Source organism: Rhineura floridana, chromosome 1 (genome assembly GCF_030035675.1).
Source record: "Rhineura floridana isolate rRhiFlo1 chromosome 1, rRhiFlo1.hap2, whole genome shotgun sequence".
Lineage (NCBI taxonomy): Eukaryota > Metazoa > Chordata > Lepidosauria > Squamata > Rhineuridae > Rhineura > Rhineura floridana.
The window spans coordinates 86,554,627-86,842,984 of NC_084480.1; the positions used below are offsets into that span (position 1 = coordinate 86,554,627).

Below are 288,358 nucleotides of genomic sequence, written 5' to 3' on the forward strand. Positions count from 1 at the left end.
CTTTAAAAAGCAGAGAAATTGGGCAGGTATAGTGAATGCACCAGGGGAGCAGGGGCCCTGACCTCCTCTCTGAGATATTGGACTGCCCTACAAATTTGTCAAACTGCAAACACAATTTGTGTTGGTCTTTCACAGTCCAATCCTGTGTAGCTTGGAAGAATTTGGTAATATGTGCAAGAGGGAGGAGTTAGAAGGGAGGAGAAGGGAGAGTGGGTTTGATCATATTGCATTTGCAATAAATCATTAGGATTTATTTCTGTGAAATCATGTTTAGGATAGGTGAAACTGACCTGAGGGAGGGGCAGGGAGGGGAGGAGGAGGGGGAGGGGGAGGGGAGGAGATTGGGTGGGTGGGCACTGGGCAGAGGGGAAGTCCCTTTCCTTTCCAAAAGGAAAACATTATGAATAGTATCATTGCTTTTCAGTGTTTTCCCCAGAGCTTGGAAAAGTTACTTTTTTTCAACTACAACTCCCATCAGCCCCAGCCAGCATAGCCACTGGATTGGGCTTATGGGAGTTGTAGTTCAAAAAAGTAACTTTTCCAAGCTCTGGTTTTCCCCACCTTTTTATTCTACAGCAGGCACACATAGCCTCCTACCCAAATTTAAATCAAAGCTGTCCCTAGGCATATCCACACCAGACCTTTATTTCACTTTAGACAGTCATGGCTTCCCCCAAAGAATCCTGGGAAGTGTAGTTAGTGAAGGGTGCTGAGAGTTGCTAGGAGATGCCCTGTTCCCCTCACAGAGCTTCAGTCAGAGCTGCTGACTGTTAAACCACTCTGGCCACTGGAGCTCTGTCAGAGGAATACAAGTCGCCTCTCAGCACCCTTCACAAACTTCCTAGGATTCTTTGGGGCAAGCCATTACTGTCTCAAGTGAAATAAAGGTCTGGTGTGGGTGTGGTCCCGGTCCCATGATTAGCCAAGCCAAGCAGCTGTGAGTCTGGCTTTTAGAACACTGACAGTTGGTTCTTACTGAGCATGCCCAACATTATCATTGAGTTCTATGTAAAATTTCTTAAATTAATTAAAAATCAGCCAGGCGTTTTTTTAACTTTTAAAGATGAAGGTCAGAATATGGGGCAAGGTCAGTAACAGGAGTACATATACTCAGTGAATATGGCTGATTTTTAATGAATTTCAACAAATTATAAGACCACTGACAGAAAACAGTCCAAAAAGGTCTGGGTTTTCCCCCCTCTCTTTTTACATGTTGAACTCTCGGTTCTCTCTGACTGTTTTGTTTATCACCATGAAAATTTAGTGGGTTGTTAAGCAAGCATTTCTGAGTTCAGGACTATATGTTTTGTAAGGTTTTGTTTTGAAATGAGCTTATGGGAAGCATCAGTATGACATGAGGGGTATTTTCAACTTAACATTGCTGAATGCAAAAAGTCCACACTGGCTATAGTATACAGCCATTCTCGTGGCTGTATAATTTCTGAAGTCCTACTATAAAGAAAAGAGCCATCTCAGAAAGCAGTTAAGTAAGTCATCCCATTTCTCTTTTCCTTTGGCAGCATTGTGTGGTACAAGCAGGCCCAGTGCTAGCACCTAGTATTCTTGGGCAACTGTCAAGGCTCCAGCCTCCCAGCAGGCTGTCCCTTGGGTCTCCAGGTCTCCTGGGTTTGGGTGAATCTACAGCAATAGCTGATGGCTTTGAGCCACCCACCATGTTAATGGAATGACACTATGTAGAGACATTGTGGGTAGTTAAAACAGTGGGCAGCTCATAACCACCCACTGCAGATTTTTGTGCTGCTCCTTCCTGCTGATGTTGGGGTGGGAAGAGAATATGTTGCTTCCCTCCTCTCAGTTCTGAAACCATTCCTGGTACGAGTGCTAGCACATGGCCAGGATGGGCATTGGCCTGAGGGCCCAGGATCTCACATAGGGCTCCAGGGGACCCTCCTGGGATAAGTACAGGTGACCAGTGGAGGAGGGAAGCAGTGGGCAGTGGCACAGGCAAGCCCTGGCCAGCTCCACAGCAACAGAGTCTGTCCTGCTCAGCTATACTGCTGCTGTGCGAAGACAAGATGCAGGCCAGTTGCTAAGGACCTGCCTTGCCCTGTCCTAAGGAGAGGCGGAGCTTACTGGCCTGTAGCTACAGAAACGAGGCAGTGCTGGGGGGTGGAAGTGGCTGAAAAATCATGTCTATTCTAATGTCTGCTCAGACGTTAGCCCTTTTGAATTCAGAAGGGCTTCCTCCCAGGTAAATATAGTTAGAATTGCAGCCTAAGAGTGGGATGTGGAACTTGGAAGGAAGGTAAGAAGGCTTTCCTAGTTTTCTTAAGCTGCAATCCAATAATGTCTACTCAGAAGTAAGCTCCATTGGGTTCAATGGGACTTACTCTCAGGTAAGTGTACATTGGATTGCAGCCTTAATTACATAATTATTGCCTCATTCCCTTTGCCCCACTGATCTGATACTGGCTGGCTGTGTGTGTGTGCATGTGTGCACGCATGAAGACCTTCCCTCTCTTTTTACAGGCAAGCTTCCATTATTCAGGTCTGTGATGCAGCTTTTGTATATTTGTATATGAATTCCCTCTCTCTTCCACCCCTACCACCCCAGCTGTAGCTGAGAAGCTATAATTTATATTCTGCTTTTTCTATAAGAAGCTCATAAGAACATTGGTGGTGGTGGTTTAAAAAACTACTATTTTGCGATCAAACATAAAATCAAATGTTTAATAAATAATATTTCCACTTAAAAGCTATTTTGCGATATTACACAAACAATTCATTGAAAACTTGGAGTTTAAAGGAGGAGGTTTTAAACTGAGCTTCCTTGGGCTGATAGGAGGAAAGGGCGGGGGGAGAGGAGCAAGCTCTAGTACTTTAATGTGGCATTGATCTTGCAGCCGATCCAGCAGCAGGCAAAGCCTTTTTTTCCCTGCCCAACAGCTGATGGGGATGGAAGGGGAAGCCAAACAGACCAAAGAGCCAAAAATTGGGAAACCAGAGGAAGGGGAGATCAGCTTCTCTCTCTCTCTCTCTCTCTGTGTGTGTGTGTGTGTGTGTGTGTGTGAGAGAGAGAGAGAGAGAGAGAGAGAGTTAGCACACACACTGTAAGTTGTGTTGTTTTCCTCCAGATCCTGAAACAGACTAATCTGGTCCTCCCTTTGTGAACTTGAAACTGAATGACAGACGATCTCTTCCTTTCTTCCATGGTGGGTGGAAGAGGATCTAATACAGTTTAGGAGGAGGAGGCATGAAGAGGAGATTTGCTGGGTGCACTGGGCAGAAGGAAAGCCCTGTCAAAATGGTAAAAGCAGGAGATAGTAGGAAACAATCAAACATGGAAAGGGATTCGCCTCCCAGTTTGACATATTCAATGGAATTAGGAGTAACCAGCGGCTCCCATCCTTAATATGCACTATGTTATATGTAACAACCCAGATATTTATTTTGCTTGCACTTGGGGGGGGGTGTCCATTCATTTCACCCTTTTGCACATCCACAAACCTGCGCATGCGTGGGAATGAAAAGATATAAGTTTCTGTGCTCTTCCGAAAAAGCATGCGAAAAGCAAATGACTGTTATGGACCAGTCACTGAAAAGAGATGGACTTAAGGAAAGTGGCCAATGCTAAAACAATTTAGACAAAAAAGCCCACACGTACACATGCTTGAAAATCAGGTTTTCACAATATAAATCCAACCACAAACATGATATGTATGGATCTCGAGGCCACCAGCCGAATGTGGACAAGGTGGATTTTGCAGTTAAGTATGGATGGGCACCTAGTCAACCAGCAGACGTTTACTTTAGATTCATTGCACATGGTGAGACTTATGAGAAAACATGTACAGGATGAGGAGGCAATCAAAATCCAGCCTCTGCAGAAAACATTTACCAGCCATTAACCATTTCCCAGACAGACTGAAATGGTCATGTTCAGTCAGAAGATGAAAATGTACTGTACTCAGCAGCAAAATTAAAATCTCTATCTCTAGCATTAAGACACTTGGGCAACACACACAGCTTGCTAGAAATCAGATTAAATTGTTTGCTAGGATCAAGAGGTTCGATAAGATGCTTGTTTAGCAATATTGGTGCCCCAAAATGCTTAATCAGTAACTTAGTGTGTTAAGGGGGAAGCTCAACAATCTATAAGTGGAACTGATTATGGTAAATGTTGAACTGGAGCAAGTGTATGGTAATTGAAAAGACACACTTATATAAAAAGCTCTGTGCATAGGCTGCATACACAACATACATTTAAGGCACACAACTTCCCCAAAGAATCCTGAGAAGGTAGTTTATTAAGGATGCTGGAAACTGTAGCTCTGTGAGGGGTAAATTACAGTTCCCAGGATTTTTTGGGGGGAAGCCATGTGCTTTAAATGTGTGATGTGTATGCAGCCTTAGCCCACCACTGAATTTTGTATCCTGAAGACTGGAAGCAAGGCCATGCTATGAAAACACTTCCCAAGTACCAAACTGGCTGTCCTATCTTGGACCTTGCTGGCTTTGGTAATGATGCGGACACATGTTGGACATAGGTTTGTGTCAGCCAGGTCAGATTCCCAATAGCTTGATCTTGACTCCAGGATACATTGGGAGAGTAGACAAGGGAACAATTTTATTTATTTATTTATTAAAATATTTGTATACCGCTATTTTATTAAAAACGTCAAAGAGGTTAACAGCAACCATAGAATAAAAAACATTAAAAATACCATAAAAACACAGGTCAACTGTTGCGAAAAGCATCTTAATTAAAATGCATCTTTTTAATTGCCTGCATAAGCCTGGTGGAACAGAAGGGGTTTCAGCAGGGGCTTAAAAGTTAAAACAGAAGGCACCTGCTGAATTTCTGTTGGCAGAGCATTCCTGAGAACTGGGCTGATGACAATGACAGTTCAATTTTGTTTCAATGTTAAATGAGCCTCGTCAACTCGGGGAACAACCAGAGCCACTCCTGCAGATGATCTCAGTGATTGAACTGGGATATAAGGGTTCATATGGTCTCTAAGATACCCTGGACCTAAGTTGTTCAGGGATTTGTGAATTAATAAAAGGACCTTGAACCTGGCTCACTAGTGGATGGGCAAACAGTGCAGATGTCTTAAAAGTGGTGTCACATATTGTTGGTCATGTGCTTCCATCAGCAATCTGGCCACCACATTTTGCACCAGCTGGAGTTTCTGAACCAGGGCCAAGCACAGCCCCACATAGAGCGCATTATAGTAATTCAACCTCGAGGTTACCGATGCACAGGTTATAGAGGTCAGGCTATCCTTGCCCAGGAAGAGCCACAGCTGACAAACCAAAGCTAGTAAAAGGCACTCCTAGCCACAGAGGATACTTGGGCCTCTAGTGACTAAGATGAATCCAGGAGTATCCCTAGGCTACGGACTTGGTCTTTCAGAGGGAGCATGACCCCATCCAGATAGGTAACCTGCCTATCTCCTGGACATACCCAAAGAGCCTCTGTCTTCCCAGGATTCAAGCACAGATTATTGGCCCTCATCCAGTCCACTATAGCATTCAGACACTGATCCAGAGCGTTCACAGCCTCTCCTGATTCAGAAGTTACAGAGAAATAGAGCCGAATGTTATCAGCATGTTGTTGACACCTTGTTCCAAACCTCCTGACCACTCCAAATGGTTTCATATAGATGTTGAATAGCAGATCCCATAAGCACATGTGCCAGGGGGCCAAGGAACACTCACCCACTGTTACTCTCTGGATGTGACCCTGAAGGTAAGAGCAGAACAATGCTAATACAGTGCCTCCAATACTGAGTCAGTCCAGGAGGATACCATGGTCAATGGTATCAAATGCCACTGAGACATCAAGCAGAAGTAACAAGGTTGCATGCCCCCATCTCTCTCAAGATAAAGGTCATCCATCAGGGTGACCAAGGCTGCCTCTGTTCTGAAACCAGGTCTGAATCCAGGTTGTGATGGATCTAAATAATCAGTCTCATCCAGAAATACCTGCAAATGCTCTACAACCATCTTCTTCTCCACCTTTGCCAAGAAAGGGGTGTTGGCAACTGGCCTATAGTTGTTACACTCTATTGCAGCCTTTCCCAACCAGTGTGCCTCCAGATGTTGTTGGACCACAACTCCCATCAGCCTCAGCCAGCATTGCCAATGGTCAGGAAAGATGAGAGTTGTGGTCCAACAACATCTGGAGGCACACTGGTTGGGAAAGGCTGCTGTATTGGGTTGAGTGTGGACTTAAGAAGTGGATGCACCACTGCCTCTTTAAGGGCAGTGGGCATCACACCATCATGCAAAGATGCATTTACTATACCCATGACCCATTAAATCACTCGACTCCAGCTAACTTTAATAAGCCAAGATGGACAAGAATCTAATGAACAGGAGGTCAGGCGCATCATTGCAAGCATCTTGTCCACATCATCAGGCTGCATTAACTGGAATTGATTCCACAACACTGGGTTTGGCATTGCATTGGACACCTTAGCTGCCATTGCCACAATAGTAGCGTCTAAATCACTGTGGAGCTGAGTGACTTTGTCCACGAAATGTTTAGCTAGCTGGTTACAGATGGACACCGTGTGCTCCAGAGGTTCATCCTCATGGTCAGGAGTAATTAGCCTCTGGACTACATGAATAACTCAGCCGGACGGTTCCTTGAGGACACAGTGGAAGTAGCAAAGGACGATCTCTTTGTTGCCCCTCCCACCATGTGGTAGGCCTGATTGTGAGCCTGAACATAGGCTTGGTTTGCTCTGGAATGAGATCTATGCCACCTACACTCTAATCCTTGCCCAGTCTGCTTCATCGATCACAGCTCCTCAGTATACCAAGAACCAAAGCAGGCCCTATAGCACTGGAGAGGGCTCTCAAGAGGGATCATGTCAATGGCCCTACGAGTGTCATCATTCCATAGTGAGACAAGGGCTCAACAGATTCACCTGCTCTATCCACTGGAAAATCCCTCAGAGTGTTCAAGAATCTGATTTCATCAGAGTCCAGGAGCTGTCCATCCTAACTAGTCCTCCATCCCTGCAGGGGAGAATCACTGTTGCAAGACCAAATCTCACCAGGATGTGGTCTGACCATGACAATGGGATGATAGCCATCCCACTAATTTCCAGCCCACCACCATCCCCACATCGAGTGAAGACTAGATCAAGTTTATCTAAAGGAGCGCCTTCAACGCCACCAATTATGCCGCTCGACACGATCAGCCACACAGGGCCTTCTCTCAATCCCGCCGACAAAAACAGCTAGATTGGTGGGTACTAGAGAGAGGGCTTTCTCAGTGGCGGCCCCCACCTTTTGGAACTCCCTCCCACAAGATCTACGGCACGCCTCTTCCCTAAATGTATTCCGTAAAGCCTTAAAGACCTGGCTCTTTCAACAGGCCTTCGGCATTTCCGGGGAGGGTTAACTGCTATGATTGAAATGCCTCGTACCCGGTATTATTATTGTTCTCACTGCTGTATTGTTGTATATCATATTATTGTATTTTTGTATTGTGTTTTAATTGCCTACTTGTACGTCGCCTAGAGTGGCCATTGGCCAGATAGGCGACACATACATTAAATATATTATTATTATATATTATTATTATTATGCCATGTCCTATGTGTTGGACCGATGACCATTTGACTAAGGCCCATAGTCGCCATGTAGGTCATGAACTGGACCTGAGGTGGCCTCAGTATGGATGTTGAAGTCACCCCAAACCACGGTTCTGGGTTCCTCCAACACCACACCCGAGACAACATCAGCCAGCTCAGCCAGGGAGGCTTTCAGCAGCAGGGTGGGTGGTACACCAACAGCATCCCTAATTGGGCTCCTGCTGGGAGGAAGGGCAGGATATAACTAACTAACTAACTAATAACTAAATATGTCTCTTTGGCCCAACAGCAGATGCAGGCCTTCTAGTCCTGTTCCAAGACAGAGGGGTTTTCCTGTGATATGGAGTGAACTCCTATGGACTACAGCAGCACCTCCCAGTCTGGACTGAGTACCCAGGTGGACAGATATGAGTCAGATCTGGGCTGCCCAGCTCCCCCTCTCAGGTCTCAGTGATACATGCCAGGTCAGCCTGTTCATCCATGATCAAATCATGGATCAGCATGGTTTCATTATGGACTGTTCGGGCCAGTGGTAGAGCATCCATTGGTGTCAAGCACCTGTCATCACTCTTCCGATGTCTGCTTCTGCCATGCCTACCCCTCCCCTTGATCACTGAGATAGATTGCACAACAACCCCCTCCTCCAGTATTCTTGGTCCAAGACACATAGTATATGTAGAAACACTCTGCTAGAATTAAAAAAATTAATATACCAGGCTGTGCAGACATCAGTACACAACAATTAGACCACAATACAGTCTGCCCTAGACATACTCACCCTCCAGCAAAGGGAACAAAATAAATAAGCAGGCATCCCATCCCATCTCTCACCTGGGTCATACACAATCATTTCCCTACCCCTGTGTCCCACCCATGGGGTTTGAACTCCCTAGGATGCACCCGTCTCTCACACTGGGCACCCCAAAAAGCATGCACCCATCTCTCACACTTGGCAGCCCAAAAAGCGTAAGACCAACATGTATCTTGCAATCCAGCCTCTCACACACCCCAGTTGCATGTTACATACAATAAAAAACAATCAAAATGACCAATCTGCTTAAGGAATTCTAACTTCTATGTAAGAACTTAGCCTTCTAGGAAGGCTTAACCAGGGATCCCATCATATCCTTAAAGGCGGCAGCAAAGAGTGGAGGGATGGCTGAAAAAAGAAAGTGTTCTCCTAAAGGTCCACTAACTTGGAATCTTGACCTGCATGAAATTTCCCTTACAGGTGGAACTGAGGTATATGAATCACACACCAACTGACATGAGACTGACAGTGCATCTCATGTTGCATTTTGTATGCAGCATTGGTTGGATAAACTACTTTAGAGGAAGAGGATCCAAGGCTTGACTTCAACTAAAACTCACCAGAGCTGAATCAAAAGTTTGTATTGAAAGTCAATACAGTCTTGGGGCAAGTAGAGTACAATTAACAGTGCCCCTGGATGTGGTTAGAGTGCATTTTTGTCATTGCCAGAACATGTCCCCTCACATCAGGGAACTAGGGGAAAAGTTTCCAAGTAAGACAACATGGATTGTAGCAGGTTTAAGATTTGATACTTGTCAATAATTTAACTACTGAGCAGATCTGGAACTGCATATCAAGTGAGTCTTGTCGAAATTCCCGAAATTTATTGAAGACATTGGACAATATATATTAGGGATGCACATTGGCTCTGTGTGTGGGCCAAATATAAGAGGTTAATCACAATGATCCGGAGTTCCTTCCTTCCTTCTGAAGTGGGAAAAATAACAAAGGGGCAGAAGCATATAAGCTGCTTCAGCCATTTTGCCCTGGTGTGGTTGCAAAAGCCACAACCCATATCTATTTCTGTTTCCAAATCTTTTTCTGTTACTTTGAACTGTTTAGGTGCTTTTGGATTAGCCATTTTATAAATACTTTTATTAGAATGATTATATACTATGTACAGGATACAACAGTGGCTCAGTGAAGGAAATGATCCCTTCCATAGTGCTGTCATTTGTCAGAATGGTAGACTGGTTGCACGCCATTCTTATGTAACTGAGAATCTCAGAGGCCACTAGAATGTGTTTTTTTCCCCTCATGATGGGAGTACCATGTGGGGTCTGTAACATTTTAAATCTGCTCACAGTGTTAACTGACTATCCACACCAGTGTCAGCAAGAAATGTTATACATGGCATAAGATATTACAGCTTCTGTGTGGAGCCTCTCACACTGCAGCTTGAGTATCAACCTTTTGGCTGATCCTTTCTTAAAGACTCAGGCAGGCAGCTAATTCCTGAAGTCTCTGGATGATATTATTTACACAGATTAATGTTGTCTAAAAAACCCAAACAGTCTATACAGTCACAATAATCACAACCTACCCTTATAGGACTTGTTATGCTTCACAGTGCATATGGAGTGGTGGCTTGTGACTGAATGTTCCCTGATGTAAAAAACAAAGACATACACACATAGAAAGCTAGCACATTAGGAAAAAAGTTGGGCTAGAACTTTTCTTTCTCCATGATCAGGTTATCTCAATAGCTTTATTGACCCTATGGAGTATGCTCTTCACCTTGGTCATCAACATTGTTGCATCTTCTCCCGCTATGCTGGGACAAATTCACAAATTATATAGGTGGATGATGTAGGAGGGTAAGTGAGCACTGAACAGAAGGCATTCAGCCTGTGCCAAAGCCAACAGATTGTAGCATACTTGGGAAAAAATAGACTATGCACTGGCTGTTGTGAAAAATGTTGTTTTCTGCTGCCACAGAGTCTGCAAAGTGTCATCTCATGCAGCTGTTCCAGGTAGTGAACAGTCTGTTGTGTTCTGGTTGTCTCTGTCTGGAGAGTGAGTCATCCTCTGAATTTGCCACCTACTCTACAAACAAAAAGTGCTTGTTTTCTACATGATGCATTGGAAGATATTGATAGAATACAGAAGCATGGTATGAGGTTTGAGATAAACTCACTGATGTGTTAATTGTAGTAATATCGTCAGGGCAGGACTTTGGGACAGATGTATTACAGCCCATTCAGCAGAATGAGCAGGAGGGCCCCCAAATGCAGCAGGGCTGCGTTATCACATTTTGAAGAAAGTGAAGGAATATACTTTACCATCAAAAGGGGGAAGCATGACACTATTAAATCCAGTCTAAAAATACCTAAGTGCCATTGGTTAATTGTACTTGGGGGTTAAACCTATGCCCATTTTGCCAGCTGGTAACTAGCAAACAACTTGATTCTCGGTGGGTAGGCTATGCCCTCAAAGGCAGGAATGGTGTAAGATGTTGAAGAGAACCAATTCTCAGCTCCTGGGTGTTTTTGAACTGCTGGAATCTGGTTTTCAAGTCATGTTTCACACTTACACTGTGTAAGTCACACTGAAATAGAGAAAGTGCACTGGATTCTTTACAGACTGATACTATTGATCTTCTACTTAATTCTGGACCTAATTCTTCCAAGAAATCCCAGAGGATGGAGAAGGCTGATAGGCCATTTCCTGTATACAAGGTTCTATCCTGATATCCTCCTTTTATCACGTATGAAACCACCAACTAACCAATTATACAATCCTTCTTCCTTCCTTGAAATGGGCCTGGCAACCAAGAGATCTTCTGTATCTTTAAAAGTTGTGCAGGGGGAAGGGAGAATTTCACCTTGTGGTTTTTCCCATTACAATATTGCAAGAAAACCTGCACTTGGCTGAATTTTCTCTTCTCTTAAAGATACAGAATCATTCTCAGGCCCTGAGCCTGGCAACCCTGTTGGCATGTATATGTCTACTCAGAAGTAAGCCACAGCAAGTATATTTATTCATTTTCTTACATTTATATCTGCCTTTTTTTTTTAATCAAGGAACACAAGGCAGCATATATGTGGTTCCCAAGGTCTCCCATCCAGACACTGACCAGATCCGGACCTGCTTAACTTCAGCAACGTGGTGGCGGCCTCGTTGGATACAACAGTGAGTTGAACGAGACTACTCCCAACCTAAGTATACAGGACTGAAGCCTGGATGGCCTTCGCTGTCAGGGCACGCTTCTCCTTCTGGTTGATTTTAAAAGGGAAAAGTAATACTATCCTGGCTATTTCTCATTTCTCCTAGGAATGAGGGACCAGACGAAGAATATTGCTCTTTTCCAATCCCCCACCCCCCGTTTTACATTCCTAGTTTCCATCTGAGGTATCTCCCTTCCCCGGTTTGAAAACTAAGGAAGACAAAATCATGTCCCCCGCCACGCGTTTTGCGGGTAAGGAAGGCGCGGATGAAAAATGAGCAAAGAAGAGGAAATTGGGCGGTAACAGAAAAAGAGTGAGAAGAAACGAACAGGGTGCGGGCGAAGAGATGTAAGACAGTTACTGGAGAAAAAGGGAAGGCCAATGGGGGGGGGGGAGAGTTTCCTTCCGGAGAGGCTATTCAGACGGAGTCTGCTCCTCAGCGCTCCTGCAGCAAGCCCCGTGGGAGCGGCGGCTGCTGCTGTTGTCGACACCTCCAGAGTGAGGCGCTCGGAAGCCGCTGCCGGCGGCCCTGAGCGAACGGGCTGAGCCGCGAGCGGAGCCTGCCTCATATGCTACCGCGCTGGCGGCTGACTGTTTCTTCTGCCACCCTTGTGTGGAGGAGGCAGAGCAGTGGGAGGGACCAGTACCGAGGCGTCGACAAGGTACTGCCAGTAAAGCTCGAAGTGCGCACAGGCGCCGCTGCCGGGAGAGAAGTTTTCACTCAGACCAACAACGCGGAGCTGCCGCTGCCTCTGTTGCGGCGCGCGGCCACGCCTCGCGGACTTGCAAAGGCGGTCTCGGGGTCTGGAAGTGTGACGGCAAAGAGGCGGAGGAAGAGAAGGAGGCGGCGGCGGGACCCACAACTCGGTGGGCGTCTCCGCGCGGGAGGGACCCCGCGCTCTCGCCGCCGCCGCAGCAGCCCATGCCCACCACCATGGCAGCGCGGTCCCGGCGCCCCTGGCTCAGCGTGGTGTTGGGACTGGTGCTGGGCTTCACCGTCGCCTCCTGGCTCATTGCCCCCAAAGTGGCCGAGCTGAGTGAGAGAAAAAGGCGAGGCGGCGTCGGCTCCGCCGGTGTGGTCGGCGGCAGCAACAGCCTCTGTGCTTTCTACGGCCGTGCGGGTGAGCTGCCCGCCGAGAAGAGGCAGCTGCGACTTGAGGAGGCGGCAGCAGTCGCTGGGGGGCTTGGGGGCGCCAGCATTAGAAGCAGCCTGTGGGAGAAACAGAGGGAGCAGCAGGAGCCGCCACCCGCTGCGGACGAGCCCGGGCCGAGTCTCTCGACTGCAGCTGCTGGAGAAGGAGACCTACAGCAGCATGAGGAGGAGGAGGAGGAGGAAGAAACCGCCGGCCGCCACGGCAGCAGCCACAACGGCAGCGGGGACTATGCGGGCGCCCCGGGCTGCGCCAAGACCCGCCACTTCCTCTACGTGGGAGTGATGACCGCCCAGAAGTATCTGGGCAGCCGAGCGCTGGCGGCGCAGCGGACCTGGGCTCGCTCTATCTCCGGCCGGGTGGAGTTTTTCTCCAGTCAGGGCTCGGTCCCTCCGCCCGCTTTGAGGGGAGAGCAGCCGCTGCCGGTCGTCGTCTTGCCCGGAGTAGACGACTCGTATCCGCCACAGAAAAAATCCTTCATGATGCTCAAGTATATGCACGACCACTACCTGGACACTTACGAGTGGTTCATGCGGGCGGACGACGATGTCTATATCAAAGGTGATCGGGGATGGATGGCGGGACTTAGTGCTAGGATCTATTTTCAGTGCTTGGGCTTACCTATGAACTATGGAAAGAATGGAGAAACAAGACGGACTGAGCATGTGCAGAGTGCATGGGCGTCACTGTCGAGAAAGTCTAGGTAGCCCCCTACACCTGGAAATAGAAGACTGTAAAGCATGCCCAGTAGAGCAGTCCTTCCAGGCATGCTTGAAATCCAGTGCCTCTCATTTTAGGAGCTTTTTTTGAGGAGCATCTTACAGGAGCTCAGGGGTGCCCACTCCTCAAAGCTTATTAAAGCCATGCACACTTGCCTATGCAGCCCGCCTCCCCTAAAAAAAAACAACCATCCAGGGCTCTGCTTAGTCCTGTCAGAGTTCATGTTCTGTTTTTCTCTGGCTGAGGGCAAATCTCATGAACAAATCTCAAGTCACTTGAAGTGTGAGATGAAAAGCCCAATATTCCCTCTGGTTTTGATTGATAGAAATGTAGGCCATATACATGCACATATATATACATCTACTTCTATTTATTTGGATTTTTAGCTACCTTATCTCAAAGGCTCAACAGATTATGAAGGGCAGTGATGTTCACAATAGTTTTTCTGTAATAGTCACAGAAATTGTAATAGGCTACAACCAAAGTGTGTGATAGAGACTGGTAATAACCAAAAAAGTATATAGTAAACTTTAGTATAGGTGCTTGTATTAGACAGCTATAAAAGTAACACTGGTAGAAGGTGGATGAATTGGATTTCTTCCCCCCCCCAGCAATTTATCTTACACATGCAGTTTGACACTGTTTAACATGCATTAAAACCTTTATGATTTACAGTTTGTTGAAGATATTATAGGATTCCTTTGTGGTGATCACCACCATTCCTTTGTGATGTGTTCCAGCAGAACAGCTGTGTTACTGTCAACTGCAGTAAAACACAGAATCCAGTGGCACTATAAAGACAAACCAGTCTATTGTCTCAGAAAGTTTTGTAAGAAGGAGATTCCAAAGCTGAAGTGTGAAGTGGATGGAGAAAGTTATGGGATACATACACATGGGTTGCTGTGGCAGGCTGAAGGAAAAACCAGTTAAGGCAAAATGCTGTAAATGCAAGCAATAATCTAAAGCTATTTGGGATGTGCTTCAGGAAAGAGGATGTGCTTCAGAAGTGATGTGCTTGTTAGCATAATCAAATTCCTCCATCAATAAGTCGCAGGGAACATTGATAATTTCTTCTTAGTAGGACAAATGAGCTTGAAGTGTGCTTCAGTTCCTGATGTGGTTAAAAAGTTCTAAACACCTGAACAAAGAGTATAGGTTCCTAAGACAGCAGAATGTCAATGTGATCTTCCAGATATTATGCGATTCACATTCTCTGTGTGGTAGTGATTACCCTGGTCTTTGGAGCTGCCTTTAAATTGCAGGGCAGAAGGCATTGACTGGTCCCAAAGCTTTTCAAGAAATGTCAGTATTATGAGACCAAGGCTTTTTCACTCCATCATTTAAGATAAACGAGGAATGTAGCCTTCCTACAGCACAATCACAATTCAGTGATCCTATACATATTTATCTGGGAGTAAAGTCCATAGAACTCAGTAGAACTTAACTTCTGAATAGGCATGTATAGGATTGCACTGTCCTTCTCAGCTAAGTGTGTCTAGCATTTCAGCATTGGTATATGGACCTAACACCTATATTGGAGAAATAGGAAATTTAGAAAGGCAGCTCCTCACAGTTCCCTGCATTCAGTCTTTCTTGAAATTTGCTAAAGCTTGCACGTAGAAGTGAAGAAGCTGATTTTTAAAAGATGGATGTGCTGGTATTGAGTGGGGAAATCACAAGGATTTTTGAACACAGGAAGCTTCTAATATACAGAGTCATACCATTGGTCCATCTAGCTCAGCAATTGTCTACAGTGACTGGCAGCTCCAGATTGTCAGGCAGGAGTCTTTCCCAGCCCTACCTGGGGATTCTAGGAATTGAACTTGGGACTCTTTCCATTCAAATCATGTTCTTGCCACTGAGCTGACTGCTAGTTCCTAATTTATTTTAGCTGTATATTTTAACATTACAAAAAAGTAAATTTTAAAATATTTATTTTGTTCTATGATGACTGGCAACATCCAGCTCTTCACAGTAAGTTTAATTTTGAGCAATGCTTAATGAATCTTGGGGACAAACCAGGCACTATTTTAATAGCGTGGTTAGGAGCTGTGTCTAGATTTTTTTAATGAAATACAAGAATGGAAGGGAGCATTTTCAGTGGGGCCACAGCATTCAGGGAGGTAGGGTTTAACTCCCTTTCCCACCACAATCTTGATAACCCCCACCCAGCAACATTTTTAAAACAACTATTGGTGCCAATAGCTGCATACAAGCAATATTAATCAGTGTTGCTGCTGTGTGTGTTATGTGCCTTCAAGTCGATTATGACTTATGGCCCCCCTATGAATCAGCGACCTCCAATAGGGTTTGTTATAAACCACCCTGTTCAGATCTTGTAAGTTCAGGTCTGTGGCTTCCTTTATGGAATCAATCCTTCTCTTGTTTGGTCTTCCTCTTTTTCTGGGGAGTGGTTAAATCTCCCCTCCCTCCATGCTGTGGTTGAGATGAAAATGCTCTCTTCCCCCATTATTGAATTTTTTAAAAAAACAACTAGGTGTGACTGCTAACTATTCTGTGAAAGTAATGTCTGGTCTGGCTCTGGCTCTTTGAAACTGATTCAAAGCAGTGGCTCGGTACTTAGTATAGAGCAAATCACTGTTGAACTTCACACATATCTGAGATTAGGTTCTTGAGCAAATGGCTTGACTTTTCTGGCCCTTCTGAGTTCTGCTCCTCTCACATTTGAATTCCAGTTCAGTCTTGGGAATCAATCCAATACAGAATTTTGTTTGTAATTAATACTGTACTATGATAGCAGAATTGTTTTTTTGGATCAAGAAAAGCCATAAGCAAATGTAACAAAAAGATGCTGAAAGCTATTAGATGTTGTTAAAACAATTGACCTCTCCAGTAAAAGTAAATAATCCTGCCACATAACAGTTTTGATGTTTAAAATAAAATACAAGGGAGATGTTAATTTAGGATTGGTGGGAATTCAATTCTTATTAACAGTACATTTGAATTTCTTGCGTCACTCAGCTTTGCAACCTAAGGGTGGCAGTCCATCCACATCTTACCTTTTGTAAGTGTACAGGTAGCATTACATGTTGGCTATCCACTTCTGTCAATGTTAACTTACGAAATGAAATGTAAAGCTTTAGATTGTTTAATGATTTTAAATGTATTTCTCAATTTGTGAAAAAAGAGAAAAGTAAAAATTGAGAAATATATTTAAGGTCATGTTATAGTTTTGTAGTTGTTCACAATCCCTTCCCCCCACTTCAATATAGAAAGGCTACTTGCCACACTTTGTATGCATTTGCAGGTTATCTGTGAAAACATTGTCCCGATTTATCAAGAGAATCTGGATGCATACACTGCCTTCTGTGCACATAGCTGATGTACTTTTGGATGCATATCTCCATGTTCATTTTGATGCTCACATGAACCCTTTTGGAGTGGCTGCATGTGTCTTTAGTTGCACATGGGAGTGCACTTCCTGTGACTACAGCTGGATTGAGACCACTGGCAATACATATTTTTGATTGTACATTTACTCATATAATTGTTCCCTCTTTTTAAAATTTAACTTGCACTTTTCTTAAATACATTACATTGATTTTAGTGGATTTTTCTTTAAGGAAAGTGATAGCCCCCTAGTTTAATTTATGGTAAAGAAGATACATGAGACATAACTTGGATTGATGTTATATTTATTAAAATATAACAAAATTTTTGGAGAACCTGCAAACCAAATTAAGCCAATTAACCGAATTAAATCTGTACAGGTCGGTAAGGCCAAGAACTACATCTGTATAAAACAACAATACTTCCCCTGAGCATGTACTTCAGCCAAAGGCTGTGGCCCCCAGCCAAAGATGGGGAGTGAACTCCTCCCATATTGCTAATAGAGCCACAAGTGTTGCCCCAAGCTGCACAAGTGGGCCCCATCCTGGCGTTCACCCAAATGCATACATACCAGGGCACCCTCCAGTTCCACCTTGTGGTTCCCTTGTCCCCAGTATGCCTCAGTATAAACCTATTTTCCCACCAACTTCCTTTCCTGCCTGTACTCCATGCCAACAAGGCAAGCCATCCATGCCACTCCAAAGACCAATTGAATTAACCCCACAGTGTGAAGTAGGCAAAATGGAAGGAACACAAAGACTGTGATTTCCCCCCCCCCCCATTCCTACTCAGCCCATAATGGTGACTGGTAAAACACATAAAGGGGGGAAGGGTGGGCGCAGCAAAAAACCCAAGAGGATGAGTTCGGGAGCAGGGCTTGCTTTTAATCCCAACCTCCATACAGCCCCCATCAGCCAGCTGGCCCCACATGACTCATCCCTTCCCCCCTTCCCAAAGAAGGCACTCTCATGAGTCTCCTTTGTTGAATGAGGGTGGGGTGAAGGCAAACATGCCCTGGCCATTGTCAGGAACAACACTGTCATAAACAACAGTCTTGCACAAACCTAAATGTGTTTGTAATTTTAACTTTTTGAAAGGGTGTACGCTCCACCTTTGCTTGCCCAGGCTTTTCCTCTGCCTTTTTCATGTTCTTGCTGTGTCAGTGTTGTAGTCACTTAACTTTCTTTATTGATTTTGGATCTAATCGGAAAAATGGGGCATTAAAGTCCTAAGGTTGCTTAAGTATGTCTTTCTTTTACCCCAGCGTTACAGGCGCCTTTTTAAAGCCTGGAGAGGCAGAGGTTATGTGTGGTGGTAAAATAAAATAGAGGAAGGGAAATGGGCGCAGTGGCATCAGTAGCCCAATGGGTAGTTGGTGGATGTATGGGCACTGGCAGTTTAACATCTTTCCACTTAGGTAAATGAGTCTTGGGATTAGCACTTGCTATTTATCCAACAATGCTAGGCAACCGGCAAATTGCTTGCCATCTTTAGCATAGGATTTGTATTTGTGGAATGACAAATTATTACAAAACACTGGTTTGTATCCACATAACTGTGAGTGGAGTTCTGCTTGCATAGTGGGGCTTTCCATCTGGCTTCTCTTACTGCTTGTGTCTGCTGAAAAATAGTAATTCATGAAGTTTGAGGGGGAGGTCTGAAATGGTATGTGATGCAGTGTAAGCGGCTGCAGCTGGAGGTGATGGTGGTAGAACCTGGTGGAATTTCTCCTTATGTAAGCAAAAGTGTCTTCATTTGGTTCTAGGGACTAACCCACTGTCCTAAATCAACATTTACTTAGTATTATTGAAAATTGTGGCTCCAGTAATAGCTGACTAGCCTTATCTTCCATTTGCCTTTGTATACGTCTATGTATGTTGGAGCAGAAGACAGTTACTGTGTTTAGAAGAAGTAATTACAGAATTATAACTTAAAACATGGTTGTGATGGTTAAAAAATAATATGTCTTGAAATAGATTGCATGGCATAAACAATAGTCCCTCTCTTTTTTTTCCCTTATAGGTGAAAAATTGGAGGATTTCCTTCGGTCACTGAACAGCAGTAAACCTCTCTATTTGGGACAGACAGGACTGGGGAATATTGAAGAACTGGGGAAATTGGGTCTTGAGCCAGGAGAGAATTTCTGCATGGGAGGGCCTGGGATGATCTTCAGTCGTGAAGTTCTCAGGAGGATGGTGCCACATATAGGTGAATGCCTTCGAGAAATGTACACTACTCATGAGGATGTGGAAGTGGGCAGATGTGTTCGGCGGTTTGGTGGAACTCAGTGTGTCTGGTCATATGAGGTAAGGGATAACGGATTAATGATTATGGCTTTCATAATTAAATTTATTTTTAAAAAACACTTTAGTCACATGATCCTTCCCCTGTGAGCTACTGCTGAAGTTTGTATGACTTGCTGGCATGTGTTATTTGCACCCGTCTAACCAAACCTAATTAGGCCTTTGTGATGGTAAGCTCAAAGCCAATTTATGCTGAACTCAGCACGTGCCAGAAGCAGACATACAATTGCAGAATTCATTTCCAGGACTGAAACTTTATTAAGGCCACCAAAAAAACACAGCCTATGCTAAACGGGGTTGTATGATCTCATGCAAGTAAAAAATTGAGTATTATCTACAAATAACACTATTGCCACCTTTGCTTATAATACACATAGTTAAAGAATAGAGCTTACTATTTCTCTGTACAATAAAATGCTTTTATTATAAACATCCTGCTGTATGCTTTGGCTTACATAAATAGTTAAACTGCATATTAATTTAGGCATATTTATTCAAGTTATAACTGATAGTCAAAAGACATTTAATTAGAATTCACACCATTGCTGTCCTACTTAACATGAAATATTATGGCTCCACATTCTATTAAAGAAATAGAGCCAAGATTTTGTGTCCCTCCTTAGCTAATGGAAGATGGTCTCTTAAAAATATTTAAGTGTAATGCAGCTCATCACTATCCACTTACTCCAGTATATATGGATTGAAGCTGAGTTACAGTTCAGAACATTAGTGCTTAGGATGTACCGTACTATATTTAATGTGTTTTAAAGTTTGTTTTTATGATGCTTTAAAGTTTTTGGTGCTTTTGTTTGCTGCCCCGGGCTCCTGCTGGGAGGAACGCCAAAATAGTTCCATACATGTCCAAGAAAACACCAAGGTTTGCAGAAGTATAAAACCCCAAAGGAGGAGGGGCTCAACAGTCTAAGGAGGACTGAAGATGTTCAGTGGCCATGGAATGCTGACTAATTGTTAGAGGTGGGAAATTGGGGAGTGAAGGGAACGGGATGGAATAGCCTGGAAAACGTTATGGATGCTTGTCTGAAATTTATACAGGAGCACTTCACACTGCAATGTATTACACTTATCATGACGTTCTATTACACCATGATATATGACAGTATAGTATAGGTATGTAATGTAGGTATAATAACATGGTGTTGGAATTGGGTACTGCACAGATCTCCAATCAACAAATTGTAAGCATTATAGCATTTTGGCAAGTAAGTGATTTATTAATAAATAATAATTTATTTAAAATAGTTTTGTGCAACTTGCCATGCAAGCGTATCCAGTCAGTGTATAACAACAACAACAAAATTAAAATTGCAGAACAACCAGATGTCAGACTTTAAACCATAATAGCAGGCATCATAAGCCCAGCAAAGCCAGGGAAAACAAGGAAGTCTTAAGCGTGCCTCAGAACTATTGATGCATGCTTTAAAATTCATTGTTTTCAATGAAGTTACCATTATTGTTTGGTTAGGATGACAGTGCCAGTTTGCTTACACTCAAGTGTTATGTTCTTTACCCACTCATGCAATCTGACCTCAACTTTGCACTTTATATGAAGGCATACATACTACTGAACACTAGTTTAGCCAAGGGGGTCACAGGCTTAATGAAGCTATAGTAATACATCTGACTCTGATTTTAATGTTGCCATTTAATAATAATAATAATAATAATAATAATATTTAATTTGTTTGTCGCCTATCTGGCAAATAGCCACTCTAGGCGACGTACATTAAAATGAGATAAAGTACAACAATAACAGTGCAGTCATATTAATAACAATAAATAAAAATACTGGACAGTCATCAATACATATAAAAACAATTATATTACCAGCATACGATAGATGACAAGATCAAGGAGATTTACCCTTCCCAAAGACCTCAAAGGCCTGTTGGAATAGCCACGTCTTCAGGGCCTTGCGGAATACCTCTAGGGAAGGGGCATGTCGAAGGTCACATGGGAGGGAGTTCCAGAGAGTGGGGGCCACCACAGAAAAGGTTCTCTCCCTAGTACCCACCAACCTAACTATTTTGGTTGGCGGGATTGAGAGAAGGCCTTGTGTGGCTGATCTAGTTGGGCGGCATAGTTGATGGCGGTGGAGGCGCTCTTTCAGATAAGCTGGGCCGAAACCGTACAGGGTTTTAAAGGTTAAAACCAACACCTTGAATCGGGCCCGGAAAACAACCGGTAGCCAGTGTAGATCAAATAATACTGGCGTAATGTGGTCCCGGCGGCGGCTGTTGGTAAGTAAGCGCGCCGCTGCATTCTGTACAAGTTGTAGTTTCCGGGTCGTTTTCAAGGGTAACCCCACGTAGAGCGCATTACAGTAGTCCAGACGAGAGGTGACCAGGGCATGTACCACGAGTGGAAGCTGTTGAACAGGGAGGTAGGGTTGCAGCCTACGTATAAGGTGTAATTGATACCAAGCTGCCCGGCTCACAGCCGAAATTTGAGCCTCCATGGACAGCTTGGAATCAAGAACAACCCCGAGGCTGCGGACCTGGTCCTGTAGGGGCAACCTCACCCCATCAAACACCAGGTCAACATCTCCTAACCCTCCCTTGTCTCCCACAAGTAGTACCTCGGTCTTATCAGGGTTCAACTTCAACCTGTTCCTGCCCATCCATCCACTCACGGATTCCAGGCACTTGGACATGGTCTCCACAGCCCTCTCCGGTGAAGACTTGAATGAGAGATAGAGCTGAGTGTCATCCGCATATTGGTGACACTGCAGCCCAAATCTCCTGATGATCTCTCCCAGCGGCTTTACATAGATGTTAAATAGCATGGGAGAGAGGATAGCTGCCCCATTCTTCATAATACTTATGTCCTGCACTGACCATGTTCAATTGGAAACTAGTTGTAATAGCTTCTGTAAGTCCTTGTGTAAAACTGACCTGGGAACTGGGGGGCAGGGTCATGAACCAGCCAATCAGTGCTTTATACAGCTGGATTTCACTGATAGTCTCTAAAATTTTACTGGAGAAAGATGGGTCTGAATTAAATGTGGCTACAGTGATTTCTAACCATTGTTCTATTAATGTTATTCCTGTCTCTACCCTGAATTGTAAATCCTTGTGTTTAGTCCATACTCTTAAAGACCTGTATTTTTTTTTTAACAGAAAGCACTGGAGACAGCACTTTGACTACAAATCACTTTCTGTGGAGCTGATTGTCGGGGCTTAGGCTGTGCAGGGCTCTTTTTAAGCCCCAATGAGCAGCTGATTGTTGGTGTTTGCAGAGAGCCTTGCACTGAGCTTTGAAGTTTTGGCAATCAGCCTATAGTTGGGGCCTCAAAGTGCTCTGCAAAGGATTTTGTAAGCATTGATGATCAGTTGCTCAGTGGTGCCTACAAACCCTTTTTTGGCCCTGCTGCAACTTACCTGCCCTAAACTTGATATCATCAGGTGTAGGACAGATGGATGTGGCTTGGCCAAAATGGCCTGCCATACCAAATGAGGAGAACTGATGGACCTAATTAGATGCGCAGGCCAGAAGTACTTCACCCCCGGATTAAATGCTGAACTGAATTATTATGTAGTTAATTTAATTAGTGCAAAATCATCATGTCTTTACTATTGTAATAAACTTGTGTTAATGGACTAAAAGTATGTAATAGGCTATTTGTAAGATTGATTGCAGTACAATACAAATACAGTACATTGGAGAACTAAAGAATGATTCCCATGAACATCTTTAGGTGATGAGGTATGGCTGAGTGAATACCATTTGAGGACACCCCTTTTGTGTACATGACAAAATAGTTGCATAACTGCTTTACCTCAAGCTCGTTTCCTTTCTTCCCACATGTAGCCACACTCTGTGGTGATACCAATCAACCCAGTTTCCAGTTTATTATGGTGAGGTGAGCCAATTTCCAGTTTACTGTGGTGACAGTTGGTATGTCTCTTTCATATACCCAAAGCAGAAAAACAAGTTGTGCTTTCTGTATCCACAGCTCATCATCTGAAAACAGTTGTGAAAATCAATCCCAAGCCTGAAATCCTTTGCATGCTTATTTGATACATGTTTTGTCAAAATTAAATGGAAACATCTGAGTAAATGTGGTCAGGATTAAGATGTTAATCCCCTAGTTTTTCAACAAGGTGACATGCCTAGATTTTGCAAAGTGTCTGTGGATGACATAAAGAGTTTTATATTTTTTATTATGCATATGATCTATGTTGTTGTGCTGGTAGTTTAATATTAAAATGTGCTTGCCCTTGTGTCACTATCTCATTAAGTAGGGAAAAAATCAATTTAAATAGGCCAGTGAAAGAGGTTGTGTGCCATGAAAGGCAAAACACAGGAGAGAAATTGGATTTACACATTATACAGCAAGCTTCAGGCAAAGGTGCCCTGTTCTTTTGAAAAAAATATATTTTATATGTAAATCCTATGCAGTTGCTCTAAATATCTACATTCTATCAATGTTTTAAACACAGTATAATATATTAAATATAATAGATAAATATAAAACACCTTTATAATGATTTCTGTGAAACTCCATAATTGAGGCTGTGCCCTTTGGGAAGAAAATATTAATTATAGGAGTTTATCGAGGCACTAATCAAGGATCTGTTGTGAACTTTAAAGTAAATGATGTGTTATTGCTTGATCCAAAACATTTACTTGTGTGTTAATATTTCAGCCTGCAGTTCCAGAAACAACTCATTGAATACAGTAGGGTTAACTTGTGAATAAACACACATCTTAAAATATGAAGGGGTTTGGCTACTTGGGATGTATATGGAAAGCTCTGAGCACTGTGGAACTCTGTTTATGATTGAGCATTTTGTATTGGATACTCATTATGCATCACAGACAGGAAGAAACAGAGATTTGTATGTTGGGTCAACTGTAAGGGTGAGCCAAATATTCATTGTCAAATGTTTCTTGCTTGAAAATGTGACTGGTGGGGGAGCAGGAATGTTCCCTACAAATGTCTTTCTCTTTTGTGATAGTTCACTGTTTCTTTTCATTGTTTCTTCACAATTTCTTTAGTGACATTTCCCCCCTCGAAATGAGATTCTTAGTTTCCTAGGTATAAATCGTGATGTTACCTTGTTAGTCAGATTTGGCCTGGTAATAATGTCAGCGAGAGTAAACCAAGCCAGTTCAGAGTGAAGGCAGCTTTGTTAGCACCTCTTGTCCTGTACTTAGTTTGTAGTCTTGGGCAAATCACTTGCCTTTATCTAGTCTAGTATTCTGATTGCAACTGTTTCTGAGTAGCTTATGAGCAGGGCATCAGCGCTGCAGGGTCCCCATGTTTGTCTCCGTGGTGTGTGTGTGAGTATGTGTGAAAGATAGAGATGAGGAATGTGCAATTACATGAGCTCTGTCTGCATAAAGGTGAAAGAAAAAAAATTAGAAGGCTTTGTGTGTATTTGCATTTCCCAGGCTTTGCTGTAATATTCTCAAATTGTAAAATGGGTAAATGTTTTCTAGAAAGTCTTAATATATGCTTACTTTCTGGCCCAGATAATGCTTAAGATGTGTGACTTGAACTTTAGTTTGTGACTTGGCTTTCTTGAAGTATTTGCCTAGATAATAAATTCTAACTAAGCTGCTTTGGGATGTGTTTGAGAGTGGAAAAGCAGTGTGTTTATGTGTGTTTGTGCAGGAAGAGGGTGCTACATACTGTACTTCTGCTTTTCCATTCTAAATTGCCCTCACCCATGCAGGATTTCAGGTATGTGTGTGTCTCTGGGTGTGTGCACATGTACACGCTGGTTGGGCTGGCTGTGGAAGCTATTTGCAGGGGGAAAATATAACCTCCTTAATCCTGCTGCTTTCCGCTCTCAACGTCTCCTTCCTGAAGTGGATCTTCTAGTATTAAAAGGGCCCTTATGCATAGTCGGTACTTTACATCTGTAAGACATTTAATAGTGGGAAAGCTGGCTTGAAGGGAACTCAGTGGCTCAGTTATAACATCTCAATGTACTCCATCGAGAATTATGGTCTGTGTTTTGGTGAAGTGTCTGAATTGACAGACCATGGTTTGTGATTGGTCTGTAAACCAGAATCCGAAAACATGGTTGGTACACGTGTGATGTCTGAATTGACAAATCATAGCTACAGCATTGATCTGTCTTGATTAACTGTTACTGTGGCATGGAATTTATTTATGAACCTGACTGCTAATTTTCATTTTCATTTTCTCTGCAAAGAGAAACATCTTGTTTAGGGAAAGGTTATTCTCTGTAAATATTGGGTTAACGAAATTGGCTCATTTTGACATTGACAAGTTGCTATTACTTCTAATTTCCTGGATCTTTTCTAAGTCACGCAGCATGACTACACAAATACTTTACAGTGCTAGTGCCACTGGACTTTGTATCCTTGAAGTAAAAATACATAACTATGGGCTGCCCCTACATCTTGTTAAATCATAGTTTAGCATTATGTAAACAACCTGCAGTGAGCCTCAGGCTCACCAGCTCCCTCAGGTGTGAAGAGGAATTATGCAGCTTTCACTTCCATCTTGGATTGATTGTAGCTAGATATGACATTTGAATTTGTACAGACTGATTAGTCTTAACTATGGCTTACTGAAACAAGACACCTTCGGACTGTATTCTATGAAGCTAGTTTGTTTCAACATACTATAGTTAACACTGACCGGGTCAGACTTTAAACTGCAATTTATCTAGAATGGAATCAGAAGCTTCCAATCACCTTACAGCCACACTGGCAAGGGAGTGTGAACCCAAGGCTTGCTGCTGCTCATTCACATAAAGCTAAACCTTGGTTAAGTTCTGTGTCTCATTGTAGCTGTAGTGAAAAAAATAATTGCATGTATAGAAATGTTGTCCTATAGCTTATAAAACTTTCTGTGATCCCCCCCCGCTATTTATTTTTTCTCTAATAGTTTGGTTTTGCATATGTTAAATAATGATTTGCTTATAAATATATTGGCTTTTCTGGTTGGCGTATGGGGTATGATAAATTAGCTACATAATATATTAGCTGAATATCTTGCACTATTAGGCAAGCTGATGCTTGCTAGCTAAATGTATGGCTATTGAACTAATAAAGTTGTTAATGATCAAGAACTCATTTTTATGCCTGTTAGCTACTTACAGAGCAATAGGCTAACAAACACGGAGCCAAACATTGCTCTGGTGTCTATACATCTCTTGTTCATGTAAACACTATCTTAAGATAACAATTTGGTATACTTGTGTTCAGAAAAGAGTATGTAAAAAGGTGGAGAAGTCTGAGGGATGAAGGGTGGATGGTTTTTGGGTCCAGAAAATTGGCAGTTATCCTGCTTTGAAGTGGGTTGCACTCCCCCAGAAAGAACAGGTATGCATTTTAGGGGTACTGTTTGATCCAGCATTGTCAGTTAAGGCCCATATGGGCAAAATGGCCCAGAGTGCTTTTCCCCCAGTTTCAGCTAGTTTACCAGCTGTGACTGTTCCTGTAAAAAAATAGCCTAATGATTATCCATGCTTTGGTAACCTGCTACTGTATTACTATAATGCATAATATGTGTGGCTGCCCTTAAAGGCTGTCTGGAAGCTTAAGTTAGCTTAACTTAGCTCGGAGGGTGGCAACAAGGGAGAGGGCCTTCTCATTGGTGGCCCCCAAATTATGGAATGACCTTAATGACGAGGTGCGCCTGGCGCCAACACTGTTATCTTTTTTGGCGCCAGGTCAAGACTTTCCTATTCTCCTAGGCATTTTAGCATGTGTTTTAAATTGTTTTTATGTTTTAAATTTTAAAATTGCGTTTTAAATTGTTTTTAAAATATGTGTTTTAAATTGCATATTTGTTTTAATGTTTTTGATTGCTGTAAACCGCCCCAAGAGCTTCGGCTATGGGGTGGTATACAAGTGTAATAAATAAATAAATAAACTTGGTAGCTAGAATTTTGATGAGCATAGACAGATTTGTTCATTTTATGCTCATTTTGAAAGATTTCCATCAGTTACCTATTTGCTTCCAAGCACAATCTAAGGCAGTGTTTCTCAACCGGTGTGCCTCCAGATGTTGTTGGACCACAGTTCCCATCTTTCCTGACCACTGGCAATGCTGGTTGAGGCTGATGGGAGTTGTGGTCCAACAACATCTGGAGGCACGCTGGTTGAGAAACACTGATCTAAGGTGCTGGTGCTCACCTTTTGAATCCTTAAATGTCTTGGGATCCAAATACTTGTAGGAAAGCCTCTTCCCATTGTAGCCTTCTTTAGTGGATGTTTCCACAAAAGAGAGGGTCTTTTCTACAGTGGCAGCCTGAATTTGTAATACCCTTCCTAAGGAGGCATGCCTGCTGCTATCACTTGTTGGCAAATAGGAATGTCTTCACCTGGCTTTTTGTTTGCAGAGACATTTTAGCTGATTTTTGGAACTATGCTCTATTCTGTTTAGTTTTTTGTGCATGTACTTTGTCTTGTATTTTGTTGTTGGTTTCAAATTGTAATTATGTGTGTGTGAATTAATTTTATTCACACTTTTGCACACCACTCTGGAATCTCTTGATTAAAGGCATTTAATAAATATTTAAATAAATGCAGTTAAAATGGTGTTGGTGGTTAGCTGAATTAATCCCCATCCCAAAGGGCTGGTCTTATAGCATGTATTTCCTACCTTTTTCTTATATCCACCTTTTTTTTTAGAGCAGGATAGGGAACCTTTGGCACTCCAGGTATTGGCAGACTGTAGCTTTCATCATCCCTGACCATTGGCCATACTAGCTGGGGCTGATTGAGTCCAACAACATCTGGAAGGCCTCAGGATTCCCCTTCCTGCTCTAGACCATTGCTATGTCCTTTTACTGAACATAATGTTGCCAGGGGAGATGGAATGATATTTCTACTGCTCTCAAACATTTTAGGTTTTTATTAAATGCTATAGGACAATTCATGCCAAATTATGATTTGGTGATTGAGAGTGCCTCTTTATACTCCTGCAATTTAAAATCACATTGAGGTGGGTGTGCACACTGTGGTTGGGTGCAAAGCATTAACCATAGTTTACCTATTCAGATGTCATGGCAAAATATGATTCATGAAAATAAGGAAAAGAAGGAGGAAGCTTTCATGACAAAGGGAAAGAGGGAAAGATGTTCAAATCTTTCCTCAAATAAGAGTAGTGAGAAGGTGAGTAATCTTTAAATCACTCGTTGGGTTTTGGGAAGAAAATCCTAGTCAAGAATATGTAGTGATTAATTAAACTGTCAATAGTGTTTTCCTTTTATATGCCAAGGAGCTTTAAATTCACTTCTGTTGGGCAGGAACAGTGGCAGCTGCCTGTGCTTATAACGTAAAATTGGTAACTTGAGAGAATGTTTCAGGTCTACTTCTCCATCAAGAGATGTTATAGCAAGGTAATCCTTTTTTTAAAAATGGCCTCCATCTATAGATTGGACGTGCACTTCATATTATATGCTAATTTCATTTTTTATTTATTGTGTTGTTTTATTAGTAGCTCCAAGCTCCCACTGGGATGAATGGTGTGGTATAAGTTGAAGAAATAAATAAATGTTTTGATCGTGATTTGTGCAATCTGTTCACATTCTCTTCTCTGCAGGAGGTTAGTGATGGAATGATTTTGTTTTCAACATAATCTCTAAATGTATTTAACTTTTTAACTATAGAGTGCCCTTTGTAGCGAAGAGTGACTTCACTTCCCTCAGCCCCAGCTAGCATGGCCAGTGGTGAGGAGTTGTTGTTTGAAACATCTGGAGGTCAGCACATTGGCCACCCCTGGTTAAGAGTCTCAAGATGTTAAGTCTTAGTTCACACATCTTAAGAACTATGTTTCTGGATCAATGTGAGTCTAGACTTCTGTTTCAAACAACAACTGTTAAGACAGAGGAAAGGGGAGAGTGGCTGAATATGCACCACACATTTAAAGCACATTATTTCCTCCCTAAGAACCTGGGAACTGTAAAGTTTACCCCTCACAGAACTACAATTCTCAGCATCTTTAATAAGCTATGGTTCTTGTGCGTGGGGGATACTTTGATTTAAATACATGGTATATACGCAGCCAGTGTGTCCTGGGTCAGCGTCATGTGCAAGTTATTAATTATTGTACTTATTTATACACTGCCATCATCCTAAGGAGCTTGGACTGATGTACATGGAGTTTCTAGGGAAGTCTTCCTTCTGGGAACTACCAAGCCTAGATTTGCTCAGATTTATGCAGGAATGCAATACATGTTTTCATAACAAAACACATTTGGTTGGTGCTCACAATTAATCTTTCCTAGACCAAGAGATCCTAATATAAGATCACCTTTCCATTTCTTAAGTGCAGTGCCATTTAAATTATATTTACCTGGAAGTAAGGCCTATGGAGACTTAAGTAATTGTACTTATAATTGCAATCTCGGCCTCACTCTCTACCTCTGACTTGGGTTAAAATGAGGTAGTATATTTTTTTTAAAAAGCTCTAAAATGGATTTTTTTAGCTCCTGAACAAGAAAAAATAGTCCAAATCTCTGATGTGTACACTTTCAGTGGAAGCTTTGGGTTTGATTCATTGATTCATTTGTCCACATAGGATTGCACAATATTTTAGAAGTAAGTGATGGGGCTTAAATGAAACATGTTAGTTATTTCAGAAGCCACATTTACAGTGCAATTCTACCCCTCTTCCCATAGTGATGGTGTGGAAGATGGTAGGATGGTGCAGTGTCCTTTCTGCCAATGGAAAGGAACATCACTAGTGTGGGATGGCTCTGCCATTGTGGAGGCCCTAGTTTTATCCTGGCAGGCAAGAATGATCTACTACTGGTCATTCTTCCACAGGTGGTAGGCAGTAGCCCTAAAATGGGGCATTTTGGGAGGTGGGGTGCCAGTAGCTTTGGATCCAAAGTTCCACAGATTTCCCCAATCCTTTTACCCCTCAGTTGCACCAGCCTGGAGTTGGCACAGTGAAAAAGTAGTAAAACCCCCCACTTTCTGTCCTGACCAGTGTGAACAGCAGGGATTCAGATGTGGTGATCTACTGCTCTGCTTCATTCACCCCACTGGTTCTAGATGCTGGTTAGGATTGCTTTCGTCTTGGATCTGGACAGCAAAAATGTGGTCTTAGCATGTTAGAGTGTTGGCTATAGATGGGATATTTTAAAACAAATAAGCACAGCTCAACTATGGAAATGAATGCAGGTTAAAATGCTAGCTGGGGACTGCTACTGCCAAGTACTGGCCAAGTTTAGATGATCTTTCCCAGCTTCAGCTAGTTCCCAGAAAGAACCTGTCCCCTTTTTGATATTAGACTATTAGGGCCTCTTTTCTTTGACACTTGAGGCTTAAATAACCATGATGGTGGCTCCCTATCTTATAAATGGTGAAATCCTTTCAGACACATACATGAGCAATATTGCGATAATAATTATACTAGAATAGATCCATGCTGTTTGATTTCAAGCAAGCTGAAGTAGTTTGGACCTGTTGCTAGTTACAGATTACGAGTCCTGGAGCATAGCTAGATGTTTTTGTGTAATCAGAGTAACTACCAGTGTAAACTTTCCTAGCACAAAGTAACTTTATTAGATTCTTTTAAGTAATGCATCTGAACTGGCTTTATTACCCTGTTTTCTTAAGTGCCATTTGTTGGAATATGTGGTTCAACTCCAACTTGTGGGTTGAGGCTGCATGGGGTTAAGAGGCGTAGCTAGAGAGGGGACCTCCTGATTGCTAGGCTGATACCTATCCTTTGATCTCCTACTGTCTCTCCCTTCCTGCTAGCTAGACTGATATGCATAGGATATTTACCACATCTCCTTCCCTCTTTCCTTCTTCTTTTTTCTATTGAGAGGGAGAGCAGACATATTCTCTTTGCCTCTCCCTCTCCTCCAAGCATGAAGGCAAACACTAGGCTTAGTGTTTGCATCTCCAACTTAGCTAGTTAGCTAGATTTAGAACTCTTTCCTATCAAGTATGTATTTCCAGAATAAAGTAGTTATTTCTTATTTTAAAGCTTAAAGTCTCTGTCTGACTAATTTGCAGGGAAGGTGTAATCTTTAGCAAAGATTCAAACACACATAAAGGCTCACTCAGTCTCTCCATTCCCAATTTTGCCACTCTGCGACACTACTAAGGCAGAGTTCCCCCATTGGGATGTATCTGTTTTTATCTGATTCACAACTGTTTTCTACCACCCATTAACAGAATTATCTGGGCTGTGTACCCAGAACGTTTAAAACCATAAAATATAAGATGCTGCATGCACATAAAATCAGAAACAAACAAATGCTTCAGAAAAAAACATCAGAATAACACCAAGGTAAAACCAGCAACAGAGAAAATGGTTGTGCCAAAAATCTATAAAACACTATACCATATTTTTAATACTGGAAAGCCTGGGAAAATAAACAGGTCTTCACTTGGCACTGAGAAGACCATAACCTAGGCACCAGGCAAGCTTCTCTGTGGAAGACATTCCAAAACTAGAGTGCCACCACTGAAAAGGCCCTTTTCTTAGCAGCCATGTGACTCCATTTGTTGGGTGTACCTGGAGAAGGACCTTTGAAAATTATTTTGAGGTCTGCGTTAGGTATTTATGGGTAGATGGATACTGTGATGCCAAAAGGTTTTTTGTCATTCCCAAAGACCACACAAAATTTGTTCATTTAATTTTTTTCATAAAATAATACTTTAATTAACTACTCTTGGGGGTTTCCTGGTGTGATTCTGTGATTCTGAAGGTTTTTGTGACCCCACCAAGACCTCAAAAATATTTCTTTTTTTTTTTAAAAAAAATACCCTTGGCCAAACCCACCTTTGCAGCCTTCTTCCTGCAAAAAGTTAGCCACCCCTGCTTTAAAAGTTAATACCAGTACTTGGACTTATGCACAGAAATAGAGTGGATACCAGTGCTGATGGCAAAGCACTGGTAGAAAGTGATCATTTCCAGCAGTTCCAATAAGCAATGGAGGATAAGTTTATCAGTGCTACTAGCCATGATGGCTACGCTGTGTCTACACAGTCAGAGGCAGCATGCTCTTGAATACCAGTTGCTGGAAACCAGAGGAGGGGAGAGTGCTGTTGTATGCAAGCCTTGTTTGTGGGCTTCCCATAGGCATCTGGTTGGCCACTGTGAGAAGAGGATTCTTAGCTAGATGGGCCATTGGCCTGATCCAGTAGGCCCTTATGTTCTTATCACAAAGTTTGGAGAACTGTGAATTTTAAAGGATAGCTGTGTTTCATTTCCCATATTGTTCAGAAAGTACAAATTAGTTGGTACAGAATAAAATCCTAACTGAATTTATCCTCCAGCCCAGTTAGTACTACCCTGACTCAAGGAAGAATGTACAACCCAGCCAGACATTCCCTCTCTGTTAAATATAATAATCTAAGATAAGTGTCAGGCAGACAGGTGATTGGCTCATCCTGTCCAAGCACATTGTTCACATCCTAAACCCAGTAAAACAGGACCAGATAGTGTTATGAATACCTCAACTAATGGAACTGCATTAGTACAGTGTTTCCCAAACCTTTTTCACCACGGACCACCTGAAAATTACTGAGGGTCTTGGCAGGCCAGTTAATGATTTTTCTGCTGTAGCAATTGTAATGTGCTGTGCTAGACACTGTATGAAAATACAATATAAGAAATAAAAGAAGCAATAAAATACAATTAAAATCAATATGAATATTTAATGTGGACCCACCACGGACCACCTGAATTAATCTTGAGGACTGCTGGTGGTCTGTGGACCACAGTTTGGGAACCCCTGGCTTAGTATAAGCCAGACAGTAAGCACTGACGCAAGCTTGCAAGGGGAGCAGGGAACGAGTGAAGGAGATGTGGTCAGCCTTTGCTGAGCCTCAACACTCATTCCTGATTTCCATGATTTCTGAAGCTGGGAAAGATTGTCTGAACTTGGCCAGTGCTTAGTAGTATCAGTCCACAGTCAGAATTTTAACCAGCATTCATTTCCATAATTGGGTTGTGTGGGGCGGTAAGAGAAGAAGAAAGGGGTATGAACTCTTTTTTAATCTCGAATTCATTTAATAGCTCTGTTTATATTTTATTGTCCCAGATACTAATAATTTATTATTTATTTATTTATTTTTAAAACTTATATACCGCCCAACTAGCAATAGCTCTCTGGGCGGTGAACATAGATACAATAAAATACAATATAATACAAAACATCAGTCTAAAATCAAATTTCACAGTCTATAAACAGCAAAGGCTAAAATCAAATTACAAACATTACAATCATTAACAAAAAATTAAAATGCCTCGGAGTGGTGCCGAAAGGATGAAAGGATAATAAGAGTTTTGATATCAGTGTAGGAGAAAATGAGGATGTTGCGTTGTCTTCCTGGGCTCCTATATCTTATCTGCCTTCCTTTATGGAAATTCTGACTTTCATCACTTTCCTCCCTGCCTCCGAAAAAAATGATGGCTGGCAATTTCACAGTGGAAAAGGATCTGTATGAAAGAGATGAAAAATGTTCTGTACCTTGCATGCTAATTTCAGCTTGTTGGGAAAGGTCACTTTGTTTGCCAAACAACTTTGTGGTGGTGTACCAGAAATGTATATTGGATGGTGTTACCACTTGCTCAACTAGGAAAACTTAATCTTAAGTTTACCTTGCCACGTGTGATAGTTAGATCTTCATTTACAGAAAGCTCACATTACTGTGAAAGTGTGATTGAGGGTGACGGGTGTGAGTCCCAGACAGAGGCAAGAGTGGTGGGTGGAAACACTGGACTGAAGCAATTCCAGGTATTTGGAGCAGGACCAAAGATGATGGGATTGAAAATGGAAACAAAGGGAAAAGAAGACGAAGTACCTTAAAGTTGCAGTGGCATGGAGATGAGGCAACAGAAACTTACTGACTTCATGCTAAATCATCAGTCTTAACCAGAGGTAGCCAACCTGGCACCCCCAGATGTTTTTGGACTCCCATCATCCCTGACCATTGTAGTTCTGGCTACTCCTCATCTTAACTAATTATTTCTTGAAACAAGCCAAACCATAATGAAGCTGGCTTATTTCAATGAACCATAGTTAATATTAACTGCATCTTATGCTTCAGGTGACACACTGAACTGTGGCCAATCTAAAATCGGAGGAATGCTTGTAATCTCACAGCCATGTTGGACCCATTGTTGCTTTTTCTCATAACTTTAAACCATCCAAATGTAGCCACTATCAAGTTTATAAGTTTGCTCTATAACAGGTTGTTAATGTCCCCTCCAGATGTTTTGGCCTACAACTCCTATCAACCCTGACGTTTGGCCATGCTGGCTGATTTATTTATTATTTCAATTTATATACCGCCCTTAGCAGAATAGCTCTCAGGGCGGTGAACAAACAAGATAAAATACAATATATCATAGTAAAAAATCACAAAAACATGTACAAACAAACAACAGAAAGCACAACAAAAACGAAATACAACACAAATTAAGAAGGATACATGTTAAGTAGAAAGATTAAGAAAATTAAAAGATTAATCATGGGAGCTGTAGTCTCGTCAGAGAGCATTGCTATTGACTATTCCTGCTGTAGAGCATGTGAGCCTCTATCATCTTGTCTCTTGTCTGGGTTGGAAAAATATGGGTGAAGAGATAAGGCAGTAAAACATTTTACTAAAATCGCTGCAAGATAAGAAAAGTAAAAACAGCAATGCTGTGGTTAGGTTGAGAGTGACCTTTTAGTCTAGCTTGTTGTTGCTGAAGTGTAATTCTTGTTCAGGCTATAGTACTCAAAATTTTACATTAGCCTCATGCGAAATGTTGAAATAGCAGGGTGTTCGCTATATTATTTATTTATTTATTGCACTTGTATACCGCTCCATAGCCAAAGCTCTCTGGGCAGTTTACAGCAACCAGAAACATTAAAACAAATATACAATTTAAAACACATATTTTAAAAACAATTTAAAACACAATTTAAAAATTTAAAACAATTTAAAACACATGCTAAAATGCCTGGGAGAAGAGGAAAGTCTTGACCTGGCGCTGAAAAGATAACAGTGTTGGCGCCAGGTGCACCTCGTCAGACAGATCATTCCATAATTTGGGGGCCACCCCTGAGAAGGCCCTCTCCCTTGTTGCCAGACTCCCAGCTTCCCTCAGAGTAGGCACCCGGAGGAGGGCCTTTGATCTTGAACGTAGTCTACTGGTGGGTTTGTATCAGGAGAGGTGTTCCATCAGGTATTGTGGTCCCAAGCCGTGTAAGGCTTTATAGGTCAAAACCAGCACCTTGAATCAAGCTCGGAAACATACAGGCAGCCAATGCAAGCGGGCCAGAATGGGTTTTATATGTTTGGACTGTCTGGTCCCTGTTACCAATCTTGCCACTGCATTTTGCACAAGCTGCAGTTTCTGAACCATCTTCAAAGGCAGCCCCATGTAGAGTGCATTGCAGTAATCTAATTTGGAGGTTACCAGAGCATGGACAATTGAAGCCAGGTTATCCCTGTCCAGATAGGGATGTAGTTGGGCCACCAACCGAAGTTGGTAGAAGGCACCCCGTGCCACCGAGGCTACTTGAGCCTCAAGTGACAGAAATGGTTCTAGGAGAACCCCAAAGCTACGAACCTGCTCCTTCAGGGGGAGTGCAACCCCATCCAGGACAGGTTGGACATCCACCATCTGGTCAGAAGAACCACCCACTAGCAGCATCTCAGTCTTGTCTGGATTGAGACTCATGGTTAATATCTTTGTTAGGTGTTAGAATGGTGCCTTATTGTTTTAATTATTATTTATCATTTTAAGGAATATAGTATTCTACTGTATCACTTATCATAACCTGCTTTCATTATTGAAAGTATTGACATTGCATTATTTTAGAAAAGTAAGATGTAAATATGAAATAAATCCCCTCACCATCTTAATTTAGTTTAACCTTTTCTCTGTAAACTGTCTGCTCAGAATGGAAAAGTGTCTGGTGGGAAAGGGTTGAGCACCTTGAGGAAACAGATTGGGAAAACAATTTTGAGTGGAAGTATTGCTGGCAGGAAAAGATTTAAACATTTTATCAGCAACCTTGAAGGTAATCAGGTAATCTACTCCAGGGGCTTCTTTTCATTTAAAAAGCATACATGCTAAGGATAAAGTTATAAACACATACTGCGTGTAATATCTAATTTGGCCATGATTCTATGTAAAACTAATATTTAAAAATTAGGGATGCCTCACTCTTTACTCAGCAATATGGTGGGTACATTGGTGCTTGACTGCTATAGCAAGCATACAGAGTGCGAGACATAATCCTAAACAGTTGGAGATATACAGCAGATACTCCTAGGGAAGCCATTATTTATTTATTTATTATTTGATTTATATCCTGCCTTTCTTCCCAGCAGGAGCCCAGGGTGGCAATTTGCTGTGGCTTCTCTCCTGGCACATGGCTTTCTCCTGGAACATGTTCACTCTATGACTGGAGATGCATGCCTCCCTTTACAGGAGCAAACACCAAGAAGATAATGGTGATATGTGCAAAGCTTGAAACAGCTCTCAGTGTTTTAAGTAGTTGTGTACTAGGGCATGCAGCATCAGCTCACTTTCATTGAAAAACATCTCCTTGGTGTGTACTGTATATTAATACACTCACTTGCACAAAGGTGCTAAAATGTTCACCTTTGCCAGTTATAATTTGAGAGGCATCAGAATCAAGAAATATTATGACAACATACTCTTTATAAACCAAGGGTAGGTCAGTGCCCCTGTTTCAAAGCAGCACATAATATGATCTTGTGTCTTCATTTTTATTTGTTTATTTACAGGTTTCAACAAATGCTAGTCTCTTGATTTGTGTACTTTGCCAAAAACAACACATTTACTATGCGTTTATGGGGAGTGAAGAAAATCAGATTTTTTAAAAAATGAAATACTTATAGTTATACATAGAACTGTTGACAGTAGTACATGGTGCTTTCTAGTATGAATATTAAATGAAATACTGGCAGAAATAGCTGGTAGGTGTAGTCAGAAAAATTCAGATGCAAAACATGTTATACATATTACTGTAACATGCAAAGCCTTTTTCTCTTGATTCTTAAAGGAACATTGCTTTTGTTTATTGCTTCTTTGAGTTAGTGAAGAGGACTACTAACAACTCAAGACAGTGTTACATTCCTAGACAATGTATGTGTGTGTGAGAGAGATTTACACCAGACATTGCAAAATGTGTACAAAGTACAAACATAAATACAACTAAACATATAAAATTGCCAAATTAAATTAAAAATTAAAGATAATGCAAAACTGATTGAGGGCCTTATTTTAATGGCAGCCACTTGAAATTTGGCAAGCTTTCCTGTCATCAGTTTATCTTTGTCCACAGGGAGAAAATTCACATAATAATCAGCTGAACACCCTGGATGGGATGATAATAATGGGGCGATTAACTTTTAACACAAATCTCTGTGAAAAGAGCAAAACAGCAGTATATGAGACAGTGTTTCAGTATTCCTCTCTCCATGTGAATATACATGATTTTTGTAATGGAGTTCTTTTAGAATGATCCACAAGTATTGCTGAAAGCAACACATTCAGTTGCATGCTTAAGAAAGCTCTTCTCTATTTTTGTTCATTTGACAGAGCTCTTCTATATTTTAGAATAGTTAGATCCTGGAAATAAAATGCCATCATACGTGAATGATATGCCAGATGTGCAATTTGTAGGATCAACTTTGCATAGCCTGCCTGCTTTCAAAGTCTTATTATTTATTTATTATTTTATTTATACCCGCCCTTCCTTCCAGCAGGAGCCCAGGATGAGATCAATAAACAGACCCAGTTGTGCTCTATGGACAGAATCTGGGAGAATGTTTTCTAAGTTTCTATTAATAAGCTAGGATGTAAAGCGTGATGCTATTATGTCATGTGGTTTAGTGTGGTTTAAAACAGACTGTTACAATAGGACTTGTGAGGTTTCCAGGGGAACCCTGGATTGTAACCAGTGTCCTAAAATGATGGCTGCAATAATGCATAGTTTTGAGAACATACATGCTTGCTGCTTGCTCCTTTGGGGTGCTGTCTCTCAAGACAGCTGAAGTTCCTGGTAAGTGCTGCAAGGACTGGGACCCCCTGCCTGACCCTGTCTCCAGAAAGAGGCTGCAGTTAATCTTGCAGCCTCTTGCATCAGCTGCTGGCTGGGTCAGGAGGCATAAAAGCCCAGCTGTCCTTGGGCAGTGGGTCTGCTGTTGGCGGGGTTGCCACCGAAGGGGGTTGCCCCTTGGGGATCCCCTTAGGGAGTCCCAAGAGTGAGGGCAGTACCCCCCTTCTATTACCTTCCTTTTTTGTTTGTTTTAATTTTCTGTTAAACCAATCTAGAGGAGTTTGGTGGTGGGGAGGGCGTGTGGTGCATGTGTAGTTCCTGCACAGGGTGAGAGCCTGTGCAGTGAACTGAATGGTAGGAGAAAGTCGCCAGATGCATTCAGAGTGAGAGTCTGTAACTGGCAGAAGGCTGGCCCTCCCTGGGTGTGAGACAGGACAGGTAGTAGATGGGCCCTGTGTGAAAAAGTTTGAATGGGTGTGACTGTTCCCAATTCTCGCAGAGGCCTTCTGGGGTAATTGGCTCCGGCAGGCTTTGTTGGTGGGCTTGTGTTGGGTCCATATCAGCAGTTTAGGAGGAGTCTTAGTACGGAGGAACATGGGTGATGCCACCCCAATTTCAGTGATCATGGGCAGAGGGAAATATAGCCATGGGGATGTGGTGAATTACCTTAGAAGACGAGGGCAAGGCTATCTGCGCCTTGTTCCTTGCTGCCGCTCCTCTCATGGATGGGTTCCGCGTTGCTCATCTGCTGTGCCCACTGGCCTGTGTGTGTTGTTGTATAATGCCAGATTGGTACACAATAAGACCACTGTCATCCATGATTTGATTGTGTTTTTTTTTTGTAATAATTTTTATTATTCAAATTTTTATAAAACAAACACAACAAAATCAAACAACAAAAACAATACAACAAAAATAAAAAGAAAAAAAAACTTGACTTCCGATTTGTTACAGATCAGCTATAGGTACATAATATATATCAAACTTGACCCCTAAAACATACAAAGTTCACTTTTTTCCATAGTCTATCTTGATTAATCGTCAAATCCCATTATCATTTCATTTTTTTCTTTCAACAAAAAGTCCAAAAGAGGCTTCCATTCCTTAAGAAATGTATCTATCGTTTTTTCTCTGAGAAGGCATGTCAATTTGTCCATCTCGACTAAGTCCATTAATTTCAATAGCCATTCTTCCATTGTTGGTACTGATTCCATTTTCCACTTTTGTGCATATAATAATCTTGCTGCTGTAATCATATATAATATTATTCTTCCATATTTCTTTTCTTTTTGTTTACCCATAAAGCCCAATAAAAAATTCTGGCTTTGACTGAATATTTATCTTCAAAACTTTTTGCATCATCCTACCTATCTGTGCCCAGAATAATTTTGCCTGTTTACACGACCACCACATATGGTAAAAAGATCCTTCTTGTTGTTTACATTTCCAACATACATTAGAAACATTACTATACATTTTTGACAACTTTTCTGGTGTCATATACCAACGATACATCATTTTATAAAAATTTTCTTTAAGTTTATAACATAATGTAAATTTCAAACCTTTTTTCCACATATTTTCCCATTGATCCATTTGTATATTATAACCAAAATTTTTTGCCCACTTGACCATACACTCTTTTACTTGTTCTTCTTCCATATCCATTTTCAATAAAAATGTATACATTTTTGCAATTATACATTCATCATTTGTACACAAATCTACTTCAAAATCAGATTTATTTATTTCAAACCCATACATTTTTTATCCATTTTGTATCTTTCTAACAATTGTAAATAGGCAAACCATTGTGAACTATATCCTTTATTAATTGTTCTCTCTCTTTCATTATATATTCTCCATGCACATTTTCTAATAATTCTTGGTAAGTTAACCATTTCTCTTTTCCAGCCATTTCTCTTCTATAAAATGCTTCTTGACTTGAAACACATAGTGGTATTTTCGAAAAAAACCTTGTTTTGTATTTATTCCATATTTTCAACAAAGGACGTCTTATAAAATGATTGTTAAAATCCACATTAACTTTTACTTTATCATACCATAGATATCCATGCCATCCCCACTTCAGGTTATGACCCTCCAAATCCAATAATCTTTTGTTCCTCAATACAATCCATTCTTTTATCCAAACTAGGCAACAAGCAGCAAAGTAGAGTCTCAAATTTGGTAATCCCAATCCTCCTCTTTCTTTGGCATCTTGTAGTAATTTAAATTTAATTCTTGGTTTTTTCCCCTGCCAAACAAATTTAGAAATATCTTTTTGCCATTGTTTAAAAGGTAAATCAGAGGATATGACAGGTATTGTTTGAAATAGAAACATCATTCTCGGCAATACATTCATTTTTATTACAGATATTCTACCCATTAATGACAACTGTAATTTGTCCCATTTTAACAGATCTTTCTTAATCTCTGACCATAATTTTTCATAATTGTTATGAAACAACTTTGAATTTTTATTTGTCATAATAATACCTAAATATTTCACCTTTTCTTCTATTTTAAAATCTATCTTCTCCATCAACTCTTTTTGATTCCTTAAAGATAAGTTTTTCACCAACATCTTTGTTTTTTGGTTATTAATCTTAAATCCTGCTAATGATCCAAATTCTTCTAATTTATCCATCAATATTTTGATTCCTTCCAAGGGATTTTCTAGTACAATTATCAAGTCGTCAGCAAATGCTCTCAGTTTATATTCCTCTTTTTTTATCTTTATTCCCGAAATCCTTTTGTCTTGTCTTGTGCCCTTTTGTATTTCACATGAGTCCGTTAAATCCCCATTGATAATTATCTGTGCCTTCTGTGATGTATAAATCGATGTGATCCATTTTATAAAATTTTCTCCAAAGTCCATTTGCTCTAAAACCTTAAACATAAATTTCCAATTCAAGTTATCGAATGCTTTCTCAGCATCCAGAAAAATCAAGGCTGCTTGTATGTCATTTCGTTGTTCAAGATATTCCAACACATTCAAAACATTCCTGACGTTATCACGTAATTGTCTTTTAGGTAAAAATCCCACTTGATCTTCCTGAATAAATTGTTGCAGTATTATTTTCATTCTTTCGGCCAAAATCGTTGTAAAAATTTTATAATCATTATTCAATAAAGATATTGGTCGATAATTTTTTGTTTTAGTTAGATCCTGCTCTTCTTTAGGTATTAATGTTATATTGGCATTTTTCCAACTATCCAGTATCTTCCCTTCTTGCAAAATAGAGTTCATTGTGTACTGTAAAGGTAATAGCAGTTCCTCCTCCAGGCATTTGTAATACATTGCTGATAGTCCATCCAGTCCTGGCGCCTTTCCTAATTTAATTTTACTTATAGCCTCAGATATTTCTCTTGACGTAATAGGACCATTAATAACTTGTTTCTGAAAATCTGTAATTTTAGGCAAATTCTGTTTAGATATATATTCTTCTATTTTTTCAGAGGGAATTTCCTGACACTTGTACAAAGTTGAATAATATTGATGAAAAACCCTTTGGATTTTTACATTGTCTGTCAACATCTCATCTCCTTCTTGTATCTTTAAAATAAGATTTTTTTGTCGTTCTTTTCTTAATTTATATGCTAACAATTTCCCTGGTTTATTTGCAAATTCAAAAGTCCTTTGTTTAGCAAAGTTTAATTTCCTTTCAATTTCTCTAACTGTCAACATTGACACTTGTTTCTGTAACATTTTAATTTGATTTACAGTAGAAGCTTTAGTTAGATTCTTTTTCAATTCTTCCTCTTTTTGTTTTATTTCTTCCAAGATTAATTGCATTTTCTGTTGTTTCTTCTTTTTTTAATTCAGAATTACATTTAATAAAATATCCCCTCATAAATGCTTTACTTGTATCCCAAACAATATTTTCACTTAGACTTTCTGAGAAAAATAGACTTTCTGAGAAAAATATTAAAGAGACACAGGGCAAATTGTCGAAGATTTGTTTTGAATTGATGGAAAATTTGGAATTGGTGGATGCTTGGAGACATATAAATAATAATGCAAAGGAATTTACCTACTTTTCAGAAAGGCATAAAACATTTTCGAGGATTGATATGATTTGGATGTCTAAAAGTTTAGTGAAAGATATTTCCAAGATGGATGTATTACCAAAAACTTTTTCGGATCACAATCCAGTGATATTGACTTTAAAAAAAAAAAAATCTTGGATTTAGATGGAGATTAAATGAATCTTTATTACAGAATGATAAAATAGTGCAGGAATGTAAGAAGAAATTAAAAGAGTTTTTTGAACACAATTTACATAAAGGGATAAGTGAAAATATTGTTTGGGATCCATGATTTGATTGTGGATGAAGGTGCCGATTTGGTGTGCATGACTGAAACCTGGGTGGGTGAGCTGGGAGGAGTTGATCTGACCCAGCTTTGCCCACCTGGATACTCAGTGGAACACCAGCACAGGCTACAGGGATGGGGGGGCGGGGGAGGAGTTGCTGTGGTCTACAGAACTTCCATCTCTGTCACCAGGAAACCACTCTGTCTTGGAGCTGGCTGTGAGGGCCTGCACCTGGTGTTGGGCCGAGGAGACAGTAAACTAGGGTTGCTGCTGGTGTACCATCCACCCTGCTGCCCAGCAGCTTCTCTGACTGAGCTGGCGGAGGCTGTCTCGGCTGTGGTGTTGGAGGAGCCCAGAACAATAGTGCTGGGTGACTTCAATGTCTATGCTGAGGCTGCCTCTGGTGTTCCGGCTTGGGACTTCATGGCCTCCATGATGACCATGAGGTTGTCTCAAGTTGTCACTGGCCCGACGCATAGGGCAGGACACACCCTTGACTTGGTTTTTGCTCCAGATGGAGGAAGGGGTGGTCTGGAGATAGGGGTGGTGGTGGATGTCACCCCATTGTCATGGTCAGATCATTTCCTGGTAAAGTTCAGACTTATGGCTCCGATCCTTCCCTGCAGGGGTGGTGGACAGATTAAGATGGTCCGTCCCCGGAACCTAATGGAATCCACTGGATTCCTGAATGCCCTGGGAGAGTTCCCAGTAGATAGAGCAGGCGACTCTGTTGAAGCCCTTGTCACACCGTGGAACAGTGAGGCATGTCGGGCTCGACACGGTTGCCCCCGCGCGCCCTCTCCAGCATTGTGAAGCCCGGTCTGCACCTTGGTACACCAGTGAGCTAAGGGCAATGAAACAGTCTGGATGATGGCTAGAGCACAAGTGGCGAAAGACGTGCTGTGAGGCTGATTGGGCACGAGTAAAACATCATGACTGTGCCTATTGTGTGGTGGTGAGGGCGGCGAAGAAGGCCCACTTCTCTGCCTCGATCGCATCCTCAAGTAGCCGTCCGGTGGAGCTTTTCTTTTATTGTCATGAGTCTGTTGACATCAACTCCAGGAAATGGAGTTTTAGACCCTTCAGAGGCCCACTGTGAATTGTTTGCTAGGCACTTTAAGGATAAAGTTGCTCGCCTCTGTAGCGGTCTTGATGTCCCCTCCACATGTACTGTAGTCCCCAATGAGGTGTCCAGTACAAAGTCTGCTGCAACTTCTTGGGAATGGTTTCAGTTGATGTGGCTTGATGACATGGACAAGGTGCTTGCGATGATGCGGCCAGCAACGTGTCCTCTTGACCCTTGCCCTTCTTGGCTTATTAAAGCTTGCTGAGGGGGGTTGACTGAGTGGATCCAGAGTGTGGTCAACGCATCATTGTGGGAGGAAGTGGTTTCGGGTGCCTTGAAGGAGGCAGTGATCCGACCACTCCTGAAAAAGCCCACCCTGGACCCATTGGTTTATGACAACTACTGACTGGTTGCAAATACCCCCTTTTTAGTGAAGGTGATTGAGAGGGTTGTGGTGCAGCAATTGCAAGTACTCTTAGATGAAACAGATTATCTTGACCCATCCCAGTCTGGGTTCAGGCCTGGTTATGGGACTGAATCGGCCTTGGTTGCCCTGATGGATGACCTTTATTGGGAGAAGGACAGGGGGAGTGCGCCCCTGTTATTCTTACTTGAACTCTCAGTGGCTTTTGATACCATTGACCATGGTATGCTTCTGGGTCGACTTGGTGAGCTGGGTATTGGAGGAACTGTTTTAGAGTGGTTCCTGTTCTATCTCCAAGGTCGCTCTCAGAGAATAGCATTGGGTGACTGTCTTTTGGCCCCCTGGCAGTTGTGCTGTGGGGTGCTGCAGGGTACCATCTTGTTCCCCATGTTGTTTAACATCTATATGAAGCCCTTGAGAGCAGTCATCAGGAGCTTTGGGACGAGGTGTCAGCAGTATGCTGACGATACCCAGCTCTATTTCTCCATAACATCTGAATTGGGAGAGGCCTTGCAAGCCGTGGACCGGAGCTTTTACTCGGTGGTGGGCTGGATGAGGGCCAATAAACTGAGTCTGAATTCTAGCAAGACGGAGGCACTGTGGGTTGTTGGTTCCCAAGTTCGGATAATTGGTTAGTTGCCTGCTTTGGATGGGGTTGTACTCCCTCTGAAAGAGCAGGTCCGTAGTCTGGGGTGCTCCTGGATCCATCTTTGTCGCTAGAGACCCAGGTGACCTCTGTGGCTAGGAGTGCCTTTTACCAGCTTTGGCTGATGAGACAGCTGCGGCCGTTTCTGGACCGGGATAGCCTGACCACTGTTGTCCACGCACTGGTAATCTCCAGGCTGGATTACTGTAATGCACTCGTATGTGGGGCTGCCCTTGAGGTTGGTCTGGAAGCTGCAGCTAGTGCAAAATGCAGCGGCGAGATTGCTCACTGGGGCAGGATATTGCCAACATGTCACCTCGCTGCTGAAAGAACTTTACTGGCTGCCCATTTGCTACCTGGTCAAGTTCAAGGTTCTAGTTTTGGTGTACAAAGCCCTATATAGTATGGGACCAGGATACCTGAAAGACCGTCTTACCCCTGATATACCCAGCCGATCACTGCACTCTGTAGGTGAGGGCCTCCTGCAGATACCATCTTATCAGGAGGTTCATTCTGTACAATATAGGAAACTGACCTTTAGTGTGGCAGCACCTACCCTGTGGAATTCCCTCCCCTTAAATATTAGGCAGGCGCCATCTCTGCTATCTTTTTGGCGCCTTTTGAAGACTTTCCTCTTCCAACAAGCCTTTGTTGAGACCTATCCCAGTCTGCGTCTGTGTTAGAATTGCTTTTTAATATGTCTTTTAATATCTTTATCCCTTTTGAAAAGACGTTTTTAAAGTTTTTAACGTTGTTTTATTTTAATATATTTTAAGGTCTTTTTATGATGTTTTAAAGTGTTTTTAGTGTTTCTGTTTGCCGCCTTGGGCTCCTGCTGGATGGAAGGGCGGGGTAGAAATAAAATAATAAATAAAATAAAATAAATAAATAAATATAAAACCCATTAAAATAATAGAACTTGTATATAGGATTGCAGCCCTTTTCTCTTTTTGAACTTGGCAGTGTTTGTTGTCATGAAAAGGACTGTGTACAAATAAAGCCAGATTACCTTGCCAGCAATCCTTTTCTCAATAGCAACAATACCATTTTAGCCTCAGAAAGTCGTTTCCTGCTTATATAATAATTTATTATAGCAATTTGTTGTATTTTTTAACGTTTATATTAATTCTGTAGATATCATCAAGAACCATTGATCTGTATAAAGAAGCTGGATTATTAATAAGCATTTCCAAAAAATTGATTATTTGATTAAAAATCTACACATGGTTTTAATCCCATATTTGCATCACATTTTTGAACTTTTTTGAAATTCATTATGAGTTTAGGTGTTGGGACTTTTATACAATGTGGTGGTGCTCTTGTCAATTTGTCATCTATTTTCCATGATGTATATAAAAGTCAAAATGTTTTTACAACTGTTTCCTTTTTCAGTAGCCATTATTATAAAAGTCTGATCAGCTGCATTGGAGAGGAGGAATGCTTCTAGCTGTTTTGGGAGTAGAGTGTCTTATTTTTGTTTTTTTAGAGACTCCTGATTGTGGAAGGATAAAGTAAGGTCTTCTCTGGTAAGTCTCAACTCTCCCCCTTCCCTCCCCTGCTTTATTTTTGTAGCAACAGTTCTAAGCTATAAAGCCATGGGTTACAGACTTTCCTTTTTCTCTTTTGGTCCTATTATGATTACTTACATTCTCCAAGGAGCTCAGGACAGTATATATATGCCCCCTCACCCATTTTTATCCTCATAACAACCCTGTGAGGAAGATTAGTCTGAGAAATTGTGACTGGCCCAAGGTCACCCAGTGATCTTCATTGTTGAATGAGGATTTGCACCAGGGATTCCTGATCCTCATCGAAGTCTCTGGGAGCAGAGGGTGGATCGCTGTTCCAATTCCTACTCTGCCATGAAGAGGCAGTCATGCTTTTTCTCTACCTAACTACCTTATACTGCTGTTGTGAGTATAAAATGTGTACTGCCTTGAGCTCTTTGAAGAAAAGGTAAAATATACATGTAGTCAATAAATAGTATTACATTTTATTTAAACATAATCAGAGATACAGATAAGTCTATTTTAAGATCATGAGTAATTAGCTTAATGTTGAAGTGTATAGACTAAATATTCAGGCACAAATATGAAACATTAAAATTTCAAACATGCTCTTCAAGCAATAAGAAGATGCTATGTTTCAGGATATCTTTTTAGAATCCAAGTTGGACATAGGATTTTGTTGTTGGATAAAAGTTCAGTGATTTTGTAACAATTACTATCCTTGATCACATTTTTAAAACATACTCACATTTCAGATACCATTTTCCAAGGTACAGTTTATTAAGTGAGCCTAGGAGATGGGGGAGGTGAAGGAAGATAGAGCCATAGAATGGGTTTAAAGAGGCCACAATTTATTTTGCTAGAGCTTCATGTACATTGGCAGTGCAAAGGCAGGGACTTAGAAACCTGCATGTTGTCAGAAATCCTAGCGTGCCTGCTGGGAGAAATGGCAGAAGTGAGTGATTAAAGGAAATGGGTAACATGGACCATCTGTATCATCCAGTGACCAGGACCTGGGGTGCAGGTATCATACCAGTGAGCTGGACCAGAGTCCTTCCATCAAGGTGTCTTTAAAGGGACTGCTTGTGGTGGCTGCCTGAGGGAACAGACCATGCATGCTGTATTACTGAGGTTACTGCTGGACAATCAAGTGCCCAGCTGGTTGTGACAATGCAGAATGATTGAAGACAGTAGTGATAATGATGATAGGTATGATAGCACAGTCCAGTTGAAAGGTACAATGAGGAAAGATCTTTTAATATCTGTTTGCTGTGAGAAAGGCAACAGCCTCTTCTTAGCTTGCCAGATAGGGACTCAGGTAAAATTATTTTCTAGCTTTGTCAGCTAGTGACCAACAGAAGTCCGTAGCAAGATGAGAAGTGGATAAAGAGAACTTGCTTTCAACACTAGCACCTGGGCCATCCAATAAAGCTGAATGGTGGAAGATTCTGACAGGAAGTAGTACTGTACTTTATACTCTGCATAGCTAAACTATGGAAGCTGAGGGAGGGAAAGCCAGCCCAGCCCTGAGCTCAGCTTCACTTTAGATGGGACTAAGATATGGACTGGGAATAGGCCAGAATGGAGTCTTCCTTCTAGTTTCTGTCAGCTAGCCCCCAAATTCAGCCAGCTGAAGGGGAGAGGCTAATATGATTTGTCAAAGGCCATGTGATTTGGAAATTGGGTGGCCGTAGCCACACTTTTACTTGCTCTGCTCTTTCACAAACTGCTCCGGTGAAAAGTGGGGAGCCCAGCTTATTGTCAATGTATTCAGTCAGAGAAGTGGTCTAAAGCTGAATATCTCATGATAGAAAGTGAAGAAATATCCAAAAAGCAGATTTTAGTGTTGAAAGTGTATGTATTTTATTTTGTATTGGAAAAGGCATATTGATAATGCAATCAATTAGATGAAAACGTGAGTATCATTGGATTTTGTTTTCTAGCTCAGTAAAAAGTAAAAAACTACTTTTGAATCTAGTAAACATTTCCACAGACATGGATTTTTGTAGTGAATAAATGCCTTTATGTGGCAATAGGTATGTTTATCAATAGTTGTAAGCCCTCTGATGGATATTAAAGCCTTATTCATGAGTACTGGTGAACTTCTCTCTCTCGGTTGGCAAGACAGATACTTTTGACATAAACTACTTTGTTGCCACAGTAACTTATTCAGGAAGAAAATAGAAACACTCTAAACTAGTTTTAGGCACTTGGCAATGGTGAATGACTTTGTGCCATGCTGCTGTAATTTACTCCTCTGACCTTAATATGTATCTAATAATCCTAAATATCACACCAAAACAAATATAAATACAAAATGAGAAAGCTGAATCATAGTTTGTGGGGTTTTTTTAAGTTTAGTTCTTTGAGCAATTAGCTCAAAATAGGTTAAGTAGGTTTAACAGTCAGCCACTCTGATTGAAGATCTGTGAGGGGAACAGAGCATCTCCTAGCAACTCTCAGCACCCTTCACTAACTACACTTCCCAGGATTCTTTGAGAGAAGCCATGACTGTCCAAAGTGAAATAAAGGCCTGGTGTGGATGTGGCCAGGGAAAGCTTTGGTTTAAATTTGGGTGGGAGGTTACATGTGCCTGCTATAGAATAAAAAGGTGGGGGAAAGCCTGAAAAAGAATGATTCTGTTCACGTTCTCCTTTTGGAAAGGAAAGGGGCTTCCCTTCTGCCCAGTGCTCACCCACCCAATCTCCCCTCCCTGCCCCGTCCCTAGGTCAGTGTTGGACTATGACTTGGGAGACCAGGGTTCGAATCCCGACACAGCCATGAAGCTGACTGGGTGACCTTGGCCAGTCACTACCTCTCAGCCTCAGAGGAAGGCAATGGTGAAATCACCTCTGAATACCGTTTACCATGAAAACCCTATTCAAAGGGTCGCCATAGGAGGGGGTTGACTTGAAGGCAGTCCATTTCCATTTTCAAACATGATTGCATAGAAATAAATCCCATTGAACTCAAAAAGTATGCAAATGATCAAACCCTCCCTCCCTTCTCCTCCCTCCTATCCCCTCCCTCTTGCCCCTTCCCTCTCCCTTCCTTTGCCCCTCCCTCTCCATCCCCATCCCCTTCCAATCCCCTCCTTCCCCTTCCCCCTCCTCTTCCTCCTCCTCATGGTCAGTTTTACCTATCTTAAGCATGATTGCACGGAAGTAAATACCATTGAACTCTATAAGCATGCAAATAGTCAAACCTGCCTTCCCCTCCCTGTTCCTTTGCCCTGCTCCAATATGCTCCTTCCCCTTCCCACTCCTCCCCCCCCGCCATGGTCAGTTTTTCCTATCCTAACCAAGATTGTATAGGAGTAAATCTCATTGAACTCAATAAGCATGCAAATGATCAGACCTGTTTTTCACCTCCTTCCCCTCTCCTCTCTCTTCATCCTCCCCACCCCTCTTCCTTCTTCCTCCTCCCCTGCCCACTCCAGCCCTCCCTCCCTTCTCCCCCCGGTCAGTCTTACCTATCCTAAGCATGATTGCATGGAGAAAATCGCACTGAATTCAATAAACATGCAAATGGTCAAACCTGTCCTCCATCCCTCCCCCTCCTGCCTGCTCCCCTCCCAGTCCTCCCCTCTGCGTTTCCTCCCTTCCCTGCTCTTTCTCCTCCCCTCCCCATCCTCTGTGGTCAGTTTCACCTATACTAAGCATGATTGCAGGGGAGTAAATCCCATTGAACTCAATAAGTATGCACATGATCCATCCATTCTCAGCAAATTTGCACAGGATCCCATTCCTTACCTCCCGGATTAAAAAGCAGGGAAATTCACTTATAGGCAAAAAACCTTGCGGTTTAAGAACGTACCTATAGCCTACAGCTATTTCTATCAAACTTTAAAAAGCAGGGAAATTGGGCAGCTATAGTGAATGCACCAGGGGAGCAGGAGACCTGAACTCCTCGCTGAGATATTGTACTGCCCTACAAATTGGTCAAAATGCAAACATAATTTGGGTTGGTCTTTCACAGTCCAATCCACTTGCTGTGTAGCTTGGAAGAATTTGGTAAGACGTGCCTCTGAGCATATGGTGAGTGGTGGCAACACCTGCAATCAGTCCAAATAATAGAAAAAAGACATGTGCTGTGCTGATCTTGTTTTAGCAGGGAGGAAGCAACATTATTAAGACAGTTGATATAGTTCAGATGGTCACTTTGAATATGTCTGATTTCCTTTGCAATTTTTGTGAAGTCTCCTATAGGAAATCATTTTCTTTTTTTCTATTTCTGTGAATATGTGAAATACAGCAACACTTTGCAAAATTTACACTAAAAAAAACTCCAAACATAATTGTGGAATAATGGCACTGACTTCTGCAGAATAGTCTCCAGTGGACCTCAGGAGTGTCTCAATTTGCACAAGATAAAAGAGTGGGAGGTGAAATATATTCTAGCAAAATGCTAGGTGTGCTCTGTTTTTAATTGACCATGCCCACCTTGCCTTAAATGAAGTGGTTTAAACATAGGAGGCTGAAAATATGCATCCTCTTTTTTCCAACAGCTAGAGTCATTGCTGAAGTAGCAACATATTGGAATCAGTCTGATTTTTCATCAAACTGCAGGTCCAGATTCCACTGTTAATGCACCCAAAATAGAAATAGAACATAACCTCCAATTTGAAACACAAAAAATGCTGTCTTCACCATCATATGACACTGACCAATAAAAAGGCTTTGAAGTTAATAAAAATAGAGCTGACACAGATTTGTAGGTTGAATTGAGGGTAATAAACTTTTCCGGTTTAGATTCTCTGTAGAAACATTAGTAACACAGGAAAGAAGCAAAATAAGAACACCAACAAACATACAAAAATATAATTCTCTATCTTTGGAGATGGCAGGTATTGCCACCACTCACCATATGCTCAGAGGCACGTGTTACCAAATTCTTCCAAGCTACACAGCAAGTGGATTGGACTGTGAAAGACCAACCCAAATGGTGTTTGCATTTTGAGAAATTCGTAGGGCAGTACAATATCTCAGAGAGGTCAGGTCTCCTGCTTCCCTGGTGCATTCACAGCTGCCCAGTTTCCCTGCTTTTTAAAGTTTGATAGAAATAGCTGTAGGCTATAGGTACGTTCTTAAACCGCAAGGTTTTTTGCGTATTAGTGAATATACATTCTCTGACTTGGATGCTAAATCAAGTAGATTGATTTATGACAAGGTAATATGATAGGTTTATTCAAGCAATGGTCATAGACATTTTATCCTGATTAATGCTGCATATTAGGCAACATTTATTGCCGTTAAATTAGTATTCTTCTCAATAGGCTGTGTATAATCTCTTCAGCATTAAGTGGGGCACAAATCATAAAAGCTCTGCCAATTACTGGCTTGTTTAAAGTCTTGCCTTGGGAGAAATGAACAGCTGTCAGTATGACAGTGGTACATAAAATATGGAAGGCAAGAAATGCATGTTTTAAGGCAGATTCATATGAGCAGCATATGTAGTACTTTTTATGTTCCAAATGTTTCAAAAATGACAACCAATCATCAGACACGAGAGAAAATTGAAGCTAAGGGAAGAACTGCTCAAATTAAGTGGTTTGTTGGTTGTAGAACTGGGATTAGAAGTTGCTTTTAGATTTTGTTCAAGAACATACTGCTTTCTGCAGAGTGCCTATGACCGTGGTGAATTAATAAACTGGGAGATATTTCACTGAGCTTTTGCCAGTATTAAATTGGAAGACCATTTGATTGTGAGAAACTAACCTATAATACTTCTTTGTATTTCATAGTTGGTTAGTTACAGTGATTGTCTGGGGGTAGAAATGGCAGGAAACAGATGTGACCTTTTCTTACAGTGTCTCTTCCTCTGTATGTTGTGTATTTGTGTATGCTTGATTAATTTGTATGTATAGTCTACCTTTCTGCCAGGACACTGAAGGTGGTTTACAATTTCAAAAGTTACAAAGGATAAAAATGCTGCATTGTCTAAGGCTGCTGCTGATCCTTTCAAGTGCTAATGGCTTGAGCTCCATGGTCTGGGCTTCTTTCCTTCCCAGGGATTGCTGGCTACATCCTTAGCTTCTTTTCTGTACCTGCTGGGGTGGCTGAGCTCTAGATTCCCTCACAATTCAGCTTCTGCCAAACCGATGTATGTTTCACACTTGCAAGGCATTTGTCATTCCTCACAGAACTCTACCTAAAGCCTTATACAAAAGACAGAGAACTACTCCTCACACAGACCAGGGCACCAGCAGTCTGTACAAAGCTGCCAGACCCCAACTCCTCCTCTTCCTGTATTTCTGACCCATACCAGTGTATTAATTTAGACCATGTCTATTTCATAGAACTCAGAGTTTCTCTTTGTGCTATGTTTTCATGTAATCGAAGCAGGCCCAGTTCAGATTTGTTGTTGTTATGTGCCTTCTAGTCGATTATGACTTACGGCGACCCTATGAATCAGTGACCTCCAAGAGCATCTGTCATGAACCACCCTGTTAAGATCTTGTAAGTTCAGGTCTGTGGTTTCTTTTATGGAATCAGTCCATCTTTTGTTTGGCCTTCCTCTTTTTCTACTCCCTTCCGTTTTCCCCAGCCTTATTGTCTTTTCTAGTGAATCATGTCTTCTCATGATGTGTCCAAAGTATAAGCCCAGTTTCATCATTTTAGCTTCTAGTGACAGTTCTCGTTTAATTTGTTCTAACACCCAATAATTTGTCTTTTTTGCAGTCCATGGTATGCACAAAGCTCTCCTCCAACACCACATTTCAAATGAGTTTATTTTTCTCTTATCTGCTTTTTTCACTGTCCAGCTTTCACATCCATACATAGAGATTGGGAATACCATGGTGTGAATGATCCTGACTTTAGTGTTCAGTGATACATCTTTGCATTTGAGGACCTTTTCTAGTTCTCACATAAGTGCCCTCCCCAGTCCTAGCCTTCTTCTAATTTCTTGACTATTGTCTCCAGTTTGGTTAATGACTATGCCAAGGTATTGATAATCCTTGACATGTTCAATGTCCTCATTGTCAACTTTAAAGTTACATAAATCTTCTGTTGTCATTACTTTAGTCTTTTTGATGTTCAGCTGTAGTCCTGCTTTGTGCTTTCCTCTAACTTTCATCAGCATTTGTTTCAAATCATTACTGGTTTCTGCTAGTAATATGGTATCTGCATATCTTTAATTATTGTTATTGCTCCCTCCAATTTTCACACCTCTTCCATCTTGGTCCAGTCCTGCTTTCCGTATGATATGTTCTGCATATAGATTAAATAAATTGGATGATAAAATACACCCCTGTCTCACACCCTTTCCGATGGGGAACCAATCGTTTTCCGTATTCTGTCTTTACAGTAGCCTCTTATTCAGAGTATAGGTTGCTCATCAGAACAATCAGATGCTGTGGCACCCCCATTTCTTTTAAAGCATTCCATAGTTTTTCATGATCTACACAGTCAAAGGATTTGCTGTAATTGATAAAGCACAAGGTGATTTTCTTCTGAAATTCCTTGGTCCGTTCCATTATCCAGCGTATGTTTGCGATATGATCTCTGGTACCTCTTCCCTTTCTAAATCCAGCTTGGACGTCTGGCATTTTTCACTCCATATATAGTAAGAGCCGTTGTTGTAGGATCTTGAACATTACTTCACTTGCATGAGATATTAAGGCAATAGTTTGATTACTGCATTCCCTGGGATCCTCTTTCTTTGGAATTAGGATATATGTTGAACGCTTCCAGTCTGTGGGCCATTGTTTAGTTTTCCATAGTTCTTGACAAATTTTAGTCAAAATTTGGACTGATTCAGTCTCAGTAGCTTGTAGCAACTCTATTGGTATGCCATCTGTTGTGATTTGTTTCTTCCAAGTATTTTAGGAGAAGGTTTTACCTCGCATTCTAAAATTTCTGGTTCTTCATCATACGGTTCCTCCATGAATGAATCTGTCATCCTGGCATCTCTTCTATAGAGTTCTTCAGTGTATTGCTTCCATCTTCCTTTTATTTAATCTCAGTCAGTCAGTGTTTTCCCCTGTTGATTATTCAACATCTCTACTCTTGGTTTAAATTTCCCTTTCATTTCTCTAATCTTTTGGAATAGGGCTCTTGTTTTTCCCTTTTTGTTGTCCTCTTCTATTTCTATACAGTAAATATTGTAATAGTTCTTTGTCCCTACGTACTAGTCGCTGTATTGTTGCATTTAGGGTTATGACCGTGTTTCTATCTCCTTTTGCTTTTGCTTTCCTTCTTGCTTTAACCATTTTTCTTCAGTCATCCATTGAGGTCTTTCTCTTTCAGGTCTTTCTCTCTTTTTAACTAGAGGTATTGTCTTTTTGCATTCTTCCCTGATAACGACTTCACTGCATAGTTCTTCTGGTTCTCTGTCAACTAAGTTTAAAGCCTCAAATCTGTTCCTTATTTGATCTTTATATTTATTTATTTATTTAAAAAAATTATATCCCGCTCTATTTTCAAAGAACTCAAAGCGGCAAACAAAGCAATCAGATACAAGAGTTAAAATTAACATACTAAAAACAGTATTAAACTAAACATAATCAGCATAAAAACCTATCAAAGTTAAAAAACATTTTATACATCACTTAAATTAAACGCTTGACGAAATAAAAATGTCTTGACCTGGCGTCAAAAAACTAAAAGAGAGGAAGACAGCCGCACCTCAACTGGTAAGGAATTCCAGAGTATGGGAGCAATCACAGAAAAAGCCCTTGTTCTGGTTCCCATCAGCTGAACTTTAAAGGTTGAAGGAATTACAAGAAGAGGATCACTAGAGGACCTCAAAGGCCGAGAAGGTTTGTAGAAGGAAATACGATCAGATAAATAGAGAGGGCCCAAGCCGTGTAAGGCTTTGAAGGTTAAAACTAGTATCTTAAATTGGGCCCGGAAGCAGATCGGCAACCAGTGTAATTGTTGTAATAAAGGGGTTGTGTGGGCCCGTAGGCCCGCTCCTGTTAACATTCTAGCAGCCGCTCTTTGAAGCAATTTAAGCTTCCGAGCTATTTTCAGAGGCAGCCCTACGTAGAGCGCGTTGCAGTAGTCTAGCCGGGATGTAACTAAGGCATGTGTTACCTTCGACAAGTCGGATATCTCCAGAAACGGGTGTAGTTGGCGAACCAGTCTTAACTGGGCGAAAGCGCTTCTGGAAACTGCCGATATCTGGGCCTCCAGGTTCAACGCAGAATCCAGAAGTACACCCAAACTGCGTACCTAGGTCTTCAGGGGGAGTGCAACCCCACCTAACCTTGGTAAATTCCCTATCTCCAGATCAGTCCCACGACTAATGAGGAGCACTTCTGTTTTGTCTGGATTTAATTTCAGCTTATTCAACTTCATCCATTCCATTACCGAAATCAGGCACTGGTTTAATATGCTTCTGGGATGTTATTTAAATTGTATTTTGGCATTATGATTGCTTTGTTGTTCTTTAGTTTTACTCTGATTTTCGATGCAACCAGTTCATTGTTTTCGCAGAAAGTATGGAACTTCTCCATCTTCCGCTACCAATTATATAATCAATTTGATTCCTATATTGACCATTTGGTGATGTCCGTGTGTACAGTCGTCTTTTCGGTGGTTCAAAAAATGTGATCGCAAGAAACAAATCATTGGCTTCACAGAATTCAATAAGTCTTTCTCCTGCTTCATTTCTGTCTCCTAAGCCCCATTTCCCCACAATTCCTAGTTCTTCTTTGTTCCCTGCTTTTGCATTCCAGTCCCCCATGATTATCAGGGTGTCCTTCGGAGCAGGAGACATGCTGGAAGCCAGAGGTTCTTTGGGCTAGATTGAGCTTCACAGAGGCAAGTAGCCCTTCCTTAGGATGCAATCCAACTGCTGTTTATGCCAGACTGAGGGGAGTTGGATATAGCCTAATATGGGACCAGCACTAGTCCTTTGTAGAAGTTTACCTCCATGTAATAGAGGAAGTGGTGCTAGTACTGCCCTAACGTTATGAACCCTGCTGTGGCATAGACTTTCCCTTTACAAATGTCATGCTTAATGTAATACATAAATATTTGGTGTGGGGGTTTGCAAGAGTAGAGTATGGAGATGACGCTGTGTAGGGTCATTCAGAGGAAGCTTTATCAAGGAAATAGGAAATGGGTCTTGAGGAGACAGATTAAAGCTTGGAGAATAGGTGAAGGTGTAGCATATTCGAACAGGAGAAAAGGAATAGAGAGAAAAAAGGAAGGGTGCTCCTAGATTACCTTGAATGGAGCAGAGGTGTGAAATAGGAGTTGCAAAGAGATGGGGCAATGTAATAAAGAGGTAGGGAGACTTTTAGTTGTGTTAAGGACTAGTACCTTGAACTTGACATAAAGTGAAAAAGAAAAGCAGTGCAGGGAGCCAGACAGAGAAAATGGTTGACAACATGCTGCTTTCCAGGTGTTGCTGGACTACAACTCTCTATCAGGTGCAGCCAGGGTTTTTGAAAGCTCTAGTCCAGCAACATCTGGACACTATGTTGGGTACCCTTGCAGTATCATAATGGCAGGAAAGAAAGTTGCATTTAGTAGACACAGGATGGAAGGCAATCATGGTGGAAGTTGTATTAGAGTAGAGATTATCAGAGGTTTTAGCTGTCACATATGGAAGAAAGGTTGTATATTGGAGATGACGAAATGGAAGACTACACAGGGTTTAGGAGTTGCATGGATGTGTGAAGAGATGGGTAGATAGTGTGTATTCAAAGATAAGTTACTTCCAAAAGAATGGAAGTAGTATGGGAAGGAGAAGGATTGGATGTAATGGTATGAAGCTCTAACATCTTTAAGATGCTGGCAATGCATGCAGGAGGAGATATGTTATTTGTTTATCATTTTTGTACCACTTAACATAATAAAAATCTCTAACCAGTTTATCTAAAAGCAATACAAAATGGTAGAAGGTAGGCTAGGGACAGAATATTTCATATTAAGTAGCAATTTCTCTTTATAAAGCAAGAGAACAGTTTAGGTCACCCAGTGAAAGTTGACAAAAGGAGAGATGCAGTGAATCTGAGAGCTAAGCCTGAGGGGCCACAGCAGACAGGGAAAACATTAGATGAAGGTATCGCCAAAAGAGAAAGGATGTGTGCTTAGGAAGAAAGAGAGAAAGGACCAGGAGATAGCAGTGAGAAATTAATTTTTAAAGACAAAATTAAAAATAAGTTTCAATAGAATGAGGCAAGAGTTAAACTCTGAAAACAAGTTTTTTTATTTATTTGTACAAATTTATATACTGTTTGATATTCTCTTTATGATTAAAATGATGAACAGAAATCTGAATACCAAACATCAAGATAAAATTTCACAGAGCAATAAAACAATGAATACCAATTGTTTATAGAATGGAAATATGTATGTTCAATTTATTGGAGAATTTTAAGGTTTTGTTAGGCATATATGAACAAAGAAAGAACTGGGAAACATATTTAAAAAGTCAGCAGCTGGAGGATTATATTGTGAATTCAGTATTTTGTAATACGAATCTCCACACTTCAATTGATAAACCAATCACTGATCGCCTGAGATATAAACTTTCTCTGTGGGATTCTTGGCTTTTCTGAAAAAGCTATTGTATGAGACAGAATGCTGGATACATTTTCCTACTAGGTAAATCTCTTATGGCATCTCACTCAAATCTGTTCACCAAAGCAAACGTGACACTATGCAGTAAAGAATAATTTTTAAATCTAGATGATCAAGTTTTTAAAAGTATATTTCTAGTATCTCATCATATGGGTTATAAAGTACTTTTGAAGGGGACAGCATATGCCACTCACTGTCATTTACAATTTTAATGAATGCTTTGAAAATCTGCCTCTTTCCCTACATTGCATTCATACAGAATATCATTTTTTCAAACAAACAAAACCTCTGAAGGCATTCACAGAAACTTGACTGTGTTTTGGATAGATCTGGAAACTGAGAAGATTGCAATGCCTACTAAAAAGGGAACTTCCAAATCTTGAAGGCCTAAATGTTACCTTTTTAGGTTCCAGATCCACCCCAAATCACACAGGATTCTTTAGATTTCCTCAGATTTTTTCAGAAATAATTTTTGACCTCTGTATCTGCACTAAAAATGCACTGTTCAAATTGCTGACACATTTTATGGTGTGATCAGTTCTGTGAACACTGGCTTATTTTTAAAACATGGACCTTATCACAGGTCAGATTTATGTGTCAACGTTACGTGTGTAGTAAGGATATAGATAAATACTTCAGATGGAAGTATCAGATAACTGATAAAATTTAATATCTGAATTGCTCTGAGTGGAATAAGGAATTTAAAGACACCCCATTTGTTCATTATTTTTCTCTTGTGTACAGATGCAAGATACAGAGAATACTTGGTGTTGGGTTAAACGGGTGCAATTAAAATCTGATAAATTGCTTAATAGGTTGCTAATTTTCTTACTTTACAGCATCATAGCATCAGCAATTGCACTTTTCTGTGATCATTGTGTAATTGCGGAAAAATAATACAAACAAGAGTGATTACAGATATGATTTCTTTTAACTTTTGTATTTCTTCTCAATTTAGAAACTGGGATTTGGGGAAAATCAAACATACCCTTTCAAGCAGAAGTAAGCTATCATTAATATCCTATTTGTAAGGGTGAAAAATTTGCTCTTCCAATAAAAGAGGCTAGAGGTCTACAGATTGATCCTGTGATGTTTCATTTGGGAGTAAGTTGACCTAGTTGATAATATCTGTCAAAGGGATATATTACTGTAAGATAAAAAACTGCAGAAGTTATTCTGTCTTTAGAATGCTGGTTAATGTCAGTTTTTGCCTGTTCTGTCAAATGTGCTACATTTTTCAAGTAGAGACTAGTTAATCAGTGTCATGTTTTACTTATATTACAAAAACTAAATGCAGTGATGAAATTTTATTAAATGTTTTGGTCTAAAAGCAATCTGGTCAACTGCAGTGAAAGAAAGGGCATTAAACTATATCCATCCACATAACTTGTGCAAGATGTATTTGCTTGTGCAAATGTGCTGCTTTATACTGCTGGTGGCCATGGAAATCTAGGCCAGGTGTCAACAAAATATATAATTCTTATTGCATAAGTAACAGTATGATCAAATTAAATGTTAATATTTAATATAAGTACTCATTAAATATGAATTAAAGTCTTTATATAAATGCTTACTTTAAAAAACCCTAGTAAATATTTTTAAATAGGATCTTATTTCCAGGGATCTCCTGGAAGGGAGGGTGGTGGTGGTAATATTATTATCATTATCATCAGTATTATCATCATCATAACAGGAACAAAAATTAGCAAGAATAATCATCAGAGCACTCCAGCCTCGTGCCACTACATGGTATCTGCTGGGGTCCTTGTATCCTTGCTCATTGTACATGCCAACCTTTAAAAACAAAATACTTCTTACTGCCTCTTCTCAGGGGCATTGTGGAGGAAAGACAATGGACAGCCTTGCAAGCTAGTAAGAGTTGTTTTTTAAAAGAGGTCTGAGACATCATTACTGGGTGCTGATGAGGTGCTGGAAGATAATCCCCCAGCCCCCACTGAGTTCACAAAGGCCAGGTCTGCCATCTTCCCTTATCCTCCATGCAGATGATATGAAGATAATGTAATTGTGTGATGTATGTGTGTATATTAATAGTAGAACTCCATTTCTTGCTCTGTTTGCAAGGGGGCTCTTGGTAGTGCAGATGTTGGTTTCTGATGATGGTGTTGGTTTATGAAATTGTGTGTGTTCCACTTTGAACAGTTTTAAGAAACTGATGTTGAGCATTTATATTTTCCCCTGCTGTTCAGTGTGTGGTGCATGTGTGAAAATGGTGAAGCATTTATCACACTCACCTTAGAGTTTTTTGTTTCTTTTTAAAAAGGCTGGGGGCGGGGGAAGGAAAGATTTGGTAAAAACAAGAAACTGTAAAATGTACTGGATGAATTTACACTGCTGTATCAATTAGTTACAAGTCAGCATGATTACTGATTTATTAATTCCAGCATCAACAGCCTGCTAGTCTTGTGTAATAAGCAGCTGTCCTTTAGAACTAATGCAGGGAATAAGCTTGTTAATGTAACATACAAGCTGCTAAGGTAAGCAGACTTTGCTTTGATATACTGTACTTCTGAATTAGTAAGTGCATCCTATTAAAATGTGAGGCCTACTTTTTACTGAGATGCTAAATCTGCGTCTGGACTGAAATACAGACTGCAGATGGGAGTTCCATACAATTTACTTCTGCTTGCAAAAATAAACAAAAACCCTCTGCAGAAAGATTGGTATTGCAACAGAAGGCTAGTCTGGAATTCTTCTCTCTAGCATCTAGTTTTCTATATAGGGATACAGAGAAGCATTCAGTCATTTGAACACCAGTCTTTAGCTTAAAATAATATAGCCCAGATGCAGCTTTAAAACCTCTATGTGAATTAAGCTTGACTTAAATTCTTAATACCTTTTAGGTATAACTGAAACTTGATGGGATGATTCCTATGACTGGAATACAAGGGAGATGGAGTTGTACTAATATATAATCTCCCAGCAGAGAAATACAGGAGGATGAGTTTAGGAGCCCTATTGAGAGTATCTGGATTAAAATAAATGGGCAAGGAATAAAAGGAACATGGTGGCTGGAGTCTTTACTACCGACCATCCATTCAAGGAGAAGACGAGGATAAAACTTTTGAGAAGCAAATTGCCAGTGTTTTCAGGAGACATGATATGGTAGTAATGGGGTAACCTCAATTAACCTGATATCTGTTGGGAGACAAATTCTGTCAAACAAGGCCCATCCAAGAAATTCCTGACTTGTGTTGATGAAAACTTTCTCCTATAGAAAGTGGAGGAAGGAACTAGAGGATCAGTTATCCTTGACTTGATTCTGACCAATAGAGATGACTTAGTGGATGAAGTGGCAGTTACAGGAACTGTGGGGGTAAGTGACCATGTTATATTTGAGTTCTTGGTCTTAAACAAAGCAAAAGCTTAGTGTAGCCATGTGCATACCCTGGATTTCAGGAAAGCCAACTTTAATTAACTTAGAACAATGATAAGTAGGGTCCCATGGCAAGCAACCCTAATGAGAAAAGGAGTCTGAGATGGGTGGAAGTTTCTATAAATTCTAAAGGCACAATTACAAACAATTCCAACAAGGAAAAAAGGTGGAAGACAGCAGAAGAAGCCAATGTGGCTTCACAAAAAGCTTACAGGTGACCTGAAAACAAAAAAAAGGACACATACAGGAAGTAGAAGGAAGGCCAGACCACAGAGGAAGAGCACAGAGAGGTAGCACAGAATTGCAGGCATGGCATCAGGAAGGTTAAAGCTGAGAATGAACTGAGGTTAGTGAGGGATGCTAACAACAACAAAAAACCTTTCTTCAGGTACATAATAGAAAAAGACAGAGAAAGGAAATAGTGGTTCAGCTATTCAATGAGGATAGCAGAATTATAACAGATGACAAAGAAAAGGCAGAAGCGCTCAATTCCTACTTTGGGTCTCCTGCCGAAAAAGGGTTTCTATTACCCTCCTGGCAAACTTGAAGTACAAGTTGAAGGGGCAGGATTGCAGCTTCAGATTGATAAAGTCAAGGAATACCTAATCACTTTGAATGGGTTCAGATGTCCAGGGCCTGATGAACTGCATCCTAGAATAAAGTGAAACTGGCTAAAGAACACTCGGAACCACTGTTTGTTATCTTTGCAAAATTATGGCAGGTGACTAGAGGAGAGCTAATGTTGTCCCTATCTTCAAAAAGGGCAAAAAGGAGGAACCTGGGAACTACAGACCAGTCAGCTTGACATCAATCACTGGGGAAATCCGGGAGCAAGTTATAAAGCAGTGAATCTGTAAGCACCTTGAAAACAGTACAGTGATTACTAGAAGCCAACATGGATTTATCAAGAACAAATCTTGCTAGACTAATCTTACCTCATTTTTTGATCAGGTAATCTCCCTTGTAGACTGTGGGAATGCTGTGGATATAATATATCTTGACTTCAGCAAAGCTTTTGACAAAGTGCCCTGGGATATCCTGATTAGCAAGCTAGCTAAATGTGGGCTGGATAGAACAACTATCAGGTGGATCCACAGTTGGCTCCAGAATCTTACTCGAAGAGTGCTTATCAATGGTTCCTTCTCAAACTGGGGGAGAGATAACGAGTGGGGTACCACAGGGCTCTGTCCTATGCCCAGTGCTCTTCAGCATTTTTATTAATGACTTGGATGAGGAGATACAGGGAATGTTTATCAGATTTGCAGATGACACAAAATTTTGAGGGATAGCTAATGCCCTGGAAGACAGAAAAAAATTCAAAGTGATCGTGATAGGCTGGAGAATTGGGCTGGAAACAATAGAATGAAATTTAACAGGGATAAGTGCAAAGTTCTACACCTAGGCAAAAAACCAAGTGCACAGTTATAAGATGGGGGATACTTGGGTCAGCAACACTATATGCGGGAAGGATATTGGAATTGTTGTTGATCACAAGCTGAATATGACCTGACAGTGCAACGTGACTGCAAAAAAGGCAAATATTATTTTAGGGCACATTAACAGAAATATAATTTCCAAATTGTGTGAAGTACCATTTCTCATGTGTTCGGCATTGGTTAGGCCTCCTGTTGAGTACTGCATCCAGTTCTGGACACCACACTTTGAGAAGGATAAAGGCAAACTGGAATGGGTTCAGAGGAGGGCAACAAGGATGATCAGGGGACTGGAAACAACACCCTGTGGGGAGAGACTGAAAGAACTGGGCATGTTTAGCCTTGAAAAGAGAATACTGAAGGAAGATATGATAGCACTCTTTAATGCAAATTTCTCCTAATAAACAGTTTTGACTAATGTACATATTGTATACTATTTTCACTAATATTAATTTTATGTGCACTTTCCTCTAATATATGCATTTTTGTCAATGTTGGTTGGAAAACTGCATTGCAAAATTCAGATAAGTGTGAATTTTGAGGGATGGCTTTGTTCAGTTCCCATATTGCTTCAGAAAGTGCGAATTTGATAGATTCAGCTATAAATGTGAATGGAATTGAAGGTCTCCCTGTTCCCTAGCCCTGGCCTATTGGCCGGTGTTTTATTTGGTATTGTTATTTTAATGTACTTATTTTTGTATACTACCTTGTGATTTCAAATGGAAGGTGGCATATAAATATTTTAAGTAAATATATCCTTTTCAGACAGCGTTTTAATACAGATACTTTTTAAAACAACATTTTCAATGCAGATACCTTTGACTCAGAAACATTAAGATGGAGACAATGAGTATGTTTAGATGGAAGCTAGGCATTCCATTAAAGAGCAATTACAACATATTTTACATAATTTGGATGCAAAGGCAAAGATCTGTTCTGTGTCTTAGATTAGTGTTTCCACAAGAACAGCTCCCTGTTCTCTATGAAAAACCACTTTTGAAACTGAGAAAAGTCTTAAGGAGCTTGAGACAGAAGATGGGTTCTACTGCTTTTTTAAAGAAAATGAGAAAATTTCTGTAAGGTGGGAACCTCTGGGCTTGCCTGAGGTGGCACCTTTGATCCTTTCCAAATATAGTAGAATGCTTCTCCTAATAAGTAATGAGAGAGAGAGAGAGAGAGAAAGAGAGAGAGAGAGAGAGAGAGAGAGAATGTCCAGTGATAACTACATAATGAATTGAATGTTGATGCCGGCTCCTGGAAAAAAGCCAAATACACTGTTAAGAGTAGCCAAAGAGTAGCCAAATACACTGTTAACAACACTTGGGTGTTGTTGTGTGAAAGAAAAAGAGTTTTTGTTACTGCACAACTGTTCAGTATCCCAGATTAGACTTCTTTATTTGTTTTCTTGTCATGTTTACCTACCGCTTCATTCTACTGCAGTATATGTACACTGCACTTCAATAATAAAGCTAACAGAGAAGAATAATGTTGACTACAAAGAACTTAAATGTGGCCTGGTGGATTTTGCTTTATAATGGAGGGTCCAGCAAATCTGCTAAATGTTCATCTAGAAATTTCATTTATAAATAATATTAATTGCACAAGGCACAGACTAGATTAGGCACTAGACTACTTTTTCCTTTTTAATAAGAACTGAGTGTACTTATAGTGTAAAGTTACTCTGAAATAGGAATTTTTATATATTTCACATTCTTCTTCAGCAGTGTCTATATAGATTGTGGTTAATATATATTTTTAGAATTAATGGGTGCTTTTGATGTATGGTGCTCTGTTCAGTTTTTGTCAAAATTCACTAATGGAAAAAACACACCCTTGCGGTTAAAAACGTACCTATAACCAACAGAAAGTAGAGAACTGAATTTAACATTGGAAAAATGAGAAACTGAGAGAACTGAAACAGACAGATTTTTCCATCCCTGCTGGACTGCATCCTTGCAGTTGCAACTCTTAACTATAATCACTAATAGGCAAAAAACCTTGGGGTTTAAGAATGTACCTATAACCAACAGATATTTCTATCAAACTTTAAAAAGCAGGGAAATTGGGCAGCTATAGTGAATGCACCAGAGGAGCAGGAGACCTGAACTCCTCTCTGAGACATTGTACTGCCCTAAAGATTTGTCAAAATGCAAACACCATTTGGGTTGGTCTTTCACAGTCCAATCCACTTCCTGTGTAGCTTGGAAGAATTTGGTAACATGTGCCTCTGAGCATATGGTGAGTGGTGACAACACCTGCAATCAGGACTGCATCTCCAAAGATAGAGAATCACATTTTTTGTATGTTTGTTGGGGGAGGCTAAGGGGGAGGAAGGGGATGGAGGACTGGAGTGGGTAGGGGAGGAGGAAGAAGGAAGGGGGAGGGGAAGGAGGGGAGATGGGGGACAGGAGGGGAAAGGAAGGGAAAAGGCAGATCTGATCATTTGCATGTGTATTGAGTTCACTGGAATTTACTCTCGTGCAATCATGCTTAGGATAGGTGAAACTGACCATGGAGGAGGAGGAGAAGGGGGAGGGGAGAGGAGAGGAGAGGGGGAGGGGCAGAAGGACTGGATGGTAGGTTTTATATTTTGCATGCTTATTAAGTTCAGTGGGATTTACTCCTGTGCAGTCATGCTTAGGATAGGTGGAATTGACCTGGGGGAGGGGCAGGAAGGGGAGAGGAGTGGGAAGAGGTAAGGAAGGGAAGGGAAGGTGGAGGGGAGGGATGGGATGAGATTGGGTGGACACAGGGCAGAAGGAAATTTCCTTTCCTTTTCAAAAGGAAAATGTTGTTAGCAGTATTATAATTTTGGGGGGGGGTTCCCACACCTTTTTAATCTATAGCAGACACATATGTAGTTTCCCACCCAAATTTAAACCAAAGCTATCCCTGGCCACATCCATACCAGACATTTATTCAACTTTGTAGAGGCATGACTTCCCCCAAAGAATCCTAGAAAGTGTAGCTTGTGAAGGCTGCTGAGAGTTATTAGGAGATGCCCTATTCCCCTCACAAAGCTACAGTTCCCAGAATTCTCTGGGAAGAGGGGCTGACTGTTAAACCACTTTGGCCACTGGAGCTATACCAGGGGAATAGGAGTCTCCTAACAACTCTCAGCACCTTTCACAAACTATACTTACCAGGATTCTTTGGGGGAAGCCATGACTGTTTAAAGTGGAATCAATGTCTGGCATGGGTGTGGCCCTCTGATTAGCGAAGCCAAACAGCTGTTAATCTGCCTTTAGAACACTGACAGTTGGTTCTTACTGAGCATGTGTGCGCTATCATAGACTCCAATGGTAAATTTCTTATGTTAATTAAAAATCAGCCACCTACTCATTTTTTAAACTGCAGAAGATGAAGGTCAGAGTATGGGACAAGGTCAGTAATAGGTACTCTGTGAACATGGCTGATTTTTAATTAATTTCAACAAATTGAGTCCACAGACAGAAAAAAGTCTAATGGGGATCTGTATTATTTTACTTTTGTTTTACACTTTGAACTCTAGATTCTCCCTGTTTTGTGTATTGCTATGCAAACTTATAGGATTGTTAAGCAAGTGTTTCTGAGTTCAGGACTATACGTTTTGTAAGATGTTGTTTTGTAATGAGCTTATGGGAAGCAGCAGAATGGCACGGGGTATTTTCAGTCCAACATGGCGGAATGTGAAAAATCCATGCTGACTCTTATGGCTGTATAGTAAGAGTGGAATGTTCATTGTCATGTTGAAAATGTATTAAATATGACAAAAATATATTGTGGACCAGAAATCTCTCTTCTGTGTTATAACATACCTACCCAAAACTCATGCAGAAGATAAGAAAATACCTTATGTTAAGAGGTTTGTTTGTTTGTTCACTGCTGATCTAACTTGTCTCTTCCTGCTTCTGACATCGATGGATAGTGAGAGTTCGCAGGCAGTTTCCCAGAATAATTCTTGTTATCCCACTTGTTCCCCAAACTTTTTTGTCTCAGCAAGTTAAGGTCCTATATGTAGTATAGATTACATTTTTAGACAGCCACACAGAACTTTAAAATTTGACCTCTTTACTTCTGAGGAGAAGGTCAGAAGGAACTCCAAACCCAAGAGAATAGCCAGGACAACTTGAGAATTATAGTAGTAAAACAAATGATGCCACATGTTTATCAAACAAAGAAAGTTTTTCCTTTAGTTCCTTTCTTCGTTTGGCAGCTGATTCTGAACTGCTCAAAATCCTCAATACTGGCTGATATTGGTGCATTTTGTGCAAGCTGCAACATTAGTAAAAGTCCTGAATAGATGGGGCATTAATTGAGTGACTGCATTAATATGTACATTTTTGTTATGAAAATAGCATCCATGACTAGCTTCAGGAGTCTGTGTGTGGGAGGGGGTTTAACTCCCCCTCCTCTGACAAGTCTGTTCTGAACTCACTATTTGAATTTGAAGGGAAGCTCATTGAGACTCATTCTCTCCACTCCTATTGTCCTGAGGCTGGTCAGGCACCCCTACAGTTACTATTTACATCACAAAGTGAAAATTAATTACTTTAATGCAATTAATGCATTTGATTTGATCTTGAGTTTAATGCCTTGCTGACATGGATGCATCATCTCTATTCATTCATTGGTGATCACTCGTGGGTGAGTAAGATTGTCTTCTAGGGTAAGGTCTTTAACAGTGGGTCTGTAAGTGACTGTGGAGGCCAATTCTGGATCCACATAGCCTCCCACAGTGAGGACATAGGTTTCCAGATGGAAGATGGTCACAATGAGGATTTGTTTGACATGCCTTCTGCTTAGATGTTTGTCCCTTTCACCCTGTACTCATGCTTCTTCAAAGTCCATAGCACCTTTGATAATGGCCGACCTCCAAATGGGGTGGTCATGGGCCAAAGCTTCCCAGTTCTCGATGCTAATGTTACATTTTTTTAGATTAGCTTTAAGAACATCTTTAAACCTCTTTTGCTGTCCACCGATGTTCCGTTTTCCATCCTTCAGTTGGGAGTAAAGTAGCTGCTTTGGAAGATGGTGATCAGGCATTCGAACAACATGGCCGGTCCAGTGAAGTTGATGTTGGAGGAGGGTGTTGGACATTGTCTCTATAAGCTTCAGTTGATTATGCATAATGCATATTTCCTTGTTAATAATGCAGTGCTAGAATTGTAATCTCCGACACTGATATGCCCTGTCAGATACTGAAAGATTTTTGAAGAGTATTGCAACTGATTTAAGAGTTCTCACAAAGATGCAATTTAATTTCAAGGCTTGGGGGCCTGGGGTTAACCCAAGTTTTCATATTGCTTCAAATAGCTTAAACCTAAAGAGTAACATTCTGGATTTGTATCAAAATGGAAGCGGACTGGCTTTTGGCAAGTATTGCTTTCATTTAGTCAAGAGTTTGACATCTGTTCACTGCCAAGACAGCCCTAGTTAAATTCCAGTTTTCCTTCTGGAGTAAAAAGCAAACAACTCCTGCTCCGCAAGGTACTTACCGTCGCGGTGTGAGATTTGCGGCCCAGGAGTGAAGCCCTAGCCGCCATGGTAAGGAAGGGCAGGCGCTCCAGGGATGGCATGATGTCATCAAGGCTCGCCGCGGATGACGGGCGGCCGAGCATATTTAAGCCCGCGCCGGCCCCTCAGCCACCTCTTCTTTCTTTGGCACCCGCCCTACCCTCCCTCTGCTGCAGTGTGATTAATTTGGTCGCTTCGGGGCCGACTAGGAATTTTTGGCTTGCCTGCGCACTTTAGCCGGCAGGTTTCTTTTGCCTACTCCATACTGTAGTTAGGGGTGAGGGTGCTCAAGGTTAGTACGGGTGCATTACAGTTATTAGGTTGATTTGGCTGTTTGATCTTAATACCTTAAAAGGTCGCTTTATGGCAGGGAAGCGCGGGAAAGGTTAAAGATGAAGGGCAGCTAGGTGACACCTTTAGGCACCTTTGGAGGTGATTGGCGGTCCCGGAGGCCTGCAGCTCTGGGTTTCACGGCCTGAGGGCAGGATACGAGTCGCCTTTGGGGCCAACGTGTCTCATCCACTTGGAGTTTCAGGGCACCGAGGGCAGGCGATGACGCAGGTTGGCCTTCCTACACACCCTAGGGGTGTGGTCAGGGCAAGTGATTGGCAGATTGGCAGCCCCTTGCCTGGCAGGGGTTGAATCGCCCCAATAGCTGCAAGCAGGCTTTGCCTGACTCACCAGAGAATCCCGTACTTGTGTTCCCCTCTGCAGGTTCATTATACAATGTGAATTTGGTTAATAAAGTGGCCCGTTATTTAACCCAAATATATATTGTGTCTGTGTCTTATTTCACCCTTGGGCCGCAAATGAAGCCACAGAAACCTATGCTTGTGCATGCGAGTGCATGTCTTGGAGCTGCAGTAATCTTCAGATTATTCCTCCGGTATCCCCAGACAGTGTTTGCATGAAACTATGAAGAGAGGGAGATGAGTAAGAGTCCTTCATGAGCTAGCTACTTGATTTAGAATGAAGGTGCTGCCTGACCTATTAATTTACTAATCTATATTTCTTAATTTAAAGTTGTAACATACAGTGGGGATTTTATTTTTATATTGTATATAAACAAAATGGAAGTTGGTATTTCACATACCTAATGTTTTCACTCAGCAGAGCAGTTATGAACTAAAATTCATGGGGCATAAGTTTGAACGTAACTTATTTATTTTTCTCTATTTCATGAATTGCATTTCTGTTCAGTTACACTCTTAACTACTTGTGTTTCAAAATCTCTTTTCTAGCCATGTTTTGGTATACAAGCGTGTGTTTGTGTGCGATTTCATTTGTAAATATAGCACTGAAAAACATTAAAGCTATGTGGAACAGGCTGCATGTTTGCTTTTTAAAAAGAATGCTATGTTTTTTTGTGCCTGCTTAAAATATTAGACAGTAAATCAACTGTTAAACCCATAGTTTGACCCTCAAGCAGCCTGATCAATCCCCAAAATATTATTTTCTAAATCTCTCTAAGATTTTGAAATTTAACAGAATTATGTGGTGGTGCTTTCTATTTTCCATTTGGGGCTTGTTCTGGCTATGTCAGACCAAGCAATGACTGTTAAGAGTTGAGGTATATAAAACGTTCCTATAAAATGTGGAGGGGAGGGGTTGAAATATAAAATAGGAAGAGCAGTGGGATAGTCTTCTAACCTATTCTCCCCTCCCCTCCTAAACCTGCTTTGCTTCAGTTTTTCTGCCAATGGTGCTCTAAGAAGGCTGAGTACACACCATATATTTAAAGCACATGTTTTTACCCCAAAGAATCCTGGCAGCTATAGTTTACCTCTCTCATAAACTACAGTTCCCCTTTACAAACTGTGGTACCCAGGATTCTTTTTCAGGGGAAACGTGCTTTGAATGAATGGTGTGTATGCAACTTGAGACTGGAATTCATCACCGATGGAAGAAAAATGGCTGGGGAGAAAGTGTGGAGGGCTTCCCGTCCTGTCCACTCATGCTGCAGTTTAGATTGCCCCACCAAGTTCACTTGTGCTATACTGTGATGTCCATCTTACACATCATTAGCATAGCTATAATAAACACAAAGGATTTAGCATTTAATTTTCAAGAAATACCAAGAGCTGCATTTTTACACAATATTTCTACAGTAAGGAAGAAACTTTCCATCTTTCTATAAAAAATGGCTTTGCACAGCATTGTAAGAAGAACGCTTCTCAACCTGCAATTTGGTGTTTCTGTATCACATCGTTAGTAGTGTTAAGAATTTTTCTTGAGATTTCTATACAGTCTGATAAATATTTCTGATAGAATTTAAATCTATCTTGGAGAAAATAGTGACAGCTTCAAAATATTTTAGGATGTGTAAAATATTTAGGAAGATCCTCCGTGGCGCAGAGTGGTAAGTGGCGGTAACTCAGCCGAAGCTCTGCTGACAGCTGGAGTTCGATTCCAACGGAAGGAGGAAGTCGAATCTCCAGTAAAAGGGGTTGAGGTCCAGTCAGCCTTCCATCCATCCGTGGTCGGTAAAATGAGTGCCCGGCATATGCTGGGGGGGGGGTAAAGAAAGGCCGGGGAAGGAACTGGCAATCCCACCCCATATATACGATCTGCCTAGTAAACGTCGCAAGACGTCACCCTAAGAGTCGGAAATGACTCGCACTATAAGTGTGGGGACACCTTTACCTTTTAAAAATATTTAGGGTTTTTTTTGGTAGTTCTTGTTTTTGGTTAAGCTTTCTACAAGATGTATTATTGAAGAATGGTCAGTCAGCAAGCTGAAGCAACTAGTTGGAGCATAGGATAACTTGCTTGGGAAACAGGAGAACCTACCTGAGGTTTTGTCTGGACAGCAACATAGAATAAGCCACAGGCTTCATATAATACAGAACTATACAGGGCTGTGGAGTCGGAGTCATGGAGTTGGAGTCATAAGCAATTTTGAGTTGGAGTCAGAGTCAGTAGAAATGTACCGACTCTGGCTTCAAAATAAAATTAATATTTTAGTATTAATATTTTAACATAAATCAATATACATTTGCCATTTATAAAGGAGTCGGATAGTAGAGAAATAGAGGAGTCGGAGTTGAAGGTTTGACGTACTGACTCCACAGCCCTGGTACTATATGCTTCTTAAAATAATACTAACATATGTAATGTTTTCTTTTCCTGTTGTAATTAGACATTAGGTACTAGTTTAAAAACCAGATACCTGTTTGCTGGGAGGCTTGATGATGGCCACTGGCTGGGCAGAATGGGGTTCTTGGAGCTTTTTAATGGCTATGTGCCTGCAATATTAACATATAAAGATGCACTGGAGGACAGGAGTAGCCAATGTGGTGTCTTCCAAATGTGTTAGACTGCAACTCATCATCACTGATAATTGACTGGGACTGATGGGATTGGTGGTCCAACAAAATCTGGAGGGCACCATGATGGCTACTTTTGCTGTAGATGGTTGAGGTGGCACATTTAGATCAGCCCTAAGGAAGGTACCGCTTTCATGATCTCTTGAATTTTGTGCCCTGACAAGCTGTTATCCACCATGTCAGGGCATTGGAAGAGGGAGAAAAGAGACAAACCTTCATTTCCTCTTCCACGCACCCGATGTCCTTGGACTATATCACATCAAATATATTAATGGGGATGTTTTGTTTGAAGGTAATCCTATGTCTGTTCGTCCTCATGTATGCACAGTAAGCACCAGGGCTAGCTTAAAACATTTTGCATCCTGAGAAGGCACAACAAATTACCCTCCACAACTTGTGAAAAATTTCTGGTGCTTCCACCAAACTATATGTGTAGTTACATAACTAGAAGCTTTTATTTTACTCTATTTTACTTTATTTTACTCTGGCAAAAGAAATGCAAGAAGACAATAAGGGATGCTAAAAAAGAATTTGAGGAGCACATTGCTAAGAACATAAAAACCAACAACAAAAAATTCTATAAATACATTCAAAGCGGGAGACCATCTAGGGAGACAATTGGACCCTTGGATGATAAGGGAGTCAAAGGTGTACTAAAGAACGATAAGGAGATTGCAGAGAAGCTAAATAAATTCTTTGCATCTGTCTTCACAGTGGAAGATATAGGGCAGATCCCTGAACCTGAACTAACATTTGCAGGAAGGGATTCTGAGGAACTAAGACAAATAGTGGTAACGAGAGAGGAAGTTCTAGGCTTAATGGACAATATAAAAACTGACAAATCACCGGGCCCGGATGGCATCCACCCGAGAGTTCTCAAAGAACTCAAATGTGAAATTGCTGATCTGCTAACTAAAATATGTAACTTGTCCCTTGGGTCCTCCTCCGTGCCTGAGGACTGGAAAGTGGCAAATGTAACGCCAATCTTCAAAAAGGGATCCAGAGGGGATCCCGGAAATTACAGGCCAGTTAGCTTAACTTCTGTCCCTGGAAAACTGGTAGAAAGTATTATTAAAGCTAGATTAACTAAGCACATAGAAGAACAAGCCTTGCTGAAGCAGAGCCAGCATGGCTTCTGCAAGGGAAAGTCCTGTCTCAGTAACCTATTAGAATTCTTTGAGAGTGTCAACAAGCATATAGATAGAGGTGATCCAGTGGACATAGTGTACTTAGACTTTCAAAAAGCGTTTGACAAGGTACCTCACCAAAGGCTTCTGAGGAAGCTTAGCAGTCATGGAATAAGAGGAGAGGTCCTCTTGTGGATAAGGAATTGGTTAAGAAGCAGAAAGCAGAGAGTAGGAATAAACGGACAGTTCTCCCAATGGAGGGCTGTAGAAAGTGGAGTCGCTCAAGGATCGGTATTGGGACCTGTACTTTTCAACTTGTTCATTAATGACCTAGAATTAGGAGTGAGCAGTGAAGTGGCCAAGTTTGCTGACGACACTAAATTGTTCAGGGTTGTTAAAACAAAAAGGGATTGCGAAGAGCTCCAAAAAGACCTCTCCAAACTGAGTGAATGGGCAGAAAAATGGCAAATGCAATTCAATATAAACAAGTGTAAAATTATGCATATTGGAGCAAACAATCTTAATTTCACATATACGCTCATGGGGTCTGAACTGGCGGTGACCGACCAGGAGAGAGACCTCGGGGTTGTAGTGGACAGCACGATGAAAATGTCGACCCAGTGTGCGGCAGCTGTGAAAAAGGCAAATTCCATGCTAGCAATAATTAGGAAAGGTATTGAAAATAAAACAGCCGATATCATAATGCCGTTGTATAAATCTATGGTGCGGCGGCATTTGGAATACTGTGTACAGTTCTGGTCGCCTCATCTCAAAAAGCATATTATAGAGTTGGAAAAGGTTCAGAAGAGGGCAACCAGAATGATCAAGGGGATGGAGTGACTCCCTTACGAGGAAAGGTTGCAGCATTTGGGGCTTTTTAGTTTAGAGAAAAGGCGGGTCAGAGGAGACATGATAGAAGTGTATAAAATTATGCATGGCCTTGAGAAAGTGGATAGAGAAAAGTTCTTCTCCCTCTCTCATAATACTAGAACTCGTGGACATTCAAAGAAGCGGAATGTTGGAAGATTCAGGACAGACAAAAGGAAGTACTTCTTTACTCAGCGCATAGTTAAACTATGGAATTTTCTCCCACAAGATGCAGTAATGGCCACCAGCTTGGATGGCTTTAAAAGAAGATTAGACAAATTCATGGAGGACAGGGCTATCAATGGCTACTAGCCATGATGGCTGTGCTCTGCCACCCTAGTCAGAGGCAGCATGCTTCTGAAAACCAGTTGCCGGAAGCCTCAGGAGGGGAGAGTGTTCTTGCACTCGGGTCCTGCTTGCGGGCTTCCCCCAGGCACCTGGTTGGCCACTGTGAGAACAGGATGCTGGACTAGATGGGCCACTGGCCTGATCCAGCAGGCTCTTCTTATGTTCTTATGTTCTTATTTCTGTCTCTTGTCCTTGATATATTATTTTTCCATGACTTAATGTCATGATAGTTTCAAAAAGTGTAACTACTTTGGCTTCAGTAAACTCTGTATGTTCCATTTTCTCAGACCAGACTAGCAGTACTCTAAGGATAAAATTGAGAGCATGGGCGTGAAGTTCCATGTATGCTAACTGTGAGCTTCTTGTAGGAAGGGCGGAATAAAAATAAATTAAAATTCAAAATATACAACTAATTAATAAAAGTAAATATTCCATTGTAATTCTGCAGTTCCTTGATTTCTTGGTATTCTGCCTTTTAACATTTATTGCTGCCGTCCCTGTGCAGTTTCCTCAAGGAGAAGTGCTCCCAAGATAAAGAAAGCTGTAATCTCAAAATGAGCTTGGCACTCATTCTTTTAAAATATTATTTATTATTTATTTATTGGATTTATATCCTGCCCTTCCTCTAAGAAGTAGCCCCGGGTGGCAAACAAAACTTCATAAAAACAGACTTTAAAATATATTACAGCAAAACATCCTTAAAAACATATTAAAACAAAGCATCTTGAAAAACATCTTTTTAAAAAAGCTTTAAAAAATCTTAAAAAGCAATTCCAATGAAGACGCAAACTGGGATAAGATCTCTACTTAAATGACTTGTTGAAAGAGGAAGGTCTTCAGCAGGTGCCAAAAAGATAAGAGAGATGGTGCCTGTCTAATATTTAAGGGGAGGGAATTCCAAAAGGTAGGTGCCACTACACTCAAGGTCAGCTTCCTATATTGTGCGGAATGGACCTCCTGATAAGATGATATCTGCAGGAAGGCTTCACCTGCAGAGTGCAGTGATCGACTGGGTGTATAAGGCATAAGATGGTCTTTCGGGTATCCTGGTCCCAAGCTGCATAGGGCTTTGTGCACCGAGACTAGAACCTTGAACTTAGTCCAGTAGCTAATAGGTAGCCAGTGCAATTCTTTCAGTAGTGGGGTGACATGTTGGCAATACGCTGCTCCAGTGAGCAGTTGCATCACTGCAGTTTGCACCAGCTGCAGCTTCCGGACCAACTTCAAGGGCAGCCCCACATAGAGCGCATTACAGTAATCCAACCTGGAGGTTACCAGTGCATGGACAACAGTGGTCAGGCTATCCCGGTCCAGAAACGACCACAGCTGTCTTACCAGCCGAAGCTTGTAGAAGGCACTCCTAGCCACTGAAGTCACCTGGGCTTCTAATGACATAAATGGATCCTGGAGCACCCCTGTGACTATGGACCTGCTCTTTCAGAGGGAGTACAACCCCATCCAAAGCAGGCAGCTGACCAATTATCCAAACTTGAGAACCACCAACCCACAGTGCCTCCGTCTTACTAGGATTCAGACTCAGTTTATTGGCCCTCATCCAGCACACCAATGAGTCAAGGCAGTGGTCCAGGGCTTGCACAAAATCTCCTGGTTCAGATGTTACAAAGAAATAGAGCTGGGTATCATCAGCGTATGGCTGACACCTCGCCCCAAATCTCATGATGACTGCTCCCAAGGGCTTCATATAGATGTTAAACAGCATGGGAGACAAGATGGTACCCTGTGGCACCCCAAAGCACAACTGCCAGGGGTCAAAAGACAATCACACAATGCTATTCTCTGAAAACGACCCTGGAGGTAGGATTAGAACCACTGTAAGACAGTGCCTCTGATACCCATCTCACCAAGTCGGCCCAGAAGGATACCATGGTCAATGGTATCAAAAGCCAACGAGAAATCAAGTAAGAATAACAGGAGTAACAACAATAAAAATATACAGTTAAGGTTCAAACTAAGGAGTCTGTTGAAACAGTAATGTGTGAATGTATAATCATGTGCATGGAAAGAATATTTGAATTATTTCTAACTTTTTCAAAAAAACAAATGATAGGAGTAAGTAGACAAAATGATTTTGAATGATTTCCTGATCTCTTTGGGAATGTTTCCTGTTTTCTCAGTTGGTGATTCTTTTAAAGCCTTGGTTGGACCCTGGGATAAGAAGATGGCCCAGGCAGCTGACACAATTACTCCTGAACAACCTTTCCCTACTCACATACTAGATAGGCTTCCTCGTTTTCCAAAGTGCGATGAATTTGGGCTGATAACTAGAGCTCTGTTGGAGGAAAATTTAGGCCAAATCTGACTGAATAAAGGTTAGAGCCCATATTATTGCCGTGATGATGACGGCAGCAAAGAAACAGCTCTGGTTGCTAGGGCTATGGGGTGCCTAGAAGATTTTCTATGTGCACTGAATGGGGATCGGGCCATTCACACCACTTGCAATCTATTGGCAAGAACTGCTGCCTATGTAAATACTTACATTAAAACATATCTTATCCAAAAACTGACCCTCCCCTTTCTCTATCTGAGTGTTTTTCTCTCTTTTCTCCTTCCTTAGCCAATCCAGCCATTCCATGTGCTTACAAGTCCCTTGTCTCCAGTCTATACCATCCAGCAACTGTAGCTCAGCACAATCTGTGCAAAATGGTTTCTGGCAGGGGTCTCCAGTGCACCTAGCCACACTGTTAGCACAGTAAATACACTTCTTTAGGTTTCAAAAAAGGATGGGGAGATCTATGGCCTGACACAAAAGACCCAGGGCTTGGGCCCTCTGAGCCACTTCCTAACAACACCCCTATTTGCCAGTCTAAAAATTGTTGTGCTGAAACCATTATTGGGGGTGGGGACCTATTGTCTTGATCTCACCATATTGCATAATTTCTGTTCAGATTCTAGTTCGCCATTTCTGGTCAATGTGTTTGAGTGCATAATTGCATTTCAGCTCTTGAGTGAAGCAGGTTAGCTGCACCCATTTCCATCTGGCTACAGGTCTGGTTTTGGAACTGCTTCAGTCACCTTAATCTGCACTGGAATCTAGGCAGGGGAAGTACTTCATTGTTGATTTTGCTGGATGCTTGATACCATTGACCATGCTATCATTCTTTATTACCTAGCAAGTATTTATTTTATTTTATTTAAAATATTTCTATCCCGCCCTTATACCCTATAATAGGGCACTTAGGGCGGCTTACAAAAATAAAATCAAACACGTACATAATAAAATTGTAAACAATACAATCACAAAAACATTAAAATAAATTAAAATACATAAAATACAATTAAAATACATAAAATACAATCTATCTATGTATATATCTATATATATACATACACACATATATACATATATATATAGGGAGTGGTACTAAAGGGGACTACAAGGGTAAAATTTAATGTAGAGGGCATAAAGTCATAAAATCGGTGTCAGGCTCTACCTTCAGTCCCTCCCAAAGGCTGTCCGGAACAAGATCATTTTCAGAAGTCTCCGGAAAACCATCAGGGAGGGAGCAGAGTGGACTTCTTGGGGTAGGGTATTCCAAAGCTTGGGGGCCACAGCTGAAAAAGCTCTCTCTAGCATGCCTGTCAGTCTAACATCTTTCACTCCAGGCACGCAGAGGAGGCCAGAGGCAGATGATCTTAAATCCTAGGCAGGTACATATGGGTGTAAGCAGTCTCTCAGGTACATTGGTCCAAGGCCGTTTAGGGCTTTAAAGGTCAGAACCAGCACTTTGAATTGGGCCTGGAAGCAAATTGGGAGCCAGTGGAGTCAATAAAGCACAGGGGTGATATGCTCCCTGTGCCGTGCTCCAGTTAACATTCTGGCTGCTGCATTTTGAACCAACTGTAATATCCGAACTATTTTCAAAGGCAGCCTTACATAGAGTGCATTACAGTAATCAAACCTCGATGTCACCAATGCATGTGTCACTGTGGCCAAGTCAGCTGCCTCCAGGGACGGATGCAGGTGGTAGACCAGTTTGAGTTGTCCAAAAGCACTCCTGGCTACCGCAGCCACCTGATATTCAAGCAGCAGGGCAGGATTCAGGAGGACTCCCAAACTGCGAACCTGCTCCTTCAAGGAGAGTGCAACCCCGTCCCTGGTGCAGTTTTTCCCTTGACCAGCAGTACTTCCGTCTTGTCTGGATTAAGTTTCAGTTTGTTAGTCCACATCCAGTCCTTCACAGTCTCCAGGCACCGGTTTAGGATGAGCACTCCCTCCCTGCAATCAGGTGGTAGGGAGAGATAGAGCTGAGTGTCATCAGCATATTGATGACATTGTACTCCTAATCTCCTGATGACATTTCCCAGTGGTTTCATATAAATGTTAAAGAGCATGGGAGACAGAATGGAACCTTGTGGTACCCTGTATGCCAACGGCCAGGAAGTTGAGCAGTAGTCTCCCAGCACCACTTTCTGGGTCCTGTCCATCAGGTAGGACCGGTGCCATCATAAAACAATGCCTCCCAATCCCATCCCAGCTAGACGGCCCAGAAGGATACCATGGTCGATTGTATCGAAGGCCGCCAACAGGTCCAACAGCACCAACAGGGATGCACTCCCCCTGTCTGATGCACAGCGTAGGTCATCAAGCAGGGTGACCAAGGCAGTCTCTGTCTCATGACCTGAAGCCTGATTGAAAAGGGTCTAGATAATCCTATTCATCCAGGAAAATTATGAGTTTAGGAGTAACTGTTTTCCATTTTTCCCCCCAGGAGCGGTCTTAAAGATAAAATGAAGTTGCTGAGGATCTGAATGGAGGTAATAATGGCTGGAGGAAACAGGGATTCAACGTGCTTTGGATAGGGTAGTACTCCCTTTGAAGAATTCCCACTCCGCGCTCCCGGCAAAGCCTAGGACAGCAGGGCGTGTTTGCAGCCCGGGATTGCAGCCCATTGATGAGGCCAGCTGACGTGGCCAGGGCCGGCACTTGCATACCGTGTGTGGGCACAGGGGAGGTGGGGCAATTGAGCTGATTTAAGCTGGCGTTGCCCATGAGCCTCCCTCTTTGCCTTGGGACACTCATCCCTCCTCCCCTTGCTATGGTGTGTTCAGCTGGTCGCTTTGGGACCGAGTAGGAATTTTTGCCCTACTCACCCATGTTAGCAGGCAGGTTTTTTGCCTACTCCACACTGGTAGCAGGATGGAATGGGGTTAAAGGGTGTCCTTGTTTAATAGGTTGTTTCGTCTAATTTGGTGTATCTAAAGTCTAACTGGATGGTTGTATTCTGTTGTAGTTGGTCACTTTGGCAGGAAGGTGCGGGAAGGGAAGCCGGTAAGGACAGTTAGGTAGCACCCTTAGGCAACTTTAGGGATGATTGGCAGATCTGGAGGCCTGCCCTTCAGAGCTGTACAGCTTGGGGGTAGGATATGGACTGCCTTTGGGGCCAACTTACCTCATCCACCCGGAGTTGTACGGCCCCGGGGATGGTGATGTGGGAAGGCCCCCCTACTCACCCTTGGGGTGGGGGTAGGTGGTAAGCAGAATGGCTTGCCCTTTCTCTGGCAAGGGTGGTTGCCCAATAGCTGTAATTAGATAATTCAATTAAAATCTAGCTCCCACACCTATGTTTTACCTCTGCAGGTTATTTTAAGGGTTAAGTTTAAAATTTAATAAAGTGGCCCTTAGTTCAACCCAGCCTTCGTGTCTATGTGTTTATTTCAACCCTCGGCCACAATGTAGTTTGCTGTTTGGGTGTCCTTTGCAGCTGGATGCTCAGGTGATAGCTGTAGCCAGAAGCACCTTTGCCTAGCTTAGGCATGTGTGACATCTCTTTAAGTCCATCTCTTTTAAGGTCAGACCTGGTCATCACTAGACATTTTTTACATCCACAATATTGCTTTATTGCAATGTGTGTAAGGCTTCCACAGAACAGCCTTCAGAAACTTAGTCTGGAATGTGACAGTGTCCTGCCCAGAGCGAGACTCATGAGACAGAGACGAGGATGGAATCAATTCCTGTTTTGTTAAAGTAACATCGAAGGCAATACGTTTCATAGGCACACTATGCTGGTTCACTGCAATCCCTAACTAAGCTACCTAAGTAAACTCTACAGCGTGTGAAGGAAGTTGAGTCAGCAGCCTGGTCAGGGGGGGAGCAGGCTTAAGTAGGAAAGGTCTTTGCCCGTAATCTCTGACCCTTCAAAGAACCTCCCTTTGACCGAAGCACTTCTCCTGGCATCTGGCGCGGGGCGAAAGGGGGCGTGTCTCCGCTGGCTCATACGGCAATACAGGTTGGGAAGCGCTTGACATGCCAAAGGGAGAGCTCGGGGGTGGGGGTGGAGTTGGCGCACATGCCAAGACATCCCCCAATGGCTCTATGGGGGCATCTGGAAGCTGAGCGCTGTCTTCTTTGGTGGGAGAACTGTCCGTGGGAAATGGCACAGTGTAAAACACCCCCCCTCCCGCCTCGTCTTCAAAAGTCTCACCCTCTGATCTTCCCCTTGCCCTAGCAGCTGGCACTGGCGCTCATCCAGTTCCCCTCCTTGATCCTCCTAAGAGAACTGGGGCTTGACAGACAGTTAGCAATGTAGACAAGATGCTTGCGATGATGTGGCCAGCAACATGTCCTCTCCACCCTTGCCTTTCTGGACTTATTAAAGCTTGCCGAGGGGGTTTGACTGAGTGGATCCAGGGTGTGGTCAACACATCGTTGCAGGAGGAAGTGGTTGCAGCCACCTTGAAAGAGGCAGTGATCAGACCACTCCTGAAAAAGTCCTCCCTGGACCCATTGGTTTGTCACAACTACCAACCCATTGCAAATACCCCCTTTTTAGGGAAGGTGATTGAGAGGGCTGTGGCGCAGAAACTGCAAGTACTCTTGGATGAAACAGATTATCTTGACCCATTCCAGTCTGGGTTCAGGCCTGGTTATGGGATTGAATCGGCCTTGGTCGCCCTGATGGATGACCTTTATTGGGAGAAGGACAGGGGGAGTGCGTCCCTGTTATTCTTACTTGATCTCTCAGCGGCTTTTGATACCAAAAGGCTCTTCTGGGCTGACTTGGTGAGCTGGGTATTGGAGGCACTGTTTTAGAGTGGTTCCGATCCTATCTCCAAGGTCGCTCTCAGAGAATAGCTTTGGGTGACTGTCTTTGTGCTGTGGGGTACCACAGGGTACCATTTTGTCCCCCATGCTGTTTAACATCTATATGAAGCCCTTGGGAGCGGTCATCAGGAGATTTGGGCAGGTGTCAGCGATATGCTGACAACACCCAGCTCTATTTCTTTGTAACATCTGAATCGGGAGAGGCCATGCAAGCTCTTGTCTGCTGCCTGGACTCGGTGGTGTGCTTTATGAGGACCAATGAATGGAGTCTGAATCCTAGCAAGAGAGAGGCTCTGTGGGTTGGTGGTTCCCGAGTTTGGATAATTGGTCAGTTGCCTGCTTTGGATGGCGTCGTACTCCCTCTGAAAGAGGAGACTTGTACTCTGGGGGTGCTCTTGAATCCATCTTTGTCACTAGAGGCCCAGGTGACCACTGTGGCTAGGGGTGCCTTTTACCAGTTTTGGCTGGTAAGATAGCCACGGCACTTTCTGGACCGGGATAGCCTGACCAGTGTGGTCCACACACTGGTAACCTCCAGGCTGGATTACTGTAATGCGCTCTATGTGGGGCTGCCCTTTAGGTTAGTCTGGAAGTTTCAGCTGGTGTAAAATGCAGTGGCAAGACTGCTCACTGGGGCAGGGTATCGCCAACATGTCACCCCACTGCTGAAAGAATTGCATTGGCTGCCCATTTGCTACCGGGCCAAGTTCAAGGTTCTAGTTTTGGTGTACAAAGCTCTATACAGCTTGAGACCAGGATACCTGAAAGACCGTCTTACCCTTTTTATACCCAGTCCATCACTGCACTCTGCAGGTGAGGGCCTCTTGCAGATGCCATCTTATCAGGAGGTCTGTTCTGCACAACATAGGAAATGGACCTTTAGTGTGGTGGCACCTACCCTGTGAAATTCCCTCCCCTTAAATATTAGGCAGGCACCATCTCTGTTATCTTTTTGGCACCTTTTGAAGACTTTCCTCTTTCAACAAGCCTTTTAAGTTGAGACCTTTCCCAGTCTGTGTTGGAATTGCTTTTTAATACGTTTTTTTTAAAAACCTTTTTTAAAACAATATGTTTTTAATCCTTTTTTAAAAGATGCGTTTAAAGCTTTAAATTTTTTTTTTCTTGAAGTTGTTTTGTTTTAATGTATTTAAGGCCTGTTTTTATGGTTTTAAAGTGTTTTTAGTGCTTCTGTTTGCCGCCCTGGACTCCTGCTGGGAGGAAGGGTGGGGAATGAATGAATGAGTGAATGAATGAATAGGATGCATTCACTCATGGAATCATATTACATCTGTACTGCAACAGCGGCTGTGGTTTCCACCTTATGCCCAAGCAAAATTTAAGCCTGCCTTTAATTTCCTATTTTTGCTTATCTGTTGAACTAATCTCTATTTTGTAATTGGTTTTAATTGTTGTAAGCCACCCTGAACGGTGTGTAAGCATGTGAAAGGTGGAATATAAATAAATCTTACTTTGGGCAAGACCCAGAAGCATGGGAGTGGAAGCATAATTCATTTATGCGTCTTCTTTCATGACTTCCTTACAATGTATGGAAGTACTATGGCTTCCTTCTCCGCTGTCATTTGGGTGTTTTTTTTTAATGTGGGATTCCATTAAATAATTGGGACCAAAATGGCCAGTTCTATCTTTGCAATTTCATCCCTGACAGAAGTACATTATTACTTTCCACATACTATCTGCATTATTTATAAGATGGTATTGCTAAATGAGATTTTCTAAAACATTTATATATAGTCTAGGGTTATAAAATACAGCAAAACATGTGCTTTTGGGACTAAATTGCTTTCAAGTAAGTTGCATAAAATGGAAGGCGTGTAAATGAGGGATGATTTCTGTGATTGTAACTGAAAAAGTAATATACTTAAGCAGTATGTAATTATCCAAATTGGAAGTTGCCCAAGACATCAGGGTTAACTTCTCACCCTGGAGAATAAAGAACATTTTATTATATCCAACTACATAGCAAGATTTAGCAAGCTGAAAATATACAAACTCTTGCAATGTTGAAAATAAATGCAGCAAGATAAACTGTTCATAACCCTAAATGATACTGACAGTACAGTTTAGCAGACTTTATTACTATGCAGTGTTTTCTACTTCCTGAACACATTAGCAATTTAACAGCATGTATATAATTTCAGTAACTGATTTGTTGTTACTAATCTGTGCTACACAAGAGAATTAGGTTGAAGAAGTCAAATAATTTACATTATTGCTAGACGTATATCTTTACCCTTTTACTGTCATTGTTAATGCAAAGCTATTTTCATTTTTCAAAGGCAAAATACTCTTCAATGTACAGCAGATGCAGTATAAAATTCATACAGTCTTATAAAGCTCTTATATGGTACATAATTAGGTACAAAATCCTATATAGTACACTATCATACAGTCATATAAAACTCCTATATGGTACACAGTTAGGTAAAGAGAAGCAATAGCAGATGAAGTGCACGCAAGATAATGATAGTTAGATCTATACGAAGCCATGGTATTGTCGGCTTGTTTCTCTAGTCCAGGGTACCTAACATTACCCCCCCCCGAAGTTTTGAACTCAAACACCTATCATTCCTGACCATTGGCCATGCTGGCTGGGGCTGATGGAATTGAAGAAACAACATCTGGAGGGCTACAAGTTAGCCTTTCCTGCTCTCAACCATAGTTAATACTAACCACTGTTTGTCCAGGTTCAGACATAGTAAGTAACTGAACTTAGCTGGACATTGAAAATAAAGTTTCTGATCTCCTCATGGCTGTGTTGGAGAAAGAAAAGAAATAGGGGAACTCACGAATACAGGACTGCCCCATGTAACAATAACCCATAGTGTTAGGGTCCAGCATAGCCAATATGTTACAGCTGTCCTTTTTTACTTTATTCCCAGACACCTGATAAGCAAAACAAAGAAAAAACAACACTTCACTCTATCAAATGTACTGTAGAAATGAAAGCAGCTCATCTGTCCTAGATGGTTAAGACTGTCGGTGACCACTGTGGAAGAAAGCTGCCCATACCACTCAATTCTAAATTGTAATTTGATTATATGTACATATGTTTCTATAAATCTCTGATCTCTCCCATTAATTGAATACAATGGAAACATTTTAAATTGTTATGACAAAGGTTTGTAGAATGGGGACTTGATTTCTTGAATAACTTAACTGGCAGAAATATTTCAGAAATAAAGAGTTTTCACGATTTGAAGAAAAGAGGCTAATCAGTTAGTGTTGGCATTTCATTACAAATGGGCAACTGAAAGTTGGGGTTTGGGTAATTGTACAATTTATCCTTTTTTCAGGATTAATGGAATAGAACCAAATTCTTATTAATTCAGTTGATGTATCAGGCTTATGTAAGGGAAGAGCAACATTATTTAATCATTTATAATGGTAAAAATACAAGTGAATTCACTTTTTTAGTCGTAATTAAAAATAAAGAGGTGCAAATATGTTTACTCTTCATGTACTCCTTAGTAAAAACGTATAAAGCAGCAGTAGTAACACATTTTATTTCTATCTGTTAACTGTATTATATTTATTTTATTTATTTACTTATATCCCACCCTTCCTCCCAGCAGGAGCCCAGGGCAGCAAACAGAAACGCTAAAAAACACTTTAAAACTATAAATGGTTAAAATTAGAGATGGTTTGTTAAACAGAAATATGGATGCCTTTTGCAAGTAATGCTAAGCTAAACCATGGTTTTAGTGTGAATGTGCTGGTTCCCTAGGAGGAGATGGCTACCACTTTGTTCCTCCTTAGGGTTTTCAGATGTCTGAATATGGGATTGTGCTTAAGGTCTCTCCTCCTTAACGACGATCTGTAGCCAAGGTTTGTCCTAGAGTTATAGATTGTGATTAAACTATAGGATTTGAGGTTTGTTTTTTTCAGCTATTTATTTATTTATTTATTTATTTATTTATTAGTCGCCCATCTGGCTGGTTGTCCAGCCACTCTGGGCGACGTACAAGATAAAAAACAATACATTAAAACGTTAAAATTTAAAACCATAACAGTAAAAACCTAACCCACCCCAAAAGCCTGCCTGAAGAGCCAGGTCTTCAAGGCCTGGCGGAAGCTCATCATAGAAGGGGCATGGCGGAGATCATTTGGGAGAGAGTTCCACCATGGTTAAGATTCATTATAGTTTTACAGTGGGTGACATGGCAAGCTATGCAACTAAAACGGAAGCAAAAGCTTGGTTGTGTTGGAGTAGGTGGGGAGCATATTAGCCTGAGGTTCACTGCAGCTCATTCCTGTAATGCTAAACTATGGTTTATCATGACCCCCAAAACAGGCCTCTGTACTACTTGACTGCAGTTTTTAGAAAGTTGGAATATTTATCCATCTGTACAGTAAATTGTGTTAAAAGTAACTTGTTCAATGAAATCAAATTTCAGTAGTTATTGAAATTAGATATTGTCTAATAGTATTTGTTTATTCTTTATTTAATAATTGAAAGATTAAATGAAACTTGAAATTGGTGGTTTGCACAGTGAGGTGATATGTTTGGCATCTGAGAGTAGAACAACACTCACTGTTCTGACGGTTCCGCTGTGTCTCCACCTCTCTCTTCAGATAATGCTGACATGATGCTAGTCAAACCCCTCTCCTTTTTACTGTGAAACCTTATGGAAGCCGCTTGAGTGCGTTTTTTAAAAAATCCGGCTTCAAAGAAGCTTACAGCTGATCGGCAGATAAACCCTTTCCTCCTCATGGTTATGGAGAATGGAAATATTTTGATGTGGCGACTAGTATGTTTACAGCCTGAGAGAATGGAGCTTAAATATGCTGGATTATGTACATAACTCCCATTGCAGATAGTGGCAGCTGACTTCAAAGAAATGAGTGAAAGGGTTAGGGAGAGGACATTGATGGGAGAGAATGATTGTGTCATCACAGTGACTAAAATTAAGATGCGTCATTTTACCTATAGCCATAAAAATGATACTTATGTTGGAGATTAATTTGTAAATATATTAATTCTTCCACAAATGGTGAATAAGCATATTAACTTTATTTTCTTTGCCTTGAACTATTACTACATTGCTGCTTTTATGTAGAGAACATATTATGTTCCCAAGTTTTAAAACTTCATATTTTAATTTCTTTCTGTGCACATCACATATACATAGGGTTGCCATATTCCAGTTCCACAAATCCGGGCAGGTTAATTTGCATATTATGTAAAGTATTTGCATATATTTGGATAGTCCAGTTGTTTTGTTTTTGTGCCTAGGAATTACCACCAAAAACTGGGGAAAGATGTGAGAAATCTTTTTTTAAAAAGCAACATTTTTAGCCTTAAATGCCTAGACTCTAGTTTCCAACACTATGGAGTATTTATTGATTGATTAAGAGAATTTATATCCTGCCCTTTTGCTGTTAAAAACAGAGCTCAGCACACCTTACAAATATAATAAAAACAATAAAAATGCACAATCAATATAAAAACATAATAAAAACACAAAATAGCAACAAACATAAAGTAAGTCAGGGCAGCAGTACGGTTAACCATATACGATATATTTCAAAGATGTGGTGGGTGGAGAAAAACAAGAAGCCAAAATGTTAGGAAAAGGAGTCTTTCACACCACATGCTCAGTTGTAAATACTGTTGCAGCAAGCTTTACAAGTTCCTCCAGTATTCCACTGGTGCAGGCACTCAGACATTCAAAGTATCTGTATGTTTCTTAGGTTTTATAAAAGCAGACCTTTGCTTAACTCAAAATTTCTTCTCCCTTTGATCAACCACATCTACACAGGTTCCACCTCCATACTCAAAATGAAACTGGGCCTGGAAGTGTGCAACAACCCCACACATACCTTGCTAATTAGATTACCAATGCCAGGATGTCTGTCTTATCGACTACTCTCCTGCTGCCCCCCCCCGGGCATCATGAAAGACCCAGTCCTGGGCTCAGAAAGAAAATAAATATCTGGTCCTCTTCAAAGTATTGATAAGTCTCTTGTTTTAATTGAAATAATAATTATAAATTCTTGTTCTTATCACTAATGGGAGTTAATTATCTTGCATATGCTGCTGTTGCTTCTATGGCTGTAACGGAGTGAGGTTAAAGATAAGTGACATGCAAATAGGAAAACAACAACACAAAAGGCAGTAACACTTTCCTAAATGTAATACCATACCAACCACAACAAGATTCCTATGAGTAAGGCAGAAAACTAAGCATCTCACAACCAGTCAGGATTCCTAACCAAAAACCAAAAATATGATAAATGAAGAAATATTTATATAAAAGCATGACTATCAAATATATTTATTATTTACACAAACTGTAAAGATATTTATAGTGCAATCCTAGGATTATTTATTCAGAAGCAAGTCCCAGCGTATTCAGTGGGGCTTACTTAAACAGGGACAGAAATGCAACTTCAAGTGACAAGCAACTTCATTCACACAACCCAAAATTCCGAATCATGCCACTTTACGCTGTTTTGCAACTGTTTATACTTGTTTTTATGTTTTTATGGTTATTGGGCTTAGGGCGGTATATAAATAAAATAAAATAAAATAAATAAAATAAATAAAATAAATAAATAAATGGCTTTATTTCTTGTTGTGAGCTGCCTTGGTTTCCAACCCTACCTCACAGGGGTGTTGGAAAGACTCCATACACGCACACGCACACACTGCAGATGTGCTGCTGCTACTGTGGGACCACCATCTCCACCACCCTTCCCTGAGGGACTTCTGCCTGGCAGGACCAGGTCCCAGGTACCCAGCCAGCCAGGACTGATTCTTACCACCTGTCCCTCTTTGGAGGGATACATAAGCCGGCTGGCTGAGGTGGCCTGGGAGACCCAGGCCCGGCAGGAGAAAGAAAGCATCGCCCCAAGGGAAGGAGAGGCTGCTGCTGCTGTGCTGCTGCTGCTGTGCTGCTGCTGCTGTGCTGCTGCTGCTGTGCTGCTGCTGCTGTGCTGCTGCTGCTGTGCTGCTGCTGCTACTGTGGGACCACCATCTCCACCACCCTTCCCTGAGGGACTTCTGCCTGGCAGGACCAGGCCCCAGGTACCCAGCCAGCCAGGACTGATTCTTACCACCTGTCCCTCTTTGGAGGGATACATAAGCCGGCTGGCTGAGGTGGCCTGGGAGACCCAGGCCCTGCAGGAGAAAGAAAGCATCGCCCCAAGGGAAGGAGAGGCTGCTGCTGCTGTGCTGCTCCTTTCTTTTTCTTTTTTTTTACTTTTTGTTGGTGTGTTGATGCAATTTGAGATGAATGGGTGCCTGATTATATGAATGTATGTTTGTTTATATGCTGTATATATGGCTGTATATATAGCTGTTTTTATACGTTTAATTGTTGTATATTTTAGTTGTATTATGTGCTTCAGAGAGAGTTTTATCCATCAGGCGGGGAGACTTGAGGGGGCCCCAATTGCCGTAGTGACGGGCAAAGGAAGGTATGGCGCTGTGAGAAGGACGTGCCAGGTAAGGGGAACGCGGTCCAGACATGTTGTGGCTGTGCCTTGTTCCGGTCCTTCCCACACCCGCAAGGTCGTTGGTAGTCCTATCAGCCAACTCTCAGATCTCCAGTTGCTGTTATTAAATGCCAGATCGGTATATAATAAAACCTCCCTCGTCCACGATTTGATTGTGGATGAGGCAGCCGATCTGGCATGTATAACCGAGACCTGGGTGGGTGAGCAGGGAGGAGTTGGTCTCTCTCAGCTCTGCCCACCGGGGTACCTGGTCCAGCATCATGGTAGATCTGAGGGTCGGGGAGGTGGGGTTGCTGTCGTCTATAAGAGTTCCATCTCACTCACCAAGCACCATGTTCATTCAGTTACTGGCCTGGAGTGTTTACACCTTGTGTTGGGCCAGAGGGACAGGCTGGGAATCCTTTTGGTGTACCGCCCACCTTGCTGCCCAATGGCTTCCCTAACTGAGCTGGCGGAAGTGGTCTCGGATATATTGTTGAGGTCCCCCAGACTAATAGTACTGGGGGATTTCAACATTCATGCCAAGACCACTTTGTCTGGCGCGGCTCAGGACTTCATGGCTTCCATGACAGCCATGGGGCTGTCTCAATATGTTAGTGGTCCAACACATGTATCGGGGCACACTCTAGACCTTGTTTTTGCTACTGAGCATGGGGAAAGTGATCTGGATGTGGGGAGTTTTACAACACTCCCTTTGTCATGGACAGACCACTGCTTGCTGAAGTTTAGACTTTCAGTAACCTCTTCCCTCTGCAAGGGTGGGGGACTTATTAAAATGGTCCGCCCCCGGAGACTAATGGATCCTGAAGGTTTTCAAAGGGCTCTGGGGGATTTTCCGACTGATAGGACTGGCGCTCCTGCTGAAGCCCTGGTCGCTCTGTGGAATACGGAGATGACCCGGGCTGTAAACACGATCGCTCCTGCACGCCCTCTCCTGTGTAGAGCTCATACAGCTCCATGGTATACTCCGGAGCTGAGAGCGATGAAGCAAGATAGGAGGAGGCTTGAGCGGAAATGGAGACGAACTCCCGACGGATACAATTATGCGCTGGTTAGTGCTTCGACTAAGCTCTATGTAGGAGCAGTGAAGGCAGCTAAAAAACATCATTTTGCTGCCACTATTAAATCATCTCTTTGGCGCCCAGCGGAGCTCTTTCGAGTTGTCCGGGGGCTTCTCCATTCAAATCCTCCGGACAGGGTGGAATCATCGGAGGCCCGCTGTAATCAGTTTGCCGATCACTTCCAGAATAAGATCTCATGTATCCGCCGGGACCTAGACTCTCAAGTTATAGCAGTAGATCCTAGTGAGGTGTCCGGAGCACAGTCTTGTCCTGTTTTGTTGGATGAGCTTCAGTTGGTTCAACTCGAGGACGTGGACAAGGTGCTTGGACAGGTACGTGCAACCACTTCGGTACTGGATCCTTGCCCCTCCTGGCTGATAAAAACTAGCAGGAATGGAACAGGTAGCTGGGCCAAGGAAGTGATAAATGCCTCTTTACGAGAGGGAGTGGTCCCGGGCTGTCTGAAAGAGGCAGTGGTGAGACCACTCCTGAAAAAGCCTTCCTTGGACCCAGACAATTTTAACAGCTACAGGCCAGTGGCGAATGTTCCATTCCTGGGCAAGGTCTTGGAACGGGTGGTTGCTGGCCAGCTCCAGGCGCTATTGGATGAAACTGATTATCTAGATCCATTTCAATCGGGTTTTAGGCCCGGTTTTGGCACTGAGACAGCCTTGGTCGCCCTGTACGATGACCTATGTCGGGAAAGAGACAGAGGGAGTGTAACTCTGTTGATTCTCCTTGATCTCTCAGCGGCTTTTGATACCATCGACCATGGTATCCTTCTGGAGAGGCTCGCGGAGTTGGGAGTTGGAGGTACTGCTTGGCAGTGGTTCCGCTCCTACTTGGCGGGTCGTCTCCAGAAGGTAGTGCTTGGGGAACATTGCTCGACACCGCGGGCTCTCCAATATGGGGTCCCGCAGGGGTCAGTTTTGTCCCCCCTGCTTTTTAATATCTACATGAAGCCGTTGGGAGAGGTCATCAGGAGTTTTGGAGTGCGTTGTCATCAGTATGCTGATGACACGCAGCTCTACTTCTCCTTTTCATCTTCTTCAGGTGAGGCTGTCGATTTGCTGAACCGTTGCCTGGCCTCGACAATGGACTGGATGAGAGTTAACAAACTGAAGCTCAATCCAGACAAGACTGAGATGCTGTTGGTGGACGGGTTCTCTGATCAGATGGTGGATATATACCCTGTCCTGGACGGGGTTACACTCCCCCTAAAGGACCGGGTTCGTAGTCTGGGAGTCTTTTTAGACTCTTCCCTCTCACTTGAGGCTCAAGTAGCCTCGGTGGTTAGGAATGCGTTTTACCAACTTCGGTTGGTAGCCCAGCTACGTCCCTATTTGAGTAAAGAGGACCTTACATCAGTGGTACATGCTCTGGTAACCTCACGTTTGGATTACTGTAATGCGCTTTATGTAGGGCTACCTTTGAAGACAGTTCGGAAGCTACAACTAGTGCAAAATGCGGCGGCCAGATTGCTGACAAGGACCAAGCGGTCCGAGCATATAACACCTGTTCTGGCCAGCTTGCACTGGTTGCCAATATGTTTCCGGGCTAGATTCAAAGTGTTGGTATTAACCTATAAAGCCTTATACGGTGCGGGACCACGATACCTTGCGGAACGCCTCTTCCGATATGAACCGGCCCGTGCACTACGTTCTGCTACGAAGGCCCTCCTCCGGGTTCCAACTCACAGGGAGGCCCGGAGGGTGATGACAAGATCTAGGGCCTTCTCAGTGGTGGCCCCCGAACTATGGAACAGTCTCCCTGAGGAAGTACGCCTGGCGCCGACTCTGCTTTCCTTCCGGCGCCAGGTCAAAACCTTCCTATTCTCTGAAGCATTTTAAGTTACATTGATCTAATTTTAATAATGTTTATTGTATTGTTGATTGTATTTTAATATTATTCTGTTATTCATTGTATTTTTATACTATTTTATGTTCACCGCCCAGAGAGCTATCGCTAGTCGGGCGGTATATAAATTTAATAAATAAATAATAATAATAATAATAATAAATAAAATAATAATAATAAATACATACAGCCTATATAACAGTTTATTGTCAAACCAGTTGGTCATTGCAGAAAAATCAGTATTAGTTTTTAAAAAATCAGTATTACTTTCCTACAGAATAAAAACTGTAATACCTAAGTAAGCCCTGCCTACTTGCTTTAAAATAGGACTGGAGGGCACAAACACAATTCTTTTTTACATTCACTCCAAAGTCCCATTGATTTTGAGCACATTCATAACCATGTCTACTCAAAAGTAAGTCCTATTGAATTCAATGGGATTTACTCTGGGCATATGGGATTAGCATTGCTTTTACAAAAAGCAAGTATTGGGAAGGTTTTCAAAACACTGCCCAAGATCTGACTCCTGCACACAAGAGGAAAAAAAACTGAAATGTATATACTTACCCAGTTTATGAGATTTTCAGATAAACAGGGGGTGAAACCACCATTTTGTTTTCTAGACACTGCCTAAGGTCAATGAAACTGAAACACAATCCCTGATTGGCTGCAATCCTGAACGTGCGGGGTTAAAGCTACGAAGTGCTATACAGTACTGTTTAAAGAAAGATTTAACAGTCGGGGGGGCAGCTGACATTTTTATGTATATCTTGAGAACCGGACCACCTAGAAACTTAATTGTTTTTTTAAATTAAAGCTGAGAATCCGGGCCACCTAAAGGGCTAGCTGGGTGCCGGGTGGCATGCATAGAATCCAGGTAAAACCCAGCTAACTGGGCAATATGGCAACCCTACATATACATGACCGTAGTGCATTCAGTCTCTTGACCCAGAAAATATATCATGGCATGTACTAGGCATTTAAAGCAAAGTGTCTCGTTCCATGGGTTAATACTGTGCCCTGCCAAGAAAAAAAATAAGAAAAAAAATGTGACAGCCTGGTGCCCGTGCAATTCACTGGTCTGTTAAGGTATATGACTGCACCTTTTTTTGCACCTCTCTCTCTCTCTCTCTCTCCCCTCCCCCAATTTTACAGACTTGAAAGATTTATGGTTTGTCATTCTTCAGGCTTTGCAGATATTATTTACAAACTTTCAAATTAACTTGCTCTGCTGCACTGAGAGAGCATGGAACTTCACCCTTTCTGTTTTACCTCTCAAGCTTTCACAATAACATAGCTGTAAAGAAATTTGCCAGGGGGTCAGCTCCCAAACATAGGGCAATTGATCCTGGCCAGGCACAACCCATGCCTCCCTTACTAAGGCTGAGTTAAACCAAATCCAACCCTGTAAGGTAGGTAGACTACCACCACTCCTTAAACCTGGTCACCCACTCTAGGCCAAGGGGAAACCCAAATTGCTAGAAACAGACCTGCCAAGGATTCCGAAAGACAAGAAAGAAAGTTTCGCTCATTGTCTTGCAGCCTTAAGGCAAAATACCCAGTTATATGTTAATCTGTGGCTAAATAGCCATGGTGCTGGATTCAGAGTCAAAATTCCTCTGCAACACACACTGGTAAATAAGTAAGAGGTAGTCTGTATTAAAATAAAATTATAAGTGCAAAAATATAGCAGCAAAATAGTTCCTTAAATCAAACACCCGGAGGATTAGGTGAAATACAGAAATACAGAGTTAAATCACAGGACAAACAATAACAAATCTGTCTAGCTTATTCTATACTCTCACATAATTGGAAGACAGGCTGAACAATTTCATGGTTCCACATCTCCCCCAGGGATGTATGGCCTGGATAGCAATAGAAAGATGGAACCCCCAACAACAGATAACACCAAGGAATATTGGGGAACAAAAACCCAGATTATTAGCTCTATTTTTATTGGGGAAAAGCCCAGCAATAGCCAGGAATTAATTAGACAATCAGAGGGCCTCCTGATGATGGACTCTTCCAGAGCTTTCGTACCTAATCAGTCACATGCTTGTGCAACCTTCCCAGGCCTGTGGCCTTGAGGTACCAGTCTCAAGCTCACAAGCAGGTGTTCTTACTAACTATCTAATTAATTGGATTCATCCTTGGGAACTGAAGTCTCACGGCCTTCTAGAGGCTCTAATTCAAGCAAGATGTTTCCCCCACAATTCCTTGCCATAAAACCATCTTTGTAAACTTTAGCAAACCAGGCATTCTTGACAATAGCATTATTTCTCTTACAGCTCATAATAACCTCTTTTTAAATTATGAATCTGCTCCATGTATAATGTTTAAATTAGAACTTGATTGCTAAAGTGTAATATTAGTCTGTCGTTTCTCTATGAGGGATTTTCTTAACAATGAACCTGGCAATCATGGAATGTTGGCACGTTTATTTAAAGAAATCTCAGGGAACCCTTAAGATGCAAATACAATGATGGACTGTACTTCTAATCTAACCTGCTTTATCTTTTAATGCCTGGATGATCTTTTATTTAACTTTGCTATATTTAATGCTCTTGAGTATAGCGTAAGGCAGACACACTTTTTAACATTTTATTGAATCATCTCTTGCAACATTCTCTCTCATGAAATATCACAAGGGGTTGAATTTTTTGAAGTCATGGTGTGAGCATTGGGAACCCCCAGAGCAGATTTCAAGGTGGCGGGAGCACAAACACGGAGGAGAGGGAGGGGAAATTCCAGTTCACAAGCAGAAATAATGTACATCTTTTGGGTGGCACTTTTATTATAATAATGAAATAATAGAACTACACTTAAAATATTTGCATTTTAATAGATAATACTGATTCATAAAATAGAAAAGAACTTTAATAATACATTTTACTGTTTCCTATATTGAATCCATTATTTTACAAATACATTCCATATATTTCCTTTACGTCCCTTCTTTCTAGCTGAAGTTACAATCATGAATACACTTATTTGGGGGTGTCTCAGTTTAGAAGTAACACTAAACCATAATTTAATATTCTGGAAATGAGCCTGCTGAAGCCTTGAACGTTTAAACTAACCACCATGTGTCATTATATCCAATCCAAGGATTGAAGTGAGTTTAAACTATGGGATATAACAGGGATGGGGAACTCCCGTGCTCTTGATGGGCTCCAGCCTGCAGAGCCTTTCCTTTTGGGCTGTGGCTTCTCTTTTGGCAGATGTTGCCACTTTATCATAATTAACCTTATATAAAAAAACCACTCAGTTACTCTTATAAATACTATTCAGCCTGTTGCAATCTTTGTTATTGTTATGTGCCTGTATATTCAATAGTAGTTTCTCTCTGTGTTCTGTAGATATGTTTACTCTTGAGATTTCTGTTCTGAATATGCATTTTTGCAAATATTTCAGACTTGCCTTCATTCACCATATATCCAGATTCTTTATTAATATAAGTTCATGTTATGATTTGTATACAATATAATTTAAGTAATTGCTAGGCATTGTATTAATTCCTCATATTTCCCTGTCCTTGAATAATGATAGCCAAGGGCTTCATCCAGAGTACAAATTTTATAGGAGAGAATAGACTCCCAATATGTGTTTCTCTGAAGATAAAAGGGTTCTTTGCACTTCATTTCCCCTGTAACTTTCATGTGAATACTTTTTTTGCTAGAGAAAGCAGGTTACTATTCACAGGCTTACCTGATTTATGAGGTGTGACACAATATGGGAATTGAGTCATTTGTGGCTTTAAAAAAACACACCAAGAACATCCCACTACAAGATTCCTTAGCTATCTAACCAAAATCCTTACTTTTTAGTCTCATTTATACAATAAATTGCTCGATACAGCATAGAATCTGTGAAACTCAGACCATAGCAACAATAAAAATAGGAATAGCAGCAGTTCCTTTTTAAAAAAGGATCAGTCAAAAGTCAGCACCATCTGTCTCACAAAAGTCAGAATAAACAAAGGTTTTCTGCTTGCAGAGAAGGATATACAGTGGCCTGGTTCGCACATCATGCTAAGCCAAACCATGGCTTAGCACAAATGTGCAGACTCCTGGAGAGTGTGGCTACTGTGTTCCTCCCCAGTTGTTTTGCTGCTTCACTGTGCTGACCTAAGCCATGGGTTGGCTTGGCATGTTACCTGGACCTGGGCTCATGATTTAGCTCTTTGTAGATTAATAAGAGCTGCAACCAAGTTTGTCCTATGGTTTACAACTTGTGGCTAATCTGGAGAAAGCTAGAGTCTCATGTTTGCCATCCTTGTTTGCCAAATATAGTTTTAGAGCTCAGTCAAAATGAAGTTATTATATGTGGGTTTGGATCAGCACCAAGAGAAGATGCATGTGAACAAAGATATTTGGTATTTAAGTGGTAGTAACTCAGCAGTGATACAAAATAAAGTGCACTGTTTCAGACATTGGAAGACTTTGGAGAGTGGGAAGTCATGAATGATTTTACTTTGGTTTGCTTTTTGAATGACTGCACTTCTCTTTAAGACTCTGAAGGGAGATAGGAGGTGCTCAGTAAGCATGTTTAAGGGAAGGCTCATCCAGCATGTTAAAGGAGAGCCTGGAAATCCTGGCTGCCTAATACAATTTTACATATGGTGGTTCCACAAATATGGTTATAAGCATACTTGCCTTGTGTCTTAATCCCTTTTAAAACAAAAACCCAGATCAATTCCATGAATGTTTAGTCCCGTGCAAGTCCCATGGAGTTCAGCGAGGCTTAATTCCAAGCACATATGCATAGAATTTGGTTTTAGTATTTAATTCCCAAGAATGTAAATTGATTTTATGTATGTATGTATAGTTTTAAATGTGTGTCTCAAGTTTAAGCACATTTTCAGATAAGATTTCTTTACTCCGTATAGCTAGGGTTGATTGATTTAAACCAAGGCAATATAAATCATTGCTTTAAATTACCAAGAGAAACCTTTGATTGAAATCAAGTTTGTCACTTATAGTTCTTCACATATTTTGTAAACAGTGGTGTAAATCTGATTACTAAAACATATTAATTTACAATTCAGTATAGCATTTTACAAGGAGAATACACTTTGTGTAGTTGTTTAGATAGCTTGATTTTTATTAATTTAGGAAATAGTACACAGTATTGCCTATATCAACCTATATACAGCAGCCGTGCATTAGGAATGGTAAAAACTAAATTACAAATGCAACAGCACTTACATTTTTTAAAACTAAATCTCAAATGTTACATAAAAGTTACATATTTTTTTTTAACATTGTAGTTGCGGCAGTCTTCTGGGTTGCCGGCTGATGGCAATCCTTTAAACTCGTTAACTTCCAAATTTTATTAACTCTTAACAGACAAGTAATAACAACACTAAACATAAGTACCCTTAAAATGTCTACAACCAGATTTCTTCTTTCCCACTTCCACTGTCGTATTTATTCATAGATTGAAACAAAACCACAAGTTTTCCTGCTTTTCAAATTCCTGATTTTTTGCCCAGGGGAGGAATTTCTTCAAAATATTCCCAGATGGGGTCTGTGTTACAGCCAGAAGCCATTATAGTTCTTTGCCCCCACACCCCCAAAGAAGACTCAAGAGGCAGAAGTTGGGAACTTGGAAAACCTGCAGACCAAACCAACTGAATTAGCCAAATTAAACTCGGATCAGGCAGGTGAGGTTGAACCTACTTCTGGCGGGAAACCCCCCCCACCAGACCCCTGGGCATGTCTCCAGCCAAAGGCTGTGGCCCTCAGCAAAGGATAGGGATAAAATACCTCCCTCCTTGCTAGGCAAGCCTTGGGTGGGCACCCATCCTGCCCCTTCTCACCCTGCCATCCTGGCATTCACCTGAATGCATAAGATAGGCCCCAGAGGCACCCCCTAGGTGCGTCTCAGGCATGAAGCACTGGGAGATTCCCCAAGGGTACTCCTAATCCCATAACTGCGCCAGGAGACCTCATGATAACCCCCCTACCTCCTCACCTGCCCAAACACAATGCCAATTGACAAACAACCTTGCCCAACCAAAAAGTCAATTGAATTGAGTCCTGCAGTATGGAGTAGGCAAACCAAAGGGGAGGCTAAGTGCACTTCCCCCCAAAAAATTTATACTCAACCCATAAACAACGACTAGCCAAGCTCACATTGAAAGGGTGGGAAGGCAGGTGTTTCAAACGCAGAAGAGAAAGAGCTGAGGGCGGGGACTGCTTAAAAGGCAATCTCCCTGCCCCAGCTCCATTGGCTTGAAGGCTCCATGTGACATCTCTCCTCCTTCAGCTCAAAGCACCCGAGTCTTCCTTGTGCTAGGAAGGGGGAGGTAAAGGCAAGGGTGCCCCCACATGTAGTGGGAACAGCTTTAGCAAAAGTGGGGGGGGATATAGGAACTGGAAACTGTGTCTGTACCATAATGTCTTTGCTTTTTTCTTTCCAGTTCTCTCCATTATTCCTTTCTACTCTGCTTCCAATTGTTCTTTTCTATATTGTCTCTGTCCTAATTCCTTTTCCTTGTGTGGGCCAGCTCTATCACCCTAAAAGGTCAGAACAACAGTCCCATTCTCATCCAGCCTGTGTCTTTGCACACAAACTTTAATCAGAAAAACAGAAATTGAAAGTCCAGAACTTCCAAGAAGCAGGAATTTGTCATTAGCCTGGGCAGATCCCTTTTCATGAGATGAAAAACTGAAATGAGTTTTGATTGGTAAGTAACTCAATGGGTATGACTGTGATGGAACCTTTAATTTGTTTGTATGAGACTAAGTGTAGGTTTAGCATGTTTTTATTAAGATGGAATTGAAGTGGGAGAAATTTCCTATATTATTTTTTAAAATCCAAAAAAATATGATTTAAATAAAAAATATTTTTTAAAAAATATATAAATACAATTTTTTATTTTCTTTTAAAACCACAGATTTTTATCCACCCTGCATATAGCCAGCATTCTTCCTAAAGATTATATAGAGGGCTTAGACTAGGGAGCAGAGTGATAAAGGCATGTAAAAGGCATGAAGAAAGGAGGGTCCTAACAAACACAATTATTGCAGATTTACAGTTAAATGGTTTAGTCTGTTCATTTATTTTATCATTTTAATTTCCTCTGAATCTGGTTCCCTCCCCATTTCAAAACTCACGTCCCTGGTGATGGGAGAGGGGCACAATTGATTGTTCTACAAAATATATTCAACCTTATTTAAGCAAAAAATTCTATGATTGGTTGCCATTACGGGTAATCAAGGATGTGTTTTCAACACAAGCTCACTTTTTCTTCTTTTGATTTCTTATTTATTTGCTACAGATGGTGGGAACAGATAATTTGTTCTATAATTCATTAGTTTGGCAAGTGCCCATTTTTCCGCTACTGTTGAAGCAACAGATGTAAGTAGCTCAGAGCAAATGTTTGCTTTAATCTTATTTTTTATGTATGCCTTTATTCTAAGATCAGTCCACCCGATGATTAAGCTTTGTAGCAAATTATGCTATAGAACTAAAGAAAGTCAGACACAAAAGCACACACAATCACATCCACCCACTTACCCACCCATGTCCTTCTTTTAAAATAGCAACATCTGTAACTTTTTAAAAAAGCCAACGATGTAGCAACATTAAAACAGTTTCACAAGTACAACATTTCCTGGACTTAGAAGCAGTACATCTTTACAAGTTTGAAATCTACTTCAAATATCTTTATAGTCTATTTCTTTAGGGGCTACTCTGTTTTCCAGATGGTAGTTCAGGGTAGAGTTGCCAGGTCAGAAGTATCCCAAACCATGAGATTTTGGGGGTGGGCCTAGTGATGTCACAGGGAGGGCTCTAGTGATGTCATGGGGTGTGCCCTAGTGATTTCATTAAGCATGATACATGAAGTATCAACCACAGCTGCTTGCACCATACCATAAAAACAACATTTTTCTGATTGGAAATTAAGATAGAAATCTTAGCTAAAAGATGGTGTTCTCAGGTCCACCTGAAGTGACGTAATCATTCTTTCTCACCTGCTTAAGTAGCCTGGATAGGGAACATTTCATCTAGCCTACTTGCTTCTGGCAAGAAGGGTTTAAGTACCCTCAGGCCAAGTCAGTCACCAGAAGGCCACTGTAGGAAGAAGGGAACCTAGTGTTGTGGACATGTTAGATAGGAGCACTCAGGAGTAAAGATGGATGCCCCTTAAGGCTGGAATTCTAAACATACTTACTAAAGGACTAAGCCCCATAGGACTTACTTCTGAGTAGATATGATTAGGATTGTGCTGCTGGTAAGGCTTGGCTAGACATCCTCTGCAAAGATATCCATATCCAAGCAGGGTTGGCAACCTCCTGCCTGAAATGCCCTGCATCTGCCTTTTAACATGGCTGCTCCAAACTTCTTTACAGACTTGGCCCTTCACTTCAGAAAGAGGCTTGAGAAATGAGTAAGAGTAAGAAGATTCTGTACTCTTTCCTGCCTACCCTTTGGGCTGCTATAAACTCATTTTGACAGTCAATCCAATTCTATTGAGTAATAATTAACAGAGAGAAAACACACATGGGTTGGTCAGCCTTCACAGGCAGTAGCTTGGGAGCAACAGCAATTGCAGCCACACTAATTGTGATATCAAATTTGATATGGATCTGAGTGGTTTTGCCCTCAAAGTGCTTCTCTGTACAGCAGATTATTGAATGGTCTGTTAATGATACCACACTCACTTGAACCAGCTCTAGTTCAGGTGGACAGTTTATTGAAATTGCAGTAGAAGCCAATACATGTGTTTTCTTTGCTATCACCACTGCTACTTCCTCCTTCAAGTGGAGAAAATTAACACAGTAAAAGTACTGAACAGCCAGATACATCAGATGGGAGGAGATTATACACTTCTTCCTCAGACATCTGGTTGTGGCTGTTTTGTTAACTCCCCCTAGCTAGAGGGAGTGTCAGAAGTGATCAAGGGAGCTGATCAGTTGAGAAGGGCAAGCCTGATGGGCCTCATTCAGTGAGTTTTACCCCTTTTCATTTAAATTACTTTAAAAGAGAGAGAGAAAAAACTTTGCTAAAAAGCCACGTTATAGATAACATTGTGCATGTGCATGCACTGTTGCCCTCTCATGGATGAAATATTTGGGAAGATTACATAATTATTCTCAGTCCCACTTCAATAGCTGCAGAAGAGGTTGAGACTGATAGTTGATACACTAAATAATTTGTTTAAATTGCTTTATTTGCATAATTAAAACAGCATTCTGAATGCTGAATGTTTCTAGCAAATATATAAAATGTTATTTCTTTAGATACTACCATCAGTGTTGTAACAATAGGTACTATGGGTGCCCCCGTTTTTAGAAGACAGAGGTGGAGATCCACTGTAACTGGCAGAACTGGCTATCTACCACTAATTACCTTGTGTAAAGGAAAATCAAATGCTGGCTCTTGATCCAGTGTGGCCCTGGCTGTTTTGAGTGTGAATTACAAAGATCAAAGCATCTCTCAATGAACTTGGAATTGTTCCTGTTACCAAACAGCCATTAAAAACATCTGTCATTGAACTTATTCAGGAAATCCTGAGTGAGTATGTGGAGGCCATTTAGGAGATGAATGAGGGCAGCTCCCTCCCTCCAAAATTCATCAGGATAGAACTACTTCTAGTCAGGAAGACTGTTGATCTGGATAGAAGTTTGTAACCAGGTTTCTTGCCCTGGAAGGTGGGATATAAGTTTATTAAATTATAATAATATTTTTTTATTATATTCTGTCAAATCTTGCTAACGATTGGCCTGTTTACCACATACTTTTACTTTGTGGTAATTTCTTTTTCTACCCATCTGTGCTTATACTCAGATTTGATTTTGGGAGCAGAGAGCATTCTTTATGCTCAAAGAACACAGATTAAACAGCACAGCAAGTGAACAAATTTATGTTACTAGTCATCTGAATAAAATGAATACAGAATACATTTTGGAGATACCTACAATTTTTGGAGGTATTGACTTCTTAAGGTAAAAGGATTTCTGCCTTCCTGATTATGACCATTGGAAAGTCATTATATGAGAGTTGCAAACGTAACCGTAATGAGATGAGCTGGGCGTTTTTAAACTGTTCAGATTATTGCAAACCCATAGCACCATTTAGGAAGCTCCAATAAATGAAAGGGAAACTTGCAGGAAAGAAAGCAGACTAAAAAGGAACAGATTAGCCAGCAATGACTTAAAAACTGGTTGAGAAGCAGATTAAGCCTAATTGTGCAACTCTGCCTTACAGAAGCATATTTGTATGCATGCGTTCAAGTAATCATGTGTTTATAGGGCTATGCATGCCAGTAAGGTTGAAGCAGGAATGTAAAATAAGAAACTTTATTTTTTGTGAATTCTTCTCTGCCTCACCCCCACAGCAGCTGCTGTGGAGGGAGCTAGCTGTCTGAAATAGATTGCAGAGAGGTCTTTTGTGGAGACTTAAGTATCTGGTAGACAGAAGAGCTTCTCTTGAGTCCATGATGCCTAGATCTTTTTTGGTCTGAGATGTGGAAGATTGTGTGTGTTCTTGTAAGCCAAGACTTTCAGTGGGATATTTAATTAGTTGCTGGTGTGCTAACAGGAGTCAGAGTAACTCCTCCCCCACCCCAATTGTTATAAAAAATGAGACACTGAAATTTCTTGCACTGCAATTTAATACTGGATACAATAAAAATACAGACCAGCAGAATAATTTCATAAGCACAATCATTACACTTAATAGGATAGAGCCATAGATCTGATAAAAATATCTATCAGACATGGCTACTAATTGACACTTTCTCTCTGCCTATGGCTTTTGGAATCTCTAATTTTTTGAACTGAAAGAATTCTCACAAGTCTATTAAACACTAATTGCATATAGTATCCATAAATATCATGTTGATGTGTGTGCGTTGTTGCGTGAAACAGCATACATTACGTTGGAGTTAAGTTGAGCAAGAAACTTCTTCAGAGCATTAGATCATGTTAAGAGTCTTTATTAAGACATTATGGCCAAAGGCTTAAGAGTAAATACATGTAGAGTTTCTTCAGTCACCCCCCCTTCTGGTACATCTCTCTCCAAAGGTAAACACAGAAGACAACCTCTCAGTTCAGAGGCAATACACAGAAGACACAGCTTAACACAGATAGCTACTAGAACTTTTCCCAGTCTATCACGATGGTTACCATAGCAACAGCCTTGGCAGTCCGTTCCCAGACTGGGCAAAGACATAACTCCCCCTAGTTACAGTTTTGCAGACTTGATGGAAAACAGACTCAGTGACAGTGCGGTTCAATGGTCAACAATCCCCCCTTTTTCCCATCATGTCTGTTACTCATTACAACAATAACAACAATACATTTCTCCAATACATCTTGCAATACAGCTTACATTTCAGTACAGTTCAAAATTACATCTCAGTACATTACAGTACATTTCAGAACATCTCTGTACATTTACCTAGAACTTTATTCAATCAAACTTTGGCTCATTCCAAGCCTTGTCACCAATTTGCCAAATTTCTCCTCACACAAAGGCTTGGTCATTATGTCAGCCACCATGTTTTGTTTCTTGCTGCTCCAGTCAATGCATGACCCGTGCCACATCACAACTATGCCAGAGGTTGACTTACGACTGCTCAGTTCCCCTGCATGATCTGCATCCACAAAACATTCAAGACCTCCTGTCTTTGCTCCTGACAAAACCAGACTCTTTGTCTTCGTACCTTTCAGATTTATGTCAAGATCTGGTTTAAATGTTTGCGCTTGTGTTTCTGGACACCAAACTCTGAAATATGCATTCTCTTGTGCTCTAGGTGCATGTTTGCCACGTCTCTTACCCTGTGGCTTGTAAACTCGGCTGCGATGCACTCTTTCAGGCATCAGCCTGACTGCATTACATGAATACTGTGGCTGTGTGCTTTTTACAGCTGTCTTCTTACAGCTCTGACCGTCATTCTCTTTCCGCCCCATTAAACTCAAGGCATCAGCACACTTCACACCCACGGTCATTCTAAACTGCCCCTGTGTCATGAATCCCTGACAGACAACTTTGTCTCTTCTCTGCACAAAACATTTTCCTCTAATGTTACACAATACCCAGAATTCACCAGTTTTTGAACTGATAAAATATTATGAGCCAATTCCGGAACAAACAAACATTCTGACATTATCCCAAGTTTATTAAATCTCACCAGTCCTCGGGCTTCCACCCTTTTCTGTGATCCATCCGCAAGTTGCATAAAATCCTGCACTTCTTCTGAAGCATAAAACAAACTTCTGTCTTTGATTAATATATGGCTTGCCCCGCTGTCGACAATCCAGTTAACAGGTGCTAAATCTTGAGACTTCTGTTTAATAATAATAATAATAATTTAAGTTGTGGGTCGCCTATCTGGCCAATGGCCACTCTAGGCGACGTATAATTTAACAACAATACATTACATCATAATAAAATACATCATAAAATACAATATAACAATAAAACAATAAAACAGTTCCAGTACAGAGTAGTAGGCTATTGGTCGTAAAAATTTAACCCTCCCCGTAAGTCCCAAAGGCCTGTCTGAAGAGCCAGGTCTTCAAAGCTTGGCGGAATACATTCAGGGAAGGGGCATGTTGAAAGTCATACGGGAGGGAGTTCCAGAGAGTGGGGGCCGCCACTGAAAATGCCCTCTCTCTTGTCCCCGCCAACCTAGCTGTTTTAGTTGGCGGAATTGAGAGAAGGTCCTGTGTGGCTGATCTTGTTGGGCGGCATGGTTGGTGGCGCTGGAGGCGCTCCATCAGATAAACTGGGCCGAGACCGTATAGGGATTTAAAGGTTAATACCAACACCTTGAATTGGGCCCGGAAAATAACTGGGAGCCAGTGTAGGTCGAACAACACTGGGGTGATGTGTTCCCGGCGGCGACAGTTTGTAAGTAGTCGAGCCGCAGCATTTTGTGTAAGTTGTAATTTCCGGACTGTTTTCAAGGGTAACCCCACGTAGAGCGCATTACAGTAATCCAACCGAGAGGTAACCAGGGCATGTACCACCAGTGGGAGCTGATGAGCAGGAAGGTAGGGCTGCAGTCTACGTACAAGGTGTAGTTGATACCAAGCTGCCTGGCTCACAGCTGAAATCTGAGCCTCCATGGACAGCTTGGAATCAAGTACAACCCCGAGGCTGCGGACCTGGTCCTTTAGGGGTAAACTCACCCCATTGAACACCAGGTCAACATCTCCTAGCCTTCCCTTGTCTCCCACGAGTAGCACCTCAGTCTTATCAGGATTCAACTTCAGCCTGTTCCTTCCCATCCATCCACTCACGGATTCCAGGCACTTGGACATGGTCTCCACAGCAGACTCTGGTGAAGATTTAAACGAGAGATAGAGCTGGGTGTCATCCGCATATTGGTGACACTGCAGCCCAAATCTCCTGATGATTGTCCCCAGCGGCTTCATATAGATATTAAATAGCATGGGAGAGAGGATAGAGCCCTGTGGCACACCACAATTGAGAGGCCAAGGGTCTGAAACCTCCTCCCCCAATGCTACCTGTTGATGCCTGTCGGAAAGAAAGGAATGGAACCACCGTAGTACAGTGCCTCCTAGTCCCGATTCCTCCAGGCGATGTAAAAGGATACTGTGGTTGACAGTATCAAAAGCCGCTGAGAGATTGAGGAGGATAAGAAAGGTGAATTCTCCCCTATCTAATGCCCTCCTCATATCATCAACCAGAGCGACCAATGCTGTTTCAGTTCCATGTCCAGTCCTGAAACCCGATTGGTATGGATCCAAATAATCCGTTTCATCCAAGTGTGTCGACAACTGATTAGCCACCACTCGCTCAATGATCTTGCCCAGGAATGGTAGGTTCGAAATTGGGCGAAAGTTATTCAAAACTTGGGGATCCAAGGAGGACTTCTTTAAGATGGGCTTTACAATTGCCTCCTTGAGTGCTAATGGCATTACACCCTCCTCCAAGGATGCATTGACCACCACCTTAATCCCCTCGCCCAATTTCTCTTTGCAGCTCACAAGGAGCCATGATGGGCAAGGATCAGTTAGACAGGTGGTAGGCTTCACAGTCGAGAGCACCTTGTCCACATCCTCAGAAGGAAGAGGTCGAAACCGATCCCATTTGACTGGATTGCAACTGGCCAACTCTGTTTCATTTGCTGTGTCCACGGCGTACGGAATTGAGCTCCGTAAATGTTCGATTTTGTCGGCAAAGTGCTTTGCTAATTTGTCACAGGAGGCCTTAGACTGTTCCAAGGGTTCCTGAGCAACTGGACCGACCAGGCTTCGGACCACTTGGAACAACCTCCTGGGACAGCACTCTGCGGACACAATAGAGGCAGCAAAGAACCTCTTCTTTTCTGCCTTTATTGCCACTTGGTAGGCAGTTACTGCTGCTCTAACCTGTGTCCGGACATCTTCGGAACGGGATTTCCGCCACCGGCGTTCTAGTCGTCTCACCTCCTGTCTCAGATTTCGCAACCGTGGAGTATACCAAGGTTCTAACTGAGTTCTGTTCAGGGGGAGAGGACGTTTCGGCGCCACGCGGTCCAGAGCCCTGGTGATCCCCTCATTCCACTCCATCACCAGGGTATCGACCGTGCGGCCTTCAGCAGGTTCCAATTCCCCAAGCGCAGTCAGGAATCCTTCTGGAACCATTAGGCGTCTGGGGCGGACCATTCTAATAGGTCTTTTTCCCCTACGGAGGGTGTGTGGTATCGAGAAGTCTATATTTACCAGATAGTGGTCTGACCATGACACAGGGGTGGAAGAAGCCACCCCCAACTTCAGAACACTTCCCTCCCCTCCCAGGACAAATATAAGGTCGAGAGCATGACCGGCTACATGGGTGGGCCCAATATTACTAAGGTGCAGTTCCCAGGAAGCCATGGTTTCCAGGAAATCCTGAGGGGCTCCTACGAGAGTGGTCTCAGCATGTACATTGAAGTCCCCGAGAATTAACAGCTCTGGGGACAACGCACGTACAGCCGAGACCATCTCTAGCACCTCGGCCAGGGAGTCTGCTGTGCAGCGGGGTGGGCGGTACACAAGCAGGATCCCCAAACTGCCCTTCGGGCCCAACCTCCAATACATGCAGTCAACAAACTTAGTCCTATGAAGAGGAGGTCTGGTAAAAACTAGAGACTCCCGATAGATGACTGCCACACCCCCTCCCCGCCTTCCCACCCTCAGTTGTTGTGCATAACGGAAACCCGGCGGACACATGGCCTCAAGAATGGGAGCTGAAGCCTCATCCAGCCAGGTCTCCGTAATACATGCCAGGTCTACTTGCCCATCCAAGATTATATCATGGATATGCGATGTTTTTTGTACTACAGACCTGGCATTACACAACAACAATCGAAGGTCGGTAGGAATCCTGCATCCCCCAGTTGTCGTCTGGTTCTGAACAGACCCGGAACATGGGATGGGTATTACACATCTATCCCGTGTTCCCCTCATCTGGCATGGTCTGCCAACAGTACCATTCCAGCATCTGCCGCCCACTCTTTCTATAGTTTGGCCCCTCACCCTCCCTGTCACATCCCCCCCTGACTTGCACATGCCCCTGTCCCTGTTCGCCAATCAGACAGGCCACCCACCCTAAAACAATAATGAGCCAGAGACCCGCCTCTAACACTGTGATACTGCTAAATTAAATTTAAATTAAAATTAAAAATCATTACAATTCCCCACAACCACACATCCACACATCCATACATCCCCACAGTCAAAATCAGCCCAAAATCAACACAAGTCGTCCTAGTCTTGGCAGTGGTGGCAATAATAAAGATGACAATCTTCCTTTGGTTGCTGGGCCGCACCCAGAGCCTGGCTGCCCTCCGTGGCGCTCCCACCGCTGCCGGGCCGATGTCCTCCACGGCTCTTCTATGCTGCTGCCCCGACCGCTCTCCTGGCGCCTTACACCGAGTCCAGGGCCCGGCTGTTTTCTGCGGCGCTCTCACCACCGCCAGGCTGTTACTCTCTACAGCCCTCCACACCACAGGCAGGGGGAGCAGGCTAGGCGCACTCCCACCACCACCTGGCTGATGTTCTGGCCGTCCGTCACACTGCTTCCTCACTGCCACCAAAACCAGACCCTAAGGTAGGGGGCATGGCCATAAAGGGGGTGGGCTTCTCAGCTCAACACTACCCCTCTCTTATAGTCCCAAAAGGTGTTAAAGGGGGATAAACTTGATGTTAAAAAGCAGCTTACAGAGCTCTAAGTAGAAGGCAAATAGAGTGTTGTAGTTCTCTCTCCCCTCCCAACTGTTCTTAACGCCGATCTGTAGGCTAGAGGCTGCTGCTGGGCTGCTGGGTGTTAGAGGCAACCAAACGCTGCAACTCTCTCTCTTTCTCAGCTGCTCTCAGCGTCGTTCTTGTAATTTCCAACTAAAGCTGCCAAAACAAGTTTGTATTCCATTCACATACCTCCCCTTGAGAAGATGATAACAGCCCACTCCTAGGCACAGTTCCAAACACAGATGCCCTCGTAAAAGAGGAGCAAAAATGCCGTCCGGAGCAAGACAATCCCAAGGTCAGTCAATAAATTCTATGCAAGTCAGTTCAAGCAAGTGGATAGGCAGGGTGGCTATGCAAAACACAAAAATAGCAGCTAGATGAATAAAAACAGCTAACTTAGTTTCTTGGCAGGCAAAGAGGCAGAGCTCTTGACGAGACGTCTTCTTGGGTTGCCATCTTAAGTTCACATTTCCCTGCTTCAAGCCTCCGTCCCTGGAGTTTCGCTTGACTGCACAGTCTTTTCGGAGATGCCCATGAGCCCCACAGGCATAACAAGACTTCAGCCTTTGATGCTCTTGCTTGTTTTCCTGTCTGCTGCTGCTTTCTTCTTTCAGCTTGGCTCTTTGCTTTTCCTCAGCACTTTTCGCCTCTTGTCTCCGCTGCCATTCCTGGGACAAATCCTGCAACGCGTCCCACATCTGTTTAGCCGACGGCTCATCTCTCACACACACCAGTTGAGAATCCGATAGAGCCAAGATTATAAACGCCTGCGCCCTCTGATCTTTGCGCTTCCAGGCCGCGGTCAATACCACCGGGGGTGGTCCATCTATAATGTCCCATAAATCCTCTGTTATCAGCAAAGCCCGCATCCTTGGCTTCCAGCTGCCGTAATTCTTTTCCGTCACTCTTTCCATTGGAAGCCTCCCCCAGACAGGTTTACAGCCATGTTGCTCACCTCCGTCTGGTACAATCAATCAAGCTGCCCTCTGGAACTCCGTCTGCCGTTCAGACCAGCAACTTACTCCCGTGTAATGCGCTGTGGATCTGGGCCCATAACCCTTGTTGACGTGTGTGCATTGTTGCGTGAAACAGCATACATTACGTTGGAGTTAAGTTGAACAAGAAACTTCTTCAGAGCATTAGATCATGTTAAGAGTCTTTATTAAGACATTATGGCCAAAGGCTTAAGAGTAAATACATGTAGAGTTTCTTCAGTCACCCCCCCTTCTGGTACATCTCTCTCCAAAGGTAAACACAGAAGACAACCTCTCAGTTCAGAGGCAATACACAGAAGACACAGCTTAACACAGATAGCTGCTAGAACTTTTCCCAGTCTATCGCGATGGTTACCATAGCAACGGCCTTGGCAGTCCATTCCCAGACTGGGCAAAGACATAACTCCCCCTAGTTACAGTTTTGCAGACTTGATGGAAAACAGACTCAGTGACAGTGCGGTTCAATGGTCAACAGTGCCCAGGTCTGTGTTCATTGTGTATTTTTAATGCCATCCACATAATACATTTCAAGCACTCTTATGCCACTTTAACGGCCATGGCTTCCCCCAAAGAATCCTGGGAATGTAGTTTTTAAGGGTGTTGGGAGTTGTAGCTCTGTGAGGAGTCCCATAACAACTCACAGCATCTTCCTTTAATAAGCTCCAGATGGCATACATGATCCTCCCCCATTATCTTCACAATAATTCTATGCTGATCATTTAGGCTAAAGTATAGTAAATGCACTATGATCACTCTCTGAGACTCATGGCTGTGGGGATTTCAGCCTGGGATATCCGAGTGATAAGATAACAGTCTAACCCAGCCTTCCCCAACCTGTCCAGATATTTTGGACACCAACTTTCATCAGCTGTGCTGGATGACACTGATGGGAGTTGGGGTCCAAAACATTTGGAAGGCACCAGATTGGGAAAAGCTGCTCTAACCACTATACACATTATAGATGATGATGTACAGGTCTTATCCTTTCGTGTCACTTTTCAGTTTCTGGCTATCAAACATACTGTTGCCGTATGAAATGAATAGGTAGTGATCAGATTCCAATAGCAAAGTATTATAGTGTAAATGTTTTCCTACTTTTAATGAACACTGTATGGCTACTCCTATTCTATTACGACTGGAATCCAAGATGTCCAAGAAATATTTCGGCAATCTCTTAGTTGTTTAAACATGGCAGCTTAAGGAGCATATTGATTTTTTTTAAAAGGATAATCTTATCTAGGGAAGAAATTGTGAAGAGATCTTTTAAAAAAACCAAGAAGTGTTTGCAATAGTGAATTAGGTAAGTAGTAAAGTGATTTGTTGTTCACTAGAAAAGTGAATACTGGTATCTATATTTATGTTTTAATCAGTTGTTAAAAACAGATAGTTCTGGTTTAATTTGTTCTAACACCTAATTATTTGTCTTTTGTGTGGTCCATGGTATGTGCAAAACTCTCCTCCAACACCACAATTCAAATGAGTTGATTTTTCTCTTATCCCCTTTTTTCACTGTCCAACTTTCACATCCATACATAGAGATTGGGAATACCATGGTCTGAATGATCCTGACTTTGGTGTTCAGTGATACATCTTTGCATTTGAGGATCTTTTCTAGTTCTCTCATAGCTGCTCTCCCCAGTCCTAGCCTTCTTCTGATTTCTTGACTATTGTCTCCATTTTGGTTAATGATTGTGTCAAGGTATTGATAATCCTTGACAAGTTCAGTGTCCTCATTATCAACTTTGAAGTTACATAAATCCTGTTGTCATTAGTTTAGTCTTTTTGACATTCAGCTGTAGTCCTGCTTTGTGCTTTCCTCTAACTTTTATCAGCATTCGTTTCATATCATTACTGATTTCTGCTAGTAATATGGTATCTGCATATCTTAAATTATTGATATTTCTCCCTCCAAGTTTCACACCTCCTTAATCTTGGTCCAATCCTGCTTTCTCTATGCTGCATATAGATTAAACAAACAGGATGATAAAATACACCCCTGTCTCATACCCTTTCCAATGAGGAATCAGTCTGTTTCTCCATATTGTCCTTAGAGTAGCCTCTTGTCCAGAGTATAGGTTGCACATCATGTATATCAGATGCTGTGGCACCCCCATTTCTTTTAAAGCATTCCATAGACATATGTTTGCAATATGATCTCTGGTACCTCTTCCCTTTCTAAATTCAGCTTGGACGTCTGACATTTCTCGCTCCATATATGGTAAGAGCCTTTGTTGTAGAATCTTGAGCATTACTTTACTTGCATAGGATATTAAGGCAATAGTTTGATAATTACTGCATTCCCTGGGATCCACTTTCTTTGGAATTGGGATGTATATTGAACGCTTCCAGTCTGTGGGCCATTGTTCTATTTTCCATATTTGTTGACAATTTGTCAAAATTTGGACAGATGCTGTCTCAGTAATTTATACCAACTCAATTGGTATGTCATCTATTCTGCAGTTTATTTTATTGCTTTGGAATATTCATTTTATGCCCACTTCATGAACTCCCTGAAGCCCATCCATGGACCCTCTACGGAACTCAAAATGACACTAACCCTAACAAACTTGAGTGATTTCACCCATAAATCTTAAACTGACTGTATGATGTGGATATGTCAAACCTGTGTTCCATCTAGTTCACCTGGTAATAGTGTTTCCGTTGCGTGTGTCACGTGTGTGAGGGTTGTTGGGTTTGTTTGTTTGTTTGAAAGTCCTCTTTTTAAACAACACTGTGTATCTATCTGAGAAAGATTAAAGTGTGTAAGAGCCTCTTCTGTTTTTAGATACAGAATAGGATGGGCGCTGTCCACATAGTTAAAAATGATGGCAGAGAGATTTATAAACCTGTCGGGGGTGCAGAAATAACTTTTTTACCCTGATGTGGTGTTGTTGCAATATACCATTAATTAGAAATTATTAATCAGGTAAGAAATAAAATGTCAGAGTTACATTTCTATAAAGTGGTTCACATGTAATGCTATATGAAATCATGGCTTAGTGCAAAAAACACCTGGAGATTTATTTTGATCACTAAAGGTTTCTGCAGATAGAATCCTTATGAACCTTCACTATAGCATGATCTGTGTTTGATATCCACAACATTTTAGGAATTGTATTGCTATAGAATGTTAATACGTATCTTTTTGCTTGAGAATTTGAGAAGAGAACTTCCACGTCTTGGAGGTCAATGTCACTACTGTGAAGATTCAGAATAGGAGATAAATGATGCATTGAAAACATCTTTGAGCTCTATTGATCTATTTTAGTATAGTATGGTGCAACCACAAGAACTATTCTGTGGAGATGTAACATCAGGTCACTTTGCTCAGAGGCAAGTTCATTTATCAAACACTGTTAAGTGCAGGGCTGATCTTGTTCTGTAATTTAAGTGGCATATCTTGCTTTTTATTGATATCAATAATTGGAAAAGTTCATTTAGAAGAAAGCTATTTAAAACCTTTCTTTAGTTCCTCTAGAAGAGCATAGATTGGTGATACTGTTCTAGCCACTAAAGAACACTGATCAGCCAAAATTCTTTCATCCTCATGGCTGGATGTTGCTGATAAAGGAATATATTTTGATGCCTCAAATTGATCTGTAGAAACACAGTCTGGGACTACTGCCATCCTTGAGGAATCTGGCTCACGTACAGCAAATAGTTTACTACTGGGGATGTTAACCTTAGTAGAGGATGCTGGAGAAAGCAAAAGGAATCAGTTCTACTTTGTTTTTGCTTGGATACATAGGAGCTAAAGCCAGGGTTTCCTGAGCATTTGGCCTTACCTATAATAGAGAAAAAATAATATTAAACACAGCTAACCCTTATTAAGATAGTAACCAGTCCCAAATTAACTAAAATCCACAAGTTACAGGGCTAATAAAAAGATCATTGATATATACATTACACATAAAATAAGATTTAAATGTGCAGCATTCCTATGTAAAACTGTAATATATAATGCACAGATAGGCAGAGCTTTGCAATACTATTGTTGCGCGCCTCCCCATTCTCCGAGCGGTGAGATTTTCAGGGGTCCCTGAGCTTGCCCTGGGTTTGGTTTCCTTGGGAAGAAGGCCAGCAGAGACTGTGGTGTTTTTATGAAATATGGTTTATTTATTTACACACATTCCAACCTGAGCTTAGGATGGAGGGGTTCAAGGCATCAGCAGTCCAATATCCAGCTTTTCCATCAGGGTTACAGGAGACAACCTAAAGCCATGGTGCAGAGAGCCAGCCTCTCTGCCTGCCTCCAGTTTCCAGCCATTCTCTAACACACTCTAAACACAAAACTCTCCTAGGTGCCAGGAGGGGGGGAAGCCTCTCCTGAAGAGTTTCAATGACAAAAGGATCTTCCCGGCCCATTCACCAGTTGCTGGGCACCTGATAGACCCATTAACAACCTGACCACTCTATTAGCTTAACAAAAGAAACTCATCTGGCCAGCAGAGCCAGCCCCCCCCCCAAGGCACAGGGTTCCAAATCAGAGGCTGGAAGGTGACCCACAGGAACCATCCATTCCAACCCCCAAACTCACAACACTATTATGAAGTAATACAATGAGAGTCAATGTGGTCCTTCAGCACCCAACAAAAAGGTCCACTCCTGACACAGCTCCAGTGTATTCCAAGTGCACCAGACAGCACGCACTGTAAGTCTATGCTTCTTGTAAAGTAGGAAGGAGTGGAGTGGCAGCAGCAAACAACCGCTGGTAGATAAATTGTTCCTTTCTCAGCATATCTATCATCGATGCCACAGACTTCATTTTGCAGGCTAACAGCCACAGGTCAAGAGCCCTTTTCTTCTTGCCCTTCGGCTCAGACAAAAGGCTCACACCTCTGCCCAGGCATGCTCTTAAGTAGTATATGGGAAAGTGGAGGAGACAAAAAAAAACACCCTCAGTGAAGAGCCACAGGTGGAAACAACAAGCACTCTCCCCAGCAGAGTAAAGATGGAGGTTACAGCATTCCTCCACTGGTCCTGCTACTACCTGGGGCTAAGCCTTGGTTTGGTTAGTGTTACATGTCAACTGGGGCTATAAGTAATGACACTAGAACATTCAAATTTCTTAACATATGTTGAAGGAATGACTGGCTGGTTGCAAGAGCTCAGTGACCACTGCTTTTGCTAAAATTCTTAAAAAGTTTCAAAAGTGCTTGGTTTTCCAGCAGAAATTGGAAATAAATTTGAAGTATCACTTAAACTTGAAAGATAAATAGTGATAACTTTAGGTCAGTTGGTCATGTAAAGTGCCAGCTACTTAACAAAATTTTGCAAGAATCAAGGGATTATTAACATTTCACTAGTTTGGATGAAAAATCACATATTTATATACTAGTGTCCCGTCCAGAGCCGGAAGAATGAGGCTGAAGTGTGGGTGCAAGTAAATCTCATTTTATTAGAGTAATGGATACATCAAAGGCATTGCGCTTCATAGGAAACCCTGCGCTAACTCACTAGAATCCCTAATTATACTCTAGACATGCTCTGCAGCGTGTGAAGGAAGTTGACTCAACGACTCCCTACTGGGAGCGGCAGGCTTATGTAGGAAATGTTTTCGAACGTAATCTCTGACTCCTTCGTAATTCCTGTCTTTGCCCTGTCCGTTTCTCGCAGCGGCGGGAATGAGGAGACAGGACGCGCATCCAACGGCTCATTGGAAGACACCTGCTCCCGTGCAACGGGCTCGAGGTCAGGGGGCTGTGCTACACTGGTATCCCCCTGGGAACTGCTTGGCAAGGGAGGAGCTGGCACTGTCTCTAGAGCTTCCCCCAGCAAGTCCTCTGCATCAGCTGGGGGCGGCACGCTCTGTTCGTCAGGAAGTGTGCTACCCATGGGAACTGGCTGGAGTGCAGGCTGACCCCCTCCCGCAAGGTCCTGGTCAGACACAACAATCCCCAACTCTGCTTCTTCTGGCAGTGGAGGCGCCTGAAACTCATGCCTCCCCCGTTCCTGTCCTTTCTGGGTTAGCTGAGGCTCAACATCATCCCCACCTCCATGCATTAACCCTTCCCACCCCTGAGGTCTAGGTTTCTCTGGATAAGCCTCATGGAATTCTCTCACCAAAGTCGGGGCGTGCACATTCTCCTCTGTTTCCCAGGAACGTTCAGTTGGATCGTAACCCTTCCAATGAATCAGGTACTGAAGACACCCTCGGCGTTTTCTCGAGTCCAAAATCTGTTCTACTTTGTATTCCTCCTCCCCCTCTACCAACAACGGTGGCGCGGGCTCCACTTGCGGACGGTGAGGGTCGGGGGCAGCGTCCTTGGTCAACAATGTTCTGTGGAAGACTGGGTGCATCTTGAAAGCGGGCGGCAATTTTAGTCTGTAAGCCACGGGGTTAATCTGTGCCTCCACCTCAAAGGGCCCTACACGCCAATCCTGCAGTTTACAACACCAGCCAGGCATAGATAGGAAACGTGTAGAAATCCAGACCTTGTCTCCCACTCATATGAGGTCTCCTCTTTCCGATGATGGTCAGCTGCGTGTTTGTAATCCGCCTTGGCCTGTTCCAGTTGTTCTTGGAGTAGCTGTTGCATAGCGTGAAGTTCCTGCAAGAAATCCTCAGCGGCTGGGACTGAGAGGCTGTCTTTTGGGGCAAGGAAGGCTCGGGGGTGGTAGCCAAAATTGGCAAAGAAAGGAGTCTGTTGCGTGTGCGAATGCACAGCATTATTATAGGCAAATTCTGCTAAATGCAGGTAGGACATCCAGTTGTCCTGCTGTTACCCCACAAAACATAAATATTGTTCCAAAATTGCGTTTACCATCTCGGACTGCCCATCTGTTTGGGGATGATGGGCAGACAACAGTCTTAGCTCGCTTTGCAGCAACTTCCACAGCGCTTGCCAAAAACGCGTGGTGAATTGTGTGCCCTGATCGGAAACCAGGCTGTCTGGCAATCCGTGCAGCCGATACACATTTTGCACGTAAAACTTGGCAGTGTCTTGAGCGCTTGGGAGCCCTGCGCACGGAATGAAGTGAGCCATTTTCGAGAAGGCATCAACTACCACCAAAACTGTGGTTTTCCCCTGCGAAGGGGGAAGGTCTATTATAAAGTCTATAGTAATCATTCGCCAAGGTCCTGCAGGAGTAGGAAGGGGTTCCAACAGCCCCGGTGGCTTCCCAGTGGCATGTTTAGCCCTCATGCAAGTGGGGCAAGAGCGAACGTAATCTTCTACGTCCTTCACCTTGGGCCACCAGAACTCCCGAGTGACAGCTTGAATGGTCTTAAAGACCCCAAAGTGGCCTGCCGTGGGGGCGTCATGGCACTGATGTAGTACTCTCACTTGCAGTTCTCCGGGGGGCACATAAATAGCTTCCTGATGGTGCAGTGTGCCATCCTTCCATATAAGGTCCTTCTGTTCTGCCTTGGGTGACGCGCCCTCTTCGACCCGCTGCTCCTGCATGAAAGGGTCCTGTTGTTGCGCTTCACACACTTCAGCTTCCCAAGAATCTTGGCAGGCCCCTACCACTCCCCGCTCAGGAGGAATTATGTACTGTAACGGTCTTGGGGTGGGATCCCTCAGATATTCAGGTTTCCTTGAGAGGTTGTCAGCCCGCTTATTCTGTGCTTGGGAGATATAATGAATTTTGAAATGGAACCGTGTGAAGAACTGAGCCCAGCTCACTTGCCTCTGATTGAGTTTACAGGCGGTATGAAGACTCTCTAGATTACGATGGTCCGTGCGGACCTCAGTTTCATGCTGCGCCCCTTCCAGATGGTGTCTCCAGGCTTCAAAGGCATCTCTAATGGCTAATAGCTCCTTTTCCCACATAGTGTAGTTTTGTTCAGAGTCGGTTAACTTTCTGGAAAAGTAGGCACAAGGCTTCAGTCCTCCCCCTTTCTGGGCCGGTTGCAAAAGAACTCCTCCGATCGTGACGTCCGACGCATCCGTCTCTACCACAAAAGGGAGCGCCGGGTCGGCATGCTGTAGGATGGGTTCGGTAGCAAACCTTCGCTTCAGGCTCTCGAAGGCCTCTTGTGCAGCTTCTGTCCATTGAAAAGGTCCTGAGCCCGTCAGGCAATCCGTGAGCGGTGCAGTCTGATTGGAGTAATTGGCTATGAACCGATGGTAGTAGTTGGCAAACCCCAAGAAGTGTTGCGAATCCTTCTTGGTCTTGGGGGGTTGCCACGTGAGTGCACAACGAACTTTTTCTGGGTTCATTTCTACTCCTGCCGGAGAGACCCGATACACCAGAAAGTCCAATGTGGTTAGATCAAACCCACACTTTTCCAGCTTCGCGTAAAGATGGTGCTCCTGTAACTTCTGCAGCACTGCACGCACATGCGAGTCGTGTTCTTCGGGAGTATCCAAATAAATCAAGATATCATCCAGATAAACGATCATAAAGCGGTCCACAAAGTCCCCAAAGATGTCATTCATAAAATTTTGGAAGACTCCAGGTGCTCCCGACAACCCGTATGGCATCACCAGATACTCAAACTGACCGTAACGGGTCTTAAATGCAGTCTTCCATTCATCCCCTGCCTTAATCCGCACCAAGTTGTAAGCTCCTCTCAAGTCCAGTTTCGTGAAAATTTTGGCAGAACGCAACCACTCCAACATCTCCCTGATGAGCGGCAGCGGGTAACTGTTGGGGATTGTGAGCTGGTTTATAATCATTACATGGACGGAGCTCCCCCCTTTTTTTCTTAACAAACAGCAGGGGTGCACCAGTTGGGGACTGTGAAGGGTGAATGAAGCCTTTCTTCAAATTGGCGTCCAGAAACTCCCTTAGCGCTGCCAACTCTGGTTCAGATAAAGAGTAGATCCTCCCGGCCCGGATGCGTGCCCCAGGCACCAAGTCAATGGCACAATCATAGGGCCGGTGAGGAGGGAGTTGCTCTGCTTCCTTTTTGTCGAAGATGTCCCGAAAACTCCCATACTTGGTGGGCAAAATTATCTCTTTTGGGGAAGGTGCCCCTGCCATCACCTGTGGCTCCTCTTCAGGCTGGCAATGTCGATGGCAGTACTTGGAGGTAAAAACCACCACAGCTTCATCCCAAAAGATTGTGGGGTTCTGCCTAACCAACCAAGGCATACCCAACACCACCAGGAAACGCGGCAAGGACGCCACATAGAACGACAGGTCTTCCCGATGTCCAGGGACCATCACTTCCACAGACTCAGTCACCCAGGTCACCCCCCCAGACTTCAGAGGCCGGCCATCTATAGTTTCCACTGCCAACGGCTGACTCAGTTCTCTTGTCGGAATAGTGTGGTGTAGCGCCAACTCTCATTCTATGAAACAAGAGGATGCTCCGCTGTCGATTATAGCCTTGACTGAGAAGCTCTCACCTGAGGATATGGTGATGCAAATGGGCAACAGGAGAGCTCCTTGGGACGGAAGGGGTCGTGGTGGAGGCTCAGTGTCTGTGGCACCCCCCAACTCTCTAGCCTGTACGAGAGCTGGGATGTGAAGTTTTCCAGCGGCTGGGATCTTCCGGTTTTGGCTGCACAGTTTCGGGCGAGGTGACCCGACTTTCTGCAGTAGAGACACAGTCCTCTCCGGCGTCTTTCCCTCTCCTCCTCTGTCAGTCGCGGTCTGGCCCCCCCAATCTGCATGGGCTCCTCTCCCGAGACAGTAGGGATGCCAGGATTGGGCACTGGGTGTGCATGGGGCAGTGGAGCAGCAACCTGGCTCTGGGAAGTTTCAATTCTTCGCTCCAACTTTCTTCCTTCTAGGTGGCTGTCTATCTGCAGACTCAGTTGAATCAAACCCCTCAGTGAGTCAGGGTGTGTGGAGCGCGCCAGTTCATCCAAAACTTCTGGACTCAGTCCATTTCTGTAAAAGTACATCAAGGCTGGGTCATTGTATTCCGACTCCTGAGACAAAACACGAAAAGCATTGGTATAATGTCCTACGGACCCCCTTCCCTGTCTCAGGGTCCCTAGTTGGCGGGCAACCGTCTCCTTCCTCTGGGGGTCTCAGAACATATCCCCCATCGCATTCTTGAAGGCGTCAAACTGGCGCAATATTTTTGTTAGTTGTGAATCAAATACGGGGTGGCCCATTTTGCTGCTTCCCCTTCCAAGAAACTGATGGTGAACACCACCTTCGCATCATCAGTGGGGAACTCAGCTCTGCGCACTTGAATGTACAACTCACATTGGGCTAGAAACGTGGCAAACTGTTCACTCTGGCCCCCGTATCGCAGGGGGAGCCCCACTGGAGTCTTCACAGGGGCTGCCGCCCCGGGGGGCGCAGCCTGGACTTGAGCAATCAAGGCACGGAGATTCTGGTTATCCACTTGCAAGGCTTGCGTTGTGGCTCTGAAGTTTTGGTTCTCTGCTTGTAGGGCTTGCGTAGTCACTCGGAGGTTCTGGATCTCGGCATACAAGGCTTCCATGGTGATGGGTACTCCGCTTCTTTCCCCGTTCTGGTCCATGTCATCCGCCATGGGAACAGGTTCAAGTAGGGATGTTGGTTGAGTCAAACTGTCCCGTCCAGAGACGGAAGAATGAGGCTGAAGTGTGGGTGCAAGTAAATCTCATTTTATTAGAGTAATGGATACATCAAAGGCATTGCGCTTCATAGGAAACCCTGCGCTAACTCACTAGAATCCCTAACTATACTCTAGACATGCTCTGCAGCGTGTGAAGGAAGTTGACTCAACGACTCCCTACTGGGAGCGGCAGGCTTATGTAGGAAATGTTTTCGAACATAATCTCTGACTCCTTCGTAATTCCTGTCTTTGCCCTGTCTGTTTCTCGCGGCAGCGGGAATGAGGAGACAGGGGACGCGCATCCAACGGCTCAGCGGAAGACACCTGCTCCCGAGCAACGGGCTCGAGGTCAGGGGGCTGTGCCACACTGGTATCCCCCTGGGAACTGCTTGGCAAGGGAGGAGCTGGCACCGTCTCTGGAGCTTCCCCCAACAAGTCCTCTGCATCAGCTGGGGGCGGTGCGCTCTGTTTGTCGGGAAGTGCGCTACCCGTGGGAACTGGCTGGAGTGCAGGCTGACCCCCTCCCGCAAGGTCCTGGTCAGACACAACAATCCCCAACTCTGCTTCTTCTGGCAGCGGAGGCGCCTGAAACTCATGCCTCCCCCGTTCCTGTCCTTTCTGGGTTAGCTGAGGCTCAACAACTAGATGGTGAAAATTCATTAAGCCCAATAATATAATTTTTGGGGCAATAATAGTCTTGATTTTACATTTTAATGCCTGAAGTGTTTGTTTAAATCAGATGAGATTTTAAATCTTGGTATATTCCAAAACTCTGGGAGGAAAAGCAGTAACACAAAACATAAAGTAATTTATGCTGGAGATATGTTAGTTTTTCCTAGTTCACACTCTGAAAGGAATTTAGTGTATTACATGCTGCCAAAGATTCTTAAACTAAAAAACAGATGATCAGGCAGCTTCAATTTTTGATTAGTTTTGCGAAATCTGTGCTGTAATAAAGACAAGTCCAGCAATTATATTTTCATGATAAAGCTCCACATATCTAAAGGAGCTCTTATTTTCAAAATACCAGTTTATTAGAAATAGTGTGATATGGTTTCCATAGCAGCTTTTTAGAAAGGTTGTACTTTTTCCTTGGTTTCTGGCAAGAATGTTATCGCTTCGAAACTTCAGAGGGCTTTGTTTGATTTATACCTTGAACAAATACTTTACATTTCCCCCGTAATCTCACGCGTGTGCTAATTTTTATTCTGTCATACAGACAGTTGCATAGAAACTAGTCAAACTGTTGATCATTTTAAGGCACTCCGTTTATTTTAGGATATAACATTGTGAGGTCAGAGGAACTCTTAAGGCCCCATTGGTACTATACATTTAAAGCCAAATTATACCACTTTAAACAGTCACAGGCTCCTCCAAAGAATCCTTAGAATTGTGGTTTGTTAAGGGTGCTGAGAGTTGTTAGGAGACCCCTATCCCCCCCCCCCGAGCTGCAATTGTCAGAATGGTTTGTCAATCTTTTTGCCCAAGGAACCCTTGAGAATTATAGCTATTTATTTATTTATTTATTACACTTGTATACTGCCCCATAGCCGAAGCTCTCTGGGCGGTTTACAGTAACTAAAAACATATACAATTTTAAAAATACATCTTTTAAAAAACAATTTAAAACACAATTTAAAAATTTAAAACAATATAAAACACATGCTAAAATGCCTGGGAGAAGAGGAAAGTCTTGACCTGGAGCCGAAAAGATAACAGTGTTGGCGCCAGGTGCACCTTGCCAAGGGGATCATTCCATAATTTGGGGGCCTCCACTGAGAAGGCCCTTTCCCTTGTTGCCAGACTCCCAGCTTCACTTGGAGTAGGCACCTGGAGGAGGGCCTTTGATCTTGAACGTAGTGTATGGGTGGGTTCGTATTGGGAGAGGCGTTCCATCAGGTATTGTGGTTCCAAGCCGTGTAAGGCTTTATAGGTCAAAAGCAGCACCTTGAATCGATCTTGGAAACATAGTGCAAGTGGGCCAGAATTGGTTTTATATGACCAGGAGTCTGGTCCTGGCGGATGCTAAAGATCTTATCCTGGAAGTGCCTAGCAAACTCATTACAGCGGGCCTCAGATTGTTCTACCATGTACCTGGGGCCAGAGTGTAATAGCCCCCGGACAATTCTGAAGAGCTCTGCTGGGCTGCAGATTGATGATTTGATAGTGGAAGCAAAATACTGTTTTTTTGCTGCCCTCACTGCCCCTAAATACAGCTTACCATAGGCACTTACCAGTGTATAATTGCATCCACCAGGAGTTCGTCTCCATCTGCACTCAAGCCGTCTTCTATATTGCTTCATTGCTCTCAACTCTGGGGTATACCATGGAGCCGTACGAGCTCTACACAGGAGAGGGCGCTCAGTAGCAATCATGTCAACTGCCCGGGTCATTTCTGTATTCCATAGCTCGACCAGGGTTTTGACAGGAGCGCCAGCCCTATCAGCCGGAAAACTCCCCAGAGCCCTTTGGAAACCATCCGGATCCTTTAGTCTCTGGAGGCGGACCAACTTAATAGGTCCCCCAGCCTTGCAGAGGGGAAAAGCCACTGTAAGTCTAAACTTCAGCACGCAGTGATCTGTCCATGACAGAGGGACTCATGTAAGGCCCCCCACATTCAGATCACCAGCTCCATGTCCAGTTGCAAAAACCAAATCTAGAGTATGCCCTGCTACATGTGTTGGGCCAGTGGCATATTGGGACAGTCCCATGGTTGCCATGGAGACCATGAAATCCTGAGCTGCCCCGGATAAGGTGGCCTCGGCATGGATGTTGACATCCCCCAGAACCAACAGTCTGGGGGATCTCAACAGTACACCCGAGACCACCTCCGTCAGCTCAGCTAGGGAATCTGTTGGGCGGCCGGGTGGGCAGTACACCAACAGAATCCCCAGTCTGTCCCGCTGACCCAACATAAGGTGCAAACACTCCAGACCAGTAGTCACATGGACAGGGTGCTTGTAGAGGGAGATGGAACTCCTATAGACCACAGCAACCCCCCCCTCCCCGACCCTCAGGTCTACCCTGATGCTGGACCAGGTACCCTGGTGGACATAGCTGGGAGAGACTGACTCCTCCTTGCTCACCCACCCAGGTCTTGGTTATACATGCCAGATCGGCTGCCCCACAATTCAATCATGAATGAGGGAGATCTTATTATGCACCGATCTGGCCTTTAGGAGCAGCATCCGGAGGTCTGAGAGCTGGCTGATAGGGCAACCAACAAACCTGCGGGTGTGGGGAGGACCGGAACAAGGCACAGTCGTTAACTGTCTGGGCCGTGTTCCTCTTACCCGGCAAGTCCTCCTCACAACACCATATCTCCCTCTACCCGTCACTACGCTAATTGGGGGCCCCTCAAATCTCCCCACTTGTCTCTGAGTCCTCTCTCCCAGGCACATGACTCAAGACCCACAAAAAGGCAGACAAAGCAGGAGCTACCTCAGCCAGTCAGCTTTTGTATCTCCTCCGGGGAAGGGACAGGTGGAACGAATCAGCCACAGCTGGCTGAGTACCTGGGGCCTGGTCCTGCAAGGTGTGGCAACCTGCAGCACAGGAGTCCAACAGGGAGAGGATGGTGGTGGTAGCCCAGCAGCAGCAGGCAGGCAGCAATGGCTCTCCTTCCATGGACGGTGGTGGTCCCCTTTCTCCTGCAGGCACTGGGTCTCCCAGGCCACCTTAGCCAGCCGGCTTATGTATGCCCTCCAAAGAAGGTGGAAGGAATCAGCCACAGCTGGCTGAGTACCTGGGGCCTGGTCCTGCAAGGCGTGGCAACCTGCAGCACAGGAGTCCAACAGGGAGAGGGTGGTGGTAGTGGTAGCAGCAGCAGCAGCAGCAGCAAGCAAGCAAGCAGGCAGACAGGCAGGCAGCAACGGCTCTCCTTCCCTGGACGGTGGTGGTCCCCTTTCTCCTGCAGGCACTGGGTCTTTGAGGGGAATAGAGATCTCCTAATAATTCTCAGTACCCTTAACAAAATACAGTTTCAGTGATTCTTTGGGGGAATCCATGACTATTTAATTAATACCCTCCCAAATGCACTAAAAGAAATGTAGAAGACACTGTGCTCCCTGACTGTCTTGGAGGTACATATGTTTGAGGTATTGTATGAACTGGATTGATTCTTCACAGTTACAGTTCCCACTCCATTGCATTAATTTTCCATTATCTCACTAGGACATTTTTTCTCCCTTTGCAATCACCCAAGAAGCAGTGAATGTATCAGTGGAGAGCTGATTTATAGAAAACGTTCTCAGTGTGAGGGCACAACGTTCTCTGTGACACTTGATGAGGATCACATGGTAACAGTTTTGATAATATGAACTCTTAATAGCATCAGAGTGATGTTTAAGAAGAGCTACATCATAAGTAATAGTTCATCTACAGTGAGACAGTGGCAGGGTTAATAAGTCGAGTTAGGAAAGGGTCTTTTGCCTGCTTTGTATACAACATCTTCTCTCCTCCTTCATGCAAGCAGCAGTTAAACCAGGAAGTGTTCAGATAATCACAGCTCCTCATTTTCATTTAAATCAGGAACTATTGTTACCCACTTTGAAACATTGAACTATTCGTTACGCACTTTCAACCACAGTTTTCCCACCTGAAGCTCGTGATCATAATTTCTTGGTTTGGGAAAATGGGAAACTATGGTTTATACCATTCCTGGCTTGATTGCTCATGCTGCCAAGGGTCAGTGTCTCATTCATATCTTCGGGTGGTTTTTTCTATAGTACTAGGGTGACTAGATAAATCATAGCAGTGCTTTAAGGCTGGTGGATGTAGCAGAATATTACAAGATGTACAACAGAATTGTGTTGTCATTGATAATGCTTGCTGCTCCACTTCTCCTTGCTTAAGAGACAAAAATCAATATCAATCAGTGAAGATTTTAAAAGTGGTAGAGTCTTGCCTTTCACATTTTCATTCAGGCCCTGATTAACTCACAACCTGATTTTTGAACTGCCTAGAACCCTTAAAGTAGCTTCCTGCTTTTGGTAACTACTTGGCCTTGAACTTTTTTCTAGTAATTTTCTTTCTACAATTCAGAACTTTCTTCATAATTTCTGTCAAGCTTTCCTTGGCTCTCATTCCTTACCTTTTAATAAAGATAGAAGAGCTGTCCATGATTCACTTTGAATTGGATTGGAAATAAGATGAGTTTAATAAATAAGATCATTCACGTTGATACAGAAGCTATATTTCCTAAGAAGGGGGGTTTGCAAGAGAGTTCTGCTTGGGTAAATGGAAAAAATAGACTTAAACTGCAGCATTTAATGTTGTGAGAAGAACAATCTTATTAATATATGTAACCTATATGCATGCCGGGTTTGATTTGTTTAAATTGGCCCTCTCAACGCCTGTAACAAATAAATTAAGTCAATTTTAGTGGGGGGAGTGAACTCAGATTATGAGTGCTGACAGAAATGAAAGTCAAAACACAGCCATTGTCCATGCTTGAGGTGAACTCCAAGATTTGCAGAAGTACAAAATATCTTTGAAAAGACAAACCTGAGGGGGCACTCCCTCCCCCACAAACTCCCAAACTAATGAAGATTAACTATGCTTAGCAGCTATGAATGCTGAATATCAGTTGGAAAAAAGAAAGAGAAAACACAAGGGCTGAGATAACGGAATATCCTGCTTGGAACCCACAATAGGAGCATTTCGTTTGGGAGGGAGGATACATCATTACAATAGTTTGTTGCAGATCCTGCCATATCTGATGAGATTTTTAATATCATATAATACTCAAAAATTATACGTCAGGTAATTTAGCCCCAAAACAAATGCATTGCAAATTGGATCTGAGCAGAGATTTCTTATTGCACTATTTGCAGTATGTATTCAAAACCATAATATTTTACTTTAGTTATAGTGTGATGCTACAAATACAGTGCATTTCAGATGTTCAGAATGAAAGTTACTGTTAACGAGTGAAATTTCTTTTACTCTTGATAATAAATATAGTATTATTTTATAGTTCCTCCCTTTACAACATCCATATTAGTGCTAAAGACATTATTGTGGAATAATGATCCACAAGTGACTTAGTACCATACGTTGTAGTAATTTTGTATTAATTCTAACATGCCAATTGTTGTGTTGGCTTCCATTCCACTATCTCTGCAATGAGGACAGTTGTCACAAATGTCAATAGGAATTCGAAATGGAGTTTCACTAGCCCTTCCATCAGATTTGGCATGTATTTTTAATTAGTCCGTAAAGAGAAAACATGGCTGACAGAAATACTTGGCTTCCATTAAGCGTCACTGATTGACAGTCAAAATGCATTCACGTTTTCTGGCCATGCGTTCACTTAAAAATTCAGACATCAACTATGTTCCTATGCATTCTTAAGTATCACTAATGTTAATTGCAGTTTTGAGTCTGTAAATAATTTTATGATGGTAGACTGTCTTCAGATTTATTTCCTAATTGATAAAAAGGCTTAGTTTTTATATGAAACACAAACATAGCTGGATTACAGAATGTAAATTTCTACCTCTATGAATTGCAGCATTCAGTGAAAACAACTTTAATATGTGAATGATATAAATGTAAGGACAAACCTAGCTAGAAATGTTTGATGACTTAATGTAGATGGCACTTCAGATTTGGTAAATCTGGGAGGAATACAGTAGGGCCCCACTCATACGGCAGGTTGGGTTCCAGACCGCCGCTGAAAAGTGGAACATAATCCATCCAGAAAGCGAGCGAGCGACACCTGCTGCTGCACTGGCGTGATCAGCTATAGCGTGGGAAGCTTCAGGGGCCAAGTGCTGTCAGCTGGAGTGTGGCGGCTGGAGCTCCCTGCGCTACAGCTGATCGCGCTGGCACAGCAGCAGGCTTTGATCAGCTGTAGCGCGGGGAGCTCCAGCCACTGTGCTCCAGCTGACAGCGCTTGGCCCCTGAAGGCACTCCCGGAGGAGGAGGAGAAGGGGGCAAAGGACGGGGCTCACGCTGTATTAGCGGAATGCCAAAAAGCAGGGTGCCGCTGTAGTTGTACTGAGAGAAATACCGAAATAGAGCTCTTCAGAATTGTCTGGGGACTATTACACTCTGGCCCCAAGGACATGGTAGAGCCATCTGAGGCCCGCTGTAATGAATTTGCTAAGCACTTCCAGGATAAGACCTTTAGCATCTGCCAGGACTTAGACTTCAGTGTTATAGCAGGTGAATCAAGCGAGGTATCCAGAGCACAGCGTTGTCCTGATTTCTTGGATGAGTTTCAGTTGGTGCAGCTTGTGGACATTGACAAGGTGCTTGGACAGGTTTGTGCAACCACTTCTGTGCTGGATCCTTGCCCTTCTTGGCTAATAAAAGCTAGCAGGGATGGAACAGCCGGCTGGGCCAGGGAGGTGATTAATGCCTCTCTGTGAGAGGTTGTGGTCCCTGGCTGCCTGAAAGAGGCGGTAGTGAGACCACTCCTGAAGAGACCCTCCCTAGACCCAGAAAATGTTCCGTTTCTGGGCAAGGTCCTTGAATGAGTGGATGAGACCGATTATCTGGATCCATTTTAGTCTGGTTTCAGGCCTGGTTTTGGCATGGAAACAGCCTTGGTCACCCTGTATGATGACCTTTGTCTGGAGAAACACAGGGGGAGTGTGACTCTGTTGATTCTCCTTGATCTCTCAGCGGCTTTTGGTACCATCGACCATGGTATCCTTCTGGGACAACTGGCTGAGTTGGGAGTGGGAGGTACTGCATTGCAGTGGTTCTGCTCCTACTTGGTGGGTTGGCTCCAGAAGGTGGTGCCTGGGGAGCATTGCTTGGCACCCTGGACTCTCCAGTATGGGATTCCGCAGGGGTCAGTTCTCTCCCCCATGCTGTTCAACATCTACATGAAACCGTTGGGTGCGGTCATCCGGCGCTTTGGAGTGCATTGCCATCAGTATGCTGATGACACGCAGCTCTATTTCTCCTTTTCATCATCATCAGGTGAAGCTGGCAATGTGCTGAACCAGTGTCTGGGTTCGACAATGGACTGGATGAGGGCTAATAAACTGAGGCTCAATCCAGACAAGACTGAGATGCTGCTAGTGGGTGGTTCTTCTGACCGGATGGTGGATGTCCAACCTGTCCTGGATGGGGTTGCACTCCCCCTGAAGGAGCAGGTTTGTAGCTTAGGGGTTCTCCTAGAACCATCTCTGTCACTTGAGGCTCAGGTAGCCTCAGTGGCACGGAGTGCATTGTACCAACTTCGGTTGGTGGCCCAGCTATGTTCCTATCTGGACAGGGATAACCTGGCTTCAGTTGTCCATGCTCTGGTAACCTCCAAGTTAGATTACTGCAAGGCACTCTACATGGGGCTGCCTTTGAAGACAGTTCATAAACTGCAGCTTGTGCAAAATGCAGCAGCCAGATTGGTAACAGGGACCAGATGGTTCAAACATATAAAACCGATTTCGGCCCACTTGCATTGGCTGCTTGTATATTTCCGAGCTCGATTCAAAGTGCTGGTTTCAACCTATAAACCTTACATGGCTTGGGACCACAATACCTGATGGAACTCCTCTCCCAACACAAATCCACCTGTACACTACGCTAAGGGTCTCCTCTGGGTGCCTACTCTGAGGGAAGCTCGGAGAATGGCAACAAGGGTGAGGGCCTTTTCAATGGTGGCCCCCAAATTATGGTATTGTCTTACTGACAAGGTGAGTCTGGCACTAACACTGTTATCTTTTGGGCGCTAGGTCAAGACTTTCCTCTTTTCTCAGGCACTTTAACATGTGCTTTTAAATAGCTTTTTTAAAGTGTTTTTAAATTTGTATATTTGTTTTTAATGTTTTTAATTGTTGTAAACCACCCAGAGAGCTTCGGCTATGGGGCGGTATACAAATATAATAATAATAATAATTAATAATAATAATAATAATAAAGCCTTATATGTTATTTTATTATTTGATTTATATCCCGCCCTTCCTCCCAGCAGGAGGCCAGGGCGGCAAATTAAAGCACTAAAAACACTTTAAAGCATCATAAAAAGAGACTTTAAAGTACATTAAAACAAAACAACTTTAAAAACATTTCTTTAAAAAGCTCTGAAGGCATCTTTAAAAAAAGGTTTAAAACATACTGTTTTTTAAAAAAGTTTAAAAACATATTAAAAAGCAATTCCAACAGAGACGCAGACTGTGGTAAGGTCTCAACTTAAAAGGCTTGTTGAAAGAGGAAGATCTTCAATAGGCGCCGAAAAGATAACAGAGATGGTGCCTGTCTAATATTTAAGAGTAGGGAGTTCCACAGGGTAGGTGCCGCCACACTAAAGGTCCATTTCCTATGTTGTGCAGAATGGATCTCTTGATAAGATGGTATGTGCAGATGGCCCTCACTTGCAGAGTGCAGTGATCGACTGGGTATATAAGGGATAAGACGGTCTCTCAGGTATCCTGGTCCCAAGCTATATAGGGTTTTGTACACCAAGACTAGAACCTTGAACTTGGCCCAGTAGCAAATGGGCAGCTAGTGCAATTCTTTCAGCAGCAGGGTGATATGTTGGCGATACCCTGCCCCAGTGAACAGTCTCGCTGCTGCATATTGGACCAGCTGCAGCTTTTGGACCAACCTCAATGGCAGCCCCACATAGAGCACATTACAGTAATCCAGCCTGGAGATTATCAGTGCATGGACAACAGTGGTCAGGCTATCCCGGTCCAGAAACGGCCGCAGATGGCCAAAGCTGGTAAAAGGCACTCCTAGCCACGGACGTCAGCTGGGCCTCTAGTGACAAAGATGGATGTAGGAGCATCCCTCAGACTATGGACCTTCTCTTTCAGAGGGAGTATGACCCCATCCAAAGCAGGCTACTGACCAGTTATCTGAACGAACCACCCACCCACAGCACCTCCGCCTTACTAGGATTCAGGCTCAGTTCATTGACCCTCATCCAGCCCACCACTGAGTCCAGGCACTGGTCCAGGGCTTGCATGGCCTCCCCCAATTCAGATGTTATGGAGAAATAGAGCTGGGTATCATCAGCGTACTGCTGACACCTCGCCCCAAATCTCCTGATGACCGCTCCCAAGGGCTTCATATAGATGTTAAACAGCATGGAGAACAAGATGGTACCCTGTAGCACCCCACAGCACAACCGCTGGGGGCCGAGAGACAATCACCCAATGCTATTCTCTGAAAACAACCCTGGAGATAGGATTGTAACTGCTGTAAAACTGTGTCTCCGATACTCATCTCACCAAGTCAACCCAGAAGGATACCATGGTCAATGGTATCAAAAGCCACTGAGAGATCAAGTAAGAGTAACAGGGTTGCACTCCTCCTGCCCTTCTCCCAATAAAGGTCATCCATCAGGACGACCAAGGCCTTCACAAACTATTACTTCCCAGGATTCTCTGTAGGAAGCCATGGCTGTTTAATGAGGAATAAATATCTGGTGTGGATGTGGCCTCAGTCTAAAATCATATTCCAAATGCAGACATTGGTTTTTTTTAAAGGTTGTGCTACAAAATTTCCTAATCTGCACAACTCTTAAGGGCAGAACTGACCATTATTGTGCATACAATCATGTAACAGTACTCAGACGACCACAGTGCTAGCTTAGGGGAAGTTTTTTTTTCAAATGTGGAAGTGATGGGGGAGGGTTGCTTGCCACTTCATTGCTATAATTCCTACCCACCCCAATCCATTTCCCCCTATTGCCAGGTTTCAGATGTGTTTTTGCAAAGGTAAACATGTATCTGCACTCTCATACAGGGAAAGACAGCTTTTGCTATGGGGAATTGTGAAGAAGGATCAGGCAAATAATTAATCACCCCTTTCCCCAGTGGTTTCTGGAGGGCATTCAGATTCTCGGGATGGCGCCCCCCCCCCCAGTGAGGGTCCTATCTTCTAATTACCTCACCCAGGGGGAGGAGCCATCCTGTCCTTCAGACCGGCCCTGCCTTTTGTAGTGGACGGTCAGGGTCTGGCTGAGCTCCTTAAGAGCCAGCCTGTCTTTGTCCTGTTCAGAGCAGGATTCACGAGGCTGAGATGAGGGTGCAATCAATTCTTGTTTTATTAAAGTAATCGATACATCAAAGGCAGCGCGCCTCATAGGAAACCCTATGCTAACTCACTACAATTTCCTAACTACACTCTAGACATGCTCTGCAACGTGTGGAAGGAGTTGATTCAGCACCCAATTCTGAACGCAGCAGACTTAAATAGGGAAGGTCTTCAAGCTTAACCTCTCACTCCTGCGCGCACACACCCTCTGCCCCATCCGCTCCTCCAGACGTCATGTGTGCGGTGAAGGGGGGTGAACATCCAAAGCCTCATTGGACAGAACAGGTTCCTTATCAGCAGGTTGGGGAGCAGCAGGCAGGAAAGCGTTGGGTGTCTCTAGGACCCTGCTTGTTGAAGGGAGAGTTACTGCTTTCTCAGGAGCATCTCTTAACGTTCCGGGGGGTGTGCTTGGAGGCTGAGGGCTGTCTCCTCGGAGGGCAGGGCTATCTGTGGGAATTGACAGGTCAGCAAGCTCGCTCTCCTCTTCAAGGTAGGGACTAGCCTCAACAACAACTGGAACGTCCATGCTTTTTAACTGCTGTGGCACTTGAAACTCATGCCTTCCCCCTCCCCGCTTCTCATGAGAGGGCCTGGGCTCAACAGTCTTCTTTTGTTAGATTCTTCATCCCTCTTTCCTCTTCTTTGTTCTGGCTAATCCTCTTATCTTTTCTCTTATACTTTTTCTCCTCCCTCCCCTTTCCCTCATCAAACTCTTTAGATAAGGACGGGGAGTGTGTGAACAATTAGTGGGCCTAGGAGCCTGCCATGAGGGAGTTAGCCGGCAGCGCAGCTCATGCCTTCTCACCTAAAAGAAGCGGCAGGAGCTGGTCTTGGGCAATTCGCGGCCTCTTCTTAAATCTAAGGAAGGTGCGACCGTGTGTAGGAGTGCAGCGGTGAGAGGCCATGCGCTCTGGCTTTGCCACAAAGAGTAGCAGGAAAAGTGGGAAAGCCAGAAAGGCAGGAAAAGCTGCACTATGCCTCTACACCAGTTCAAGCCTCTCCTACCCCCACCATAGGATCGGAGGGCCTGGTAAAGTTCACCCATGATTGCTAGCAGCCCCCTGGAAGGGCATGAACACGCACAAACTAGCGAGATGGAGGAAGAGCAGTCACCATCTCTCTCCCACCACTCGGAGTAGGCCTTGAGAGTGCGGAAGCACTGGAGGGAGGGGGTAAGTAGTACTTGGCCCCCCCCTCCATTCCAGGGCAGGAAGATTTCCCAAAGTTTCTCAGTTGGGTGAGAGGGGTGGTGGCAAAACAGGTTAGGCGGACTGGGACTGCTCGGTCAGGAACCAGCCCCAGGTCCTGCACTTCCCAGTTGCCCACTCCTCAAAAGAGAAGTCATCACCCCCCAAGGGGCACAAAAAGAGGAAGTGGACAAAGTTGCCCTCCCCCACCTTCCTCCTCAAATCTCTCCTCCATATCCATTTCATCTGCCTCTTCTTCCTCACCAGTTTATAGGAAGAAACAGAAAGGCAGGCATAGGTGTAAGAGGGCCCATTCTTCCCATAGTCAGAAGGGGAAACATGGGGCCAAAAGGAGATTTAGTAATAAGGCTGCCACTGCCTTGGGGCTTCTGTCAGATTTGGGGCACTCCTCATCCTCATCAGACAGGGAGGAAGGGGAACTATCTGAGGAGGAATTGGAAGCCCTCCCCCAAGGGGGAGACTCTTCCCAGCCAAGGTGTTTCCTGCAATTCTTGCCAAAACTAGGCAGATCCTGGAATTACCCAAAGAGCAAACTAAGGAAGCTGATCCAGCTGCTTCTAGTTCCTCGATGGGGTCTAAATCAGCCTTCCCAGAAGGCCACCCCAGAATAGCTACTCTCCCTTTCCCGGTCTCTTTCCAGGAGCTGTGGTCAGCAGAGTGGGCAACTCCAGGTAAACATAAACCACTGCACAAGCTGGTTAGCAAGCATTACTCCTTTGCCCCCGTGGTGATGGAACAGCTTAGAACGCCAGCAGTGGACCAGCCAGTGGTTGCTCTCTCTTCCTCTGCGGTTCTTCCAACAGAGGGGGAAGGGGTGCCTAAGGATGCTTGTGATAAGAGGGTCGAGGTGGCACTGCGCAGAGACTTCAATGTGCAAGGAGCCATTTTCAGAGCCTTAGCGGCTGCGTCAGTTTTTGCCAGAGCAAACATGATGTGGGCGGACGGGCTGGCCAGCAGAGAGGACGTTCCCAAGAGCATCATAGATGGTCTGAAGATTTCTCTGGCAGCAGCCTTCCAAGCGGATGCCACACGGGACACTATGATGCTTAATGCCAGGGCAGTGGTCTCCAGTACAGTGGCGAGACGTAACCTGTGGCTCCGTCATTGTGACATGGACCCAGGATCCCAGGGGCATCTAGCCAACTCTCCCTTTGGGGGGCCAAACGTTTTGGGGAACCACTGGAAAAGGACCTTGTTGAAACTAGGGCCAAGCAGAAGCTGCTGCCAGGGGCAAAAAAGGATGAACGTAAGTCTAAACAGATTCAGTCCTTTCGGAGCTCAAAGTCTTTCCATTGCCAAAGCACATCATCAGGATACAAGGCCGGTGGGGGGAGACAAGATCCAACCAGTCAAGTTCCAACCAGTCAAGATCCCATCCACCTCCTCATCCCTCCCAATCTAAGTTCCAGATGAGAGTGAAGAAGGGACAGTCATGGCAGGGATGCCTGCTCGACTTCAAGACAGTCTGGACCACTACAGCGTCTGCTTGCTGGGTCCTGGCAACAGTTTCCTTGGCACTCCCTGGAATTTTCAAGGCACCCCAGAGAGAAATTCATCAGGACCTCGAAGTCGACCAAGTTGGACAAACACAGGGCCTTCCTCATGACCACACAACATCTACTGGATATCAGCGCAGTGGAACCCGTATCAGCTCGGGAAAGGAACAGGAGAGTCTACTCAATTTTCTTTCTCGTCTTGAAAAAGAATGGACACACAAGGGCTATTTTAGACTCAAATGGCTCAACCAGAGAATTGCTTACAAGAAATTCAAAATGGAAACCTTGAAATCCATCTCAGAGGCCATCAACCAAGGCGATTGGATGGCCTCCATAGACCTGTCAGAGGCATACCTCCAACTTCACCCCCAAGTATTCCACCAGATCATCAGATGTTTTGGGGTCCCACAAGTGGATCTTTTTGCAACATACCAGAACTCCCAACTCGCAAAGTTCTTCTCCCATTTTCAGCATCCGGAGGCACAGAGATGGGATGCTGTGACAACAGTTTGGCCGAGGGAGTTACTTTACGCCTTTTTTCCCTTTCCTCTACTGTTACAGACTGTAAGATGCATCCGACAGTTGCAGGCTGAGGAGATCTTAGTAGCACCATATTGGCCAAGGAGACCCTGGTTTCCGTAGCTTCTCCACCTGTCTGTTCAGGAACCATGGCGTCTTCCTATTAGACCAGACCTGCTGAGGCAGGGACCAGTTCTTCATCCGCGTCCAGAGCTCTTTCACTTGACTACATGGAGGCTGAGCGGAGTTGGCTAGAGGAGTTGGGGCTTTCAGGAGTGCTTATAGATACTCTTCTGGCCACTAGGAAGGCTTCCACATATAAAACTTATGGCTCCACATGGAAAATGTTCGTGGAGTGGTGTAGAACCAATGTGAGGGACCGAGCCTCTAGGAAAGTGGTAGATGTACTGGGTTTCTTACAGGCAGGGTTGGACAAAGGGCTCAGCTCCAATACTTTGAAATGGCAAGCAGCTGCCATTAGCAATATCTTGGGTTGCAAGGGGGATCCTTCCTTATCCACACATCCCTTTTCTTCAGAGGTGTGGGGCAGAGGAATCCTCCAGTGATTCATAGCTTTCCTACATGGAACCTGAACTGGGTACTCTGCCTTGATGGGGCACTCTTTTGAGCCACTGGCTACATGCGAGGAGGAGTTCCTGACACTCAAGACAGCTTTTCTAGTGGCTATCACATCAGTGCGCAGGGTCTCAGAACTGGGAGCCCTGTCATCCGGTCCACAGCTATGTATTTTTCATCAGGACAAGGTTGTCCTGAGGCCAGATCCATCCTTCATTCCTAAGGTTAACTCAGTTTTTCATAGGGCACAGGAGGTGGTTCTCCCATCATTTTGTCCTAATCCCACTTCTTCCAAGGAAAGGGCCTGGCATTCTCCAGAAGTGTGCAGAGCCCTCCGTTTTTACTTAGATAGGACTTCTGGGTTCAGGAAAACAGAGGCTCTGTTTGTTTCCTTTGGCGGGGTTACCAGGGGAGGAAGGTTTCATCTTCTTCCATCTCCAGGTTGCTCAAGGAGGCAATTGTTCAGGCCCACCAGGGGGGACTCACAGCCCATTCATGAGTGGGGTTTCCACTTCTGGTGCCTTTAAGGGGAATTTCTCAATTGAGGACATATGTAGAGCAGCCACATGGGCCTCACTGCACACATCCTCCAAACACTACAAAATCGATTCCTGCGCTTCGGCGGATGCAACCTTCAGGAGGAGGGTGTTGCAAAGGGTAGTTCGTGCATGACTTGTTGGCACCCAGAATCCCGCCCAGGAGGTCATTGGGCTCTGGTACATCCCAAGAATCTGAATGCCTTCCAGGAACCACTGGGGAATAAATGGAAATTCTTACCATAAATTTCTCTTCTCAGGGGTTCCTGGAGGGCATTCTCCCACCTCTTCATTCCAGTGCCATTAGTCTGCTCCCGCTAGTTCATAGTGGCTTCGCCAGCTCCCCACATGTGGGGGGGGGTAGTTAGGACCTCCCTGGGGATTTCATGGCATTATCTAATCTATAATAATAATAATAATAAATAATAAATTTAATTTATGTGTCGCCTATCTGGCCAGTGGCCACTCTAGGCGACGTACATACAATAAATATAGCAAAATACAATACAAAAATACAGTGTAATAGTATAGATTATAAAACAAAATGGGAGGCATGTAAACAAAAAATATTAAGCCTCCCCAGAAATCCCAAAAGCCTGTTGAAAGAGCCAGGTCTTTAAGGCCTTGCGGAACATATTCAGGGAAGAGATGTGCCGAAGATCTTGTGGGAGGGAGTTCCAGAGGGTGGGGGCCGCCACTGAAAAGGCCCTCTCTCTAGTACCCGCCAACCTAGCTGCTTTGGTTGGCGGGACTGAGAGAAGGCCTTGTGTGGCCGATCTTGTTAGGCGGCATGATTGGTGGCGTTGTAGGCGCTCCTTTAGATAAACTGGGCCGAGACCATATAGGGATTTAAAGGTTAATACCAACACCTTGAATTGGGCCCGGAAAACAACTGGAAGCCAGTGTAGATCGAACAACACTGGCGTGATGTGGTCCCGGCGACGACTGTTTGTGAGAAGTCGAGCCGCCGCATTTTGTATAAGTTGTAGTTTCCGGACCGTTTTCAAGGGTAACCCCACGTAGAGCGCATTACAGTAATCTAATCGAGAGGTGACCAGGGCATGCACTACCAGTGGGAGCTGATGAACAGGAAGGTAGGGTTGCAGCCTACGTACAAGGTGTAGTTGATACCAAGTTGCCTGGCTCACAGCTGAAATCTGAGCCTCCATGGACAGCTTGGAATCAAGTACAACCCCGAGGCTGCGGACCTGGTCCTTTAGGAGTAAACTCACCCCATTGAACTTCAGGTCAACAGTTCCCAACCTTCTTTTGTCCCCCACGAGCAGTACCTCGGTCTTGTCGGGGTTCAGTTTCAGCCTATTTCTTCCCATCCATCCACTCACGGACTCCAGGCACTTGGACAAGGTTTCCACAGCCAACTCTGGCGAAGATTTAAACGAGAGATAGAGCTGAGTGTCATCCGCATATTGGTGACACTGCAGCCCAAATCTCCTGATGATCGCCCCCAGCGGCTTCATATAGATGTTAAATAGCATGGGAGAGAGGATAGAACCCTGTGGCACACCACAATTCAGAGGCCAAGGGTCTGAAACCTCCCCCAATGCCACCTGTTGGTACCTATCAGAGAGAAAGGAACGGAACCACCGTAATACGGTGCCTCCTATTCCCAATCCCTCTAGGCGATATAAGAGGATACTGTGGTCGACAGTATCAAAAGCCGCTGAGAGATCGAGGAGAACAAGGAAGGTGAGTTCTCCCCTATCTAATGCCCTCCTCATATCATCTACCAGAGCGACCAAGGCTGTTTCAGTTCCGTGACCAGTCCTGAAGCCCGATTGGTATGGATCTAAGTAATCCGTTTCATCCAAGTGTGTCGACAACTGATTGGCCACCACTCGCTCAATGACCTTTCCCAAGAATGGTAAATTCGAAATTGGGCGAAAGTTATTAAAAACTTGGGGATCCAAGGAGGGCTTCTTCAGGATGGGCTTTACAATTGCCTCCTTGAGGGCTGATGGCATCACACCCTCTTTCAAGGATGCATTTACCACCGCCTTGATCCCCTCACCCAACTTCTCTCTGCATCTCATGATGAGCCACGATGGGCAAGGGTCAGTTAGACAGGTGGTAGGCCTTACAGTTGAGAGCACCTTGTCCACATCCTCAGATGAGAGAGGCCGAAAATGATCCCAGCATACCGGCGTGTAACTGGTCAACTCTGGTTCATTCACTGTATCCATGGCGCATGGGATCGAGCTCCGTATGTGTTCGATTTTATCAGCAAAGTGCTTAGCCAAAGTGTCACAGGAGGCTTTTGACTGTTCCAAGGGTTCCTGAGCAACTGGACCGACCAGGCTTCGGACCACTTGGAATAACCTCCTGGGACAGCACTCTGCAGACGCAATAGAGGCAGTAAAGAAAGCCTTCTTTTTACTAATGTTCTGTCATTTTTCTCTGCCTAGTTCCATGGCATTTTTTTTCTTTTAATAAGTGTGGACACACAGAGTTTTTCCACTGAGGGTTGAGGGGCCATCCTTGCTCTTCCAGTTGCTCTGGAGGACAGGATGGCTCCTCCCCCTGGGTGAGGTAATTAGAAGATAGGACCCTGCCTGTCGCGCTGGGTGGGAGGTGCTATCCCGAGAATCCGAATGCCCTCCAGGAACCACCGGGAGGAATTTCCATTTATTTCCATTTATTCTCCATCACATTATTTATTTATTGTATATATAACCCATCTTTCACCACATGGGCCCAGGGTGGGTTCAAAAATATCACAATTTATAACAAGTGCAATTTACATTGAAATCATAAAATAAAAACACAAAACCACAATGACAAAATAACAGGCCACACAGAACATTAGTGCACATCAGTGTAGGAGGAGGGATGATACCATAAAGTCCTGAGCTGACACTTTGGAGGCAGCCTTGGCAATGAATGTTGATATCCCACAACACCATAGTGGAGAGATTCTCCAGTACAAGCTTGGTCAGGCAGGCTGCTGGGCACCAGAGTGGGTAGTGCACCAGCTGCATCCCTATTCTGTGTCTGAAGCCCAGTATCAGGAACAGTCTTTCTAACTCATTCACTGAGCGGATTGGCTATCTGTTGATGTATATGAACAATAACTCTTACCACCACCACCACCTCACTAGCTTTGATTGGTGCTGCATCAAGCACCCAGGAAGACAAAGCTGGCTGGCTGTTGGCAACCTCAGCTTGTCCCCTGAGGTCTCAGTAGTGCATGCCAGGTTAGCTCCCTCATCCATGATCAAATTGTAATGATTGGTGACTTATTTTGGACTAACCTGGCATTCAGTAATCGCACCACCAGACCAGGGGAGAGGTTGACATGCATCCAGATTAGGGGGAGTGTATCTAGCACTCTCTCTCTGAACCACATACTCCTCTACCCCCTACTGATGGCACCAGAGGGTGGTCAGGTTTGGCCCTGGCCAGGGGCCCCTGAAGGGCCCCTGCTTAGGGTGGGAGGGTGATGTTCCTGTTTTGTGATCCACAGCAGCATCGAGTCCTGCAACCTGACCCTGCCACAAATCATGGAGAGGAAGTTCCCAGCCCCCCAAATACAGACAGCATAGGCTTCAGTTAGCCTACCAGCATGCCCCACCTACCTCTCCCATCAGTGTGAATGTCATGTGTGCTGCGTGCGCATGCCTGCCATCATCCAAGATGATGGTGGGGTTTCTCTAAGGGACTGCTGCCTCTGCCACAATCTTGGCTGATGGCAGGCATACACGTTACATGTCATGAGAGGTAGTTGAGACATGCGGGTGGGCTTATTAGCCCTGCACTGCCTGTATGGGGTGTATGTTGGGCTATGATGCTGTGAGCCCAAGGCAGGCTGGTGCCCAAGGACCCAGTCATGCCTGGTGCCAGCCCTGCATATCTCCCCTGCCTGCTGCATCTGAGATGGCAGCCCCTAGTGCATCTCTCACCTGTTACACAGGTATATCATAACCTCCTCAGGTCAAATCCAGGTATAACATATGTTTTATTACAGTCAAATACATCAAAGGGCAGAGTGCCAGATTTCCAATATATTGAAGAGGATTGTTCCACTTTGCTGCAAACATCCCTTTGTTGCGTTATTTTTGTTTGCTCATCCAGGATTTCATAGTTGTTAGCAAGCAGTTCTGTCATATTCCCAGTACCAGACTCCAGAGGGCATGTTCATAAATGTTCATCTTACATGCATAGGTTTATTCTTTCTATATATATCGTCATCTGTTAGTACAGGTGAATATTAATTATGTAATTGCTTCTACTCTATATTTTTTTACATATCATTTAATTAACTGAACTCTATCCCAAATAAATCTTCACATGATTTAGAAAAGCCTGGTTTGTTGGAAGCCCATGCCTTCATCACACCAGTTTATATCACTATAATATATCCTTTGCCGTACAAGAAAATTTATTTTTATGCAACTTCATGAAGCAGCTGATATCTCTTGGGCATCGAACATATTACAGCTTTGATAATCTATTAGGTAAATAAACTTTTATTAGTAATCAGGAGCTTATTACCTTTATCTGAAGTAAACCTGAGACATTAATCTTTGCACAAAGCCACCTTGATATCTTTTTAATTTAAAATTGGTTTTTTGATCCATTAACTACTGCAACTATTTTAATAAAGGCAGGCAGTGAACATAAATCAATGACTGATTGCATTCTAGCTCTTTTGCTCTATGTATACAAACTGGGTACATTACCTACTATCCTTACACAGGGACAAGGCAATGAAAAGCCTACTTTTCAAAGAGACAGATGCATGAAGGCAGGTTTGATATGTGAAAGCTAGAATTTTCTGTCTTCTAGAGTTCAATTAGAGTTTGCTTCTCTAAAAGCAAGCAATGGCAAAATGATTCAAAAACAGCAGTAGATTACCAGTGTTAACTTTTAAATTGCCCCAAGTAATCACTCCATTTCGGGCTTGAATTCTAAGAGTCTCATTGCTGTTAACATAGATTTATAAATAGCTCCTTAACAGTGCTTATAAAAAGCTTGCAAAGAAAGTAAGATCAAGAACAGTTGGTGAAAAGATTTCAAAATGACATGTTTTAATAATCCTTAAATAAAGTTTCATTATTTTATATTAGGAGATTATTGGAATACATTTTTTAAAGATTGTATTGTCCCTAAGGAGTAGAGTGACAACCTGAACATATAGAAAAATCATACTCTCTGGGATGATGTCAAGAACCAAGATCAAATTATGATGATAGCTCCTTCCCAAGGGGGAGCTTCCGTGAAATGGCAGGGTGTTCCCTACCTCTAAAGAGACTGTAGGATCTTACTCAAACTCAGGCCCAGCATCAGAAGGTGACATCAGAAGGCAGCTGCTGAGAGCCTACTGTTCCTTACACTGCTGCTCTGGGTCTTCTTTTTCCACTGTTCTTGTGAGTGCTGGGTTGCTTCTATTGTTATTTCCACAATGCCCTAGTGATGGGCATTGAAGGTAACTATAGTGGTAGCAGTTCATAAGAGAAGTGCTGCTACTGTCCATATCCTCTGCCACCACCAGGAGGAGCTGTCTGCCTCCCAATGTGGGAGGCCATTGGCACGGGAACCTGAGAAGGATCCCATGCTAGGGCCTTCTCAAGCTCAAGCTCCTGTTAGTCTTCAAATATCTGAAAGGCTGTTATGCAGAAGATGAAGCAGACTTGTTATCTGTTGCTTCAGAGGACAAAACTAGAACCATTGGTTGGACATTTGCAGGGAAGCAAGTTTTGCCTGAAATTTAGGAGAAAGAGCTGGCTGATAATGGAATAAACTGCATCATGAGGTGGTGGACTCTTCAGTGGAGTTATATAAGCAAAGGTTGAATGGCCATCTGTCAGAGATACTATAGTGTGATTCTACGTTGTAGGTCCTGCATTGAGCAGGCAGTTTGGGTTGGACTAGATGGTCTTCAAGGTATCTTCCACTGTTATGATTATATGGTTCACAAGAACAGCAACTCTGCCTCTGTCTTAGTGTGCAATCAGAGGGTCAAACTGGACATGTCAAGTTAAATGTATTTAACACGTAGTTTTTTAAAAAAATGCAAATAATATTAGCTGAAGTGGGATTGACAATTAGGATCAGAGCAGGCATTCATAGAGCAAAATATAGCTAATTTCTCAGAGTTTTGGTGCATAGTTGAAGAAGCCTACATGTGGAAATAACTAGTAGGTGGTTATATCATTTTGGAATCAGCCCAGCCTAAGATCTCACCACCACCATATGAGGTGCTGAGCATCTTGTAAACTGGGCCAGAGGGCTTTATTTTTGTAAGCGGCCTGAGTGTCCTATTACAGGGTAGAAGGGCGGGATAGAAATATTTTAAATAAATAAATAAATAAGATGCAAGAAGATTGCAAGGAAGGCAGCTGAAATTTCATTACAATGCCTTGTAGTTTGGTCTCTGCCTCTTGGAGTTAGAAAATATCCCTAAATCCTGACCCTCTGTGGTAATGAATTCCTGCTGCAATTCTAGCTCCTCCTGCCATGTTATTCTAAGAATTGCTTATCACATTCTGGCCTTTTGAGGAAGTCTCTCATTTAGGAGAATATGATCAATTTTATCTGGCCTCCTTTAATCACAGAGGGAAGGAGTGACTTCCTATGAGTCTAGGTCAGTGGTCTTCAACTGGTTCAGACCCGAGACCCACCTCTGACTCCCAATCTCCAATATAGGATCCACTTCAAATTTGAACGTTTGATTTATACTTATTAGTGCTAATAATGTATGTTACTAATCCTAAAATGGCAACTCAAAGAGCAATATACAGTGTTATCTTTGCATTACTACTAAATAAAAAACATTGATTTTTACATAATCCTAGCCAAAGGCTGAGAAGTGACTGAAAAACCAGGTTTTTTTTCTTCTCACAATTTCTGTGGGACATTTTCCAGATTTCATTCCAGTGAGGGGTGAAATTAGAAAGGCTATTTGCAGCTCATTTCCTATGGCTAAACTGTTTTTGTTTTAAGAGTCACCATTGTTGAGAAGCCTTGCTCACAGAGACAGGTGATATCAAATGGCATCTCCCTTGATAGAAAGAACATTTACTCTGATCTTCCTCAAAAGACAGTTAGAAACATGTCATTGGAATTTTCTGTTAGTCTCAACCAGTGTTTCAGCATTTTTTGAATGCCTATATTTGAAAACAGTCAAATATTATAAAATTTCTTCTCTGCATTGCGATATTTTAATTGCAGCTGGACACACCTGCAAGGTATGGTAATCTTAAGGGCACAGTGAGTTGTCAAATAGAGAAGCATATGCTGAGCATTTATTTCTCAGGAACTCTGGAACTTCATGTTGAAATTTGAATAGCCTTGTGAACACTTTTCCTTATGACAACCATCTCACTTCTTTGTGTAACAATAGAGCTTTGTGTTCAGAACCCATCTTGTTGCCGAGAACTTGTATTAAGTGTACTGGCTTTGATGAAATGAATAATCCACTCATATTTTTTCTAGAACAATATAGAACTTTAGCTATATATTTGGAAGCTAGTGCTTCTCTGTGAATCCCAGTTGTATTTGGAGTAACTTTGTGAACACACTGGAGTCCATTTTTCCTTTCTGTCATAGTTGGAGCAAAGTTTTCTTGCTCTTAAAAAACAGGTGGTTTTTTCCTTTGGAAAAAAAATCAAGTGACTTGTTTTTTTAACTGGTATGTTTTGTTTCTAAATGTCTCAACAGCTTTCATGGCTTCAAACTTTCATTTGCTAGCATTCACCACATTTCGCACATTGAGTTATTGGCAAAGTGTTTTGTTCAATCCATGTGAACCCATATTTCATGTGCTGTTGGTCAACCTTTCAGACTCCTTTAGTAGTTGTGTCCTCTTTCTCCTTTCCGGGGTTTTTTTTCTTCAGTGAAGTCTGTCTTTGATGTTGAGCATAAGGGCCAGTCATCAGCACCATTATGCTTGTGTTTTCTTACCAAGAAAGCACCCATGGCATCCAAAAGGATTAAATTCTTCCTTGCCTTCTGTATCTCCTCTCACTTTCTATTCCGTTTACCACCTTCTTTCTTTCTCTGTCACCTAACAGTGACTTTTTCTCTCCCTAACTTGAACTTTCCTCCCTGTCACCTGTCTTGTCTTTATCTTTCTGGATACACTTCCTGGAAGATGGACTGCAGGCAAGTGATAGGTTGTGTCAGCTCTACACTGCGTCAGCAGTGCCGGTGGGGGCTGGAATTCCTGGGTGGTTGGCAGGGAAGCAAAGTCCTTAGCCGTCAGTCTGGCCATAAATCTGCCAGGTCTAGGAGGAGGGGAGCTGATAAGGGCCAGGCTTGTCCGAAGCGTACTTGCTGAGTCAGGAGTCCAGAAGCGAGGTCAGTAGAGGTCCGGGATCAAGTGCCAAGGGGTCAGTCCAAAAGATGTTGCAAGGAAACTAGGAACACACAAGCCACGCCTGACGTTGCAGTCAGCAACAAGCTGCAGCCAAGGTGTGCCTTATCAAGAGCAGGGTTGACAGCAGGTGTGAGCCCTCAGCGTTTGGGCCTTAAGGAGACAGGCCTGCCTCTCTTCTGCCTGACCTTCTGCTGTCTACGTTCTGCAGGTGAGGGGGGAGTATCCTGTGCACTGTCTGTGTCTGGCTGCAGGGCCTCTGCTGTATCTGGGGTGCTCTGCAGCTGAGGGGGAGAAGGAGCTGGATTCTCAGGAGGCTCCTCTGTGTCTCCTTCTGAGTCTGCTGCTCCTGGGTCTGCTGCTGTTACTCCCGAGTCGTCCTCATCTGAGGAGTCCTCTGACGGGGCCATGACAGGTTGGACCTCACAAGGACTGGGAAGAATGTGTTTGGCCACAGCATGGAGAAATTCATCAGGAAAGCTTTAAACTGAATCCTAATGGGGAGGGAGATGTAGACTTGGGTGTAACGACTAACAAAGACTGGGCTCCAGTCTTTATAAAAATGTAGGAAGCAAGGAAGGCCATAAAACATATCGTCTTTGATGTCTGCCTACTAATGCTCAGACTATGGGAAACAAACAGAACGAACTTGAACTCTTAATACAGGACAGTAAATATGACTTGATAGGTATAACTGAAACTTGGTGGGATGACTCTCATGACTGGAATCCAGTGATTGAAGGATGTAACTTGTTCAAAAAGAACAGAAGGAATAGACAGGGAGGCAGAGTTGCACTATATGTTAAAAATATATATCCGTGCACAGAAATAGAGGAGGATGAGCTTGGTAGCTCCTCCGAGAGTATCTGGATTAAATTAAATGGGGCAGGGAATAAAAAGTACGTGGTAGTTGGAGTCTACTACCTACCACTCAATCAAGGAGAAGACAAGGATGAAACTTTTGAAAAGCAAATTGCCAATGTTTTCAGGAGACATGATGTAGTAGTAATGGGGCCTTCAATTACCCTGATATCTGGTGGGAGACAAATTCTGCCAAACATGGCCCCTTCAAGAAATTCCTGACTTGTGTTGGAGATAACTTTCTCCTACAGAAAGTGCAGGAAGCAACTAGAAGATCAACTATTCTTGACTCGATTCTAACCAACAGAGATGACTTGTTGGATGAAGTGGGAGTTATGGGAACTCTGAGGAAAAGTGACCACACTATACTACAGAGTTCTTGATTTTAAAGGAAGCAAAAGCTGAGAGTAGCCATACGCATACCCTGGACTCCAGGAAAGCTAATTTTAATAAACTCAGAACAATAGTAAGTAAGGTTCCATGGTGAGTGACCCTAATGAGAAAAGGAGTCCAAGATGGGTGGGAGTTTCTAAAAGAGGAAATTCTAAGGGCACAATGGCAAATATCTCTGTCAAGGAAAAAAGGGGGAAGACAGCAGAAGAAGCCAAAGTGGCTTCACAGAAAGCTTAGAGATGACCTGAAACCAAAAAAGACGCATACCAGAATTGGAAGGAAGGCCAGACCACAAAGGAAGAATACAGAAAGGTAACATGGAATTGCAGGGTTGATGCCAGGAAGACTAAAGCTGAGAATGAGTGGACGTTAGCGAGAGATGCAAAAAAAAAAAAAAAGCTTTCTTCAGGTACTTTCATAGTAAAAGACAGAGAAAAGAAATGGTGGTACAGCTACTCAACAAGGACGGCAAAATGACAATAGATGACAAAGAAAAGGCAGAAGTGCACAATTGCTACTTTGGCTCAGTCTTCTCCCAAAAGAGGGTCTTTGACCCTCCTGGGAAACACAAAGTTGAAGGGATAAGATTGCAGCTTGAAACTGATAGACAGATGGTCAAGGAATACCTAATCACTTTGAGCAAGTTCAAATCTCCAGGGACCTTATGAACTGCATCCGAAAGTGTTGAAGGAACTGGCTGAAGAACGCTCGGAACCACTGTGTATTATCTTTGTGAAATAGTGGTAAATGGATGAAGTGCTGGATGACTGGAGGATTGCTAATGTCCCAGTGTTGCTAATGTTGCCCCTAAGGGCAAAAAGGAGGAACCTGGGAACTATAACCCAGTCAGCCTGACATCGATCCCTGGGGAAATCTGCTCCATACAGATTTTAGAAATGGAATCTGGTGTAGAATCTGGAGCAGATTATAAAGTGGTCAATCTGTAAGCACCTTGAAAACAATGCAGTGATTACTAGAAGCCAGTATGGATTTATCAAGAACAAACCTTTCCAAACTAATCTTATCTCATTTTTTGATCAGGTAACCTCTCTGGTAGACTGTGGGAATGCTATGGACATAATATACCTGGACTTCAGCAAAGCTTTTGACAAATCTCCCATGATATTCTGATTAGCAAGCTAACTAAATGTGGGCAGGATAGAACAACTATCAGGTGGGTCTACAGTTGGCTACAGAATTGTACTCAAAGAGTGCTTATCAATGGTTCCTTGTGAAACTGGGAGGAGGTAATGAGTGGAGTACTGCAGAGCTCATTCCTGTGCCCGGTGCTCTTCAACATTTTTATTAATGGCTTGGGTGGGGAGGTGCAGGGCATGCTTATCAAATTTGCAGATGATACAAAATTGGAAGGGATAGCTAATACTATGGAAGACAGAAACAAAATTCAAAGTAATCTTGATAGTCTGGAGCATTGGGCTGAAAACAAAAGAATGAAATTTAACAGGGATAAGTGCAAAATTCTACACCTAGGAAAAAGAAACCACATGCACAGTTATAAGATCAAGGATACTTGGTTCAGCAATACTACATGCAAGAAGGATCTTGGAATTGTTGTTGATCAGAAGCTGAATATGAGCAAACAGTGTGATGTGGCTGCAAAAAAAGGCAAATGCCATTTTAGGCTACATTAACAGAAGTATAGTTTCCAAATAATGTAAAGTATTGATTCCCCTCTATTCGGCACTGGTTAGGCCTCATCTTGCATATTGTGTCCAGAAGGATGCAGATAAACTCAAACAGAGGAGAGCAATGAGGATGATCAGGGGACTGGAAACAAAGGCCTATGAGGAGTGACTGAAAGAACTGGGCATGTTTAACTTGAGAAGAGCAGACTGAGGGGAGATATGATAGCACTGTTCAAATACTTGAAAGGTTTCCACACAGAGAAGGGCCAAGATCTCTTCTCGATGGTCCCAGAGTGCAGGACACGGAATGATGGGCTCAAGTAACAGGAAGCAAGATTTCAACTGAACATCAGGAAAAACTTCCTAACTGTTAGAACGATATGACAATGGAACCAATTACCTAAGGAGGTGGTGTGGTGGGCATTCAAGAGGCAGCTGGACAGCTACCTCTTGGGTATGCTTTAATTTGGATTCCGGCATCGAACAGGGGATTGCATTTGATGACCTTATAAGCCCCTTCCAACTCTATGATTCTGTGATCTCGTCTCACCTCCTGCATTTTGTCGTCTCCTTGCACTTTCTCAGTTCTTTCTCAGTTACCACTATCCCTTGTCTTGTCTTCTTTCACAATCCTCCACCACTTGCTGTTTGCCTGTTGTTTTTTCCTCTCTGCTAACATCTTCTTCCACTTTGTTTTTATCTTCTCACACATTACAATCCTTTCTTTCTCTCACCTGCTATTGTTGCCTGTTCTATAGGCATTCATAGCCATTCCATCATACTACCATGTTCAGAATGGACACAGCTACAACTCTATCCCCCCCTTCCTTCATGCATTACCCCACCACAGAGGAGAGAGATCAACACAACTTTTTTTCTCTAGTAACTCAGCAGAACATGAGCTACTGTAAAAAGCAAAGTGCTGTTGGGCAGCTGGCTGAAGTGGGCATACAGCTTGAACGGATGTGCTGAAATGGGAGGAGGGAGTATATGAAGTAGGAAGGAAATGGCAGCAGGGACACTGGAGGTATTAGGAACTTGGTACTGTAAAGAAATACTTATGAATGGATCCCCTCCTCTGCCCAGCAAGGAACTTTTCCCTGACCCTGCCCTATTTCAGGTTGCAGGAGTGGGGGTGAGAATTATGCGGCATTCCTGCTACCTCTAACTCTGACCTGTTTCGCCACCTGCCATCACTTCCTGGACATCCAACTGCTGCTATGATGGCAACTGAGCTACCCCACTGCAGCTGACACTTATGCATTCTAGTGTCCAGCATATGTCCATTCCAGAAATCTGTAAAGCCATAGAAATAACTAGAAAGCAGAGTGCCCCTGTTCCATATAGTGCTCCATCCCTATAGGCATAGCTATAGAAAGGTAGGGATACAGTTGCCCAGAAATACTTACGTTATTGAAAACATTTTATGGCACATTCATTGCAACATTCATGGAAATTAATGAAATAGTGTCTTATCAGCAAAATGCATCCTAGCCCAGACACCATATGTAGTGCTTGTTTGGTGTGGTAAGCCTTTGCTGGAGTCCAACAGCCTTGCTGCGACCCACTGGTTGAAGATTTATGGTCTTGGTTGTAGTTGGAGATTCATAAAAGAAACAAAATTGCCATTCACACTACTGTGATAAACAGCATTGTATTGGGAAGACCTAGAATAGTCTATCTTTTGGTTGCAGAATGTTATCCCTGTGTAGAATAGACAACTAAGATTTTCATTAGTTTCCATACTGAGTTTATCAAAACACTATGTTTATAACCTTTCAGTAACTACTGTTCTTTGAATGCATTTTTCCATATTATAATGGCAAAAGAAATTACTGATGGCAGAAGTACCAGATATTCTGGAGTTACCATTATGGGACAGTCTGTTGGGGCTTGTACCAATATTGTTAAGCTTAAGATCTCTTCTGCTCATCAGTGTTCATTTAAACGTTCAAGACTCATTTTCTCTGCCCATTTAAATATACAAGACCCATTGAAGTCAGGTCCTCAAAAGACAGGTTCCATTTTGTCAATGGCTAGGTTTCCTTTTGCAATGTAGTATAAGACTAAAATCGTGAAAATTATTACGTGTATGTAAATTCCACACTGAAATTATGCCAGCACAAGCTAATTTATTACAGTTCCATACTGTGAATACTTAATTGTCTTCTATACTGATGCAAGAAACCTTATGTTTTTGTGACAGGCTGACAGTCTCGGATATCAATATAATTTAATTTTGACACTGGTTAGAGCATATGTACACTGCTATTAGAATGACCTAATTATCTCTAGTTTGCCAGCCGTTGAGCTGAATAGGGGTTGCAGAGTCACTTCCAGAACCACTCAGTAGGTGCATCAGTCTTGAGAGTAGGTAATATACATTAAGGATTCAGATAAAATGCTTTCAGACAGAGGGTGGCTCAATTATTCTAGTACTGTAACAATTTATTAGACAGGTGAAGCAGACTCTGGTTTACTATTCTCTTCATGGCCTTCATCACATACTCTGGGTCCTTATTGAATGGTACAGATGATTGCAGTCGCCCCAGCCATGTTGTTGTGATAGTTTCACACAATGAAACAGGCCCATCGGGAGCAGGGTATTGCACCACAGTAAATATCTCATGTTACTATGTGAAGGGGCCCCTTCTGTTTACAGGAGGCATGATAAGTGACTGAAAAAATGAATGCTGAATCCCTTCAAATGATGGTTTGCAAATTGGAGGCCTGCCTCAGAGATGCATCTCACCTCCTCTGCTCTCCACAGCAGATTCTTCATCTCTTCTCTCACCCGCATTAATCGTGGTTTCAAATTGCATGTGTACCAAAACTAACCTGTTCTGTTTGAGAAACTGAATATTAAATATCACACATTTGTTCTTAGTATATTGGAAGGCTCTGTGTTGAAGCGAATGGTTTGTTATGTAAAATTCACAGTAGTTGTTGATCTCTGATGTCCTTCAGCTGTGGAAATGTCTCAGATTATGTTTTAGCAGTTTTGTACGTAGTTGTGTAGTTTACATCTATGGCACCTACCCTTTGGAATCCCCTCCCCTTAAATATGAGACAGTTGCCACCTCTGTTATCTATTTGGCACGTACTGAAAACCTTCCTCTTTCAACAAGCCTTTTAGAGACCTTATCCCAGTCTGCGTCTGTGTTGGAATTGCTTTTTAATATGTTTTAAACCTTTTTTTAAAGATTTTTTAAAGATTTTAAAAATGTTTTAAAAGATGTTTTGTTTTAATATGTTTTAAAGTCTGTTTTTATGATGTTTTAAAGTGTTTTCAGTGTTTTTGTTTGCTGCCCTGGGCTCCTACTGGGAGGAAGGGCAGAATATAAATCAAATAATAAATAATATAAATAATAAACCCATCTAGCTACTATGCTGAACAGTATTTGAATTACTGTGCAGTATTACTTTACACAGAGAAATGTATAGCTTTTGTTTTATATTTAATCAGTATAGAAGTTCCTGCATCTTATTTAAAATAAATTATTGGGAGGGGGAGAAAAGTTTTAAAAAATCATACTGGATAGATGCATGGAATCAGTTATGTAATGGTCTGAATTGTAGTCTAGATCCTGTAGGGCAGGAGTGGGGAACCCTAGGCCTCGGGGCCAAATCCAGGCCTCCAGCCTCTCTATCTATTCCTCTGTACTCTCATAAGAAAGTAAGAAAAGCCTGCTGGATCAGGCCAGTGGCCCATGTAGTCCAGCATCCTGTTCTCACAGTGACCAACCAAAGGAAGTCTGCAAGCAGGGCCTGAGTGCAATAGTACTCTCCCCTCCTGTGGTCCCCAGCAACTTGTATTGAGAAGCATATTGCCTCCAGCTATGGAGGCAGAGCACAGCCATCAAAGCTTGTAGCCATTGATAGACTTATCCTCCATGAATTTGTGTAATCCTCTTTTAAAGCCATCCAAGTTGGTAGCCATCACTGTTTCTTGTGGGAGTGAATTCCATAGTTTACCTGTGCACTGTATGAAGAAGTATTTCCTTTTGTTTGTTCTGAATCTTCCAACATTCAGCTTCACTGGATGTCCATGAGTTCCAGTGTTCTCTCCCAGGACATGTCCCTTGCCAGCCCTGCTCCACACCCTCCTCAGATGGTTTTAACTGGATGGAATGAAATGTGATAATGCCCCTTACTTGCCTAGATGGAGAGAGGTTTCTGTGGGGGTGTAGAAATCTCTGACCTTTGGAATATAGCCTGTTGAACAAAGGAAAGAGTTACATCAATTGGTCCACCCACTTTTGTCTCTGCCCCACCCCCAGCACCACTGGTATGCAGCCTTTCGAAGGTTGCTTACAAGCAAAGTTTCCATTCCTGTCATAGAGCAATGGACTAGAAGTAATTTTGAACCATTCCTTATAATCATTAATCTGAATTCTACTTTCTCTGTTTTTCTCAAGGCTTATGATTAGAAATCGTAATTCTTATCTATCTTTTTTGATAATGTGCTTTGCTAAGCATAGCTATTAATACTTATGCTCGCATGTTATGGCTTTGCATCAGAACAATATGAAATGTATAAAAGCATGCTTATAAAAACTAACGTGCACCACATTGCATCTATAAAAGCCTTTAACTGTAAAAACTTTTGACTAGTGTTTCAAGTCACAAAGGGAAGTGAAGAGCACTGATTGTTCCAGATCTTGTTTGCCTCTACTCTTGCAGTTAGACCTTTAACAACAATTTTCATGTTTTCCTTCAATTTTAAAAGAAAGGGTACACACCTTGCATTATTTCAGCATTATTTCGGTCTGTCTTCTTTCTCCCACCATTATTTATGACTTCAGGGGAATTGTATAAAAGGTCTGTTTAGATGATAGGTTTTTCAGTCATACATAATTTTCAGTTTGTGGTGTCATATTTTAATTTTTGTATGAATATGATGATCCCGATCCAACTGTGTGAACTTGTAGACAAAGAGCAATTACACCAATCAGCTGTTCAGCAGAGGGAAAAGTCATGGGGACTAAATTTTGCTGATTGGCAAAACTATTGCTTTCTTAATAGGGCTCCATTGATGCAATAATTGCAATTGGATTGGTGGAGGGAGGATGTGATAGAATATGTGCTGAGTTGTTCTTCTAGCTAGAACAGCCTTCCCCATCTTGGTGTCTTAAAAATGTTATGGAGCTACAAACCCCATCATCTCTACCCATTAACCATGTGAGATGGGCTGATATGAATGAGTTCTAGTTCTGCTTTGGGAAGTCTAAGCTAGAGATCCAGCACACAGATACCTGCTTATGGGTAATTATGGCTCCTCACTGTATCAAGATTATTGACTCCTATAGTGTATTTCTCTTGAAGCACTCTTTAATAGCCAAGGTGTATATCTATGGATGCTAATATATATGGACAGAACACATTACATCAAACAGAACATCACCTGCAGGTCCTGCAATATAATTTATGTCATTGAATGCAAAAGACCAGGATGTCATATCCAGTACGTAGGAAAAACTACAACTGACCTATGCACATACTTCAGTAACCACAAATCGGCAATCTTGACAAAAAAAAGTGGAGCAACCAGTTGCAAAACATTTCAGCACTGAGGGCCATATCCTGTAGGACTTTTCTATAACAGCTATAGAGATGCCAACAGATCCAGCAACATCGACTAAGAGAGAGAACTTTTGGATATAACCTTTGGACACATTGGCACCACATCGCCTTAACCCAGAGGACAGTACAAACATCACTTAGCTTCTGCAAATGAAGCCCCTCTGAGCATGTTAGCAGCTGGTGAAGGCTGAAGCCGAAACGTTTTGGTAGAACAATAAAAACCTCTTTTTTGTTAATCACAATTACATGCATATATTTTTAGGTGATTAACAGAATCCTTATAGGGATTCAGAGCAAGCTTGGGTGAAGTTCTGTTTGTTGCTTTCAAAACTCACTCTCTCTAACATGCAGCATTGTCTTTCTATGCCTTTTTTTTACTGTTGTATATTTCCTGTTCTTCAAAGAAGTTCAGACTGGTAATTTTATCCTCCCAAGGTTCCTAAATGTAGGTTTGTGTATTTCTTTCATTTACATGAAATTTCCTAATTTAGAAAATCACAGAGCAGTTCACAATAAGAATATAAAATTAACGAGACACCAAAATAAAACCATAAAAGATCATCTCAGACCTTAAAACAACAAGATAAAACATTCCAAGCAGTACTATGCCAAAACTTTTTCCTGCCTTTTTTTTCTTTTTTACCATAATTCATCAATTAATGAGAGAGGAAATTCAGAAACTATCAGAGAGAAGATAAATGTTGATGAAATTCTGAAGAGTGTGGTGGGTTTTTGACCCACTTGCCTTACTTTTGAGGTAGCCACAGGGTGTTTGTGAGTGTATTTTATTTCAGAAATCATCTTACCAGCCTTCCCAGGTGTCCACACTTCAATTAAAAGTCCAATGGAGAAAATCATGAGGGAATTCCTCTTGAGATCTGGAAGTGTGGGCAGCCAGGGAGACTGCAGAGTGCTGGAGAAATGTTTACTAGAAAGAAAAACACATAGGTGAACCTTAGCCACCTTGCAATGATAAGCTGAAAATCCTGCACTGACCAAAATTCTACTGTAAATAGATTCAAGTGCCCTGATAATGAGACAGAAAATTGTCTCTTTCATAGGAGGACAGATTTTGGCACAGCATTAATTCCAACGTACTTTTCTACAAACAGTTTCGCTGACCCTAGTTAAACAGCAGCCTCAACAACAACAATCTTTATTGCTTAGTCAACCAACCATTGCAAAACAGCAGCCTCAAGAAGACTCTGTTTAAGTGAAGATATAAGGTTTCAGTATCTGACAAAATTGGAGTATTGATGATGACAGATGGACATCCAATGTTAGGGAGTTCCACAAAGAGAATGCCATAACTGAGAAGGCCCTTGGCCAGGTCACTATCTGTTGGGCCTCGCCCAGTGGTGTTAACCCTAAGAAGAGCACACTAAAAGATAATGACTTGCTCAGGATCACCCACTGAACTGAAAAGGACCTATTTGCCCCATATATCCCTGCCCAGCAACTGCGCTTCCCAGATGGGGCGCTGCTGAGAGTACTGCATGTCCCAGAGGTGTGTTGCAGCTCCAACCCTTTTTTGTCAGTTACCAGCCGAAATTAGAGAGGTGGCCTGCATCATGATGTTTAGGCGCATACTAAAGATGTTTTTTGTTTAAGAAAGCTTTCCCTGAGGTGTGTCCAGGACATTTAGAACATATTAAGTGTACACCTGTAGGAATGGTTTGTTTTTAGAGTTTGTAGAAATGATTTTAAGCATTTTTAGAATTGGTGTTTTTTTCTATTTTATTATATTTTTATCTTGTACACAGTTTTGATGGCCTTGGGCTGTGAAGCAGTTTATAAATGAACAAGTATATATTATATATTAAAAAGATATACATACCAGGGATGGTGCCGATCTGCATGCAGTTCAGTAGTCCATCGTTTCTTTACTGGCCCGTCCTTTTTTTGTTTCCACGTTCTCTGGCGCTTGCCGATTTGATTGGCTGTGCACGTTTTTGGGTGATTTGATCCATAGGGGTTTTTTCCAGGTTGCAAAAGTTACATAATTGTTTTCGTAGATACTTCTGTAAATGGCAGCATTCCATGTAGTTTTTTGGCGGCAGAAAAAAACTAATTTTTAGGTTGCTTTATGATCTGGTTTAAACAGTGAATTCCTGGTTTATTTAAATCATTTAAAAACTCACACTTAGAGCTGCTCCAATGATTGAACATCAACAAGGGTCTCATGAGGGGCAGCAATAGAAAGTTAAAAAAACACAGTCTGAGAGAATGTGGGAGAGGTGCAGGCAGACAGCAGTGGCACCACACCACACAGACACTGTCAGTCACACAGTGACACACACACACATATTTAGCACAGAGAGAGCGAGATCAAGACAGCCCTTGGTTAGCTCAGGACAGCAGCAATGAAAGAGGGGCGAGGAGGGTAGTGTGGGTCAGCCTCATCATAATGTTTCCCACACAAGAGATTCAGAATGCTCTGAGGTATCTTGTTTGAAAAATATGACATTGCAGGATGATTTGACAATTAACATTGAAGACATATATACCCTTTTTTTTGCATTATATTGTGATAATAATTATTTTTTTCATTATATAATGGACAAATGGAAATTCTGTGGTTGACATAAAATAGGGGGAGGATTTTGGGGGAAAACTGTGCTGATTACAGCCGGGGGGGGTACAAAAAAATTGGCTGCAAAATCTGTGCTGATTACAGCCGGGGGGCCTGCAAGAGATTGTGCCGCTCCGAAGGGATAGCAAACTAGTGAATTCAGTTGGGATCTGGTACGAGGTTCTATTTTGTCAGATATTCTCCCTCATCCATAATACATACACAAGTTTCAGTCTACTTAGATGCTTATCCTGGTTCATGTTGACAGCATCTGAAATAATGCTCTATCGTTGAATTCTATGGAAGTAGGACATTCGTGGCAGAGGAAGAGAGATTAAGAATGGCTTGAGACAAGTTCTTAGTACAGTAGGGCCCCGCTTACCGGCATTCCATTTTGCGGCATGCGGTGGCTTTCAATTAGGAGAAATTCCCCGTTTTAAAGCTGCTTTTGTGACATTTTCGCGCGACGTGGCCCATTATAGCCAATGGGTTCCGCTTTACGGCGGGGGCCTGGTCCCTAACCCACCGTATAAGCGGGGCCCTACTGTATGCAACAAATAACTGATTCTTCAAAAAGTGAAGAGGGTTCGAGGAATGCTATGTGTCGCAAACATTGTATCCTTGCTGTAAAATGCATTATGTCAGCTGGAACAAAGAAGCAGTTTTTCATTAGTTTTGTGGTATTTTCTAAAGAAGCATCACATTTTTTAACTAGCAGGTGTATGGTTTTGTTCAGTACAAGGTACATACTGGTCAGACATGTTAATACAAAGAAGTGTCTGGTGATGTAAACAGAACTTCTTCAGAGTTCCAGTTGTTGTTACCAGTCATGCCATTCTTGTAGTTATTTTTCTTTCCTTTGGTGTTTGGCCACTTAGTTAACAGTGGCTGCAAGTTGGCCATAACATTTATTTATTCACATAAAATGTTTTTATCCTGGATTTCCACCATGTTTGCTCAAGGCAGATATTTTAAAAACAAAATGTTAAAACATAGTGAATTAAAAAATAAAAATCTATGATCAAAATACAGCATTAAAAAATACAATAACTGCAAAATTAGGATGTCATAATATGATTTGAGACAAAATTCTATGAAAATAAAATAGCCTTTACCTAGTGCCTAAAAAAGAAGTGTAGTCCCCACAGCAAGGATTTGTAAGCACCTATTCAGCACTATGATGTCATGAGCTCAGATTATTTATTTATTTATTTATTTATTTTATTCGATTTATATACCGCCCACAGCCCAAGGGCTCTCAGGGTGGTGCACAACATGGATAAAATACAATAAAATCATAAAAACAGCAAAGTATACATTATTAAACAAGTAAACAACCTGATAAAGATTAAAAACACAAATGAATTAAAATGCCTGGGAGAATAAAAAGGTTTTAACCTGGCGCCGAAAAGATAAAAGTGTAGGCGCCAGGCGCACCTCATCGGGAAGACTGTTCCATAAATCGGGGGCAACCACTGAAAAGGCCCTAGATCTTGTTACTACCCTCCGAACTTCTCTGTGAGTCGGAGCTCGGAGGAGGGCCTTAGATGTTGAACGTAGTGAACGGGTAGGTTCATATCGGGAGAGGCGTTCCGCTAGGTATTGTGGTCCCGCGCCGTGTAAGGCTTTATAAGTCAAAACTAGCACTTTGAATTTGGCCCGGAAACAAATAGGTAGCCAGTGCAAACGAGCCAGAACAGGTGTTATATGTGCAGACCGCCTAGTCCTCGTCAGCAGTCTAGCAGCTGCGTTTTGCACTAGCTGTAGTTTCCGAACTGTCTTCAAAGGCAGCCCCACATAGAGCGCATTGCAGTAATCCAATCTAGAGGTTACCAGAGCATGCACAACTGAAGCGAGGTCGTCGCTTTCCAGATAGGGACGTAGCTGGGCTACCAACCGAAGGTGGTAGAACGCATTCCGTGCCACCGAGGCCACCTGCGCCTCGAGCGACAGGAATGGATCGAAAAGAACCCCCAAGCTATGAACCTGTTCCTTCAGGGGGAGTGTAACCCCATCTAGAACAGGTTGAACATCCACCATCTGGTCAGAGAAGGCACTCACCAACAGCGTCTCGGTCTTATCAGGATTGAGCTTTAGTTTATTAGCTCTTATCCAGTCCATTATCGTGGCCAGGCAACAGTTCAGCACATTAACAGCCTCACCTGAAGAAGATGAAAAGGAGAAATAGAGTTGCGTGTCATCAGCATACTGGTGACAACGTACTCCAAAGCTCCTGATGACCGCACCCAGCGGCTTCATGTAGATGTTAAAAAGCATAGGGGACAGGACCGATCCCTGCGGGACTCCACAATGGAGAGTCCAGGGTGTCGAACAATGTTCCCCAAGCCCTACCCTCTGGAGACGATCCACCAAGTAGGAGCGAAACCACTGCCAAGCAGTACCTCCAACTCCCAACTCCGTGAGTCTCCCCAGAAGGATACCATGGTCGATGGTATCAAAAGCAGCTGAGAGATCAAGGAGAATCAACAGAGTAACACTCCCTCTGTCCTTCTCCCGACATAGGTCATCATACAGGGCGACCAAGGCTGTTTCAGTGCCAAAACTGGGCCTAAAACCGGATTGAGACAGATCTAGATAATCGGTTTCATCCAAGAGCACCTGGAGCTGGCTGGTGACCACCCGTTCTAAGACCTTGCCCAGGAATGGAACATTCGCTATCGGTCTATAGTTGTTCAAATTATCTGGGTCCAGGGAAGGTTTCTTCAGGAGCGGTCTCACTACTGCCTCTTTTAAGCAACTAGGGACCACTCCATCTCTCAAGGAGGCATTTATCACTTCCCTGGCCCAGCCGGCTGTTCCAGCCCTGCCAGCTTTCACTAGCCAAGAGGGGCAAGGATCCAGTACAGAGTTGGTTGCACGCACCAGTCCAAGCACCTTGTCAACGTCCTCAAGCTGTACCAACTGAAACTCATCCAATAAATAAGGACAAGACCGTGCTCCGGATACCTCATTAGGTTCAACTGCCATAATACTGGAGTCTTAAGTCCCAGCGGATGCATGAGATTTTATCTTGGAAGTGCCCAGCGAACTCGTTACAGCGGATATCTGAAGGTTCTATAATTTCCTGAGGGCTAAATCAGTAACTTGAAATTATGTAATTTACTGTAAAAGTAGAGTTGTAGTGTTTGCTTTTTTGGCTGCTTGCGCCACTGGGTTTCATTCAGATATAAAGATTTTTATTCACTGAGAAGACTTGAGAGCTTTCTTCTGAGAACTGCTCCAGTTTGTAGCCAACTTTGACTCTCTCATAATTAACTTTATAGCAAAAAGGAAAGGGAAACTTACGTCATATCCCAAAATTCAGCAGTATAAAGAACAATTTTGATAGTCTTCTGAGGTATCTTAAGATACAGGAAACAAACTTTCAGGAATCACTGGGGAATGTGTTTGTTTAACTTGTTTTAATAACCTTTTGAGAAAGTTGCTCATGTTTTTCCATTGTAGGATTTTAAATTTTATATTAGAAAAATTTGTTTGTTATTCTGTGTCTGATGGCCAAATCCTGAACCTCAGTTGGAGTGATCAAAGCTTGAAGCATATACAAGCCTTTTAAGTTGAGACCTATCCCAGTCTGCATCTGTGTCAGAATTGTTTAATATGTTTTTTAATAGTGTTTTTAAGGTGGTTGTTTTTAAATGTCTATGGTAAAAATACCATGGCAAAAAAAGTCAGAACTAAATTTACAGCTATTGGCCCTAAGAACATAAGAAGAGCCTGCTGGATCAGGCCAGTGGCCCATCTAGTCCAGCATCCTGTTCTCACAGTGGCCAACCAGGTGCCTGGGGGAAGCCCGCAAGCAGGACCCGAGTGCAAGAACACTCTCCCCTCCTGAGACTTCCGGCAACTGGTTTTCAGAAGCATGCTGCCTCTGACTAGGGTGGCAGAGCACAGCCATCATGGCTAGTAGCCATTGATAGCCCTGTCCTCCATGAATTTGTCTAATCTTCTTTTAAAGCCGTCCAAGCTGGTGGCCATTACTGCATCTTGTGGGAGCAAATTCCATAGTTTAACTATGCGCTGAGTAAAGAAGTACTTCCTTTTGTCTCTCCTGAATCTTCCAACATTCAGCTTCTTTGAATGTCCATGAGTTCTAGTATTATGAGAGAGGGAGAAGAACTTTTCTCTCTCCACTTTCTCAATGCCATGCATAATTTTATACACTTCTATCATGTCTCCTCTGACCCACCTTTTCTCTAAACTAAAAAGCCCCAAATGCTGCAACCTTTCCTCATAAGGGAGTCGCTCCATCCCCTTGATCATTCTGGTTGCCCTCTTCTGAACCTTTTCCAACTCTATAATATCCTTTTTGAGATGAGGCGACCAGAACTGTACACAGTATTCCAAATGCGGCCGCACCATAGATTTATACAACGGCATTATGATATCGGCTGTTTTATTTTCAATACCTTTCCTAATTATCGCTAGCATGGAATTTGCCTTTTTCACAGCGGCCGCACACAGGGTCGACATTTTCATCGTGCTGTCCACTACAACCCCGAGGTCTCTCTCCTGGTCGGTCACCGCCAGTTCAGACCCCATGAGCGTATATGTGAAATTCAGATTTTTTGCTCCAATATGCATCATTTTACACTTGTTTATATTGAATTGCATTTGCCATTTTTCCGCCCATTCACTCAGTTTGGAGAGGTCTTTTTGAAGCTCTTCGCAATCCCTTTTTGTTTTAACAACCCTGAACAATTTAGTGTCATCAGCAAACTTGGCCACTTCACTGCTCACTCCTAATTCTAGGTCATTAATGAACAAGTTGAAAAGTACAGGTCCCAATACCGATCCTTGAGGGACTCCACTTTCTACAGCCCTCCATTGGGAGAACTGTCCGTTTATTCCTACTCTCTGCTTTCTGCTTCTTAACCAATTTCTTATCCACAAGAGGACCTCTCCTCTTATTCCATGACTGCTAAGCTTCCTCAGAAGCCTTTGGTGATGTACCTTGTCAAAAGCTTTTTGAAAGTCTAAGTACACTATGTCCACTGGATCACCTCTATCTATATGCTTGTTGACACTCTCAAAGAATTCTAATAGGTTACTGAGACAGGACTTTCCCTTGCAGAAGCCATGCTGGCTCTGCTTCAGCAAGGCTTGTTCTTCTATGTGCTTAGTTAATCTAGCTTTAATAATACTTTCTACCAGTTTTCCAGGGACAGAAGTTAAGCTAACTGGCCTGTAATTTCTGGGATCCCCTCTGGATCCCTTTTTGAAGATTGGTGTTACATTTGCCACTTTCCAGTCCTCAGGCACAGAGGAGGACCCAAGGGACAAGTTACATATTTTAGTTAGCAGATCAGCAATTTCACATTTGAGTTCTTTGAGAACTCTCGGGTGGATGCCATCCGGGCCCGGTGATTTGTCAGTTTTTATATTGTCCATTAAGCTTAGAACTTCCTCTCTCGTTACCACTATTTGTCTCAGTTTCTCAGAATCCCTTCCTGCAAATGTTAGTTCAGGTTCAGGGATCTGCCCTATATCTTCCACTGTGAAGACAGATGCAAAGAATTCATTTAGCTTCTCTGCAATCTCCTTATCGTTCTTTAGTACACCTTTGACTCCCTTATCATCCAAGGGTCCAATTGTCTCCCTAGATGGTCTCCTGCTTTGAATGTAATTATAGAATTTTTTGTTGTTGGTTTTTATGTTCTTAGCAGTGTGCTCCTCAAATTCTTTTTTAGCATCCCTTATTGTCTTCTTGCATTTCTTTTGCCAGAGTTTGTGTTCTTTTTTATTTTCTTCATTCCAACAAGACTTCCATTTTCTGAAGGAAGACTTTTTGCCTCTAAGAGCTTCCTTGACTTTGCTCGTTAACCATGCTGGCATCTTCTTGGCCCTGGCGGTACCTTTTCTGATCTGCGGTATGCACTCCAGTTGAGCTTCTAATATAGTGTTTTTAAACAACTTCCAAGCATTTTCGAGTGATGTGACCCTCTGGACTTTGTTTTTCAGCTTTCTTTTTACCAATCCCCTCATTTTTGTGAAGTTTCCTCTTTTGAAGTCAAATTTGACCGTGTTGGATTTTCTAGGCAATTGGCCAGTTACATGTATGTTTAATTTAATAGCACTGTGGTCACTGCTCCCAATCGGTTCAACAACACTTACATCTCGCACCAGGTCCCGGTCCCCACTGAGGATTAAGTCCAGGGTTGCCGTCCCTCTGGTCGGTTCCATGACCAACTCGTCTAGGGAATAGTCATTTAGAATATCTAGAAACTTTGCTTCTTTGTCGTGACTGGAACACATATGCGGCCAGTCTATGTCCGGGTAGTTGAAGTCACCCATTACTACCACATTTCCTAGTTTGGATGCTTCCTCAATTTCATATCTCATCTCAAGGTCTCCCTGAGCATTTTGATCAGGGGGACGATAGATCGTTCCCAGTATTAAGTCCCTCCTGGGGCATGGTATCACCACCCACAACGATTCTGTGGAGGAGTCTGCCTCTTTGGGGGTTTCGAGCTTGCTGGATTCAATGCCTTCTTTCACGTATAGAGCGACTCCGCCACCAATACTTCCTTCCCTGTCCTTCTGATATAGTTTATATCCAGGGATAACCGTATCCCACTGGTTTTCTCCATTCCACCAGGTCTCGGTTATGCTCACTATATCAATGCTCTCCTCTAAGACCAAGCACTCCAGTTCTCCCATCTTGGTTCGCAGGCTCCTAGAATTAGCGTACAGGCACTTGTAAGCAGTGTCTCTCTTCAAGTGTCTTTGGCACTTGTGGTTAGGCCTGTGGTAATTTTGCTCTTCTGAATTGATATCCTGTGCCCCTGCTCTCACAATGCCTACTTCTAGGCCTACCCCTTTTACAATTTCATCATTTCTTTGGTTTTTATCCCAGGGGGGAGGTTTATTCCGAACCGGACCTTTCTCAGCTCCTGTCGGGTTTCCCCCCTCAGTCAGTTTAAAAGCTGCTCTGCCACCTTTTTAATTTTAAGTGCCAGCAGTCTGGTTCCATTCTGGTTCAAGTGGAGCCCGTCCCTTTTGTACAGGCCCGGCTTGTCCCAAAATGTTCCCCAGTGCCTAACAAATCCGAACCCTTCCACCCGACACCATCGTCTCATCCACACATTGAGACTGCGAAGCTGGGCCTGTCTGGCTGGTCCTGCGCGTGGAACCGGTAGCATTTCAGAGAAAGCCACCTTGGAGGTCCTCTTCAAAGTACTGATAAGCCTCTTGTTTTAATTAAAATAGTAATTATAAATTCTTGCTCTTATTGCTAATGGGAGTTAATTATCTTGCATATGCTGCTGTTGCTTCTATGGCTGTAACGGAGTGAGATTAAAGATAAGTGAAATGCAATTAGGAAAAAAACAACATAAAAGGCAGTAACACTTTCCTAAATGTAATACCATACCAACCACAACAAGATTCCTATGAGTAAGGCAGAAAACTCAGCATCCCACAACCAGTCAGGATTCATAACCAAAAACCCAAACTAAAAAAATCCTAGCAGCCAGTCAGCCAAGGTCACAGAAATCCCCATGCAGCACAACCTGACCTGGGAACTGCAGTTAATGCAGAATGCTGCAGCACAATTGCTGACATGAGTGAGATCCTATCACCGCATAATACCTCTGCTCTGAAATCTGCATTGGTTGCTGATTTGCTACCAGGCCAAGTTCAAGCTGTGCTTTCCATGTTATGGGTGCCACATAGTACTTTTTCTGCTCTTGTAAGAAATCAGTCCTGTAAAGTGGCAGCACCTACACTTTGGAACTCCTTGCCTATTGACATTAGGGGGACGCCTCTTTTCAGCACCTGCTAAAATCAGTTTTCTTGAGGCAAGCCTCTCCAGGCATGTGGAAGCTATTGTGCTTTTAAATCTGTTTTTAACTCATTGTTCGTTTTATTATTTTGAATGTTTTTAAGTATCTGCCCTTAACGCTTTTGCCAATAATTTTATTGTTTTAATTCTTTCTGTAAACCGCTTTGAGATTTTTTACAATAAAGCAGTATATAAATGTTGTAAATAAAAATACATAAATAAATGTTGGAGTCACCGGGGCCCTTGAATCTCTTCCCACTTTTAGGAACCAAGGAATCTGCCTTATACTGATTCAGGCCATTTTGTACCATGATTTCTTAAATGCAACACCATACCAACCACAACAAGATTCCTATGAGTAAGGCAGAAAACTAAGCATCTCACAATCAGTCAGGATTCCTAACCGAAAACCAAAAATATGAAAAATGAAGAAATATTTATATAAGCATCACTATCAAATATATTTATTATTTACACAAACTGTAAAGATATTTATAGTGCAATCCTAGGTTTATTTATTCAGAAGCAAGTCCCAGTGTATTCAGTCGGGCTTACTCAAACAGGGACAGAAATGCAACCTCAAGTGATAAGCAACTTCATTCACACAACCCAAAATTCCGAATCATGCCACTTTACGCTGTTTTGCAACTGTTTATACTTGTTTTTATGGTTATTGGATTTTAAATGGCTTTATTTCTTGTTGTGAGCTGCCTTGGTTTCCAACCCTACCTTACAGGGTTATTGGAAAGACTACACACACCCTGCAGATGTATAAATACATACAGCCCATATAATAGTTTATTGTCAAACCAATTAGTCATTGCATAAAAATCAGTATTAGTTTTTAAAAAATCAGTATTACTTTCCTACAGAATGAAAACTGTAATACCTAAGTAAGCCCTGCCTACTTGCTTTAAAATAGGACTGGAGGGGGGGGGAGGACAGAAAGAGTTAGAACACAAACACAATTCTTTTTTACATTCATTCCAAAGTCCCATTGATTTTCAGCACATTCATAACCTGGTCTACTCAAAAGTAAGTCCTATTGAATTCAATGGGATTTACTCTGGGCATATGGGATTAGCAATGCTTTTACCCCCACAAAAGCAAGTATTGGGAAGGTTTTGAAAACACTGCCCAGGATCTGACTTTTGCACACAAGAGGAAAAAAACCTGAAATGTATATACTTACCCAATTTATGAGATTTTCAGATAAACGGGGGTAAACCACCATTTTGTTTTCTAAACACTGCCTAAGGTCAATGAAACTGAAAAACAATCCTGGCTTCCCTGATTGGCTGCAATCCTGAACGGGCAGGGTTAAAGCTACGAAGTGCTATAGTATACAGTACTGTTTAAAGAAAGATTTAACAGTCGGGGCGGCTGACGTTTTTATGTATATCTTGACAACCGGACCACCTAGAAATTCTTTTTTAATTAATGCTGAGAATCTGGGCCACCTAAGGGGCTAGCCAGGCTCTGGGTGGCATGCAAAGAATCCGGGTAAAACCCAGCTAACCGGGCAATATGGCAACCCTACCTATCAAGGACACAGTTAACTTGCCATTGGCCTTTGCCTGTGAACCATTGAAGTTGCTGTCACATTGTCAGGATAAAAACCCCATTATTGAAGGATCATTGATCAGGCTGTGGATCTGAAGGAAAATGAAGACCAAAGAGCATTCTACAGAAGTGAGAGATAATGTAATACAAATGCATAGATTAGGAAAAGGGTACAAAATAATATCCAAGTGTTTGGATAGCCTAGTGAGCACAGTTGGATCAATAATCAGGAAGTGGAAGCTGCATTACACCACCCAGGCACTGCCAAGTAAAGGCGACCCCTCAAAACACAGCACTCAAACAAGGAGACTTGTGAGAGAAGCCACAGAGAGGCCAACAATCACTTTGAAGGAACTACAGAGTTCAGTGACTGGGAGTGGAGTAATGATGCACCAGTCAACCATAACAAGAGCTCTGCATAACACTGGCCTGTATGGGAGGGTGGCAAGAAAGAAGCCGTTACTCAAAATGTACCATATGAAAGCATGTCTGGAGTTTGCCAGAAAGCATGAGAGTGCCCCAGCTGCAATGTGGGAAAAGGTTTTGTGGTCAGGTGAGACCAAAATAGAGCTATTTGGCCAAAACTCAAAGTGCTATGTGTGGCGCAAACATAACACTGCCTATGCCTCAAGACACACCATACCTACAGTGAAGTATGGTGGTGGCAGCATCGTATGTGGGGATGCTTCTCATCAGCAGGGACTGGGCATTTTGTTAAAATCGAAGGAAGAATGGATGGAGCAAAATACAGGGAAATACTGCAAGAGAACCTGCTTCAGTCCACTGAAAAACTGAAGCTCGGGAGGAAATTCACTTTTCAGCACTCTTCAGGCAGAAGAGCTCGCTTCCTAAACATATTAAGGATGGGCTAAAGACACTTTCTCTAGCATTGGCTTTCACTTCCAGGGATGCTTTGCAGTTCAGTGCTAGAGTGATGGCTAGTATGGTAGCATGTTGCAACATTTGACTGTGCAGCTGGGATGTAGATCCTGGGTCCCAGAGTTCTCTTGCAAGCTACTCCTTCAGCAGTTCCAGGCTGTTTGAGGATCCCCTTGATAAGGTGCTGATAAAAAAATGAAATGGACTGCCTTCTGTGCAGTAAACATTTGTGCCTTCCCCCACAAATTGACTGAACACAATTTTTGTTCCTTTAATTAGCTATAGTTTTCCCCAATTACAAACAACAAAAACTGTATTTTAAAATAAAAATGTTAAGAAACTGTCTAGAACATTTTTTATTACAACTGCGAACTCACTGTAATGGTTTTGTGGGATGTTCTTTAACCCCATTAAGGACCAGTCTTATTAGTTAGAGTAATAAATAATCATTATTACCTATAAACTGCTTAGAGGCTTTCTCCCTAGTAAGTGATATATGAAAAAGGAAATGGATTCTCTTCAAGTCGATCCCGACTTATGGCTACTCTAGGAATAGGGTTTTCATGGTAAGTGGTATTCAGAGGGGGGGTTTACCATTGCCTTCCTCTGAGGCTGAGAAGCAGTGACTGGCCCAAGGTCACCCAGTGCGCTTCATGGCTATGTGGGGATTTGAACCCTGGTTTCTTGAGTGCCTGGAAAGATGACTGCAAATACAGACAGCTTTAATCCTTTTAGAGCTCCAGGCCATGTAACAAACAGCACTCTTAAGGAGGCTACAAGTCCCCCTGGGGGGAGTTAGACAGATAGTCAGGAGCACCTTCCTCACAACCTCAACACACATCCTCCTACTCTTCAGGAAGCACATTCCAGAGAGGAGCAAAGAAGGATCAGCCTGCATGATGCCAGATCCCCAGCCTCACAAGGAGACATAGGCAGGCTTCTTCAGTTCGCACACATGCGGGCTGGGACCATGACAGACAGATGGGTCCTCACAACCATTTCCTACAGCTACTCCTTGGAGTTTTCCAGACAGCCAAGAGAAATTTGTGGCCACACCTTGATTCAAGTAACTGGACAAACATCAGAATTTCTGCACTGCCATCAGTCATCTGGTGATCTGAGCAATCGAACCCGTTCCAGTTCAGGAATGGGAGAAGGGCTTGTATTCCATTTTCTTTCTGGTACCAAAGAAAGATGAGGATATGAGGGCCATTCTTGATCACAAATGGCTGAACAGGAGGGTGGCCTACAAACTTTCCTGGATGGAAACACTCAAATCCATCTCAGAGGCCATCACTCAGAATGACTTGATGGCATCCATAGACCTGTCAGAGGCCTATCTTCACATTCCCATCCACAGGAAACACACACAAAAAACAGCACTTCCTTTATGATCAATGCCACTTTCAGTACAGAGCTCTTTCCCTTTGGTCTCATGTCCTCCCCAAGGGTTTTCACCGAGGTCTTAGTCACCTTAGTGGCACACCTGAGGATTCTGGGGATGAGGGTGCATCCATATCTCGACAACCTACTCATCAAGGCCCCGTCAAAGGTTCAGTGCAAGAGGGATGTGGAAACCACAAGTGCCTTCAGAGGCATGGGCTTGTAAACATGGCAAAATGAGTGCTCTGAACTTGATACAAGTGATTACTCATCTCAGAGTGCTGATAGAATCGAGGAGTTTACAGCTCTGGCTTAGCAACAAGAGGGTCTCCAAGATTCAGGCTCCAACACAGGAGGTGTGCTTGATGGAGCTGATAGTTTTGGCCAAACCGCAGCAAAAGCTGGTGTCCTGTCAGGAGCTGGTAAACTGGTCCTGGTTTCACTCCTGCCACCTTCAAAGTCTACTGCCGCAACAATCTCAGATTTCCGAGGCAAGACACATGATGATCCCGGTTTCACTGGTCCTACGTCAACAATTGAGATGGTGGCTCGACCCCCATTGGCTGGTGCAGGGGATGAGCAAACTTTGGTCTGCAAGGTGATCATGACAGATGCCAGTATGTTGGGATTGAAGCACACTTGAAGTCTCAGGGAGTGTGGTCAAACAGTGAGACCAAACAGAGTAACAGCTGGTTGGAGCTATGGGCAATGAGACTGGCACTGTTGGCCTTTGCACCACGCATCAAGGGATGCCATGTCCTTGTGAGGACTGACAATGTTTCTGCCGAAGCGTACCTCAACCATCAGGGAGGTATGTGGTTGAGGTCCTTGTTGGGGTAGGCTCAGGGCCTCTGCAGCTGGGCAGATTTGCATCTGTAGTCCCTGAGGGCAGAGCATGTGGCAAGATTTCAGAATGTGATGGTAGATTGGTTCAGCCAGACCACAATGTCTGTCTCAGAGTGGCAGCTATGTCTGGAGGTCTTCCTCCAGTGACCAGGCAGTTCGGGTTTCAGATTATTCATCTCTTTGCAAATCCACACAACACCCAAGTCAATCAGTTCTTCTCTTGATACCAGTCTCAAGGGATACAAGGGGTGGATGTCCTATCGGTGACTTGGCTGGAGGGCCTGCTCTATGCTTCCCCCCCTTCATTCTCCTATTACAAATGATCAGGAGGATCGGGCTACTGAGGGCAGAAGTGATTCTCACAGCTCTTTACTGGGCAAGGAGGCTGTGGTTCCTGGAATTCATGCACCTGGCCTGAAAGAATCCATGGCCTGTGCCTCCCAGAGAGGACTTGTTGAGACATGGACCTGTGGTTCATCCAAGACCAGAGCTCTTCCAACTGACAGCATGATGGCTAAGCAGCTCTGGTTAACCGAGTTAGGGCTTTCAGGGGCAGTATTGGACACCCTGCTAGCTTCTAGAAAGGCTTCCACCAATCAGGCACACTGTTCCATGTGGTGGGCCTTTCTTTCTTGGTAACAGGTTAGGGGAAGGGACCCTTTCTCCAGAAACATGTTGGATGTCCTGGGGTTTCTTCAGTCCAGGTTGGACAAAGGTCTTAGCACTAATACACTAAAGCGCCAAGTGGCAGCCCTTGGCAGTGTCTTGGGATGCAAAGGGGATTTATCTGTTTCCACATACCCAGTTTTTAGATGGTTGATCGAGGGGTGAGGTGGGCCTGAGGAATTATCCAATGATTCATCCCTTTCTCTCTTGGAACCTCAACTGGGTCAGATTGCTTATGCTAAAATGTAAGACAAAAACAGGGAAGTGGGGGTGACTCGCCAATTCTTTCTTAGTTTTTTTTATTTGTTTGGTTTTGCCATTAAAAGTCATAGCCTGGAGAACACCAGCCATCTGCTCATCCAGATGTTCAAACATTTGGTGCTTGTGACCAGTCATTTGAAATATGAAGCTCACTGGGTGACCTTGGGCCAGTCACTGCCTCTCAGTCTCAGAGGAAGGCAATGGTAAACCCCCTCTGAATACTGCTTACCATGAAAACCCTATTCACAGGGTTGCCATATGTCGGAATCAACTTGAAGGCAGTCCATTTCCATTTCAATTCTGCTTAAACCTGGTATTCAAGTTTTATTAATAGTTTCGATGAGGTAAGTATGCAAGGATATTTCATTTGCTGCTGCTGGAGCTATTTATGTATGAGGAAAGAGATTATGGGAAATTGCTGTTGAGAAAAATTAATTTTTGAGAGAATTCTTCTAAAAATAAATTTGAGGTTAGAGAGATTGCCTTTAGTATAGTACCATCCATAGTAGGATCAGGTTTGCATTGAGGATGGGTTTCATAAACACTTCTACTTCAGTATGAGCTGAGATGTAAAAAACCCCACAAAAAACCCTATCTGGGGCATATGAGCTGTTCTTAATCTATCATGTAATGGTGTGTGTGTGCGTTTGCACATTTGCAGTGGCAACTAATTCATAACCCTAATAGTGAGATAATCCATAACATCCTCTTAATTCTGTATTGAGATGGAAGAGGAATTATAAATGTAACATTTTCTGTCTCTGTGAAGCATATAATTCTAACTTGGATTTTAATTTTGTTTGTTTGTTTGTTAAGACCGATTCTCCTTAAGGTTTAAGAATACATTTATGATAATTAATGCTGTCTTTTCATCTCATTCCCTAACAAAACATAACTGCCACTGGAAAAGTATAATGGCAATATAATTAGAATTTCTTCTAAGAAAAACATTGTAATAGACATCTTGCCATGCTTATGCTGTTTTAATTGGATGTTTAGCTCTAGGGATTATCATAATTTACCATAAAACTTTAATGCTAATAAAATCAGGTGGGAGGAAGCTGTACTTAATCTCCTTGATTACACCAGAAGGGCTAAAATCTTAATTTGATTTTTTTTCATGTGCTAACAATGAAAGAAAAGGAAGGCAGAATGTTCAGTTCCTCATTTGTGAAATGGCTGCTCCTTTGTGTGTGAATCTGTGTTTGCATGTAAGAAAATTAATTCTGAGCTAAAATAAAGCTTGTTATAGAGGCTTTTCTATATGTAGACCAGCGTCTTTCCTAATCCTGGATGAGCATCCCAAAGAAAGCTTGGTAACATTGGCAGTGTTCTAACCTTTAGCATGGTTCTAGTTTCACTGCTGTTCTCTTGCAGTAGGGTGGTTGCTATACATCTGTTTCTCATTTTAGAATAATGTATGTTGGTTTTTTCCACATAATGGTTGTATTTGCCTAGATAGAAAAAAACCAATGGTTAATCATAGTTCACTTCCATTGACACTGAGCTGGATACAGCTGGAAGCGGAATATATCCATTTGTAGGAAGAGCCTCTTTGTTACTTCTGAATCTAAAAGGGGTTGTGTGTTATATATACGCAGTCTGTAATGCCTATAGTATAATTGTGATATACATAATACATTATTCTAGCTTCAGATGTAGCATATATGTTATAGTTTAAGACAAATGGCCTAAGAAGATGGGAAGTTCATTTGGACTTGTTTTGTCTACCCCATTGTAGGCACCCCGCTCCTTCAATAGGCCTGTGCATGTAATACAGAGCCACCCAAATTAGTGAAAGTGGGTGTCTGTGTGGCCTGAGACCCTTTAGCCTATGTTGTCTGTTGGTGCTACAATTGGACATGTGGCATTTTTGCTGAAAACTGGAAGCACCAACACATGCTGTAGGTCCCCATGTGTGTGCCTGCCTGCTCTTTTATCTGGCCGTCACTTGTACAGCTCCTTCAGAAGAAAGTAACATCATCTTGTGAAAAAGAGAACTGGGATTTGTTGTATGTCTGATGAAAAGTCACAAACCAGTTCTTTTTCCTGATTTTAGAGCCCAGTATTAAGCTCTAATGGCAACACTGGCAGCAGAGCAAAATATCAGTCTCAGGACTCCTATAATCAGCACAAGAGAAAATCTCATCCTGTTAGTTACTGAGGCAGATCCACACTGCTGGAGAAGTAACAGGGAGAAAAGCCTTGTCCAGAAGGAAGAAGGAAAGGAGAGAGACATGAGATGGAACAAGCAGGATGGAGTCAATTTTATTAGCTCTATATTTGAAGACAAGGAGGGCAGAGGCTTACATTGCAATGGCCAATCAAGTTGCCCAGCAGGTTGCGATGATGACATTTTCAAATCTATTTCTTAAGGAAGAACAAAAATAATAGTTGCAAATAAATATTTTAGAATAACACTGTCAGTTGTCACAATTTTTGCTTTTGGTCTTAACAAGCGTTTTTCGTTCTTCTACACTTGAATGTGAAAAATGTACAGAAATGGAGGCTATTGTTTATATAGAATAAATGGAAATTGCTCTGCATAGAAGTCTACCTGAACCAAATAATTTTCTCGTCTGTTAAGGTTGGTATGTATGTATTTTGAGTTTATATATTGCCTTTTAATGAACTTTCTAGAGCCATTTTACAATAAAAGAAAAAACAATAAAAATAATAAAAGAACAACAACAATAAAAAGCAGTTAAATGGTATCAATGTTAAAACTCAGTATGTGTTTAAAAATCCTGGGAAAACAAAAATCTTGGTCTGGCCCTGAAAAGGCAGCAAAAGAGGTTGCCAGGCAAGGCTTCTTGGGGACAAATTCCATTGATGAATGCCCTCTGCTCGGTTGCCCCTTAGCTCAGGTTTTGGATCATCCAAAGATACTCTCAGTCATGGACAATCCTTCAAACTCCCAGGTCCTAAACCATGTGGAGCTTTAAAGCTAAACACCAGTGTTTTGAATTGTGCTCAGAAATGCATCAGGAGCTAGTGGAACTGTTAAGCACTTATAAGATGTGTCTCCAATAAGCAGTACATTAGTAGACCTGTTGCTGTTTCTGAACCGTTTTTAGAGGCAGCCCAGTATACAACATATTGCAGTAGTCCAGCCTGGAGGTTACCAGACCATGGGTAACTGATCTTTAAGGAGAACTGAAACTGCACCCTGAACAGGCTGGATGCCACCTTCTTGGGTAGATAACTAATAGGACCTCTGTCTTTGGGAGCGAGCTTCAGTTCATTGGCCTTCATCTGGTATATTTTATGTTATTGGATTTAGTACTGCTGAAATATTTTAATTACTATGTTCATCAAATGTACTGCTCCTGAGAAACCAATAGAAACCAAAATATTAGAATTTATTAATAGAATAGTAACTACTTTCATAGCTTGCTATGCAGCCCCTTTGGGGATTACTCTATAGTTGCAACATTCCATTGAGAGTTGCTTATCTTAAGTTTCTTTTGACACTGTTAAATTGGAAGTTTTAAAAAATAAAAAGCCTTTTTAAAAAAAATCAGGGAAAAAAGGTCTCAGCTGATGAACAGTAACAAATAGCTGAACTGTGCCTCATAAGAAATAAAATTTTAGCTAAATATTTTTTTCATGAATTGTACTGAAAAAATATTGATTAAAGAGAGAGCTTTCTGCAGTAAGTCTCATTCAATTCAGTTTTCCTTGAGTCACCGTGGTTTTCAAAACAAACCTCTCTTGCATGTATCTGTTATTTTTCAATACTAAACTCATGCAAAGGGAAAACTATTAGTGGGGGGGGCACTAACTATAACATGCCAGGCCAAGTCTTCAGCCAGTTGGGTGGCAACCCCAGCCAATGGAAAATGGGGTACAGCTGTACAGGCTACCCCCTTTCCTTGGCACGCCCAAAGGTGAATAAGGAGGCTTTCTTGGATCACTCCTCCCTCCGGGGCCCCATAATTCCAATTGATGATAAAAGTTAGCCTCAAAAGTGGTCCCTATCTTGCCTCAGGGCTCCATAGCTCAAAGCAATAAGCCTTGTGGCCAGCCCATCACCCTTAAAGGGGCTTAAGCTGACACCTAGCAAAACTTAACTGTTCCTCTTTCGAACATTCCCCCCACAAAAGGGGGGCAAATTTCTTTTTAGTCACCCTTTTACCCACTGCTGAGAACAACATCTCACAAACCCATTTGCAGGTCTTTCAGGAAGATGTCATTACTATCATCTGTAAGATATATACTGTCAAGCCTGTACAATGCAACCCTGGCCTGCTGGACCTCAGGGTGATGAATAACTGACCCCTCATGGACCTGCAATGCCAATCTAACTTCCCTATTCACCTTATTCCTAGCCCTATTAATACCCCTAGGATCCCTTTCACAGGACCAAACTCTGTGAGGAAGAAAATGAGACCAAATTACGTGAACAACAGGCCAACATTGCCTCATAGTTTTAAAAAAAAAATCGTGGAGGCCTGCAGATTCAAAGCCAACCCCTTTAAAAGGCTTAGGTCATTGCCTCCCCAGGTGAACAACCAGAACATGCAGGGGGCTTCGCACCAAATCTTTCTGAAACAGGGTGGGAGCAACCTGTCCCACAATAGCTCAATGACTGCACGGTCAGGTGGCAAAATCTTTCCATCTGATTCTGTGACAGACCATCAGCAAAGCTGTTGTCAATACTCAGAATGTGGCATGCCAAAAATAGTATATTAAAATGTAGGCACTGACCCACAAAAGAATGCACCAAATGCATGGCCCTGGGGTTACATGATGTAAGGGAATAATTCCAGAAAGGTTATGTCCCTGGTAAGGCCAAAACAGGTATATATGTGACTTAAGCCTAAAGTAAGACAGTCACTACAGGTCAGAACCAGAAAATCTTTACGCCGTGTAGGAGCCTCTTTTCATTGCCTTTGATTGATTTTCATTTTTTGACATGAATCAATAGACCAGAATTGAATTTGTAGTAGCACAGTATTGCTTAAGGGGCACAGCATAATAGTGCATTCTGTACTTAAAGTTTCTAATGGTTTAAAAGATGGACAAAGATTTATAAACGTTGTCTCAGGGTCATGTATGTTTGCATAAATGTTTTTGAAATGCCCTCTTTTTAATAATGCTTGCAAAATGTTTTTTGTTGCGATTCTCTATTTCATAATCAAACTTTCATCCCAGAGCTAAAAAGAATTCCTATTTGAGTCAGTGGGAATGTAATCTGTAGAAACATTGAGTTTATTTAATTGTAGTGTGAAAACCAGACAGTATAACCCAAATTAAGAGAAAACAGCTGTCATTTCCTCTATTTCTGATGTTCAATGCCATTGCTATGTAGCCAAAATAGCACTGCATACACATGGGGGGGGAGAGTACTGGCACATTCAGGATAACTGAGAGGCTTGCAGAGGTACTTACTCCTGCCTGAGGAGGGAGAGCTTTGAAAATGCACACACACCTGTATATACGCATGCTCAACATTTTCTTGTGGGGGCCTGTCAAGAATTGAACAATTGTATAAATAATAGGGATAGCCCCAAAGCAGCAGGGTTTTTATTATTAATTGCATGTTTTCTATAGTGTAAACAGCAGATATGAGGAGGCCTGGGTAGCCTTGGGGCAGTGAGGGCAGGAGAGGAAGTGGAGTTTAACTGATTTAACATTAATCCCCTTTCCAAAGCAATTCTTTTTATTTTAAGGCAACCTTCCATTGGCACCAATGGGAGCTTCTTCCCTTGGAATCCAAATAGCAGCTTTGGAGAGGTGATTTTTACTAGGACCATAGCAGGGAGAGCACTAACTCCCATCCTCCATATTCACAAGGCTGCTTAGGCTTCTCCAGAGCTGCTGTTTGCATAACAAAAAATATGCATATTTATTTCATTAACACAATGTCATGTCTAGTTTGGCCTTTGGTCACTTCTGGATTGCACTATTTCTTGTTATCTGTGGCTAGCCTCTCCCTGCAAAGCTGCTGTTCTATGTGAGTCTTTGGTCTCACTCAAAATGAAAAGGGCAACAGCATGAATTGCCATACTTGAAAAAGCATTGTGGACATTTTCCAGAAAGTGCCAATATCATTTTAGCAGCTGAATGGATAACACTAGGTGCAATCCTACTGACAGGACTGAATCAGCAACTAATACATATTTATTGTTGTAATATACAAGCAGCCAGAATCTTTGTAGTGTGCTATTCTCTTAGCTCATTGGATTTGCAGATTAGTGTAGGAAAGCATGTCTAATGATTAACTAAACAAAAACAGTGGTTATGTGTTTCCTAAAAGTAAGGCCAAGTATTCCTGAACCATGGATGGCCATAGATTAGAACACGTTGATTCTTAAAAGTACCTTGGGAACTGATTTTATGACTTTGCTAATTGGATTGTGAAGGGCAAACTAGCAAAGGCCAAAGCTGAGCACACAGAGCATTCCTTAGATTTTTCATCACAAAAGGTAAATTTGTTTCGGCAGCCATACAGGTGTACACTGTAAAAGTTGTGAATCAAATTTCATATGGAGCCTCAATCTAGTTCCCTGGGCTTAAATATTCTTTGAAAGGAACACAGTCCTTCTTTCGTAGAGCTATACTGGGTACACCTAAATGTGTTGCTAGTGCTGCTCTTAATTTGCAAGTTGGACTTAGTTCATTAGCTCAGAATGGATATAGTCTCTTCATTATTGGCTCCAAATCTGCTCCTCTGCCTCTCCAATGTCTCTGGTATATCAGGTGTTGCTTTATTCTTTTGTGTCTACATGTGGAAAAGAATTAATGGGGAAGATTTGTGTTGTTGTTTTGTCTCTGTCTTACCTGCTGTCCTTGGACCTTGTGAAAGCCAACTCTATTGCTAAACTGAGAATAAAAGATATGGATGTGCAAGGGTTAGCTAGTGCATGTGCCTGACTTGGTCTGCCTCTAATAAATGTATGCTGTTTTCTAACAATGCCTAAGTATAGAAGAGCAGTTTTGTTGGCACATTTTAACATTTTACTTTTAAACATCATAGATCGCTAAAGTTCCCTTCAAGGATACGTGGTGCCCTTACAATCATTTAGAGCTTGCAACAGTCTCTGGTGTGTTTTTCTATTGTAGATTATATCAAGGGGTCAGGGAATGCATAATTTATCTCCTTATGAGGCAGTTTCCTAGTTGATTCTTGAGACCCTTTTCAGTATTTCCTTGAGGGGTTTAATAAATCAATTACCAAACAGGTGGCAGTATGTTTGAATGTTGTAATATCATCTCTTAGACCTGCTATGATGGTTAGCACCTAACTTGTTACCTTTGTTCTTCTGAGGCTTTGATTTTGTATTTTTATACGTTCTATTTTCTAGTTGAACATAATAAATATTTGATAACAAGCAGGAGCAGAATTTTATAGAAGGTAGGATCTATTAGCAACCATAGTTGAATTATTTTGTAAGCCTGCATTTACGTTCATAATTCTTTTGTTGGCTTATTGCATATGGTGACTGTTTTGTGTTGATAACTGTAGTAATAAAAATATGAGGGTTTGGAAGCTTAGAAAAATGTACTTAAAATAGTGATTTCACATTCTAAGATTAAAAGAACTGACTACCTGGTCCTTGAACCTTTTAGTAAAACCTTCCCTTCTCCTTCCCTCTTCTCTCCTTACCCTTCTCCCCAACACACACATTGTTTAATCTATAGTGTACATGCATTTTTCTGTAAAATAGAGATAATTTCTGTTCCTTACTTGGGTGAGTTAAGATAAATAGTTGGAAAAACATTTTTGATTAAGAAGTGACAAGCAAATTTACAGTTTAGTATGTATGAAAAATAAGTTGATGTAAGTGAGCCAGTCTCATAGCTGGAAGAAATGCACCTAATAATAACTCTTTCTGTTTTCTAGATGCAGCAGTTGTTCCATGAAAACTATGAGCACAACCGGAAGGGTTATATACAGGATCTTCACAACAGCAAAATTCACACAGCAATTACACTTCACCCAAATAAAAGGCCAGCCTATCAGTATAGGCTTCACAATTATATACTGACCCGTAAAATTTCAGAATTGCGTTATCGCACCATTCAGCTTCACCGGGAACGTGCTGTCATGAGCAAGCTCAGTAATGATGAAATCAGTAAAGAAGATCAGCTTCTAGGAATGATGCCATCTTTCAACCGCTTTCAGCCACGTGACAGGAATGAAGTCATTGAATGGGACTTTTTGACTGGAAAGCTCCTTTACTCTATGGCTGAGAATCAACCACCTAGACAGAACATTAATAGCATCCTGCGGGCAGCATTAGATGATACTGTAATGCAGGTAATGGAAATGATCAATGAGAACTCAAAATCTAGAGGAAGGCTTATTGATTTCAATGAAATACAGTATGGGTACCGTAGGGTTGACCCTTTGCATGGCGTGGAATACATTCTGGATTTGCTTCTTTTATATAAGAGGCACAAAGGAAGAAAAATTACTGTTCCAGTTCGACGGCATGCCTACCTGCAGCAATTATTTAGTAAACCATTTTTCAAAGAGGAAGAAGAACTGGATGTAAGAAGCCTTGTAGAAAATGTGAACAGCAACATGCAGTCTTTCTCCTTCCTTTCTAATTCCCTGAAGATTTTTTCGTCATTCCAAGGCACCAAAGAAATAGGAGGAAGCAGTGACAAAAAGATCCACATTCTTGTTCCTCTCACAGGGAGATATGACATATTCCTAAGATTTATGGAGAACTTTGAAAAGACTTGCCTTATTTCCAAGGAGAACGTAAAGCTAGCAGTCATTCTCTTTAACTCTGATTCTGACCAAGATTCCAGCAAGCACACAGAGCTGATCAGCGAGTATCATAAGAAGTATCCCATGGCAGACATGACCATCATTCCAATGTCAGGAGTTTTCTCTAGAGGCTTGGGTCTTGAAATGGCCTCCTCTCAGTTTGACAATGAAACTTTGCTGCTATTCTGTGATGTTGACCTGATATTTACCCCCGATTTTCTCCAGCGGTGTAGAGCTAACACCATTCAAGGACAACAAGTTTATTATCCTATTATTTTCAGTCAATATGACCCCAAAGTAACATATGGGGGCAACCCTCCAGTGGACAGTAACTTTGTTTTCACAAAGAAAACTGGGTTTTGGAGGGACTATGGATTTGGGATCACTTGCATTTACAAAAGTGACCTTGTGAACGCTGGTGGATTTGATACCTCTATTCAAGGCTGGGGACTTGAGGATGTAGACCTCTTTACTAAAGTAATAAACTCTGGATTGAAGGCATTTAGAAGCCAAGAAGTGGGAGTTGTACATGTTTTTCACCCGGTTCATTGTGATCCCAACCTGGATCCTAAACAATACAAGATGTGTTTGGGGTCAAAAGCAAGTACATTTGCCTCTGCCATGCAACTAGCTGAAATATGGCTAGAAAAACATTTAGGTGTCAGGTATAATCGAACACTCTCCTGACATTCTGATTTACTCTGCCTTGCTAGAGGAGCTTACCTCATACTCTTTCTTTTTATTTGTTGCATTCTTAAAACTCCTTTTTGTCTTCCAAAGGCTATATGTTTGACCTCACATGAAAAGTCTTCTGTCAGGAACAGTACAGATTCCTATTGAACTGATCAGATGTGGTGTCTTTCTACTCCCTTTGATCTATAAACTGAGTGAAACCATGGCAATCAAACAATCCCATGGAGCATATCCATCATGAAGACTGCATCAGAAGAATGTTCTCTTTGGGCTTTAGGATGCAATATCAATCTTCATCATGTCCGTCAAACCTAATGTGATACAAATATTTTCTGGTGAAGGTACCACAAAAGTGCTTTATGCTTCCTCTGGGAAAGAGACTCTGCCAAACTTGAGTTTTATAATTTATATGACTAAACTAAACAGTATTATTCTCCATCTTTATAATTTTTAAAGTAAACAAATAACTGACTATCTCTATTTTTTGCGAAAAGAGGAAAAACCACATACAAACTGAGGGCTTTCTTTCCAAACGCAACTGGTACTGGCTACCAAGAACCTTAAATGTCATATGAAAATGACCTTCCTATTACTGTCTACTCTAAATGCAATTGGACTGTGTTTTCTCAAGGAAGCGTGACTTAGTCAAATATTTGCATATGTTGAGAAGGTTTCTGAACCAATGGCCTTCATTTGCTGGCAAGAAGAAATCATGACACAATGTGGTTATTTATAATAAAAGTACAGACACACCATATTCTTTTTTTTCAAAGACAAGAATATGTTGTTTTGTCTGTGTTTAGAATGAGCCTCTAATATATAAATAATTTTCTATTTTGTTCCTTTCATAAGACTGCACTTGATACAAAGGGAAATAAAAGGGTACTTAATATTGTCTTTTTATAATTATGCATTAATATTGATATTCTGAACCAATCATTGTTAAACTTAAAAGAAAATGTAATTATTTAAGTATAAAATTACTATTGCTGGTCAAAGTTCTTGCCAATATATTTATATTAGTGAAGATTTATAGGAAATGGAATGTGTTAATACTTCTCTTTGTGAAGACTACAAAATGTCATAATGTATATTGGTGGAATACTGAATGGAAAATCAACATTAGAACCAAAATGTTACATCTGTTTTTAATATTATTATTTTGTAAAACAGAGACATAGTCATTTCAAACAAAGTTCTCTTTCACTGCATTTATGACAGATAGGTAGAATTTTTTGTAATGAAACTAAGAATTCAGAGGATGTATCTAAGAAATATTAAAAAATCAAGATACATATCTAATATAATGCAATCAACAGGGAAATCTGAGCAAATAATATTTATGGGTGTTATTAAGGAAAGAAACAAAGTATGTGTTCAGATGGATCAACCTTTGAACCTATTTCCATAAGCTTCCAATGAACTGCACATCAGCAAATTTCACACTTGGATTGACTCATAAGACTTGCATAGGTGGGAAGGGGAAGCCCTTGATCATTAAAACTTGTATCCTGCTCAAAACTCCTTTTTAAAATCCTACCCTAGAAATCATACACCCTAGATACTATTAAACCAGTATAAATTGTAACCAGAGAGCCATCCTGCAAAGGAGGTGATAATCGATAGTGAATAAAAGGGATGTAGGTTAATTTGAATATTGGGATCAGAGCAACATTGTCTCCTGAACATACCACTCAGGTTCTCCCAGACCTTTCTGCCTTGCATTCTTCTCAGTATTGGGGGACCTATGATTCTGGTTCTTCACTGTTTTCTGTTTTGCCATTGGGTTCTGTGATTTCCTGTTCCTACTATTCATCTCTCAGAAGTGTTCCCACTTCCTGCACTATACCTGCACATCACATTTCACAGCCATTTGGGCATGTACATATTCCATTGCACATATAATTAGGATTAGCTCAACCAAGCATGCCAAACTCTTCCATCAGTCACTAGCAGCTTCTCTTTCTTGTGGTTGAGCATTGCTAGATAGCTTAAGCATTAGTTGCTGCCTACATTGCCTATGCACTTTGGTGAAATGAGGTTGATGCTGCCATGAAAGAACTAGCATCTGTGGTTTGCCTCTGAGCTACATTAACCTAAGGTGTAAAACTTCCTGGCAGATGACACTATCATAAATTCTTGCAAGCATAATAAGGCTTTGGCTCTTCCAAAAACTTTACAAATTAGATTGATATGCCCTTGAAAGATATCACAGCATAAAGTGCCAGCATTCCCATCTCCTTGTATGAAGTCAAACTAGGCAACTCTCACTATTCTGGGACTTTAAAGAATACGTTGAAAGGCAGAAAACCCCACAGTTTCAATCATTTGTCTCTGAAATATTTTGTTCCCCAGTGACTGATATAAATCCTTCAAAATGACGTACACAACTGTTTGCAGAAACCAAAACCTTTCCTTTCCAGAATCTGCACATTCTTACATTGTCATGTTTAACTTATCCAGTCAAGCACAGCTGATGTTCGAAATTCCAGATTATTATTTGCAATTTGAATATAAGTTTTTTCAAAAGCCATTTGACTGTTCAATATTTAAAGAAATTAAGCTCACTTGTAATTGCAAAAAATTCTAAAAGTCTGTCTTAATTACATCTTGATATATCTGTTCAATATTTGTACTCAGCCTTGGACTAAATTACCATTGTTTGCTCAGATTAGATTACATCATAGAGCATGAGCTGAATGTTGTGACTGCTGAGAGAGTTCTATGTATTGAGGACTTGCCGGATCGGGTCCTGTGTGGAAGAAAAACCAAAATGTTAGTTCTTACTATTAAGAGATATTTATTTAGTGTATGACCAATTCATTTGTTTATATGATGGATTACTTTGTTACAAACTGGATTATAAATGTTTGTTATAAAATATTACATTGTGTTTGGAATAACTGTTATCAGATAAATCGTGCTAGCTATTTTGTGATAGGACATACCTTCTATAGATTACATTGACTTCAAGGTTGCAATTTATGTGGGGTTTTGCCATGCCCAAGCTCTACTGAGTGAATAGGAGCTGTGCCCAGAAATGCATAGGTGTTGTTCACACCAGAATCCCTAGTGAATTGCAGGGGGAGTCCTGTTGAATTATACCCAGAATCAGAAAATACAAAAGAGCATTGTTTTGTGAATGTATATATCAAATCTACATTACCTTGCACAGTTTTTGCTCTTTCATCTAGTCTCTTGTTCAGGTATCATTCTTTATGTTTCTAGTATGTAATTTCAATTGATGACACTATAGATATTAATAGCTAATTTCTCCAGACACCCTGGAGATAATATATGGTTTTTCATACAAATGGCTATTCATTTATGGTTGGAAAAATAGCTTGTTTTGAAATGAAAATGAAAAGTGAGATATTTTATCCTCCCAATTTGAAATAGTTTTCAAGGTAGTTTTGGATGGTATCTAATGCCCTCGTTTCATTAGCGTAAGGATTTAAACTTGCACAACAGAGTTTATCTCCTCTCCTTCCCCTATGTGCACCCTGCACCCTTCCCAAATCTACTCTGGAGATTTGGAGGAACCTCAACAGAACAGATTTAGGGAGTACGTGGGGGAAAGAGAGGGGGAAAGTTCAGTTGTGCAAATGTAAATCCTTGCACTAATGGAAAAAGTGATGCAGTGCTACTTTGAATTCAAACCTCAATTATCCATCTATCTAGCAGAGAGACTTGGATGCCAGCTAAAATTTTGATGCTAGATAGTCATGATGATTTTGGCAATTCAACTGTGTTAAGAGACCTAACAGTGGTGCAAAAGTGTTCTCTTGAGATAGTTTGAAACATTGCAGCTGAGATCTACAGTCATGTGGGACTTAGTACCATGTTTCATGTGAAATCCCCAGTTAAAAATACATGGCACAATTTACTGCACTAAAAGTAGTAGTTGCTCACTCCCACAGGCACATTCACAGCTCATTGCTCTGGGAGTTGTGTGATATTTTCTGCCCAGTTAACACATTATTGCCCCTCCCCTATGAAAGCAATGAGTAAAATATTAAACTTTTTCAACATAAAGCTTGTATTCCTTTATCCTTTTATTTTTCCAAGCACTATGAACCCCATCCTGTCCTTCCTTTCTAACCATTTGGTATATTTCAGGATGGTGAAGCAAAAAACCACAACCATCTGTTTAACAGGGAAGAAGAGAAATCAGTAATGAAATATGTGTGTTGTGCCAAATTTTCACCCTGTAACATTTTCAAGGTGAAAAGTGTGTTTTTGAGAATTGGAAAATACCGCAGAAGAACCCTACAATTACTTTTTTCACATGTTTTTTCATTCCTGTTGGAACTATTGTTCTGCTGCTGCTTCAGCACCATTCCCCCCCCCCTTAACATGGGTTGTTTTTCTCCTTCACTTTGTGATCCCAGCAAATGATGATGTAGTGTACATGATGATGTCCTGGAGCTACACATCCAGTTGAAGTCGCCTACATGATGACTGGAAGACAGTGAAGACAAAGTATTTTCCTCACTCTGAACTGAGTTTTAATTGCACCAAACAATATGTGGACCCCAGCTGCTGATTTCAGTATGCGTCCAAATACAATGTCTAATTTTGCCACTGTGATGCATCCCTTTCATCTTCTCAGCATGGCAAAACAAGGATTATCAACCTAATTCTTACAGAGACTTCCCTCTGCCTCCATAAATATATTTGCATCTTTTTGCATCCTTTTGAATACTCTTCCAATTGCAAAGATATAGAGAAAATTTTGCTCAGCCCAGCGCTAGTTCGAACTGTCAACCAAACTCTGCAAAACCAACCCTCAAAACTAGTAAACCAAACAGCAGGTTCCAAAAGTGCTTCAAAATTGGTATCTACCACCAAATTAAACCAGCTGAACTATACAAATACCCATTTTCTTTCTCTTATTTGTATCTATAATAATGCAGTTCATTCAGAAATAGACATTTTGAGGAGGAAACTGAACCGCTTTATCTTAGCCTCACAATACTTTCCCTGTTCTGTGCTCATTCCATCACTTAAGTCTCTTCTCCACCACATTTGTTATTAATATGTAATACCTGCTTTCCCTCTCACCTCTGTCACCAATAATGTATGTGTATGATTTTTTTTTTAAAAAGGGGGCAGCAAGGCTAGACATGACAATGCTGCAGTGGTATTTTGGTAGCATTATCCAGGGCAGAGATGGGGAACCTGAGGGCTGAACGGCTCTCCAGGGCTCTCTAGCCAACCCTTAGAACTCTCCCTAGGTACACCGCTTCACAAGCCACACAACCTCTTCAAGTGTTTTTGCCTGGCTGGAATGCATCTTTGAACTGTGACAATGCCTCTTGCTGCCTTGTGGACGGAGAGTGTTGTGTATGTGTAGAAACGTCTAGATTTTGCATGGCTAGATTACAACCTGCTATACAAAGCTATGAATCACATCCATTGTCTCACTTTTTGCTTCTGGTCCTACCCAGAGGCAAGGTGGTCCCCAGAACCCATAAGGGAAGGTGGCCTTCAGGCTGAAAAAGCTTCCCGGCCCCTGCTTTATCATGTGTGATGAGACAGTGGAGTGTCATATTCCTGAAAATGTCACAATTCTGAAGGTAAACATAGTCTAAACTTTCCTAAAAAGTGATCATGAAAGCTTGCAAGGATATTAGAGAATGGGAAGTAGTTCAACATGCCCAAGTGCTGCCTCTTTCAGATAGGGTTACCATCTATTCATTTTGTAAATAATTCATTATATTGTGGAAGCATCTTATGCAAGGAGAACACTTAATATGGCCTTTTGGATAGCTTAGCTCAGAAGTAGCCAGTGTGCCTTCCAGATATTGTTGGACTCCATCTCCAATCAGTTCCAGCCAGCATGGTAATGGTTAGGGATGATCTGGAGGGTACTACATTGCTTATTCCGGGCCCATCCTATCCAGGAAGTAGCACTTCAGTCTCTGCTACTATCGATACCAGGTGAGTTTGGGGTGGGTGGGTGGAGTAATATGATGAGCATCTGCAAAAAACAACCTTCATTACTCCTTGCCACGTGGTTCATAGCCCCATCACAGGTATGCCCCTGTGTGATTGTTACACTTTTTCACCCTATTCCCACTTTGAACTTCAGGTGTGATGGCCTATAGCTATACACAAAAGTCTGAGCTTCATGTATGAACTTTTCATTATTATTATTGTTATTATGTATTACATTTGTATACCGCCCCATAGCCAAAGCTCTCTGGGCGGTTTACAACAATTAAAAACATTAAAAACAAATATACAAATTTAAAAACACATGCTAAAATGCCTGGGAGAAGAGGAAAGTCTTGACCAGGTGCCAAAAAGATAACAGTGTTGGCGCCAGGCGCACCTCGTAATGAAAATGGAAGAGCTGGTGGGGGTGGGGATTCAGTATCTTTTAACAGCGTTCCAAACTTAATTATGGAGATAGCATTAGCAATGCAAACTTGGGTCTTAAAAACAGTGCTCCAGTTATGGAAGCAAAAGTATTAAGGGGATCCTTAATTAGGCTCCACTCCCCGACTCCCTCCGATTTTAGCCAAATCACCCCATTCCATAGTCTTCTTCAAGCAGTTGCTAAGCTCAAGCTCTGTTTTGAAATCACACTATAATGAAAAGTTTAATTAGAGCAAAACTAACTTATTTTAAATAACAGAAAATGGGTTTTTTCACATCACATAAAAGCAAATGTCCAGGCAGAATGCACAATTAACAGCTTTTTCTTTCTACATTCCACCACCATCTAGTTGCTTGAGTAATGATGTAGATTTCTATGAGTCACTCTTTCAAGACCACATTTCCAAGTTTTCCTCCTTTCTGGCTTTACCCTTTTAGATTTGCCACAAGTTTCTATTAAAATAATATTTCTGGTTTTGGTTTCATGATCTCACTGCTATATAAAATGCTGAAGCAGAGCACTTTCCTGAACAAGCTTCTACTTCTGTTGCAAATGGTTTCCATTTGTCTGTCACAATAGTTTAATAGCCTCATGAATGTTATTATTTCCTCCCTAACCTTGTTCCATTAAAAATCCCAGTGAGGCAAGCAACCCCAAAACCCTTACTCATCTACAGGTTTCGGGAAAAAATACTGTCGGACGTGGCTTTGGGGGCTTATTTTGTGCACAGGAACAGTATGGTTGGGATTTTTTCAGCACTGAAATATCTTAATAAAATGAATACTGGGTTCAGCAATGTAAAAGACTCATCTCCAGACTGAGCTCAGAGGCAAGATGGAATAAATAGATACTCATCCTAACATCGGCTGTGTTTCATAGAGTACTTTTTGGCTAAAGATAATGGGAGCATTTACAGCTGGGTGGGGTGGGGTTTATAAGTCGTCCTCAGAATTCTCACATAGGTATTTGGATTAGGGCTATCCTTGTATTGGACAGTGCTGGCTTTCTCAACAATTTCATTAAATGTGTGGGATATTTCATTTGAGGGTTCCCTCATGGTTAAAGCTGATATTTATTGTGTGACTGAGTTTAGTTTATTAAATTATTTATTGCTTCACACAACTAAAAGGAATCCTAAAACAATTTACAAGAAAAGTAAAATGCAAAATTGCATAATAAAATGTCAAAAACAGTATGAACAAAGCTAGAATTGTTTATTCAAAATCGCCAAAACAAGAATATCCAGCCTCCACCCAACACACGAACGAACACCAGAAACAGCCACTCAAAGCTGGACCATGAATACCATCCAAATGCCCAGAAAAATAAAAACATTCTTGCCTGCTGCTAAAAAGATGACAGGTTAGCTTCCAACAGAAACGTAGCAGTTGTTCTGATGTGATAAATGCCATGCAAAGGATTGTGTGCACTCGAATGAAATGAGAAAAACTGGGTTATAGGAAACTGCTTCATTATGATTTTACCAAGAATGGGAGTAACATGAGAACCAGACCAGAAATGAAATCATAAAGCTGCTCACAGATCTATAGACTATAGTAAGGACATTAGCATGAGGAAGAAATTTCTACGTTTTTCCTGCTTTGGGCAAAGCACTGTTTCAGTTGTAGCTTTTTATTATTTTCCCCTAACATACCTAATATTTAACCATCCGGAAAATTAATATTTAGAAAGACATTTCCACTTATTTCAGGGAATCTCTTAGAAGCCAAGCTAAATAGTTACATGCGTATTACATTTCTACATATTAATGGGAAAAGTGCAAAGTGCTTCCCCATTCTTAGCAGAAAGTCTGATGACTCTGCAATATCACCATTAGCTTTTAACCTATGACGATCTCTTAACGAGTTCCAAATTGGATTTCTTAGAACTGGACTCTTATCAAGGAAGATTCATAACTTCATGAATGAAAAGCCTGGGCTTCATTCCCATGTTAGAAAAATTGATTTTATAATTTTGACCATTAACTGATGTCACTAAACTATACAAAAGCTAATTCTTTTATTTCTGCAGAATTCATTTAGGAAACTTAAATGAATACAGTGACAAGGAATGAATGGGTGAATCAATATAAACTAAGCATGCAGAGGAATAGAAAGGAGTTGCGTTTTTTGAAATCACAGACTTGGAGAGAATTCTAGAACTTCCACAAAGGAATAAGGTCCTCTTAAATACACATTCTACATTTAGCAGCCCTCACAATCTCATGTGTATGGTATGTGCTGTTGTTGTTGTTGTTGTCTTTTATAATTCAAGGACAAGGGTATATGTTGGGTTCCTCTATGATGAGGGTTTGAACTGTATGCCAGACCAAGGTGGTTGTGCTCACTGTATACAAAATAGCTTCTTAGGCAATGCCCAATGCAACTCTACTGGCCTTGATTGCCTTAGGCAGTTGCATAGGGAGCAATTTCACTGACCAGGCCCTTAGCCAACCTAAAACTTTGCGGGGAGGGATAAGTAGAGCAGGGCAGGAAAAAAGCCCCACCCCCAATTTCTGCATTAAAATAAGTAACACTCACAGGACAAGAGATAGGGAGGAGGTTGCTGCTACTGTTGCTGAGGTTTGCTGCCGAAGTGCTAGCGTGCCATGATACTTTTATTTTAACCTACAGCCTGCCCTTGGGAGAAATGCAACACTTTTTTATTCGCAGCGGTTGCTCGTGGCAGTGCGGCAGATATTTCAAGGGTGGCAAATTTGCCAAAGGAGAACTAAGAAAAGGCTGTTGGTGAGAAGGAAAAAATATGTTACTGCCAGAATGCCCCCCACCCGTTCAACATAGAGTCACTTCCTGGTGTCAAAGCTGAGATTTGAAAAGACTATCGAAACACAGCACTAGCGGAATAGATGGAGTGTGCTACTGGGGCACTAAGAGCGAGCTTTGCTGAGAGCTTTGCATTGGAGGCAGCGTGGCACCAGATTCCCTTCAGAGTTGCTGTGACCACCCACACCCCCTCGGGCCAGTATCCCAGCTTGGCTGCAACCTTCACATGCTTCCTAATCCCATTGAATTCAATGGCTCATACTCCTGATTTATACATTTTTATGACTGCAGAGGGTTTGGAGTGATTAAACAAAGTACCAGCCTGATCCTGGGCAGAGTTAAGTGTGGCTAAACTCAATTTGAATCAGTCAGTGGGTTTAAGGTACAATCAGATTAACATGCTCAGAAGTAAGCCCCTCCCCCGTGTTTAGTGGGGGATACTCCCAGATAAATATGCATAGGATTGCAGCTGAAGCTTGAAAAAGGTGCTGTTTCTGAGAGTTTCTGCTTTGGGGTGATCCAAAAAGCTATTCCCTGTTTCCCAAGATCAGATGGGAGTGGAGGAGTAGAAGAGTTTTCCTTCAAAGAGCGGCAACTAGACCTGAAGCTGCAGAAGCAGTTCAAATGAGCTGGATACTGAACAATGATCTATTACATATATTTTTGTCTATAAAATAAGAAGTAAAGCAATTTGCTGTTTCTGCCTTTACCAATTAGATTAGCTTCTTGCAGTGAGATTTAAGTGAAGGAGAGTCAGGAGCATTTTCAAAGAATCCAGACACACAAGGTTGTCATGTAGGAGTGAGAAAAGCTTTATCTGCCAAAGTTCTCTCAAGTAAGGTTTGGTGCATGTCCCATTAGAATGAAGTATGACTTTAACTGCAATTTTTTTCTTTGGATTCTGAGGGGTTATTCGGCTTGCAGCCTGGCCCTGTACATGAATACTCGGAAATGAATGCCGCTGGGTGCAGTGAGACACCCAAATGAATGTGTATGGAGTTACAGCCTTGATTTCCTTTAATTTTCAAAAGCTTCAAGGAAATTAGTGTTAGACTCTCTGGTTCCCCCCCCCCTTCTATAAGGAATCCTGTCTAGAATTGTATATCTTCAGCTTTTCCATACACTATTATCATAGGTTCCCTAAACTGATATAAAAATAATTTTGGCATTTAGTAAACAACATTACATAAGGCTGAGGAAGATATACTAGGGCAGATATAATTATGGGAGCCTCTCACTGAGGTAGTTACATTTTCTGACATGAACCACAGCAATTCAAATTAGTGTTCAGTCAACTTTATAATACAGTATTAAATATAGAAAGAAAAATATTTTGTACATTAGAAAGGTTGATATTAGTCGTTTTTTAAAAAAAAAACACTGCACAGGTCTAGTGTTCATCTCTGTCACATTCTGTATCAGTAGGGCTGAAGACAGATGCAACATTTAAAAAAGCCTCTTGGAGTATTCACAGCACTGCAAACCCACATTTGCTACTGAACTGTCAAAAGAGCACAAATGCTGGTTCAGCCTTCTCAGTCTTGCTCCTTCCTGTTCTCTTAGAAACACAGAAAACTGAAAGTCCAGTGGCCAAGCAGATGCCTATGGGAAACTTGCAAGCAGAACCCTAAGCACAACAGCACTCTCCCCACTTGTGATTCCCAGCAACTGGTATTCAGATGCCTACTGCCTCCAACACTAGCCAGTGTAGTATAGTGGTTAGAGTGTTGGAGACACGGTTCAAATTCCGACTCGGCCATGAAGCTCAGTGGGTGACCTTGGGCCAGTCAAAGTCTCTCAACCTGACCTGCCTCACAGGATTGTTGTGAGGACCATAGAGAACCATGTATGCCACCTTGAGCTCCTTGGAGGAAAGGTGGGATATAAATGTAAAAATATAAATAAACGGAGGTAGTACATAGCCATCATAGCTAGTAATTAATATTTATAGATAGCCTTAAAACCCATACATTTGTCTAAACCTATTTTAAAGCTGTCCAAGCTGGTGGTTCTTGCTACTGCTGCTACTACCTCTTTAGGTCTGGGTCTGGTAATGTCACACTATGAACTCTGTGTCTCTGCAATATATAGGGTATTTCACCCATTCTCACCAATTGTCATGGTTTTGTTTTGTTTTGTTTAAGAAAAGGCTAATCCATTATGATACGAACTGCACATACGTGACCATGCATTTTACCTAGTGTTGTTTGGTTATGAATAAAGGGACTGTATACCTGTGTATGGTAGGTAGAAAAGGAGCCAGAATAAAACTATAAACTCTAATAGATCCTGTGTGGTTATCATAAAAACGCCTTGTAGTAAATGTGAAAAAAAGGAATCCAAAACACCAGAGGTTGCTTCATAGAAAAATAAAATTAAAAGCCTCTTTATATTGCTTTTCTTTTCTTGCCTTTTTTCTTCAGCAATTCAGTATTTGCCTCATAACTTCTATGCAGCAATTAGGGATGGGGGAGAAATTAAATTCAGTTTGCATTTAAAGCTATCGAATCCACACTTTCCAATATGAGAACCAAAACACAGCCATCATTCAAAATTCGCTCTTACTTGAATTTTGCAATGCAGTTCTCAAACCAAACAATATTTCTAAAAATGCATATATTAGGGGAAAGTGTGCATAAAAATGAATATATTCATGAAAATAACATACAGAAATGCATTGTATTAGGAGAAATTGCTTGCAAAAATATGTATGTCAATCAAAGCTACATACATAATATGTTAGGAGAAATTCACGTTGAAATGCTGAAGAATTTTCATGAGGACTTTTTTTTAAAATCGCAATTGCTGTAGAAATATGAAGAACTGAATTTAAAATTGAAAGCATGAGAAAACAGAGAACCAAAATTGGTAGGTACTTCGACCCCTAGTGGTGAGAGCACTGATTTGGAAACCATGAAATAACATCAAAAATCTACACCAAATTTATTGAGCATTATAGTCTGCTATGAATCTACTGAATTATAATGCGCTGATGGAAAGTGAAAATGGAATGGATAATGATGACTCTGGATTTCCCATTTTTATTTGGGGCACATGGAGGGGAAGAGACTGCTTTTATTTATTACTACTGAATTGTGCACTACATTTTTGACAGTGTTTCAGTGGTCATTCCATAGCAGGCTTGTGTTTTAATTGGAAATCTCCATTGAGCCAGAGTTGGGGAAAGGATTACCTTAACAAATTACACTCCATGTAACATCAATACTGGGAGTGAGCATGTGTGTACTCACACTAAGTTACAAAGCATATGGGAAGACATGAAAAGTGCTTTCTGGTGTTTTCTTACTAAAAATGCATTTATTCAGTTTTTCTGGCTTGATGTGAAATAAAGATTCATTAATACGCAGGAAACTGTTTCTCTATAAAATCTATTTTAATTAACTGCTCCAAATGGAACAGAAGACTTGTTATCAAATTACGTCCCAGACCATGCCTGGAAGTTCAAATATTAAACAAAAGACACACATGCCTTGGATGAGAATAATTACTATATCTTGGAAATAGCACAAAAGGATACCTGTCATTGGATCTTCACATTCTAACACATTTCATTATACAGCCATAAGAGTGGCTGTATACTATAGCTAGCATGGATTTTTCACATTCCGCAATGTTAAATTGAAAATACCCCCATGCCATTCTGATGCTTCCCATAAACTAATTTCAAAACAAAACCTTACAAAACTTACAGTCCTGAACTCAGAAACACTTCTTTAACAACTCTCTCAATTTTCATGGTGATACACAAAACAGTCAGAGAGAATGGACAGGTCAAAGTCTAAAAAGAGAGGAAAAAAACCCAGAACCTTTTGGACTTTTTTCTCTGAGTTCTCGTAATTTGTTGAAATTCATTAAAAATCAGCCATGTCCACAGAGTACCTGTAATCCTAATACTGACCTTGCCCCCATACTCTGACCTTCATCTTCTGCAGTTTAAAAGTTAAAAAAATGCCTGGCTGATTTTTAATTAATTTAAGAAATTTTGGCTGGCAGCCTATGATAAGCCAGGGCATGCTCAGTAAGAACTGTCAGAATTCTAAAAGCCAGACTCACAGCTGCTTGGCTTGCCTAATCAGGGGGCCATACCCACACCAGACTTTGATTTCACTTGAGACAGTCATGGCTTCCCTCAGAGAATCCTGGGAAGTGTAGTTTGTGAAGGGTGCTGAGAGAAGACTCTTATTCCCCTGACAGAGCTCCAGCGGCCAGACTGGTTTAACAGTCAGCTGCTCTGATAGAAGGTCTGTGAGAGGAACAGGGTGTCTCCTAGCAACTCTCAGCACTCTTCACTAATTACACTTCCTAGGATTCTTTGAGAGAAGCCATGACTGTCCACAGTGAAATAAAGTCTGGTGTGGATGTGGCCAGAGACAGCTTTGGTTTAAATTTGGATGGGAGGCTACATGTGCCTGCTATAGAATAAAAAGATGGGGGGAACCCTGAAAAGCAATGATACTGTTCACAATGTTTTCCTTTTAAAAAGGAAAGGGGCTTCCCCTCTGCCCAGTGCCAACCCACCCAATCTCCTCCTCTCCCCCTCCTAAGTCTTACTTAGTTCAATGGGGCTTACTCACAGGTAAGTGGAGATAGGATTGCCTAAAAAAGCATGAGTTCTGTCAGAGAAGCTAGAGCTAGGCAAGGACTGTTTACATTGTTAATTTTTACAAATTTAAGTTTGATTACATTCATAGTACAATCCTAACCCGAAGCCTAGTCTAAAGTAAATCCCATTCAGTTTGGTGCGATTTAGTCCCAGGTAAGAAGGATTTCAGCCCCTTAGAAGAAACAGTTTTGGGAGGGGGCAGAGAACGGGAGAGGAGTTTGCCTATGTGTTTGCTGACAAAACAGTCCTAGCCTCAACTTTCCTGCAAAGAGCTTAGTGTGGCATATGTAGTCCTGCACTGCCCCAATATATCCTCAGAATAGCCCTATGAGGTAATTTAGGCTGAGAAGGAGACTAGCCCAAAGGTTACCTAGTGAGTCTCATGGCTGAATGAGGATTTGAATCCAAGTCTCCCAGGTCCTAGCCCAGTACTCTTATCACTACACCACACTGGCTTTTCAAGAACCTGTACACTACAATACCTCTATAAATCCAATATAAATCACCCACTGTGCTTTTCTTCCTTGGTCTTTTAAAACCTATTGAAATCAGTGGTAATGTAAATTCTGTTGTGTGCTTTATACTTCCTCCTAAAGGTCAAGAAAGAGAAATATAGCCAAGACTCTTGCAATAATTTAATGGCATAGGTCAGCAGTGATACATGGGGGGGGACAGAATGGCAGTGGCACAGAGATGGCAAGGTTGGGGGTACTTGGGTGGAATGCAGCACAAGTCTGCAGGTGTGTGCCCACCTGCTGCAAGATGATGGTACCACCAGCCTGGAACTTGCAGGCACCTTGCCCCATCCACATTCAGTGAGTGGCAATGCTGCCATTACTGTGAGAGCACTGCTGTGGCAGAGTCTGGGATCTACTCTGTGTTTTACTAGAACCTCAAGAACCACCAACTACAGCCAGCTGCAAAAGACATACATCTAGTATGAAAGAACATGGCGTCTCTAAGAAGTTGCTGAGCACAGGGTTATCAGAACTGAGATGAGTTCACAGTCTGTCCACAAATAGATCCATTCCTACTTTCCACAAGTATTCTTAATTTCAGTTGCCAAATTTCCAAACGGGTATGTGTACTTTTGTTGCTATTGTTAAACAACTGGAAGCCAGAAGCTCTTGCCAATTGACTACAAATTTCCCAGGGATCTACCAATATATTACAGTCTATCTTCTGGCCATCCCTGCACTTAATCATTTGTATGGGCACAGGACTACCTTGCAGGGTTGTTGTAGCATGGTTCAAAGGAGTGTTTGCAAGAATGAAACTACAATAGCAGAGGTAAGACTCTTGAAAACATTGCCAAAGAAGGCATTCTCAAAAAAGCAATGTCACATTTCTACTGTGTATCCAGAAATTGAGGAGAAAAAAATTGTGATTTGCTCATCTCTGCAGCCCTTACCTTCTATGTCAAGTGTCATGCATCAAAATTACACACACCTGATGGTCAAACGCATGATAATGGCTGCCTCCATTAGAAACTGCTGTCAGGCGTAGCTGCATCACATGGTTTTATGGTAACACAAACCTGCCTTCTAGGGTTGTAATATTTTATTTATTTATTATTTGATTTATACCCTGCCCTTCCAGCAGGAGCCCAGGGTGGCAAATACTCTAGATCAGGATGGTTAGACTTCAGGTTTTTGGTACTGATTTTATTATTATTATTATTATTATTATTATTATTATTATTATTATTATTATAATCAACCAGAGCAAGCCACAAAATATATACACTTGAAGTTAAATAATTCTTAGCCCAGGAATTTGTCTTGAGTTCCAAAATTGAACTGAGCTCACAGTATTTCCCACAAAAATCCACTCCTGATTACCCCCCACTTTCTTTTCAGCAGTATAATGGTGGGGTGGTCATTTTCTTGTTTTCATTGTAAAACAGGAGTCTGAAATACTCACTGATCTTCTGTGAGTCATCCTGAGATACACCAATACATTTTGATCTACTTTCTGCCCACCCTGCATTTAAAGTGCTATCCAAAAGCTAAACATTAGGACATAGATCAGTGGTTCCCAACCTGAGGGCTGCAAAGTAATCCAGAGGGGGCCGCAAACAGTAAAGAAATTAATATTTTTTTAAAGAAGTCTTCACTCCCTGGTAGGGCTGCCAGGTTCAGGGCCTGAGACTGATCCTGTATCTTTAGGAGAAGAGAAAGTCAGCCAAGTGCAGGTGTTCTTGCAACACTGTAATGGGAAAAACCACAAGGAGGAATTCTCCCTTTCCCCTGCACAACTTTGAAAGATACAGAAGACCTCTTGGAGGCGGCAACCAAGAGGTCTTCTGTATCTTTAAAAGTTGTACAGGGGGAAGGGAGAATTCCATCTTGTGGTTTTTCCCATTACAGTGTTGCAAGAACACCTGCACTTGGCTGACTTTCTCTTCTCCTAAAGATACAGGATCAGTCTCAGGCCCTGAACCTGGCAACCCTACTCCCTGGACACTGCTCTTCACTACCACTTCAGATGACACCCCCTTCTTGCTCCAAATGAGAGGGGAGGACTTTTGCTGAAGTGCTAGTGCATCTTTCAGGCGCACCAAAGGCAGGCATCTGCCTATAAAATATATAGCAGACACCAAAGGAGGCTGAGGGTGGAGCTGCCAGAAAGAAGAGGGAATTACTACCACTGACTCCTATCTCCTCACACTGTCACTGCTGACACCCTTACTCAGAACGAGGCTTTTTTTTGTGAAACAAGAAGAAGCAAGGCTGCAAGGAAAGGCTGCTTTCCCCCTTCCTTCCTGGCAGCCAAGCTGCCTTCCTGGAGGGAGGAGGTCATGAATTTTTTTGAGTGCAGAAAGGGGGTCCCATACTCATAAAGGTTGGGAACCACTGCTCTAGTAAATTCAACTGCATCTGTCGATAAACCTTTAAGATGCTTGTTGACACACCAGCAATAACTTAAATGTTGTTCTGATTTTGCACCATGTCATGTGCCTTTCCTCCTGTTATTTGCTGGCCTTATATCTTGCTGCAAGTATTTCATAGCATAATCTTACCTCAAGGGCTGTTCTCTCATGGAGGGGATTATACAGAACTCCCATTAATACTAATGGAGTTACATGCATCGGTACCTTCAGAGACCATAAAATGTACGCACGTCAAACTCCTCCAAAATATAATCCCATTGAATAGCGATGGTACATTTGTGTTCCCCACAGCAAATTATACTGAGAGAAAGGCAACTGTTTTATATAATGCTGAGATCCCTCACATATTTTTATCTTATTTTGCAGCTCATGATTATATTGGGATGTGCATACATTCACAGCACCACTTTTTCAACCAAGTTTTGTATAAATTTAATGCTGAGGAAGAATGCTCAGCTTTGATGGTAATGTAGTTCAATAATCCCCTTTCCTGAGTGTCTCAACAAAATCTATCCAGGTCTGGGGAGATTTCCATAAATGTTCATCATTAGTTTCAGTAGGTGAATCAGAGAACAGTAAGGGACACAGTGGTTTCACCATGCATGGGTGGTTACAAAAGTGACTGAAGAAATTCTGAGATCAAAGTAAACAAGCAGCAAGTTCTTACTTATAATGGTGTCATGGCCTCAGAGCTGGCACAAAGAAATGTGGCAATGGCTCCCATAACTCCAGAAAAAGTGATGTTGTAAGAAATAGTGTTATGTGTAATTCAAGCCTTCTGTGTGCACACGTGTGTGTGCGCGCACACACACAGAGCTGTATAGAAGTTGCATATATATGTTTCTGTGATATGTACATGAACACTGCAACCATGAGCCCCATTCCAAACCAGTTCCCTACTGAGAATGTGGAAAGGAAATCAGAGTGTGGAAAATCTTTTTGGTGCATATTAAAGACATTCTTCTTTCAACAAGCCTTTTAAGTAAAAACCTTATCCCTGTCTGCAACTGTATTTGAATGGTTTTTAAGATGTTTTTAGAGATTTTAAAAAAAGATATTTCAGGATATTTTTAAAGATGCTTTATTTTTAAGATGTTTTTAGTGTTTCATTGCTTGTTGCTGCCCCGGGCTTCTTCTGAGAAGTAGGGCAGGATGTAAATTTAATAATGAATGAATGAATAAAAATTCTGCACTAGTTGTAGTCTCTGGATTGTCTTCAAGGGCAACCCCACACACACACACACATGCCACATTACAATAGTCGGGAGATGAACTCCCCAAAGCATGGATAACCAGAACTATCCCAGTCCAGGAACGGCCATAGCTGGAATATCAGCCTTAGCTTTCCAGTTGTAGCTCCCTGTCTGTGGAATATGCTCCCTAGTGTCATTTGTCTTCCATGTCCGGAGAAGTAGCACTACACAAGAAGGGGTTTTGGTGATGAGGTCCTTGGTGCAAATGAATAACACTTGACTTCTCAGGACTCTGAAATATGTTTTAGGATTCCACACACTAACATCTATCAAAAACCTCAACTCTACTTCTTCAACTGGGAATGCATGGACAACAGCCCTTGGAGGCAAGTTAGAGTTGTAGATGGGGAAGACTGTTTCCCACCTGCACTTTCTCCATCCCTCTTCCCAAAACCTCCAAGAAAAGAGATGCATGTAAACAGCACTCACACCCACATACTATTTCCCCGCACGATAAGATCTATCTGTGGTATATGATGAAGAATAATGCATTTGCAGAGTGGCAATGACTGTGGGATTTGTGTGTGTGTGTGCATGGGGGAAATGTACCCCAGGCAACACAGAGCTACTCATTCCCTGCAAAAAAAGAATAAACAGATATCATTCCAGGAAATTATTGGGGGACGGACTGGGGACACTCACTAGTCACAACCCAGACTAATGTTAAGTTTGAAACCCTTTGTTGTTTTAAAAAAAGCAGCTGTCAAGAGGAGCTTCACTGTTGCTGTGGATTGGTTTGCTCACATCCCTGAAGTATTGCTGAATTTCCCCTTCACCACCCTTTTGCTGCTTGTAAATGTCGTAGCACAATGGAGGGGCATTTTAGCTCAGTCTTAGTTTTTATGCCAAACAGGGAAAAGGAAGCAACAGAAACAAAAAGAACAACCCAGGAAGCCAGAAAAAGAAGCCCTGATGGTGGTGAGTTTTATCTTCTGAATTACCTCTGTTGCCCCTGAAAATTGCAGGGTGGTGGTAGTTCAGCCTCCCCTTAGACCCCACACATGCAGCTCCAAATTCAAAGGTTCTCCGTAGCTCACCCTCAGCAAACATTAAAAAGCAAAACATCTCATTTCTATTTCTCTGTTTGGTTCTTGAGAAACTGAGTCACAAGCCTTAATGGACAGGGTGTGCTCGCTAACATTGATTTAATAGAACAACTCTGAAGCACCTTAAAGCATTAGTAAGCCAAGAACAGCAGGCAGTGTGGTGAATTCCTTAGGTTTTGTGGGGTTATGTAGCCTGAATTTAAAAGTTGTAAGTGGTAAAGTTTTTTTAGAAAATGTAAAACTATCACCCAGTTCCACAAGTGAAATACTTTTGGCCTTGTCATCTGCTGACACTTGAAAAGTAAGACAGAAGGAATGGCTGTTATTATTTCATGGCTGCTTTGCAGACATGTTTCCTTTGATGCAGGATTTTTCAAGATTTCTGCAGGGATTTTATATGTATATATTAAAAATAATTCTGTGGGGAAGAGCCTGAACTAAAGGATGAATGTCATTTGGAAGACATGAACTGGAAGATTAAAGTTACTGATGGCATGGTTTGAAAAAAATGAACACAATCCTAAATAGTGTCAGAGGCTTTTTCAGTTCTTTGTAGTTCTTACTTAGAAGAGCACTATGTGAGAGAGAACATTATACCTGACAGTGAGTATCCTTAAAACAAAAAAAGTCATTGTAATCTTTATGAAGGAGGGTTAGCGCAATGGTGGAGACAGCTGTGAGACTACATTCTATAATCCAGCTATGTTGAAGTCTGTTGTCCCCCCCCTGGAGTCACCCAGAAAACTATTTGGATTTGACCATTCCTGGTGAAATTTAAAAAGCCCAACTGAGTAGCTGCACCCATTCATTTGAAATCTGCATTTGCTCCTTCTCCAAATCCCTCCTCCAAGCCTTACCTTGAGGAAGGGGAAGAGTAACAGATGTTGGGAAAGACTTATTACCACACAGGACAGGCCCTGTAAGCCCTGTGCTGGGTGGATCCTACTATTGGATAGGATGAGGTAGCTGGCTCAAGCAGCTGCTTTGGGTTTCATGGTTTATTTAATTTATCATTGTATTTTTGCTACAGCTGTGCATAGATCCCCCTCATCAGCCTTTTACCTCAATCTGGAGGGAGGGGTCATCAGGTCGACATGTCCTTGGCTTATTTAGGAAACAGCAGAATTGCAGACTCGCAGTCAATGGAATTATCTGTTCATTTCCATCTAGGGTTGTCAGGTTCAGGGCCTGAGAATGATTCTGTATCTTTAAGAGAAGAGAACATTCAGCCAAGTGCTTCTTGCAACACTGTAATGGGAAAAACCACAAGGTGGAATTCTCCCTTCCCCCTGCACAACTTTTAAAGATACAGAAGACCTCTTGGAGGCAACTAAGATGTGGGGAAGTTTGCTCATTTGTTAAATGTGTGCTGTGCTATAGTACATATGGTGATAGGTGCTTATACACTATTCTGGGATTGGGATTTCTCCACTCCTAGTCAGTAACTCATTTTGTTGCTACAGAATGATGCTGTTAGTTCCATCTATCCATCCATGCATTTTTGCACGTTTTGCCATTATTTCCTATGGAAATCTATTATTGCTGTCTTAAAAGTGAATTTATATTAATTGTGATGTTTGTATTTGTCTCCAAATATACACTTTCAATAAAATATTATCCTGTCTTGTGTGCGTGTGTGTGTGGGGGAGAAATTTCCTTCTCGCAGCATTCAGCCTTTGAAAATCCTTCCCTCAGGAAGCTGAATTTGGCCTCTATCTGATTGACCTTCAAATGTTTGAACACACCAGTCACCTACCTCAAAGCATATCCATTACCCACACCTGGAGGGGAACAGGTTGATGTGCCAATCAGTTGTGAAATTTGTTTGAAGCTGATTTAAAACAAAACAAAACACCAACATACTCAAGCCAATCCCACCAGGTTTTAGGGGCCGGGTTGGCCTACTGTCGTGGGCCCATTTTCAGAAGAGAGAGATGGAGACGCACTGGAACCAGCAGAACAGGGAGTGTGTTTCTGCCATTAGTGAAGGCTCTCATATTTTAATGGATCCTCAAGAATGATCTTTTTTTCTTTTTAGGCTGATGGCTGTTAATTTTGCTTCTGTTTCTTCTGTTATTGTTTGTGGAATTATTACTGGGTTTTTGGATGAATTTTTATTGACTTTTGATTGCTTTTCTGTATGCAGCCTTGGGGGATCTTTGGTTAGAAATGTTGCTTATTCATTTAAAATGATTATATATATTTAATTTTCTGTAATAAGTAGGGCTGCTTGCATACCTCTGAACTGGTGGTGGTTTGCATTTGAATTAACCTCATGTAACAATAACAATAACAATAATAATGTATGCTACAATGAGTATCTTGGAGGAGTGTATTTAATTCATGCATCACTTCCCACTTAAAAAAGTCCTGATGTGATTTACAACCAAAGAAAAAAATACAATAAAAATCTCATAAATGTTATTGAAACCAGATTTAGCAGTACAATATCATACCACTGGTGCTGCCCAAATGAGTGGGAAAACCAAAATGTCTGTCTGTCACTGATGTAATGACAAGGTTGGTGCCAGGCAGTCCTTCCTGGGGAAAGTAGGTCCTGTTTTCTCATCACCAGCCTCTGGAGCGCCGTCAGAAGTGGCACGCAGAGAAGGACTCAGATGACAATCTCAGGGACAGGCAGGTTCGTATGGAGAAAGATAAGGCCATGTAAGGCTTTAAACGTCAAAATCAGTACTTTGAATTGGGCCCAGAAACGAATTGGCAGCCAGAGCAGTTGGGCAAGTATCATAAACTCATGCCTTCTTGTTCCAGTTATCAATAAACTATAAAACATACCAATGCAATTAAGACCAAACATATATCATGAGCAACCTTTCAAATTCTCCAGAACTCTTTTGGAGGATGGATGTTAAGCAAAGCGGAGTAGATTGGGCTACTTACATATTGGACATTTACTGTGGAATCATTACGCTTTGTTCATTCGCTTTTCATTAGACATCTTCACAATGTCATGATCAAAATATGCTCCTTCTATGTTTCTCCTGCTTAATTGTCAATGGAACACCTAAACCTTTCCCCCAGGCATTGCTTATAATGCAGCTGTTCTGGATAGTTATGGTCTGTAGATTGCTCTAAGCTGTTTCCTTCATTGTTCTAGCCATTTCCTACCCTGTGGTTCATATCTCCTCTGTAGGATCCACTGTTTGACTCTAACCCTTTTGTTTCCATATAGCAATGCCTTTATATCAGTTTCTTTTCTCCTCACCCACAATTGCAGTGTATGGGGGACCATGACTGGAAGTGAAGCTGAAGCAAGCAAGGGGGGGATGAAGCATTTAACCTTTTCTTCCCACACGTGGTCCCAGTGACAGTCATCCCCACAACATTTGGGGCTGGGGAAAGGAAGACTGCCCACCTGGCAGCAAAACGTTAACTGGAGTCCAGAAGTCTGGAGGCAAAGTTGCTAACCACTTGTCGTTTAAGGCAGAATAGCAATGACTGAAAGTTGCTAAATTGACAACGTCTGAAAGTATCTTTATTGTTGAAGCCACAAAGTGTAACATTGGTCACAACATGTAATATAGAAGAACAGAGTTTTAACTGGATTAGGCTCTACCAGGTGCCAGGCAGGTTTCAGGTTATACCAAGGACTGCTGGGAAACACACAATGGCTGTCCGTCATTATTGAAAAGGTAAAATCCAGCTGTTATCTTGTTCTGTCTTCAGCCTCAAGCAGAACACAAGCTTTTTCCTTGTTGGAATGTCTCCACCCTATCTTGCCTGTATTGGAGGGGATAGCTCAGGTGGGCCCTTGTGCCTTTTTGGCTGATCAGTGCTTAGGGTGGCTGCCAGTTCTGCATCTGCAGCTTTTTATTAAGCCTTCCTTCATATTCTGAGATCTACAGATCTGTGGGGACTAGAACTGGTGGTCACATCTATCAAGCCAATGTTGCTCTTGTGGCATGTGGAGAACTTTAATTTTTGTCATCCAGATTGTATCCTCATTTAATGTAATGGGAGTTTGAGAGTGGCTTCATTAGAAGCTGTTTTGTTCGTTTACCACCTAACTGCTTCATGGTTCCCTTGAATATGCTTGCTGTAAATCAGAAATTCCTCTTGTGCTTGTCTTTATCATCCTGATGTGTCTGGATTCTCTATCTGTTCTCTTCACTGTACAGAAATCTAAAACCATAGTGCAGGAGTATGTCCTGCAGTGAGGAAATTAAAGGTCTTGGGAGTAGTAATATCATTTGTAGCCCCTCCCTTTTAATATTGTTGCATGCCTCCCCAATCTCCAAGTGGTGAGATTTCCAGGGGTCCCTGCACTCGCCCTGGGTTTGGTTTCCTTGGGAAAAAGGCCAGCGGAGACTGTGGTGTCTTTACGAAATATGTTTTATTTATTTACAAGCATTCCAACCTGAGCTTAGAATGGAGGGGCTCAAGGCATCAGCAGTCCAATATCCAGCTTTTCCATCAGGGTTACAGGAGAAATCCTAAAGCCATGGTGCAGAGCCAGTCTCTCTGCCTGTCTCCAGTTCCCAGCCTTTCTCTGACACAACTAAAAACACAAGCCTAGGCCCCAGGAGGGGGGGGAGGCTCTCCTGAAGAGTTTCAATGACAAAAGGGTCTTCCTGGCCCATTCACCAGTTGTTGGGCACCTGATAAACCCTTTAACAAACCATTAGCTTAACAAAACAAACTCATCTGGCCAGCAGAGCAAATTTCTCACCCCAAGGGACAGGATTCCAAATCAGAGGCTGGAAGGAGACTCATAGGAATTATCCATTCCAACTCCCAAACTCACAACAGTATAATAATAGCCGAGATCTCTGAATTCACAATTAATCACAAGGCTAGAATCTTAAAATCAAGGCATGATGATAAAGTGTGTTTTTAATGTAAAGGTATTCATTAAGTTTTGAGATTTCTGAGAGTCCTGTGGTTGAGTTGAAAGACCTATTTTGTTAGTCCAGTGAATGTCCTTTCCCCCCTGCTTTGTTTTAATGTAGACTGATCCCTTTAGATACTTTCAAAATCAAAAGCTGTATAACATTAGCTGGCAATATAAACCCAACCAAGCAAATTTCTGATCAGCACTCTAACAGCTTTCCACATTGTATTTTGTTGTCTGTATCCTGCTAAATATGTTTATACAGTCCTGATGGGGACACAATCCAGTATCCACAGGTACAGTGCCTGTGCATAGAGATAATACCGTAGGGTCCAGAATAGCCTCTTTCTCCCTCTCCCTCTCTCACACACACAGAGCCTAGTACACCAGCCTACTGTGAGAACTGAGAGATCAGTGTACGTCTCTCTTATCTCCATACAGTCCTCTTCATTGACTGGATAGAAGTTACTCAAGGTCCAAGTTTGAGTAACTTTTACCATCTGGAGAGGGAGGGCTGGATGGGGAGCAGGGAGGATAGTCATGCTATGCCCTATCACAACCACACACCCTTTTCCACTTTCCCTCATCTCCCTTTCTCTCCCTTTCCACTCACAAGTTCACACTCTACTTCAACGGACATCCTTAGGAGCCAATCAGCATGAAAGTGGAAGCTGTGTGTTAGCTACTGAGAAGAGTCTTCTCAGTGGCTGACTCACCTCCTTTCATTGGCTCTAATCAGCATGAAAGAACAAGAAGTCTTCTCAGTGGCTAGCATGCTCCCTGTTCATGCTGATTGACTCATGCATAGGGACCTGGCTGGGACCCTGCTCCCAAAAAAGTAATGGGTCTTCGACCCCCTGCAACCCTAGACTACTACACCCCTGGTCAGCTGCCACCAGCTCCAAAGGTGCCAACATCGAGAAGCAAGCAAGTGACCAATTAAATGTTCACCTTATTTTAATAACTCCCCCTCCATCATGTGGTATGCAAAACTTCACCTGTGCCAGGGATGAAAGATATGAATCCTCCTAACTTGGCTCCATCTAACTTGTTGAACCCCATTTGGTACGGTATCAGGAACTGTGTCCTACCTGTCAAGTTCGTTGTTTTGAAAAGACTATATTATCTCGATGTAATGTCTGGTGTCTGGTGAATATATTAATTTGGTGCTGGTGGGGCTACTATGACTGCTTGCAGTACCTTATAGAAATACCTTTGCTGTTGTTTTGAATGGGGGAGGGGGGAAATAAACCAAATATTCAATTGCTTGTCTGGGATCCATATTGGTAAGGAGTGAAATAAAAAGGTTAATTTAGGAAGCACTGTCATTTTAACTGCAGCTATTCTAGCCAATAAAGTTAAATTTAAGTTTCCCCATGCTTTCATTAAGGCAGTGATAGAAGACCAAACTGGTCTGTAATTGACGAAAAACATTTTTTTTAAAATCCCTTGTTATTTGTCCTCCTAGATACCTAATCTGTTTTCTGTGTAAGAAGATGCCCAGAGAGGAGGCCATCTTTCTCTGGACATCAGGGAAAACATGGTAGTAAAGCATTTCAGATTTTTTATATATTTTTTGTAACTCTGATATTAAATAAAATACGTCTAGTTCCTGGCATAAAACTGGGGCCGCTTGTTCAAGACTTTGCACCATCAGTGTCAAATCACTGGCATAGAGACTAAATTTATGTGTTTGTCCTCCCATCTCCACCCCTTCTTTTCTCTAATGCAGTCTACTAATGGTTCCATTATTAATAAAAAGAGGAGTGGAGATAGGGGGCAACCTTGCTTCATTCCCCGACTGATAGTGATTGGTTTAGAGTCCATTCCATTTACATTAATCACAACCTGAGAAAGAGTATACAATGCATTAATGAGTTGGTTAAAAAGTCCACCCAAATTCATTCTTTTAATAATCAATTTTAAAAAATCCCAGGAGACACAATCAAATGCTTTATATATATTCACTAATAGGCAAAAAAAACTTGCAGTTTAAGAACATACCTATAGCCAAGAGATATTTCTATCAAACTTTAAAAAGCAGAGAAATTGCACAGCTATAATGAATGCAACAGGGTACCAGGAGACCTGACCTCCTCTCTGAGATATTGGATTGTGTGATGTTCATGTTTTAGTGTATATATGGTAAGTGCTGTTTGTATAGGAGATACATGGTAAGTGGAATGAAAGAGGAGGGGGGAGTGAATGGGCAGTAGAATGCTGGATGATTGGCTGAATGTTTAAAATGGCTGACAGTATAAATGGAAGGATGTCAGGTAAATCTGGGTGGACAGTGAACGTGAGTGGGTTGTTTTGGTGGGTTTTTTGAGAGGAGATTGGGTGGAGAGTTGGTGGATGTGAGGAGAGTGTGGAGCTCGGATTAATACTAAGACCAGTACCTCAGGGATAGATGAAACCATATGCTTAAGTGCCTTTATAAAGTAATCTTGTTATCTCTGTTATTTAATAAATATATTTGGTTTACCAAAGGCCTGATCCTTGGCTGGGGTTCCACAGACCAGAAGGGAGGGTAAGGTAAATACCAAGGCTGAAGGGTAACAAATGGTGGCAGCGGTGAAGAGAATAACACCACAAGTATTCAGAGCAAACCAGAATTATCTGCATTGATACAAAGGGAGTGGGACAGCTTAAGCACTCAGTCACAGAGGTAACCTGATAGAGAGACTCAGGCAGAGTCTCTGGGAATACTGGTTATAGGACGTGACTGGTGGTGCTGCCTAGCAGGGGGATCTGTTGAGATCTGTGCTAGAGCGGGGAGAGAAACCATAAAAAAGGACAGTCCGGACTGGTGGAGTCCCTGGTGGTGCCTAGTGACAGGCAGTAACCACGAGCAGGTAGGAACCTGACAGGGAGAGCCAGGGAAGGGCGTCACAGACTGCCCTACAAATTTGTCAAAATACAAACACAATTTGGGTTGGTCTTTCACAGTCCAATCCACTTCCTTTGTAGCTTGGAAGAATTTGGTAACATGTGCCTCTGAGCAAAACTGCAAGGTTTTTTTGCCTATTAGTGAATTTCCCTGCTTTTTAATCCGGGAGGTAAGAAATGGGTTCCTGTGCAAGTTTGCTCAGAGTGGATCGATCATTTGCATGCTTATTGAGTTCAGTGGGATTTGCTCCCCTGCAATCATGCTTAGGATAGGTGAAACTGACCACAGGAGATGGGGAGGGGAGGAGGGGGAGGGGGAGGGGGAGGGAGGGAGGGCTGGAGTGGGCAGGGGAGGAGAAAGAAGGAAGAGGGGAGGGGAGGAGGAAAGGAGAGTAGAGGAGAGGGGAAGGAGGGGAAAAGCAGGTCTGATCATTTGCATGCTTATTGAGTTCAATGGGATTTACTCCTATGCAATGATGGTTAGGATAGGAAAAACTGACCATGGGGGAAGAGGAGGGGGAAGGAGAAAGAGCGTATTGGAGGGGGACAAAGGAAGGGGGAGGGGAGGGGAGGTTTGATCATTTGCATGCTTATAGAGTTCAATGGCATTTACTTCCCTGCAATCATGCTTAAGATCGGTAAAACTGACCATGGGGATGAGGAAGGGGAGTGGGAGGAGGAAGAAGGGGAAGGAGGGGATTGAAAGGGGATGGGTATGGGTAGGGAGGGGCAAAGGAAAGGGGAGGGGAGGGGCAAGAGAGGCGTTAGGAGGAAGGAGAAGGGAGGGTGGGTTTGATCATTTGCATACTTTTTGAGTTCAGTGGGATTTATTTCTGTGCAATCATGTTTGAAAATGGAAATGGACTGCCTTCAATTCAATCCTGACTTATGTTGACCCTATGAATAGGGTTTTCATGGTAAACTGTATACAGAGCTGGTTTTACCATTGCCTTCCTCTGAGGCTGAGAGGCAGTGACTGGCCCAAGGTCACCCAGTGTGCTTTAAGGCTGTGTGGGAATTTGAATCCTGGTCTCCCAGGTCCTAGTCCAACACTGACCTGGGAGAGGGGAGGGGAGGAGATTGGGTGGGCGGGCACTGGGTAGAAGGGAAGCCCCTTTCCTTTCCAAAAGGAAAACATTGTGAACAGTATCATTGCTTTTCAGCCTTTCCCCCACCTATTTATTCTACAGCAGACACATGTAGCCTCCCACCCAAATTTAAACCAAAGCTGTCCCTGGCCACATCCACACCCAGGCCTTTATTTCACTTTGGAGAGTCATGGCTTTTCTCAAAGAATTCTGGGAAGTGTAGTTAGAGAAGGGTGCTGAGAGTTGCTAGGAGACACCCAGTTCTCCTCACAGACTTCAATCAGAGTGGCTGACTGTTAAACCAGTCTGGCCACTGAAGCTCTCTCAGTGGAACGTGAGTCTCCTCTCAACACCCTTCACAAACTACACTTCCCAGGATTCTCTGGGGGAAGCCATGACTGTCTTAAGTGAAATCAAAGTCTGGTGTGGGTGTGGCCCCTTGATTAGCCAAGCCCAGAAGCTGTGAGGCTTTTAGAACTCTGACAGTTGGTTCTTAATGAACATGCCCGCCCTTATCATTGGCTTCCAGCCAAAATTTCTTAAATTAATTAAAAATCAGCCAGGCTTTTTTAAAACTTTTAAACTGCAGAAGATGAAGGTCAGAGTATGGGCAAGGTCAGTATTATGATTACAGGTACTCTGTGAACATGGCTGATGTTTAATGAATTTCAACAGATTATGAGAACTCTCAGAGAAAAAAGTCCAAAAGGGCTCTGGGGTTTTTTTCTCTCTTTTTAGACTTGAACTCTCTATTCTCTCTGACTGTTTTATGTGTTGCCATGAAAATTGAGAGGGTTGTTAAGCAAGCGTTTCTGAATTCAGGACTATAAGTTTTGTAAGGTTTTGTTTTGAAATGAGCTTATGGGAAGCATCAGAATGGCATGGGGGGTATTTTCAAGTTAACATTGCAGAATGTGAAAAATCCCCACTGGCTATAGTATACAGCCACTCTCATGGCTGTATAATCAAGGAAAATCAAAGCAAGAGGCGATGCTATTTTTTACTAAAATGAATCACATTTAAAACTCTTCTGATCGGATCTGCAATTTGACTGTTGGGAATAAAACCACTTTGACCTGGATGTATCAAGTTGGAGTAATAGTTTCAATCTTTTTGCTAATAAAGTTGTAAATAATTTATAATCATGATTTAATAAAGATATTGGACGATAAGAATCTAATTTGGTGGAGTCTTTAAAGGATTTGGGCAGTACTATTACTATTGATTGCTTCCAAGTAGGAGGAATTGGGGGTCCATGTAGGATTTCATTAAACAGTACTGTTAATGGAGGAATCAAAATGTCTTTAAAGAATTTATAATATTCACTAACAAAACCATCTGGGCCAGGTGCCTTGTTAGTTTTCATAAATTTAAAATTTCTCACCTCATCCTCTGTTACATTGGCATATAAAATTTCACCATGTTCTGCTGTAACTGTTGGCAAAGTAATTTCTGATAGGCATTGAGTCATTAATTCTCAATTAGAGGGAGGTTGACTGTATAAACCTTCAAAATGATGTACAAATGCTTTGTTAAATTGTTGTCAATGTGCCATTTTGAGTTTCTAAACAGCGGATTATTTTCTTTCGTTGTTTAAACTTAATTTTATTGGCAAGCAATTTAGAGCTTTTATTACCAAATTCATAAAATCTATGGTTTATATATTTTAGTCACCATTTTGTTTTATTCCAATAGCTCCCATTCTTGTTTTTTTTACGTTAATTGTTTATAGATTCTGTGAGAGCCCGTTTGGTTGTATTGATGCAGTAATAGTTGCACTGGCTTGTTTCAACTTATCAATCTCAAGTGAGTTCCATTTTTTCAATTCACTAAGTTCTTTAATGCAAATGCCTCTAATGACAGCTTTCATTGCTTCCCGTTTCATAATTGTAGAGACCTCAGGACTATCGTTCTCTTTGAAATAATTAACAAGGGCTTTTTTATTTTATCAGCACTTGGGCCATGAGTTAAAAGTTGTAAATTAAACAGCCAAATTCTTGTACGTGGGGCTGTGATTAAAAGATTAATTTCTGCAGAGACTGGGGCATGGTCCGTGATATAAATGTCTGCTACAAAGTCTTTCTTCAATGCAGAGAAGAGGCTGTCTGATATTAATATATGATCTAACGATGAAAAGGAATTATGTGTTTTTAAATGAAAAGCATGGCTATGATCCTTTGGGTGCAATTCACCCCATGTATCATGGAAGTTATGCTTAGCCAGAATGTGATAAAATTTTAAGTTCTTTTTCCCTAAAACTTGCGTATTTTTCAGGATGCATTTCTGATGAGAGCCTAATTGAGCCATAGCTGAGTCTAAACCTCTAGTGTTCCAGTTTGTCTCCTATTATTACCTCTCCCTCACTAAATTGTTTTTGAAATGCTTTTGTCCTGTATTTGGGGAGTACACAGAGCAAAACACTATTAGATATTTACCCTCCAATATCCCTTCAACCATTACATATTGACCACATGGATCAGCAAGAACCTTCTGCCTTTCAAACAGAAAATCAGATTTGATAATAATTGCCGTGCCTCTTGCCTTGGATGACCCTGAGCTAATATATTGTTCTCCAAAATATCTGTGTTTTAACACAGGTTCTGCCTTTTATTTTGATGTACTTCTTGTAGCATGATCACATGTGGTGCCATATCCTTGATGTATTTAGTAATTCTACCCCTTTTAATCACATTTCCCAACCCCTTAACATTTAGTGTAACTACCTTTAAGTTTTCAGCCATCAATTGTTATCAAATAGCATAAAGGTATCTCTCCTAGTCCCTTAATACCTTTACCTCTCCCTATTATAACATCGGTGACCTTTTTTGGCAAACCTTTGCAGTCTTTAACAAGCAATAACAATTCCCTTCCCCTCCCTTTCCTCCCCGATTTAACCAATTCTAACCCCTTTTCAAATAACAACTTATGACAACATGAAGGAGTACTATGAAAACAAAAAAATAACAACAGAGTAATCCTTAACCACATGTCTGCATAGCTGTGCCAAGTTAAAAGCGCATAGCCCACACACACCCCATAACCAAATGGGGCGGCACAAAATTAGACCAGGCATCATTACCTGATGCTTAATAGATGGGGTTGAAGGTGGCTGAAAAGGAAAAGGAATAAAATTAAGAAAATTAGGCAGTAACTCTGTTCTCCTCCTCCCCTCCCCAGGATCTAATATGAGTACATCCAGGACCAGTATGGTCCTTCCTTAGCCATTACCTCCCAAACTTTCACACCCATGAACAAATTAACATTGGCTCAGTCAATGTAACACAAAAACTTACATTTGCCAATGGAGAAAAAAATCACCCCCTTTCCCTTTCCTATTATTTGTTATGGGCTCAGTCTTAGCACAGCTGACAATCTAACGACACAGGTATACCATCTTGTCTATTAATGTCTCTTTTCTTACAAGATTTCTTAGTGCTAGCCAGAGGTTGATGGTTGTCTTGTGCTTGTCTCATCATCCTCTCCCGATTCTGAAGATTACAGTCCTTCAGGTGCTGCAATGTTACAGGTTTCCAGAATCTAATGCTTCCCTTAGTGTGATGGAAATGGACTGCCTTCGATTCCGACTTATGGCGACCCTATGAATTGGATTTTCATGGTAAGCGGTATTCAGAGGTGGTTTACCATTGCCTTCCTCTGAGGCTGAGATAGTTGCACTTAATAAGGCTCCTCCCCACCTCTAGGGACAAGTAAACAAAATGGGAAAGCCCAGCGGTATCATATACCAGCTTTCTGAAGTGCCAGAGTTACTGAGCGCAGTTCACTCCTTCTGCGTAATGTTCCAGAAGCAAGATCTTGTAAAATCATAATGGATTTAACTTCATGGGTTAAATCTTTTGTTCCCTGAAGTAAAGTCAGCAGTTCTTCTTTATGGTTGTATCTTCCAAAACATACCACAATGTCTCAGAGGATGAGCATTTTCATGCGGTCTGCTTCCAAGTGCTCTGTGTGCCCTGTCGAGGTCTAAAGCAGGCGGTGGTGAGACCGCTCCTAAAAAAACCCTCCTTGGACCCCGACAATCTTGACAACTATAGACCGGTAGCAAATGTTCCTTTTCTGGGCAAGGTCCTAGAGTGTGTGGTCACTCGCCAGCTCCAGGCTCTTTTGGATGAAACTGATTACCTGGATCCATTTCAATCGGGCTTTCGGCCGGGGTTTGATACAGAAACGGCCTTGGTCGCCCTGTATGATGACCTCTGTCGGGAGAAGGACAGAGGGAGTGTAACTCTGTTGGTTCTCCTTGATCTCTCAGCGGCTTTTGATACCATCGACCATGGTATCCTTCTGGGGCGACTTGCGGATTTAGGAGTTGGAGGCACTGCTTGGCAGTGGCTGTGCTCCTACCTCGAGAACCGTCTCCAGAATGTGGTGCTTGGGGAACATTACTCAAGGCCCTGGGTACTCCAATATGGGGTCCCGCAGGGCTCTGTTCTGTCCCCCATGCTCTTTAATATCTATATGAAGCTGCTGGGCGAGGTCATTAGGAGTTTTGGAGTGCGTTTTCAGCAATATGCTGATGATACGCAGCTCTATTTCTCCTTTTCATCTTCTTCAGGTGAGGCTGTTAATGTACTAAACCGCTGCCTGGTCACAATAATGGTCTGGATGAGAGCTAATAAACTGAGACTCAATCCTGACAAGACTGAGATGCTGTTGGTGGGGGGGCCCTCTGACCAGATGGTCGATGTCCGACCTACCCTAGATGGGGTTACACTCCCCCTAAAGTGGCAGGTCCGTAGTTTGGGGGTCTTATTAGATCCGCTCCTGTCTCTGGAGGCTCAGGTAGCCTCGGTGGCACGGAATGCGTTCTACCAGCTTCTACTGGTAGCCCAACTACGATCCTATCTGGACAGGGATAACTTTGCCTCAGTTATCCATGCTCTGGTAACCTCTAGATTGGATTACTGTAATGCACTCTACGTAGGGTTACCTTTGAAGACAGTTCGGAAACTTCAGCTGGTGCAGAATGCTGCGGCCAGAGTTCTCACTCGGACTAAAAGATCTGATCATATAACACCTGTCCTGGCCCAACTGCACTGGCTACCAATACGTTTCCGGGCCAGATTCAAAGTGTTGGTTCTTACCTATAAAACCCTTAACGGCACCGGACCGCAATACCTGATGGAACGCCTCTCCCACTATGAACCTACCCGTTCGCTGCGCTGAACGTCGAAGGCCCTTCTCCGGGTTCCAACTCACAAGGAGGCCCGGAGAGCAATAATGAGATCTAGGGCCTTCTCGGTGGTGGCCCCCGAATTATGGAATACCCACCCTGACGAGATACGCCTGGCGCCTTCTTTGATATCTTTTTGGCGCCAGGTAAAGACCTACCTCTTTGCCCAGGCATTTTAATCCTAGTTTTTAATTTTAATGTTATAGTTAATTAATTGTAATTTCTATTAATTTTTGTCTTAATCTGTTTTTAATGTGTTTTTATACTTATATGTTGTAATCCACATTTGCTGGTTTTAAATGTGGTTTTATCCTGTTGTACACCGCCCTGAGAGCTTGTTGCTAAAGGGCAGTTTAAAAGTGCAATAAATAATAATAATAATAATAAAATCTGGAGAAGGCATTTTGCTCCAAGTTGCAATAAAAACCTTTACTGATGTGGGCCGTGGCGTGTTTTTCCATTCCTTCAATAAATCCTCTAAAACAAATTATCTCTACAACATCTGTATTGCAGGTCTTCCAGCTTCGTATTTATTATTTTTCCCTCGCAGAAGTTGAATCTCTGTATTAGCAAGGCCCAAATCCATGGCCTCAGAGGCCATGGTTGCTATATGGTCGAAGCGAGACTCCAGGCCTGCCAGTCTATCTTCAATGGTTTTCAAGCTGTTTTCCAATTTATTGGTAAGCTCTTCATTTAGTTGTTGAAGCTGCGTAGCAAGTTCTTCTCGAAAGCTAAATTCCCTGTTTTGAGGTGTGTTGCACGAGTTCTTCTGAGTGCTGGGTGCCATAATGCTGTCTGTGTTAGAGACAGATTCAAGATTTTTGTTTACAGATTAAAAATAAGAGATTAGTTCCTTTTCTTTCCTCCTCATAGGGGTTGAGTACATTCCACAGAGACAGAAGAACAGGATCCAAAGTGAGTTGATTCAAATGGATGCAGGATGAAGGTTGATTCTGTCCAGGAGGAGCAAGCGAATTAGGCAGCCATGTTGTAGCTCAGCCAGCCAGCCACGCCCCCCCTCTGTTGTTCTTCTGGCGAGTCAGTGCTGCTGCTTTTTTCATCTGTAGCCAGATGCGGCAAACAACTGAAAGCAGAAAGATGGTGAAGAGCCAGTGCTCATGTGTGTCACAATCTCACTCTCACACAGTAGCCCTGACTGGCCCCTTCCTGGTTAGGGGTGAATATTATATGGACAGGGCAGCAAGGAGAAATACAGCCACAGAGCAGTATGTGTGAGCATCATATATGTGGAGGGCTAATAAACCGACTCTGAATTCTAGCACGATGGAGGTGCTGTGTGTAGGTGGTTCCCAGGCCCGGATAATTCGTCAATTGTGTGTATGGGGTTGTACTACCTCTGAAAGAGCAGGTTCATCATCCGGGGGTGCTCCTGGATCCATCTTTGTCGCCAGAGGCCCAGCTGACCTCGGTGGCTAAGAGTGCCTTTTTCTAGCTTCAGCTAGTAAGACAGCTTCGGTTGTTTCTGAATTGGGATAGCCTGACCACTGTTGTCCATTTACTGGGATCCTCCAGGCTGGATTACTGTAATGCACTCTTTGTGGGACTGCTCTTGAAGTTGGTCCTGAAGCTGCAGCTGGTGCAAAATGCAGTGGTACGACTGCTCACTGAGGCAGGATATGGCCAACATATTACCCCACGGCTGAAATAGTTGCGCAGGCTGCCTGCCCATTAGCTGCCAGGCAAAGTTCAAGGTGCTGGTACAAAGCCCTATACACCTTGGGACCAGAATGCCTAAAACACCATCTTACCCTCAGTCAATCACTGTGCTGTGCAGGTGAGGGCCTCCTACAGATACCATCTTATCAGGAGGTTCATTATGCACAACATAGGAAGCGGTCCTTTAGTGTTGTGACACCTACCCTTTGGAATTCCCTCCCCTTAAATATTAGACAGGCACTATCTCGGTTATTTTTTCAGCTCCTACAAAGACTTTCCTCTTTCAACAAGTCTTTTAAGTAGAGACCTTATCCCAGTTTGCTTTTGTTTCGGAATTGCTCTTTAAGATGCTTTTAAAGAATTTTGTTTGAAAATATGTTTGAAGAAGTTGTATTTTTAAAATGTTGTAAAGATGTTTTGTTTTTGAGATGTTTTAATGTTTTGAGTTTTTAGTGTTTTGCTCTTTCTTTGCTGCCTTGGGCTCCTTCTGGGAGGAAGGGCAGGATAGAAGTTTTTTTTTAACAACAACAACAACAATAATAATTTGCTGCTTTGCATCACTACCGCATTGGCCTTTTGCTTCCTCCTGTTGACTGGATGACTATCTTCTTCCGGGGACCCCTATTATTGCTCCTCTCCCTCCTTGGCTCACTCCCCGCTTGCTCCTTCAAATCCTTTCCATCAGCCCCCTCCCAATATCAGGACCAGTATAGGTGTTCTGCCTTTACCCATCTCCTTACCCTGATTACAATCCAGAATACTTTGTATGAAAACATAATGTGCTTTTGAGTTCCTTTTGTATGATTCTTATTACATGTCAAGGGCTGGCCATAGATATTTTGTTGTCCTGGACATGGATAAAGGTTTTCAGTCACTCCTCTCCTCTTTGCATCTGTGACCTAGGACAATGCATGCCCAGACAGGGGTGACTTAATCAAACATTCTGCAACCCCAAATTTTCCCACCTGAAGATTCTGGCTTGGAGCTAAGCAACCTGGCATCTTCAGATCCCCTACTACCCTGACATCTGGGACAAAACTGACATCTGGATAATAGATTAGCTTGCTCCAATAATCAGAACAGAATGCCGATTTTACTTAAGAACACTCCTTAAAAACATGAAATAGCTTGATAACTCTTGACTTGCAGCTCATGTTATGCTATTCTGGTCTTTCTATAGAGATGTGAAGTGAGCTGATTGCCCCTCTGCTGTCATCTTTCCCAGGGCATTCAACTAATTTCTATGTGGTTTTTCTTCCTGCAGACCAAGAGCAGAGGGTGACAGAAATGTCTGCAAAGTTTTTAGCAGATGCCATTAGAACAGGATCTACAATGGTACCTTGAGGTTATGATGATGGATTTTGGATATATTAATTTTATCAGCTAGCATCCTACATAAATGCTGGAATTTTAGTAGGATCATTTAATTAAGCTGTATACAGTAGGGCCCCTCTTTACGGTGTTCTGCTTTACGGCGCTTCGTTCATGCGGCGGTTTTCAATTAAGGAAAGGCCCCGCTCTTACAGTGCTTGTTCTGCTAATACGGCGGGTTTTTTCCGTCGTGTGCCATTTTCATGTCATTTTTGCGCAACGCGGCCCATTATAGTCTATGGTGCCCCGCTTTACGGCGATTTCTGCTTTACGGCGGGGGCCTGGTCCCTAACCCGCCGTATTAGCGGGGCCCTACTGTATCTGCTTCTTATTGTTTTTGTATATTCTAATTGCAATGGCTTATGTCTAATGCAAATAAAGAATTTGAAACCAATTTGAAACCTCTTGACTTGTATGAAAAATAAGATTTGATTATGTTTGCATTTAAAAAAGAAGTCTTACTTCCATGGTCACGGTACCTCCTAAGTGCTCCAGTGGGGCTGATTGCTGCTTCCCTCCTATTCTACAACATAATATCCGTGCTGCAAAAGAGATGGAGCATTTCTGAACAATTAGGCTTCAACTTTCCTGCTTTTTGCTCCCTGTTCATGTATGCCCCCCAAAAGACTGCACCTGTCATGCATTATTACTGAAATTGCTCTTTCTTGAGAGATGGAAGAAGAGAGGCATTTTGGATATTTTCAGAGTCCAAGGGAAGCCTTCGGTTAAAAGGACAGAAGACTGCTGAGGCAAAGAAAGGCTTCAAGGCAGAGTAGATTCTTCTCATAGGGAAGACTTCTGTCTGGTGTAAATGTTGATATGCACTATTCCTTTTAAGAGTAGAAAGGTTACTTGATCCTCGTACAGACTATATTTTAAAAAGAACCTTTTCCAGAATATAGAATGAATGAGAATATGTACAAATGTAGAAGAGTGAATATGCTATCTGTAAAATGAAGTTTTGGTAGCCTGGAGGTTCCAGTTCCTGATACAGCATTGGCCGAGGCCTGCAGGAGTTGTATCAAGAGCAGGGCTCATCCAGCACTGAGAAACAGGTGCACATGCAGGGAATGGTGAAAGAGGTGATAGCAGCCCCTGGGACAATACCTACTGGGAAAGAAGGCATTGCTTCAAAGCCAGCACTCAAGAGAGTTACTAAGAAGTGAAGCTGGCCTGCTGCTTGTTCAAGCCCCATTTCCTCATGAGAACTGGCAAGAATATAAAAGGGCTTGGAGTTATTCTATTTATTTATAAGATTTCTCACCCGCCCATCACCATAAGGTCCCAGGGTGGGTTGCAACAATATAATATGCAGGGGGGGAGGGAAGCCAGTTACAAGTATAAAAACAAGTAAAACCATTCTAAATGAAACAGAACTGTGTAAATTCAGCAAAATATGGTAAATGACAAAGGCCATGGTATTGATGTGTTTCTTCAGCATATGGCAAAAGTTATACAATGAACGCACTAGACACACCACTGGGGGAAAAGTGTTCTACAATTTAGGGGCTGCCACCTTGAAAAAACTCTCCCAGGCTGCCGTTCCCTTTACTTCTGAAGGTGGCAAAACTATCACGAGAGCCACTCTGCCCTTCAGTGTCACTGGGTGGCAACCAGTGGTGCATTCTCTGTCTTTTCAGCTGGGTGCTTGCAGGAGGGCTTTGGGCTGTTGTTGAGCAGATTCCAGTTCTTTACTTTGAGGCGTCTAGACCATCACCTCCTTCCCCACCACACCCCACATGAGGAGCAGCAACAGATATTGTGCTGTTTACCTACGAGCAGCCTGCTGGGTATTCTCCTTTGGCCTAAGCTTTAGGCAGTAAAGGGTAATGAAAGAGTTAAACTTTGGACGGCATTCAACCAAAAAATAGTGCTTTCACAAGGACTAGCACTAATACAATGGGATTTTCCTCTCTCTTCCCCCACCGTGCATACCCCACACTGTCCCCCCCAAAATTCTTCCAGATGGCTGTGGGAACCCCCAGAACAGATTTAGAGGACACACAGGAGACGGAGAGGGGACTTTCTGTTGCATTAGCACTAATATTTGTACTAGTGCTATTGTTTAGTTGAATAGCTCCCATTGTCTCCAATTATTTTGGCTTGGAGCTAAGACTTCACCTTTTAGCTTGTTCTTGTGTTTCCCTTCATTTTCTGATGCAGTTGTATTTTAACCTGTTCATTAGTAAACAGCCTCTTGTTCTGTGCAAGCCTTATATTAAATAACTTAATAGGCAGGGGAATTAGGGATTCCTGAGGCAAACACTTTTTGACTTGCATCTGTATAGGCATCTGTGCTTTAGAGCCCCATTTAAGGTGTCTGGAGAACTGGGACATGATAATAAGAGTTGGCCCAAGATAGTGTCTCATTATAATGAATGGGAACGCGTTAAAATAAGCTGTTCTTACCTGTTCTTTCAATAAATAATTTTTGTACAACTTATCCTTCATACCCAGGAGTGCTCTTTCCAATTTATTATTCTGAATATGGACCTGGGCTTTCAACACCTCCTTTTCTCTAGGTTTCTCACAGCAGTGCCACCTCATGTACCAAAAGGTAGAATATGATGTGGAGCCACTACCTCACTCCCAGCCCTGTGCCAAGTTTACCTCCTTCCCTTCTTATAACATCCAGGCACACGTACTCAAGTTATTTCCCCACAACTCCTTGCTGCCATTATGTATCATTAACCACTGCTGAGAGGGTGGGAAAACAGCACAGGTAAATCTGACTAAATGTCAGACATGAAGAATTCAACCAAGGCCAGTCCAAGACATTTTGTTGCCTGAGGCAAAGGATAACATGGCAAAAAAAAACCACGCACCCTTCCAATCCATGTACAGAAGCAGGTAGGGCTGGCAGTTCAATCTTACTTCAACAGTGGCAATGGGATGGCATCCTTTGCCACACCTGAGGGTAGCGGGCTAGTTTAGAGGGTGCATGACAGGCTCTGTGACTCTGACCTTTAACAGAGGCAAGGGCCTGAGGAGAAATGGCCAACGGTGCTGCTGGTGCTGAAGGCCAGTGTCTGCCACCTGAGGTAATTACCTCACTAAACCTAATGATAAAGCCCTACATTCAACATGGGGCTGCTATGGAGCATTATGTTTAGTTCCATCCTAAAATAGATGCTATTGTAAGCCTTCTATCTCACAAAGTAGGAGCAGCCAGCAGAACAACAATAGCAGTCTAGGTACATCAGCACGCATTACTTGGCTTCTTAATGCCTCTCCAAAGCCTGGCATTTGGGACAAATCTTCCACCCCTTAAATGGATGGTTTTATTCAGTCTATATGAATACACTGCTGATTTTATTTAAGAAGACTCTGTGTAAACACATCTGAGGCAGAAATCCAATCAGCTCTCTGTGCATTAAATATAAAAAATATAAAACCACAGCCCGCAATTATAACAAATGAAATAATGTAACATTTCTCATCCCTTTTGTGGCATCCAAAATTCATCAAATTTGCTTCATGTTAAATCTGGCTATGATTTACTTCTAATTTGCCCTACATTTTTTAAATTTGCAAATCAGATTATACAGCCACAAGAGTGGATGTATATTATAGCCAGCATGGATTTTTCACATTCTGCCATGTTAAATTGAAAATACCCCCTATGCCATTCTGCTGCTTCCCATAAGCTCATTTCAAAACAAAATCTTACAAAACTTATAGTCCTGAACTATGAAACCTGCTTAACAACCCTCTAATTTTTCATGCAAAATGCTCAGAGAGAATAATTTGGGAGCCTTCTCAGTGGTGGCCTCCAAATTATGGAATGATGTGTTTGACGAGGTGTGCCTGGCACCAACACTGTTATCTTTTTGGCACCAGGTCAAGATTTTCCTCTTCTCCCAGGCATTTTAGCATGTGTTTTTAAATTGTTTTTAATTTTTTTTAAATTGTGTTTTTAAATTGTTTCTTGTGTTTTAAAATTTGTATATTTGTTTTTATTGTTTTTAATTGCTGTAAACCACCCAGAAGGCTTTGGCTATGGGGCGATATATAACTGTAATAAATAAATAAATAAATTCAGAGTTCAAATTGTAAAACGAGGAAAATAATCCAGATCCCTGTTGGACTTTTTTCTGTCAGTGGTCTCATAATTTGTTGAAATTAATTAAAAATCAGCCATGTTCACAGAGTAGTGTAATCCTATTACTGACCTTACCCCATATTCTGACCTTCATCTTCTGCAGTTTAAAGGTTTAAAAAATGCCCTGGCTGATTTTTAATTAATTTCAGAAAATTAACATTGGAGACTATGATATTACATGCATGCTCAGTAAGAACCAACTGTCAGTGTTCAAAAAGCAAAACTAACAGCTGTTTGGCTTGGCTAATCAGGGGGCCACATCCACACCAGACATTTATTCCACTTTAAACAGTCATGGCTTCCCCCAAAGAATCCTGGGACGTGTCATTTATGAAGGGTGCTAAGAGTTGTTAAGGAGACCCCTATTCCCACAACAGAGCTGCAGTGGCCAGAGTGATTTAACAGTCAGCCCCTCTTCTCAGAGAATTCTGGTGATTGTAGCTCTGTGAGCTCTTAACAATTCTCAGCACCCTTCACAAATGACACTTTCCAGGATTCTTTTTGGGAAGCCATGACTGTTTAAAATGGAATAAACATCTGGTGTGGTATGGCCAGGGACAGCTTTGGTTGAAATTTGGGTGGGAGACTACATGTGTCTGCTATAGAATACAAGGTGGGGAAACCCCAAATTAACAGTGTTAATTATGACCACTGACAGAAAAAAGTCTAACAGGGGTCTGGATTATTTTACTCTTGTTTTAGACTTTGAACTCTGGATTGTCTATGAGTGTTTTGCATGAAAACTTAGAGGGTTGTCAAGCAAGTGTTTCTGAGTTCAGGACTGTAAGTTTTGTAAGATTTTGTTTTAAAATGAACTTCTGGGAAGCAGCAGAATGGCCTAGGGGGTATTTTCATTTTAACATCGTGGAATGTGAAAAATCCATGCTGGCTATAGTATACAACCAATCTCATGGCTGTATAATTTACTAGTTTGAACCAGGGCAAGCAGGCACTCTTTCAGTCCCTGGAAGAATAATTACAGTCCAGAAATATCTTCAAATGTAGAAGAGACCGTTGAAAAAAAGGTTATCTTTTTTAAAAAAACTTTGCTACTCAGAGATAATTTAACTTCTGGGAGATTGCATTCTTGCATGGAATGACATAAATAATGTTAATTAAAAAGAACAAACATCCCATAGAATGCTTTGTATTCACAGGGGGCTAGGTACCACTCATGAATTCTGTTATAAAAAGACATCACAAGGGGAAAAATGCTTCTATTTTAACTACAAGCAAGAGGAATAGACATCATTTGCTTGGCAGATGCTAATCTAGCCCATTCATTTAGGTTCAGATGAGAGAGATGTCACCCATTAATTGTAACTTTTTTTGTGCTAAAGGGGAGGGGGCTCCTTTGAATATTATTAAAGGGGGGAGGGAAATATTTTGAAGAAGCAAAATAATCTGCCATCATGTTGGCAAGGGCTGGTCATCTTTGAATCTGAGCGATCAATAGTTTGCCTTTCTGAATCAAATGCCATGTGTTATGTTTGAAATAAAAACAGCAGGAAATAATAATAGGTTTGTTCAGGGACCTCGTATCTCAACATGCTTTCAAGAGCACCAGCAAACTTCAGGTGCTCACTTGGTAAAGAGTCAGGTATATTTCTAAAAATGCCATAGCACATATGTTGCAAATTTGTTTTAAAAAAGGAAAGCATTTTAGAAATTAATCAGCATACACTGTACTGTTGCTTCCAAATGTATTATACTTATGGATAACAAATATGGAATATAGAGTTTTCTCTGTGGAACTTGGGTATTTTTACTGTCAACAATGAGGGAAGCCCCACTGAAAGGAAAAAGCAAGAAAAGTTCTAAATGATTAAGCTAATGGTACCTCCCATACCTAGGCTTGGCATCACTGGTAAAAAGGCCAGTTTTTTTCCCTATTACCACCTGCCTGGTGAGGCTGCCTAGAAAAGGGGTCCTGAGCCTTACATTTTGGGCAGGTTCATATGGTGATGGCACCTACCATGTGGCACAGTCTCCCCTCAGAAATTAGGCATGCACTGACTATATTATGTTTTTGTATGTTAAAAACTTAATCGTTCACTCAGGCATTCCTGGATCATTCATACTGATTTGGCACATGCCATCACATATAATTATTGTGTTGGATTTCTATGCTTCAGTTTTATAGTCTTTTAATTGTTTATAATGTGTTTTGGCATATTTGTACATTGCTTTAGACAGTTCTTTAATATAAAGTGGAACTATGACAACTGTTGTTATTAACAGTGCAAGAACACAGAAGTGAGGACAAGAGCAGAGGAGGAAACAGAATGATACCAGATCTTGTTCTTCAAAGTGTCAAGGGTTTGGAGAAGACAGCAACTAACAAATAACAATAGGTGAGTTAGACTAAAAAACTAAACCCACTGACCTGGGAGTAAGCCACATTCAACAGGACTTACTAGACAAGGTTAGGATTGCACGGTTAGTCCCAGCCTCCCATCTCACAAAGCCTTTTTGCTGCTATTTGAACAAAACTAGCATGAGAATTTCCTGGAGTCTTCAGCTTTCTAAAGCCTCCAAGGGGGTCCTTCCTGACAGTGAAGCATTCTGGGTGCTGGGTCCTATGGTTGAATCTGGTTACATCTGAAACTGAAGGACAATTTACAGAGCAATCCAAATGCCGGGGAGCCAGTGGAAGGGGGACTGGAAGAAAGCCCCATGGGATCCTCCTCCCACTCAGGAGCTGCTGGCCTGGCTAAATACCAGCTCTGTCGGGGAGTCACACACACGAACTGGTCAGGAAGCACCAGCTCCCACAAACAGGCCTCCTGGGGAGTAAGCGCTCCCCATAGGCCTCCATGGCAATGTTTTTACTGCTCTGACCTTTAGGCTAGCAGAGTTTCTGGGTGGATTGGGACCTGGGGGAGGGCTTCAAATGCAAGGATGATCTCATGCAATTCCCCCCATGGCTCTGCCCCTGCCACGCTCCATTTTCAGGGCTTCCGCTGGCCCGCCATCTGCCTGGCTGGCCATTCCCAGCAGGCTCCTGGTGGCACTGGCAGGCTCCTGGTGGCAGGTTCCTGGCTCAGCAGCAGCAGAGGGCTGCTGCCAACAGAGACCGATAGAGCAAGGCACCACTGGAGCCTCTCAGCGCAACTGGGTGTGTGTGGCTTCCAACTCCCCCCAGCCTGGCAGAAAGGTAATCCGGATTGCACCCTTCGTTTAAAAGAAACACAATATTTTGACTCAGCTTGCCTAAGTACATTTCAAAATCTTAGTTCCTGTTCTAAGGTGGCAATAGACAATCTCATTAAATTAGTAGCTCTATTTGATTTACAGGTAGGATTTAATTCAGGTTTAGGAACTGCTTTTTTTGAGGTGCCAGTACTCATGTCTTGATAAAGTGCTATGAGTGCCAGCACAAAATGGCTGCCATGGGCAGCAAAAAATAATAATTCAGTACTCCATACTGGTGAGTACTGTCACAGAGAAGCACTGGGTGTAGGGAGTCTGTGGCTCTCCAGAAGTTATTGGATTATAGCTCTCATCATCCCTGTTGATCATATTGGGTGGAGATCATGGATGTTGGAATCCAACAACATCTAGAGGCCTCAGGTTAGCCACTCCTGCTTTAAATTGTTCCAAGTAATTTCAAAGAAATATCAATTAGATTGGCCACTCAAATGTTGACTCTCACTGATTGCTCCTCCTTCACATTAAGACCCAAGTAATAGTGAATGAAAAAACTTTTTTCCTTTAGCAAAGTATAAAGACTTGGTGGAATTCAAATCTTGAACAGTCAGCTTGTGTAACTCTGTATTCAAGTAATCGAAGAGTAGAGCTGTGCACTGCTCCCCGGATCCACCTTGTGGCTCCAATCCAGAGGGTGTATCAGCCCAGGGACCTGGGGACCACTTGCCCTAGCTCAGAGCCACTCCCAAATAAGCTCAGGGCCAGGGCTAATGTTTAATAAGGGGGGGAAACCTAAAATCCTGGAGGGGTGGGGAAAGGAGATATTGTTGTTGTTATATTTATGTTTATTATGTTGTGTCTCTCCCCCCCCTCAAGCAACTAACCAAGAGTGGGGTGAATTCTGCACAGGATTGCTCCCTCTGGTCATCAGCTGTTGAGTGGAGGAAGTGATCTTGTGCAATGCCAGTTTGCAAGGGACTTTTCTGCAAATATGCTCAGCCTAATGTACTTTCAGATTATGTACTGCAGGCAAATAAAGGAAAGATGAAATTGCTCACTATTCCAGATGAATGCTGGACTCCTTGCTAAGATTTCCAGAAGCTACAAGGAGTGTACCTTAGCAGTACCAGGAATGAAATAATTCCCAATGTTTATCCAAATACATAAAGGAACAATTAGCAGGTTCTAGAACACTTGTTTTCCAATTAAATCAAAAGGGGCAGAATGAACTCTGATCATGCTTAACATGATAGTGAAAGGCACTGTTGGGAAAGGTGTAGTCAATTTAATAGGACAGGAAACATCAGTTTGCATGCCTTATGCAAGCACTGTGGAACTAAAGAGAACCCTTTAGCTGTTCTGTTGGTATGATGCTCCTTCTTTCACTTGGGAACTGGATCTCACAGCTTTGCTTGGAAGGCTTCAAATGGCAATGCAAAGTATTTAAAATGTTAAAATATAAATTACTGTTTTCTGGGTTGTAGATAAAATATTGCTTTTTGTCTAATTTTTTGGAGAAAAGTTTGGCACATCACCCAATGGGCTTTTGCAATGTTGCCATAGTGCTGCCCGGGAAGGTTGGAAACATAATGCCACTTGGGAGGAATCCATGGCTTGGTTCCTTCCAAGCCACTTCTCTCTCAGTCAAGGAAACATATCAAAGAAGTAGAAAATTCAGCTTTCTTATGGGGAATCTAGATTTTGGGTTCTCTTCACTGGTAGGTTCATACAAGCACCCTGAAGATCGATGTGCATCAAGCACGTTTTACAAATCATTCATTAGGACCACAGGCAACTACAAAGTGATGGGCTGGCAATGAATGTTCAGTGCATGCATAGTGGAAAAGAAAGCACTTGGTTACATATGCAGTGTCCATTCTTTAGCAAATGACCCAGCAAAGAAACTAAACAAAGGTTCACAGAAAATAAATATAAACTGAAGCATGTGGAGGAGGACTTATGACTGTGCAAGAGAGAAAAGCGAGGTAAGCTCACACAAACTATATCCCTGTTTAGTGAGCACTAGTATGATTGCACACCAGGTCTTGTGAGTACAACTCTTTTTTTGTGCTGTTGAGAGCTTCCTTTGCTGATTTTGTTCCTTGTCGCTGCATGTTTATGCTGTGTATTATATTTTCATGTTATGGTTTAGATTTGTATTTTAATATATAAGTATTGTAAGCCACCCAGAGAACTTTGTTATTGGTTGGCAGTTAAATGCTGTAATTAATAAATCCTTTTCAGGCTATTATAAGGTGGTAGGTTGGCAAGAGGTGCAGCATACCCATTTTTGAGATTCAGGGTCAATATGGTGAATTCAAAGAAGCAACTGAATGTTCTTTAAAACGTTCGTGCCAAAAGTGGATGTAATGTTCTCTGGTAACGAGGAGCAGATCAGAGGAATTGAATAAGAAATAGTTTCTTTGTTTAAAAACTAAGTACAGTAGGTCTTCTCTGCTTTTGCTGTTTTCTCACTCTGGCCTCAAGCCCCGCTTCCTGCTTGGGTCTAACCCCCTTAACTAGACAGGAGAGGTGCCCTTAAAGTTATAGTCACATTATCCTTACATCTCCTTGTTTCTAAACAACATGTTATATAATCTATACAAATTAACAATGCTCTATAAGTCTCTCTGGAGCCTTCTGGTTTCAGCTGGACTTCCTCAGACATATTTCTGAAGATTCTTCATTTTTCTGAGGTATGACTAGCTCAGTGTTTTCCCCATGATTTTTTTCCTGCTGTGTTCCTCCTACTTCATCCTTTCCCCCCTCCCTTTTTGGTATCTGGAGGAGATGCTGTGTGTTGTGCTGTAGCACTTGTCCATCTGAGATCTCTATTTCATATGGTCTGGGAGCTACTTCTTTATTAACAACAGCCCTCTTTGTCCAGATCGTATCGTGTGCATTCAAACTTCATTTTTTGGATTGTAGCGGGATTAGTGCTCATGACTCTGTGTGGTAGTACTGTTTCTATCTCAGTCCCTTATGCGATATCTGAGACTGAACATCTTGAGTCAGAATTAAGGTGTTCCACTCATGGCAGTCTAGTGCTGAGTTTTCAGTTACACAAAAGTTCAGCAGGGGATTTTCCTATTTCCAGTGATGTTGCCTTGTAATTTAGTAATGCCAAGTAAGGATCTGCCCATGGCCGTTTTCAGCAAACACTTCAAAATTTTCATTCTGCTTTCTGCCAACCCATTAAACTGAGGGTATTTTGGACTAGAGGTAACATGAAGGAAATCATAGTCTTTAGCAAACTTCTTAAATTCCCTTGAATTCTTGTTGTAAGTCGCTTTGAGTTCCACTGTTGGAAAAAAAGCGACTAACAAATGCCAGTAATAAATAATAAATAAATATAGACTGAGGGTCATTATCACTCCTGAGAACCCGAGGTATCCCATGCCTGGAAAAAAGGTGAAGTATCCCATGCCTGGAAAAAAGGTGAGTTATCACATGTTGAGCTGTGGAATCTTCGAGTGTGGCTCTCTCTGAGTAATTTGAGTAAGAATCTATAACGACCAAGTAGTCATGTCCCCAACATGTAAATAAATCTACTTCCAGCTTGTACCAAGGTCCTACAGGCTCTTGATCAATAACCATGAGTTCTTTCTGTTGCTTAGGCTGATACAATTGACATATGAGGCAGGCTGTACCTTTTTTTCTACAGCCTCATTCATTTGTGGCCAGTTTAAAACTTCTCGAGCTCTTATGTTGCATTTCTCTATCCTGAGATGCCCTTCATGTATTTTGGTAAGCATATCTGCCTATAGTGCTTTAGGTACCACAATCCTATTTCCTTTAAATAGTACTCCATCAAGCTCTGGTGTATGGTGACTGTACGGGCTTGGCATTCCTGTCTGCCTGTAGAGATTACCCATATGACTGTCTAAAGGATATCATCTTTATTAGTGGCTTCTCTCAATTCAGTCCATGCCCTGGTATACACTGGCAAGTTCTTTAATAATAGAGTAACATGTACCATCTCATAGTCAGTCCCACTGCTTGCCTTGTCTGTGCTGATAGCTTTGGACAATACATCAGCCACCGCCAAATCTCATCCAGGTGTGAATTGCAAAGAAGTATCATAGGATTGCAATTGAAAAAATAACCTCTGCATCCTTAAGGGATTTATTTTACATCCAAATACAAGGGCCAACACTTCTTTTTCTATTTGTGTAAAGTTGCATTCAGAGCTGGTGAGAACCTTTAAAGCGTATGCAACAGGTCTCCAGTGTTTCCCATATCGCTGCAACAAATCAGCTTCTACAACTTCCCTGGAGGCATCTGTGGACAGTTTTGTCTCCCCTTCATAATCACAATATCATAATATGGGAGATTCTTTAATTAGTTTTTTCAAGTGTTCAAACTTTTCGATCATGTTTGTATCCCATATCCATTGAGCATCTTTTTGTAACAGTGTTCTCAGACTGGATGCCACTCTTGCCATGTTGGGTATGAATCTCTCTACAGAGTTCACCATGCCTAGAAACCTCTGCACTCCTTCTTTGTCTTGTGAAGGGGGCATGGTTGTGATAGCTCTCACCCTCTCTGGATCAGTCAGAAGTCCTTTCTGTTAATCTTACCCCCAAATAGGTTATTTACTTTAGGCTGAATTTGCATTTTTTTTTCCTGATTAGTTTCACCCTTGTGGCCCAAGCTCTTTCTAAAACTTGTTGCAGCCATTCATCATGTTCTTGTATTGTACACCCCCAAATAAGAATGTTATTGTGAAGTTTGAAAAATCTAAAGGTCACAGTATTGCCTATTTGCCTAAATACTGCTTGTATCTGTCTGTTTGCTTAAAAGCTTAAGGCTCGCATTTTGAAATAAGCATTGTCAGTGGACTGTGACCCACTGTTTAACATACGCTTGCAAAAGTAAGGATTAACCGTTTGACCTTAGGAAAGAGTAACTATACTATTGATTAAGCAGAGCATAATAAACGATGGGTGTAAAATTAACCAGCTTGTTTTGTAAAGGGTATAAAAATCCCCGTTTTGGGGGGCTCAGGGCTCTCTCATGCCTCACCCCTTGTATGAAGTGTATGGTTTGTCTTTACTGCAGTAAATAAATAAGGAGCCTTGAACTCAATTTTACCCATGTGTGTGTTATTATTCTCCACCTGGGAGAACTTGTAGCATTTTTGCTACAACATTATCTATATACATCTTAGAATCATCAGTTCCTTCAAACATGTGTTGCATTGTCCTGTGGTAGACCTCAGGGTAGGGATGGGATCCTTCAGCTGGTGGAAGTTCAAAAGCATTCTGTTGACCTAACAGGTTGGCATTGATTCAAGTTTGTTATTTATCCACTAGCTGCTGCTTTTACTGACCTTTTTTTCTGCTCAGAAAAAATATTGATATTAATATCAATATTTTTAAAGGAAATAGCGATACATTGTCATTATTAAAATCAATACTCAGAGGTGGATTTTTTCAAAAATTCCATTTTCAAAAATAGCCACAGAAATTTGCTTCGTTAAAATCCAATCCTCAGTGTTTGAGAATAAGTGAATTAATGGAAAATTCAGTACCCAGTCCGAATTGGGCAGAATTCTAGAACATCTCTGCCTTGGAGGCTGATGTAATTCCAAATAGCAATCTTCAGAAGCAATAGCACCCAAAAGGCATATTAAATGTGCATGAATGGGAGTGCTTTTTGTCTAATGGTATTTGTCAGAATCCTGCAGAGGCATCTAAAATTGAAAAATGTTTTGCCTCTGTGATGTCCCCAAAAAGTTGGGAGGGGAAAATGTTCCCTTTTCAGGTCCTTTTGAAGACTTTTTGGATACAGGCACAAGCTGAGGGCTCATCTTCCTTTTCTATGAATGCTAAAGAATGAACCCATTCTGTAGGCTCTTCTACTTTTTCAATTATCCCTAAAGAGTCAAGACATTCAGATTCTTTTTCTTCTTCTTCTTTGTGAGTGCCAAATGAACTTTGTGAAAGGCATGTATCACTAGTTTGTTTTGCTCTATTAATTGTATTTTATATACACTGTTCACCTTGCCTATTCCTTCAAAGACATCTGGGTATCTCTGTTCAATGAGAAGATCTTCTATCTATATACAATGCAAACTATGTGCAATATTTTAATAGGTCCCAGAGCAGAGCTTGGAAAAGTTACTTTTTTGAACTACAACTCCCATCAGCCCAATCCAGTGTCCATGCTGGCTGGGGCTGATGGGAGTTATAGTTTAAAAAAGTAACTTTTCCAAGCTCTGTCCCAGAGCATGACATGTTTTGAGTCCTAGAAATGGTTCTGTGTTCCTATACATTATCACAGATGGGATGACCTCTGTGTGATCTTCAAACCTGCTCTCCAACTCAGACACCTTTGTGTGGAATTATTTTCCCAGTGTAAGCCCTCAGCCTTATATTTTGTTGTCTAACAGGATCAGGTTTTAAAAAAAGATTTTGAAAGGTTTTATTAGTGATCACATTTACCTATGCTCCTGTGCCCAACCTGTATTCCACCACAGTTCAGTTTGTTTCTAAGGCAATAGTCCATTTCTTTGGCCCCTGGTCTGTGCTTATTACAATTAGGGTTGCCAGATCTCCGGTTTTCTGCCGGAGTCTCCGGCAAAAGGGGGCCATCTCCAGCCTCTGGCAATACTTTGTTTAAACTGGATGATCTCCGGCTTTTCATTGGCCCCCTCAGCCATGCATGCATGATTGACACGCATGCGTGATGGGTGTGGCTGGCTGCCTTCCCGCCCTTTGTCATTGAGGCAGGGAGAGCTGGTGCCGCCGGGGCCGGGCTCTGTCTTCCCGGGCGGTGAGGCCAGGACACTCTGCATGTGCCCAGAGACGCCCTGCAGCCAAGGCCAGAGGTGCAGCCTGTCTTGGACAGGGGTGGGTGGGAGCGGCAACGAGGGGCTGGCCCCGGGCGCGCGAGGCGGGTGCTGCTTAAAAGGCCGGTCGGGCGAGCGTGGTGCTGTCATTCTCCCTCCTGCTGTGGGCGCCGCTGGGCAGGAGTGGCCACGATGGAGCTCGGCAGTGGTGGCAGCGGCGGCGGCGGCCACAGCGTCTCTGGCTGGGGGGGGCATCGCAGCCGCTGCCACCCAGCGGCGCCCACAGCAAGAGGGGTGAAGCGGCCAGCATCCTTGGGGCTAAGAAGGAGCTGGTTCGGTCCGGCGTCCACTGCTGCTGTGGGTGGCAGGCTGGAGAGAGAGAGAGAAAGAGAGAGAGGCGAGAGAGAGAGAGAGAAAGAGAGAGATGCTGGAGAAAGAGAGAGATGCTGGAGAGAGAGAGAGAAAGAGAGATGCTGGAGAAAGAGAGAGATGCTGGAGAGAGAGATAGATGCTGGAGAGAGAGAGAGAAAGAGAGAGATGCTGGAGAGAGAGAGAGATGCTGGAGAAAGAGAGAGATGCTGGAGAGAGAGAGAGAGAAAGAGAGAGATGCTGGAGAAAGAGAGAGATGCTGAAGAAAGAGAGAGATGCTGGAGAGAGAGAGAGAAAGAGAGAGATGCTGGAGAAAGAGAAAGATGCTGGAGAGAGAGAGAGATGCTGGAGAGAGAGGGAGAAAGAGAGAGATGCTGGAGAAAGAGAGAGATGCTGGAGAAAGAGAGAGAGAGAGAAAGAGAGAGATGCTGGAGAGAGAGAGAGATGCTGGAGAGAGAGAGAGAAAGAGAGAGAGAGGCTGGAGAGAGAAAGAGATGCTGGAGAGAGAGAGAGAAAGAGAGAGATGCTGGAGAAAGAGAGAGATGCTGGAGAAAGAGAGAGATGCTGGGGAGAGAGAGAGAAAGAGAGAGATGCTGGAGAAAGAGAGAGAGGCTGGAGAGAGAGTAAGAGAGAGGCTGGAGAGAGAAAGAGAGAGATGCTGGAGAGAGAGAAAGAGAGAGAGGCTGGAGAAAGAGAGAGATGCTGGAGAGAGAGAAAGAGAGAGATGCTGGAGAAAGAGAGAGATGCTGGTGAGAGAGAGAGAAAGAGAGAGATGCTGGAGAAAGAGAGAGATGCTGGAGAAAGAGAGATATGCTGGAGAAAGAGAGAGATGCTGGAGAGAGAGAGAAAGAGAGAGATGCTGGAGAAAGAGAGAGATGCTGGAGAAAGAGTAAGAGAGAGGCTGGAGAGAGCCAAGCACCCTCCCCCCTTCTGGAGCCTCCCAGTATGGGAAGAAAGAAATGCCCAGAAAGAGTGGGTCGCATTTTAGGTAAGAGGGGGGTTGATAGCAAGCCCAGCTGAATGCATGAGCCTGAGGTTGGATGGTGTCCTGGCTAGGGTTTTTTGAAATACTGGTTTTAGGAAGGATATTTCCCTGTGATCCAAAAGACACATTTGAAAGTTGCAAGGGCAGGTGATCCTTCACTGCCACCCACCCACTCTCTTCTTTCTAAAAACCACACACCCTTCCAAAGCCCACAAAGTGGGCACCAGGACAGCTCCTTAAACCCAGAGCCAGAATTTGGGCAGATAAAGACAGAGAGAGTATGGGGAGCTCTGAGTAAGAGTGCCTGTGACTTGGTTACTCTAACAATTTAGACATATTTGTTTGCAGCTAAATGAAGCCTTTCTGCTATGGGGGGAGGGAGGGAGCCCGAATCCCATGCCGTGTACCCCATTCAGCCTTTTGCACAACACTGTGTGTATGAATTAAATTGATTTTTGTTTGACTCTCTCTGTGTGTGAGAGAGAGAGTGAGTGAGTGACTCTTGTCATGCTGAGGTGCCGCCCTGTGCCCCTTTCTGGTGGGTGACCAAGAGCTGCTTTGCACCCCCAACTGTAAAGCTAACACATAATAGTTCTCCTGTTTTCTTCATTCACTTCCATTTCATTGCAAATTCTTCCTGGATAGCTCACCCCGCACCAGAGGCACATGCCAGCACAGAAGGAAGACGTGTGTGTGTCCCAGTTTAAAGGTGGCTCCTTTTGGAGGAAGGGTGGGATATAATATCAATCGAAATAAAGTGCTGTCCCCCATTGGATTTGTCAGGGGAGAAGGCAGGAAGATCAACAGTAGATGGACCCAGAGCCCCGGCAGGCAGAGGTGTCTCCTGATTGGTTGTAAGTAAGGGGGCAGGCAGGGAGGCTGAGGGAGGAGGGCCCCCTTTGGCCTCATGGGCCAGCTGCCACACCATATGGAAATGGACGTGGACTACCTTCAAGTTGCTCCTGACTTAATGGCTACCCTATGAATTGGGTGTTCATGGTAAGCGGCATTCATAGGGGTTTACCACCCCTCTGAGGCTCCCTCTGAGGCTGAGAGGCAGTGACTGGCCCAAGGTCACCCAGAGAGCTTTGTGGCTGTGTGAGAATTTGAACCCTGGTCTCCCAGGTTGTAGCCCAACACCTTAACCACTACACCACACTGGCTCTGTACACCACACCATATACTTACCCAAAATTAACTCCCATCAGCTCCAGTTGTAGTTCAGTGACATCTGGAGGGCTCCCACAGGTTTGCCTCTCCATCAGAGTCCCTGCTCCTTGAGCCCCTGCCAAGTGACGTGAGGCAGGGAGTGGCCTTCTTAATGGTGGCACCCCTATTTTGGAATAGCCTCCCCAGAGAGGCCCACCCAGGCTTTTTAAATAACTCTCATTGTTTGTTATGTGTTTGTATAATATTCTGTCATCTGAGCTACAAGTAGTTTTTGTTTTCCTCTATTAGGAAGGAAAATTTATGGTGCATTTTATTGTTTGTTGTACTTTTAACTATTGTGTTGCCATATTTTTAACTTTTGCATTTTATTCTTTATTCTGTGAGTCACTCAGTTGTTATTATGTTCAAGTCGATTTCAACTTATGGCGACCCTATGAATCAGCGACCTCCAAGAGCATCTGTCATGAGCCACCCTGTTCAGATCTTTCAAGTTCAGGTGTGTGGCTTCCTTTATGGAATCAATCCATCTCTTGTTTGGCCTTCCTCTTTTTCTACTCCCTTCTGTTTTTCCCAGCATTATTGTCTTTTCTAGTGAATCACGTCTTCTCATGATGTGTCCAAAGTATGATAACCTCAGTTTCATCATTTTAGCTTCTAGTGATAGTTCTGGTTTAATTTGTTCTGACACCCAATTATTTGTCTGTTTTGCCTAGAATGCCGTCCCTTGTCCTTAACACGGCTGCAACCATATCTACTCAGAAGTAACTCCTATTGAGTTCTATGGGGCTTAGTTCCTTAATAAGCATGTTTACAGTTGCTGCCTTCAGGGTCATCCATCTGTGCTCCCATCTAACATCTCTGCAACACTGAGCTCCTTTCTTCCAATAATGGCCTGGCCTGAGGGCACGTAAACCCTTCTTGCCAGAAGCAAGTAAGCTATATTAAATGTTCCCTAAACGTGTTGAACTGTGACCTGGGAGACCAGGGTTTGAATCCCCACACAGCCATGAAGCTCACTGGGTGACCTTGGGCCAGTCACTGCCTCTCAGACTCAGAGGAAGGCAATAGTAAACCACCTCTGTCTGAATACTGCTTACCATGAAGACCCTATCTGGGATCAACTTGAAGGCAGTCCATTTCCATTTTGCATCACCCTAAGCTTGTGAGAAAGAATGACCTTGTCACTTCAGATGGACCTAGGAACACCCTATTTTAGGTAAGATTTCTACTTTAATCTCCAGAGAATTTTTTTTGAATGGTATGCTCCAAGCAACTGTGGTTGATACAATGTATCACATTTAATGACCTCACTAGGGCCCGCCCCATGACATCACTAGGGCCCGCCCCGTGACATCACTAGGGCCCACCCCCATTTTCTCAGGTTTTTGAATGGTTCCAACCTGGCAACCCTGATTACAATGCTGATGTAAAAGTCTTCCTCTGCACTGTCCTGTGAGATGTCTGCTTGCACTTTGTATTTTCGTGTGAGTTTGCCTAAGTTGGTAACATACTTTTGCAAATTGACTAGTTTTTGCAAACGTTGCAATGCTTCCTTATTGCAGGACAGGGTTTGTGTCTCTGACTGCCCCCCCTGCGCGCACTTCTCTTGGTGAGGTGTTAATTCAGAGCTATGTGCATTTTGCATTATTTATATTTATTTATTACATTTATATACCGCCCCATAGCCGAAGCTCTCTGGGCAGTTTACAGCAATTAAAAACATTAAAAACAAATATACAAATTTTAAAAGACAAAAAATTTAAAAACAGAATTTTAAAAAAATTAAAAATAATTTGCATCTCGGTAAATCTGTGATTTCCTTTGTTTCTTTACATTCTTTCCTCTAAGGCTGTCCCTTCTGTGAAAACCTGCTCCTGCTGTATCTGGGATTTCTGGGGCTTCTGTCTCCGCCAACTGTATAAATGGGAACATTTGCAGATTTTCTCTGTAGGACTTGCATTCTAGCCTCTGTTGCAGCAGCAGCTTATGCATTCTTTTTTTTTTTTTTTAATAATTTTTATTCAAATTTTTCAAAAGACAAACAAAACAAAGTAAAAAAACATAACAATACAACAAAAAAAATAAAAATAAAATAGTTGACTTCCGATTTGTCGCAGATCAGCTATAAGTATATAATATACATCAAACCTATCCCTTAATGTATACATACAGGATCACTTTTCTCCATAGGCTGTCTTAGTTAATCGTCAAATCCCAATATCATCATTTTATTTTGATCTTTCAACAAAAAGTCTAAGAGAGGCTTCCATTCCTTAAGAAATGTATCTGTCGATTTTTCTCTAAGTAGACATGTCAATTTATCCATTTCTACTAAGTCCATTAATTTCAATAGCCATTCTTCCGTTGTTGGTGTTGATTCCATTTTCCACTTTTGTGCATATAATTATCTTGCTGCCGTAATCATATATAATATTATTCTTCCATATTTCTTTTCTATTTGTTTATCCATAAAACCCAATAAAAAAAATTCTGGTTTTGACTGAATATTTATCTTTAGAATTTTTTGCATCTTCCTACCTATCTGTGCCCAAAATGATTTTGCCTTTTTACACAGCCACCACATATGATAAAATTATCCTTCTTGTTGCTTACATTTCCAACAAACATTAGAAACATTACTATACATTTTTGACAACTTTTCTGGAGTCATGTACCAACGGTACATCATTTTATAGAAATTTTCTTTAAGATTATAGCATAGTGTAAATCTCAAGCCTTTTTTCCACATATTTTCCCATTGATCCATTTGTATGTTATAACCAAAATTTTTTGCCCACTTTACCATACACTCTTTTACTTGTTCTTCCTCCATATCCATTTTCAGTAAGAGTTTATACATTTTCTTTTTTTTCTTTTTTTACAATAATTTTTATTCAAATTTTCATAAAACATACAAAACAAAATCATAAAACATTCAAAGACAAAAAACAAAACAAAACAAAAATGATTAAACAAAAAAATAAAATATTGACTTCCCATTTGTCACAGATCAAATCAGTTATAGGTCTACAATATATAACAATCCTGTCTCTTAAATTATATTATAAAATCACTTTCCTCCAGTAGTTATCTTAATTAATCATCAAATCTCATAAACATTACTTTATTCTTTCCACAAAAAGTCAAAGAGAGGTTTCAATTCTTTAAGAAATATATCTATCAATTTTTCTCCAAATAAACATTTCGATTAATCCATCTCATCAAAATCTGTTAGGTCCAATAATTTCAATAGTCATTATTCCATTATCCCTATTAATTTCATCTTCCATCTTCAATAGTCCTGTTAAGTCCAGTAATTTCAGTGTCCAATCTTCCATTATCAGTATTCCATAATAATCTTGCTGTCATAGCCATAGTCATATAATAAGAGTCTGATGGGAATTTCCTCTATCCCAAATATTTTCTTGCCATCCATTCTGAATAAGTTGCTGAAGTACTGTTGTAAAGTCATATCTCTGTTCTTCTTTTTTACAAAATGCACTGACTCATCTCTTGAGAGTTTTTCCATTGTCACATGGCTGCAGTTAATTCCATAGATTTTCACTATATCAAACTCCATCACGTCATTCCAGTCCAGAAGATTATCCAAGCCATTGATAACTTTATCTCTAATATCTTCATTAATTTCTTCAGAGATAACGTTAAATTCCAAACAGTAGATTTTATTTCTAATATCCATAAACTCCAGATTTTTTTCCAATTCCACATTTGTTCCAATCTCCAGGGCTTGTATCTTCCCTTTATTTTTTCTTTTCTCATCTCTGATCTCATTCTCCTCTCTCACAGGATCCCTTATTTCTTTAAACTCCTGCATCATTTTGCTCAGTTCAATTTTCAGCTCCTTACTGCCCTGTCGCAGGGTTTGTTTCGTTATCTCAATCTCATCCATTATTTTCTGAAACATAATTACTTCCAGATTCTCAGCCACTTTCTTGATTGCCATTTTTAAAACCACGAAAACAAAGCAAAACAGAAGTAAAGAAGAACCACTTCTTATTTCAGCAACAATTGGGTTAATATTCCAGGCTTGATGACATCACAGTATAAACAGAGCAGCCTGCCTTATCTCTCTATGTTCAAGAATACAAAACAAATTTGGTTCCCAGCATCAAAACAGTTAGTGGCATCGTGAAGAAGCAGATTCGTCGAAATAAAATAGACCAAAAAGAGAATAGTCCCAGACAATATAACATTCCTCGGAATAGAAATCCCTCTTCTGTTTATATCTTTGGGATGCACTTCCAGGACAGCTTTTTGCAACAGAAACAGAGATAAGCTGTTAATTTCGTGAATAACAGAGAAGAGTTATAGCTCACCCAGAAGTACTTCAAAGCCGATCAATCTGACAAATCTCCTTTTGCTGCAACAATTTAAACCAAGTAAGAAAAATAATAGAAAGAAGGGTGCTTGCCTGTTAGTCGGTTTTCTCTTTGAAGAAAAGATAAACGTATCGCATTAAACAGATAGAGCAAAAGTTTGGAAGTCCGTCCGGCATTGTTGGCTGGACCTTTTCTCATAAATTAATGAAATCCAGTCCTCCCAACAAAAACAGGCTTTTGAGGTTGATCTCTACGTTTCTCCCTGCCCGGGAGAAATTTCATCAGTCAAAAAAAAATGTTCTGACTGATTTATATCTGAATAAGCTTCTTTTGAGGCGGGAGCCCGTCTCAAAAGCAGGCACAAGCGAAGTCACCCTTCCCGGAAGTCCAAGAGTTTATACATTTTCGCAATTATATTTTCATCATTTGTACACAATCCTATTTCAAAATCAGATTTACTTATTTCAAACCCATACATTTTCTTGTCCATTTTATATCTTTCTAACAATTGTAAATAGGCAAACCATTGAAAACTATATCCTTCCTTTGTCAGTTGTTCTCTCTCTTTCATTATATATTCTCCATGTACATTTTCTAATAGTTCTTGATAAGTTAACCATTTCTCTTTTCCAGCCATTTCTCTTCTGTAAAACGCTTCTTGACTTGAGACACATAATGGTATTTTCAAATAAAACCTTGATTTATATCTATTCCATATTTTCAACAGAGGACGTCTTATAAAATGATTGTTAAAGTCTACATTTACTTTTACTTTGTCATACCATAGATATCCATGCCATCCCCACTTCAAATTATGGCCCTCCAAATCCAATAGTCTTTTATTCCTCAATAAGATCCATTCCTTTATCCAGACTAGACAGCAGGCAGCAAAATAAAGTCTCAGATTTGGTAATCCCAGTCCTCCTCTTTCTTTGGCGTCTTGTAGTAGTTTAAATTTAACTCTTGGTTTTTTTCCTTGCCATACAAATTTAGAGATATCTTTTTGCCATTGTTTAAAAGGTAAATCAGAGGATATTACAGGTATTGTTTGAAACAAAAACATCATTCTCGGTAATACATTCATTTTTATCACAGATATTCTACCCATTAATGACAATTGTAGTTTATCCCATTTTAGCAAATCTTTCTTAATCTCTGTCCATAATTTTTCATAATTATTATGAAACAACTTTGAATTTTTATTTGTCATAATGATACCTAAATATTTCAACTTTTTCTCTATTGTAAAATCTGTCTTGTCCATTAACTCTTTCTGTTCCCTTAAAGTTAAATTTTTCACCAACATCTTTGTTTTTTGATTGTTGATCTTAAATCCTGCTAACGGTCCAAATTCTTTTAATTTGTCCATCAATACATTAATTCCTTCCAAAGGGTTTTCTAGTACAATTATCAAATCATCAGCAAATGCTCTCAATTTATATTCTTCTTTTTTTATCTTTAATCCCGAAATCCTTTTATCTTGCCTTATATCTCTAAGCAGCACTTCTAAGACCAGAATAAATAAAAGGGGAGATAATGGACATCCCTGTCTTGTACCCTTTTGTATTTCACATGAATCCGTTAAATCTCCGTTAACAATTATCTGAGCCTTCTGAGATGTATAAATCGATCTAATCCATTTTATAAAATTGTCTCCAAAATCCATTTGCTCCAAAACCTGAAACATAAATTTCCAATTCAAATTATCAAATGCTTTTTCAGCATCTAAAAAAATCAAAGCTGCTTGTTTATCATTTCGTTGTTCTAAATATTCCAACACATTCAAGACATTCCTGACGTTGTCACGTAATTGTCTTTTAGGTAAAAACCCTGATTGATCTTCCTGGATAAATTGTTGCAATATTATTTTCAATCTTTCTGCCAAGATCATTGTAAAAATTTTATAGTCATTATTCAATAGAGATATTGGCCGATAATTTTTTGTTTTAGTTAAATCTTGCTCCTCTTTAGGTATTAATGTTATGTTAGCATTTTTCCAACTATCCGGTATCTTTCCCTCTTGCAGAATAAAATTCATTGTAGACTGTAAAGGTAGCAAGAGTTCTTCCTCCAAACATTTATAATACATTGCAGATAACCCATCTGGTCCTGGCGCCTTTCCTAATTTAATTTTGTTTATAGCTTCAGATATCTCTCTTGACGTAATAGGGCCATTAATAGCTTGTCTCTGAAAGTCTGTAATTTTAGGCAAATTCTGTTTAGATATATACTCTTCTATTTTTTCAGATGGAATTTCCTGACACTTGTACAATGTTGAATAATATTGATGAAAAATCTTTTTGATTTTTACATTATCTGTCAGCGTCTCATCTCCTTCTTGTATCTTTAAAATAATATTTTTTGACGTTCTTTTCTTAATTTATATGCTAAGCAGCTTGTGCATTCTTGATTGCCTTTTTCTAGAGTCAGATCACAGACTTTTTCACAGTTTGCAGCCTGTAACTCTCAGCACTATCTGATCTCTTAACAGTGGCTCTGTTAGGATTCCAAAGCTGCATGTCTGACTCATTAGTTTGAGGTCAATAAAGAATTCTTCTACTGATTCCCCTTTCTGCGGAACTCTGAGGCTAAACTTACATTTCATAGGTTTCATTGCTCTTGCACATGAAGTACTCTTCAAATTTCTTTAGAACTGCTGAAAAACTAGCCTGTTCCTTCTGAGTTTTCATGGTATGGAAAATGTCTACTACCTCATGCCCTACTAAAATATGGCTACCTTTTGAGAATCTTCTTTTCCATCTATTCCTGTATCTTGCAAGTAGATTGTGAAGTCCTTTTCCAGGATTCTGCTGCATTGCCACTGAGTTTCAACCCCCTGGGGCCTGGAAACATCTCATCTTTTCAATTTTCTGCCCTTTACTTTCCTTGCTAACCCCACTCCTGGTACCATGTAATGTTCTCAGCTAATGAGAAGCAGTTCTGAAGAGGCAAATAAGAAACAGCTTTTTTATTTAATAACTATGACAGGTCTTCTCTACCTTATCTAAATTCTCACTCCAGCCTCTTGCCCTGCCTCCTGCTTGGGCCTAATCTCCTTAACTAGATATGGGAGTTGCTCTTAAAGATATAGTCGCATCATCCTTACAGCAGGTTCTAACAGAGTGCCAGAAAATGCTTGTTTGCTACAGCTGAATTGCAAGAAAATGACAAAAATTGTTTTAAATTCAGACTCTCCGTTCAGATAAGCCTCTCCAGTGGCCAGGCTTTTAAAAATGATGTTATTTTTAGGGCTTCCCATAAAATAATATATATTGGAATATATGCAGATGTGTGACACTGGATTTGTGACACTGTAAAAAAAAGCATAGCATTCATAAAATCCGGAGGAGTTCTGCTTTATAAAAATGGGACAATATGAATTATTTTATATGTTTTTCTTTTTTCTAAATGTCCATAAGCAATCAGAGGGTGAGAGCAACCTGCCTCAGTTCTTAAAGCAATAGCATTTGCGAAATTATTCTGAGACATGCTTAATGAATGTGACACATCCAGTGGTATTTCTGGTCCTGACTATGGCTGCTTTCACACATGGGACTAATTGCGTTAGTTTAACGGATTAAAAAGGAAGCGCTTCTGTTCTGATTTCTAAAACCCCTTTCACACTGCAGTACCTGTTGTGTTAAGGAACAGCAGGTTTTTCAGCCGATATACTGGTATTTCGCACAAAAGTCTTTCACACGGCTGCAGTGAATGTCGTGTTTTCATCCTTCACCCATTATACACATGTGTATTGTTCCCCACTGTGTAGGAGGTCTACGATCTCGCCATGCAAGCCCTCTCCCTTTAGGATCTGACTTTTAAAATTATTTTAGTTGCATAGACATGGGTGTGTGCTGCTGCTATCTGCGCTGATGCCGGAATACTGGTACAACTTTCGTCAGGCAAAAAAACCCAGTGCAACTAAAGGGTGGGAACGCACTGCATGCTGGGATGCCTGTCACATGAGCAGCTGCAGCTAGCAAAAAACTCTAGCAATCTTCTGGGTTCCCAGCCTTGCTAACGGATTATTTCTGGTATCAGTTATCACGGAAATTTGCGCTAAATGTGCACTACATTCCACTAGAATACTGGAGCTAGCTTGTGCCTCATTTGAAAGGTCAAATATAATGAGCAAATTACCAGGTAAGAAATTATCAGAATAACAGAGTAAAGTGCAGTGTGAAAGCAGCCTATTACAATGCATTTGGATGTTAGTTACTTGTGTTGTTTGGTCAGGTCTTTGCCTGTTTCTTTCACTGGCTGCCATCCTGAAGCACCATCCTTGGAGACCTGGAAACCACTTGATGAGGCACAGCTCTGTAGTAACTGAAGATGTGAACAGATGGGAAAGAATGCATATAGCTATCCAATATGTGGTCTGACCTTTCTGTGACAAAAGCCCAGCTGCCGTAAAAGTTATTTGAGGGGATCTGAGACTTCCACTGCTAAAGTCAGGGTGTTTGGTGCACTCTAAAAGGATGTCTGTTGAGAAGACTTGTTGGATTTGCATAAGAATATAGGAAGTTGCCTTATACTGAGTCAGATGATTGGTCCATCTAACTCAGTATTGCCCATATTGACTGGCATGGGCTTTCCAGGATTTCAGGCAGGAGTCTTTCCAGTCCTGCTTGGAGATGTCATGTTTAAGATATGAATGAGTAGTATTCTGGAAGGAATCTTTCTAGAAGTCAAATCAGAAAAAGGCTCCAAGATTATTATGTTTTACACATTTCCCTGCAGCGTTGTGCTTTGCTCAATTGTTTGAGTCATTATCATCAGTCATGCCACTAGGCGAGATGAGTGATTTCACTGCTATTTGTGTCCATAGCCCTGATCACGCATGGTTCTAAATTGCAGGGGGAGCCCCCATGAGCAGAGGAAGCTTCCTGCTTCAGAAGATGGCCTTTCAATTCATTAAGGCCTGTTAGTATGGAGAATGTGATGTACTAGAGAAAATGTTGTCTGTAGCAGCAGGGGCAGCATCAGCACCTAAGAACAGCTTGAGAAAGCTACCTCCAGTTGGGAGATGCCAGGTTTCCTCCTGCTGCCTTTTTAGAAGGTGACTGATGCCAATTCCTCAGTCAGGTTCATGGAGTTGTTCCACCAAGTCCTCACAATCTGATTCAAATCCTGTTTCTCCCAGCACTCTCTGCCTCCATTCATTCCAAAACAAAACAATCAAAAGAAACATCAATTTAAATTTACGTAAAAAGTACAAACAATAACATTAAATAAAATCCTAAAAACTAGGTAAAAACAGAACAAAACTATATATTACAGATTCACTAACAGGCAAAAAACATTGCAGTTTAAGAATGTACTTATAGCCCACAGATATTTCTATCAAACTTTAAAAAGCAGGGAAATTGGGCAGCTATAGTGAATGCACCAGGGGAGCAGGAGACCTGACCTTCTCTCTGAGATATTGAACTGCCCTACAAATTTGTCAAAATACAAACACAATTTGGGTTGGTCTTTCACAGTCCAATCCACTTCCTGTGTAGCTTGGAAGAATTTGGTAACGTGCCTCTGAGCATATGGTGAGTGGTAGCAATACCTGCCATCTCCAAAGATGGAGAATTATATTTTTGTTGGTGTTCTTAGTTTGCTTCTTTCCTGTGTTACTGATGTTTCTAAAGAGAATCTAAACTAGAAAATTTTGTTTTCCTCATTATTCATCCTAGAAATCTGTGTCAAATTTATTTTTATTAGTTTCAACGCCTTTTTATTGGTCAATGTGATATGATGGTGAAGACAGCCTTTTGTATTTCAAATTGTTGGTTATGTTCTATTTCTATTTTGAGTGCATTAACAGTTGAATCTGAAACTGAAGTTTGATGTAAAATCAGACCGATTACAATATGTTGCTACTTCAGCAATGTCTCTAGCTGTTGGAAAAAAGAGGTTGCATTTTTTCAGCCTGCTATGTTGAAACCACTTCATTTAAGGCAAGGTGGGCACAGTCAATTAATGTAATGTTATGTTAATGTTAATGTTTGTTTATACCCCGCCTTTCGGCGAAACGGCCCTCAAGGCGGCTTACAGAAAAAGTAAACACAAATATAAAAATACATCAACAAGGCAATACATCAATAAAGCAATATATCAATAAAGCAATACATTGTACAAAAATTAAATTAAAAATGTTTCTAATTTCTATCTAAAATACTGAAGCTGAATAATTTGTAGTGCAGCTCTACTTTTGCATGACAATAGGCTTAGGCTGAATTCCTAAACACACTTTCTATGGAGCAAGCCTAGTTAAACCCAGTGGAACTTTCTTCCAAGCTAGTATGCATAAAATTGCACTATAAGTCTCACAAGGTAATTTGTAAGGGCTAGGTAGTTTCATGTATTCTACAATTCCTTAATTTCCTTAGAAAAATTAAATTAAAATTAAAAACATAGAGCACACCTAGAATTTTGCTAGAATATATTTCACCTCCCACTGTTTTATCTTGTGCAAACTGAGACACTCCTAAGGTCCACTGGAGAGTATTCTGCAGAAGTCAGTGCCATTATTCCACAATTATGTTTGGAGTTTTTTTAGTGTTAATTTTGCAAAGTGTTGCTGTACTTCACATATTCACAGAAATAGGAAAAAAATGATTTCGTATAGGAAACTTCACTAAAATTGCAAAGTAAATCAGACATATTTAAAGTGACCATCTGAACTATATCAACTGTGTTAATAATGTTGCTTCCTCCCTGCTAAAACAAGATCAGCACAGCACATGTCTTCTTTCTATTATTTGGGCTGATTGCAGGTGTTGCCATTACTCACCATATGCTCAGAGGCACATGTTACCAAATTCTTCCAAGCTACACAGGAAGTGGATTGGACTGTGAAAGACCAACTCAAATTGTGTTTGCATTTTGACAAATTTGTAGGGCAGTCCGATATCTCCGAGAGGAGGTCAGGTCTCCTGCTCTCCTGGTGCATTCACTATAGCTGCCCAATTTCCCTGCTTTTTAAAGTTTGATAGAAATATCTCTTGGCTATAGGTACATTCTTAAACTGCAAGGTTTTTTGCCTATTAGTGAATTTCCCTGCTTTTTAATCTGGGAGGTAAGAAATGGGATCCTATTTATTTATTTTATTTTATTTATTTGTTTCATTTTTAAACCGCCCATAGCGAGTAGCTCTCTTGCAAGCTTGCTGAGAATGGATTGATCATTTGCATGCTTATTGAGTTCAGTGGGATTTACTTCCCTGCAATCATGCTTAGGATAGGTGAAACTGACCACAGGGGATGGGGAGGGGAGGAGGAAGAGGAGGAGGGAGGTGTTGCACTGCAGCCAACTCAGAAGGGACAGGAAGGGGAGGAGGCATGAGTTTCAGGCGCCTCCGCAGCCAGAAGAAGCAGAGTTGGGGATTGTTGTGTCTGAGCAGGATCGTGCGGGAGGGGGGCAGCCTGCTCTCTAGCCAGTTCCCACGAGTAACGCCCTTTCCGAGGAGCCGAGCGCACCGCCCCAGTTGATGCAGAGGACTTGTGGGGGAAAACTTCAGAGACAGTGCCAGCTCCTCCCTTGCCAAGCAGTTCCCAGGAGGATTCCAGTGTGGCACCACCCCCTGACCTCGAACCCGTTGCTCGGGAGCAGGTGTCTTCAGATGAGCTGTTGGATGCACGTCCCCTGTCTCCTGTTCCCGTCGCCGCGAGAAACGGACAGGGCAAAGACAGGAATTACGAAGGAGTCAGAGATTACGTTCGAAAACATTTCCTATATAAGCCTGCCGTTCCCAGTGGGGGGGTCATTGAGTCAACTTCCTTCACACGCTGCAGAGCATGTCTAGAGTATAGTTAGGGACTCTAGTGAGTTAGTGTAGGGTTTCCTATGAAGCGCAATGCCTTTGATGTATCCATTACTCTAATAAAACGAGATTTACTTGCACACACACTCCAGCCTCATTCTTTCGGCTCTGGACGGGATAGATTGACTCAGCCACCATCCCTACTCGAACCTGTTTCCATGGCGGATGACATGGACCAGAACGGAGCAAGAGGGGGAGTACCTATCACCATGGAAGCTTTGTATGGTGAGATCCAGAACCTCCAAGTGACTACGCAAGCCCTACAAGCCGAAAACCAAAATCTCAGAGCCACAATGCAAGCCTTGCAAGTGGATAACCAGAATCTCCATGCCTTTGTCGCCCAAGTCCAGGCTGCGCCCCCCGGGGCAGCAGCCCCTGTGAAGTCGCCAGTGGGGCTCCCCCTGCGATACGGGGGCCAGAGTGAACAGTTTGCCACGTTTCTAGCCCAATGTGAGTTGTACATTCAAGTGCGCAGAGCTGAGTTCCCAACTGATGACGCGAAGGTGGCGTTCATCAGTTTATTGGAAGGGGAAGCGGCAAAATGGGCCACCCCATATTTAATTCGCAATGACCAGATATTGCACCAGTTTGACGCCTTCAAGAATGCAATGGATGACATGTTCCGAGACCCCCAGAGGAAGGAGATGGTTGCCCACCAGTTAGGGACCCTGAGACAGGGAAGGGGGTCTGTAGGGCTTTTCGTGTTTTGTGTCAGGAGATGGAGTACAATGACCCAGCCTTGATGTACTTCTACAGAAATGGACTGAGTCCAGAAGTGTTGGATGAACTGGCGCGCTCCACACACCCCGACTCACTGAGGGGTTTGATTCAACTGAGTTTGCAGATAGCCGCTTAGAAGGAAGAAAGTTGGAGTGAAGAATGGAGCCTTCACGGAGTCAGGTTGCTGCTCCGCTCCCCCGTGCACGCCCCGTGCCCAATCCTGGCATCCCTACTGTCTCGGGAGAGGAGCCCATGCAGATTGGGGGGGCTAGACCGTGATTGACAGAGGAGGAGAGGGAAAGACGCCGGAGGGAAGGACGGTGTCTCTATTGTGGAAAGTCTGGACACCTCGCCAGAAATTGTGCAGCCAAAACCGGAAGATCCCAGCCGCTGGAAAACTTCACATCCCAGCTCTCATAGAGGATAGAGAGTTGGGGGGTGCTACAGACACTGAGCCTCTGTTATGACCCCTTCCCTCCCAAGGGGCCCTTCTGTTGCCCATTCGCATCACCATATCCTCAGGTGAGAGCTTCTCAGCCAAGGCTATGATCAACAGCGGAGCATCCTCTTGTTTCATAGAATGAGAGTTGGCGCTACACCACGCTATTCCCACAAGAGAACTGAGTCAGCCGTTGGCAGTGGAAACTATAGATGGCCGGCCTCTGAAGTCTGGGGGGATGACTCAGGTGACTGAGTCCGTGGAAGTGAAGGTCCCTGGACATCGGGAAGACCTGTCGTTCTATGTGGTGTCCTTGCCGCGTTTGCCAGTGGTGTTGGGTATGCCTTGGCTGGTTAGGCACAACCCCACAATCTTTTGGGATTAAGCTGTGGTGGTTTTTACCTCCAAGTACTGCCATCGACATTGCCAGCCTGAAGAGGAGCCACAGGTGTTGGCAGGGGCGCCTCCCCCAAGGGAGATAACTTTGCCCACCAAGTATGGGAGTTTTCAGGACGTCTTCGATAAAAAGGAAGCAGAGCAACTCCCTCCTCACCGGCCCTATGATTGTGCCATTGACTTAGTGCCTGGGGCACGCATCCCCACCGGGCGGATCTACTCTCTATCTGAACCAGAGTTGGCAGCGTTAAGGGAGTTTCTGGATGCCAATTTGAAGAAAGGCTTCATTCGCCCACAGTCCTCAGCTGGTGCACCCCTGTTGTTTGTGAAGAAAAAAGGGGGGAAGCTCCATCCCTGTAATGATTATCAAGCCCTAAACCAGCTCACTGTCCCCAACAGTTACCCGCTGCCGCTCATTAGGGAAATGTTGGAGAGGTTGCGTTCCGCCAAAATTTTCACGAAACTGGACTTGAGAGGAGATTACAACTTGGTGAGGATTAAAGCAGGTCATGAATGGAAGACTGCGTTTAAGACCCGTTACGGTCAGTTTGAGTATTTGGTGATGCCATACGGGTTGTCGGGAGCACCTGAAGTCTTCCAAAATTTTATGAATGACATCTTTCGGGACTTTGTGGACCGCTTTATGATAGTGTATTTGGATGATATCCTGATTTATTCGAATACTCCCGAGGAACACGACTCGCATGTGTGTGCAGTGCTGCAGAAGTTACAGGAACACCATCTTTACGCGAAGCTGGAAAAGTGTGGGTTTGACCTAACCACGTTGGACTTTCTGGTGTATCGGATCTCTCCAGCAGGAGTAGAAATGGACCCAGAAAAAGTTCGTTGTGTACCCCCGAAGACCAAGAAGGATTTGCAACACTTCTTGGGCTTTGCGAATTACTACCATCGTTTCATAGCCAACTACTCCCATCAGACCGCACCGCTCACGGATTGCCTGACAGGCTCAGGACCTTTCCAATGGACAGAAGCTGCACAAGAGGCTTTTGAGAGCCTGAAGCAAAGGTTTGCTACTGAACCCATCCTACAGCATGCCGACCCGGCGCTCCCTTTTGTGGTAGAGACGGATGCGTCGGACGTCACGATCGGAGGGGTTCTTTTGCAACCGGCCCAGAAAGGGGGAGAACTGATGCCTTGTGCCTACTTTTCCAGAAAGTTAACCGACTCTGAACAAAACTACACTGTGTGGGAAAAGGAGCTATTAGCCATTAGAGATGCCTTTGAAGCCTGGAGACACCATCTGGAAGGGGCGCAGCATGAAATTGAGGTGCACACAGACCATTGTAATCTAGAGAGTCTTCATACCGCCCGTAAACTCAATCAGAGGCAAGTGCGCTGGGCTCAGTTCTTTGCACGGTTCCATTTCAAAATTCATTATATCTTCCAAGCACAGAATAACCAGGCTGATGCCCTCTCAAGGAAGCCAGAATTTCTGAGGGATCCCATCCCAAGACCATTACAGTACATAATCTCTCCCAAGCGGGGAGTAGTAGGGGCCTGCCAAGATTCTTGGGAAGCTGAAGTGTGTGAAGCGCAACAACAGGACCCTTTCATGCAGGAGCAGCGGGTCGAAGAGGGCGCGTCACCCCAGGCAGAACAGAAGGACCTTATATGGAAGGATGGCATACTGCACCATCAGGAAGCTGTTTATGTGCCCCCCAGAGAACTGCGAGTGAGGGTATTACATCAGTGCCATGACGCCCCCACGGCAGGCCACTTTGGGGGTTTTAAGACCATTCAAGCTGTCACTCGGGAGTTCTGGTGGCCCAAGGTGAAGAAGGACGTAGAGCATTATGTTCGCTCTTGCCCCACTTGCATGAGGGCTAAACATGCCACTGGGAAGCCACCGGGGCTACTGGAACCCCTTCCTACTCCAGGAGGACCTTGGCGAATGATTACTATGGATTTTATAACAGACCTTCCACCTTTGCAGGGGAAAACCACAGTTTTGGTGGTCGTTGATGCCTTCTCGAAAATGGCTCACTTCATTCCGTGCGCAGGGCTCCCAAGTGCTCAGACACTGCCAAGTTGTACATGCAAAATGTGTATCGGCTGCACGGTCTGCCAGACAGCCTGGTTTCCGATCGGGGCACACAATTCACCTCGCGTTTTTGGCAAGCGTTGTGGAAGTTGCTGCAAAGTGAGCTGAGACTGTCGTCTGCCCATCATCCCCAAACGGATGGGCAGTCCGAGAGGGTCAACGCAGTGTTGCAACAATATTTACGTTGTTTTGTGGGGTATCAGCAGGACAGCATTTAGCAGAATTTGCCTATAATAATGCTGTGCATTCGCACACGCAACAGACTCCTTTCTTCGCCAATTTTGGCTACCACCCCCGAGCCTTCCCTGCCCCAAAAGACAGTCTCTCAGTCCCAGCTGCTGAGGATTACTTGCAGGAACTTCACGCTATGCAACAGCTACTCCAAGAGCAACTAGAAAGGCCAAAGCGGATTACAAACGCGCAGCTGACCAGCATCAGAGAGAGGGGGACCTCATACGAGTGGGAGACAAGGTCTGGATCTCTACACGTTTTCTAGCTATGCCTGGCTGGTGTCGTAAACTGCAGGATCGGCGTGTAGGGCCCTTTGAGGTGGAGGCACAGATTAACCCCCTGGCTTAAAGACTAAAATTGCCGCCCACCTTCAAGATGCACCCAGTCTTCCACAGGGCATTGTTGACCAAGGACGCTGCCCCCGACCCTCACCGTCCACGAGTGGAGCCCGCACTGCCGTTGTTGGTGGAGGGAGGAGGAATACGAAGTAGAACAGATTTTGGACTCGCGAAAATGCCGAGGGCGTCTTCAGTACCTGATTCATTGGAAGGGGTACGATCCAACTGAACGTTCCTGGGAAACAGAGGAGAATGTGCACGCTCCGACTTTGGTGAGAGAATTCCATGAGGCTTATCCAGAGAAACCTAGACCTCAGGGGTGCGAAGGGTTAATGCATGGAGGGGGGGATGATGTTGTGCTGCAGCGAACTCAGAAGGGACAGAAAGGGGGGAGGCATGAGTTTCAGACACCTCCGCAGCCAGAAGAAGCAGAGTTGGGGATTGTTGTGTCTGAGCAGGATCGTGCGGGAGGGGGCAGCCTGCTCTCTAGCCAGTTCCCACGAGTAACGCCCTTTCTGAGGAGCCGAGTGCACCACCCCCAGTTGATGCAGAGGACTTGTGGGGGGGAAGCTTCAGAGACAGTGCCAGCTCCTCCCTTGCCAAGCAGTTCCCAGGAGGATTCCAGTGTGGCACCGCCCCCTGACCTCGAACCCGTTGCTCGGGAGCAGGTGTCTTCCGATGAGCCATTGGATGCACGTCCCCTGTCTCCTCATTCCCGTCGCCGCGAGAAACGGACAGGGCAAAGACAGGAATTACGAAGGAGTCAGAGATTACGTTCGAAAACATTTCCTATATAAGCCTGCCGCTCCCAGTGGGGGGGTCGTTGAGTCAATATTAGGCAACTACCGCCCAGTCTCCAATATTCCTTTTTTGGGCAAGATAATAGAGCGGGTGGTGGCCGCTCAGCTCCAGAGTTTTTTGGATGAGACAGACTATCTAGATCCATTCCAATCTGGTTTCAGGCCCGGTTATGGAACTGGGACGGCTTTGGTCGCCTTGGTGGATGACCTTCATAGGGAACTGGACAGGGGGAGTGTGTCCCTGTTAGTTTTACTGGATCTCTCAGCAGCTTTCGATACCATCGACCATGGTATCCTCCTGGACCACCTCTCTGGGATGGGACTTGGAGGCACGGTGTTATGATGGCTTTAGTCCTTCCTAGAGGGACAAACCCAGAAGGTGGTTATGGGGGATGCCTGTTCAACCCTTGGCCATTGACCTATGGGGTCCCTCAGGGTTCAATTCTATCCCCCATGTTATTTAACATCTACATGAAACCGCTGGGAGAGGTCATCCGGAGTTTTGGAGTTCGGTGCCACCAATATGCTGATGACACCCAACTCTACTCCTCTTTTCCACCTAATGATGCCAAGGAAGCTGTCCAGGTTCTAAACCAATGCCTGGTATCAGTGGTGGACTGGATGGGGATGAACAAGCTGAAATTAAATCCTGACAAGACAGTAGTGCTCCTTGTCAGTCGTAAGGCGGATCAGGGGATTGGGATTCAACTTGTGCTGGATGGGGTTACACTCCCCCTGAAATCGCAGGTGCGCAGTTTGGGGGTACTCCTGGACTCAGCTTTGAGCCTGTAGGCCCAGGTTTCTGCTGTTGCCGGGAGTGCCTTTGCTCAATTAAGATTAGTTCGCCAACTGCGCCCGTTCCTTGACCTGTCTGACTTGACTACGGTGACACACGCCTTAGTTACATCCCGATTATACTACTGTAACGCGCTCTACGTAGGGCTGCCTTTGAAGACTGCTTGGAAACTTTAATTGGTACAAAGAGCTGCAGCCAGAATGTTAACTGGAGCTGGGCTCAGGGAACACACAACCCCTTTGTTGTACCAGCTCCACTGGCTGCCAATATGTTTCCGGGCAGAATTCAAAGTGCTGGTTTTGACCTATAAAGCCTTATACGGCTTAGGTCCAGGTTATCTGTTAGATCGTATCTCCCCCTATGATCCTGCCCGGACTCTGAGATCATCCAGTGAGGCCTTACTTTCTACTCCTTCTTTTTCACAAGTTTCTCTTGTAAAGACACAAAATATGGCTTTTTTGCTGGCTGCCCCCAGATTGTGGAATTCCCTCCCCAGTGAAGTACGATTAGCTTCCTCACTTCTTTCCTTCCATGCTAAGGTGAAGACGATCCTATTCAGATGGGCTTTTAATTGAATTGGTAATTAACTCTTACCTTGTATTTGATTTAATTCATTTTAACTATTTTAATTCTGTATATTTACTGTTTTAACTCTTCATGATTATTTTTGTAAGCCACCCTGGGTTCTTTGGAAAAAGGGCGGGGTATAAATATTTTAAATAAAATAAATAAATAAACTTCCTTCACACGCTGCAGAGCATGTCTAGAGTATAGTTAGGGACTCTAGTGAGTTAGCATAGGGTTTCCTATGAAGCGCAATGCCTTTGATGTATCCATTACTCTAATAAAATGAGATTTACTTGCACACACACTCCAGCCTCATTCTTTCGGCTCTGGACGAGACAGGAGGGGAGGAAAGGCAGAGGGGAGGACTGGGATGGGAGCAGGCAGGAGTGGGAGGGGAGGAGAAGGACAGGTTTGATCATTTGCATGTTTATTGAGTTCAGTGCGATTTAATCCCATGCAATCATGCTTAGGATAGGTAAAACTGACCAGGGGGGGAGAGAGGGAGGGCTGGAGTGGGCAGGGGAGGAGGAAGAAGGAAGAGGGGGGAGGAGGAAGGTAGAGGAGAGGGGAAGGAGGAGAAAAGCAAGTCTCATCGTTTGCATGCTTATTGAGTTCAATGGGATTTACTCCTATGCAATCATGGTTAGGATAGGAAAAACTGACCATGGGGGAGAAGGAGGGGGAAGGGGAAGGAGTGTATTGGAGGGGGCAAAGGAAAGGAGAGGGAAGGGAAGGTTTGATCATTTGCATGCTCATAGAGTTCAATGGTATTTACTTCCGTGCATTCATGCTTAAGATAGGTAAAACTGACCATGGGGAGGAGGAGGAAGGAGAAGGGGAAGGAGGGGATTGGAAGGGGATGGGGAGGGAGGGGCAAAGGAAGGAGGAGGGGAGGGGCAAGAAGGAGGGGATAGGAGGGAGAAGGGATGGTGTGTTTGATCAAGGGTTGCCAGGCTCAGGGCTTGAGAATGATTCTGTATCTTTAAGAGAAGAGAAAATTCAGCCAAGTACAGGTTTTCTTGCAACATTGTAATGGGAAAAACCACAAGGTGAAATTCTCCCTTCCCCCTGCACAACTTTTAAAGATACAGAAGACCTCTTGGAGGCTGGGCCTGGCGACCCTAGTTTGATTATTTGCATACTTTTTGAGTTCAATGGAATTTATTTCTGTGCAATCATGTTTGAAAATGGAAATGGATTACCTTCAAGTCAACCGAATTTATGGTGACCCTTTGAATAGGTTTTTCATGGTAAATGGTATTCAGAGGTGGTTTTGCCATTGCCTTCCTCTGAGACTGAGAGGCAGTGACTGGCCCAAGGTCACCCAGTCAGTTTCATGTCTGTGTGGGAATTCGAACCCTGGTCTCCCAGATCCTAGTCCAACACTGACCTGGGGGAGGGGGAGGGGAGGAGATTGGGTGGGTGGGCACTGGGTAGAGGGGAAGCCCCTTTCCTTTCCAAAAGGAAAACATTGTGAACAGTATCATTGCTTTTCAGCTTTTCCCTCACCTTTTTATTCTACAGCAGGCACATGTAGCCTCCCACCGAAATTTAAACCAAAGCTGTCCCTGGCCACATCCACACCCAGGCCTTTATTTCACTTTGGAGAGTCATGGCTTCTCTCAAAGAATCCTGGGAAGTGTAGTTAGTGAAGGGTGCTGAGAGTTGCTAGGAGATGCCCTGTTCCCCTAACAATCAATCAGGGTGGCTGACTGTTAAACCAGTCTGGCCACTGGAGCTCTGTCAGTGGAATAGGAGTCTCCTCTCAGCACCCTTCTCAAACCACACTTCCCAGGATTCTCTGGGGGAAGCTATGACTGTCTCACATGAAATCAAAGTCTGGTGTGGGCGTGGCCCCCTGATTAAGCAGGCCCAGCAGCTGCGAGGCTTTTAGAACGCTGACAGTTGGTTCTAATGGAGCATGCCCTGCCTTATCATAGGGTTCCAGCCAAAATTTATTAAATTAATTAAAAACCAGCCAGGCATTTTCTTAACTGCAGAAGATGAAGGTCAGAGTATGGGGCAAGGTCAGTATTAGGATTACAGGTACTCTGTGAACCTGGCTGATTTTTAATGAATTTCAACAGATTATGAGAACTCTCAGAGAAAAAAGTCCAAAAGGGCTCTGGGGTTTTTCTCTCTCTTTTTAGACTTTGAACTCTCTATTCTCTCTGACTGTTTTGTGTATCACCACGAAAATTGAGAGGGTTGTTAAGCAAGCATATCTGAGTTCAGGACTATACGTTTTGTAAGGATTTGTTTTGAAAGGAGCTTATGGGAAGCATCAGAATGGCATGGGGGGTATTTTAAATTTAACATTGCAGAATGTGAAAAATCCACACTGGCTATAGTATATAGCCACTCTCGTGGCTGTATAATAAAATGAACCTAATTTCTCCGAAACCAACAATTAAATGTCACATCCACAGAATTATTTGTAGAGTTGTCGGTCTTTGTTTTTTTTGTCCAAGGTTTGGTTACCATATCTCATCATGTAATTAGTCAATCCTTGATGATTCTGCCTGAAAGAGTTAACTGCCCATTGAAACATATTGTTGAATGTGATAAGAAACTTGACCAGGGGTGTTTGTTCAGTCATCAAGTACATATATAAACAGTACCTAATGCCATTTGGCCCAGGGATAACCTCCTTATGTGGTGAGGAGATGGTCTATGCCTTAGGAACATGTGCACACACTGCTCCCACTCATTGTATCGCATGTGAACTATACAAAAGCAAAGACAATTTGCCATATTTTCACAATCCTGCCTCTTTCCCATTGAGGCAGAAGGAGCATGGAAATTGGCCACATATTGCACAAATGTGCTTTCATCAGTGGTCAGTCTCCATGGAACATAATTCATGTGATGGCAGATTCATGTGTTTCCAAAACCTGGGTCTGTTCCCCACCATATATAAGAGTCTATTGCCAGGCCAAAACTCTGCACTCATCCTCAGATTTCCTTTCTTCTGGCTCTGTAAGAACCCTATAATGCACATGGAACCCTTCCTGCTGCCAATTTGCTTATTGGGAGCCCTCCATCTTTTCATCTTCTTTTGCTTCTAATTCTCTTCCAGACTCTCAGCTTGAGATCTTTGAAAGAGGAATAAAGTGACATCACTAATTGCTTCAATTAGAGCTACCGCTGTTAAAAAGCAATTATGACAATACATTTTAAAAGAAAAAAATATTATTTGCTTGTAGTTAATGGAGGAAAAGACTGCTTCACCATCTTTACATTGCACAGACTGAACATATTGTGAAGTTTACATAGGTGGAGAAACAGTCTGTTTTCTTAGATAAAGGAGGAATCTTTGGGTGAGCTTTAATAGTAGCAGAACTGCTTCAGAGCTTACTGCTCAAGAGCAATGCAGCAACCGGTTCTGCAGCAGTGGTGGGGGAACCTCCAGCCTGTGGGCCTAATTAGGCCTGTGAGGCCTCTGAATTTGGCCTGTGAGCAGTGGCGTCACTAGGGTTAGTGTCACCCAGTGCAGTAACTCATGGTGTCACCCCCATGGACCTTCTCCCATACCAGACCATACAGAATCCTAAGTAATGTTTTTTGTACTAATGTTACTCGTAAATCATAATTCCTGTATATCACTGAATGTAATGGCAATAATAGTGACATAAACAACTAGCAAAATTAAAATTACACCTTTAAATTACAATATCATACGCACAGCCTAAATGTATTTACATTTATACATAGTTTCATGTGGTTAAAGTGAAATTTCGGTAAGAAAACAGTAGAATTCAAAGTAAAAACGTTTAAGAACTACATCAAAATTATGTTCATTTTAACACAAACACAACTTTGTTATGTTTACTCAGAAGTCCCATTAATTTACAGCACAATCCTAACCATGTCTACTCAAAAGTAAGTCCTAATGAATTCAATGAGGTTTACTCCAGGTACATGGGATCAGCATTCCTTTACTCCCAGAAAAGCAAGTATTGGATTAAAGCTTTCATATTGGAAAGGTTTTCAAAGCACTGCCCTCTCCAACAGCCCAGGGTCTGACTGCATGCTACACACAAGAGAAAAAAAACTTTAACCCATCGTCAAAATGAAATAAAACAGTCCCAGACATATAATACTCAAAAGTTCATAAATCAGATTTTTTTTTTCTCCTCAGAATAGAAATCCTTCATCCGTTTGTATCTTTAAAATGCACAATTCCAGGCCAGCTTTTTGAAATAAAAACAAAGATAAGCTATTTCGATTTCTTTCCTCCTTAATTTCGTGAATGAAAGAGAAGAGTTATAACTCACCCAGGGATTCTTTATAACTGATTCACTGACAAATTTCTTTTTGCTGTAACAATTTAAGCCAGATGATAAAAATAGAAAGAGGGGTGCTTGCCTGTTAATCCGTTTTTCTTTAAAGAAAAGATAAACGTCTCGCTAAATCAGTTAGAGCTTGTTTGAAAGTCCGTCCGGCGCTGCTGGCTGAACCTTCTTTCATAAACTAATGAAATCCAGTCCCCCCAACAAACACAAGCTTCTGTGGTTAATCTCTACGTTTCTCCCTGCCCGGGAGAAAGTCTTTACCAGTCAAAAAAAACACGTTCTGACTGATTTTAAAACTGAAAAAGCTTCTTCTGAGACGAGAGCTCGTCTCAAAGGCAGCACAGGCGAAGCAACCCTTCCCGGAAGTCTTCCCTCCACAACTTTTAAAGATACAGAAGACCTCTTGGTTGCCAGGCCCGGCCTCCAAGAGGTCTTCTGTATCTTTAAAAGTTGTGGAGGGGGAAGGGAGAATTCCACCTTGTGGTTTTTCCCATTACAGAGTTGCAAGAACACCTGCACTTGGCTAACTTTCTCTTCTCCTAAAGATACAGGATCAGTCTCAGGCCATGGACCTGGCAACCCTAGCTTCCACAGGCATCTGGTTGGCCGCTATGAGAACAAGATGCTGAATTAGATGGGCCTTTGCCCTGATCCAGCAGGGCTCTTCATATGTTCTTTTGTTGTCCAACCAGCAAGCAAGAACCAATCATCAGTTTTTCTGGAGTCAGAGCACCTCAGACAGCCTCAATCATGAACTTCTTAAGATGTACTGATGTCCGGAGCTAAGCTTGGAGTTCATTTGTTTTTTCATGTTCTTTCCTGCAGTGCTGTCCCATAATGGCCCACTTGCAGCTCTCAGAAGTGTAGCCCTGCAAAGAGACTATTAAGTTGCAGAAGCCCAAAGCAGTGCCTAGCAACCATCTGCTCTACCCTGCGAGTACTTACCTGTTTTTATCGGCCTACCTGCTTGTCAGTCTGTTTTCAGGCAGAATTGTTTCCACCTGCAGCTCTCAGAGGTGTGGCCTAGCAAGAGGATATGTAGCTACAGAAGCCCAAGGCAGTGGCTAAAGGACAGTGCCTGTTTGGTGCCAATGAGGGACCATGCTTATACAAAGCTGGCAGGGTCTACCTCAGCTGGGGTGAGGGGCTTCTGCTGGTGTAGGTATATCCTAGTTCCCTCAGCCTGGCATAAATACAAGTTGGATTGCACTTTAATTTGTCTGAATGTATGTCCATTTAAAACTGCCTTTAATATTGAGGATAAAAAACAAGCAATAACAATGAGGGAGATAAAGATGAAAAAGAGGACAGACCTCCTGTACCTTTAATTAATATCATTTGTAAACCACTGCCCATCCAGGATCCCAAAGTGGCATACAGCATAAAATCCAACATTAACATGTTAAAAACATAAAATCAAACAAGTACTGAAATATATATATAATATTGAAATATCAACAGCAAAGAACAAACAAATGCCAGGGATATGCATAGTATTTAAAATGGGCCAGTGACCCAGCTGGGGAAAGCCTGAGCAATCCAATATGTTTTTCACACTTTTTCAGAAGCACTCTGCTGTGGATGCCTCCCCTATAGGAGTGGGGGAAAGAGCATTCCAAAGAATGAGTGCCACTACAGAGAAGGCTTGTTTTCCATAGGAAGTGGGCCATCACTGTGGGTAACAGTTCCACCTATCGTGCGAAGGCAAGAATGTTTTTGAAGTCAAGACTAGGGACGTCATGCCCCTCCCACTCTCCAGTTCATTCTTGCCTTCGTACGAACAAGATTGGAATTTCACGTAGCATTTAGCTAAGTCTATCTCTCTTTAAAACCTTTTTTCCTTTTTTCCGTTTTTTGTGTCTAGCCTACTGAGGATCCCCTCAGAGACCGCGGCTGCGGCTCTCTTCCCCCTTTCCTCAAGGCTATTTAATTTCTTTTATTTCCTTGACTGGGGGCTCCCTCTGAGACCGCGGCTGCGGCTCTCTTTGTTTTGGCAGTTTCAAGCCCCCTCCCCCCCCCGGCTCTGTCGTATCCGTAGCCAGGGGGCTCCCTCAGTGACCGCGGCTGCGGTTCTCTTTTTGATCGCTTTTGATCGCTTGTGAGGGAAGGGGAATCCCCCTCCCTCCCCCCCCCGATCGTTACCACGGCTGCGGCTGATCCGATCTCTTGATCGCTTCTGAGGGAAGGGGAATCCACCCTCCTTCCCCCCCCGATCGTTGCTGCGGCTGCGGCTGATCCGATCTCAGCGGGAGCTTGCAGCTGCGGCTCCCGCTCTTACTCCTTACCGCAGATCGCCCTCGCTACGTGGCTTAAATCCCACTGCGACGGGCTTTACAGACCGCTATTGCGGCTCTCTCTGCGGCGGCTGCCGTTTTTTGCCTCTACCTGCCCTTCCAGAGTTTTTCCAGAGCCGCTACTGCGGCTTTCGGCGAGTCCGTGCTGGGCAGCCCTTCTCCCAGTTCGCTTCCGACGGCCGCCATTGCTCCTTCTTCCTCAGCCCCCTTTTGATCGTTTTTTTCCCGCCTGTTTTTCTGGGCGCCATTTTTTGAAATTCAAAATTCCCGCCTTTTTTGTTACCATTTTTTAAGCATCGGATACCTCCCCTGCAGGCTATCTATCTGTATGTTTGTGTATATGTGCTGCTGACAAATTTACACAAGGCTGATTTACACACATTTTTACTGTGGCTGTAATCATAGTGGCTGAATTGTATTATTAAGGCTGGAGCTCCAATCCTAGTGGGCTGGATTGTATTATCAAGGCTGGAGCTTTAATCCTAGTGGCTGGATTACATTATCTTTTTTTTTTTTTTCAATAATTTTTATTCAGATTTTCATAAAACATACAAGACAAAATCATAAAACATTCAAAGACAAAAAACAAAATCAAAAATAGTTAAACAAAAAGAAAAAAAGAAAAGAAGAAAAAAAAAAAAAAAAACAAAAATAAAAAATAAAGAGTAAAATATTGACTTCCCATTTGTCAAAGATCAAATCAGTTATAAGTCTATAATATATAGCAATCCTGTCTCTTAAGTCATATTATAAAATCACTTTCCTCCAGTAGTTATCTTACTTAATCATCAAATCTCATAAACATTACTTTATTCTTTCCACAAAAAGTCAAAGAGAGGTTTCAATTCTTTAAGAAATATATCTATCAATTTTTTTTTCCAGATAAGCATATCGATTAATCCATCTCATTACTAATTATGATAATCTTATTGTCATAACCATAGTCAAAATAAACATTTCAATTAATCCATCACATCAGAATCTGTTAGGTTCAGTAATTTCAGTAGCCATTGTTCTATTATCTCTATTAGTTCCATTTTCCATCTTCCATCTTCAGTAGTCTTGTTAAGTCCAGTAATTTCAATATCCAATCTTCCATTATCAGTATTCCATAATAATCTTGCTGTCAAAGCCATAGTCATATAATAAGAGTCTGATGGGAATTACCTCTATCCCAAATATTTTCTTGCCATCCATTCTGAATAAGTTGCTGAAATACTGCTGTAAAATCATATCTCTGTTCTTTTTTTCAAAATACACTGGGTCATCTCTTAAAAGTTTTTCCATTGTCACATGGCTGCAGTTAATTCCATAGATTTTCTCTATATTGGGCTCCATCACATCATGTGGCTGGATTACATTATCAAGGCTGGAGTTTTAATCCTAGTGGCTGGATTACATTATCAAGGCTGGAGCTTTAATCCTAGTGGCTGGATTACATTATCAAGGCTGGAGCTTTAATATCAGTGGCTGACTTGTACTAAATCTGATTTACATTACATATCCTGCCCCCTATGGGGCCGTGAACAAGCCAAAAACCCAGCCTACAGCACTAATCTGAGTGTACCAACTCTAAAACAGCCTATATTATATTAACGTTGATACCTCTGTGCATTCTGCCCCCTCTGTGGCAGTGCATTCGCCATCTGCCAGTGTATCCTACCCCCTCCGTGGTAGTACGCTGTGCCAGTTCGGGTCTTTACATCCTGCCCCCTCTGTGGCAGTGTACTGCACCCAGGTTCATATAAGATGGCAGAACAGCCAGGCATGTCACCATCAACACACATGGTGCCAGATCAGCCAGACATGCCACAATCAGCCAAGCCACAACATATTAACACGTCTAAGACCAGACATGCCAAAGCACTGGCTAAGACAAAACATCTTTCCAGCCATAGTAAACCAAAGCGCCCTCGTTATGTCTCTGTGCCAACAACCACCACAGCACAGACACACATAAGTGATATTTTCCATTCTCCTGCTCCTGCCTCTGATGAGGAAGAGTTTGTTGGCTTTCCCCCTCACGGTTCGCCTAACGAACCTACCTCTGGCTTACCGCCTCAGACATATGTTCCAATAGCCCACCAGGCACATACATCTCACACATCTGGTCTGCAGCTGTCTCCTGATTTCCTCTCCCAACTCCAAGCCATGCTGGCTTATTTCACACAAATGCAGTCACTACCACAGGTTCCTGCCAGACCCCCACTCAACATGGACCAACGCGCGTTCCATGCTGCTCATCCTTCCTGCTCGCCAGATCCCTTCGATTTAGCCAGAGGCAGATGTACGGACGAAGCCTCGTATGCGGAGGAGTTAACTTTCACTGACCATGTTGAAGGAGACGACTGGAGCGACTATTCAGATCATGAGGAGGATACATCGTATCGCTTGTTCAATACCTCAGATTACCAACCGCTTGCACGTAGGGTACTTCATACCCTTGGTCTCCAGACTGCGCCCTCAACTTCGTCTGCTCCAACTCTCAAAGGGGCCAAGGTCCTCAAATCCCCTGCACCTACTGAACACTACATCCCGGTGCCGGACCCAATTGCCAAATTAGCTTCCAAAGAATGGGCCCACCCGCTCAAAGCTCGACGCTTCAAGAACATGGCTGACAGACTTTACGCCCTAGCCCCAGACTTCGCCACCAAGTTAGATGTCCCTGGCATAGATGAACCGATCGCTCGCCTCGTTTCACGATCTATCTTGCCCAGGGAAGGGGAATCCCACCTAAAAGATACTACTGAACGTCGAATAGACTTCGCCCTCCGCAAGAACCACGAGGCCACTGCCCTAGCCATGCGTGCCTCTGCCTCAGCCTCCATCTTCTCCAGAGCATCTATGATGTGGCTGGATGACCTTCTAGAGGACGATAACCCTGATCCTGTCGCCTTCAAAAGAGCACTATTGAAGTTACGTAAGACAGCAGCCTTTGTGGCCGATGCCACTTTGGATGCCACCCAATTAGGGGCACGAGCCATGACGACTCAAATAGTCGCTCGTCGCACCCTCTGGCTTCGCCACTGGCAAGCTGATTCAGCGGCTAGATTGAACCTGTCCAAGGCTCCTTACTCCGGATCTCTACTCTTCGGTGAGGAAGCTCTAAAGGCAGTTCTGGTTGATCCAAAAGACGCCCACAAACCGGTTCTAGCCACAATCAAGAACATCGACCACAGGCCCCTCAGGCGATTTCCCTCCTTTCGTTCTAACCAGCCCTTTCGAGGAACGCGACCAGGAGGACGAGGCCGCGATTTCAGACCCTATGATTCCAACGCATTCAGGGGCTCCTGGAACCGACGCCCCCAGGGCAGAGGTCAGTACCAAGGGCGCAGGGGCAACTCATCGTCTTCATATAGGGGAGGTCCTCGCCTACACAAGTAGTATTAACGCCATCCCCATAGGTGGCAGATTACTTAATTTTGGAGATCGATGGCTGCGCCTTACTACGGTCCCCTGGATCAGGGACCTCTTCACTTATGGCTATACCATAGAGTTCTGGGCAACCCCGTCAGACAGATTCCACCCGTCTCCTTGCCCAAGGGTACCAGCCAGGCACAACATCATGCAGACAGCTATACATCACCTCTTGCACATAGCGGCAATAGAGCCAGTTCCCACAACTGAGAGATCGGAAGGGGTGTACTCCCTCCTATTTGCTGTGCCAAAACGAGATTTATCTTGGAGGGCGGTATTGGACCTCAAGTTTGTCAACCGTTTTGTAACATACCGCAGGTTCAAAATGGAATCTCTCCATTCCATTACCGAGAGTCTGCATGAAGGAGACTTCCTGGCTTCTATCGACCTTAAGGAAGCGTATCTCCATGTACCCATTTGCATAGCCCACAGAAAGTTTCTTCGGTTTGCCTTTGGCCACCAACATTTTCAATACAGAGCGATGCCATTTGGCCTCTCCTCTGCTCCAAGAGTATTTTCCAAGGTGCTACTCATCCTAGTGGCTTACCTTCGGACCCAAGGGGTTCATATCTACCCATATTTGGACGATCTGCTTATACGGGCCAAATCTGAAGAGCTGGCTCATCATCATTTAATGATCACCCTCAATGTTTTGCAGACCTACGGCTGGCTGGTCAACTTCGACAAAAGCCATCTCCAACCAACCCAACGCCTACTACATCTTGGGGCAATGTTGGACACCCTGCAGGCAATGGTCTTCCTGTCTCCAGATCGCATCACTGCCATCACAAGCATCGCAAGGTCCCTGATGCAACAAACATCCGCAGACGTCATGCTTCTCGCCAGAGCGCTCGGGATGTTTATCTCCACAATCCACATTGTACCCTGGGCTCGAGCTCACACTCGGCCCCTTCAGTGGACTCTGTTGCCTTTTCAAAAAGACATTGCCAGCTCCAACCATCGCAAAGTTCGTTTGAGCCCCGCTCTGCGCCTCTCCTCTGCTGGTGGACCAAAGTTCAACACCTCTCCAAGGGCACATCGTTCAGAGAACCCCGCAGAACCGTCGTGACCACAGACACCAGCCTCATAGGTTGGGGAGCCCACTGCAACTCCCAGTACGTTCAGGGGGTTTGGCCCAACGCAGAGCGAGCTCGAAGCATCAACTGGCTGGAACTAAAGGCTGTCCACTTGGCTCTATGTCATTTTCAGTCTCGGTTCCCTTTGCATCATGTGCTCATTCGAACAGACAACACGTGTGTAAAATCACATTTGAACAGACAAGGGGGCACCAGGTCTCGTCCTCTGCAGGACTTAGCCTCCCTCATCTTTGTCTGGGCAGAACAACATCTACAATCCCTGAAAGCAGAGCACCTCAAAGGGATTTTGAATGTGACAGCAGACTGGCTCAGCAGACAACAGGTCTTCCCGGGAGAATGGAAACTTCATCCAGCCATTTTCCATCGTCTCCAGTGTCGGTTCGGCGCCCTCTCAGTCGACCTGTTTGCTTCCAGTCACAATTGCCAGCTTCCCAGGTACTTTGCCCGATACCTGGACTCAACAGCAGAAGCAGTGGATGCTCTGACAACACCGTGGCCAGACGGTCTATTGTACGCCTTTCCTCCCATACCATTGTTAGCCAAAACCTTGAGGAAGGCGCGAACCGAAAGGGCACAGCTGGTTCTGATAGCACCATTTTGGCCACGCCGTCCGTGGTTCTCAGATCTTCTGGCAATGTCAATGATGGACCCTTGGACACTTCCAGTAACGCCAGACCTCTTATCCCAGGGTCCAGTACTGCACCAGGACCCTACTTGGCTCAATCTAACAGCGTGGCGTTTGAACGGAGACACTTGAGGTCAGCTGGACTGTCTGACGCTGTGATTGATATTATTTTGGCCTCGAGAAGACCATCTACCACTCGCATTTATCAACATACCTGGGTGGCTTTCTCCAAGTGGTGTCAGTCCCACCACCACGATCCATCCCAGGCCAATGTGCACCAGGTGCTCCAATTTCTCCATAGTGGCTTTATGATGGGACTTCGACCCAACACTCTACGTCGACATGCATCTACTCTGTCATCCATTCTCTCAGTGTCCTCTCCTGGAGATCATATTTCCTCACATCTGTTCATCAAACGTTTTTTGAGGGGAGTCGCCCTACGCTCTCCGGCTGTTGTCCATCGGTTCCCCTCATGGAGTTTGCCGAAAGTTCTGCAGGCTTTGCAACACCCTCCGTTTGAACCCATCAGAACTGTGCCCCTACGTATTCTGTCCTTCAAGGTCCTGTTTCTGATTGCAATCACATCTGCCAGACGCGTTTCGGAGTTGGGCGCATTGTCTTCCGCTAGACACCTCTCCGTCTTCCATAAGGACTCTGTTGTGCTGAAGACTGACCCTTCCTTTCGTCCCAAGGTCGATTCAGTTTTTCATTGCAACCAGGACATTGTTTTGCCTTCCTTTTGCCCGAATCCTACCCATCCTCTCGAGAAGGCTTGGCATTCGTTGGATGTCCGGAGGGCTCTCAAGACCTACCTGTCTAGGACCCAAGAGATTCGACGAACGGAGTCTCTGTTTGTATCCTTTCATCCAGGGTCTATGGGGCATAAAGTATCCAATCCTACCTTATCCCATTGGTTAAGGGCATGCATTACCTTAGCATATGAGTCCCTGAAGCTGCCAGTTCCTGCTAGTATAACAGCTCATTCTACTAGGTCAGCTGCCACTTCGGCTGCTTTTGCTACTAATGCTCCTGTTGCCGATATTTGTAGGGCCGCAGTCTGGTCTTCCCCACACTCGTTTATAAGACATTATAAAATTGATCGTTATGCCTCTGCTGATGCTTCTTTTGGCAGACGAGTGTTGCAACAGGTTCTTAATGAGGATTAACATGTGGGTGGTCCCTCCCTATATGGGTTGCTTTGGTACATCCCACAGTGATGGCCCACTTCCTATGGAAAATGTACCATTGGTCTCACCTGAAAGGTGATTTTCATAGGAAGGGGCCATCACGACCCTCCCAGTTGGAGGATGACTAGTGATTTTATCAATGGGTTATATGTTATTGTTTCCATATTATATTTAAATGTAAGAGTGAAGTCAAGACTTTTAGTTCTGTTATGTTATGTAGTTAGGTTAGAGTCATGTTGTTATGCATGTGACTATTATGTTATTTTCCTGGCGGGCCTGTTGGCCTTGTTCTTGTATTTTTAGATATCTCTTTTAGACTCGCTACGAATGAACTGGAGAGTGGGAGGGGCATGACGTCCCTAGTCTTGACTTCAAAAACATTCTTGCCTTCGCACGATAGGTGGAACTGTTACCCACAGTGATGGCCCCTTCCTATGAAAATCACCTTTCAGGTGAGACCAATGGTACATTTCTACGTCATCAACAAGCAACACATCATAAAGTGGGATGACCCTAACAAGGCCTCTTCTGATGACCTTTATGTCCTAGCAGGTCTGTATAAGGTGCTCTTCTAGGTATCCAAGTCCTGAGTTCTTTAGGGCTTCATACATCAGCAACAAAACTTTTAAAATGGTTCAATAGCTAATAGGCAGCCAGTGCAGTGCTTTTAGCACAGGCATAACATGTGCATGACTGGAATACAACAAACATCTTGTCCGTGCCCTCAAAAACTGAAACAGATCCCATAAAACTAGGTAAGACTCCATTGGACATCCATCTGATACTGTATCAATAGTATCAATTCAAGTTGGCATAGGTGTTATCTTCAAAGTGTTTTAAAATTTGTCACAGCATGACTCAAGAGTGCAAGCATTCAATTTGCTGGGGTATATGAGAATAATCACCGCACCACTCAGAAAAGCAATGCTGGATGGCTACTCAAGGCTGTGATGGAAGCAGCAAAACAAGCTTCTCTGCAGCCTTCACTGCCATGCAGTAGGTGCAATTATGCGCTCTAGCACATGTCCAGTTGGCTTCACTTTGAATCTTACACCACTTGCACTTTAGTTTTCGTTGTCCTGGTATACTGCAGAAAACCAGGAAGCAATCTGGACTCTACAGTGCAGGACAGGACAATTGGGAGCAATCATGTCAAGGGCCCACCCCCATCTGCATTCCATAGTGACACAAAGACCTCAACAGGATCACCACCGGCTTTGGTTTTGGATTCCATAAGTCTCCAAGGGCAGACCATCTTGATAGTTCCCCCAATTCTACTGAAGGTGACTAGTACTATAAGTCCAAGCTTTACCAGAGAGTGGTTTGACAGTAACAATGGGGTGAGTTAAGCCCCCCTCAATGTCCAGATTGCCCTGTTCACACACTGAGGCAAAGACCAAAACAAAGGTATGCCCTTCCTTACACTTTAGCCCAGACAGACAGCCCCATGGTTGCAGGCCATGAAATTCCAATGCAGCTTCAGTGTGGATACTGAAGTCCCTCAAAACAAATGTAATGGGGTTCTCAAGCTTGAGACCATCTCTGCCTGCTCAGTTAGGGTGGGCAGTACACCAACAGCATCCCCAGTCTGTCTCATTGCCCCAGTGTCATGTACAGGCCCTCATAGCCAACAGCAAGCCGCTGCCCCCCCACCTGTGTCTCTCTTACAGCCCTGCCTCCAACAATGGCCCAATATAGAGGGCTGCTGGAAACTGATGATTCACTTGTAGTCCCCTCCAACAGAAGCCCTCTGACCAGTTCAGTAAGAGGAAGAAGATGCCACAAAGAGGTAGCAAGCAAATAATAAGCACAGTCTCTCAGTTCAGGCGGCTGGTCTTACTTCTTTCCCTCCTCCTCCTCTGGCTTGAAGCTACACCTGCTGAAATTTCTTCTTTTACACAACTTTTAAAGGTGACATAACCCTGCCCTTTATTTTGGATCTGGCCACTCTAGTGACAAAATGAAATGTAAAAATCAAACAGATTTATAACTGGTTTTCAAAGCACTGCCCTCTCCAACAGCCCAGGGTCTGACTGCGTGTTACACATCAGAGAAAAAAACTTTAACCCATATTCTTACTTACTCAAACTGAAGACCTCAAAACCACCATTTTGACGTTGTAATGAAGCCTAAGCACTGCCTGAGTCAACAAATCACAAGCCTGGCTCCCCTTATTGGCTACAATCTTGAAAGGGTGGGATTAGAGGCCAGAGCCTAGAAAGGTTATTTTTTGAACTATAACTCCCATCACCCCAATCCAGTGGCCATGCTGGCTGGGGCTGATGGGAGCTGTAGTTTAAAAAAGTAACTTTTCCAAGCTCTGGCTAAAAGCTGCTACACAGATCGGTTAAAAAACAGATTAAACAGTTGCGGGGGGGCGGATGTTTTGGTGTATATCTCGGGAACCAGACGACCTAGAAACTTAGGGTTTTTTCAATTGAAGCTGAGAGTCTGGAGATTAAGGTAGGGGCGGCTCTGGGTGTCACCCCCCTCTTGGTGTCACCCGGGTGCAGTCCGCACCCCCCATACCTGCTTAGTGACGCCCCTGCCTGTGAGGCCATTTGGGGCAAACCAGATTTTTTTTCTATAATTGTCTGCATAAGAAATGGTTTCAGCAAATGTTAAAAAATTAATACTGAAGACGCCTGCTGAAATACCAATAAACCTCCAGTGACCTCCTTCCAAAGATAACCAAGCCTGGGTAAACTCTGCAACTTTTCACTGCCTAGAGAAATTGGGTAAGCATCACAGTATATGTAAAAGGGCCGAGCTCCCATTGGACTGAGTAGCAGTTACCTCTGAGAAAATACTCATACAGTTGCGTTATAACACTGAACTAGAATTGCTTGTGCTCAACAGGATGATGGCAACAAGAACTCCATATAGGGGAAAATGCATAGATATTGGATTTGGAATGGATGCATATTCACAGTCTACCTTCAGTCTGTCCCTTGGAATCAGTACAAAGAACTTCCATTATTTGATAAGGTTTAGTGCTGGGAAATCTTTTCTGTCACACTCTTTGAACTGCTTTACCTTCACGTAATATTATGGATTCCTGGGGCATGTAATTCTACAGCTGCTCTAGGTTTTCACAGAATTATCTCAATACAAATAGAATCCTATTAAAGCATATTTATGAAAGGTTGCAATATCTGGTTCACAAGATGCAGCTGCAAATACAGCTGCATAAAACTCAATATGCTACCAAACAGGCTAGAACAGCATCAACCAGAAACACATTTAGGTTGGTTGGACTCATCCAAGGAGCAGGAATCTCAGAATCTAGTGGCGCAGAGCTAACTCGGCACAAGCATCAACTTTCTCTGTTTTCAGGTTTGGTTTTGGGAATGGGGAATGAGGTTTAGCAGCATCTTAAATCCTGTTATTCTTTTCTGCAATGAAGGCGGTGTACACATGGCAGTTTAAAGTGGATTTGAGGCTTCCCATGTCTGTATGTTTTTTGTATCATCCACATGATATTGTCTTCATCCAAGTGGCAGCCTGCACTTTTCCTTAATTTAATTCAGATTTTCCTAATTTATGAATAATACCATAATGACAAAAACCAATATGAAATTGCATGGAAGTACTAAAGTGCATTGTGTGGGCAGGGCTGTTGGTGTTTTTTGCGTGTGTGGTAACATTTTGTTGGGTGCCATCTATTGCCTACTTCCATTGGCGAGGCACTCCTTGGTGGGCTGCTGATGGGGCTGGGCATGGCACAACACAGTTTTTACTTTTTAAATTCACTGATCCATGCAAGCCTGGTATATGAGAAAACTTGTATCATTATTATCATCATCTGGCTGTGTGCATGCCCACAGTGGACCTCACTTTTCCAGAACTCGAGGAGGATGGGGAAGTACTAACTACGGAGAGATGACAAAACCCCACAGAGTGAATACATTCCATCAAGCACCAGCCTCTACTGTTAGTTGAAAACACTGAGACAGAGTTCAATCTAAAGTGCTCATGTGTGGACAGATGTGCCCAAAAATGCACATGGAAAAATTGGATATCTGTGAACCACATGCATATTAACACTTTCCTTCCTTCCTCTCACAATTGGATAAGTTTTGACATCCTGGGAAAGAGAAAGGGGGTCAATTATCCCCCTAGTGTACAAATCTGTACATCTTTTCCTCAGAAGGCTCCAGTTCTACATGAAAGTGTCATTAATCTTGCTCATCTACATCTTTACACTAGGGTCAAAGTGCACCTTATATTAATTGTGCAAGTGGCAGCTATAGAGGGTTGGGAGTTCCATCAGGACCTCACCACATGGAGCTTAATCTTCCCCTCCTCAGCCATGATTCTAATGAAAATCATTCCTGTGCTGCAGTTAGGCTTCCATTGGCACTGACAGGAGCATGCTTCCTAAGGCTAGCTGCAGTGCAGGGGTGATTTTTGTTGGAATCATGGCTGAGGAAGAAAAGGTTAAACCTCTCGTCTCTGCACACTGCAGCCCCAATGAAAACTTTCCCCCTGCCTAGGATTATATGACATGATTACATGGCACTCAGTTAATATAATGTGACCCTTAGTTATCCGCACCCTGGTTGATTGCCTGGAGCACTGACAGTGCAGTCTTGCAGTACACAGACATGTGCAAACGCATGCACGCATACACACACGAACTGTAAGCTTCTTCCACTCTCCTTTTGTATCCCTAGCATCCATCCAGATCACATGCATCACAATCATCACCCCTCCAGGAGTTCCCATAGAAGGGGACATCTCGGTGAACAGAAAATTAAAAACAGTTTTCCATGTTTGTTGCTAAAGCTCCTTCTCTCTTGGTGGAAACATACGCTCTGACTTAGAAAATTTGCCTCTGTGTTCCATATTACAGAATGCATAAATTATGAAATTCATTGCTACAAAATAAGCCACTAGCAAAGACAGATTTTTAAAAAAAATAGATTAATGGAGGATATCAGTGACTATTACATGTGATGGCTAAATTCCAGGTTCAGTGTCAATACCTCATATACTTCAGAATACCAGATTCTGGGGCCAAGTGACACAGGAGGTCTGTTGCCTTCATGGTCTGCTTGTGGTCTTCCTGGAGGCATGTGCGACTGGATGCTGGACCCTTGTCTAATCCAGCAGGCTGATGTGCATGGCTGTTTAGTACTGAATTAAATGCATTCTGCATGTGCTTGCTTCACTTTGTTAATACTTCACATGGGTCTGAGCTGCATATTAACATTCAGAACTTGTTCTGGGACTGAGCTACAATCCAACTTGGCTCCTAATAAACCTAATTAAGGAGTGCTCTGCCCAGGTAACATGTAAGTTAATATGCTAAAAACTAACTGAATGGACTCTACTCTTATATACCCTTCACTTAGAGACACGTGGTTTCGTATAACATAAGCAGGTGTGTAGCTGTCTGGAGACTCGGGGGGGGGGTAGTCTTAGACACCTTACTTTTTTGGGAGCAGGGAGCATTCTATGAGCCAATCTGCCTGAAAGGGGAGTGTGTTAACCACTGAGAAGAGTCTTCTAACATGCTTGCTTGTCCTTTCCTGATGATTGCAGCCAATCAATGTGAAATGAAGTGAGTCAGCCATTGAAAAGACTATCATGAAGGGACCCTGCACTTTTGAATTTGCCAAAAAATGCCACTGAATTTGTAGAGAGGTGAAGAAAGACCACAATCATCATGCCTGTGGCTGGCCATTATACACACACACACACAGAGAAAGAGATGCTGTAAGCATTCATTTGAATCATTTATCACAAAGCTGCAATCTTGTGAGCTTTTTCAGGCTTTCCTGATATAGCTTGAAAGACAGTACACATGGCATGCTCATGATGACTGATGGACAACTTTACTCCCTATTTGCATGAAACAATCTGGCCTGAAAGGGGAAGCATCCTGCCATCTCCAGAGTAGCTTGCATGATCTGTCCCTGAAACATTTCCTCAAGTTCCTCATTAAAGTGTTTGTTATAGCTAAAGGAGTACTTTATGGATTTATGGCATGCCTCCTGACACCAGACTGTAGAAGGCCCTTGGTCACCGGACTGCAGTGGGCCCTTGGCAGTGGCAGCACAGCACGCTGGCATGCTAATGCAACATGGGAAGTGGTGTGGCTGGGCTTATTTTAAGCCCATGCCGGTGGGGGGGAGTGCTGCCTGGGAGGGTGACTCCCGCTTGTGATCTATGCCAGTATTGTGTTGTTGGGTGCATAGTCCATGACCCGATGCTAGCATGAATCGTGGAGCAGGAGCTACATCTACCATCCCTAGCAGCATGCTGGGATTCATGTAGGAGGGGCAGTTCAGGGGCAGAACACCTGCTTTACATGCAGAAAGTCCCAGGCATCTTCAATGAAAGGATCAGGTAACAACCCTCCCTCCACTTTTGTGGGCCCATGTACAGGCCATGAAAGTGTGGGGGGCATTTAGAGTGATTTCTAGGGGTGGAAAGTTCTGACAATTCCAGTTCTCTCAGGCCCCGTCCACATGACTGTCTAATCTGCAATGATATTGCTTTGTGTCCTCATTAATTCACCATCATCTATATGGCGTTGCAAGCTAGTACGGATTTTCACATTCACAAATCAGCATTAGAAATACCACCAAAAAACTGATATGTTTTTCTGTATTGATAATAAATCAGACGCAATGCCACAGACTTTCCTGCAATAGGCAGTCCATGAGCGTTCCTCCATCATATGCCAAGCCCCCTGTCTCCTTCCCACTTAATAGCACCTCCACAAACCTGCACACGTGTGGGAATTAAAAAAGAGAGAGATGCATTTCTGCGCTCTTCCAAAAAAACGTGAAAAGCAAATGACCGTTATGGACTAATCACTGAAAAGGGGTGGACTTAGGGGAGTGGCAAATGCTAAAGCAATCTAGACCAAAAAAAGCCCACACGTATGGATGCTTGATAATCGGGTTTTCACAATAATCCAACCACAAACAGGATATGTATGAATCTCAAGGCCACCAACTGAATAGGGAAAACGTGGATTTTGTGGTTAGTATGGATGGGCCCTCAGTTTCTCATTTTTCCAATCTTAAATTCAGTTCTCCACATTTCTGCAGCAATTTGTGCATTTTTTCAAAAAACTCCTAATGAAAATTCTCCAGCATTTGTGCACATTTCTCCTAATAAACACATTTTTGTAGGTAGTTTTGACTACTGCATACATTTCTGCAAGCAATTTCTCGTCATATAATGCATTTTCGTATGTTATTTTCACTTATATATTCATTATTATGCACACTTTCCCCTTACATATGTACGCCCAGAGAGCCTTTTTGGCTTAGGGCGGTATATAAATTAAATAAAATAAATAAAATAAAATACATATGCATTTTTTTAAACATTGGTAGGTTGGCAAACTGCATGGCAAAATTTGAATAAGTGTGAATTTTGAAGGATGGCTGTGTTTCGGTTCTCTTCTTGTTTCGGAAAATGTGAATTTGATAGATTCAGCTTCAAATGCGAACTGACTTGAATTTCTCACCTATCCCTTGTGATTTCTCAGGGAGTCAGGAGATCATTGGAAAACTTGGAGGTGTGGACACTTACTGTTACAAGTGACCTTGGCTGCAGAGGTTTCCCCCCCGTCTTAATTTTTAAAAGTTTAGCTGTGTCCCCGCAAGTAGCAACAGCATTGTCATCACTAGCTGAGCATTGCCATCTTTACCCAGAATGCTTCACAAGGAACAACACCACATCAGGATGTAGTGCAGAGGTGGGGGACTGGATCTGGATGTTGGGTCAGATTCCAAAATCCCCCAACCCCCGTGGGCCAACTTTAACAGAGAGACAAGACCATGTAGTGCCATTTCAGAGGTATTATTGGCGGGTGGGGGAGATATGCTTGGCTCAATTATAGAAAGAACTCTTCCTGAGATACTAGGAGATCTGCTGCAAGTCATAGTGCACAATACTGAGCTAGATGGGCAGAGTGTAACCCGGTGTTAGAACAGCTCGCTTTGCTCCGGAAAGACAGGATTTGATACATCTCCCTGTCAAGTTTGCTGCCATTATGGCGCCCTAAAGAATAAAGCCCGTATCTGCGCTAGTGGAAATATGCATATCTCACACACATCCTGTGTGCTTTAGTGCTCATCTGGCCTGTGAGATGGACAGTGTACTGTATACTTTATCTTACCACAAGTGGACATGATTGCAATCCCAGTGTGTGTTCTGCCCTGCCTGCATTGTCACAGAAATAATGTGGAAGTGTTTTATGTCCATTTCTAATCTCTTGAGCTAAGGATATTGGACAATGAGAGTGCCAAAATGCAGACTGTGAAAAAATACCATCCAATCTTCAGAGATCTGACTTGGCATAGCTCTGCTAGATTATTCTTTATGCTACTTAGTTCCTGCAGCTTTCTTCCTGCAGTTCATCCCACTGAGAATAATAATAACTTTCCAGATTGAAAATTTATATAATATAATTAACTTTAAAAGACAGCACTACTTGTTTTAGGTTGGTATTCTTTTCAGATTATATTTACCATTGCATGGAATCTTCATTGTACAATTCAAAGTGTATGATAAGCTTGAAATGCATTTTGACAAATGTCTTCCGTTAGTGAAGTTTCCCTGCAATAAAAATGTAGCAATTTCTGGGTATGTATGTAAGAGTGGAACATTGTCAGGCCTCTTCCTGTGGTCACCACCTTGTCATAGTCCCACCTCAGGGTCCTGGTCTCTTAACGGTTCTCTTACCGGCTCTAGCAAAGATCTCTCAAGATCTCCCTGCTAGGCAGCACCACCAGACACTTCCTGTAAACAATATTGCATTGAGACTGTGCCTTCATCTCCTGCTGGCTTATTGCTACTTTGTTTCTGGGTGCACTTAAAGGCCTCAACCCCCCTGCATATTTGTGCCTATAAAGTTTACAGCCCTGGGTTGCTCTGGATACCTGATGATGTTACACTATCTCTTCACCGCTGCCACCATTGATACTGTTTCCCAACCTCGGTATATGCTTTGCCCACCCTTCTGGTCTGTGAAAGTCCAGCGAAGGATCATTGGTAAACCAAGAAATATTTATTTATATACACAGGGAATAACAAGATTACTTAAAGGTACAGTCAACAAGCGTGTAGTTTCATAAGATGCATTAATCTTTATGTTTTTTAGTCATCAATAATCTGTCTCACTACCCGCCTAATCCAATTCACCCTATCCAAAACAAACCAAATGACCCCCTTCTCAATTGTCATCCTCTCGTTTATACCTTCAGACACTCAAACGCTCAGCCAATCATCATACAACATTCTCCAACATTCCAACCCATGTACTCCCCCCTCTCACTCAGTCTACTTACCACATATACTCTAATAAACCCACACTTACCGTATTTACTGTGTTATATATACAGGAACATCACAAACATGGATACCCAACACCCACAATGGAGAATGACAGAACGTAAAGGGAGTGGAAACCAGCTGCCCTATTTTGCTGCAGTTGACCAGGGATATAGAAAATATTCCAGCTGTGAAATTCTGACATATAGCAATAAAATGAAAGGACCACAAAAGCAACATAGTGTTTAGGGTTGCCAAGTGTCTGGTTTTTACCCAGAGACTCTGGAGTTTTGGGCTCCTCTCTGGGTCTCCAGGTGAGTCAGCTTAATCTCTGGACTCTCAGCTTTCATTTTAAAAAAATAAGTTTCTAGGTAGTCTAGTTCACAAATTATACATCAAAATGTCAGCCATCGCACACACACACTGGCAAGGTCTGTGAAATGATCTCTTAGGGGCTACTCTAACTCCGCCCTTTCAGGTTTGTAGCCAACAGTGAAGTCAGGGTTGTGATTGACAAGGGATTTCTAGGCCTCCAGGCAGTACCTAGACTCCATTGCAAAGGTAGAAAACTGTTTTTTCCCTGTTTATCTGAAAATCTCATAAATTGAGTAAGCATATAGCTTTTAGCTGTACAAACAGTCTTTTTTTCGCTTGTGAGCAGGGGTCAAACAAATTTAAAATTTCCTGGGCTCTTGAAAAGGGCAGTGTTTTGAAAACCTTCCCAATATGAAGCTTTAATCCGATACTCACTTTTCTGGGAGTAAAGCTGCAATGCTAATCCCACATACCCGGAGTAAACCCCATTGAATTCAATACTTACTTTTGAGTAGACATGGTTAGGACTGTGTTGCAAATTAATGGGACTTTTGAGTGAACATAGCAAAGAATTGTGTTTCTGTTCTAAATCTTTCTCTCCCCCTCCAATCCAACGTTTTTAAGCAGGCAGGTCTTACATAGGAATCACTGCTTTTATTATGTAGGAAACTAATACTGATTTTATTTTTTAAAAAAGTTCTGCAATGACTAACTGGTTTTGACAATAAACTATTATATGGGGTCTATGTATTTTTACATCTCCAGTGTGTGTACGTGTATGTGCTGGTTCCACTTCAGACCTTTCTGCATTGAGAGGGAAGCAATGGAGGCTGGTCCATTAGGGAAAACGAGGCACTGCCCCACCAACCAAGTCTGCCCTCAGCCAGCCCTCACCTGCCCTGCCTTCTTATTTGCAACCAGTCCAACACTGCTTGTCAGCTTCTTCCTCCTTAATCTCAGTGTTGCCCTTGTAAAACTCAGCAGGAAGGAAGGTGGAGATAAAACTGGAATCAGATAGCTCTGCCTGTCATTGGCTTTGGCTCCACCTACTATTGGTCTCCCTGTCTTCCACCCTACCAGTCCCAATCAGCATAAGCCACTGCTAGAAGGAAAGTCTGACGAAAGATTCTTAGTTCATTAGAATCCTGTCCGTGACTGTGAATTCTGCCTTATCAGGGGTGCCATAGGATCATAGAGTTGGAAGGGGCCTTGTAGGCCATCGAGTCCAACCCCCTGCTCACAGCAGGAAATCCACAGCTAGAGCATCTCCCGCAGATAGCTGTCCAGCCTCTGCTTGAAGACATCCAGCGAAGGGATCCCACCACCTCCCTAGGCAGTCGGTTCCATTGCCGAACTGCCCTTACTGTCAAGAAGTTCCTTGTGCCAATCACAAGGATAGTTCTAAACGGAATGTGCTTGGAAAGTCTTTCTTCAGACCTTCCCCTCTCAATGCAGAAAAGTCTACTGGGGACAAGACCTGCACCAGGATGTTTGGAGCAGGGCTTGTATGCATGCCCCTGCCTCTCCCATCTTTAAGCTCACACATGTTTTCCTCATACACCTGAACAGGGCTTGTGTATTCTCCTGAAGTAGAGACAGGACCAGCAGCAGACTGTAGAGGGTTCTCGAAAGTGGTGGAAGCAGCACTATTGCCGCCGCTGGGAGCTTAAATAGGTCCAGCCACATCAGCACATTAGCAGGCTGTGCGCACACTTTTGCCATCACCCAAAATGACGGTGGGGGCATGTTGAGGCCCCTGCTGCCATATTTGGTGATGGCAACTATGAGTTCACAGCATGCTGATATGGTGATGCAGGCAGTGGTGTGGCCAGCCTGTGGCAGGGTGAGTGTTGCCTGGGAGGGTGACTCCCATTCTGAGATCCACACCAGCATCAGGTCATGGAGTGCACACTCCACGAACCAATGCTAGTGTGTATTATGGAGTGGGAGGTACACCCACCCAGCCCATCAGCTGAAGGGGCCCTCAGCCAGTGCCCAACCTAGCTGTCCGCTGGCACCAGGCCTGAATGGAGAATCAGGTTATATACAGGAAGTCTGTCCTGAGAAGTGGGACTCATTGCATGCCATCCTCCATTTCTACGATTCATCATGAAGGACAAAAACAGTATGCTAAATGTGACAGAGAATAATAATACTTTTTAAAAAATATGCTGTTTGGAAAGGGGGACAGAGCTGACTATCTGGAAAAGAGATTACCTTTTGTGGCATGTAATTCTAAGAATATAAGGACAGAAAGAAAGACCAACCAAGGCAAAAGAGACAGGAGAAAAAACACCCTGCTGTTTGTCTGGGGAATGATTCTCTGATCGTTTTACTAAGTTTGGATAATATGATGACATTTGAACCCAGAGCCATTTCCTTCTATGTTCCCCCAACTGAGAGTTGTGAAACTCCTCTGCAAAGACATTGTCATTGTTTCTGCAATTACTGTGATACTTCAGTATGTGCAATTTTTAAACAGTTGTTTTTGAGTATTATTTAAGAACATTTATTTATTTATTTGTGAATATATATGCATTTTATCTCTCTTTTGGAGTTCTGAGAAGATAATATTTACTTATCAGACAAGAGCTGTATGCAGGAGGTTCACTAAGGATGACTTACAATAACTTAAAATCACAATACAATAAAATACATTAAAATACTACTTTTTTACAACACATAAAACACACAATCTTAAAAATACATGTAAAAACAACATTAGCAGAGATCACAGAGGGAAGGCCCATAGCTCAGAGATAGAGCATCTGCTTTGCATGCATAAGGTCCTAGGTTCAATCCCCACTATCTTCAGGATTAGAAGAAAACCCTGTCTGAAATCCTGGAGAGCTGCTGCCGGTCATTGTAGACAATACTGAGCTCTATGGCCCAATGGTCTGACTTGGTATAAGTCAGCTTCTTATGTTCGTCTAAAAATGACCTTTGTATCTAAAATTTAGCAGGCAAAGCCTGCTGGAAGAAAAATATCTTTACCTGTCAATGAGAGCGGGCCATCCACATGTCACACAGCAAGGTACTCCACAGTACTGGTACAGCCACGGTTCTGCTGCTTGTTATGGAAACTTCATATTTCTATATGATCATACAACTTTGCCAGCCATAACAAAAAACGCAGAATTGATTAAGATCACAGCTGAAATGAAAACTGATATCCATATGTCCTGGTCAGCTGTGTTAATATATTCTCAAAGCACATGTAGCTTGAAGTGGATATTCATGCAGAGAGGAAGGGATGTTTCATTCTGACATTGTGGATCTATTTTCTTTTATCAAAATGGCTGCTTCTGGTCTGCTTTTTCTGTCCCCTACAGGGCAAAACGCAGCTCAGAGCAGGCCATTTTGGTACGAGAGACAGCCCACATGGAAAAAGCAAAGTACCTGCCTCAGTATGAACATCTACTTCAGAGCCATTTTTCTCTTCTGCAGAGGATGGCAAAAACCAGATCAGCGACAGCCATTTTAATACAAAAAGGACAGATTATGAACATCACTCCAGACTGCAACTTCCTGAAGCTGCTTGGGGCAGGAACTAAATGTTGGGGAAACAGTTGTGTGACTGAATGTTATGTATCATTTGATCCTGAAGCACAGTATCACACGACTGGCATTACCCTGCATGCTACTCCTTAGGAAGATGCACTTGAATCTGAGCGACAGTTGCCTTATCTCAGGCTTTGGCTATGAGACTCAGGTGTCGGGGTTCATTCTCAGGACTGTGTGTTTAAATCTGCGGGAACAAAATGCTTGACAGGTTGTAATTCTGACCACATTCTTGAAAATGCCCTGTGTACTACAACTTGTGAAAGTTACTTTTCTAACTAAGGGGTTTTTTGCTCAATAATCCACCCAAATGCAATAGCAAGTGTATCATCGCTAACATTTCTCCCCTAGATCTAGGAGCTTTACAGTGCTTTACAGCACTGTTACCAGCAGTAAATTTTATTTTAAAGAACTGCCTTAAATATTAAATAATTTTACTCATAATTTTGAAAAAAATATGCATAAGAGATTTTAACCCCCCCTTTCTTTTTCTGCACCTTATGCCTCTAACTCTGTCCATTTACAGCCTCAAGTCCTATTTCTTCAAGCTTAGTCTGTGGCATGCTGGATAACAGGCACACCTTGTAAACTGATAGATCACATATAAGGACATGTCTCCTTAAGTGCTGATTTCCACGTGATAATTAAAGCAGGTAATTTTCTCACCTGCTGATCCAAAGCATGTGCTTAGCATGGGGATTAGATGTCTTAAAAGGCTACAAGGACTAAATAACTGCCTTAAGGAGGGGGCTGGAATGACAGCTCTCTCCCAAAGCAGCAGATGTTGCAGATAAAATTATTTATCAGCACTTGCTTGATAGTTCAGCTTTGGGTGAGTAGCAATAAGGGTTTAATGGATGTTTAATATGCTTGAAATCTATTGTATAGCATAATAGCAATGAAGTGAAGGTGCCAAAGTCAAGCAACTCATATCTGCTAATCTGAATTCATAGGTTTTTTATTGGAAATAAAATAACACTAGCAGCCTCATACTCACTGCTGCTCAGAAATTCAAAGGGAAAAAATCAGTACAGTTGTGAAAGGTTCACTCTGTCATTTTGATTTAAAATGGTGTCCAATTGAATTAGGGTTGCCAGGCTCAGGGCCTGAGAATGATTCTGTATCTTTAAGAGAAGAGAAAATTCAGCCAAGCGCAGGTTTTCTTTCAACACTGTAATGGGAAAAAACACAAGGTGAAATTCTCCCTTCCCCCTGCACAACTTTTAAAGACACAGAAGACCTCTTGGAGGCTGGGCCTGGCAACCAAGAGGTCTTCTGTATGTTTATAAGTTCCTTGATCTCATGAACCATCATACAAAATTTGGTTACAATATATTAAGAGATGTCCAAATGCATAATAAGCAAACAACTTTCCAAAATATATAGTAGATCACAAAGAACTTTAATGTTAAAACATAGAATAAATGCACTCTTTCCTTTATCTTAGCCACCTAGCTGTTGATCATAAAACTATAACCCTCACCCCTTATTCTTCCTCACCCCACAAAGGTATATTTTCTGAGGTTCTCTGACAACTGCCTCAGGTAATCAGAAGTTGCATACATCATTCAGTTCCAAAAGAGGTTGAGGAAGCCCTGCTATAAATATCTTCAAACTTACATAGATTTTCTTTTCACATAATTCATTTTTAATTGGCTACAAGGGCATGTCATGAGACTAGTGATAAATCTGATCCCATTTGGGTCTTCCATCTTTGCAAGATCAGCTTCTTGTTCCCTTAAATGCCTGGCACCTGTTTTAGCATTCTGATATTTCATCCCCATTTTGGTACTTTGAAATTCAAGAAGAATTCTGCAGAGATAGAGAGGGAGAAGATGGCACAATTCAATCACATATTTACTTATTTACAAAAAATAAGTTGTAGCTTACATTTACAATCCATACTTCTGGGAATCCCAAAAGCAGTTGCAAATAACATCAAGCAAGGAAGAATTGGTGAAAACTGCCTTCCATTCTTCATCAAGCGGGAGAATCCGTAGGCAGAGTTCACTGGTAGTCTGGATCCATACAACCCATTCACAAATACCTTTTGTGAGGCAAGTTATAGTAGCTTGGTCAGTCAGTTTATCGTCTGCACAGTCTCAAGCCATTTGACTGCATACATGTTAAATATTGTATATCTTAGGCTGAGGCATCTATGTTCTTCAAAGGCCAAATAAATGCTCAAACAATTTACAAAATGTGCACGGTGTGTTAAGGGTGTTCCTATCCACCCAGCAGGCTTAAGAAGAAAATAAGATCCTGCTGTAAATCTTGTCATTCTTACCTTCTGCATATTTTTATACCTGACCCTGTTTAGAGTGTTGCCAGAACTGAAAGTGAAGAAGGAAGGCCCGAAGCAGTGTTTGTTGTGTTGTAATTCAATAAACAGAATTAAACAAAAGCAAGCAGCATGGGAAAATACAACAAGAAAGCAAGCATTTGTAAATTAATAGCTTATGGGCATAAACTCAGAATTGACTGTAACTACACTTTTACCTGCTGTAGAATGTAAGCTGTCTAGATGGATTGTGACAGGTAATGCATGTGTGCGCACTTGTGTGTGTGCCCACCAGAGCTTGGAAAAGTTACTTTTTTGAACTACAACTCCCATCAGCCCAATTCAGTGGCCATGCTGGCTGGGGCTGATGTGAGCTGTAGTTCAAAAAAGTAACTTTTCCAAGCTCTGGTGCCCACACACATTATACTGACAAAGTGTACCTTAGGTCTGATTCTGATAAAACCTTGTACTTAGCTGACAATTAAAACCCTAAATGTTCTCCACATGCTGCTTCCACCACTAATATGAACTGAATGCAGTAGCTGCAAGCTGCAAAATGAAATAGTAACGGGTGAATGTAATGTGGTAGGACAACAAGCAATGGCTTGGATCCTAACCAGGCATCCATAAAGATTAATGGGACCAAGATACAGGTGAGGATCCCTCTGATAGAAAGGGGGGGAGCAATTTTTTCCAATTGTCCCTTCAGCAGCAGTCTGCTGTTCCACTTCTCATCCTGCTCCTGAGGGTCCCCCAACCCTCCTGAGCAGATTTTCAAGGGGCAGTAGGGGTTATAGAAGGAAGGAGAAACTGACAAAAGTTAGGGATGAGGGAGAAATTTGATTCAGTTCACAATTAAAGCTGAATCTATGAAAATTGCACTTTCCGAAACATAGCCAACCGTCAAAAAGTGTGCATTAGTGAAAATAACATATAAAATGCATTATATTAGGAGAAATTGCTTGCAAAAATGTGTACATTAGTCAAAACTGCATACAAAAATATGTTTATTAGAAGAAATGTGGAATGTGGAAGAATTTTCCTGAGCATTTTTAAAAACAAATAAATTGCAAATTGTTGCAGAAGTGTAGAGAACTGAATTCAAGATTGGAAAAAGAGAATCTAAGAGAACCAAAACTGACAGATCCTTCCTTTCCTAGTAAAAAATTAACTTCCTTTTTTTCACCTTTTCAGGAGTAGTGTCACTTGACTGAAACATTGCTTGAAGATACTTCCATCAGGGGAAGTATCCATCAGCTTAGTTAGGATCCATAGTTCTCAATCTTCAAATTGATCTGTTCCCAGTTCCCAAATCCAGTCCCCAAATGTTAACTTGAACACAAACCTTGATTCTACAAGCAAAGACCTACACATTATTGTCTGGGATGTTGGAATCAGTTGGATTCCTGCATTGAGCAGGGGTTGGACTCACCTTCCAGCTTTCTATTCCAGTGGTTCCCAACCTTAAACTGAAGCAACAGAAACACTGGTTTCTGGTTACTGCTACACTGAATTTGACCCTACTAGGTAATTGCTAAAGACTTTTATCATTTCATTCATATGCCTCTTGACAATAAAACACAGGGAATCGTTTTTGTATGGAGAATGATGTATATATTTTATAAGACATTTGCAAACAATCTTAAAACAACTTCACTAGACATCTTATAAAGGCATAAGAGGGACTGTTGTGCTAATCTGTTACAAAAAGTCTTATGGCACCTTAAAGATTAAGAGATTTATGGTGAGATAAGATATGGTGGGCCACGTCATATGCATGAAGTGTTACCATTATTGTTTTGTTTGTTGGTTTAGTTGCATTTATTCATCACTACAAACATGTCTCAGAGTGACTTACAGTTATAAAAGCTTACAGAATACAAAATTTAAAATACATCAAGAAGATAACCTGGAAGAATTGTGGCTGTATTGTAAAACTCACCCATAGACTGTGGATCATGTGGTAAGCTCTGGGTGGTAGCTAGAAAAGTGTACACAGATGTAAGTCAGTTGATTTCTGGTATGCAGTCATTTTTATATGTCCACTGAGTTGTTCCACTGTGTTGTTCAAGATGTGGGAGAGCAGAGTGGACCTGCCGAATGGATTGGTTCAGACTCAGGTTGATGGTAAAATGGAAGTTCTTGAAGTCCTGGTAGAATTAATCCAGGGTGACCTCCTTCTCATGGGTACAAATGTTACTGATCTATCTCAGGTAGAGGACAGCCCTTTGGGGACAGGAGTTGGGGAAATGTTCTAAGTCAGCCACACCACAGACTTCAGAGGAAAGCTCCAGAGTAAAATTGCTGAAATATAACTCTTTGTTTATTCATTTGTTTCACAGATCTCTGTCCCACCTTCAAGGCAGCTCACAGAACAAGATTAAAACCACAAAACAAAACAAGTAATAGAACATGGCAAAGTAATTGAAATAAGTAGCAGCAGTTAAAACATTCCTTAGAAGAAGCAGAGAGTAGTTAAAATGTACTGGAATAAACCCATCTTCTCTGCTTATCTTCAGTTTACCAGGAAATCTGATTCAATTCAGTATCAAGGCTGTGAGTTTCTTTCCTATTAGAAATAGAGTTTTATTATCAGTGGCTGCTGTTCTGAATCTGCCTCTCTATTTATAAATATATTGGGTATGTTTTTTTCCCACTTCCAGCCCTGCTCCCTTACCCCCACTGACTACTGGGCCACCCTTTGCTTTCAGATAACCAACTCTAAAGCTGCCACGCTACAGCCACACTTCCCTTTTATTGATTCTCTCACTAGCAGCCCAGTCCTATGCATGTTTCCTCATAAGTAAGCCGGACTATATATAATGGGCTTACTTCCAGGAGAGTGTACATAGGATTGAAGCTTGAATATTTTGCTTGTCTATACTTGAAGCAGAATGAGCTGATAAAATAACCTCTACCAGTCCAGACTGCTGATGGGGAATCACATTTCTAAATGTTATCTTGCAAGCAGAAAGCTAGCAGAACAAGGGATGGACTGGGACAAAAAAAACCCCACCTTTCTTCCTAATGTGCAAGTTTGTTGTTTAATTATAAGGAGAGTTTATTTATGATGTTACACGGAGAAGCAATAAAAATGGCATCTCCCACTTGCAGTCTGAAGCGGTACAGTCCACTCTCCTGCCTCATTCTGCTAGGGTATTAGAGGAAGCTGCTGTTCTCTTGAAGGCACATCCATTAAAAGAAATAATAAGCTATTTCCAAACTGCCATTTTCCTAAGCATAGGAAAATTACTATGATGCTAAAGAGAACTGGTTGTTCAGGATATATTGTTTTTTTTCAAATGACATGGGTCCAACTGAACATCTCTGTAATGATGTTACTCTGTTATTGTACCTGCCAAAAAGATCCAGAGAGAACCATGGTGTAGATGTGAGATCTACACCTTTTGATCTATTCGACTAATGAAATAAATGTCTTGTTGAAGGCTACCGGAGTGGTATAGCTGAAAAAAATCATTGTATTAAAGTCACGTATCTGAATGGGAGAAATAAAGGAGCAGGGCTGCCCTTGCTGTACACAAGAGTGAAACAATCTGATTTAGGCAGTTGGCAGCATGAGGGAGCCAGCAAGAATAGGTAAAACAGACCCAGCGCCAGCAGTTGGCCAAGTTGTGCCGGGGCCCCCAGGGGCTCAAAAGGGCCTCTCAAATGATGGATTTATGTATCAGTAGGTTGAGACATTGACATCTGGCTGAACTTAGATGGCAGGCAGTCATCAAAAGTGGTGCTGCTGCCTGCCCACTGCTAAATGGGCCACAGGGGCCTGGTGGGTTGGACAGGGTGTGGTGTTGCCACCACAGGAAAAGAAAAGAAATATACTGTGTAGCTGCATTGAGGAGTTGGGGGTCACTATGCTGAGGGCCCCCTAGAGTCTGCCGCGAGCTCTGAGGTGATGGCAGAAGCTGGTGACTGAACAGTGCAATAAGACTTTTTAAAGTGATGGACATGCTCTGAGGGAGGAGCACAGGACAGCATTTGCGGTCCCTTGCAGGCAGCAAATGTCTTAACACTATTAAGGGGAAGAAAAATTATAATGTCACCTAACTCGGTCCCCATTTCCATCTTTCCTTTTCTTGTTCCTCACTTCACCTTCCTTTCCTCAAACCCTTGAAATGTATTTGTTTCCATCCTCTTTTCTAAATTAATCTCTTTGTTTTCTTAATAAACATATGATCTTTCTGAAAATCTAATCCTGGGATCTTTCAAAACGAACTGGGTGGCATATATTTAAACTAAAGCCTCTTTTTCTAAAATTAAAAGAATATCATAACATGCTGTATATATTTGTTTTTACCACACACCAAACTCCTTGTGAGGCAGCAGTTCTAAAACTCTTTCCTCCAGCTTTTCTTCCTCCTGTCTCTCTCTTGTATTTTTCATAGCTCTTTGCTATTCTGTATGTATTCTTCTGCTTCTCTAGTAGTGCCTCAAAGCTTTTGCTTAGATTCCATTCTGACCCCTTTTATACCATAGTGTCGCCCTCTTTCAATAAATGTAAATGTGAAAGGGAAATCACATCTGTATTTTTACTTTCGCTTCCTTTGAGAGACAATGTAATTTCAGCGAGATCCCTTTTTCTGTAGTCTTTGACAGATCTTGCAAGATCAGTACATAAAGTCCTTCACATCAACTGGATGCCTAATTCTTCATGTGATTTGTTCTACCTCCCTGCCTCCCGCCTGTAATGCATTCATGGCATTTCACCTCTAGCTCCATTTGTGTTGCACATTTAGGGTTTTTTTTTAGATTATTATTATAATGAGGAAAGTTACAGCTCTGCTTCTACTTCATGTGTTTCCACAACAACAAAAAGAGTCAGCTTTTTATAATTCATTTGCAGAGACGTAAGAACAGACTTGGGAGGTGGAATTTGCTTCTACGTGAACTGGCTGCAGATAAAATATGTACAACATATGAGCACTTTATGTATAACTAAAATCTTAGAACCAAACTACATGCAGTGCAGGAGATCTGTGACTGGATCTTGCATCTTTTTCTTTAATTAAATGAAGTCCCTGGAGGGAGGGTTGGATTGGGTCTGCAGACCTGATCCAACCCCCTCCACTCTGATATTAGTCGCAAAGGGAGGAAGGGAGGTACCCATATTGACCTGGTTTGCATATAACGCTAAGTCAGGGGTGGGGAACCTCCAGCCCAGAGGCCTAATTCAACCCAACACAGGTCCTCATTTGCCCCATGTGGCCATTTCCTCCATACCACAGCTAATTATAGGGACACAGGCCAGAAAAAAAAGTATCTCTCAGTGAGGTGCAGTGGGCAACCAATCTCAGTGATGCGTTCATTTCAATATGCAGCCTGAATCATTCATGCTGTTGCCTCTGGTATGAAGTGCATATTGTTATGGGGTTGGGGGTTGAGATGGATGATTTCTATGAGTCCCCTTCTAGTCTCTACTTTGGAACCCTGCACCTGGAGGTGGGCTCTGCAGCTGAGAAACCTGTTCCACTGGTCAGATGAGTCTCCTTTGTTAATCTAATAGAGTAGCCAGGTGGGCTAATGGGTATGTCAAGTGCCCATTAACTGGCGAATAGACCAGGGAGATCCTATTATTATTGAAATTCTTCAGGAGAGCCCCCTCCCCAGGGTCTAAGAGAGGCTTGTGGTTTTAGTTGCATCTGAGGAGAAGCTGGGAACTGGGGAGATATGCAGAGAGGCCTGCTCCTTGCACAATGGCTTCCGGATGTCTTCTAAAAGCAAGATCTATTGGACTGCTAATGCTGTGAACCCCTCCATCTTAAGCTCAGGTTGGAATGTGTGTAAATAATATCCTATAAGACACCATAGTCTCTGCTGACCTTCTTTCCAAGGAAACCAAACCCTAGGCAAGTGCAGGAACCCTGAAAGTCTCGCATCACTTGAAGACTGGGGTGGCATGCAACAATATCCTTCATTCAAATGATACTACTTTTCAGTGTTACTGATTGTTGGTTGGTCCTCTCACTGTATGTGAACACATGTGTGCACATCAGTGGGTGTGCCTGTCTCACCACTATACCAGCTTGGGAAATGCCATGTTACAGGGCTGCAGTGAATGTGACAGTTTCACAAGGATGTGTGGATTTAAGCCAGTGCAGTAAAGCTCCTATGCCCTTTCTCCATTCCTTCCGCTGGAAAGATTCCCTGCACATTTCAACAGAAAATAATGTTTCCCTATCGAAAATGGAAATTCTTTCAGGCTCCGTTGAACTGTATGCACTGCTAAGTCAGAAGTATAGGCAACACCTCCAAAACCACACCAAGGAAAATTGCATCTGATTAAACATGAAATGGAAAGAGAGAATTTGTGACAGTTAACATTAATTTTGCTCTTAGGATGTGATTTGGGATTCCATCACACTATAAGGAAGACATAGGTGTCAAACTGAGTATTCTTCCGCTAATAAACATGTAGCTGAGTTATCCAGATGTATGCTGGATCTTTACAGGGGTGGAATATAGGCAAAAGGCTTAATATGAAATTTGCAATTGCAGAGAATCACAGCAACACTACATAGTGACAGTGCCATAGAATTAAAGATAACTGAAATGGTTTAATTACATTGAATTTTAATTTAGTGTATGCTGGTTTTGGGAATTTTGCTAGTCTCGCTGGTAAAACCTGTGTGAACATAGCAATTATAATTGCATTTTTTAAAAAGTTGAAATGAAGAACCCTCCATTGTTCTGCCACCTGGTAAAATGGGCAGACAAATCCCCCGCCATTATTCCTCACCCCCTCCCCAGAAAAGACAAAAGTATGCATTTGGATTCTAGATTGTTTACCACTTCTTATCAACTCAGTGATCAGCTTAATCATTGTGCTTATTATATTTTGATCTCTTTAAATGAGAGCATAGATAATTTGCTGGCTACACCAGAAGTATCACATACATTTTAATAGCGTCCTTCATATACACAACAGTGAAGGAGGAGATTCAGATCAGGTTTATTGATGAATAACTATAGGTAAAGCATTCAGAGTGAGATGATTTGCAGAAATAAGTGAATCTGACAATTTTGATTTATTTATTTATTTATTTATTTATTGCACTTGTATACCGCCCCATAGCCAAAGCTCTCTGGGCGGTTTACAGCAACCAAAAACATTAAAACAAATATACAATTTAAAACACAATTTAAAAATTTAAAACAATTTAAAACACATGCTAAAATGCCTGGGAGAAGAGGAAAGTCTTGACCTGGCGCCGAAAAGATAACAGTGATTGCGCCAGGCGCACCTCATCAAAGAAGTCATTCCATAATTTGGGGGCCACCACTGAGATGGCCCTCTCCCTTGTTGCCACCCTCCAAGCTGTCCTCAGAGTAGGCACCCAGAGGAGGGCCTTTGATCTTGAACGTAGTGTACGGGTGGGTTCGTATCAGGAGAGGCATTCCATCAGGTATTGTGATCCCAAGCCATGTAAGGCTTTATAGGTCAAAACCAGCACCTTGAATCGAGATCGGAAACATACAGGCAGCCAATGCATTTTTCCAATCTTAAGTTCAGTTCTCCACATTTCCACAACAGTTTGCAATAAAAAAGTCCTTATGAAAATGAAATCAGCTTTCTAGGGCTCATGAAATTAGTTTTCTAGTGCTAATTTCTCCTAACACATTTGTATGCAATTTTGCCTAATCTACACATTTTTCAAAGCAATTTCCCCTAACATTTTTGTATGTTATCTATGGATCTGCTAGTATGATGCATTTTTGTACACATTATTTGCAAAATTCGGAGACATGTGAATTTCGAAGGATGGCTCTGTTTCAGTTCACATATTGTTTCAGAATGTGCGAATTAGGACACATTCGCCTTTAGATGATAAGTGAATTGAATATTTCCCCCAATCCCTAGTGAGGTATCCACACTGCACTTACGGCTCTGCAAAGCCCAGGGCAAGGTGGTGGGGAAACTGGTGTGGTGCAAGCACACCAGCCGGAGTCCTGGATTGGGTCTGCCGGGATGTGTGCATCATGCTGACCTCCACATCACCTTGCTCTTCCCTCTATCCCTAGTAGTAAGCAGCAGTGACCCACTTGCCAGTGAAGCTAGCATAGCAGCTCTGCTCCACCTGGCAAGCAGCTTCTGCACAAATGCATAAATCAAGTATAGCCAACATGGTGCCTTCCAGATTGCACCTTCCATCAGCCCTGGCCAGCATGCCTATGGTCAAGGATGATGGGAGTTGTAATCCTGCAACATCTGGGGGACACCACATTAGCTATCCCTGGCATAGATTCTCCATGCTCAGTACAATGATTTTAACTTCTAACTGGGTTTTTCAGCCAGAGGCTTGTCCTGAGACCAAAGCAGAATTCCAGTAGATTTGCATTGCATTTCTCACTGGTGAATTGAATAATTAATCTGTGCTACAGTACTATGCATGGGGAACACAATATGTCTGTATGTGAGGCATCTGTTATGGATAATAACATTTAAGTGACTAAACAAGAGTATGTAGATGTGTGCTGCACTGTTTTTCTATCATCTATCTATCTATCTATCTATCTATCTATCTATCTATCTATCTATCTATCTATCTATCTATCTATCTATCTATCTATCTATCTATCTATCTATCTATCTATCTATCTATCTATCACCTAAGGTCACCACTCAGTTTGCTATTGATCCAGGTCTGATGTTCAGTTTTCTCACATAATGAGTCTTGAGACACCTTCTTTGTCCTCTCATTTGAACCTTTAAATACATGAATTAGCTACTAGTTGTAAAGATACAGAATGTATAAGAAGCAGACTCTGGGTCAGAATTGCTGATGCTTAAAAGTCAAAAAAGTAAAAACATTTTAGTAGGATCCAAGATATTTCTTTCAGAAAACAGGTTTATCTTAAATCATCAGGCATAACTGTTAGAGCTGATAAAGTATTATGTTTACTGATGCCACCAAATCCAGCACAAGCATTGACAAGGGATGGCCCTAAAACTAATCACTCCAACGCCAGGGACAATTAAATTTCAGTGACAGTCAGCCTTATCATTGAAGGGCTCCTTTTTCAGACTTCCGGGAAGGGTGACTTAGCCTGTGCCTGCTTTTGAGACGGGCTCCTGCCTCAAAAGAAGCTTATTCAGATATATCAGTCAGATTTTTTTTTTTTTGACTGATTAAACTTCTCCCGGGTAGGGAGAAACGAAGAGATTAACCTCAAAGCCTATTTTTGTTGGGACGACCAGATCTCATTAATTTATGGGACGAGGTCCAGCCGACGAAGGTGGGACGGATTTTCAACAACAAGCTCTATCTGATAAAGCGAACGTTCATCTTATCTTCTAAGAGAGAACGCACTAACAGGCAAGCACCCTTCTTTCTATATTTTTCTTTTATTTGACTTAAATTGTTGCTGTTTAAAAGAGATTTGCCAGATTGATCGGTTTTTGACATCTCACTGGGGAGCCATAACTTCTCTCTGCTACTCACTAATTAATAGCTTATCTCTGTTTTTGTTGCAAAAAGCTGTCCTGGATTTGCATTCTAAAGATATACACAGAAGAGGGATTTCTATTCCAGATTTTTATTTTGAAGAATATTATATTGTCTGAGACTACTCTCTTTTTGGTCTATTTTATTTTGACGAATCTGTTTCCTGACGACCGCCATTAATTGTTTCGATCCTGGGAACTGCATTTTGTTTACTTAAGCATGGAGAGATAAGGCTGTCTGCTCTGTTTATACTGTGATGTCACCAAGTTTGGAGTATTAACCCAATTGTTGCTGAAATAAGAAGTGGTTTTCCTATATTTTTCTTTTAAAATGGCAATTAAGAAAGTGGCTGAGAATCTGGAAATAACTATGTTTCAGAAAATAATGGATGAGATTGAGATAACGAAACAAAACCTGCGACAGGGTTGTAAGGAGCTGAAAATTGAATTGAGTAAAATGAAGCAGGAGATTAAAGATATAGGGGTCCCTGTGAGAGAGGTGACCCTGGAGATTGGAACAAACGTGGAACAGGAAAAAGATTTGGAGTCTATGGACTTTAGAAACAAAATCTATTGTTTGGAGACACAGGAGATTAAAGACATAGGGGTCCTTGTGAGAGAGGAGACCCTGGAGACTGGAACAGGGGTCCCTGTGAGAGAGGAGACCCTGGAGACTGGAACAGGGGTCCCTGTGAGAGAGGAGATCCCGGAGATTGGAACAAACGTGGAACAGGAACAAGATTTGGAGTCTATGGACTTTAGAAATAAAATCTATTGTTTGGAACTCAATGTTATCTCTGAAGAAATTAATGAAGATTCTAGAGATAAAGTTATCAATGGCATGGATAATCTTCTGGACTGGAATGATGTGATGGAGCCCAATATAGAGAAAATCTATGGAATTAACTGCAGCCATGTGACAATGGAAAAACTTTCAAGAGATGACCCAGTGTATTTTGAAAAAAAGAACAGAGATATGATTTTACAGCAGTATTTCAGCAACCTATTCAGAATGGATGGCAAGAAAATATTTGGGATAGAGGTAATTCCCATCAGACTCTTACTATATGACTATGGCTTTGACAGCAAGATTATTATGGAATACTGATAATGGAAGATTGGATACTGAAATTACTGGACTTAACAAGACTACTGAAGATGGAAGATGGAAAATGGAACTAATAGGGATAATAGAACAATGGCTACTGAAATTACTGAACCTAACAGATTCTGATGTGATGGATTAATTGAAATGTTTATTTTGACTATGGTTATGACAATAAGATTATCATAATTAGTAATGAGATGGATTAATCGATATGCTTATCTGGAAAAAAAAATTGATAGATATATTTCTTAAAGAATTGAAACCTCTCTTTGACTTTTTGTGGAAAGAATAAAGTAATGTTTATGAGATTTGATGATTAAGTAAGATAACTACTGGAGGAAAGTGATTTTATAATATGACTTAAGAGACAGGATTGTTATATATTATAGACTTATAACTGATTTGATCTTTGACAAATGGGAAGTCAATATTTTACTCTTTATTTTTTATTTTTGTTTTTTTTTTCTTTTTTTTCTTTTTGTTTAACTATTTTTGATTTTGTTTTTTGTCTTTGAATGTTTTATGATTTCGTCTTGTATGTTTTATGAAAATCTGAATAAAAATTATTGAAAAAAAAAAAAAGAAGGGTTCCTTTTTCAGCCATTCTCAAATTGCCACTGGAAGGTCAACAAGGCTGAATTAAAAGTGTTTCAATCTCGCACTGACATATCTTGGCTCTCATGATTCAGTGATATGGTGCTCTGTAGACACTGATGGGTTTCAGAGCAGATTAGCATTTAAAATTAATGTATCATATAACACAAATCCTTAATTACACCCACCACCAAATAGCATTTTAAGGGAACAAGAATTCAAGTAGATTAAAAAGTCCACTCATAATGCTATTAGCATGCACAAAACAGTTTCCCTTCTTTGTTAAGAATTAAATATCATTGTCAGGCAGTCCTGTAGCCAGCCTTCCTTGGTAGGTGGGGCAGCCATTTTTCTAGGAGGAGTGGGGGGGGGAGCACAGCCCCCCCCACACACACACTGGTGGAGAGGATGTGAGAACCAGGCCAGGGGAAGGGAAAGGCAGTGACTTGCCCCTAAGTTCTTCTCCATCCAGACAGTATATTAACTTACATGAATGAAGTTTAATCTGTTGAATTGGCTCACACATGTTGGAGAGATCCCCAGGAATAGCAGACTCAAAAGCTTGACTTTGCCTATAGCTACAGTCCCCTTTCACCTGTGGTCTGTCCCTGTGTTCTTATTCTGAACTGCTGAACTACTTTGGTAAAGATAGTGAGCTCCTGAGCTTGGCTATGATGCTGCATTAAGTATCTCAGTTTTAGATTCCACCTGAAAAACAAACTTGTTCATACTACAAGTTTAGGGAAGGGCAGAGAGAAAATAAATATGTAGGGTGTGTTTGTTCACTCCTCCTTGAGAGTTCTCCCTTCTAGTCTTGTTCCTTCCTTTGGACAATCAAGGGAAAACTTTCTAACCCACTGCCATATAAAGGATAAACTAAAATTGGAAACTAATTGTGGGATGCAGTTGGAATGTGTTTTACTGGTTGCTGGGTTGAATTTTCTGTCCAGAAACCCTAAAAAGGCCTCGTGCTAAGCTGCACATATTGGTAAATTCAGAAATTATGCCTGAATTACAGCTTAGGTATCCAGCCAGCCAGCTAGCTAACTGTAGCGTACACAGCAATATTTCTATGATTGTGGTTATAGTGGATGCTTTAAAACAGTAAAGGGTAGCCATTTTTCAGATCACTTTAAGTTATCTCTTTATTTCACCGTTTAGCAATAAGCACCCAAAGCTGCTCTACTCATTATATTAACTGCAAATATAACAAAGTCTTACTTCTTACTGCAGACAAACAAACATGCTTCTTTATTCCTAGCTGGGTAGACAACACAACTGAAAATGAAAATGAAATGCAGAGCGAAGGAAAGTCCAAGGGGTGGAGTCTAACTCTAGCCCATAATACAAAGTTCTAATAATTACTCTCCAAGGGTCATGTTACAATACTGGCGGCAAGTTTTTCCCCAGGATCACTTAAATAATTATTGGGTGACTGAGATCATGAAAAATCCACGCAAGGTCAGGGAAAGTCTTGAGTGAGCAGACTTTTGGGGGCTCTTCCAGATG

General features: G+C 42.4%; 2 protein-coding genes across 3 annotated transcripts; both read left to right on the top strand.

The window, feature by feature from the left end:
• The first annotated feature begins 11,405 nt into the window (after positions 1-11,405).
• Positions 11,406-180,997, top strand: CHSY3 (chondroitin sulfate synthase 3). Of its 2 annotated transcripts, XM_061625505.1 has the most exons (4): positions 11,406-11,514; positions 11,656-13,261; positions 18,794-19,077; positions 174,627-180,997. In XM_061625505.1, exons 2-4 carry the CDS (start codon positions 12,472-12,474, stop codon positions 176,187-176,189), a joined length of 2,637 nt encoding a protein of 878 aa, XP_061481489.1. In that variant the 5' UTR covers positions 11,406-11,514; positions 11,656-12,471; the 3' UTR covers positions 176,190-180,997. The 2 variants fall into 2 exon arrangements, with proteins under 2 accessions (XP_061481489.1, XP_061481498.1); XM_061625514.1 differs by lacking the exon at positions 11,406-11,514 and having other exon boundaries at positions 11,571-13,261.
• Positions 180,998-256,414: 75,417 nt separating this feature from the next.
• On the top strand, positions 256,415-273,496 carry LOC133376608 (uncharacterized). Its single transcript, XM_061609061.1, has 3 exons — positions 256,415-257,223; positions 257,983-258,328; positions 273,178-273,496. The coding sequence occupies exons 1-3, from the start codon at positions 256,518-256,520 to the stop codon at positions 273,494-273,496; spliced, it is 1,371 nt and encodes a 456-aa protein (XP_061465045.1). The 5' UTR covers positions 256,415-256,517.
• The last annotated feature ends 14,862 nt before the right edge of the window (positions 273,497-288,358 follow it).

Bases quoted from the DNA above. Each gene is read 5' to 3' on its own strand.
- CHSY3 (XM_061625505.1), top strand. From the start codon at position 12,472: ATGCCCACCACCATGGCAGCGCGGTCCCGGCGCCCCTGGCTCAGCGTG. The intron at 13,262-18,793 runs GTGATCGGGGAT...TTTCCCTTATAG, and splicing joins CGACGATGTCTATATCAAAG to GTGAAAAATTGGAGGATTTC. The intron at 19,078-174,626 runs GTAAGGGATAAC...TCTGTTTTCTAG, and splicing joins AGTGTGTCTGGTCATATGAG to ATGCAGCAGTTGTTCCATGA.
- LOC133376608 (XM_061609061.1), top strand. From the start codon at position 256,518: ATGGCTGACAGACTTTACGCCCTAGCCCCAGACTTCGCCACCAAGTTA. The intron at 257,224-257,982 runs GTCAGTACCAAG...AATGTTTTGCAG, and splicing joins CCGACGCCCCCAGGGCAGAG to ACCTACGGCTGGCTGGTCAA. The intron at 258,329-273,177 runs GTGGACCAAAGT...TGTCCCCTACAG, and splicing joins TCTGCGCCTCTCCTCTGCTG to GGCAAAACGCAGCTCAGAGC.